This window comes from Heterodontus francisci, chromosome 27 (genome assembly GCF_036365525.1).
Source record: "Heterodontus francisci isolate sHetFra1 chromosome 27, sHetFra1.hap1, whole genome shotgun sequence".
Taxonomy (NCBI): domain Eukaryota; kingdom Metazoa; phylum Chordata; class Chondrichthyes; order Heterodontiformes; family Heterodontidae; genus Heterodontus; species Heterodontus francisci.
The window spans coordinates 51,903,599-52,191,956 of NC_090397.1; the positions used below are offsets into that span (position 1 = coordinate 51,903,599).

At 45.9% G+C, this 288,358-nt stretch overlaps 5 protein-coding genes across 11 annotated transcripts; 4 read left to right on the plus strand and 1 right to left on the minus strand.

The window, feature by feature from the left end:
- The first annotated feature begins 7,681 nt into the window (after positions 1–7,681).
- LOC137385023 (ciliary microtubule associated protein 1A-like) lies at positions 7,682–13,003 on the plus strand. The gene is made up of 3 exons (XM_068059763.1): positions 7,682–7,743; positions 9,571–9,711; positions 11,593–13,003. Exons 1-3 carry the CDS (start codon positions 7,696–7,698, stop codon positions 11,680–11,682), a joined length of 279 nt encoding a protein of 92 aa, XP_067915864.1. The 5' UTR covers positions 7,682–7,695; the 3' UTR covers positions 11,683–13,003.
- A 5,222-nt stretch (positions 13,004–18,225) lies between these two features.
- On the minus strand, positions 18,226–24,275 carry LOC137385024 (guanylyl cyclase-activating protein 1-like). Its single transcript, XM_068059764.1, has 4 exons — positions 24,078–24,275; positions 21,557–21,706; positions 19,252–19,342; positions 18,226–18,353 (listed from the first exon to the last, which is right to left on the minus strand). Exons 1-4 carry the CDS (start codon positions 24,273–24,275, stop codon positions 18,226–18,228), a joined length of 567 nt encoding a protein of 188 aa, XP_067915865.1.
- A 17,584-nt stretch (positions 24,276–41,859) lies between these two features.
- Positions 41,860–129,215, plus strand: LOC137384820 (golgin subfamily B member 1-like). Of its 4 annotated transcripts, XM_068059345.1 has the most exons (23): positions 41,860–41,911; positions 54,404–54,512; positions 55,029–55,181; positions 56,355–56,510; positions 57,190–57,369; positions 57,752–57,874; positions 59,497–59,610; positions 66,827–67,112; positions 69,116–69,225; positions 73,905–74,019; positions 76,093–76,175; positions 81,780–81,864; positions 83,449–83,525; positions 85,317–90,745; positions 92,338–94,285; positions 95,580–95,758; positions 100,070–100,205; positions 100,836–100,973; positions 109,572–109,736; positions 110,048–110,145; positions 122,924–123,058; positions 124,261–124,369; positions 126,787–129,215. In XM_068059345.1, exons 2-23 carry the CDS (start codon positions 54,411–54,413, stop codon positions 126,916–126,918), a joined length of 10,053 nt encoding a protein of 3,350 aa, XP_067915446.1. In that variant the 5' UTR covers positions 41,860–41,911; positions 54,404–54,410; the 3' UTR covers positions 126,919–129,215. The 4 variants fall into 4 exon arrangements, 2 of the variants coding, with proteins under 2 accessions (XP_067915446.1, XP_067915447.1); XR_010977668.1 differs by lacking the exons at positions 122,924–123,058; positions 124,261–124,369; positions 126,787–129,215 and having other exon boundaries at positions 100,836–100,990; positions 110,048–110,133; XM_068059346.1 differs by lacking the exons at positions 110,048–110,145; positions 122,924–123,058; positions 124,261–124,369; positions 126,787–129,215 and having other exon boundaries at positions 100,836–100,986; positions 109,572–109,678.
- A 1,917-nt stretch (positions 129,216–131,132) lies between these two features.
- Positions 131,133–182,591, plus strand: hcls1 (hematopoietic cell-specific Lyn substrate 1). 2 transcript variants are annotated; one of them, XM_068059348.1, is made up of 16 exons: positions 131,133–131,369; positions 138,521–138,606; positions 146,030–146,103; positions 148,657–148,786; positions 149,264–149,374; positions 151,118–151,172; positions 156,270–156,380; positions 161,154–161,264; positions 162,322–162,432; positions 165,407–165,462; positions 167,860–167,929; positions 168,706–168,854; positions 172,358–172,618; positions 173,563–173,686; positions 174,419–174,487; positions 181,965–182,591. In XM_068059348.1, exons 2-16 carry the CDS (start codon positions 138,523–138,525, stop codon positions 182,105–182,107), a joined length of 1,659 nt encoding a protein of 552 aa, XP_067915449.1. In that variant the 5' UTR covers positions 131,133–131,369; positions 138,521–138,522; the 3' UTR covers positions 182,108–182,591. The 2 variants fall into 2 exon arrangements, with proteins under 2 accessions (XP_067915449.1, XP_067915450.1); XM_068059349.1 differs by lacking the exon at positions 131,133–131,369 and adding an exon at positions 131,656–131,760.
- A 17,502-nt stretch (positions 182,592–200,093) lies between these two features.
- rabl2 (RAB, member of RAS oncogene family-like 2) lies at positions 200,094–221,977 on the plus strand. 3 transcript variants are annotated; one of them, XM_068059351.1, is made up of 9 exons: positions 200,097–202,267; positions 203,926–203,955; positions 205,230–205,309; positions 206,359–206,438; positions 207,346–207,457; positions 209,166–209,263; positions 214,183–214,246; positions 215,307–215,390; positions 219,334–219,422. In XM_068059351.1, exons 1-8 carry the CDS (start codon positions 202,161–202,163, stop codon positions 215,357–215,359), a joined length of 624 nt encoding a protein of 207 aa, XP_067915452.1. In that variant the 5' UTR covers positions 200,097–202,160; the 3' UTR covers positions 215,360–215,390; positions 219,334–219,422. The 3 variants fall into 3 exon arrangements, with proteins under 3 accessions (XP_067915453.1, XP_067915452.1, XP_067915451.1); XM_068059352.1 differs by lacking the exon at positions 219,334–219,422 and having other exon boundaries at positions 200,094–202,267; positions 214,183–214,269; XM_068059350.1 differs by lacking the exon at positions 214,183–214,246 and having other exon boundaries at positions 200,121–202,267; positions 219,334–221,977.
- Positions 221,978–288,358: the final 66,381 nt, after the last annotated feature.

Sequence of the window (288,358 nt, forward strand, 5' to 3'; positions counted from 1 at the left end):
CACCCCACCCACCCAAACTACATGCTTGGATTCTAGGGGACAAGGAATATCCCTTGAAGAGATGGCTACTCACCCCTTTATGAGACCCTGACACAAAGACACAGAGGCGTTACAAACAAAGCCATCTGCTCACTAGGACCACCACCAAGCAGGCTTTTGGGCTTCTGAAAATGCAGTTCCGTTTCCTGGACTGGTTAGGTGGCGCCTTGCAGTACACTCCTGCAAGATTCTTGCACATTATGGTGGTCTGCTGCACACTCCATAACATGGCAGTACAGAGAGCTGTGGTCCTTGAAGGCAATGATGTGCTTGATCAACACAACTCATTGGAGGAAGAGGAGTAACAGGAGAATGAAGAGGAGGAAGATGCAGAACTCAGAGGTGCCCCGCCTGCACGGCAGAAGCCTTGGCCTGGCACAGGGCTTGAGGGTCTCGTCAGGATGCCCTCAATGTCAGGGATCATCGGATCCAGGCACATTTCAGCTGAGCCCTTCTAACCCAGGAGGACGTCATTGTCTAGAACTCACTTTGAGATTCCTGTGAGAGCAAATCCATTGAAGACATAGCCTGGAATAGATCAACTCTTACCGCCAATGAAGGATTGCACATCTGTCCAGAGGATTTCACTGTCCCCATTCAAGGACCCTTGCTCCCTTCATCACTTCATCCTTCTTTTCTTGTCCCGTCATTCATAAAAGGAAGCTCACATATGTCCATATTTACATTGTGCTCAAAAAGTGCACAATTTCAGGTGAAGGAAATCTCAGTGACCCACTCAGTGCTTTGCCCGATGCGGTGGCCTCCACTCTTGGCCATTTCTGTGCGATGCTCCCCTTGTGGTCTTGGATGGGGTGGAGGCAGTCGGCTCATCTGTCTTTGGTTGTGGCTGAGATGCACACAGCAGTCGCCCTTGGGGCACGTCTATAGGCTAGTGCGCTGGCGTCATTGCAGGGACAGCCTCCATCACTGGGCCCTGCTGCACAGATAGCCCCTCAGTCAGAGGGGCCGAGGAAGCCTTGTGAGGGGTGGCACCGTCATCCTCCTTGGTAACTGCCTCAGCCCTTGGATGGCACTTCTGATGCCTGGAGGGGGCCACCAGTTAGGCACAACTGGCATCCCCTCCAAACATATCTGCACCATAACTGCCACTGATCCGTCAGGGCCACAGAGTGTGGCAAACATTCTGTGAATGTCAGTGCAGTGTTCCTGCATGTATCCAGAGTGCTGCCATATATGGCTCTCCATGAGGTTCACTACTGTTATGATCCCTGTGGAGACCACCAACAAACCAAAAGAATCGAATCCACCAACTGACTCCAATTTAGGAAACAAAAAACAAACGGTCAAGATTTCTCTTTTATAAATGTTACTTTAACACTCAAACCAAACCAACATAAATTAAACATGAACTAACAGTTAAATCACAGTTGATATATATCATAAAGGTTACACATTAACTATCAGAGACAATAAGAATATATCTCAAAATCCTTTGGCAGTCCTATCATCAGGATGAAACTGAACTGTCACAAAGTCCTCCAGGTCTTTGAACTTTTCAAGTAAATCTCAGATCATGTCTCCTAAGATGAAAACCCCAGTTTCCACTCGTTGGCAGTTTCTCTTCATTCCGAACCCCACTGATATTGTCCCTACCAAAACTGCACACCCTTCCGGAACTTCCATGGCTTTGCACACAACAGTCCTGTGGTATATCTTCACTGGTCTCACCTTATGTAACTCTTTAAGGCACCAAAAACAACTGTCATAAGTCATTCACAAATGGTCAATCCTCAGTCCAGGCTCCTCTGCCTGCAGTCAAACCATTCTAGCCTGCTGCTTTGTAGTCTATTTCAATACCAAGCAGCTCCTCTGGAAGGACAAAAAACCTGCAACTCTTAGCTTGTCTCTTTAAACAAAATTGGCTGTTTTTTTCCTTCCACTGCAGAGCTCGTCCTGTAATACTGAAACCTAAGCTCCAATCACATCTCCCTGATAAAAAAACTGTTTGTTTGTTTAACCAAGTTCTGACCTTCCAGAACTTTGAAGCTTTTAGTTTCATTTACTGTCTCAAAAAAAACAGATCAGCTGCACAGAATGTAGTCTGCACACAAGGACACTATCACACCACTCTCTCTATAGAGGAGCTCATGCATTCAAATCCCTTAGCCATGGTGGCACACATGAGTTGACCAGACTGCTCCATTCTCAGCCCATGACTGCATTACCTCAGGGTACTCTGGCATGTGGGAAAACATCTGCTGCTGCTGGTCCAAGTAGAGCCACCTTTCTTGTGACTCCTAAGGTCCTTCATCTGTGCCAGCTGAGCAGGGCTGTGTCTGTCCTCCATCCTCCAAGGGGGACGGTGCACAGCTGTCTCTGCCTCTGTCACCTCTTCCTGACACTCATGACATGTTCATCACCATGCCATCTAAGCACGCACAAGGACCCACGATGTGACTGTATCTGAGCTGCTGAAGGGTGCGCTGGTAAGGTGTGATGGTGCTTCCTCTCAGATCTCCGCTGGCAGCGGTGCAGATACAGTAACTTTCCCTGAAGAGATCATGAGAATTAGCCTTGGAGAGCTGAAGCCCCTGCAGTGCTGAAGCTTTCCATTGCAGCTAAATCTTTGGTATGCTGTCAGACAGTGTGGAGTGAAATGCATCCCCTTAATCTATGCATTCCAGTTTCTGTTCACTCTCTCCACAAGGGATGCCCATCTCGCCTTCCCCGTCTTGCTCGTGGTCAGTGACCCTGCTGATCTCCAGTGGTTCCTCTTCCATGGTGGTGACAATGTGAAGGATGGGGACTCCTCCTGCTGTCCAGGCCCTTTCACAGGCAATGTGAGACCATTTCTCTTGCAAGGACAAAAGACAGAGAGATAAGGCACTGTTGGCCTCTATGGCTGATGTCAATGGCTCATTGAGATAGGAAGCTGCATGTATCAGTGCTGGCAGATCCTCAACCGCACCATGATTCTGAGCCTGCTGAGGGGTCAGTAAGTACCCTGGGCACACATTCCTCTATGTTCAAGAGCAGCAAGTGCCCTCAGGATCCTCAGCTGGAGTGGTTGCTGGATGTTGAATATCTGTCCTGAGGGTCTGATGTTTCAGTCATCTTGCCAGAGCGAATAAAGTCATTGAACCTTTTCCTGCACTGCACCCAGTTCCTTCTGACCACACTCTGTCTGCTCACGGTCTCTGCCACCTTGATCCAGGCCAGTTTGGTTTGGGAGGGTGGCCTTCTCCTGCCACCCTCTGGAAACAGGGCCTCCCTCCCTCTTCTCCCTCACTGTCTGCAGGAGGACCTGCAGATCTGCATCAGCAAAGTGAGGGGCAGCCCTGCCCTGGGTTCCAGCCCTCTGCCTTTCCTGCTTCATGAGTAATACAGCAATCAATTCACTGAAACGGCCGCCACAGTAATGGACGCCATGGTCTGTTTAAATCGGGCCCACACTTCTTTAGTCCCGCCTTCATTCCTGCCTCTGCAGCTGCTAATTGGCCCTCCAAACCGCCCTCCAGGCAATTAAGAGGCCCCTTCCATGAAACTCAGAGCCTGAGACTGCTTTGCCCCAGAGACGGATCAGGACCTGGAAAAAGTCTTTGCAGATGGAAAACATTGGTAAGGGAAGACAGTGACTTTTTGCTGGGTTTTCCAACACAGGAAGGATTACAGTAGTGTGTGTTGGTTGTGTTACTGGACACAGAGGCCTGGACTAATAAACCAAATAACACATGCTCAGATCTCACAACAGTTTGAGAATTTGGATTCAATTAGAAAAATCTGTAACTAAAAAGCTGGGATCAGTAAAAGTGGCCATGAAGCAGTCACACTGTCATAAAAACAGAACTGGTTCAATCATGTCCTTTAGGGAAGGAAACCTGATGTGCTTACCTGGTCTGGTCTATACGTGACTATAGTCCCATAGCAATGTGGTTGACTCTTAATTGCCCTCTGAAGTGGCCCTGCAAGCCACTCAGTTGGGCATAAGCAATAAATACTAGCCTTGCTAGAGATGCCCACACCCTGAGAATTAACTTTTAAATTTTCCCTCTAATTGACCTTGGGACTTTACAAAGAGTCACCACATTGCCTGAAATTGCCCGATTAGATCACTTCCTTCCCTGAATATACTTTAAAAGGACAGGCAGGTCACACAGCTGCATTTTGGTAGCTAAATTTGGTAACTGTGCTCCAAACTACCCTTGAGCAACTTCATGGCCGAGATTTTATCCAGGTGACGGGGGTCTCAACCTCCGGCCAAAGCGCTGGCAAGAACTCTACATCGCCCTTCTGTGGGAGGCCAGCCAAATCAAGTGCTAATTAGGCACATAACTGGACAGCGGCGAGCCTTCCCCAGGATCAAGGACCCCGGTGACAGAAGTCCCGCTCTCCGACAGCTGCCTGCCAATCAGAGGCCGGCTGCTCTTTAACTGAGCAGCACCACTGCAGAGGTGGTGGCTGCTGCCAGTGGAACACCTACCCGAGGCCTAGGAGCAGTGCTATACCCAGGCCAGAGGTGGGTCAGGGCGGGAGGGGTCTCGCAGGGTGAGGATCGTGGGGGCGGAGGGTGTAGGGGGGTCGACAGCAAGGGCAGGCGTTTGGCTCCCAGTGCGCACCCCCCTTCCCAATGCCCGTCCCTTGTTCAGGCACTAAGTGCCTTTTATCAAGGGAACAGCCTCCATACCCCCCAACCCTCATCTGGAGCCGGCAAGCAACCTGCATGGTTTTTCTTGTGGGCTCCCCATGCGTTGATAGTCCGTTCGCAGGCCTTCTCACCCTGGACTTAATTTCAGCGGAGGCGGGAAGGTGGCAGTGTCCGCACCCCAAAAACATCCCACCTGCTTACATGCTCTCACCGCCTCCAAAACAGCCGCGAGGGACAGCATAAAATTCCTTGTTACCCCATGAGAGATTTGAAAATACCAGAGACCTGCTGAAATCGGTGGTTGTGATATTGTTTGGTAATTGAGAGGGATGGACGGGTAGAGGTTTGTGATTTGTACCTTTCCCCAGCGGTGGAGGATGACCTCCGGTCTGAATATTGCAACATTGCCCACTGATTCCACTTTGTTTCCGACCAGTGTTACTTGTTTAGGTTACACATGAATAAATTGGCTCTTGCACATCCCAGAAATTCATCACCCCATAATTAATGGCTGTGCTTTCAGTTTTAGGGCCTAGGCCCCAAACTCTGGAATTCTGTCCCTAATCCTTTCTGCCTCTCTACCTCTCTTTCCTCCTTTAAAACACGGCTTAAAACTTACCTCTTTGACCAAGTTTTTGGTCATCTGTCCTCAGATTTCTCTTGGTGTCAAATTTTGTTTGAAATTGCTCCTGTGAAGTGGCTTGGGACATTTTACTATGTTAAAGATGCTATAGAAATACAACTGGTTGTTTAAGTTTTATGTGAATAAGATGCATTTTTGTTGACTGACCTTTCAATTTTCTGTTTTGCGGAACAGCAAATTACAGAGTACAGGAAGCAGATAGATTAGTTCACCGCTCCGTACCTGCCTATTCCATTGCACAGCGAACGGTCGGGTTCAAAATGAATGATAGCCCAGGTACAGTAACTGGTGCTCAGAGCTTTTAACAGAACCTTTAATATGCCACACAAATTATCCGTCTGTTATATTTCTGCTCTCCGATTGGCTGATACCAACAATGAAGCCCATTTTCTGCAATTTGATTGGTCCTGAAGTTGAATTCAATGCTAAAGAGATAGTTTTTGACAACCCCTCAAAGTCCAGCCTGATGAAGATAAAAAGTATCACATTTAAAATGTGAACAATGTCTTAAATATTTCCACAAGTTTGGCCGAGTCCTCGCACGTGTCTGTGAACAACACTTTGTGAGTAATTCATCCTCATCCTTGCCTGTTCAAACTCATGGGAATGAGAGTCCTTAGTTATAGATCTAGGGCTCCCTGTCACTCAGACTCACTCCCTCAGACCTGTCACTCAGACTCGCTCCCTCAGACTCATCATTCACACTTTTTCCCTCAGTTCCTGCCACTCACACTCTCCCTCAGTCCCTGTCATTCGCACTCTCTCCCTCAGTACCTGTCACTCAGACTCAGTCGCTCAGTGCCTGTCACTCAGACTCATTCCCTCTGTTCCCGTCACTCACATTCCCTCCTTCATTCCCTCCTTCAGTCCCTGCCACTCACACTTGCTCCTTCAGTCCCCGTCACTCTGACTGTCTCCCTCAGTCCCCATCCTTCATATTCTCTTCCTCAGTCATCACTCAGACTCTCTCCCTAAGTGCCTGTCACTCTGACTCTCTCCCTCAGTTCCCTCCTTCACACTCTCTCCCTCAGTCCCTGTCACTCACACTCTCTCCCTCAGTTCCTGTCACTCACACTCTCTCCCTCAGTCCATCACTCACACTCTCTCCCTCAGTCCCTGCCACTGAGCCAACTGTCATTTTAGCTCCAGTCCAAAGGAGAAATTTGGTTCAAGCAGGAGGAGAGTCCAGGACTGGAGGAGGCCCAAACAGGTACGTTTTTTTGACTGAGGAGCAGGTTCTCCACACCCCACGTGGAAAGTTTAGGCCTCCCCTATCCCCTCCTCATTCTCCCACCCTGCAACTTGCCTTCTTGCCAATGTGCCCTTGCCTTCCACCCTCTGACCAGCAGCTGCTTCCCATTCATTTCAGAGAGCGGCAGCTGACCAGCTGCCTGGATTTAAAATCTACTGGGCCTCACTCTGCCCAGATCGGATGTATTTGGCACTCACTCTTGTCTGTCCCAGTCCACTCCCTGGTACCCCACTGCCTGAGCTGCTCTGCCTTTGACTGGTATATGTGATGATTAAACATTTGCACGCATATGTGCTCTGAGCCCAGCTTCCCTTTGGCACTACAACACAGTTTAAAGAGGGAATCTCGCCATGTGAGCAAACTCCTTTTAAAACAGGTGTCCCTGTGCTGCACCACTTTTAAAGGGAGATTTCCCTGATGGAACCATTTTTACTCACTGTCATATTTTAAAGGGGCCTGGTATTAAGGAGGCTCCCAGCTGAAAATCTGGTGTGAACTCAGGGTGAACCTTGGTGGAGAGACTGGAGAAGTTGTTCACCTTAGAGTAGAGACGATTAAGGGTAGATTTTTTAGAAATGTTCAAAATCATGAAGGTTTCTGATAGAGTAAGTCAGGAGAACTTGTTTCCAGCACCGTAAGGGTCCATAACCAGAGGACACAGATTTAAAATAATTGACAAAAGAACTGGGTAAGATGTGGAAAATGTTTTTTATACAGCGAGTTGTTATGATCAGGAATGCACTGACGGAAAAGATGCTGGAAACAGATTCAATAATAACCTCCAAAAGAGATAAATACTTGAAAAGGAAGATTTAGAGGGCTGTGGGGAAAGAACAGAGGCAGTGGGACAAATTGGATAGCTCTTTCAAAGAGCCAGCACTGGCACAATGGGGTGAATGGTCTCCTTCTGTGCTGTAAGATTCTATCTCTGAGAGGAACTCTGAGGCTTGGCCCTCTAGCTCGGCATCAGTTCAGATCCTGATGGTTGTTGCCTGAAATCCAGGCTGCCTGACCTGGCATAGCATGGACACTGTGGGCCATGTGAATAGCTCATCTCAGCTCTGTTTCCTTTTTGCACTAGGGCCTGCACGTTACAATGAAGTGGCAGTGTCTGGGCCTAAAATTCCACATCTGAAAGCAGCACCTGCCTACACCATGTCACAGAAAACTGCATTTGGTAGCATGCTGAGTAAGATTGTGAAGGTAAGTGAATTCAAGTCTGGGACATGGGGTCAAGGTCTGTTTCATTTCTGGCCTTGATTTTAACTCTCCCTGCTTGATGGAAACTAGGGTGGTTGGGAAACATAGTTAATATGGAGTGGGGGAATTGCCCATTCCTTTCCCCACCTCTAAACCTGTCTGGTTTCAGTGTTAAATGTGCCTGTTCAGGCTCCAATCTGTGATTGTAACCTCAGACCTGAGTATGGGAAGACATGGTGACTTCCCCATTGGATAAACCTGTTGAGAACAGGAGCCAGGGCCAGAAGAGGTCAAGTGAGTTTCCTTTTGGGCCAGGAAGAGCAGGAGTGTCCCACCAGGACAACTTGGACCTCAGTTACCCAGGGCTTTCCCTCTCCTGGCCTTGATTGCCTGACAGGGGCTAAGGGAGTGTGTCGGAGGTGCTGTGCTCCCAAAGAGATGGTAAGCTAAGGACCCATCTGTTCAGGCGAGCGTTAAGAATCCCACGGCAAGTAGTTCTCCCAGTGTCCTGGTCAACATTTCTCCCTCAACCAACATCAGCAAAAAACAGATTAACTGGTCATTGCTGTTTGTGGGATTTCATTGTGCCTAAAATAGCTCCCACATTTTCGTCCACAAAATTCATTGCATTTGTAATTAATTGCATGTAGAGCACTTTGAGATGTTTTTAGGAGGTGTGATAAGGTCCCAAACTGATGACCTCTACCACCTAGAAGGACAAGGGAAGCAAGTGCTTAGGAACACCATCACATCCAAGTTCCCCTCCACATCACACACCATCCTGACTTAGAAATATGTCACCGTTCCTTCATTGTCGCTGGGCCAAAGTCCTGGAACTCCCTACCGACCAGCACTGCGGGAGCATATTAACCACATGGACTGCAGCAGTTCAAAAAAAAAGGCTCATCATCACTTTCTGCAGGGTAACTAGGGATAGGGCAATAATGCAGGCCTTGCCCACAGCCTCAGATGAATAATATAAAAAAATGTAAAAACAAGACTGACTTTTTTTTTACAAAAGTACTTTTTGTCTACCAGCCTTGGATCTTACTAAATAATCTTTTGAGGCCTATGTCTGAGCAGGCCTGGGCCCATAGAGCAAAAAACTCTGCATCTAGAAACAAGTCAGTGCTCCCTTACAGACTTGTGTAGAACCCAATCCTCTGCTCCAAAAACATTACATCCAAAAACCTGACCAAGTCACCAACTCTCACCTTGTGAGAGTGGCGCAGTGGTTAGCACCGCAGCCTCACAGCTCCAGCGACCCGGGTTCAATTCTGGGTACTGCCTGTGTGGAGTTTGCAAGTTCTCCCTGTGTCTGCGTGGGTTTCCTCCGGGTGCTCCGGTTTCCTCCCACATGCCAAAGACTTGCAGGTTAATAGGTAAATTGGCCATTATAAATTGCCCCTAGTATAGGTAGGTGGTAGGGAAATATAGGGACAGGTGGGGATGTGGTAGGAATATGGGATGAGTGTAGGATTAGTATAAAATGGGTGGTTGATGGTCAGCACAGACTCGGTGGGCCGAAGGGCCTGTTACAGTGTTGTATCTCTGAAAAAAAAACCTCCAGTCTACCAAAATGTTCTGCTTTATGTTCTGCAAGCCCACGGATACCTTCAGTCTTTGCATTTCATCACTTAGTCACCGTCCTGCCTGTGGGGCTCCTCTCCCAGTACTGCTATATTTAAAGCCCGACTGAATCCAGTCCAGGCCTGTCTCTGATTTCAAATTAACACCAGAGGGACAGGCCAGAGTTGGGATTTGACCCATATCACGTCTGCCGCATACCCTGTCTGATTGCTTTTAATTTTTTAAAATCTTTAATTGCAGACCCCAGGGCCATGTGCATATAAACACGTAGAAACTGATGTGTTCAAAACCAGAGCACCTATATACACCATCGTGGAACGTAATCAGATTCCAGGAGACACTACAATGAAACCAGGACCTAATCGTTACAGAACAGAAGATGTAAGTAGCGATTCTGAATAGGAATCTGTCACTTAATCTCATCCACTCCCCATTGTGTTAGGCTGAACTCTCCCCAAGGTATCAGTAGGTAAATGTGCCTCCAATCTGGACTTTTGCCCTGTGGGTTATGTGAATCTGAACCTGGGTTGTTCTTGTAATGTTTTGATCTCTGCATGAATTGCCTGAATTGTATTGTGATCTTTTATAATATTTATCTAATGTTAAATTCAGTTATCTTTAAAATTAGCTCAAACTGGCTGCAATAGTAACTCAGGATGTTAATTTGCTGCCAAAGAGAGGATCACATTGTGTAGACTCTGCAGCACCACACCATTATGAGAGAATGGTTCCTGACTGACACGAGCATAATAATTTTAACTAGGGGTGAGAATCAGGGAGGAGTGGTCAGGGGTGGGGGGTGTGGGGGAGGGGAGAGGGTTGAAGTGGTCGAAGAACCATCTGAGCCCTCCAGAGCATGAGTCCTAGGATATTCTAACTCCCAGGCCTCATTCAGAGGCCCCAACGCTGATTCCCACCTGAAGCTGTGCTGTGTTAGTTAGGGGCAGCCTGGAAGGACCAGCTAGTCCTAGGCCTTCTTTGTGTGCTCATATGTAAATGATGGCCTCACCAAAGTGTTCGGATTCTGAAGGGACTTTCTAAAGGTGGGGTGAAAGGTTCAAATGGCAGGTAGGGCATAAGTAGGGAAGTCGGAGGCGGGGGGATCTTTATCACTCAAAGGGTAATTGAGTTGCGGAATAAGTAACCAAGTAATGACATTGAAATGGATGATGTAAATGGAATCAGAAGATAATTACATGTGTTCCTATGTAGAGAAGGGATGAGGGGTATGGCGAGGAGTTGAGTTGAGGGATGGATTGAAAATTGTACTTTGTTGCCTTCACCTTTCTTACAATGGATTCCCGATCATAAACACTCCGAATGAAAAGGCGGCAGCCTGGCCAACAGAACCAGAATATGGACTCACTGATTAACTGTATACCTGGATCAGAGAAGAATTCACTTCCGTTGATCGTATGCTACTGATGAGAACAAATTTACTGCCCTCCACTTCACCACTCACTGTTGACAATTCCCCCTCACAAGAATTATCACTCTTTGAGCTTGGTTTGTGAATTTGTTTGTTGGGCTGTGGGAACCAGTGCACTGGTATCAGGTAAGGGTATTAAAGCATACAGAACCAAAGTGGGTAAATGTTGAGGAACAGATCAGCGATGATCTGATGAATGGCAAAACAGCTCTGACAGGCTGAATGACATCCTCGTGTTCCTATGGCCACTGACTGGTATATTCATTGGCAGCTGGGCAATGGGTGGGGGAATGATTGGCAGGACCCGTGTCACCATTTTAGGCATCCACCTGGTGTGCCAAAAGTAATGGGCTCTATGACTTTAGCAATTGGCCCAAGGCCTGTACAGCTAGGGTGTGGGTTGTCCCACTGGTAAATTGGTCTCCTTTGTGCCTGTTATCTGAAAAATGATTGCAACATATCCCAATTTCCACCCCCAAATGTCTGCAAGCTATATGATCACACGAGGCATCATCACCTCCTGTCCTTGGGCACAGCTCACACTTGCTACATTTGTAGTATGTTCCAGCAGATCACATCAGGAATGCAGGGACCATGGCAGATTTGGCCTTTCCCTATCCCAGGGTCCTCCTGAGGCACAATGAGCTGAGCAGCTGTTCCTCTCTTGAGACTGAGATTGAACATGAGGCCTCCCTGCTTTCAGTTCCACACCATTTAGGAAGAGAGTGTTTTATGTACGGTCTCAATTTAAAAGAAATGCATGGAATTATTTGTGTTGCATTACTAACATGTGGAGAGACTTAGAAGTTTAACCCTTTGTGATTTTTTCCCAGGTGAACTTGCATAAAAGCTACCCCAAGTACACTTTTGGAATCCACCACTCTGACTACCTCGCACCCCTTATTGTGGCTCCCTCAGACTAAGAGCCAACAACACCAGCCAGCCCCAATCCCCCAGCACAGTTTTACAGCCCTGAATTGCAAAAAATGTCAATTTTAATTTTAAAAAAAATCTTTCATTTAAACATTTGATTCTTTCTCATCTTGTGTGTATGATGCAAAACCTGCCAGCTTTCTATGTTAGGAGCTTGGTGTTGAAATTTAACCCAATAAAAACACTCATGGTAGTGGTGAGGCACAACGTCAGTGAGATTTGCAGAACTGGGTTATAGGCAGACTCTAGGCTTATTTGTCTTACAGCAACCTAAACGATGGTACATCCACGATCTATTGCGACTTCTCATCCATCAGAATGGCAAGGAATTCTATGACCTTTCCCAGGCTGCATGACCAGACTTTTCACTGTGGAGAGGAAACATCCAAGTGAATTCTCTGCAATAAAGGGTGGCACAGTGGTGCAGTGGTTAGCACCGCAGCCTCACAGCTCCAGGGACCCGGGTTCAATTCTGGGTACTGCCTATGTGGAGTTTGCAAGTTCTCCCTGTGACCATGTGGGTTTTCGCCAGGTGCTCCAAAGACTTGCAGGTGATAGGCAAATTGGCCATTGTAAATTGCTCCTAGTGTAGGTAGGTGGTAGGGAATGTGGGATTACTGTAGGGTTAGTATAAATGGGTGGTTGTTGGTCGGCACAGACTCGGTGGGCCGAAGGGCCTGTTTCAGTGCTGTATCTCTAAATAAATAAATAAATGTGCCTCACTTCGTTATTTTGCATTGGTCATTGGGGACTTGTCCTGGAGGCTGTAATGAGGTCACCCTACCCTCAGAGGAAGCAGGGTTTTCGTCCAGCAGTCTGGTGGCATGGTGCCAAAATGAAATTCACTTCGGGCTCATTGACTTGACAGTGAAAATGATCTTAGGAGGCAGTAATGGGGAAGGGAAGGTGAGGGGGACAGGTTTTTGTGCTGTTTTCTTCTATTTCTTCCCCACACCTGTTGCCAAAGGAGATAGAGATTCACGGCATCTAGGGTTAGATCAGCCAAGCCAAACTACCAAGAAAGAAAAAATCTTCTCAGTGGAGGTTAGAGGGGGTGACCTCACTGAAGGTTAGAGGGGTGTGTCCGCAGTAGAGGTTAGACAACTTTGGACAACCAGGACAACTTTGCTTCCATGTTTGGGGATTAGATTACATGGATTGAGAGATAATAAAACATTCAAACAGATGGTACATTACAATATTTACCATTGTGAATGTAGCGATTGTAGACTAGCTAAGCTGCTCTATAGAGATGTGCATTGTGGGTGTTATGGCCTGAGATACAGAATGGGTAAAAGGAATGGTTCATAATCCAGGGATCTAAATAAATATGGGGGGGGGGGGGGGTGGGGTTTGCAATTTTTTTAAAAGAGTGTGGGAGAAATTTATAGTAAGGGAAACATAATTAGATTTTACCCTTGTGCATAAGAAACTAATAAAATGAAAAAAAAAATCTGTCTGTGCATGTTCTATAAAATGAAAATATAAATGTTTTGAAAATTGAAACGGCATAACAAGACAAGGTAATTTTCCCAAGAAATTCCTAATTTTTTGATATTTCTCAATCCTATCTACCGTCTTACTGTATCCCCCATCCCCACATATCCACTTTGTCACCTTATCCCGCAATCCTACCCACCTTTGCACCACATCTCCCAATCTCTTCTATCCACCTTCAGATCCTTTTCTTCAAACCCAGAAACATTTAATACGCTGTCACCTCACTTGCACTTTATGCTTCAATGTTCTTCAATGATAACTTGCTCCACATTAAGCACTGAACTGTACATTGGCGTCCTCCCTCCCACCACTCTTGATTAAATACTGAACTGTACAGCACGGACACACCTTCACTCATTACATGGACAGCACGGAAACAGGACATTCAGCCCAACAAGTTCATGCCGGCATTTATGCTCCACTTGAGCCTCCTCCCATATTTCCTTATCTAATTCTATCAATATAACCCTCTAATCCCTTCTCCCTCACATATCTAGTTTCCGCTTAAATGCATTATATTATTCACCTCAACTACTGCCTGTGGTACCGAGGTTCACATTCTCACCACTCTCTGGGTAAAAGTCTCTTCTGAATTCCCTATTTAATTATCCTATATTGGTGGCTTCTAAGAGATGGTAATCGGACAAGTAAAGAAACAAAAGATGGGTCTAAATGGGGTGTAAATGGGTAAAGCAGAATCATCGGCAACATAATTTTAAAGACCTCTGTCATGTCACCCTCACCCTTTTTTCAAGAAAAAAAAGAGACCCGGCCTCTTTATCCTTCATTCTTCCCTGCTAGGTACAACTTTGTAGTTCTGGTATCATCCTCATAGATCTTTTTTTGCACCATTTTCAGTACCTCTGTATACTTTTTATAATAGTGACCAGAACTATAAACAGTACTGTAAGTCTGGTCTAACCAATGTTCAATACAACTTTTGCATAACCTTACTACTTTTCAATTCTATCCCTTTAGAAATAAATCCCAGTTGTTGGTTTTCCTTTTACAAAGCCTTATTAACCTGCGTCACTACTTTTTGTGATTTGTGTATTTCTACACCCTTTTCTCTACCACTCCATTTAGATTTTTCTTTTCCAAGTAATATTTGACCTCCATATTTTTCTTAACAAACTGTAATGCTTCATACTTACCTATGTTGAAATTCATTTGCCAATTATATGCCCATTATGTAATTTTATTAATGTCTTCTAATTTATTGCAGTCCTGCTCTGTATAGACCAACCCCCTCTAACCCCCACCCCCCCAAAAAAAAATTGGTGTCATCTGCAACTTAGAAATTGGGTTCTTGATTCATAAGTTTAAATCGTTAATATAAATTGTGAACTGTGGTCCCAGTACTGATTCTTGTGGAACCCCACTTCCCACCTCTGCCACTTATCCCTGACTCTGTATGCTTTGACCTTATTCATTAGTCTATTATGTGGTACCTTTTCGAAGGCCTTTTAGAAATCAGGATATATTCCATTTATTATATTACTCTTGTCTCCTCTGTTCCCTCTTCAAAGAATTCTATGAGGTCAGTCAAACAAGACTTTCCCTTTTGAAACTCATGCTGAGTATTCATTACTTTTTTTTGGTTTCTAGATGTTTTCTATTTTCCCCCTCAATAGGGATTACTTCATCTTTCCTACAACTGATATTGGTGGACTTATTATTCCCTGAGCAAGTTTTATCTCCATTCTTAAATATAAGTATAATATTAGCTATCCACCAGGCCTTTGACCTACACTTTTTTGTAACAAACTATTAAATATGTGTAATAGTGCCTCTGCTATCTCTTCCCTAGATTCTTTTAAAATGCTTGGATACAATCCACCAGGACTCCTGATTTAAGACTTAATTTTACGTGGACACCTGCTCTCCTGAATAAACAATGAACAATTCATGGGCACACCACTCCTCGTTAAACAGTGAATTGTACAAACTTTAAAAATTTGTATAATAGTCTAAAATTGGTAACCTGTTTTAGGTGTCTTCCGATTTTAATTCTATTCAACGATGAGGAGCTGAGGGGGGAGGAAAGTGGGGTCTCTCTGGAATTGAGTTGGCATTACAATGATATACAACTGGTGCTAAAGGTTTGGAACTGAGTCAGCCCTTCGTGACAGACTTGCTAATCGACATCCGTGATTAAAGTTTCAAAACAACTTCATTGATTGAGGTCATGAAAGGCGCTATATAAATGCAAGTTCATCTTTCATTGATTGGTGAGCCAAGTGTGTCTGCAATACTCATGTGATCTGATGATTGTCCAGCTGGCCTGGCTCAATAGTGGGATTAAGAGAGGTAGACTCATCAATGGAGGCTGGGATTCTTTCCACTCAGTCAATATACCACTGATTCTCTGACTCTCAATCCCATCAACCTGCCCCCAATGATGGCTGCATAAATGCATGGCTCAGGATATGACCTTAATATCAGTAAGCTTTGCTATTGATCCTGAAGCACTTTGTTATTTTAGTTCAACAGAGCACTCACTATCTCTTGGGTTTTCTCGGGTTAGTTGTTTTGTTCTTCATTTTTAGTCCATCCCGTGCTTTTCATCAGCCCATGGTCTAAGTACCAAATACAAGTATAAAGCTAAAAATACCAGAGCAGGTCTATCAACATCTGAAAGAGAACCGACAGGTCAGGAGTTCAGATAGAGACAATTTATTGGAGCTCCCACTGGAAATTGCCTCTAGGATTCTCCAGATCAACCGTGACAATGATTTCCCTCAAAGGTTTTTATTTATATATAAAGTAGGCAGCACTGCACAGCAGAATATCTTACAAGTGTTCCTCCTCTAAATGCTCCAAAGGCACATAAACTGAGGGAGTCAATCACAAACTGAGGGTCAATCACATAAATTGAGGGAGTCGGTCACATAAAATGAGCAATTCAGTCACATAAATGGAGGTCAGTCATCAAATAACCAACAAGGAACTGACTTAACTTAGCAGATTTTTACAAAAATTGAGTGCCATTAAGAAGCCTGCATTGATGATTTTTGAGTGGTTTGTTGGCCTTGTACAACTCCTTGATTTTCAGCATTTTACAGAGTCAAAAAACATGTTTTTAAAATCCTGATTTCCCTCCAACATGGCTTGAAGTTCATAATGCAGTAACAAAGCAGGCAGTGAACATTACTTTTAACTACACTCAGTTCAACTATGTACCCAATCCTGAATGTGTCGATGAATCAATTATAGATTAATTGCAGTGGTGTGAATACATTCATTAAAAGTTGCTAAATTCATCTACCCCATCAGAATGAATAAAATCATTTGTATTTCGTAAAGTAAATTTATTTTTTGCATAACAATTCCTGTACATTAGTTCCTTCACTTTATAGAAATAAGCTACGTGCAGTCTGTATGGAGCTGAGTGAGGTACTGGTATAAGGCCCCTTCCCTCACTCTCCAAACTGACTTATGCCTCGCTTTAGGGGTGTTGCTGCTGTATAGTCATGGCCACCTTTGTGTGCAGCTGCATCAAGCTGTGCATAGACCCTCAGTAAGCAGACACCAAGTGTCACTACTTGCTGAGGTTCTATGTGTCCCTGGTGTTGCGAAGGATGGGTCTGGCCTTGTTGCCGCAGAACGCTCCATTCAGTTGGACTGTGTCGTACCACCTGACCATCATAGAAAAATTTGTGCAGAGAAACACCTTTGATCACAAGTCCATCAAGCAGTGGTCTACATGTAACGTCGTCTAAGTCCTGTGGGAAAAGGAAATGGTGGATCCTGTCGGATGGTTCCCTGAGCAGACTGTCAAAGTTATTTGGCAGAATGCTTCATTGTCAGAACTTTCATGCAAGCGCCAAGACCTAGCTTGGCTAGTGGTAAGAAGCGCCCTCCCTGTCAGATCCATCATGCTCATCTGGAGTCTCAGCATCACCGCACAGTGTCCTGGAGGGGAAGAGACCATCGCCCACCTATGCCTTTGCATAGGGGGTCTGGAAAGGGATGCAGTGGGTTTTGTCAAGGTTCAGCCTGAGCAGCACTGTAAGGCAGGACTCTGTTCTACAGGCTGTTCCCAGGGACGGCCACAGAGACAAACATTAACTGCTGCTGGAGGACCATCAACTCATTGAAAAACACTCTTTGGTCTACCTGAAACTTGTTGGTCTTCAGCCAAAGAGCTGTCCACGACCAAGTGTTTCAGACTGACACACTCCAAGGACCAGGACTACATGCTGAGGGATGCACTAAAGTTTGGGGCAGCTGCCGCAAAGGCTCATTGGGGAAAGGCCACTAAAGCCCTCCCGCCATAGTACACCGAGGGGCTGGAACCCATGTAAAGCCCCTCAGGCTGTATGTTTGACATAAAAAGTACATTGTAAATATACCTGTAATTGAGGTGCCTCACTACACTTAGAGTGCCACATACTGTAATGAAAGAAATTGAACTGTATTGCACTTTATGTAATGTCAAATTTGAACTGTTATATAATGTACTTTTATAAATTTTATGAATAAAGTATATTTTTTGGAAAAAAAAACCACAGCCATTAAGGGGATGAAAGATTTACGAGTACAGAGATGATTAGTGCAGTACAGTGTAGGACTGAGGCATTGTATATAACCATCTATTCCAAGATTATTGAAACTGCTTCAACTGCTCTGACTGAACTCCAGTTCCACAATGTCCTCTCATCCCATCTTATTGCTGGTGGTCAAGGATGGTGTCACTAATTCTGTCAGCCATCAGAACCATGGCTCCCAAACAAGGAGATCCTGTGAGGTGTCCTCCTCGATGTTTGTGTCACAAAGCAAGCTGTACACAGGTTCTTCTTTCCAGATGGAGGTTGTGCATTAGGTTAACAGAATGATTTTCAATTCTGAAGAATAATTATTTCATCAGTGTTGGATTCACTAGTTTTTATTCTAAGTCCCATTATGTATTTAAGAGTGAAATTCAGATGTAATTCCGTGATGCACTGTGCGTGTGTTTTTTTTTGTGCCCAGGTAATAGTTTCTGGGTGAGAATTTGGTGCTCGTCTGATATGCTGTCCATCTCTTCCATTTTACACACTGTGTCTTCGGTTATGAATCATCGCAACAATATGTGTGAGGTCGAGACTATTCATCATCACCTCACAAAACTCTCTGTCTTTCTTAGCTCCTTCAACAAACTCTTCAAGAGAAAGTTCCCCTGTAAACAAAACATGACCAAAGGGAAAATAATTCAAGTCTGCAGATAATGAAAGGTGTAGACAAACTGAGAGGAAACAAATGATTTAGTTTGGGCAATGAGGAGGAAATAAAGACTTCAACAACAACAGACTTATGTAATAAAGGTGCTACATCGGAGAATTATAAAGTAAAATTAGACACCAAGCCACATAAGGCGATATTATAGCAAATGGGCAAAAGCGTAGTCAAAGAGGTAGATTTTAAGGAGCTTCTTGAAGGAATAAAGAGAGGTAGAAATTTGGAGCTGTTTACGGATGGAATTCCAGAGTTTAGGGCCTAAGCAGCTGAAGGCACGGCCACCAATGGTGGAGCAATTAAAATTGGCTTACATTTATATACTGCATTTCACGATCTCATGTCATCCCAAAGTGTTTATAGCCAATGAAGTACTTTTGAAGTGTAGTCATTGTTGTAATATAGGAAACATGGCAGCCAAATTGCACACAGTAAGCTCCCACAAACAACAATGACCAGATAATTCAATGTTGGTTGAGCGATGAATATTGGCCAGGACACTGACTATCTTTGAAATAGTGAAGATGGGATCTTTTACGTCCCAACCAAGAGCACAGACAGGTTTAACGTTCACACTTCTGATTGGTGTCTAGCCTCATCTGCTGGAGGTGTCCATCTGCTGCTGCCAACTGAGTAACAGGTTCAGGATTGCTACAATGCCTCGAGTAGTCAAGTAACTATGTCGATAGTCATTGTCCATGCTCACACATGAAAAGATGGCACTTGGGCGTAGAAGGCAATCAGTGCTTGTAGAGTTCTAGCCAAGCAAGGAGCCCATAAATTCAGGAGAGGACAAAGTCAGAAAAGGCTGAAAAAGTAAAGGAAATAAAAAAACTACTCACCATCTCCATTGACATCAATATTATCAAAGACGTGGTTTGTGAACTCCTCTGCTGACATGTCCTGTTGACACCCATTAATGGCACGGATAGCCTAGGAGACAAAGAGATAACATTCAAATTGATCCACAGGGATGATATTAAGTGATTGACAGGTACCAGAAGCGAGAGTTTGTTGTTATGAACAAAGGCTTGAAAACTGAAGCTTTTTCACTAAAACAGAGAATGTTAAGGTGGTTGGCGGGGTGGGGTGGGGGAGGGGGGTTGTAGGGGAGGTGGTTGTCTAATTGAGGGTTTCAAGAAAGGTCTTGAGAGGGTCAATAGTGTATGATTGTTCCCACTGGTTGGAAAATCATAAGGGCACAGACCGAGGATTGTCACTAGAAGAATGAAGAGTGGAATTGGAAGAAATATTTTCACACAAAGGTGGATTGGAACATGTCTCCTAACAGACAACATTTCAGTTTGAAGGTGGTGCTGGTATTTCCTAGTTCAATTTTCACAGGTGGAGGAGTTGTTCAAAAGGCACACTCTGATTTCTCTGCCAGCTCGTCTCAGCAGGGCTTAAATGTCTTAGCTGGAATTGATCTCTCTCAGCCTTGTGCTAGAATGAAAGATTGCTTTCAATGTTCTCTTTGTGGCTGGAGATTCCAGACTGATCTTGATGATTGATTCTGATGTTAGGTGACTGATCACACCCTTTGTTCTCCAAGTAAAGGTAAATTCATAAAGTGTTAGTTTCTCCCATGTGACTTTAGGCTTTGGTTCCTGATGGGCTGTACAACAGCTTCTGTTGGTAGCCCATTTTGATAAGATGAGGGCTGTTCACACTCTATTGTGGTAAGTGTAACTGGAGACATAGAGTCTATGAGTGTCTTTGTTTCAACTCATTTTGTGGGTAGCTCACATCTATGTGTGATGAGCTGTCTCATTTCAATGCAGACGGAGTTAAGGAGTTTTAGTTCTTAGCAGACATGGATGTATATTTTAGTGCAGGAGATGGTCTTTGTCATATGACTGTGTCTTCCATCTTCTTCAAGGCAAAAATATACCAGTCTTTTATAACTTTTTAAAAATAACTTCAGTTTACTGTTATATTTTCATCGCTGCACATCTTGTGAGAATGACAATATGTTGAAAGGTTGAGATGAGGTAGGTGGAATGATAAGAGACTCTTGTGGGGTATAAGCATGGGCACAGACCAGTGGGCCCTATGGGCTGTTGCTGTGATGCATATTCTATGTAATCCACTTGTTGGTTCATGTCATGTACGCCCCCACCTGCCAAGCATGAGGCATATTCATTTTGCCACATGGACATTAAATTTCAAACTGTTGTTGAAGTGAAGAAAGGACTTGCTTTAAAAAATTGCCAGTTCTTGGCTGGAAATACATCTGCATATTAACAGACAGTGCTTGGAAGGACAAAGCAGCCATTCCCCGACACATTCAACCCACAATGGACTTTTGATCACCAGACGTTGAAAGTGGGGGAACTCGCATTCCAGGTTGACTGCTAAGATTGCCAAATACAAAAACGGACATGGTCAAACCAGCTAGTCACATGACTAACCTGCTGGGCAACATGTGTTTTTTGAATTTGTACAAACAGTTTAGGCAGAAAGCAGAATGCTCCTGGACTGAGAAGATCTCTCCTGACTGGCTCGCCACAGCCTCTCCTGTCTTCCTGTTCCCATCTCTTTCTCACAGGCCTCTGAATCCACTGAAGACACATGAACCCCAAGGGAGAAAAGTCTCCTACAGCGAACATGGTTTACGAATAATACTGGGCCCCAACAAAAAGCAAGATCTACCTACAATCAAGGAATCTACAGGGAGCTCGAAGAACCATAACAAAAACTCTTCAGATATTGCCTCAAACTTTTCCACTTTATTTTACTTCTCTTTTCTGTCTCTATTTGCAGGTGTGCATCGCGTATGCATGCTAGCGTGGGCACGTCACGTATCTGTAGGCATCAACCGAATTAAAGTTTAAGTTTGATAAATTTCAACTTTTCTTCTTTAAACCTAAGAAAGCCTGTTTGTGCTGGTTTCTTTGCCTTATAATTGGAAAGCGGTGAACAAGGATTCTCCAAGGGGGAGCTAAAAACACAGTGTGTTTGAACTTAAACTCTGTTACAGTAATACCAGGTGAAGGCTGAGAGGGACCCCTAGACACCTTCCTTACCAGGTTGTAACAGTTCACATTATAGGAGCAAGAGTCAGACATTCTCACTGCCTCCTGCAATCTTAATACAGGAATATGTTCACTTGTGAAAAGTTTCCTAGAAATGCCAGTAGCTTCTTACCTTAATGATGTTGAGCAGTTCATGCCTGTCAATGCAGCCATTGCCATCCACGTCATAAAGCTTGAAGTACCAGCGCAGTTTCTGTTCCATTTTACCGCGGAGGACTAAGCTAAGGGCAGCCACGTATTCCATGAAGTCAATGTATCCATCCTGCGACCAGCAAACAGAAAGTGGTCAGATGTACTGCCAAAGCTCAGGGGAGGTTTCTTCCAGAATTGGCCTTTGTTGGGTGAGGGGGTATACCTTCAGAGCCCTCCTGAAGACCCCAGAAATGCCAGTGTTCAATGTTTGGTCATGGGGGTGGTGGTGGATTGTTTGTGGATGGGGGTAGTTGCCAGGACCCCTCCCTACCATGTAGGTGGCCTGTTTTGGGGCAGATTGAGGCTGTGCCCCCCCAAAAAAGGCCACTGAACCTGCTGTGTAAGACCAAGCACTGTTGTATCTGAATCCCATTGGAGTTTGTGAATGCTCCTAAAATCAGAGGCTGCTTAATTCAGCCTTGTGACACTTTCCAAATATTATTCCCCAGTACTGCCTCACCTCTATCCACCGACTTCAATGTACAACTACACATCCATCCAACAGTATTTTACTTTGGTTTCTAAATGATTTTGAGTTTTTAACTGCACCTCACTTTGTAGAGTTGATCCTTACAGAACGACAAAGATCCTAGGATCGATCCCTACTCTGTGCTGAGCTAACTGGCTTCATGAACCCTGTAGCAGAGAAGAGACATTCATCAGGCTCCTTCAGGCCCCTATCCCATATCTGGTGCCCTGCACTGTAAGCCATAATCTAAAACTTTGTGTCCTGCAGTGACCTTTGACTCTGTACTTGGTGCTCTATATTGTGGACTTTTCCTCTTTATCTGGATTTCTCAGTAAAAACAAGATAAGTAAGATCGATACATCAATGTTCTTGGAACTAGTTTTCACTGAGATGAAACTATCTACACGCTATAGTCCATGGGTTATTTTTGCAGTGAAAGTTCTAAAGAAATCTTGTTAAATTGTGATTTGTAACTCTTTCTGCTCAGTGTCCTATCCACATCATTGCTTAGTGCAGCTTGCAACCTTGGTATCATATTTGACCCCGAGATGAGCTTCCAACCACATATCCGTGCCATCACTAAGACCACCTATTTCCACCTCCATAACATCACCCAATTTCGCCCCACCTCTGCTCATCTGTTACAGAAACCTGGCTGGCCTCCCTCATTCTACCCTCCACAAACATGAGGTCATCTAAAACTCTGCTGCCCATGCCCTGACTTGCACCAAGTCCCGTTCACCCATCCCACCTTGTGCTCGCTGACCTACATTGGCTTTTGATCAAGTAATGCTTCGATTTTAAAATTCTCATTGTTGTTTTCAAATCGCCCAAAGCCTCCTCCCTTCCTATCTTTGTAATCTCCTCCAGTCCCACAACCCTTCGAGATATCTCATTCTGGCCTCTTGAGCATTCCCAATTTTAATTACTTCTCCTTTGTGGCTGTGCCTTCAGCTGCATAAGCCCTAAGCTTTGCAATTCCCTAAACCTCTTCCACTCTCTATCTTCCTTTAAGACACTCTTTAAACCTACCTCCTTGACCAAGCTTTTTTGGCCATCTGCCTAATATTGTCAGTGCTACATACCTCCTGTTACCTCTCCATAATTAATCTCACAATGCCAGGCATCTGTCTAATATTGTCTTATGTCGCTCGGTGTCTAATTTCACTTTATAATGCTCCTGTGAAGCACCTTGGGACATTTTATAATGTTAAAGGCGCTATAAATATAAGTTGTTGTTGTAATTTACAAGGAGTTCAGAGAGAAATTTTGAAATATGTTGACTGTGACATGAATGCAGAGACAGTAACAATATATGTAGTAGTATAGTGCATTCGCACACTGATAAATAGGTGCGAATCCACCATTACAATTCCACACATGGTGAACGTCTGGTCTGTGCATAATTTAATTACACCCCATCTCACTACACAAATCACTGTCTTTTATTGGGTCTCCCAGTGCTACGTACCTCCTGTTGCCTCTCCATAATTAATCTCACAATGCCAGGCATCTGTCTTAATGCCCCATCTGCAACCTACCACAGTGAACCTCTCTCCATTACACATCTCACTACCAATATCAGTGAGCCCCTCTCTATATTCATCGTATCATGCCTCTAATAGCCAGTTCACCACACCCCTCTCCATCATCTGCCTCACTACATCCCTTTCTACCACATATCTCACCGCATTCCTCTCCATCATCAATTTCACCTCATCCCTCTCCATCACCCATTCCTTGGCATCAACCATTTCACTGTACCCATCTCCATTACCCATCTCAGCACATCCCTCCCCATCACTCATCTCACTTAGCCCATTACGCATCTCACCTCACCTCTCTCCATCATCTATCTCACCGCACCTTTTTCTGTTACCTACCTCATTGCACCCCACCCCATTACCAACTTCTTAACACCTCTTTTCATTAGAGAAAGTTATTAAAATGATTTGATTTTCCCTTTCCTTACCTTATTCATATCAAAAGTCTTAAACATCTGTTCAATGTAGGCATTGGCTTCCTGGTTCAATCCCTTAAGACCAAAGAACTGTTTGAACTCATGTAGTGTCAGCTGTCCTGATGGGCACTCAGTCATGAACTTCTTGTACCAGTGGTGGAGCTCCACAGCCTGCAAGTCGTCCACAGTGGTGCCGTGTGTGTTTCCCATTACATCTGTTGCTGCTAAGCTGAGGTTCTCCACGAGCACACACTCTTGGAAACACTGAGGTATGTTTGTCTCTCCTCTGAGCATCTGAGCCAATTTAAATGAGGGCTAAGCCCAGCTCTGGTCAATCAGCTGCTTTAATCTCCCCTGATATGGATTTAAGATCTCAAGATATTTATAAAAAGATACTGTCTAACCAGGAGGCAGACCTGGATTATTGTTGAGGTACAGTTACTTCAGGGCATACTGCAATCATCACTAATCAGCTGCACTTACCTGACAGCTCACTCTGACTTTCACATGCACTCTTTCCCTCCAGCATTCTCTCTTTGTCCCTTTCATTCCCTTTTCTTCTTCTTAGACCAGTCAAGTCTCACTCACTTGAACTGACCCCCATTCATTTTGGTTTAAAAATGTGACCTGCATACTCCCTGTAATATCAAGAAACGGCTGAAGCACTGGATACAGCAAAGGCTATGGGCTCCAATACCCGATAACATCTCAACTGTAATGCTGAAGACCTGTGCTCCAGAACTATCTGCGTCTCGAGCCAAACTGTTCCAGTACAGATACTACAATGGCATCTATCCAACAATGTAGAAAATTGCCCGGGTATGACCTGTCCACAAAATCCGAGTCAATCCAATCTGGTCAATTACCATCCCATTCATGCCACATAAGTGCTAGGCAATGGCCATCTCCAATAAGGGGGAATCTAACCTTTTTCCCTTGATGTTCAATGTATTACCATAATCAAATTCCCCACCAACATCCTGAGAATCACCATTAATCATAAACTTAACTAGACCAGCCACAGAAATATATGAAAAGGAAGAATGTGCAGGGTTTCGGGGAGAAGGTGGGGGAATGGAACTGAGTGAATTGTTCTTTCAGAGAGCCGGTGTAGACACGATGGGCTGAATGGCCTCCTTCTGCACTGTAACAATTCTGTGATTCTGTAGATCTACCACAATCTTAAATATCAATATTGCTCTATGTGTTTAAGTGAGTGTGTGAGCTCTCTTTGGAAAGATACACTTGGAACTAGATGAGCCACCAGAGCAGGCTTGATAATCCAGTACTTGGCCCAGGTGAATCTGTAATACTCCAGGCTCCTTTGGATGGTTGACCAGCCAGCTTGGCTCATTAACGAGTTCTAGTGGGTGAACTCAATAGTTGGGGCAGATCCTGCTCACTTTGTTCTGAATAACCTTGCAAACCAATGCCAAAACATTGAAGGTGATCCCAGCTCGATAAGCAGCTGGAAGGCTATCAGTGCTTGGTGGGAACATTTTGTTCTTTACAAAGTGAAATCTCGCTCTTGCCCTTTCCTTGATGCTGGTGGTCTCTTTGCTCTTGTCCCTCACTCTGCTCTTCTCTCCCTTACAGGTGAGATGCTAGCTGTAAAATAATTGTCCATAGCTATCCATGCATGAATACCAATGGGGGTTACTTGCAGTCAGGTGGTGGGCATTAATTGGGGACTCATTTGTGCTCATTTATAGTGGAGCAAGCTGAAAGTGTGGTTGCTGGTTGGAGATGCATGACATGCAATGTGTGTCTCTGTAAATAAAAGCTTGTAAGTCATAGAGTCATATATGACATGGAAGGAGGCCATTTGGCCCATCGAGTCCATGTCAGTTCTCCATAGATCTATCCAGTCAGTCCAAATATGCTCCAGTGTTCTAACCTTCACCACCTGGCTATCAGTTGTGACATCGTGATGCAATGATGGGAGATCTTTAAACAAGCTTTAGTCACCCCTCCTAACATGTTATTTGTTGGCTCAGTGTCATTTTTTGGTTACAGTTCTGTGAAGAACCTTGGGATATTTTGCTAGGTTAAAGGCGCTATAGAAATGTAAGTTGTTGTTGGTAACACCACACACAGTCTGCGAACACATGATAAAGGAGAGGAAAATACCAGCCTGTTCTTTCTTTGCATGATGTACCTTTCAAGAGACCATCACCCCCATTCCTGCCCCCACCCCCTGCACCCAACAATGGGGAGAGAGGCAAAATAACTCAGGTCAATTTTGGAAAATGTTCCTGTCCAACCCACGAGGGCTATCAAGCAAACTCCAGGGGATCATGGAGACTAATCACACTAGCACCCAGTGGCCCACTTTTATGTTTACTGGAAAGGGAATACATTTTTGGCATTTTCTGCCATAGTTTTGATTACCAATTGCAGCTGAAGGGACACACAGAGAACCTGTCTCTAGCCTTCAATCAATACTCCTCTAAAAGTAGCCACCTGGCGGTTAGCAAAAATTCTAGGGCGACATTGCTATTGTAGATTTATCACTGGGACGAATGACATAGACACCTATTAAAATACATGTGCCTTGAATCTCCATAGGGTTGTCTCCATCTCCCACAGCAACTTCAATCAAATCCTGGAGAAATGGAACAATGGCTAAAGTTGGCAGTCCATGCTGTTTATCCAGGAGTTCCACCAATGTTCCGCTGACTATTTAACTGTCCCTTCAGTAGCTACAATTAACTCTTCTCTTACCTCCTCATTGTCCATTTCTCCTCCCCCTCCCACCCAGTAACATCCTGAGATATTTCTACATTGTTAAAGGTTCAGCACATGGGTAAGTTGTCTATCATTCTGAAAAATATATCAGAGAGGAGAATTATTGCTAGGTCTATCGATCTCCTGCCATAATTTCAGCAGGAGATTGGGGGAACATCTGGATAAACAGCACAGACGGCCAATTTTAGCCATTTGCACCATTTCTCCAGTGATTCTGCTAATCTCCGCCTGTACACCCTGCTTAGTTTAGTACTGTTAGATTAGCCTTTTGGAGATTATTAATAGCAATTGGATAAACTAGACTATGCCAGGTGGATGTTACAGACAATCAGACACTGAACGATCAGCTATAAATGAAAACGCAGTCACCCTCGGTCAATGTACAATCTCTTGTAAATGGGAGTTAAACTCAGCTAATCCGTTACATAGCAAGATTGGAAATTCCAAAACCTTGAATTAGGAGCGTAATTCCCAACTCATTTTATTTATTTAGAGATACAGCACTGAAACAGGCCTTTTGGCCCACCAAGTCTGTGCTGACCAACAACTACCCATTTATACTTCTTTGGGCCTCCTTATCTCGAGAGACAATGGATACGCGCCTGGAGGTGGTCAGTGGTTTGTGAAGCAGCGCCTGGAGTGGCTATAAAGGCCAATTCTGGAGTGACAGGCTCTTCCACAGGTGCTGCAGAGAAATTTGTTTGTTGGGGCTGTTGCACAGTTGGCTCTCCCCTTGCGCCTCTGTCTTTTTTCCTGCCAACTACTAAGTCTCTTCGACTCGCCACAATTTAGCCCTGTCTTTATGGCTGCCCGCCAGCTCTGGCGAATGCTGGCAACTGACTCCCACGACTTGTGATCAATGTCACACGATTTCATGTCACGTTTGCAGACGTCTTTATAACGGAGACATGGACGGCCGGTGGGTCTGATACCAGTGGCGAGCTCGCTGTACAATGTGTCTTTGGGGATCCTGCCATCTTCCATGCGGCTCACATGGCCAAGCCATCTCAAGCGCCGCTGACTCAGTAGTGTGTATAAGCTGGGGGTGTTGGCCGCTTCAAGGACTTCTGTGTTGGAGATATAGTCCTGCCACCTGATGCCAAGTATTCTCCGAAGGCAGCGAAGATGGAATGAATTGAGACGTCGCTCTTGGCTGGCATACGTTGTCCAGGCCTCGCTGCCGTAGAGCAAGGTACTGAGGACACAGGCCTGATACACTCGGACTTTTGTGTTCCGTGTCAGTGCGCCATTTTCCCACACTCTCTTGGCCAGTCTGGACATAGCAGTGGAAGCCTTACCCATGCGCTTGTTGATTTCTGCATCTAGAGACAGGTTACTGGTGATAGTTGAGCCTAGGTAGGTGAACTCTTGAACCACTTCCAGAGCGTGGTCGCCAATATTGATGGATGGAGCATTTCTGACATCCTGCCCCATGATGTTCGTTTTCTTGAGGCTGATGGTTAGGCCAAATTCATTGCAGGCAGATGCAAACCTGTCGATGAGACTCTGCAGGCATTCTTCAGTGTGAGATGTTAAAGCAGCATCGTCAGCAAAGAGGAGTTCTCTGATGAGGACTTTCCGTACTTTGGACTTCGCTCTTAGACGGGCAAGGTTGAACAACCTGCCCCCTGATCTTGTGTGGAGGAAAATTCCTTCTTCAGAGGATTTGAACGCATGTGAAAGCAGCAGGGAGAAGAAAATCCCAAAAAGTGTGGGTGCGAGAACACAGCCCTGTTTCACACCACTCAGGATAGGAAAGGGCTCTGATGAGGAGCCACCATGTTGAATTGTGCCTTTCATATTGTCATGGAATGAGGTGATGATACTTAGTAGCTTTGGTGGACATCCGATCTTTTCTAGTAGTCTGAAGAGACCACGTCTGCTGACGAGGTCAAAGGCTTTGGTGAGATCAATGAAAGCAATGTAGAGGGGCATCTGTTGTTCACGGCATTTCTCCTGTATCTGACGAAGGGAGAACAGCATGTCAATAGTCGATCTCTCTGCACGAAAGCCACACTGTGCCTCAGGGTAGATGCGCTCGGCCAGCTTCTGGAGCCTGTTCAGAGCGACTCGAGCAAAGACTTTCCCCACTATGCTGAGCAGGGAGATTCCACGGTAGTTGTTGCAGTCACCGCGGTCACCTTTGTTTTTATAGAGGGTGATGATGTTGGCATCGCGCATGTCCTGGGGTACTGCTCCCTCGTCCCAGCACAGGCATAGCAGTTCATGTAGTGCTGAGAGTATAGCAGGCTTGGCACTCTTGATTATTTCAGGGGTAATGCTGTCCTTCCCAGGGGCTTTTCCGCTGGCTAGGGAATCAATGGCATCACTGAGTTCCGATTTGGTTGGCTGTATGTCCATTTATACTAATCATACATTAATCCCATATTCCCTACTACATCCCCACCATTCTCCTACCACCTACCTACACTAGGGGCAATTTACAATGGCCAATTTACCTATCAACCTGCAAGTCTTTGGCTGTGGGAAGAAACCGGAGCACCTGGCAGAAACCCACACGGTCACAGGGAGAACTTGCAAACTCCGCACAGGCAGTACCTAGAACTGAACCCAGGTCACTGGAGCTGTGAGGCTGTGGTGCTGACCACTGCACCACTGTGTCCCCTGGGATTTGGGCCAATGAACTATTTACCCAGATTATGTTGGTCAATTGTCACTCCAAAATACTTTCTCCCCCAAAGACAAACCCATTCTTTCCTCGATCTAAAATTGCTGATCCCCACAATCGACTTGATTGCTCAACCCATACCCTCTCAAGCGCAATAATAATGTTTCTGTGGTTAGTTCACCACAGCTTACACAGGTCACCAGATGACTCTGATCAGCAAGTCCTCACTGGTCTTGTACTGATTCCCTATCATCTGAGGTCATCACCGAGTGGCTTATGGTTTGAGAGCCCCCTCCAGTGATGGAAATCAAGTGTAGAGCTTAGTGTTCAGTCATTTCCCATGGGAAATGATCCCATAGGTATCTCCTATGGATACACCACTGTTTCAGAGTGACACAATGAATATTGACCCCTGTCTGTGGCGAAGTCTGATTCTATCTGTGACTGTGAACTCACTCTCTGTTAAGAATGTAAAGATGCATGGAATGAAGAAATTTCATTCCACCCATCAAATCCATTCCTTCCACTGACCATGTAGAATCTACTGTATAGAGGTTTCTACACAACCAATTTCATCTACCCAGGAAGAGTTTAACAGAGTTGCTTCCTGCCCCTTTTGAAATACATTAAGATAATCCTCTGAATATCTGTCAATTCCTACACTCTAAATGGTACATTCTCGGAATGATTAAAAAAAAGACTTGCATTCATATAACACCTTTCACGACCACTGGATATCCTAAAGCTCTTTACAGCCAATGAAGTACCTTTGAAGTGTAGTCACTGTTGTAATGCAATAAATATGGCAGCCAATTTGCAAACAGCAAGCTTGCACAAACAGCAATGTGATAATCTGTTTTAATAATGGAGATTAACGGATAAATATTGGCCAGGACAGTGGGGATAACTCCCTTGCTCTTCTTCAAAATAATGCCATGGGATCTTTCACATCCTCCTGAGAGGGCAGACAGTATAACATCTCATCCTAAACATACCGCCTCCACAGTGCAGCACTCCCTCACCACTGCACTGAAGTATCAGCTTTGATTTTGGAGCTCAAGTCCTCGAATGGGACTTGAATCTACAACCTTCTGATTCAGAGGCTCCCAGGTGACAGCAGCTCAGAGCACTGCATTATCTCTGTCTGCATTTGAAAACTTCATTTTTGCCTCGACCTGCACCTGGAACCTTCTGCCCTACCTCAATTTAGATCTAGAACCTTCCATTCTACCTTGATCTTGATCGGGAACCTTCTACTCTTCCTCAATCTGCACCTGGAACCTTCTGCTCTTCCTCAATCTGCACCTGGAACTTTCCGCTCTTCCTCAATCTGCCTTTGGAACTTCCCATCCTATCTCTTTCACACTGTCTTTCACTCTTTGGCAGTCTTTCTATCGCAAACTGTGATGACCAGTACTTATTTCTTCTCTCGACCTCAAACTCTTAGCCTCTTTTACAGACAGGTCCTGTTTTCATCATTCTCACTGTGTCACATTCACATTTGCACTTCACACTGCTTCATTCTTTGTCTTTCTTAGTCTTTAATTTAGTCTGTCTCAATGTCAGTGTCTCTTTGAAGGAAAACATTCCACCCTTCATGCTATTGCTATATGCCCACACCTGTTGTATTTCTCTTTATCCAGTGTTAAGAAGATTGTCAATAGTTTGCCATTAGGTGCCTTTGTGTCATTGTTCTTTTCCCAAAATGTACTAACATTTCTCTGCATTTAACTGCATCTGATTCCTCTTTGTCCATTCTGCCAATTATTACGAGTGCTGCCATTTTTTTGTTAAATTTTTGAGATTTTGTGTTCAAACTGAAAAAGAGTCCATGGATGTTTTTTTAAAAGATGTCACCAGAAGGTTTCCTGGACATGGCTTGTAAACAAGTGTTACGACTAGGTGAGAAAGAGGTCTAGGGTTCCCTTTCAGCCTTCACCTGGTCTTACTGTAACAGGGTTTAATTTTAAACACACCGTGTTTTCAGCTCCCTCTTGGTGAATCCTTGTTCACCGCTTTCCAATTATAAGGCAAAGAAACCAACACAAACAGGCTTTCTTCGGTTTAAAGAAGAAAAGTTGAAATTTATTAAACTTAAACTCTAATTCAGTTGACGCTGACAGATACACGACGTGCCATCGCTAGCACGCATATGCGATACACACATGCAAATAGAGACAGAACAGAGCAGAAGAAAAATAAAGTGGAAAAGTTTGAGGCAATATCTGAAGAGTTTCTGTTATGGTTATTTGAGCTCACTGTAGAGTCCTTGATTGTAGGTGGATCTTGCTTTTTGTTGGGGCCCAGTATTCTTCTTAAAACTTGTTCGCTGTAGGAGACTTTTCTCTCTTGGGGTTCATGTGTCTTCAGTGGATTCAGAGGCTTGTGAGAAAGAGATGGAGCAGATAGGAGAGATCTTCTCAGTCCAGGAGCAACCAGACACTCTTCCAGTTCAAACTGTTTGTACAATTCAGAAAACCCTAGGTTGCCAAGCAGGTTAGTCATGTGACTAACTGGTCTGACCACATCTTGGATTGTATCACCTTAGCAGTCTCTGGAATGCTCCTCTTACACACGATACCTGGTGATCAAAAGTCCATTATGGGTTGAATGTGTCAGGGAATGGTCCTTTGCCCTTCCAATCACCATCTGTTAATATGCAAATATCTTTTCCAGCCACAGCTGATCTGTTTAATAAGTCATTTCTTCACTCCAGTAACAGTTTAAAATCAATGTTCATGACAAAATTAATGTGCCTCATTCTTGGCAGGTGGGGGCCTAGCATGACACAAACCCTTATTGAAAGGCACTTGTTTGCAGATAATTACCTAGTTTGTTTTTTGACTTGGAGAAGATGTTTACAGAGAAGTGACAGGTCAGGAATTATAGGGGTCAGGAGGCTTGATTCTTGTGACATTATTTTGGTTCCCTTTGGACAGTGAGTTGGAATGTGAACTGTTTGGAAGACAGTTGTTTTTTTCCTGGCAAGGAAACCCAGCTCTTGTCTTTCTCTCTCTGAAAGAAACCCTAAATATTCAGTAGGTCAGTCTCCTCTTTCCTCCTGTATTTGAAGAAACCCTGCATATCGAATGTGTGGGAACTGAAACCACTGTTGCCGCATTTCTGCTGTAAAGCCTATCTGAAGCCTCTGTAGCTGCATTTCTTGGAAAGTCTACCCAAACTGATCATCAACATCGCATGAAAAGAACTGTTCTAGGAAGATCTGAGTGATAGCCGTCTGTATGCATTTGGGACGCCAAACCAAAACAAAGGACATCTTCCCATACCTTCTCTTTTTTTCTTCAAGAATGAGCAACGATTCAGTCTAAGTAGTCTTTTTGTCTGTTTTGTTTTAGTAACAGAACTCTAAAACAAAAATTCCTTTTATTTTTCCAGTTAACTGGTGTATGTGTGTGTGTGTGTGTGTGTGTGTGTGAGGGGCTAAGGTAAAAAGGCAACTTTTATATTTCAATATGTGTGTTATGCTTTACTTCATTACTGGTTAAGACTTGTTTTATAATAAACTGATAATTTTGTTGTTTATTAAAGAAACCTGGTTGGTGGGTTTAATTCTGGGCAAAATAGAGTATATGATTGACCGTATCGGTGAGTGGGAAAATTTAAATATATGTAGTGACCTGTGGAGAAGTGGGACTAGAATAAACAGTGCACTCCTCCCGCTTCAGTCGTAACATATAATTGGGGGCTTTTTGCAGGATAAACCCAATGCCGACAATTGTAAGTGGGGTAATAATAATTGAAAAGGGCAAAAAAACAGGTTTCTTGTGCAATAGAATAAAGTTTACTTGACCTGGATGTCTTTAACAGCCGCTGCGACTTTTCTGAGGACGGAGGATGTATCCCTGAGTGATTTGAGGAATTTAACCAAGGCTAAGCAAACAGCATTGGCAGCAAAACTGGGGTTAGAGTTGGAGTTAGAGTTAAAACCAGGAGCTAAGACAGCATACGTAACTGAAGTAGTAGCACAACATTTGCAATTGGAAGAAGGTGGCAAACCAGAGGATAGTGCAGTTGAATTAGCTAAAATTCTGTTACAGATGAGGCAGCTTGAACTTGACAAGGAAAAAGGAAAAGCAATAGAATGGGAAAAACTTGAACTTGAAAGAGAATTGACAGTGAGAAACTTGAACTTGAGGAAAAGCAAAGAGAAAGTGAAAGAGAAGGAAAAGAATTCAAATGAAAAAAAGATGGAACTAAGACAAAGGGGTGGCCCTGACTCCAGTGAAAGCTCTGGTGAGGAAAGATCTGACACCAGCCCAGGACTCAGCAGAAAGCTGTTCAAATTTGTACAAACCCTCCCTAAGTTTGAGGAAAGGGACGTAGAGGCATTTTTCATTTCTTTTGAAAAGATAGCCAAACAGAGGAAGTGACTGAAGGAAAGCTGGGCACTGCTTATGCAAAGCAAGTTGATGGACAGAGTTCATGAAGTTTATGCCATGCTTTCTGAGGAGACTTCTGCAGATTATGCAATGGCAATCATGGCTATTCTCACTGTGTATGAATTAGTCCCTGAAGCATATAGGCAGAAATTTGGCACCTCTGGAGATTGTCTGGGCAGACCTATATAGAATGAGAGGGTAAAGCAAATTAATTTTGATCATTGGATACAAGCCCTAAAGGTGGAGGCCATGTATGAGAACCTCAGGGAACTAATTCTCCTGAAAGAACCCATGTAGAGAACCAGAAGGTTTCAATGGCCAAACAGGCAGCGGAAATTGCTGATGATTATGAGCTTCTGTATAAGCCCAAACTCTTTGTCCATCACCCCCACAAACCCGAGAAGGATAGAAGGTGGGAGGGTGAAAGGAAGGCAAGTAGCCGGGGACAAGAAGGGACAGCTGGGAATGCCCCGGGATCTCCTCCTCAGGCCAGAAAGGAAGATACCGAGGATGGAAGTCAGGTCCGCAAGCCTAAATGTTACCACTGGCACAAGATGGAACATCTTCATGCACAATGCTGGAAGTTGTGGGGTAAACCCATGAGAGTTATTGGCGAACACAAAGCCAATGCAGAGAATGTGGCCCTAACTGAGAGTACAGCAGATCAGGCTGCAGCTCTGACTGCGCTCTAAGGCCAAATACAAAAACCAATGTGAGTGCAGGGGTTGTGAATAAGATACCTGAGAGTTATAGGGAATTCTTGTCAAAAGGAAAAGTAACTTCTTATCCCTCAAGTGAGGCAGGTAAACCTACAGTTGTACTTAGGGATGCAGGAGGCACCCAAACTCTTTTGCTGGGGAAAGGCATAACATTTCCACCAGAGAACGCACAGAATGCTAAAGTTTTAGTGAATGGTATTGGCAGGGAGTATATACTTGTACCTTTGTATCGGGTGTACCTAGCATGTGATCTAATGTCTGGACCGGTAACTGTAGGAGTTGTCCATAGTTTGCCAATAGACAGAGTTGACCTACTCCTGGGAAATGATGTAGCCGGAGCAAAAGTAGTAGCTTCTCCAGTAATCAGGGAAAAACCAAGTGAAGTTAAAGAGACAGAAGAGTTGCAGGAAAAGGTTCCAGGAATTTTTCTTTCTTGTGTAGTAACCCAAGCAATGGCTAAAGAAGTTCCACTGTCGGAGGTAAAATTGGCACCACAGACAGATAGCCGAATATCTGAAACTTTCATTGGGGATTTGAATAATCCAAAGAAAATGTTTCTGACCATGCTCAGCAAGCAGATCCAAAGTTAAATCAAGTGGCGCAATCAGCTCTAACAGAAGCTGAGGCAAAAGGAGTTCCAGAAGGCTATTATATTAAAAATGGGATTCTGATGAGGAAGTGGCGACCTCCTCACTGACCTGAGGATGAAGAATGGACGGTAGTTCATCAGATAGTGGTAACGCCAAAGTATCACCGGGAACTATTAAGGATAGTGCATGGAATTCCTATAGCGGGACATGTGGGGATCCAGAAGACCCAATCACGTATAAGTCAACATTTTTACTGCCCAGGTCTTTCCAAGGACGTGGTGCGGTTTTGTACAACGTGCCATACGTGCCAGATTGTGGGAAAACTGCAACCTGCCATAAAACCAGCATCTCTAATTCCCATACCAGTTATTGGGGAACCATTTAGTAGGGTGTTGATAAACTGTGTAGGACCTTTACCAAAAACAAAAGCGGGACACCAAAATATACTCACTATCATGGATATGGCTACTTGGTTCCCAGAGGCCATTCCCTTGAGAACAATTTCTGCTAAGGTACTGGTAGAGAAGTTAACCCAGTTCTTCACTAGGTATGGATTACCAATTGAGATTCAGTCAGATCAAGGTTCCAATTTTATGTCTAAAATATTTCAGCAAGTTATGGGTAATTTGGGTATAAAACAGTTAAAGTCTTCAGCCTACCACCCAAAGACATAGGGAGTTTAGAAAGGTACCATCTGACCCTCAAAACAATGATCAGGGCACACTGTCATGAATATCCCTATGATTGGGATAAAGGGCTAGAATTTTTTTTGTTTGCCACTAGGGATTCACCTAATGAGTCTACTGGTTTTAGTCCTTTTGAATTAGTTTGTGGACGAGATAAGAGGTCCTCTAAAACTAATTAAAGAAAGGTTTTTGGAATGGATGGATGAATCTTCTGTGCTAGATTATGTATCTATATTCCTGGAACGGCTCACGGAGCTTGCAAAGTGGCTCAAGAGCACTTTAAAGCTTCCTAAGAAAACTATGAAGAAATGGGCAGACAAGCCTGCCAAAACCTGAACATTTCAACCTGGGGATGAGGTTAGTATTACCACCTTTACAGGGTGAACCGTTGCAAGCACAGTTCAGTGGTCCATATAAAGTGGTCAAGATGATTGGTAAATTATTTGATTGACACCCCAGATCGCCAGACAAAGAATCGGCTGTGTCATATCAGTATGTTAAAACAATGTTATCATCGAGAGGAGGATAAGCAAGCACAGGTATGTCAGGTAGTCGGGACAGTGAAGGATGAAAGGGATAGTGAGGATAAGGCAGAAGGAGGCCTAGACAATTCTCAAATTGAACATCCTGCTATCCAGATAGCTAATACTGAATTGTTAGGGAGATTAGACACTATGCTTTCATATTTAGCTGCAGAACAACGAGAAGACCTAACAAGGCTACTTGCAGCATTTAAAAGAGTCTGCAGGGATAAGCCAGGATGTACAACCTTAGCCACATGTGGATGTAGGGGAATCCGTTCCTAAACAGCATCCTTATCGCTTATGTTCAGAGAAACAGAATTTAAATATATGTTGTGACGTGTGGAGAAGTGCAACCAGAATAAACAGTGCATTCTTCCCACTTCGGTCGTAACACAATCTATGTCCACATGCAATTATCCTCATAGTCTGTCATGCTCTCTAATATGAACAGTCGGTTGGTAGTACAGAACTTGAATATTGCTGAAAAGAGAGACGTGTTGCCGAAGCTTTTCGTCTTGCACTCATCAGGCCAAATGCAAGAATGCCAAATTTCAAACGATCACAACAATTTACACCACAGGAGAAAAGGGTGCTGATTTATAGGCTTCGCTCGTGTCGCTTTAAACAGACTCCAGAAGCTGGCTGAGTGTGTCTACCCTGAGGCACAGTGTGGCTTTCAAGCAGAGAGATTCACCATCGACATGCTGTTCTCCCTTCGCCAGCTACAGGAGAAATGCCGTGAACAACAGATGCCCCTCTACGTTGCTTTCATTGATCTCACCAAAGCCTTTGACCTCATCAGCAGAAGTGGTCTCTTCAGACTACTAGAAAAGATTGGATGCTCACCAAAGCTACTAAGTATCATCACCTCATTCCATGACAACATGAAAGGCACAATTCAGCATAACGGCACCTCATCAGATCCCTTTCCAATCCTGAGTGGCGTGAAACACGGCTGTGTTCTCGCACCTACACTGTTTGGGATCTTCTTCTCCCTGCTGCTCTCACATGCATTCAAGTTCTCAGGAGAAGGAATTTTCTTCCACACAAGATCAGGGGGCAGGTTGTTCAACCTTGCCCGTCTAAAAGCGAAGACCAAAGTACGGAACGTCCTCATCAGGGAACTCCTCTTTGCTGACGATGCTGCATTAACATCTCACACTGGAGTGTCTGCAGAGACTCATCGACAGGTTTGCGGCTGCCTGCAATGAAATTGGCCTAACCATCAGCCTCAAGAAAACGAACATCATGGGACAGGACGTCAGAAATGCCCCATCTATCAATATTGCCGACCACACTCTGGAAGTGGTTCAAGAGTTCACCTACCTAGTCTCAACTATCACCAGTAACCTGTCTCTCGATGCAGAATTCAACAAGCACATGGGAAAGGCTTCCTCTGCTATGTCCAGACTGGCCAAGAGAGTGTGGGAAAATGGCGCACTGACACAGAACACAAAAGTCCAAGTGTATCAAGCCTGTGTCCTCAGTACCTTGCTCTACGGCAGCGAGGCCTGGACAACGTACATCAGCCAAGAGTGACGTCTCAATTCATTCCATCTTCGCTGCCTCCGGAAAATCCTTGGCATCAGGTGGCAGGACCGTATCTCCAACACAGAAGTCCTCAAGGCGGCCAACATCCCTAGCATATACACCCTACTAAGCCAGCGGTGCCTGAGATGGCTTGGCCATGTGAGCCGCATGGAAGATGGCAGGATCCCCAAGGACACATTGTACAGCAAGCTCGTCACTGGTACCAGACCCACCAGCCGTCCATGGCTCCGCTTTAAAGACGTCTGAAAACGCGACATGAAGTCCTGTGACATTGATCACAAGTCGTGGGAGTCAGTTGCCAGCGATCACCAGAGCTGGCGGGCAACCATAAAGGCGGGGCTAAAGCGTGGCGAGTCGAAGAGACTTAGCAGTTGGCAGGAAAAAAGACAGAAGCGCAAGGAGAGAGCCAACTGTGTAACAGCCCCGACAACCAATTTTTTCTGCAGCACCTGTGGAAGAGTCTGTCACTCTAGAATTGGCCTTTATAGCCACTCCAGGCGCTGCTGCACAAAGCACTGACCACCTCCAGGCGCTTACCCATTGTCTCTCGAGACAAGGAGGCCAAAGAAGAAGAAGAAGACAACCTTAGCCACACATGATGTGGATGTAGGGGAATCCGTTCCGAAACAGCATCCTTATCGCTTATGTTCAGAGAAACAGAATTTAAATATATGTTGTGAAGTGTGGTGAAGTGCAACCAGAATAAACAGTGCATTCTTCCCACCTCGGTCGAGCACAATCTATGTCTATAAGCAATTATCCTCATAGTCTGTCATGCTGTCTAATAGGTTGGTAGTACAGAACTTGAATATTGCTGAAAAGAGAGACGTGTTGCCGAAGCTTTTCATCTTGCACTCATCAGGCCAAATGCAAGAATGCCAAATTTCAAACGATCACAACAATTTATACTACAGGAGAAAAGGGTGCTGATTTGTCGGCAGGTCGACTTGATTGGCTGAGGCGTTGCCATGGAGAAAGCAATGTGAAACTATAGGCTCCTAAAGCTTCTGGGTAGTTCAAAAAAGGCACCAGGCTTGAACATATTCCTTTTGTTTGCAGAGACGGGTCCCTGCGTATGAGTGTATGTTCCTTCTTGCAAGTGTAAATGAGCCACGTTACGAGCTTGACTGATTATCTTGAATTGGTTGTTAGCGTAGCTATTAATGCACTCAGGATAATATGACAAATGAACAAACTCAGTTATCATTCTCTTTGTGCCTCTGGACAAATAATTTACATAAAGTCCCAGCACAGTTTCTTACGATAAATCACCATGTAGTTCTTGCCAATCTGAAAAATCACTGATCTACCATGTTGTTGGAGCTGCATCCATCCAGGCAAATAGACAGTATTCCATTAAACTCTTGTCCTGTGCCTTGTAGGTGGTGGAAAGGCTTTCGGGATTCAGGAAGTGAGTCATTCGCCACAGAATACCCAACCTCTAATCTGCTCTTGTAGCCAAAGTATTTCACAGAATCACAGAATTGTTACAGTGCAGGAGGCCATTCAGCCCATCGTGTCCACACCAGCTCTCTGAAAGAGCAGTTCACTCAGTTCCATTCCCCCGCCTTCTCCCCGTAACCCTGCACATTTTTCCTTTTCATATTTTTCTGTGGCTCGCCGAGTTAAGCTTCTGATTAATGGTGATCCCCAGGACGTTGGTGGGGAATTTGATTATGGTAATGTCATTGAAGATCAAGCGGAAAAGGTTAGACTCCTCCTTATTGGAGATGGCGATTGCCTGGCACTTATGTGGCATGAATGGGGTGGTAATTGGCCAGATTGGATCAAGTTGCATTTGTGGACAGGTCATACCTGGGCAATTTTCTGCATTGTTGGATAGATGCCATTGTTGTATCCGTACTAGAACAGTTTGGCTAGAGACGCAGATAGGTCTGGAGCACAGGTCTTCAGCACTACAGTCCAGATGTTATCAAAGCCCATTGCCTTTTCTGTATCCAGTGCACAGCTGTTTCTCGATATTACGTGGAGTGACTCAAATTGGCTGATATCCGTGATGGTGGAGACCTCAGGAAGTCAAGATGATCATCCACTTGGCACTTCTGGCAGAAGATGTTTGCAAGCACATCCAACATTATCTTTTGCACTCACTTACTGGGCTCTGTCATTGTGGTTGAAGATGTTCATGGAGCCTCCTCCTCCAGTTACCTAGTTAATTGTGCATCCCCATTCATGACTTGAAGTGGCATTACTGCAGAGTGTTAACCTGATCTGTCTATAGCATGCTGCTTCTGTCGTTCAGCATGCATGTAATCCTGTGTTATAGCTTCACCGGGTTGGCATTTTCAGGTATGCCTTGTTTATGGCATGTTGTTTGACATTACTCATTGAACTGGGTTTATTCCCCTGGCTTGATGGTAATGATAAGAGTGGGGTATATGCCAGGCCATGAGGTTGCAGATTGTAGTGGAAGACAATTCTGCTGCTTCTAATGGTCCAAAGTCTCATGGTTTTCCAGTTTTGAGCTGCTTGTTCTTAATTTATCCCATTTAGCTTGGTGGTAGCATCACACTGTCATAAACAAATGCATCTGTGTCAGGTAGATTGATGATGACAAGGTCAAGTAGCTTATTCCCTGGTGTTGGTTCTTTCAACACTTACTCCAAGCCCATTCTGATAGCTATGTCCTTCGGGACTTGGCCAGCTCAGTCAGTAGTGGTGCTACTGAACCACTCTTGTGATGGGAATTGAACATCCCACCAAGAGTAAATTCTGTGCCCTTACTACCCTCAGCGCTTCTTCCAAGTGGTGTTGAACATAGAGGAGTACTGATTCATCAGTTGAGGGATGACGGAAAGTGGTAATCAGCAGGAGGTTTCCTTGCCTATGTTTGATTTGATGCAATTAGATTTCATGGGTGTGAGAATAAGAAATACTGAAATGTTGTTTCTACAGCTTGTGGAAAATTACCGAGAAGTCATTTCTACACAACATAATGAAATCACTGAAAAAGAGAACTGATAAGGGTATGTAAGTAAAGACCTTGAGACAGTACAGCAGTTAAAAATTGTGCTTAGGCAGAGAAAAGAAAACAGCAAGAGTTAGAACAAAGGATGTAGTGAATAAGAAACTGCCCCACTAAGATAAAGGCTGACAGCTGCAAGTTAAAACAATGGAGAGCCAAATAAGGTAAAACAAAAACAAGAGTCAGGGGCTCGAATGTTAGAGTAGGGGGAGAAGTAAACAGAGGAGGAGACTGTAGCAACCATAGGATAGGTTAGTGTCATAATACGTTATAACCAATAATGTAAAATAAAGGCGTGGACAAATGGATTTGTATTGTATAAACATGAACTGAATATGTTGATGGGTGTGCCTGCTTGTAGGACACCCGATCTTGCAAGAACGTTAAATAAACTTACTTCTTCAGAGTTTGACTTGGTGTAAATTATTATTAAGTGGGCTACGTTTCTCACAATGGGGCTCAGGCGTCATTGTTGTGGACTCCCAGGGCCACTCTCTCTTTACTGTATACCACTGTACTACCACCTCTGGTGTTTCTTTCCTGCCAGGACAGGACATACCCAGGGATAGTAATGGAGGTGTCTGGGATATTGGTTCTCCCTTTCTCTGTCTACCTCCCTCGCTGGTTCTCATTCCTTCCATTTAATTAACCCTGTTTCTGCTTCTAATTCTGTTGTCCATCACTGTTTATCTGACTTTCTATTTCTCTCAGTTTTGAACCTGTTTCTCTCCCTGTTTGTTTTCTAGTTCTCAATTCTCTCTCCCTGTTTAGCCCTGATTTTGTCTCTCTTTCTGTTTCTATTTCCTATACTTTTGGTTTCTCCTTTTTCTGTTACTGTCTTCCTACTTCACTGTATACTCCTGTTCCCTTTAACCTTGCCCTTTTTCTTAATATCTCTACCTTTCTCTCTCTAAATCCCAGTTGTTATGGTAACGCTCCCGGATGTGTTGCCTTGTGTTGAGTTTTGGTTCCGGGTTGCAGTGCTGATGTGGCCGCTTTCGCTGGAGAAGCGGGTGAGTGAGAGACTGGCCAGAGCTTTTGCTACTTGTCCCGTGTCCCAACCAGCTAGTCTGAGACTACGCCGCACCGTGAACCGGCTTCCTGCCGGGACTGGAGTTGTGGCCAAGCCGCGGATTAGAGGGAGGAGTTCGGGCATAACAACGGGAGAGGGAGGCAGTGGGCCCGGCTCAGGGACACCGGGGGCGGATAACGCCCGGATACGAGGGGGGAGGGGGGGAAGACACTTGGACACCAGGGGCCGAGGAGGAGTGGTGTGGGGGCAGGGACAGGGAGAAAGACACCCGGATGCCAAGGGGGAGACACCCGGATACCAAGGGCCGAGGGGGAGGGGAAGACAACTGGATGCCAGAGGAGGAGGAGGGGGGGGGAAAGACACCCGGATACCAGGGGCTGAGGGGGGGGGGGAAGACACCCGGATACCAGAGGCTGAGGAGGAGGGGGGGGGAAAGACACCCGGATACCAGGGGCTGAGGGGGGGGGGGAAGACACCCGGATACCAGGGGCCGTGGGGGTGGGGAAGACATCCGGATACCAGGGACCAAGGGGTGGGGGAAGACACCCAGATACCAAGGGCCGAGGGGGAAGACACCTGGGTACCAGGGGCTGAGGAGGGGTGGGGGGGACACCCGGATACCAGGGGCTGAGGAGGAGGGGAGGGAGGGGTGGGGGTAGACACCCGGGTACCAGGGGCTGAGGAGGGGTGGGGGGAAGACACCCAGATACCAGGGGCTGAGGAGGGGGGGAAGACACCCGGATACCAGGGGCTGAGGAGGGGTGGGGGGAAGACACCCGGATACCAGGGGCCGAGGGGGTGGGGTGGGGTGGGCAAAGACACCCGGATACCAGGGGCTGAGGAGGGGTGGGGGGAAGACACCCGGATACCAGGGGCCAGCACGGGAAACAGATACAGGGGGGAATGCAGATACCAGCGGCCGGGGTGGGGGGACACACCTGGATACGAGGGGCCAGCGGGGGGAACACATACTGGGGGTGAGGGGAACACAGATACCAGGGGCCGGGGGAGGAGGAACACATGGATACCAGGGGCTGGAAGTGTGGGGGGGAACGCGGATACCGGGGGAGGGGGAACATGGATACCAGGGGCCGGGGAGGAGGAACACCCGGATGCTGGGGGAGGAGGAACACCCGGATGCCGGGGGAGGGGGAACACTCGGATACCAGGGACTGTGGAGAGGTGAAAGAATACCCGGATATCAGGGGCCGGGAGTTGGGGGAAACACCAGGATTCCGGATACAGGGAGAGACGCCTGGATACGGGGTGGGGGTTGGGGTGGTGAAGAATGCTTGGATATGGGGCGGGGGGTGGGGTGCCGGGAAGAAAACCTGGATACGACGGGGAGGTGGGGGAAAAAACACCTGGATACGGGGGGTTGGGGGCGGGGGAAGAATGCCCGGACACGGGAGGGGTGAATGACGGAACAACAGTTGGATACAAGGTGGGGGGCAGGAGAAGGAATGCCCAGATGCTGACGGGGGATGGAAACACCCACAGATGGGGGGAGACACCCGGATACCAGGGGCCGAGGAGTAGTTGGGGGGGGGGTGGAGAAAGACACCCAGATACCAGGGGCCGAGGAGTAGTTGGGGGGGGTGGTGGAGAAAGATATCAGTGGCCGAGGAGGAGTGGGGGTGGGGAGGGGAGAAAGACACCCGGATACCAGTGGCTGAGGAGGATTGGGGGTGGGGGGGTAGAAAGACACCCGGATACCAGTGGCCGAGGAGGAGTGGGGGTGGGGGGGGAGAAAGACACCCGGATACCAGTGGCTGAGGAGGAGTGGGGGGGGGGGGGTGGAGAAAGGCACCCGGATACCAGGGGCCGAGTGGGGGTGGGGGGGGGGGGGAGAAAGACACCCGGATACCAGTGGCTGAGGAGGAGTGGGGGGGTGGTAGGGGTGGAGAAAGGCACCCGGATACCAGGGGCCGAGGAGGGGTGGGGGGGTAGAAAGACACCCAGATACCAGTGGCCGAGGAGGAGTGGGGGTGGGGGGGGGAGAAAGACACCCGGATACCAGGGGCCGAGGAGGAGTGGGGGTGCGGGGGGAGAAAGACACCCGGATACCAGGGGCCGAGGAGGAGGGTGGAGAAAGACACCCGGATACCAGGGGCCGAGGAGGAGTGGGGGTGTGGGGGCGGGGGGTGGAGAAAGATACCCGGATACCAGGGGCTGAGGAGGAGGGGTGGGGGGGTGGAGAAAGACACCTGGATACCAGGGGCCGAGGGGGGAGATACCAGGGGCCGAGGGAGGGTGGGGGGGGGGGAGAGACACCCAGCTCCAGGGGCCAGCACGGGAAACGGATAGTGGGGGGAGGGGGGAATGCAGATACTAGTGGCCGGGTGGGGGTGGGGGGGACACACCTGGATACTGGGGGCCAGCGGGGGGAACACAGATACTGGGGGAGAGGGGAACACACGGATACCAGGGGCCGGGGGAGGAGGAACACACGGATACCAGGGGCCGGGGGAGGAGGAACACACGGATACCAGGGGCCGGGGGAGGAGGAACACACGGATACCAGGGGCCGGGGGAGGAGGAACACCCGGATACCAGGGGCCGGGGGAGGAGGAACACCCGGATACCCGGGGCAGGAGGTGCGGTGGGGGAACACGGATACCGGGGGAGGGGGGACATGGATACCAGTGGCCGGGGAGGAGAAACACCTGGATGCCGGGGGAGGGGCGAACACAGATACCAGGGGCTGGGGAGGAGGAACACTTGGATACCAGGGGCCGGGGAGGAGGAACACTCGCATACCAGGGGCCGGGGAGGAGGAACACTCGCATACCAGGGGCCGGGGAGGAGGAACACTCGACCAGGGGCCGGGCAGGAGGAACACTCGGAGACCAGGGGCCGGGGAGGAGGAACACTCGCATACCAGGGGCCGGGGAGGAGGAACACTCGGATACCAGGGGCCGGGGAGGAGGAACACTTGGATACCAGGGGCTGGGGAGGAGGAACACTCGCATACCAGGGGCCGGGGAGGAGGAACACTTGGATACCAGGGGCCGGGGAGGAGGAACACTCGGAGACCAGGGGCCGGGGAGGAGGAACACTCGCATACCAGGGGCCGGGGAGGAGGAACACTCGGAGACCAGGGGCCGGGCAGGAGAAACACTTGGATACCAGGGGCCGGGGAGGAGGAACACTCGGATACCAGGGGCCGGGGAGGGGGAACACTTGGATACCAGGGGCTGGGGAGGAAGAACACTCGGATACCAGGGGCTGGGGAGGAGGAACACCCGGATACCAGGGGCCGGGGAGGAGGAACACTCGGATACCAGGGGCCGGGGAGGAGGAACACTCGGATACCAGGGGCCGGGGAGGAGGAACACTCGGATACCAGGGGCCGGGGAGGAGGAACACCCGGATACCAGGGGCCGGGGAGGAGGAACACTCGGATACCAGGGGCCGGGGAGGAGGAACACTCGGATACCAGGGGCCGGGGAGGAGGAACACTCGGATACCAGGGGCCGGGGAGGAGGAACACCCGGATACCAGGGGCCGGGGAGGAGGAACACCCGGATACCATGGCCCTGGGGAAGGGGAGCACTCGGATACCAGGGACTGTGGGGAGGTGAAAGAACACCCGGATATCAGGGGCCGGGGACTGGGGGAAACACCAGGATACCAGGGGCCTGGGTGGGGAGAGACGCCTGGATATGGGGTGGGGGTTGAGGGGGTGAAGAATGCGGATACGGGGCAGGGGGTGGGAGAGGACACGAACATTTGGATGTGGGGTGGGGTGCCGGGAAGAAAGCCCAGATACGGCGGGGGGGTGGGGGAAAAAAACACCTGGATACGGGGGGTTGGCGGCAGGGGAAGAATGCCTGGACACGGGAGGGGTGAATGACGGAACAACAGTTGGATACAAGGTGGGGGGCAGGAGAAGGAATGCCCAGATGCTGACGGGGGATGGAAACACCCAGATATGGGGGGAGGAGGCAGGGGGGGGGAAAGACACCCGGATACCAGGAGCCGAGGAGAAGTGGTGTGGGGGGGTAGAAAGACACCCGGATACCAGTGGCCGAGGAGGAGGAGGAGTGGGGGTGGGGGAGGCGGTGGGGGGGCGGAGAAAGAATGGCTGGATACGGGGGATGGGTGGTGGGGAGAAGGAAGAAGGCCCGGATACAGGGGGGTGGTTGGAGGAACTCCCAGAAGTTGGGGGGAGTATTCCAGGAGACTGGAAGGCTGGTGGGGGGGTGCGGTGGAGGCACCGGATATGGGGACCTCTAGGGATGGGGGAGGAACCACTGTGCCTTGTGGATGGCGAGACACCGATACCAGGTCTGCTCGGGGTGGGGTGGGGCGGGGAGGTGGTGGAGGAGAGACACTGGATATCTAGCGATATCTAGTGACTCCTGGATACCAGGGCCTGGGGAGGGGGGCACCAGTCTCAACTGTGGGCTCAGTGCTATCACCCCTGCCACTGAACCATATATTTATTGACTGCATCCCGCTTCCACTCTCCACAATTGCCTGCACTGGTGAATGATTAAAGATCATCTGGTCTGGAATTGCTGGAAATGGGAAATAAGGGAAAAATGCTAGAATCCCACAGCAGGGCAGTCAGCATTGGAGAGAGCGAGAGGAAAAAAAAGCAGGTTGATATTTGGGTGAGGACTGTGCGAATCCATGTACGGTTTCACCTGAAACACTATTCTGCCATTCCTTGGTACAGATACTGAAGGAACTGCTATGTATCACCAGTGCTGTAATTTAAGGTGCTGTAATTTAAGGTTTAAAGTGATTAGACTGAACCGCAGACACTCACAATCTGGCCTGGAATGGCAGCGGTTCTCTCACTGTTCACTGCTCTGTTGTAAATTCGATAGTTTATTATAATATAGTATTTGTGACTGAGGCTATCACAATTCATCAATGTCCAGACTACAGTCGTTTTTGGTTCTGGTCCTGGTATAGCAAAGGTCATGAGTTCAAATCCCATCAGGGCAAATTATGAAACTGCAATCAGTTTATCTGTGAATTTTTGAGCTGACACTAGGAAAATGGCCTTTGAAGCTGCCAGAAAATCCCAACTCTTTCACTTTTGTCAAGGACCACAGAACTACTATATCCTGGAAATTTAAACACTTAATCAAGAAGCGCTTTGGATAGCTAAATTAAGCTGCATATAAGTGATATCAGTACGATGGGCCGAGTGGCTTCTTTCTGTGGTGCATGATTCTATAAGAGAAAATTGTTGTTGCTGTGTATATTGGTTTCTCACTCAGAAAAGTGCCCTGTGACTGTTTGCTGGGATAATGCAGAAATGTGTTGCTCAGGCATTCAATTGCAATACTGCTAAGTGTAGAAATCCATAGGATTTGTCCTGGGATATTGATCTGCAGGAAATCACTTGCCGTGGGTATAATCGTACTTCCAGTGTTATGTCAGCAAATCCTAGCGATATTGTAGACCATGGGAGAGATTACAATTATGCCAGTACACTCATGGGAAACAGTCTGTTTCAATTTTGTAGAAGTTTAACTGAACCATTTTATGCATATGATCAACTGCTGTTTCACACATTTATACAGTGTGTATTTAAAACTCAGCATTGAAAAACTGGAATTTTTCTGTCCTGTTCTTATTACTCCAAATGATCAGGCAGTTGCGTTGAAACCAGAGTTCGGAAGGAATGAATTGATACGTGTACTAAAACTGGAGCGATAACACCATTACGCTGCACTGAAATACTGTAGATATCACTGTTTCTCGCCCTTTATCCCTAGCTTCCTTCATAGAATTGCATAGAATATACAGCACAGAAACAGGTCATTCGGTCCAACTAGTCTCCGCTGGTGTTTATACTTCACATGAGTTTCCTCCCATTCCAGCTACCTCATCTCCACCCTTCAGCATATCTTTCTATTCTCTCTTCTGCCATGTACTTGTCTAGTTTCTTTTTGAAAGCCTCTTTTACTCTCAACCACTTGCTCTGCTAGCAAGTTTCACATTATCGCCACTTTCTGAGTAAAGAAATTTCTCCTTATTTCTCTTGGATTTATTTGTAACGATATTGTATTTATGATCCCTAGTTTTGGATTCTCCCACAAATGGAAGCATTCTTCCCACATTTACCCTTCCCAATCTATTCATAATTTTAAAGACCTCTGTCAGGTCTTCTCTTTTCTGAAGGAAAAAGCCCCAACCTGTTAAATGTTTTCTGTATTTTCTGAAATCTGTAATCTCCCAGTTCTGGTATCATCTTTGTAAATATTTTTTGCACTTTCTCCAGTGCTTTTATATCTTTTTTCTAGTCTGGAGACCAGAACTGTACACAGTACCCTAAGTGCAGCCTGACCAGAGTTCTATTTAAGTTGAACATAACTTTTGAATTCTATATTCCTAGAAATAAATCCCAGTGCTTTGTTAGCATTTTTATTGTTTTGCTGACCTGCAATATTGTTTTTAATTATCCATTCATCTGTATTCCTAGATCTTTTTGCTCTTTTGTCCCATTCTATCTCTTATTTTCTGAGGTGTAGGTATTGTTTCTATTTTCCTACCACAGTGCATCACCTTACATTTATCTGTGTTGAAGTTCATTTCCCACTTAACTGCTAAGTTTGCAAGTTTTCTTCAGTCACCAATCTAACCTGTTTTTAAATATTGACATTCTCTGCTTCAATTATTAATGCCGGTAGTGCATTCCATCGCCTCACAACCCTCTGTGTAAACAAAAAAGTTCATCCTTCTGTCAGTCATAAATCTTACATTTAATCTTAGATTTATGTTCCCTCATTTGAATCAGCTAAAAACAGTCTGTTTCTGTCTAGTCTGTCATAATTGCAAACACATCCATCAAATCACCCATACTCTCCTCTGTTCTAACAAAAACAAACCCAGTTTCATTTTTGTATTCGTATTTCCTCATGCCAGATAGTGTGCTAATGAATGTGTGCTCTACTGTCTCTATTGCTTCTATATCACCCCTATTGTGTGGAGTCTAAAACTCCCGCAGTGCTCCAAATGTAGTCTTACTGAGGTTTGAAATCGGTTCACTGATACGTCTAGAATTTTATACCCTATACTGTTACTATGAAACCCAGTATTCCATTAGCTTTTTTATGGCTTTGTCTATTAGAGGTTTCTGCATTAGATATCTTGTGAGCTTGAAACTACAAATCCCTCTGTTCTTCCACATCACTGAGTTTACTTCCACAATTATTACTTCGCTTTTAAAACCAAAATATACGTCCTCACTTTACAGGCATTGAATTCCATTTGTCAATGTACCCCTTGTACCTTTGTTTGGTCTTTGGAATCATTTACAATGCCTCCTATTTTATTATCATCACAAAATGTGAACAGCACTCATTCGAGCCCTATAGGCAAATCATTGGCATACATAGGGAAAAGAAGAGAACCCCCGAGACACAACAACCAACTTCCAACCACACTGACAAACTGCTCTTTACTCCTACTCCCTGTATTCTTCCTTCTAATCCGTTTTTAATCCAATTTGCTACCCACTCCCTAATTCCATTCTCCAGTAGTTACCTATGTGGTTTTCCGATTTAACAATTCTCTTTTTACTGATTATATTTGTGGAATATTGTACCATTCTTTTAAATCTGTTTTATTTTTGTCGTATCAATGATCCCTATATGCCCTCTTCAATTTTTGTTTGATTTTATTAATTTTGTTTCAGAAATTTGACATCGCCTTTTTAATATATATTTATTCGGCAACTTTTCCATTTCTTTTTTAAAATCATCCCACTGTTAGAAACATAGGAACATAGGAGCAGGAGTAGGCCATGCAGCCCTTTGAGCCTGCTCTGCCATTCTAGATGATGGCTGATCATCTACCTCAACGTCATATTCCTGCACTGTCCCCATATCCCTTGATGTCGTTAGCAACCAGAAACCTATTGATCTCTGTCTTGAACTTACTCAGTGACTGAGCTTCCACCACCCTCTGGGGCAGAGAATTCCAAAGATTCACCACCCTCTGAGTGAAGAAGTTCCTCCTCATCTCAGTCCTCAATGGCTTGCCCTTTATTCTGAGATTGTGTTCCCTGATTCTGGACCCCACAGCCAGGGGAAACATCCTTTCTACATCTACCCTGTCTATCCCTTTAAGAATTTAGTGAATTTCTATGAGATCACCTCTCATTCTTCTAAACTCCAGAGAATACAGGCCCAGTCTCCTCAATCTCTCCTCGTAGGACAATCCCACCATCCCAGGAATCAGACTGGTGAACCTCTGCTACACTCCCTCCATAGCAAATATATCCTTCCTCAGGCAAGAGGACCAGAACTACATACAGTATTCCTGGTGCGAACTGACCAATGCTCTATACAATTGAAGTAAGACTTCTTTGCTCCTGTACTCAAATCCTCTTGCGATAAAGGCTAATGTACTTTTTACCTTCCAAATTGCTTGCTGCACCTGTATGCCGGTTTTCAATGACTTATGAACAAGGACACCTAGGTCCCTTTGGACATCAAAATTTTTCCAACCTCTCACCATTTAAGAAATACTCTGCACTTCCGTTCCTCCTACCAAAGTGGATAACTCACACTTATCCACATTATATTCCATCTGCTATGTTCTTGCCCACTCATTCAGACTATCCAAATCCCCTTGAAGCCTCTTTGCATCCTCCTCACAACTCTCATTCCCACCAAGTTTTGTGTCATCTGCAAACTTGGAAATGCCCCAATTGGTCCCCACACCCAAATCATTGATATAGATTGTGAACAGCTGGGGCCTAAGCACTGATCCTTGCAGTAACCCACTGGTCACAGCCTGTGAATGACCCATTTATTCCTACTTTCCATTTTCTGCCTGTTTCTCAATCCATGCTAGTATATTAACCCCAATCCCATGCGCTTTAATTGTGCTTACCAAACTCCCATGTGGGACTTTGTCAAAAGCCTTCTGATAGTCCAAATACGCCACATCCACTGGTTTCCCTTTATCCACTCTGCTAGTAACATTCTCAAAAAACTCTAACAAGTTCATCAAACATGATTTCCCCTTCATAAATCCATGTTGACTGTGCCCAATCAGATCATTATTTTCTTAGTGTCCAGTAATCACATCCTTTACAACAGATTCTAGTATTTTCCCTACAACCAATGTCAAGCTAACAGGTCTGTAGTTCCCTGTTTTCTCTCTCCCTCCTTTCTTAAACAGTGGGGTTACATTTGCAACCTTCCAATCTGCAGAATTTATAGAATTTTGAAAGATGATCAATGCATCCACTATCTCTGCAACCATTTCTTTCAACGCTCTAGCGTGAAGATCTTCAGGACCCAGGGATTTGAATGGACAGGAAGGACCTGTTTCCCCTGGCGGGGAGATCAGTTACCAGGGGGCACAGATTTAAGGTAATTGGTAGAAGGCTTAGAGAGGACATGAGGGGAATGTTTTTCACCCGGAGGGTGTTGGTTGTCTGGAATTCACTGCCAGGAATGGTGGTGGAGGCAGAGACCCTCAATTCTTTTAAAAGGTACCTGGACATGTACCTGAGGTGCTGTATCCTGCAGGTGAAGGGTAGGACCAACAAATCCAAGGAATCCTGGATGTCAAGGGATATAGAGGATTGGATCAGGAAAAAAAGGAGGCTTATGGCAGATTCAGAGAGCTGAAAACAGCAGAGGCACTAGAGGAGTATAGAAATTGCAGAGGGGTACTTGAAAAAGTAATTAGGAGAGCGAAGAGGAGACATGCAAAAACACTGGTGGAAAAGATAAAGGAAAATCCTAAGGCATTTTATAAGTATATTAAGGGCAAGAGGATAACCAGGGAAAGAGTAGGGCCCTTTAGGGACTAAAGTGGCAATCTATGTGGAGCCAGAAGACATAGGTGAGGTTTTAAATGATTACTTTTCATGTGTTCACAATGGAGAAGGACGATGTAGGTGTAGAGATCAGGGAGGGGCATTGTGATATACTTTAACATATTAGAATTGAAAGGGAGGAAGTATTAGCTGTTTTAGCGGGCTTACAAGTGGATAAATCCCCAGGCCCAGATGAGATGTATCCCAGGCAAGAGCGGAGATAGCAGGGGCTTTGACACAAATTTTCAAATCCTCTCTGGCCACAGGAGAGGTACCAGAGGATTGGAGGACAGCGAATGTGGTACCATTATTCAAGAAGGATAGCAGGGATAAACTAGGTAATTACAGGCCGTTGAGTCTAACATCAGTGGTTGGGAAACTACTGGAAAAAATTCTGAAGGACAGGATTAATCTCCACTTGGAGAGGCAGAGATTAATCAGGGATAGTCAGCATGGCTTTGTCACGGGGAGATCGTGTCTAACTAACTTGATTGAATTTTTCGAGGCGGTGACTAGATGTGTAGATGAGGATAAAGCAGTTGATGTAATCTACATGGACTTCATTAAGGCTTTTGATAAGGTCCCACATGGGAGATTGGTTAAGAAGGTAAGAGCCCATAGGATCCAGGGCAATTTGGCAGATTGGATCCAAAATTGGCTTAGTGGCAAGAGGCAGAAGGTAATGGTCGAGGGTTGTTTTTGCAAGTGGAAGCCTGTGACCGGTGGTGTACCACAGGGATCGGTGCTGGGACCTTTGCTGTTTATAGTGTACGTTAATGATTTAGACGTGAATATAGGAGGTATGATCAGTAAGTTCGCAGATGACACGAAAATTGGTGGTGTCGTAAATAGTGAGGAGGAAAGCCTTAGATTGCAGAAGATGGGCTTGTAAGCTGGGCGGAGCAGTGGCAAATGGAATTTAATCTTGACAAGTGTGAGGTGATGCATTTTGGGAGGACTAACAAGGCAAGGGAATATACAGTGGAAGGTAGGACCCTAGGAAGTACAGAGGGTCCTTGATGTACTTCTCCATAGATCACTGAAGGAAGCAGCGCAGGTAGATAAGGTGGTTTGTAAGGCATATGGGATATTTGCCTTTAGTTGAGGCATAGAATATAAGAGCAGGGAGGTTATGATGGAGCTGCACAAAACACTAGTTAGGCCACAGCTGGAGTACAGTGTACAGTTCTGGGCACCACACTATAGGATGTGATTGCATTGGAGAGGGTGCAGAGGAGATTCACAAGGATGTTGCCTGGGCTGGAGCATTTCAGCTATGAATAGAGACTGAAAAGGCTAGGGTTGTTTTCCTTAGAACAGAGAAGGCTGAGGGGGGGACCTGATTGAGGTATACAAAATTATGAGGGGCATTGATAGGTTAGATAGGAAGAAACGTTTTCCCTTAACGGTGGGGTCAATAACCAGGGGGCATAGATTTAAGGTAAGGGGCAGGAGGTTTCGAGGGGATTTGAGAAAAAAAATTTTCCCAGAGGATGGTTGGAATCTGGAACGAACTGCCCGAAGAGGTGGTAGAGGTAGGAATCCTCACAACATTTAAGAAGTATTTAGATGAGCTCTTGAAACGCCATAGCATACAAGGCTATGGGCCAAGTGCTGGAAAATGGGATTAGAATAGTTGGGTGCTTGATGGCCAGCACAGACACGATGGGCCGAAGGGCCTGTTTCTGTGCTGTATGATTCTATGACTCATTCAGTCGCTTGAGCCTGTTCTAGCATTCAGTTAGATCATAGCTGATTTTTATCTCAATTCTATTTACCTGCCTTTGCTCCATTCCCCTTGATACCTTTCCCTAATAAAAGTCCATTGATCTCAATGTTGAAAATTTCAAGTGAGCACCAGTATCCTCAGCTCTTTGGGAGAGAGTTCCAGATTTTCACTACCCTCTGTGTAAAGAAGTGTTTTGCATTGAAGGGGGTTTTAATTTGGCGATGGCTACATCCCTTGGGTTGGAAACAGGTGGCTTTGGTCTACAAGGGCATGTCTCGATTTCTCACCTAGTAATGTCAGCCAAACTCCGTCATCCTTCAGGAAACGACTCATTGGCTGCTGGCAATTGACTTCTCACTTCTCTCATTCATTATATCTCTGCTGCAAACTTTCTTGTCTCTGTTATCAATCCTTGATCACTGTGCCACTTAACTTGTCTCTGGTTCCTCCTACACACTGAATGTCCACTTCTGCCCAGTCTACGAATAGAATTATATAACACTGAAAGAGGCCATTCAGTCCATTGTGCCTCTGCAGGCTCTCTGAAGGAGCTATCCAATTAGCGCCAGTAACATGCTCTTTCCCCATGGCCATGCAAGTTTTTTCTCTTCAAGAATTTATCCATTTCCCTTTTGCAAGTTGCTATTGATTCTGCTTCCTCTGCTTCCAACACCCTGGAAGGCATTACATTCTAGATCATAACTTGCTGCATAAAAAGCATCCCGATTCCCCTCTCTCTTTAAAACAAGACCCACTCCCATCTCGTTCTTCCATAGGATCTAAGAACGGTGGAGCTCCTCACTTCTCTGTCTTCCCTTCCTCCTACAAGCCCAAGCTTGATCTCCCCCTAACCACGACTTTCTGATTCATCTCCTCATCCCACCTACCCTTTCCAACCTGTCGTCTTGATACTATCTAACATTGTGCATTTGTCCCTTGTGCAGCTCCACCATGTTGAGCCGTCTGTCGGACCTGGCGAAGGGCGTCAACACCGTGCTGCAGGATCTCTCAGGGGATGTTAGCGAAGATGGGACCAACACTTCTCAGGGAGCGGTGAGTAATGTAAAGTCTGGGTTTAATGATAATGGCCAAAGTATGTGTAGTTCCTGTGTCAATTAGGTATTGGTGTCACCAGATTTCTTTCTGCCCCAGTGTTTTCCTTCAGCTTGAAGTTCTGTTTTGGGAGGAATATCCCACAGGGTTCTGATGAAAGATCATCGAGCTGAAACGTTAACTCTGTTTCTCTCTTCGCAGGTGCTGCCAGACTGCTGAGTGTTTACAGCATTTTCTGTTTTTATTTCAGATTTCCAGCATCTGAAGTATTTTGCTTTGGTAGACAGAAGGTAATGGGGTTCGTGCCCCACTTCAGGGCTTAATGTTTAAGTTTTCTGCTGGTCTTTAACACCTGCTGTATATAATAGGAAAATTTAACACACAGTTATACATTATTGAAATCCTTTTGACAATGCTGTTTGTTAAAGCAAGTGCAATTTCCCTGATGGGTTACACTCTTGAGTGTGATTACTGGCCTATTCTGCTTTGTTTGAACTGTACGTTTGTGTTATATAGGAGACCAGTCAGCAGCCTGAGATGGAGACCTGTTCTGAGCTATCACAGGATGTGCTGGAGCGTCTGGCACAGTCCGAGCAACTGGTTGTTCAGCTCAAGGAACTCGTACGAGAGAAAGACTTGCAGCTTCAGAATAAAGAAGTTGCAATGAAGGTGTGATGTTTACCTGTAATTAGCTCTGTAAATATACCATCCATCTCTCCTAACTCTCCTGTCGAAGTCCATCCCTCTAATACCTTCCTGATCATTGTTCCAAACCCCTCTCATTGCTTCTCAGAAGAATATCTTTTACATATCTGTTTTGAATTTAGTTTTCACTGTTGCCATTTCTGTCCTCTGCTCCTACTCTCCTGGTTTAAATTGCAGTGATATTCTTGTGATTCTATTATTTTTATACCCCTTGAATAACACCTTCCTAAACCACTTTCTCTGCAGGCAGTAGAGCTGGACTTTTTCTAACCCTTCCTCCAGCCCTCACTTCCAAGATCAGTTGTGTTGTCCCCTTCTGCCTGCTCTCCAGTGCCTGTATATAATTCAAGTTGCATGGTGAGCAGAACGGTACACCATATCTTCCCAGTGGTCTTCCCAGTATGTTGTACAGCTCCAGTGTAACTTATAGATCTGTTCTCCAGTACTATGCCAACACATCCTATCATTTAATTAGATTTTTGAATTGTTTTGCCACAGAGCGCAGCCACTGAATGTGGCAAATTCAGTATCTGCCCTAGGCCCCTTTCTGAGTCTCCATCCGCCAATTCAGTCCCATTCATTGGATGCCTATGAGGTGCATTTCTGTATTTGCATTCTCTCTGTGATCTCACCATTCTCTGTGATCTTACCACACTCTGGGTAAAGAAGTTTCTCCTGAATTCCCTATCGTATTTATTAGTGACTATCTTATAATTATGGCTCCAAGCTTTAGTCTTCCCCACATGTGGAAACATCTTATCTACGTCTACCCTATCAAACCCTTTCGTAATTTTAGACTTCTATCAGGTTATTTCTCAGCCTTCTCTTTGCTAGAGAAAAGAGCCGTAGCCTGTTCAGTCTTTTAAGATAGGTCCAATCTCTCAGTTCTGCTATCGTCTTTGTAAATCTTTTTTGTACTTTCTCCAGTGCCTCTACATCCTCCTTTTGAAAGAGACAAGCACTGTGCATTGTGCTCTGTGTGTGGTTTAGAGCTGAGCCCAATCCTACCTTTCCCTCTTTACATTTTGATAGGTATGACCCTGGTTCGACACCAGAAAGTGTTTTGCTGACAACAGCTGCAAGGGAATCACTTTGAGTGCACCATTTGATATCAGTGAATGTGCAATTATTTCACAGGAGGAGAAGGAGCTGTCTGATGCCAGATTGTCCAAACTCAAACTGCAGGCGAAAGCAAAAGTTGCCTCGTTAAATGCTCGGATCGAGGAGTTGCAGAAACAAACATTGTTCACAGCCTCATCAAAGCTAGAAAAGACAGAGGACCATACTGCCGAGGTAAGGAGACAGGCATGCCTGTGTACTCGGTGCGTCTGAGAATGTATTGGTGAGGGTTCCATCTATTTGGCTTAAAACACTTGCATGACTGATCACACAAGTGCACCTGGTAATTAATCGAGGTCAATGTCATCATATTGGGTTTTCTCAGCCTTTTCTGGTTTAAAGCATCATGAGCTTTTTGCTTTTTTAAGAATGGTGACTTTATTGACAAGCCTCAGGTGAAGGGCCAAAGCACACACTGCAGCATACCATTGAGCTCAAACAAGGGGAGAGAAGGTGAGGTAGATCAGAAATTATTGATCAAGTGATGTCAAGTGAGAGTTGTTAAACTGCAGTACATTGCCCCTGTTGTATTACGTGTGCAGTCTACCAGCACGGAGAGTACTGGTAAGCTTCCAATGGGGAATATTCAGTTGCTAACACGGTTAACCAGAGTCAATTGGAAAGAATCCTAGATCTCAGTGACCTATAATGACAATAATGTTCAGCTAACCGCTGAAGACTAGACCTTTCACTGACCTGAAACATTAATTTTGCTTCTCTCTCCACAGATGCTGCCAGACCTGCTGAGTATTTTCAGCACTTTTTTTGGTTTTATTTCATATTTCCAGCATCTGCGGTATTTTGCTTTTATTAAATTGGGCTGAATTTGTTTTTGCTTTCAACCACTTGGCAGGTGAGTCTGAAACAGAGCTCCATACTCGAGCAGCAAGATGAGATCGAGAAGTTCAAGTGTCAACTTCTGCAACAGGAGGAGAACTGTAGGACTCTGCAAGCAGCTGCAGATAGCATGAAGGACCAACTTGAAGCTACCAATGCACTCCTGGAGCAAAGAGAGGCTGAACATGCACAACAGGTAAAGAGACTGGTTTGCTGTGAAAGAAGAAAAGGTACAGAGTAATGCTTATTCTATACTGTCCCATCAAACACGCCCAGGGGAGGCACAGCATAGGTAGATGGGTTTTCCCCAGTCTCAGCAGGACTCCTCATACTGCCCCAGTGTGGCCTTTTCCATTTTAGCTCTCGGCTGTGTTGTTAGCTTTGGAAGCAAGGAGAACAGCTTGGTGTGAATTATTGCTGAATTCAAGGCATTATTGTGTGGGAACATAATCAAATATGGACGTCCAGACCAGTTTCGCATAGAACCCTGGCAGCCAGCTGGCAGGTCCAAGAGGATAAGGGCCTTTATCTGACTCTATCTACAACCCAAATTATGTATTCATGTTTTGTAACTGCAGCTCCGGTCAGTTCAAGAGGTCATTCTTGAAAAGGACACACGATTCCAAGAGCACATTCAGAAACATGAGGAGGAGCTCATAAGGCTAGCTTCTGGATCTGAGACCAGCAAAGATTTGCAACAAGTAAGTGTTGCTGAAGTAGCAACAAACTAACATTCATGGATCACTGGGAAGGAGGGGAAAGCCTGATGGAACAGATGAGAAATTGTCTGAATAGATTGGGACCTGGTTAAGTGGCAGAAGACAGGTAGTAATGAAGGGAAAGTGCTTAGCTGGGAAAACGTGGTTCTGGGTCCCCTTCTATTTTCAATATTTATCAATACTATGAAATGAGATGTCTGTAATTAAACAAAATTTGCTGGTGACGCAAATTTGTGAGGGTAGCTAAGAAAGAACTTGCATTTATGTAGCACTTTCACAACTTCAGGATGTCCTACTCCACTTTACAGCCAATGAAGCATTTTTGAAGTCTAGTAACTGTTGTAATATAGGAAACATGGCAACCGATTTCACACAGCAAGCTCCTACAAACAACAATGAGCAGATAATCTGTTTTAGTGACTTTGGTTGCGGAATAAATATTGGCCGAGTAACTCCCCTGCTCTTCTTCGAAATTGTGTCATGGGATCTTTTATGCTGATCTGAGAGGGCACTCAGGGCCTCGGTTTAATGTCTGATCTGAAAGACAACGTCACCTACTGCACTGAAATGTCACTAGATTATGTGCTCCGGTCCCTGGAGTCAACTTGAGCCCACAACCTTCTGGCTCCGAGTTGAGAATGCGACCCACTGAGCCAAAGTTGATGGACTGAATATCTTCAGAAAGACTTGAATAACTGTATTGATGGTATGAGATATGGTCTATGGATTTTAATGTAGGACATCATATTTACGAAGAGGGAACAGTAAACGTGTATAACATGGAAGGGTGTCCCATGGCAGAAGCTGCAAATGATTTTAGAGTCATAATTCCTCTTACTGTGAGAGCAGCTAGTCACTGTGATGCAGTTATGAATGAGACAAATTGAGTTCTGGGGGCACATTGAGGACAGGTGAGAGCAATTTTACTAATACTGTACAGATCAGTGGTGAGGCCAAGTCTGTGCAGTTTGGGTCACCCTACCTGCAAGGATATGGGACCATTCAGAGTGACCAGGCTGATCCCAGCTTGAGCAGATTGAGTTATGAAGAAGCGGTCAAGCAAGTTCTGTTCTTTTCAGTGATTTTCATGCATTTCTTTTTTTTTGCTGGTGTGTGCAAGCATGTGTGTCTGCATATGTAAGTGATCTGCGCCAGTGTATGTATGCTGTGCGTACATCTTGTATGTCTATGCACGTGTTTCTTTATGGTGTATGTGTGTGACTGCTTGTGCATATATGAGTGTCTCGTGCGCGCCGTGTGTATCTGTACGGTGCTCACATGGGTGTGTTTGGTGTACATGTTTTTCCTCCCTTCCCTTTCTATTCCTCTTCAAATGCTGTTGATTGGTAAGATCCTCCAGTCTTGACAAAGGACCAGCGCAGCCAAAACACTCTTGTGCATAGAGGCTGCCTGACCTGCTGTGGGTTCTGTTTCTCTGTTAGATTTACAGCATCTGTGGTATTTTGATTTGTGTTCTGGCAGCACACAACACCTCAATTAGCATTTTCTGCCTTTATTTCAGATTTTGAGTATGTAAGTTTTTTCTTTATTGATCTCTCTTTATTGATTGTTTCCTTTCTTGTATGTTTTGTTTTAACCTGCAGACGGTGAAATCATTACAAAGAAAACTGGAAGAGAAGGAGGAATCATTGTTGGGACGGACCCGTGTGATGGAGATGCTGCAGCAGGAACTGAATGACAGTGATCAGAAGAAACAGGTATCATGACCCATTTAAATAGAACCTATGGCTTTTCGAGAGCTATTGCTTTTCTGGTTTTTATTAAGAAACTTAGGTGAAATTGAGCAGGACAGAACTAAAGATGCCAGGAGGAGCAGAGGAAGAAAAGATAAATTGGGGAGAAGGGTTTGGATATTTTTTAAATCATTCTCTGGAAGGCCAGCATTTATTGTCCATCCTTAGTTGCCTTGACAACTGAGTGGCTTGCTGGACCACTTGAGAGGGCATTTCAGAATTAAGCACATTAGTGGGGAACTGTAGTCACATATAGGTCAGCCCAGTTAAGGATGGCAGGTTTTCTTTCCTAAAAGACAGTTGTGAAACTGTTGGACTTTGCGCAATCAAACAGGTTCATGGTCACTTGAACTGATGATGATTATTATTTTCATTACATGCAGGTATTGTGGAACTTGTCTTTTGAAAGCCTGTAGATCATAGTAGGAAGGGAACACTGAGAGAGGGAAGGAGTTCCATAGTTTTCAAGTCCTGTTGCAAGATGTAAATTTCTACCCTTGACCAGTTACTGTCTGGTTCCAAAACAAGAAATATTGAGACAACACTCTAAGCCCAAATTAAACACTAATGTCTTTACTAAATTTGGTAAGAATACCAGTTACCAGTACAATACACCTGTTAGTCACAAATACGTTACAAGAAGTTATACATACAATCACCCAGTGAACGGTCACCTCCTGTTGATCGTACTCTTTAGCAACTGACCGAGTTGCTCAACTGCAGGACCAAATCATGCTTTACAATGATCCTTATACCTTTCTTTCCAAGGTGGGCATGGATGTTCCATTGACAGGGTCGTAGTGTCCTATCAAAATCCACCATAGGCTCCTGTTGTCCAATGGGTCGTCTAATTCTTTGTTCAAACCATGGAGTTAAGCCCTGCCTCGACATTGTCCATCTGTTTTAAACTTCCTTCAGTAATTTTCCGTCACTCTTGATTTTACAGTTGTCTTTAAATCGTTATCAGTACACACAACAGGAGCTTCTTTTCCTGGTCACAATTCCAGGACCGCCAGGTTAATTAAACAATCACTGACCCATTTCAGGTTGTTGCTTGGTGAATTAATATCTGTGCTTAGGTTTCATAACCCTCAAACAGATATTTTGTCTCTGTTCAGTTTCATTTCCTATCAAACTTATTGAAACATAAAGTTTCACGAAGGTTTTAACTTTGCATCAAAGCAAGCATTTAGGCAAGCTTTAGCTGTATATAATGGTTGTTTGCAGAGCTGTAAACCTCACAGGGCATTGTTTTTTTATCATTTCAAAAAAACAATCTTACAGCATTCCACAGTTTCATCTCACATTAAGAAACCTTTTTGCCTCTGCAATGCATGCTGGCAAGATTTTACCAATGTCTGTACAACTGGCTACAGCATAAAGCACTTCACCCTTTATCTGAATTATCGTTGCCTCCTGGGTTGAATAGTTTTGGCAAATCTCAACCACAAATTTCACTTAAAGTACCATTAAGTTAGTCAAGAATATTACAGATTATTATACTGTGGAAAAAATACATTTAGTAGGAAACTGATTGGAAATCGGGGAGGGCGGAGGCATGAGGCAGAGCATGCAAGGTGTCTTGTTTGGAGCTTAGAAGGACCAAGGGAGGAACAATAAAGACAGTGGCATCGAAAAAACAGTGAGGGACAAGGAAGGTAGCTGCATGGGGAGGGGCAATCAAAGCCTTTTAAGATAGCTCTTTGGTTAGTGCGGTAGGCTCCATGGAGTAGATTGTGCGAATGTTTGTGAAGCTCATTGAGTACACGTATTGGTCAGAACCAGGTGAGGTAATGGGAAGTCTCAGGAGAGCTTTTTTATATTCCATGTATTTTTCAAATAAGTTCAAATTGGCCCCACTACAGAGAGATGATACAATTGGCCTCGCTGTTGCAGCATACATGATGGAACACATTCACTCTCCTGCCTCACACAAAGAACAGTCACTGCAATGAAGTACCAGAAGGCAAATTTCTCCTCTGGAACCATGTCCTAGCAAGGAGTGTCCATGTCAAATAGACAATGATGAGCTGTTTCACCTTGTCCTGAAACAGTAAAAGCAGAGGATATGGCCTGTGCTTGAAGGGGAGAATATTTACAATTCATGCACAGAAACGATATTTCAGTGAGCAAGTGGTCAATCTATAGAACAGGCTCACTGAGGGCATGGTGCAAGCTGTTAGTGTTGACTTTGACAAAAACAAATTTTTCTGCAGCACCTGTGGAAGAGCCTGTCACTCTAGAATTGGCCTTTATAGCCACTCCAGGCGCTGCTCCACACACCACTGACCACCTCCAGGCGCTTACCCATTGTCTCTCAAGATAAGGAGGCCAAAGAAGAAGAAGAGTCATAGAGTTTTACAGCACAGAAACAGGCCCTTCGGCCCAACGAGCCTATGCTGACCATCAAGCACCTATCCTAACTAATCTAATTTCCCCGCATTTGGCCCGTAGCCATGTATGTTATGGCGTTTCATGTGCTCATCAAAATATTTTTTGAATGTCGTGAGTGTTCCTGCCTCTACCACTCCTTCAGGCAGTGTGTTCCAGATTCCAACCACCCTCTGGGTGAAAAAATTCCTCCTCAACTCCCCTCTAAACCTCCTGCCCCTTACCATAAATCTATGCCCCCTAGTTATTGACCTCTCTGCTAAGGGAAAAAGTTTCTTCCTATCTATCCTATCAATGCCCCTCATAATTTTGTATACCTCAATCAGGTCCCCCCTCTGCCTTCTCCACTCCAAGGAAAACAACCCCAGTCTATCTAATCGGTCTTCATAACTGAAATGTTCCAGCCCAGGCAACATCCTGGTGAATCTCCTCTGCACCCTCTCCATTGCAATCACATCCTTCCTATAGTGTGGCGACCAGAACTGTACACAGTACTCCAACTGTGGCCTAACCAGCATTTTATACAGCTCCATCATAACCCCCTTACTCTTATATTCTATGCCTCGGCTAATAAAGGCAAGTATCCCGTAAGCCTTCCTAACTACCTTTTCTACCTGTGCTGCTGCCTTCAGTGATTTATGGACAAGCATCCCAAGGTCCCTCTGACCCTCTGTACTCCCTAGGGTCCTACCATCCATTGTATAATCCATTGCTTTGTTGGACTTCCCAAAGTGCATCACCTCACACTTCTCAGGATTAAACTCCATTTGCCACTGCTCCGCCCATCTTACCAGCCCATCTATATCGTCCTGTAGTCTCAGGCTCCTCACTATTTATGACACCACCAATTTTCGTGTTGTCTGCGAACTTACTGATCATACCTCTTATATTCACGTCTAAATCATTCATGTACACTACAAACAGTAAGGGTCCCAGTACCGATCCCTGTGGTACACCACTGGTCACAGGCTTCCACTCGCAGAAACAACCCTCTACCATCACCCTCTGCCTCCTGCCACTAAGCCAATTTTGAATCCAATTTGCCAAATTACCCTGGATCCCATGGGCCTTTACTTTTTTAACCAATCTCCCATGCGGGACCTTATCAAAAGCATTAGTGAAGTCCATGCAGACTACATCAACTGCTTTGCCCTCATCTACACCTCTAGTCACCTCCTCGAAAAATTCAATCAAATTTGTTAGACACGATCTCCCACTGACAAAGCCATGCTGACTATCCTTGATTAATCCCTGCCTCTCTAAGTGGAGATTAATCCTGTCTCTCAGAATTTTTTCCAATAATTTCCCTACCACTGATGTTAGATTCAGCGGCCTATAATTACCTGGTTTATCCCGACTACCCTTCTTAAATAATGGTACCACATTCGCTTACCTCCAATCCTCTGGTACCTCTCCTGTGGCCAGAGAGGTTCTGAAAATTTGTGTCAGAGCCCCCGCTATCTCCTCCCTTGCCTCACATAGCAGCCTGGGATACATCTCATCTGGGCCAGGGGATTTATCCACCTTCAAGCTCGCTAAAACAGCTAATACCACCTCCTTTTCAATACTAATTTGATCAAGTATATCACAATCCCTTTCCCTGATCTGTACACCTACATCGTTCCCATCCATAGTGACACAGATGAAAAGTAATCATTCAAAACCTTCCTTATGTCCTCTGGCTCCACACACAGATTGCCTCTATGATCCCTAATGGGCCCCACTTTTTCCCTGGTTATCCTCTTGCCCCTAACATGCTTATAAAATGCCTTGGGATTTTCCTTTATCTTGTCTGCCAGTGATTTTTCATGCCCCTTCTTTTCTCTTCTAAATACTTTTTTAAGTACTCCCTTACACTTTCTGTACTCCTCTAGGGCCTCCGCTGTTTTCAGCACTCTGAATCTGCCACACGCCACCTTTTTTCTCCTTATCCAATCCTCTATATCCCTTGACATCCAGGGTTCCCTTGACCTGTTGGTTCTACTCTTCACCTTTACAGGAACAGGCTGCACCTGAACCCTCACCGTTTCCCTTCTAAATGACTCCCACTGGTCTGATGTAGACTTTCCTGTAAGAAGCTGCTCCCAGTTCACTTTGGCCAGATCCTGTTTTATCATATTGAAATCTGCCTTCACCCAATTCAGTACTCTTATTTCCAGTCCCTCTTTGTCCTTTTCCATAACAATCTTAAATCTTACAGAGTTATGATCACTATCCCCGAAATGCTTCCCCACTGCCACTTCTACCACTTGTCCGGCTTCATTCCCTAGGATTAAGTCCAGTAACACCCCTCCTCTTGGAGGACTCTCTATGTGCTGGCTCAAAAAGCTCTCCTGGATACACTTGAAGAATTCTGCCCCCTTTAAGCTTTTTGCACCAATACTATCCCCTCTAATATAGGGGAAATTGAAATCCCCTACTATTATTACCCTATTATTTTTGCACCTCTCTGAGATTTGCCTACATATCTGCTCCTCTATCTCTCCCTGACTGTTTGGAGGCCTGTAGTACACTCCCAGCCAAGTGACTGTCCCCTTTTTGTTTTTGAGTTCTACCCATATGGCCTCATTAAAGGAACCTTCTAGGATATCATCCCTCCTTACTGCAGTAATTGTCTCTTTAATCAATAGTGCATTGCCACCTCCTCTTGTACCCCCTCCCCTATCACGTCTGAAGATTCTATACCCTGGAATATTAAGTTGCCAGTCCTGCCCTTCCCTCAACCATGTCTCAGTAATAGCAATAATATCATATTCCCATGTGTTAATCAATGCCCTCAATTCATCAGCCTTACTAGTAAGACTCCTTGCATTAAAATAGATACAATGCAGCCTTGCATTATCTGCCTGAGCCTTAACAGGTCTACATTTACTCTGTCCTCCAGACTGACTTAGCTTCACATTAATATTTGATTGTACAACACCCCCTACTGTGCATCCACTCTGTATCCCATCCCCCTGCCAAATTAGTTTAACCCCCCCCCCAACAGCACCAGCAAACCTCCCAACAAGGATGCTGGTCCCATCCTGATTCAGGTGCAATCCGTCCATCTTATACAGATCCCACCTTCGCCAGAAACAGACGCAGTGATCCAAGAATCTAAAGCCATCCTTCCTGTCCCATCTCCCCAACCATGCATTCATCTGCTCTAAGCTCCTATTCATATACTCACTAGCCCATGGCACCGGAAGAAACCCAGAGATTACAACCTTTTGAGGTCCTACTTTTTAATCTGCTGCCTAGCTCCCTAAATTCTTTTTACAGGATCTCATCCCTCTTTCTACCTATGTCATTGGTACCAACGTGGACCACGACCTCCGGTTGGACACCCTCACCCTCCAGAATACTTTGTAGCCGCTCAGTAATATCCAAGACCCTTGCACCAGGGAGGCAACTTACCATCCTGGAATCACGTCTGTGACCACAGAAACGCCTATCTGTTCCTCTAACCATAGAATCCCCTACCACTATTGCCCTTTTTCCCAACCCAGCACAGCCGAGTCAGCCATGACATTCCGGTCATGATTCTCGGCGCATTTTTCAGAGGAACCCTTTCTCCCATCGGTAGTCAGAACTGAATACCGGTTAGAAAGTGGGATGTCCTGTGGGGACTCCTGCACTACCTGCTCTGACTTCTATGTCCGTCCAGCAGCCACCCAGTCACCCTTGAACTGTGCTTGCTTAGGCACTGGCTTGACTACCTCCTGAAACGTGCCATCCACATAGTCCTCCACCTCGCGGATGCGCCACAGTGACTCCAGCTGCCGCTCGAGCTCCAAAACCCGAAGCTCAAGCTTCTGCAACCGGAGACACTTTCTGCAGACATGTTTGCCAAGGTCACATGGCACGTCCACGACTTCCCACATTGCACAGGAGGTACATTCCGCTTGGCCAAGCTGCCCTGTCATTACTAACTTAACTTACCAGCTATTTACAATCAACTTTTATCCCCTGTACCTTTGAGGCTGAGAAAGAAAAAGACCAAAGAGCACCTTCCACCGCCCCCAGCCAATGAAAATACCCACACTTAACTTACAGTCTCACTCCATGAAAACAGCACTAGTATAGCCAGTAAATACGAAAAATTTACAAATAGCTATCCTAGGGCTTTAATTCAAAAGGAACCTTTTTTTTCCCCCCCAATCAGTTTTAACAGCTGCCGCCCACCCACCGACCAATCAGTGCACAGAATTACAGTGATGTCACTGTTTTTTTAACTAAATCCAAATAGAGCGCGCACAGAAACAGTCAGAGAGCCTGCTGCCGACATTCCCGACTTCAGGTTAGTGAAGGGCCTCGAGCCCCGCTCTTTCTTTTATAGGTTTGACTTCATTCCCCACTCCTTTCAGGTCCGCTGCCGACGTCCCCGACTTCAGGTTAGTCTTCAAATACAAATTAGTTAGCTTTCAAAAAATAACATTTTGGGATACAGTCTGAGTAATTTGAGACATAATGTATGGTAAGTATAGCATGCGAGGGAGGAGCAGGTGACTTTGGAGCTGTCAGACCTGGACCTCCCAGAGCTGTCAACCACTGGGGTTTTCCTCATGTCTAGGTCTGTTGTAGAATAATTGATAGAGATTGATTGCTGTGAATAGTCAACAACTCCATTATTTTATTGTGTGACTACCAAGATGATAGAAGGTGAACTAAGTGTACCTTGGGTTTACATCCAGCAGTTCCTATGCTCCTGTGAGTCAGTGCATGCAGTTGGAGGGAGAAAAGTGCTTTTCTTTATCCAGAGTTTTTCAAGCAATCATTCAATATCTTAACTGCTTTTCTTCTTCAGGCCCTCAGGGAAAAGCTGCAAGAGGCGGAGGCCAACATTGCTGCTTTACAAGCTGCACTAGAATCAGAGAGACTGTCAGCTGAGACACAACTGAGGAAGGTGACTGAGAAGTACGAGACAGAGTTAGCGGAAAAGAATTGTACTGCCACACAAATGCAACAGGCACTGCAGGATGCGCAGTCATCCTGTACTGATCTGACAGCACAAAACCAGCAGCTGCAGAGCGTGATAGAAGACAGAGAGAGAATGTGCAAAACTTTGACCAATGAAATAAAAGAGTTGCAAGGTGAGGAAGCCAAATTCTCAAGGAAAGTCATGGTTATAATTTATTTATTGACTTTGTTTCTGGTTCAATGGTTGAACAGAATTATCTTACTGTTAATCTCCCTTTACAGTGATGCTGGCCCTGAGGGTTGTTAATAACCCTATTTGCCTCATTTGTTTCCTGAATTAAGCATTGTCTCACATTACATTGTTGTGGTGGTTAATCACAAACCTGATTTTACAGGCTAAACATGTAATATATTTATTTACAATTAAATAAACATGACCAGAAAAGTTTGAGAATAGTACAAATACAGTTTTTAAACATGTACCCATTGACAAGTCTAAAATTGGTCAGTTACTCGATGGAAGAACTTCATCGTTTGAAAGACAAAATCTTTGGTTACTGACCAGGCAAATGCAGCTGCTTCGCTAATTTTGGTATTGGTGTGACACTGCATCAGGTCACCTTCCTTCAAGTAGGTAGTTCAGAATAAATCTTCATAAAAAATGCTGAAATAAAACAAACTTCCTTTTTAATGAATTCATTCTTTAGATTTGAAATTTTAAGTTAACTTCTTGAAAAGTGCAGATGAAGATTCAGGACGCAAGTAAGGGAATCCACCATGTCCACAGGAGAAGAGGGGAAGTAATTCAGGATGTGTTGGTTAGGTGATGCCGGTCTTTTTATATATTACTTTTTTGGCAACTTCACATCTGTTAAGGTTAGAGCTGCGACTTGTAAAATGGGCATTTCAGGTACCCAGTATCAACATTGATTACTCCCAGGGCAGGTACAGTATGGGTTAGATACAGAGTAAAGCTCTCTCTGCACAAACAAATCTCAGGGCAGGTACAATATAGTTTAGATACAGAGTAAAGTTTCCCTTAACCCATGAATGCCCAATGGAGGTCATTGTCTAGTTTCTCAACATTACTGAAGTCCCTCATCCTGTTAACATTCCAGTAAATCTGTTCTGCATGCTCGCCAAGGCTTTGGCATCTTTCCTTAAGTGTAGTGCCCAGAATTTGACACATTACAATAGCCAATCTCTAACCAAATAAGCAGTGATTTATAAGAAAATAAAAACATAAGTAGGAGCAGCAGTAGGCCATTTGTCCTGCACGTTCCCCATATCCTTTCATTCCCTTAGTATTCAAAAACTATCGATCTCTGTCTTGAATATACTCAATATCTGAGCATCCACAACTCTCTAGGTGCAGAATTCCAAAGATACACAACCCTATGAATAAAGAAATTTCTCCTCAACTCAGTTTTAAATGATTGACCCTTTACCTTGAGACTGTGACTCCTAGTTCTAGACTGTCCAGCCAGGGGAAACATCCTCCCAGCATCTTCGCCCAAGCCCCTTAAGAATTCTATATATTCTAATTAGATCACCCCTCATCAATTCTAGGGAATATAGGCCTAATCTACTCAATCTGTCCTCATAGGACAATCCTTTCATCCCAGGAATCAAGTCCAGTGAACCTTAATTGCATTCACTCAAGGGCAAGTATGTTCTTCCTTGGGTAAGGAGACCAAAACTGTACACAGTACTCCAGGTATGCTGTCAGCAAGGCCCTGTATAATTGTAGTAAGACTTCTTCACTCTTAGCCTTTATCACAAAGTGATTGTTTACTTTCTGTGATTCATGTACAAGGACACCCAGATTGCTCTGAATACCAATATTTCCCAGTCTCGCACCATTTAAAAAGTATTTTGCTTTATTTTTCCTGTCAAAGTGGATAACTTCACACCTCCATAGTATATTTTGTCTGCCATGTTCTTGCTTCTGTATGTTCAAGGATTTTGTATGCTTTAACAGCCTAGTAATAATAAACTTAAGTTTTGTGATATTTTGTGTCCACTGCCCTATTGCAGAAGTCTGTTTCCCGTTTTGGCCCCATGGCTTGAAGTAGAATTTCCTGGCATCAGTCCTGAATTCATGTTTTGTCTTTTTTGTAATCAGGACAAAACAGGGCAAATAAAATTCAGGAAAACGTTTTGTTTTCTCCTACAGATGGACTGATGAAGGTTGAAGCACGTGAACAATCAGAAGCTGAACTAGCATCGCAAAGGGAGACATCGCTCAGAGTGCAGGAGCTTGAAGAGAAAGTCCAGTCACTGCAGGTTCGAGACTTATTTCTGGAAACAAAGTATATTCACTGACTGGTGAAATCTGCAGCATAAACATGGGCTGTCCTCACATACCAGCAAGTAGGAAGTTCAGAACTGGCATAGCAGAGGTTCAGGAGCTGCTTATGGTTCTGTTTGAAACTTTGTGTATGACATGCAGATGGCTTAGTGGTGGGTGCACTGGTTTGATCCCCACTCTGTCCAGCACTCCCTCGTCCCCCCTGTCCCTCCCTCTTACCCTCTATCCATCCTCCTCCCCCTCTATCCTTGCCCCCACCCCCACCACCCCCATACCTGCCCCTCTCTCCATCTTTGCTGTGTTGTGTACTGCAGCCCTGGAGCACGACCGACAGTAACCAGCACTGTGCGCCAGGCTCCATAGAGTCAGCACTGATAACACAGGAGATTGACTGATTGTTAGAAAGCAAATGTATAATCTTAATAACGAGGAAAGGCCCTTGGAGCAGTTAATCTAATCTTTGGTTTTCAGATGACTGGAAACTTTGCTGGTGTAGTTTTGATGTCATTGGAATCCCCCCTCTCTGCATGGATTCTTGCCCACACTCATCCAGTTATCTCCTCTCCTGAAAACCTGGAGACTCAACAGGGCACAACTGCCAGGAACCAGCTACCTTCTGGTACCTCACCTGTTCTTTGTGAGTCGAGACTATACATGTCAGCAAGCTATTCGACCATACAAAGCAACGCAGCTCAGCATGATCTGGGGCTTACCCAACATCCATGCTTGGGCTCTGCCCAGCAGCGCTCAGTGGATAAGTGGAACTCAAAGGTGCTTGAGGCCAACTGTGGCATCTCAACTGAGCCCAGCTAACCCAGGACAGACGAGGAATGGAAACTCTGAAGTTCTACTGTGTATATCAATATCACACCCTTGTATGCTTTTGGGAGCTGTTGGATTATAGCTTTTTAACTTCTCTGAAGGTTAATACGTTATTCTCACTACAGTTCATGGGTATGGATGCTTTATTTGGTTTGCCCTGTTCCTGTGCCTCTCTGTTAAATGTCTCGGCACACTCCCCTTTCCCTATTGCGCTAAACAAGGTAACAAAGATGCAAAATAACATTCAGACCTATATTACTGCTTCAAATCTGCAGCTGAGCAGCTATTTCAGGACTGAGATTATGCTTTAAGTAGCTTGGATTGTAAACTGTCTCCCTGCCACTTCTAATATCCCAGTTAGATGTCAGTCTTGCTTATGCAGTTGGATTTCACTGGTTATTGATGCTTGTTCCCTGTTGATTTTATCTGCGAAGTAAACTAGTGGGTGCTACAGTGAGATCAGTGACAAATCATACATTCTATTGCTATTTACATTTTCATTTGTGTGTTATACAACTGCTTTGTTTCCCACAATTAGACTTTACCAAAAGCTGTTCTGACAATGGTCACCAACCTGAAATGTTAATTCTGTTTCTCTCTCTTCAGATGCAACCAGACCTGCTGAGTATTTCCAGCATTTACTGTTTTTATTTCAGATTTTCAGCATCCGTAATATTTTGCTTTGTATTAGACTTCTCCAGATCTCTTCTTTTGGCCTCTGTGGCATCATCCTGGCTCTTGCCAAGCTTTACTCCTTGCCCATCACCCTCTACTTGTCTGCTTCCATTGGCTTTTCTTCCCCAGTGCACCAAATTCGGCATCCTTATTCTTGGTTACAAATCCTCCCGCGGCTTCTCACCCACCCTACATCAGCAGCCTCCTCCAGCTTTCTGTCCCAGTCCCTGTCCTTCTACTCTCCAGCTCTGGCCCCTCTGCACCATCTTGATTTTAACGGCCCAATTTTAAAATGCTCATCTTTGCTCTAAAATTCTCTCCATGGGCTCGTTCCTCCCTTTCTCTGTAATCTGCTCCAGCCCCACAACCCTCCGAGATATCTGTACTCCTCAAATTCTGGCCTCTTGAGCATCCCTAATTTTAATTGCTCCATCATTGGAACCAAAACGGCACAGTGGCGCAGTGGTTAGTACTGCAGCCTCACAGCTCCAGCGACCCGGGTTCAATTCTGGGTACTGCCTGTGTGGAGTTTGCAAGTTCTCCCTGTGTCTGCGTGGGTTTCCTCCGGGTGCTCCGGTTTCCTCCCACAAGCCAAAAGACTTGCAGGTTGGTAGGTAAATTGGCCATTATAAATTGCCCCTAGTATAGGTAGGTGGTAGGGAAATATAGGGACAGGTGGGGATGTGGTAGGAATATGGGATTAGTGTAGGATTAGTATAAATGGGTGGTTGATGGTCGGCACAGACTCGGTGGGCTGAAGGGCCTGTTTCAGTGCTGTATCTCTAAAAAAAAACCCCAAGTTGTAGAATTCCCTCCCTAAAGCTCTCCACCTCTCTACCTCTTCTCCTTTTAGATGCTCCTTTAAAACCTACCACTGACCAAGCTTTTGGCCATCTGTTGTAATAACTCCTTTTGTGGCTCAGTGTCAAATTTTATTTTATAATGCTCCTGTGAAGCGCCTTGGACATTTTATTAGGTTAAAGGTGCTATATAGATACAAGTTATTGTTGTTCACTCCCCTCACTCCTCCATTTAAGGCAGAGCCTTCAGCCATCTTAACCCCAATCTCTGGAACTCCTTAAATCTCTTTGCCTGTTTACTTCCCTCTATGCCTTTAAAAGCCTTCTCAAAAGCTGTTTATCCATTCAGTTACCTCTCCTAACCCTGCCACCATTCCCTTCAGTCAATTACCATGGGACATTTCCTATGTTTAAGCTTTTGTGTTGTGGGGAGAGGGTAAAGTTTCTGCACTATTTCCATAACCAGTTCTGTGTCATTCTTGGCCAGTCAGGTATGGTTTCTTATTTGGGCCTTATTTCCAAATGTGCTATGCAAATGAGAATGAAATAAGAGTACACTGTCTGCTGGGTATATAGCTGTGTTAATATTTGAAGCTGTTGAAAATACGGGATGTGAGGAGAGAGCTAGGCAGTGGGAATATTAATGAATGTCTTCTTTGTTCTGTTAAGTTTTCATGTTTCTGGTCTTTAAGACAGCAAGTTAGCTCCCCTGAGCCTCCCCTTGATCTGTGTTTGTCTGGTTATGTCTGAGCACCATCTGCATTTATTCTGGCTGCTGTAAACTACCTCAGTGCTTCGCCTTGTTTCCCATCCTCTCCCTCCCCCACATTCGCTTATTGTCCAGTGCCATGCATTCTTTACCAGAAGCTCTTTTGGTGATAATGTCATGCTGCGGGTGTCAACCTCTTCACACCCTCTGTGTATAACCTCAGTTCCCTTGCAGTTAAAAGGTTTAATCTTCTTGTCCTTCAACAGAAACCTTTCAATTCTATTATGGGAGCATGTAAACTGGGATAGATTATTATAATCTACCTGACCAGAGCCAAAGTTTAATAAATCTCATGTTCTTTCTTTATCTGTTACACCTCTTTGAAAATTTCTGTCACCAGAATACTATCTACTTTTCTCTTGAATATGCCAAAACTGTCATCCTCCACTGTCCCGCACATTCCCATTCTCTTGCAAAGTTGTTAAATCAAAACTGTCTGTTCAGTCAGTGTACTCTTATTACATTCTCATTTGCACAGCACATTTGGAAGTAAGGTCCAAATAAGAAACTATACCTGACTGGCCAAGAATGACGCAGAACTGGTTATGAAAATAGTGCAGAAACTTTACCCTCTCCCCACTTGTGATGTGGCAAGCAATTCATTAGGGTTCAGTTTATCTGCACCCTTAATTCTTGAAACTTTCTATGAGATCTTCCCTGGGTCATCTTATCTCCAGTGCAAATGTTCCCAGCAACTCTTTGCAAAATCTAACAGCTCCCACTTCACTTCTCCCCTTAGTCCTTCTTTATCTATTGATATTCCAAGTCTGCCAAAGACTCCTGTTTAGGTGGACATCCCGGATAGTTCAGCTTGCATTGAAACAATCTGAGGAAACAATCGAACCATTGCCTTGACAGGAGACTGCCAACAACAAAGATGTGGATTTTTCCACCATGTCCAATAAAGCAAAACATCAGACAATCTGTCCGAGTGTGATTACAAAAGTTAAAGTTGCTACAATACTGGCTACCTCCCTCCCTCCCCTGCGCTCATCCTTAAAAAGTCTTATAGCTGTCCACACTTGCAAATTTTCCCACTATATATTCCTATATCCGCATTTATGTTGGAAACTGCTCCTGTAAACTTTGTTGTACCCTCCTGCTAGAGGTGGCGCATTAGCACCTCACTTTTGAAACTCCTAAACTCCGACAATCCATGCTTCCTAACTGGTCATAAGCTTTGCTATTTAATCACCAATAATAACATAACGTCAAAATATTTTATAAAAATGGGGACTGATTTACCTTTGCTTTCTCTGGTCTGACTATCTTCTGCCAAAGTAAACTTTTAGAATGGAAGGACTGTATATAAACAGTTGCTTGTAACAATACAGTTTCAAGCTCTGACCAGTAGATAGTGCTATAAGGCATGTTTCTGATATTGATCGCATAACTCTGTTAACATCTTATATATAAAACAATATTGATATTCGTCAATTGATTGTGGGCAATATATTTAGTTACCAAAAATTAAATCATATTGTAGAGGTTCTTAAGATCTGAAACAGGATGAGCTGTCACATTCAATAATTTATGCTTTATTTTGTATTCTCCCCACCTCACATCCCCCGCCTCCCCCACCATCCAGACTGCTGTTGATGAACAGGAGGTGGAATCGCAGAACAGATTGGCAGAGCTGGAAGAGGAAAAGGGAAGCCTGTTGTGGAAGACAATGGACTATGAGGAGGTCAAGACTGAAAATGGTAAATGGCTTTGTTTTAAAAAGGAGCTACATATTAAAACAGATAGATGACAATATATTCTGAATTTTGCTGATGTTGGTAGGCCACTGGGAGAATTCCCTGCTCTTCTAATAGTGTCATGGGATCTTTTGCATCCAACAGAGTAGTAGGAGTGAATTTTGGTGTTTGTGTGTGTTCTTTCCTCTTACCCACAGGAACACTGCAGGTTCTGAAAACACACAGACCTGCCCCTTGTACCCAGCCTGCCTCTTGTTCCTGCTGTTGTGCCTAGGTGTGAGTAAAATAATCCATTACAATGTACCACTCACATGTGACACCACACAGCACAGCACCCCACAGCAAATCCCACTTGTTGCTGCATTTAGTCTTGTGAAGTACGGTTTGCTGCCCAAGTATCATATACCTGCCTCCTTAACTGGCCATATTCTCCAATGCTCCTTCAATATAGGGGTGCCAGAGGACTAGAGAATTGCAAATGTTGCATCCTTGTTCAGAAAAGGATTTAAGGGTAAACCCAGCAACTAAAGGTCAGTTGGTTTAACGTCAGTGGTGGGAAAACTTTTGTAAATGATAATCCAGGTCAAAATTAACAGTTACTTAAACAATGTGGATTAATTAAGGAAAGCCAGCACGGATTTGTTAAAAGCAAATCATCTTTAACTAACTTGATTGAGTGTTTTGATGAGATAATGAAGAGAGTTAATGTGATGTATATAAACTTCCCAAAAGACACACAATAGACTGGCCAACATAGTTGAAAGTCATGGAATAAAAGAGACAGTGACAGCATGATGCAAAGTTGGCTGAGTGACAGGAAACAGAGAGTAGCGTTGAACTGTTGTTTTATCGGACTGCAGGAATGTACACAGTTTGATTCCCAAGGGGTTAGTACAAGGCCCACTGCTTTTCTTGATATATATTAATGATCTAGACTTGGGTGTACAGGGAGAAATTTGCAGATTATTCAGAACTTGGAGGTATAGTGAACTATGAGGAGGATAGTGACGGACTTCAAGAGGAAAAAGACAGGCTGGTGGAATGGGCGGACCTGTGGCAAATGAAATTTAATGCAGAGAAGTGCAAAGTGATAGATTTTGGTAGGAAGAATCAGGAGAGGCGATACAAACTAAAGGTTACAATTCTAAAATGGGTGCAAGAACAGGGATATATGTAAAGAAATCATTGAAGGTGGCAGGGCAGGTTGAGAAAGTGGTTAAAAAGGCCTATGGGAACCTGGGCATTATAAATAGAGGCATAGAGTAAAAAAAAAGCAAGGGAGTTATGATGAACCTTTATAAAACACTGGTTTGGCCTCAACTGGAGTATTTTGTTCAGTTCTAGGTTCCGAGCTTTAGGAAGGATGTGAAGGCTTTAGAGAAAAGATTTGTGAGAATGGTTACTGGAATGAGGGGCTCAGTTACATGGATAGGTTGTTCTCCTTAGAGAAGAGAAGGTTGAGATGCGATTTGAGAGAGGTGTTCAAAATTATGCAGCGTCGAGGCAGAGTGGATAGAGAGAAACTGTCCCTATTGGTGAATGGGTAGAGAACCAGAGAACACAAATTTAAAGTGGTTGGCAAAAAAAATCAAAGGCAACATGAGGGAAAACTATTTTTTACACAGTGAGTGGTCACGATCTGGAATGCATTGTCTGAAAGGGTCATTCATTTGTGGCTCTCAAAAGGGAATTGAATAAGCACCTGAAGAGAAGATATTTGCAGGGCTACAGGGGAAGGCTAGGGGATTGAGACTAATTAAATTGTTCTTACAGAGAGCTGGTACAGGTATGTTGGGTCAAATGGCCTCCTTCAGTGCTGCAACCAGCCTGTGATTCTCCAGCCCCTTCCCTGCCTTGGTATATAGAACTGGGGGTGTCTGGTGTCTGTTAGGTATTGAGAACTGGGGGTCTAACCAAGTCTATACAGGAATCTAAATCTATGCATAGATGGGAATTGCTGAGCCACTGTTTATGTAACTTTCTGTTTGTTGCTGTGGGATGATCTGATGTGGAGGTGAAGAATGTCACTAAAAGCAGAAACCAAAACTGAAGCACTCCTCATTCATGTTTCAACAGAAAATCTGCGAGCCAGGATCAAAGAACTGGAACAACATAGGGGGACTGAGGCGTTGGCTCAAGCCACTCAGGGTTGCATTCAGGTATGGACATGAGCGTAACTGCTTATCTTCAGGGGCCTGGTGTTGGCCTCTCTGGGAACATCATCTGTGCCTGGGCCTGACCTATGACTTCACTGCTCCAGATAGTCTGATGGGCAGTACAGTTGGGAGAACTGTAAACACCATCTGGAGTCGGGAGCTGGCACAGGTTCCTCAAGGTTCTTCCAGATAGATTAGGAAACCTGTGAAGAAAGAACTTACAATTATATAACAGTAAAATAAATGACTAGAGTTTTTTTAATGATGTTGGTTCAGATTTAAATATTGATAAGGACACCAGAGAGAACTTCCCTGCTTTCTTTGAATAGTGCAGTGGGATCTTTTAGTCTGCCTGAGAGGGCATATGCTGCCTCAGTTTGACACTACCGCCAACAGCGCATTACTCCCTCAGGACTGCACTGAAATGTCAGCTTAGATTATGGGCTCAATTCTCTGGAGTGGGCCTGAAATCGATATTGATAAGAATGTTTTTACTCACGAATTTTAACTGTACCTGGGTGCTAAGATGGGTGAGTTGGGGTACTGGAGGGATGGGATTTTTTAGAAATGTTGGGGTACTAGAGGGAGGGAATTTTGTAGGAGTGTTGGGTACTAGAGGGATGAGATTTTTTAGGAGAGTTGGGGTTCTTGAAGGATGGGATTTTATAGCAAAGTTGGGATACCAGAGGGGTAGACTTTGGTGGGAGAGTTAGGGTATGAAACAAATGAGCTTTGATAGCATTACTAGCCTTTTCTCATTCTTGGCTTTTCTTATGTTCTTAATGTAAACTCCAAGGTTAAACTTCATTCATTCCATTAACAGGCTAGATTTGAGGCAGGTAGAAGAGGTGGGGTTGTTGAAACAAATTGCAACACCAATTCTTGGAGACTAACTTATGTGTTAAAGCAAGGAAAGAAATGCATTTAAGTAGAGCCTCATCATCTTCTCAGAACATCCCAAACTCCTTCACATGATAAATACTCTTTGGAGTGGAATCACTGTTATGTAATTGATCATCAAATGAAAAGGAGCAGTATAAAACTGGAACTCCTGTCTGATGCAGTGGGTTGTGTATAGGATGAAGATACCATTCAGGAGCTGAGTCACTTCACATCTTAATGTAGCAGTTAATAGGCTTTGTCAGGGAGCATGGCTTAAAATATACAGCTTGACCCAGCACTATAGCTGGTTGAATCCGTGTCAGCTCATTAACACAGGGTTATTGGAGGTTGTTTTACTGCAACGTAAATGGGAATGATTTTGTAACCTGTGGGCTGTGCACACTCCATTTGTCAACACAACACACTGTGGTTCTCAGCCATACAAACTAGAAGTCTCGCCACTCTCCGGATTCTTTATTGGATTAGTTTGTAACTATTATATTGATGACCCTGTTAGAAAAGGTTTTACTTTTGCACTAAAATCTTAGCTTCCTTGTGAAAAAACTGAAAATAGGATTTTCAATAGACTTGGACACCTACAATTAGCTGGAATTTTTTTGGATGTTGACTTTGTATGCAAGAATAGGAGAAGCAAGCAGTTTCAAAGAAACAACAAGGGGTTTTGACCTTCTTTTGAGTGACAGAGGAGACACTGTGTCTGGACATGTGGCCATGTTCAGGAAGGTTTTTTCATTTTGGATTTTTAAAAACCAGAGAGTTGGACAAGGAGCAGGCATTTTTGGAACTTAGACCTGACCTGCCTGGAGACTGGAGGAAAAAGACCTCTCTCTATAAAGAAGACTTGCATCTCTTGAAAAGAAATCCTGCATTTGAAATGTGGCTGTGATCTGCCTGGAGAGAGAAAAAAGACTAGGGAAAAAAAGGGTTACTTCTCTTTATAGAGGAAGACTGCTTTTCAGAGAAGAAACCCCTTTATGTTGTGATGGAATATAGGTAAAATAGGCATTTAGATAACATTTAGATATAGTTAATATATTATACCTTTTAGAATTAAAGATTAAATAAATGGTCAGTTTTCAGAACTCACTGACATTCCCCTTTAAGAAGGTAGAGTTAGAAAATTTCAAGGTCCCTGTTATGAACAAGTTGGGCAATCCATTTGTGTCTCTGCTGTCAGGGGCTTGGGAGATAAAAACACACATTGAAATATCCTGTCAGTAAGAGGTAACAACAAACTTAATTGGTTTGTGCACAAAGGTCAGCTCCGGAAGTTGCTCTAAGGTACCATAAAAAAAGGCAATTATATATAATAAAACAATAAATGAAAATGGACTTACAGGAACAAGAGATCAAGTAAACACAATTATAAACATTTTGACCAGAGAAATGATCACGACTTCAAAAACAGGGAATTTCCAGTAAAACATTAAGTAGAGAGTTAGTTAATGATACTACCAAATATGGATTTTGAAAGCAAGAAAAACACACACAGAAAGGTAGCACCTATATGCTAAGATGTCATATGACACCTTAGAAATATTATAAACATGAAAGGTTCTGAAGCAAACACTTAGAAGCATTGAATCCTCAAACAGTGCTCCTTAGCTAAGGGGCATATAAGGTAAAAGTTTACTTTAAATTTTGATGGCTATTCTGGATATTCTAAGATATTTTGCTGTAACATTAGCAAAGTTAAACTTTTGGATTCTATGTTAGAACAGAATAAGAATATGTGTTACATCTCTCAGTGATATTTGATATTGTGATATACTTATCCACTTAAGAAGTGTTCTTTCTTTTTCTTTTGGGCCTCCTTATCTCGAGAGACAATGGATACGCGCCTGGAGGTGGTCAGTGGTTTGTGAAGCAGCGCCTGGAGTGGCTATAAAGGCCAATTCTGGAGTGACAGGCTCTTCCACAGGTGCTGCAGAGAAATTTGTTTGTTGAGGCTGTTGCACAGTTGGCTCTCCCCTTGCGCCTCTGTCTTTTTTCCTGCCAACTACTAAGTCTCTTCGACTCGCCACAATTTAGCCCTGTCTTTATGGCTGCCCGCCAGCTCTGGCGAATGCTGGCAACTGACTCCCACGACTTGTGATCAATGTCACACGATTTCATGTCGCGTTTGCAGACGTCTTTATAACGGAGACATGGACGGCCGGTGGGTCTGATACCAGTGGCGAGCTCGCTGTACAATGTGTCTTTGGGGATCCTGCCATCTTCCATGCGGCTCACATGGCCAAGCCATCTCAAGCGCCGCTGACTCAGTAGTGTGTATAAGCTGGGGGTGTTGGCCGCTTCAAGGACTTCTGTGTTGGAGATATAGTCCTGCCACCTGATGCCAAGTATTCTCCGAAGGCAGCGAAGATGGAATGAATTGAGACGTCGCTCTTGGCTGGCATACGTTGTCCAGGCCTCGCTGCCGTAGAGCAAGGTACTGAGGACACAGGCCTGATACACTCGGACTTTTGTGTTCCGTGTCAGTGCGCCATTTTCCCACACTCTCTTGGCCAGTCTGGACATAGCAGTGGAAGCCTTACCCATGCGCTTGTTGATTTCTGCATCTAGAGACAGGTTACTGGTGATAGTTGAGCCTTGGTAGGTGAACTCTTGAACCACTTCCAGAGCGTGGTCGCCAATATTGATGGATGGAGCATTTCTGACATCCTGCCCCATGATGTTCGTTTTCTTGAGGCTGATGGTTAGGCCAAATTCATTGCAGGCAGACGCAAACCTGTCGATGAGACTCTGCAGGCATTCTTCAGTGTGAGATGTTAAAGCAGCATCGTCAGCAAAGAGGAGTTCTCTGATGAGGACTTTCCGTACTTTGGACTTCGCTCTTAGACGGGCAAGGTTGAACAACCTGCCCCCTGATCTTGTGTGGAGGAAAATTCCTTCTTCAGAGGATTTGAACGCATGTGAAAGCAGCAGGGAGAAGAAAATCCCAAAAAGTGTGGGTGCGAGAACACAGCCCTGTTTCACACCACTCAGGATAGGAAAGGGCTCTGATGAGGAGCCACCATGTTGAATTGTGCCTTTCATATTGTCATGGAATGAGGTGATGATACTTAGTAGCTTTGGTGGACATCCGATCTTTTCTAGTAGTCTGAAGAGACCACGTCTGCTGACGAGGTCAAAGGCTTTGGTGAGATCAATGAAAGCAATGTAGAGGGGCATCTGTTGTTCACGGCATTTCTCCTGTATCTGACGAAGGGAGAACAGCATGTCAATAGTCGATCTCTCTGCACGAAAGCCACACTGTAAGCCACTTAAGAAGTGTATTACATGTTAAATTCTTTATTAAATATATAAAAGTTAATAAATCGTCTCATTTAGTATTCTGTATACAACTACAAGAACCTCCCTCTCTCTGTCTCTTTAAGTGGAGACATACATATCGAAGAGAGTTTCCCAGACCCTTATAATATCTGGGATATTTATGACTTAGCCATAATTATTAAAATTGACTATCTGAAAGATGGTAATATTCTCTGTTAGTTTTCTTTCTTTGAGGGAAAGCTAGTACAATTCTGTGGACCCAAATAAATGTCTGAAAATTTGTCTGGTTTGAACTTGATTAAAGGAGATTCATAGGTTTAGTCACTTGGTTTAGTCCCTATAAGGGGTTAAAGTCATAAATCACTTCAGTGTCAGAGGTAGCAGATTCTTATTGCCTCCAGTCTTTGAAGAATCCCTGCCTCAAGATTGGTTCATGTTGCCTCCTGTGTTATGGGAACCCCTGTGACCTGCAGAAAGCTTAGACTGCTGTGTTGTTGCTTTGAGCAGACTGGTTACTGCACCCCTGCTGAAAGACCTATGTAATACCTGCTGCAGACGAATTGCCTTAAATGCCTACCCATCATAAACTGTTCATCAACCTTGCTTGGAGAGACTTTGAGTGGCATCTGACTATTTGACTCTGGGACACTTTACCGTACTGAAAACATCCTACCAGAGTGTGATAAGCGCATTCATTTATTTTTTCCATTTTATTCCTAGGAAAGAGCTGTAAACCAAAAAATCCCTTTTCCCCGGTTAACCGTTTTTTTTTGAATGTATGTGTGAGTGCGTGAAGCTCAAGGAAATAAGGAGATTTTCATATATATATATTTATCTTCTTAGTAGTTAAGACTTATTATTTCTTTTCTAATAAATAGTTCATGTTGTTGTTTAAAGAAACCTGGTTTGATGTGCTTTATTCTGGGGGACAAATAGAGTGTCTAATTTGGCTATTCTTCAGTAGGTGGAAAACTTTCTTGATATGCTGTGACCTCTTGAGTAGTGGGACTGAACTAACAGTGCATTACTCCCGCCTCGGTCGTAACAACCCCTAGTTTTGGTCTCTCCCGCAAGTGGAAACATATATCTATGCTATCAACCTCTTTTATAATCTTGAAGACCTCTTTCAGATCGCCCCTCAGCCTTCTCTTTTCTAGGGAAAAGACCTCCAGCCCATTCAATCTTGATAGTTATAACCTCTCAATTATGGTATTTTTTAATTATATCAATTAATATCATGCCAATTAGAGAATTTGGCTTCAACTACAACACAAAATGTACAGAGAGTACAACCGAAGCTGACTAAGGATTGAGGGCCTCAGGAATTTTATAAATCGGGAGAACTTAATTTTATTTTACTTTACTGTTTTATCTTCACAGAAGCATTAATATCAAGTATGGCTTGTGCTTCTGTTGTTCTTTGTTTAGGCTGGAGACACTGGTAACAAATTTTTGGATGTCATGGTACTGGACCAAGCAACCCAATCTGGAAACAGTTCACCTGGGGGCACAGGTAATGATGATGGTTGGACAAGATTAGAGAAGTTAATTAGCTATGCTTGAAGAAGGAGTTGGTGGCGATGGATAGGAAACATCACAGCATTATTTCCATATAGAGTGTCCCAATACATCTCAGTCAGCATTGTTATCGGTGCAAAACAAAACCAGTCATTCGGCTGAACCTGAAATTTACACCAGTTCTGGCTGCACTCTGATAGACCCTCAGCAATTTATAAGTTGGAAAACTGAGCTCAATTTACTTATTTGGAGCAGTGACCTTAAAGGAACCAGGGAACATGGGAACAGGAGTAGGCCATTCAACCTCTTCAGCCAATTCTGCCAGGGTAGTAGCTGAACACAAAACCCATGCTACAGTCCCCAGACTACCTGTAAGTGATGTTATGGGAAGCCCCCTAGGATTAGTATAAAATCAGTTGTTACTTTAATTCATTGTTGGGGATCCCAGCTGGCTATCCAGAATTGAGATCTTACTTTACAGGTCCTGAGAGATTCATTGTTTAAACTTTACCAGCTGTAGGCTTCTCCACAGTCACTAATAGAATCATAGACTGATGCAGCACAAAAGGAGGCCGTTCAGCCCATTGTGTCTGTGCCAGCTTTTTGAAAGAGCTATCCAATTAGTCCCATTCCCCTGTTTTATCCTCATAGCTGCACACATATTTATTTTTTGTGTTCATCCAGTTAGTCCCATTTGAAAATTACAATTGAATCTGTTTCCATCACCCTTTCAGGCAGTGCATTCCAGATCATAACAACTCATGTGAAAAAAAGTTCTCTTCATTTCTCCACTGCCTTGTTTGCCAATTATCTTAAATCTGGGTCCTCTGGCTACTGACCCTTTTGCCAGTCGAAACAGTTTCTCCTGTTTACACTATCAAACCCCCCCCCCTCATGATCTTGAACACCTCGATCAAATCTCCCTTTAACCATCGCTGCTCTGAGGAGAAACATCTCAGTTTCTCTAGTCTCTGCATATAATTGTATGAAAATGTGTCAAAATATACAACCCTTTATGATACTGAGTTATACAGACCAGGAAGGCCCAGCGTTGGCTGAGGTCAGCAGGGAGATGGTACTCCACCAGCTTACAAGGGGAAAACACAAGATCATAAAACTTTCTGAAATTTGTAGAATTTCTGGTATAAATCAGATTATACAGATCCCATATATTTACACAAAGTGAAATTTAAACTCTTCTTTCACTTCTACCTCCTGGAGTCAAAGCTTTCCCTTCACAAGCAGGTTTTTGGCTTGCCCTACTCAAGATTCATAGCCAGTTGTTGTGGCCTAAGCAGTGGTCAGCAAATAACGGTGAAGCTTAGTCTTTGGAATGCGTTGAGTGGCATGGCTGGGAGACTGACATTTTCCTTGTGCTGGGGAGCAAGTGGCATGCTTTTCAGACTGGCAATGCCTATCAGTGGGTGGAGATCGGAAAGCCGGGCTCTTCCTGCTGCAGGCGGTATCCAACAGTCACAAGCGTCCCTGTGGAAGTTGGAATGCATATGCAAATGTGTCTGAACTCTTGGAGGAGAGTGGATAATAAATAATGAATGGAATGTTTGACTTTTGTTTGCAGGTCAGACAAAAGAACTGGAGGATCTTCAGGGCATTTCTGAACCAGAACAAATAGCAGCAGAACTGATGCAAGTTCAGGTACAGGAGCCTCTTGCTGTAACTCTTCCTATCTCAGCTTCGTTCCAATGGACTGTAAATTCCCTCGTGATGCCTGCACTCATACAGTCTGTTCAATCAAAGCATTTATTTTTTTGCTCAGTAAAAATTGTGTGATTTAAATCAAACAGCTTTGGATTAAGACGAGTTAGTCGTACAGAGATTTCCATAGTTTTGATACGGTCGGAGTTCCTGATTTTGAGTTTCAGCTTGGCTCGGTTGATAGCACTCTTGTCTCTGAAGTGCTACATAAATCTAAGTCTTGATGGGCTTCAGTTTTCTAAAGCTCAACTTTTAATATCCAACCATCATCCATTTGAAGCAGCTATGGGTATACCTTCATTGTTTCTATTGCCGGCCCTTTAAATTGCTTTAATTTATTAATTCTCGGGATGTTGGCATCGCTGACAAAGCCAGCATTTATTGCCCATCCCCAATTGCCCTGTGAAGGTGATGGTGAGCCTTTGTGAACTAATGGAGGAAGTTTAAAGCTTGCTAGGCCACTTCAGAGGACAGTTGAGGTGTGGGATTGGAGTCATGTGTAAGCCCAGACAAGGCAGGGCTGGCAGGTTTCCTTTCCTGAGAGATATTAGCGCACCAGTTGGACTATATGATAATCTGGCAGCCTCCATGATCATTTTTATGGTGCCAACCAGCAAACCACCAGATATATCACATTCAGTTTCACAACTTGCCAGGGCAGGGTTTGAATTCACTCCCTCTGGGTTGCTAGTTCAGCACCATTAAAAACTGCGCTATCATACAAGACCTGCAGGCACCCATAGAGCATGCGCAGCACTGAGTGACCCATTGTGAGGGGGCACATGAACGTTCCTGGGGGAATAAAGCTGGGATATGTGAGGACAGCACAATGAAGCCTTGTCAGTCACACACCATGTTCCCAGTTTCTGCTGCACAGTGGAGCAGAGCCAAATTAAATCCAAGTGCTTCATTGGAAATGGAGGGTAGCCTGGAGGGAGAGTTTGTCTACCTCCTTCTGGCTAGTTTCAGAGGAGTATTGGTGGAATGCCAGAGACTGGTTTTCTATGTGTACCCTAAGCTGTGATTGACAATTCGGGCAATTCAGTAAATGGTAAAACATCAATTTGCTCTCCTGTAAACTTATAGGTGGGATACTGGGAGCTAGTCATGCATCTCCATGAGTTTCTGGAGCTTACTTGGTTGCCTTTGTGGATTGGCGAGAAGCTTAGAATTTGTTCCTAACTTAGCCTGATGTTTTCTGCCTCCCCACCTCCTCACTGTTGGGTGGTGGGTTTAGTGGCAGGGAATGGGGTGATGATCTTTTATAAGTTACACTATGCAAAGGCAAAACAGGCTGGTCTCTTCTTGTCCTTTTTGTATTTTTGTATACTGTGTGTGGTTATACCAACAACAACAACCTGTATTTATACAGCACCTTTAATGTAGCAAAATATCTCAAGGCGCTTCACAGGAGCGTAATCAGCCAAAAAATTGACACTGAGCCAAAGGAGGCGCTATTAGGACGGGTCATGAAAAGTTTGTCAGATGTCGGTTTTAAGGAGTACCTAAAGGAGGAATGAAAGGTGGAGAGGCAAAGAGGTTTGGGGAGGGAGTCTCATAGGTAGGGGTCTAGACAGCAGAAGGCACATCTGCCAATGGTGGGGTGAAGAAAGTCAGGGTTGTACCATTGCAGACCATGTCTGACCCATGTATGATTTAACTCTGGGTACATTTTATATTTCCTCATTCCTCATTGTGCAGCAATTACTGACTCTTTTTTTTTTAACCTAGCATGGTGAAGCAGAGGCTGAGGAGTGCACTGATCTCCAGTCCTTACAGAGGGCTATCTCTGAGAAAGACAAAGAACTTGCCACTGTTGGACACCAACTTAGAGAAGCTCAAAGGGACATAGTGAGGCTCAGCCAGCAGCTGTTGGACAGACCGAGGTCGGTACTTCCAGAAGATGGGGCTGGCTCCCTAATGCAGATGGTGGAAGGAAGTCAGTTTCTCCCTCTGGAACAGAAGGCCATGTCCGCAGCAGATAAGAATTTTAATGTGTTGGTGGAGCAGAAGGAAGGAAGGAGCTCCATCACGCTGATGGAAGAGAGGACTAATTCAGGCACTGAAATAGAGAGCACCACTGTTTCAGTACAAATAGAAGGAAAGACTGCCTCTGTCATACAAGTAGAACAAAGGAGTACAACTGTTGTCCATCTGGACGAGAGCTTCGACTCTACCAAAGAGGTGTATAGTTCTGGGGAGCATCTGGAATATAATTCCACCTCACAGGAAGGACTACAGATAGTCTCAGGAGAAGAACAAGGTGGTGGGATTATAAGAGATGTTTGTGAGTTTCATGTGGTTCAAAATGAAGAGTTTGAAAAACTGCAAACTCGCATACAGGAACTTGAAAAGAACCTGGAATCAGTCGAGGCCTTTTACAGCAGGCAGCTGGAGGACAAGCAAAAGGAGCTTATGAGCTTAAATCAGAGAATTTTGGAATATGGGAAAGAGGCAGACAATGCAAAGGAAACCATGAATATTCTGAGTCTAGAAAAGGATCAGCTTCTCGATCAGATTCAGCGGTATGATGAGGAATTGTTTGGAGTATCTCAACTGAAAGAGAGATTGATGAAAGCAGAGGAAGATGCGGCCAACGAAGAAAAGAGGCATCTTTTGTTTATGGAGAATACAAGCATGCAGAGCGGCTTGTTGGAAGAACAGCTTCACAGCGTGGAAAATGAATCCAGGTCAAAAGACATGAAAATTGAAGCTTTGGAGAAGGAGATGGACATCATCCAGTGTCGAGTCTCTGAGCAGGAGGTAGAGGCTAAAGGTTTGAGAGGGCAGTTACAAGAGAAGGAAGAAGAAATCTTGAGCTTGAAGCAGCTCATAAAAGGTGACGAGCCCAAAGTCGAGGAGCTCATGCAGAAACTGGCTTCCAAGGAGCAGGAATTGGCAAGCATGCAGCAGGGTGTGTCTGAGAAAACAAGCAAAGTTCAACAGCTTCAGATGAGTCTGTCAGAAAGGGACAATGAAATGGCTGAGCTCACCATGAGCATGTCTGAGAAAATGGTTGCATTGAACGAAGATAAATTTTCACTGGGAAATGAAATAAAGCGCTTAAAGGAGCAGTTGTTATCATTGCACAAAGAACAGGAGGAAAATGAAGATCAGGAGAAACCCACTGGTGAGAGCAAACTGCCCTCTCAGGAGAAAGAACAGATGGGCCTCTTGCAAAATGATACTGTCAGGTTTGAGATGTTGTTGAAGGAGAAAGATGGTTTGGAGAAACAAGTGGAAAACCTGAAGAAGGAGAATGAACAGATAAAAAGAAAGCTGCAAGCCGCTTTGATAAAGAGGAAGGAACTTTTAAAGAAAGTGGAGGAAATGAATCAGGAAGCGCAGAATAAAGACCTCCAAATAAAAGAGAGCTCTCCACCAGGGAATGGAACAGGACGCAGTGACCTAGTATCTTCAGAGGTGGTGAGGCCACCCAAAGATGCACAAACCCAGGATCCACATACTGATGAACTGATCAGGTCACTTTCTGAAAAAGAAACGGAGTTGCAAAATGTTAACAGAACTCTGCAAGATCAAGAAGCTACTGTTGGTCAGCTGCAGAGTTTGGTAGAAGATCTGAGACAAAAGCTGCAGGAAAAAACAGCTCATGTGAACTCTCTGGAAGCTGATATATTTGCCAAGCAGTTAGCTATTGAACAGCTAACGTCACAGCATGCGGTAGAAAAGAAATGTGTTGTACATGAGAGCACTGAAGTAGATTATGCTAAGAATAGGGCTGAGTCCATTGGCACGATGGATGGGTTGGTAAAAGATAAGCAAACTGAGCTTGAATCTAAGCTCTTTGCTCTGGAGCGAGAGAAAGATCAGCTGCAGAAGAAGCTTGAGGAAGCTGAGAGTTCACACAAGAACATGATCAAAAAGGCTCAGGAGAAAAGCAGACATCACAGGGAACAAGTGAAACAACAGAAAGAGGACTATAACATCTTGCTGGAGAATTTTAGTGAACAAAGTCAGGAGAAAGCAAGCATCTGTGAGGAACTTTCAAAAGTGAAAGAGCAACTACGACTATTGGAAGAGAAGAGTTCTGTGGCCATTGTGCTTCAATCAGGGAAGCAACTTCATCAGGGTGCTCCTGAGGAAATGACTGTCTCAAAGGAGGAGATACCGGAGGAGAAACAGCATTTAGGCTGGAGCTATGAGGAGGTAGACACTTCAGAAATAGAACCTGTTCAGACACTCATAGATGTATCTGAACCAAGAGATGATGATCTTTCGGTGGCACATTTAAAAGAAGAGCTCCAGAAGGTACGTGATGAGAAGGGTGACCGTGAATTAAAACTGCAGCATCTTGAACAAAGAACAAGGGAAGAATCAGCAGAGTCTCGGGATCGAATCTTTGAGCTGCAGAAGACCCACCACCTAGAGAAGGAGGAGTTACTTAAAGAAGTTGACCTTCTGAGGAAAAGGTATCAAGACATAGAAGCACATGCAGAAGACCTCAAATTAGCTTTAGAGGAAGTCAGGGCTGAAAGTACTGTCTCGGAACATGTGTCCACACTAAGCAAGGAGTGTGAAGAATTAAAGGTCATTTTGCATGAAAAGGATGAAGATGTAGAACGTTTCCATATTCAGTTGAAGGAAAAAGATGCACTGCTCAAAAACTTGCAACAGAAGATATCCGATAAGGAAGATCTTGTAAGAGCTTTGCAGACTCAAATGGAAGAGCAAACCAAAGAGTTTGAAGAACAGAGAAAATACCTCCAAATGGAGATCATGGAAACTCAGCAGAAGCAAGATGATGATTCTGAAGAGGCAAAGTCCAAACAACAGATACAGAGGAAACTACAAGCTGCCCTCATCTCACGCAAAGAAATTTTGAAGGCAAATAAGTTGCTGAAGGAAGAGCTGGCTACTGAAACAACATTGAAAGAACAATTAAGTAGCAAGGTAGGAGAAATGGAGAAAGCCACTGAAGACCTGAGGCAGGACATGGAAGAGTTACTGGCAAAAATGGTGAATCTTGAGGAACAAAAGGAAAATTTAATTATAGAAGTGAATAAGTCACTGGCTGAAAACCAGAATCTCAATGCTTCATGTGAGAGCTTGAAGCTGGTAATTGAAGGTGTTACACAGGAAAAAGGAAACTTGCAGCAAGAGATTGAATTCTTGAAAGGCGAACAAGTAGCTGAAAGCTCAGAGTGGCAACGCAAACACAGAGACCTACAGAAGGAGTACGAAACCCTCCTACAGTCCTACGAGAATGTCAGTGGTGAAACTGAAAGGATGAGTCGTGTACTGGATGTTGGCAAGCAGGAGAAGCAAGAGCTGCTTGGTAGGATTCGAGAAGTCGAGGCCCAGAAACTAGAAGTGGAAAAGCAACTTCAGGAGACCGGCCAGGAGCAGGAGGGAATGAAAGAGAAAATGAGAAAGTTTGCTAAATCGAAACAGCAGAAAATTATGGAGCTCGAAGAAGAAATTGAGAGGCTTCAGTCAGAACAACAGTCTGAAACAAAAAGCCAGGTTAAGTCATCTGTATCTTCGGACTCAACAGAAAGGCAGCTTCAGGAGGAGCTGCAGAAAGCAAAGAGGGAAACTGAACAGTTAATGAACGAACTTGAGACGTTAAAAGCTCAAAGGGATTCTTTGGATCTGGAGACCGATTCATTGAGACTACAGCTGAAGGATATGACTGAGGAGCTGGAAACAAGTCAAAAGGAATTGGAAAAAAATCAAAGCACTGTCATTCAAGAACAGGCAGTTCATATGCAAGAAGAGATTGTTGCGTCCCATGCAGTAGAAATTAAACAAGAATTCACCAACAAATTAGGTTCTTCTGTCGAGTCAACTGCAAATCTTTTTTCTCCTGAGGGCTCTCACGAGGTGTCTGATCCCAATTTCCTTGATGAAATTACCAGGTGCAGACAAGAACTATCACAGCTGACAGAAAAGCTGGCACAGATGGAAATTAACAAACAAATGATAGAGGATGAGATGCACGAATTGAAGAAAACGAATCAACTTTTGAAAAGTGAGAAAGAGACTTTGGGAGAGCAACTTATTAAAAATCAGGATGAATTCAAACTGATGCACAAGTCTGTCTGTGAGCTGGAGCAGGATAACCACCAGATGAAGCAACAAGTGGAAGAGCTAAAGAAGGAGAAAGCGGCTGCAGAGTCAGATAAAGATGACCTCGAAGAGCGACTGATGAATCAGCTGGCAGAGCTGAACGGTTGTATTGCCAACTACCAACAGGAATCAAAAGACGACAGCGACAAGGTTTCACGTCTAGAACTAACTGTGAAAAACAATCAGAAACAGATGGATGAGCTGGAAGAAGAGGTGAGGCAGCTCAAGAGTGAGAAAGCAGAAGCTGCAGCCAAGATGCGAAAGGACTTTGAGGAAAAAGTGAAGTCTATGCAAAGGGGAAAAGAGGGCAGAAAGATTCACAACAAAGAACTACAGGAGCTGCTTAAAGTAAAACAGCAAGAGATCATGCAGCTGCAGAAAGATTGCATCCGGTACCAGGAGAAGATCAGTGATCTGGAAAAGACCATCAAGGCACTGGAATTTGTTCAGCAAGAGACCCAGAAGAGTTTGGATGTTGCGAAAAAGGAAACAACAGCAAAAATAGAGGATTGCAAGAAGACGCAAGCAGAGTTGATTTCCTGTAAAGTTCGACTCGATGATACCCAAAGTGAAGCAGCTAGAATCCTATCAGACAACCTGAAACTGAAAGAAGAACTCCAGACCAATGAAGAAAAGGCCCGAGAGCAAGCCAACAACATGGAAGAAGGGCACAAGAGAAGACATAACCTGGAAAAAGATGAACATAGAAAGCAGCTAAGAAATATGCAAGAGAAAGTGGAACGTTTACAGCGTGAGAAGAAGCATGCTGAAAACTCTCTCGATGCACTGAAAGACATGTTGGAAAAGAAGAAAGAGGAAACCAATGAAATTCAAGCCAAGTTTAATGAAAATTTGGCAAAGCTGGCAGCCTTCACTCGTAGTATGTCCTCTTTGCAGAATGACCGGGATAGAATCATCGATGAGTCCAAAAAATGGGAAATCAAGTTCAATGATGCGATCATGAAAAAAGAGGAAGAGATCAGGAATAAGGAAGACAACTGCAACGTGTTGAAGGAGCAGCTAAGGCAGGCCTCCATTCACTGTGAGGAATTAGAAATCAAGCTTTCCAGGTAAAGTGAAAAGGTTTTTGGGGTCATCCACTCGGTTTGTCCTCCTGTTGGGCTGCCTCACCATTTGGCTGTGCGTAGCAGAAAATCACGGGTGGACTGCTCATGATCTTCCTATAGGTGTGGCTGGCAGCCAATGCTGCTCAGAAGATTGTCCCTTTTATTCATTCATTTAGATCAAATACAAAGAACCTAGTTCAGCCACTTCCCCAAATGCAGGGAAGATGAAAGGCTCTGCTACTGTCAGACTTCTATAAACTTCGCAAGTTCAATCTAATCCCTCATTATCACTTCTACTAGCTTAAATATCCATTGCCTCCATCACTGGTGCACCGTAGCTGCCGTGTGTACGATCTACAGGATGCACTGCAGCAACTCACTAGGCTTCTTCAGCAACAAACCCTGACCTATATACCCATGATCTCCACCACCTGGAAGGAGGAGAACAGCAGGCGCATGGGAGCAGTCACCTCTAGGCTTCCCTCAAAGTCGCACACCTTCCCACCTTGGACTTATATCATCTTTCCTTCATTGTCGCTGGGTCATTGTCGCTGCTCCGAACAGAGTGCTGGGAGCAATAAATGCAGGGCTTGCCAGTGATGCCTAATTCCTGAAAACAGGTATTTTTTTTTTAACAAAGGTAATATCAGTTTGGGCGGTGAGCTGCATGTTGGACCTTTGCCCTTCATCCAGGTTATTGGAATATACAGAACTGAGCAGTCCAGGTGTTTAGGAGCTCTGATACCCCTCTGTAAAATTTTGCAGTCAGGCCCTTGGTAAATTATTTCCCCTATTCTTTTCAGCTTTGGTGATGACCAGCACTATGGACTTTGGCCCTTCACCTATGGGTCTTCACTAAAAGTAAATCACCCCAGAGATGAGCACAATAGAAAATCTAGCACATAAGAATGTATTTCTATTTTTGGTGAGAACTGTCCATTTATGTTTTAAAGCAGCTCACTTGGTGCAATTAGGTAGTTGATGGAGTTTGTTTTTGTTTTTCGTTATTGGGATATGAGCATCGTTGGCAAGGCCATCCCTAATTGCCCTTGAGAAGGTGTTGGTTAGCCGCTGCCTTGAACCGCTGCAGTTCATCTGGTGAGAATAAACCCACAGTGCTGTTGGAGGAATCATCCAGGATTTTGACCCAGCGACAGTGAAGGGACAGTGATATATTTCCAAGTCAGGATGGTGAGTGACTTGGAGGGGACCTTGCAGATGGTGATGTTCCCATGCGTCTCCTGCCCTTGTCCTTCCAGATGCTAGAGATTGCAGGTTTGGAAGGTGCTGTCAAAGGAAATAGAAGTTTATTTTATTTGAAACAGATTTTTTCCATGAATTGAGTTGGTTGTTTTTGATGACCTCAGACAGTTAGGAAGGGGCAACAAGGAGACTGGCTGCTTGTCCTTTAGGGCAGTCGGGGGAGGGAGACAAAATAGGACTAGTCACCATAGACTGACTTCATGCCCCTCCAAGTTGGTGGTTTATGGCGTGCGGAAGGTAGGGTCCTGTGAGTAAGTGGATTTATAAAGTTGTGCCGGAAATGTTTGTTAACTTTTTCTGTCCTGCATTAATATGGTGGATCCTTTTTCCAGGTTGGAGCACAGTGAGCAGGAATGGGAATCAAAGTTCAAGTCTGAAGAAGAGTTTCACAGGCAGGTGATGAAAAAGGTTGAGGATGAAAACAGACAGCTCTTCTCAAAATCAGAAGAATTCCAGAAGCTTCACAAGGATTCTCAGAACGAGCTACTGAAGGTAACAGAAGAAGCTAAGAGACTGAGAGAACAGATCACTGATTTGAACAGCTCCCTGGAGAAGCTTGAGGCAACCAAAGGTCACCAAGAGAAAAATCTGAGGCAACAAGAAGCAGAGATGCAAAATTACCTGCTGACCTGCGAGCAGCTCCAGTCTGATCTCCAGAGCTCCAAGTCTTTAACTGAGAAGCTGCACAAAGAGACTGAAGAAAAGGAGGAGAAGATTGTTTCACTCTTGGCAGCTAAAGAGGAGGCTGTTGCCACCGCCATCAGTGAATCCCAGCAACAGCATGCTGAAGAAATCAGGCACTGGGAAAGTCAGGTTAAAAGGATAGAAGATGAGAAATCAGAGGGAGAGCAAACATTCAGAAAGCTGAAAAAGGAAACCGAAGATCTGGATGCAAAGCTGAAGAGAACTGAAGAGGAATTAAAGCTACATAAGATAAAGCTGGAGTCTTTTACAAAGTCCATGGCCTCCCTCCAGAATGACCGGGAGAGAGTGTTGAGTGACTACAAACAACTTGAGCAAAAGCACATTGAGGTGATTGTAGAGAAAGATGAACTGATTCAGGAGGCTGCCAGTGAGAACAACAAACTCAAGAATGAATTAAGGAGCCAACAAGGGCGTAGGGATGATTTGAACTCTGAAAACGCCAAACTCAATGCACAGCTTATGCAATACAGGGATGACCTCAACCTGGTGATTTCAATGAAGGATTCTCAGCACAAGCAGTTCCTTAAAGCTCAGCTCGAGAGAATCAAAGCGTTGGAGAATGAGAAAACTGATGTGGAGAAGCTGTTAAAAGAAGTAGAGAACAGTTCAGAAGAGCTCAGTCAGGAGAACAAAGCTCTGAAGGAAGAGAAGCAGAATCAGAAGGAACAGTTGCAGTTAGCGGAGAAAACCATTGGTGAGCTGAAGGAAGAAGTGGAAAGGTTAACAAATGGTGGGCCTGTTCAGGTGCTTCAGCAACAGTTGGATGAGAAGACAGTTGAAGTGGAAAAACTGGCTGCTAGTCTATCCTCCGTTCAGGAAAAGGTGGCTGAGCTTGAGTTGAAAGTGGTCAAGGTTGAGGAGGAAAGTGGGCAAAAGCTTCATGCCACTGAAGCCAAGTATGAGAAGGAACTCGAGAATCTGCAGCATAACGCCGGCATCATGAGAAATGAAACGGAAACAGCAGAGGAGAGAGTGGCTGAACTGGCGAGGGACCTCATGGAGACCGAGCAGAGATTGCGGGGATCGATTGAAGAGGTTGAGCAACTCAAGGCGCAGAATCTGTCTTTTGGAAAAGCCATGAGTTCCTTACAAGTCAACCGAGACCACCTCCTGGTGCAACTTGAGGAATTACAGAAAAAATATACGTCTGACTTAGAGATGGAGAAGAGCAGGAGTGAAGGTTTACACCAAGAGCTAACCCAATTTAAAGCCAATTGCCATGATCTCGTGGAAGAGAAGGACCGTCTGTCCTCAGAGTTGGCAGCTGTGAAGAGCAGCACCATTGAAGACAAACTGCAGGCCCGCATTGATGAACTGAGCAAGCAACTGTCGACCAAACAGCAGGATGTTTGTGACTTGACATTGGAATTAGAAGGCTCAGCCAATCAGCTAAAGGCGTTCTCCAAGACAGTGACAACGCTACAAGATGAGAGGGACAGACTGATGGACGAAGTGGCCAAAAGCAAAAAGGTTCATGAAGTTAAGCAGGGCTCCGCATCAACCTCTTCAAAGTCAAGTGAAGTGCAGAGTCTGAGAAACGCTCTGTCTTCATTGCAGAATGATCGAGATAGACTGGTAACTATGGTTTCTGTCACTTTCCTTATGGTTTAAATTTTTTTTTTTGTTGATCGCTATTTTTCACCGTGCCCTCAGCTACCTTTCATCCACAACTCTGCTACATGCATCGTCTCTGTGCTTGTTGGCCTACATGTCTCCTGGTCCAGCAATTCCTCTTAAAATTCTCATCCTTGTGCTCAAATCCCTCCATGGCATCATCATTCCCTATCTGATGTAATAAAATGTCCCAAATTCACGAGCATTACCAAACAAAATGTGATACCAAGCCACGAAAGGAGATATTCGATCAGATGACCAAAAGCTTGGTCAAAGCTAGGTTGTAAGGAGTGCCTTAAAGGAGGGAGAGCAAGGTGGAAAGATTTAGGAACATAGGGAATTCCAGAGCTTAAGGCCCAAGCAACTGAAGGCACGACCGCCAATGATGGAGCGATTAAAATCAGGGATGTGCAAAAGGCCAGAATTGGAGAAGTGCAGAGATGTCCGAGGCTTGTGGGGCTAGAGGAGGTTATGGAGATAGGGAGGAAGGACCTAATTAAAGTGCCCCAGCTTTTAATATTAAACATTGTGAAGATATTTGTAAACATTTGTTAATTACTTTAAATGCTTTTTTTACAAATTTATTCTCCGGATATGGGCACCGCTGGCAAGGCTGGTCATTTGTTGCCCATCTGTCATTGCCCTGCGAAGGTGACGGTGAGCCTTCTCCTTGAACTGCTGCCTTGTTTTACTGATTACACATGAAATTACAAACGTTATTTTGTTTGCGACACAGGCCATGGATTGCGTCGCACAGAATTCATGCTACTTTTTTACTAGACAGATTCAGGCAACGAAACAAAACCTGCAAATCAGAAACTGCAATTGTGTAATGCCAAAAGTGGAAGGAATAAGATGATCAGGTGATTCACAAAGTAGTTGCCAGGTGACTCCAAGCTTGCATTCTATAAGCTAGTTTGTGGGAGGAAGGGAAGGTATTGCCATCCCCATCTCATTGTACAGCCAGCACTCTGACCCCCTCCCCCCACACAGTATCACTGTCCTGTTTTGGGGTCCTGCACGCTTTTGTCTCCTGTACCCCTCGCCACCCCTGGCCCAGTGTCACCATGTTGCTGTGCTGGTGTCCTGCACTCTGACCCCGGTCTTTACTGGCCTTCTCTCCCCACATCGCCCCAGCCCCAGTATCTCAGTCCTGTGTAAGGATCCTGTGCTCTTCTGTCCCCTGTGCCCCTCTCTCCCCATCCCTCCTCCCCAGTGTATCTGTGCTGTTGTACTTTCCCATTTCTGGTTGCAGCTAAAGGAGTTGAAGAGCCTGCAGCAGCAGTACATGCGGATTGGGGAGGAGACTGCTGAATTGTCACAGTTCCGGGCACAGCTCGTAGACCAGAACCAACAGATAGCCAATTACCAAGTGATGCAGGAGCAACTGAAGGAGGAGAGCAGTGCCTGCCAGGAAGAGCTGGACCAGCTGAGGTTAATATTTGTTTATTTTATGTCAGTTCCTGTGGCTGACTTGCCCTACTCTAGTCAGGTTTCCTCATTCCCAAGCATGTTATAATCAGTGCAGGTCCAAGATCACAGCCATGAGCAGCAAAACATCTCCCAAATGGCTGTTGTACACAAGGAAGAGTGGTTTGTGAAGCAGCGCCTGGAGTGGCTATAAAAGCCAATGCTAGAGTGACAGACTCTTCCACAGGCGCTGCAGATAAAATTGGTTGTCGGTGCTGTTACACAGTTGGCTCTCTCCTTGCGCTTCTGTCTTTTTTCCTGCCAACTGCTAAGTCTCTTCCGTCACTCTTTAACCCCGCCTTTATGGCTGTCCGCCAGCTCTGGCGATCACTGGCAACTGACTCCCACGACTCGTCATAGTGATACAGCACTGAAACAGGCCCTTTGGCCCATCGAGTCTGTGCCGACCATCAACCACACATTTATACTAATCCTACATTAATCCCATATTCCCTACTACATCCCCACCATTCCCCTACCACCTACCTACACTAGGGGCAATTTACAATGGCCAATTTACCTATCAACCTGTCTTTGGCTGTGGGAGGAAACCAGAGCACCCGGCGGAAACCCACACGGTCACAGGGAGAACTTGCAAACTCCGCACAGAATTACCCAGAATTGAACCCGGGTCGCTGGAGCTGTGAGGTTGCGGTGCTAACCACTGCGCCGCGGTGCCGCCCATGACGTGTGGTCAATGTCACTGGACTTCATGTCGCATTTGCAGACGTCTTTAAAGACAAGGATGGCCGGTGGGTCTGATACCAGTGATGAGCTCGCTGTACAATGCTTCCTTGGGGATCCTGCCATCTTCCATGAGGCTCACATGGCCAAGCCACATCTCAAGCGCCACTGGCTCAGTAGGGTGTACGTGCTGGGGATGTTGGCCGCCTCGAGGACTTCTGCGTTGGAGGTACGGTCCTGCCACCTGATGCCAAGGATTCTCTGGAGGCAGTGAAGATGGAATGAGTTGAGACGTTACTCTTGGCTGACATATGTTGTTCAGGCCTCGCTGCTGTACAGCAAGGTACTGAGGACACAGGCTTGAAACACTGGGACTTTTGTGTTCCGTGTAAGTGCGCCGTTTTTCCACACCCTCTTGGCCAGTCTGGACATAGCAATGGATGCCTTTCCCATGTGCTTGTTGATTTCTGCATCGAGAGACAAGTTACTGGTGATAGTTGAGCCTAGGTAGATGAACTCTTGAACCACTTCCAGTGCGTGGTCGCCGTTATTGATGGATGGAGCATTTCTGACGTCCTGTCCCATGATGTTCATTTTCTTGAGGCTGATGGTTAGGCCAAATTCGTTGCAGGCAGCCGCAGTCCTGTCGATGGGTCTTTGCAGACACTCTTCTGTGTGGGATGTTAATGCAGCATCGTCAGCAAAGAGGAGTTCCCTGATGAGGACCTTCCATACTTTGGCCTTCGCTCTAAGACGGGAAAGGTTGAACAAACTGCCATCTGAGCATGTGTGGAGGAAAATTCCTTCTTCTGAAGATTTGAACGCATGTGAGAGCAGCAATGAGAAGAAGATCCCAAACAGTGTAGATGCGAGAACACAGCCCTGTTTCACGCCACTCAGGGTAGGCAAAGGGTCTGATGAGGCACCACTGTGCTGAATTGTGCATTTCATATTGTCATTGGAATGAGGTGATGAACTTAGTAGCTTTGGTGGACATCCGATCTTTGCTAGTAGTCTGAAGAGACCACGTCTGCTGACGAGGTCAAAGGCTTTGGTGAGATCTATGAAAGCAACGTAGAGGGACATCTGTTGTTCGCGGCATTTCTCCTGTAGCTGATGAAGGGAGAATGGATCTCTGCTCGAAAGCCGCACTGTGCCTCAGGGTAGACACGCTCAGCCAGCTTCTGGAGTCTGTTTAAAACTACTCGAGTGAAGACTTTCCCCACTATGCTGAGCAGGGAGATTCCACGGTAGTTGTAGCAGTCACCATAGTCACCCTTGTACTTATAGAGGGTGATATTGGCATCGCCCATGTCCTGTGGTACTGCTCCCTCATCCCAACACAGGCAAAGCAGTTCATGTAGTGCTGAGAGTATAGCAGGCTTGGCAGTCTTGATTATTTCAGGGGTAGTGCAGTCCTTTCCAGGGGCATTTCCACTGGCTAGAGAATCAATGGCATCACTGAGTTCCAATTTTGTTGGCAGTTGGTCTAGCTCATCCATGACTGGCAGAGAGTGGGCTGCATTGAGGGTGGTATTAGTGACAACATTTTCCTTGGAGTACAGTTCTAGGTAGTGCTCCACCCAGCGGTTCATTTGCTTGCATTGGTCAGTGATCATATCACCTGGTTTAGTCTTGAGGGGGGCGATCTTCTTGATGGTTGGCCCAAAAGCTCTCTTAATTCCATCATGCATTCCTCTGATATTTCCAGTGTCGGAGGCCAACTGAATACGACTGCATAGGTGTTGCTAGTAGTCATTTGCACAGCGCCTGGCTGTTCTTTGTGCAGCCCTTCTGGCTACTTTAAGTGCTACGGATGTTAGCTCTCTGGGGGCTTTCTTGTAGTTCAACAGTGCTGTGCGCTTAGCGGCTAAGACAGGTTCCAGCTCTTCAAAGTGAGATTGAAACCAGTCTGCATTTTGCTTCTCACGTTTGCCAAAGGTGGTCATTGCTGAGTCATAGATGGTGTCTCTGATGTGGACCCACTTGGTCTCTGCATCCCCTGTAGGAGTGTTTTGAAGGGCTTTTTCAAGTGAATTTAGAAACTCATGTAAAAGCTGTGGATAAGACATTCTGTTTTTGTTGATACGCGGGTGGCCCTTCTGCTTGGAGTGATGTAGCTTCTTTGGTTTGAGTCTAACTTTGCTGCATACCAGGGAGTGGTCGGTGTCGCAGTCACACTGTGAAAGCTGCGTGTGATTTGGACACTGTTTATAGAGGCTCACATTGTGACAATGTGGTCCAGCTGGTGCCAACGACGTGATCTTGGGTGCCTCCATGAATCCTGGTGACAGGGTTTAGTATGAAAGAACGAGTTGGTGATGCAGAGGTTGTGATAGGTACACAACTCCAGCAGTCTCTGTCCATTCTCGTTCATCCTTCCAATGCCATAGCGCCCAAGGCAGGAGGGCCCTGAATCGTGGTTGGCCCCAACCCTGGCGTTAAAGTCCCCCAGCAGTTTCACAAACCATTGACCACCTCTAGGTGCCGACCCATTGTCTCTCGAGACAAGGAGGCCAAAGAGACCAGGAAGAAATAAATAACTGCATTTATATAGTCTACAAAGCTTCTCCCCATAATTCACACATGGATTCATTTGAAGAGCAATAACTGTTGTTATATAGGCAAAGGAAAGAACCATTCTGGGCCAAGAATGTCTCAGAGATCACAGTACAGGATGGGACAATGGTGACCAATGTCCCACAGGCAATACTGGGAGGAGGGAGCAATCGGTGAATCAGAAAATCTGTACCAACTTCACCTTTCCACAGCTCATAAAAATACTGAATGCACACTGTAACTTTGTTGCCGTGTGTGTGTGTGTGTGTAGCTCTGTTGCCGTGTGTGTGTGTGTGTGTAGCTCTGTTGCCCTGTGTTGGGTGTGTGTGTAGCTCTGTTGCCCTGTGTTGTGTGTGTGTGTAGCTCTGTTGCCCTGAGTGTGTGTGTAGCTCTGTTGCCCTGCGTGTGTGTGTGTGTGTAGCTCTGTTGCCCTGCGTGTGTGTGTGTAGCTCTGTTGCCCTGCGTGTGTGTGTGTGTAGCTCTGTTGCCCTGCGTGTGTGTGTGTGTAGCTCTGTTGCCCTACGTGTGTGTGTGTAGCTCTCTTGCCCTGCGTGTCTGTGCCTGTGTCGCTCTCTTGCCCTGTGTGTCACTCTGTGCGTGTCTGTAGCCCTGTGTGTGGTTTTTAAAAATTCATTTGTGGGATGTGGACGTCGTTGGCTTGTCCAGCGTTTATAGCCCATCCCTAATTGTCCTTGAACTGTGGGGCTTGCTAGGCCATTTCAGAGGGCATTCCATTGTTGTGGGTCTGGAACCAGACCAGGTAAGAACGGTAGATTTCCCTCCCTAAAGGACATTAGTGAACCAGATGGGTTTTTACAACAATTGATAATGGTTTCATGGTCACCATTTGACTAGCTTTTAATTCCCAAGTTAACTGAATTCAAATTTCACCATCTGCCCTGGTGGGATTCAAAACTACATCCCCAGAGCAGTAGCCTGGGTGTCTGGGTTCCTGGTCCTTGTGTGTGCACGTGTGTGTAAAACTCTGTGGCCCTGTGTCTGTGTGTGTAATTCCATTGTCCTTTGTTGCAGGTCTGAAAAGTTGTCTTTTGCCATGCAATGTGAGAGGCTGAAAGAACAGTATCTGATTGCTCTATCAGATAAGAACAAACAGATCCAAGAGCTTCAGAGCCTGTGCCAGGAGCTAAGGCAGAAGGTGGCGCAGCAGGTACCGGCATGGTTGTTACAGCTGTACCATCTCATTTCCATAGCTGCTGCTGACATGAAATTCTGCATGGTCATGACTCAGGAATGAAAATGAGTTATTTTCTCCTCCTTTATACCTTCTTCAGGATATGGGGAGCAAGTTGGTCTCAGTACCCATCCCTGGAACATGGTAGAGCAGGGGAGCTTTAGTTTTCCTCAGCGCATATGGGCTAGACAGGGCCAAAATCAGCCCACTACTGATCACGATCCATTGACTCCTGCTGTGCCAATGGGCATGGAGATCAGGCACGACTGACCGCAGCTGTGATGCCCTCAAGTATTGTGGCAACACTCGCTGTCTGGATTCACACATGACCAAAGATCACTTGGATCAAGTGCTGAGAGGCAACTGGCTACTGTGGACTGTTAGACCAGCATGGCCAGGATCTTCATGGGGCAGAGGAAACATGCAAAGTATAACGGGGAGGACTGAGGGCAGAGCAGCATAGGGTTGCCACTGTGCTCTGTGCCACCAGGTGATGGGGTGTGGCTTTGTGCCAACATTTGTGGCACAGGATGAGAGTCATGAGGTCTGGAAGCATAATCTTTCAACCAAAATAAATGTTCTAGTAATATAGCATTTGTCAAACAGGCACCTGAAGAGGCAGCTAACCCTGGTGAAACTCTTAAACGTCTGCAGACAGAGAACAGCCAGCTGAAGGTCCAACTAAACACCAGCTTGAAAGAGCTCCATCAAAAGGAACTACGTATCCAGAAACTCAACAGCAAGGTGGGCGCAGCAGGCAGGTTTGTTTTTATCCCGAGCTATGTGCTTTCCATTTCTCATGATGTATTTGTTCGTTTATCTCAAGTTAATACAAGTGAACGTCTGGCTCAGTGGGAACATTCCCGCCTCTGAGTCAGAAAGTCCAGGGTTTGAACCCAACTCCAATCGGTCCTGATGAGTGGTGACCAGAGTTCCAGTTTGGAATTCTAGGTTGACACCCAATGGGATCCTTCAGTTTGGTAGGTGGGGATGGTCCCCCCATTGCATTGATTGTGGGAGCCCATAAAACCCTACCCTCCGTTATAGGACTAAACCTACCACATTCCCCCCCCCGCCCCCCACCCCTTTTCAGGTTTGCTGACTCTGGACCTCCCCCATGCCTTCATTGGTATCGGCCTGACCTAGTTTGGTACTATCAGGGTGGTGGGGGGTGGTCAAGAAACATGGCAAATGAAGATTAGGCCTGCTTGACGTTTCCTTTCACATGAAGGTGTGACAAAGAACAGTACAGTACAGGAACAGGCCATTCGGCCCTCCAAGCCTGCGCCGATCTTGATGCCTGTCTAAACTAAAACCTTCTGCACTTCCGGGGACCGTATCCCTCTATTCCCATCCGATTCATATATTTGTGAAGATGCCTCGTAAACGTTGCTATCGTACCTGCTTCCACCACCTCCCCCGATAGCAAGTTCCAGGCACTCACCACCCTCTGTGTAAAGAACTTGCCTCGCACATCCCCTCTAAACTTTGCCTCTCGCACCTTAAACCTATGTCCCCTAGTAACTGACTCTTCCACCCTGGGAAAAAGCTTCTGACTATCCACTCTGTCCATGCCACTCGTAACTTTATAACCTCTATCATGTCGCCCCTCCACCTCCGTCGTTCCAGTGAAAACAATCCGAGTTTATACAACCTCTCCTCATAGCTAATGCCCTCCAGACCAGGCAACATCCTGGTAAACCTCTGTACTCTCTCCAAAGCCTCCACGTCCTTCTGGTAGTGTGGCGACCAGAATTGCACGCAATATTCTAAGTGTCGCCAAACTAAGGTTCTGTACAGCTGCAGCAAGACTTGCCAATTTTTTTACTCAGTGCCCCAACCGATGAAGGCAAGCATGCCGTATGCCTTCTTGACTACCTTATCCACCTGCGTTGCCACTTTCAGTGACCTGTGGACCTGTACGCCCAGATCTCTCTGCCTGTCAATACTCCTAAGGGTTCTGCCATTTATTGTGTACTTCCCACCGTATTAGATCTTCCAAAATGCATTACCTCACATTTGTCCGGATTAAAGTCCATCTGCCACTTCTCCGCCCAAGTCTCCAACCGATCTATATCCTGCTGTATCCTCTGACAATCCTCATCGCTGTCTGCAACTCCGTCAACCTTTGTGTCGTCCGCAAACTTACTTATCAGACCAGCTGCATTTTCCTCCAAATCATTTATACATAATACAAACAGCAAAGGTCCCTGCGGAACACCAGTAGTCACAGCCCTCCATTCAGAAAAGCACCCTTCCACTGCTACCCTCTGTCTTCTATGACCGAGCCAGTTCTGTATCCATCTTGCCAGCTCACCTCTGATCCCATGTGACTTCACCTTTTGTACCAGTCTGCCATGAGGGACCTTGTCATAGGCTTTACTGAAGTCCATGTAGACAACATCCACTGCCCTTCCTTCATCAATCATCTTCGTCACTTCCTCAAAAAACTCAATCACGTTAGTGAGACGCGAGCTCCCCTTCACAAAACCATGCTGCCTCTCACTAATAAGTTAATTTGTTTCCAAATGGAAGTAAATCCTGTCCCGAAGAATCCTCTCTAATAATTTCCCTACCACTGACGTTAGGCTCACCGGCCTATAATTACCTGGATTATCCTTGCTACCCGTCTTAAACAAAGGAACAACGTTGACTTCTCCAGTCCTCTGGGACCTCACCTGTAGCCAATGAGGATACAAAGATTTCTGTCAAGGCCCCAGCAATTTCTTCTCTTGCCTCCCTCAGTATTCTGGGGTAGATCCCATCAGGCCCTGGGGACTTATCTACCTTAATGCTTTGCAAGACGCCCAACACCTCCTCATTTTTGATAATGACATGACCCAGACTATCTACACTCCCTTCCCTAGACTCATCATCCACCAAGTCCTTCTCTTTGGTGAATACTGATGCAAAGTACTCATTTAGTACCTCGCTCATTTCCTCTGGCTCCACACATAGATTCCCTCCTCTGTCCTTGAGTGGGCCAACCCTTTCCCTGGTTACCGTCTTGCTCTTTATATACGTATAAAAAGCCTTGGGATTCTCCTTAATCCTGTTTGCCAATGACTTTTCATGACCCATTTTAGCCCTCCTTACTCTTTGCTTAAGTTCCTTCCTACTTTCTTTATATTCCTCAAGGACTTTGTCTGTTCCCAGCCTTCTAGCTCTTACGAATGCTTCCTTTTTCTTTTTGATTAGGCTCACAATATCCCTCATTATCCAAGGTTCCCAAAACTTGCCAAACTTATTCTTCTTCCTCACAGGAACATGCCGGTCCTGGGTTCTAATCAACTGACGTTTGAAAGACTCCCACATGTCAGATGTTGATTTACCCTCAAACAGCCTCCCCCAATCTAAATTCTTCAGTTCCTGCCTAATATTGTTATAATTAGCCTTCCCCCAGTTTAGCACCTTCACCCGAGGACTACTCTTCTCCTTATCAACAAGTACCTTAAAACCTACGGAATTATGGTCACTGTTCCCGAAATGCTCCCCTACTGAAACTTCGACCACCTGGCTGGGCTCATTCCCTAATACCAGGTCCAGTATAGCCCCTTCCCTAGTTGGACTATCTACATATTGTTTCAAGAAGCTCTCCTGGATGCTGCTTACAAATTCTGCCCCATCCAAGCCCCTAGCACTAAGTGAGTCCCAGTCAATATAGGGGAAGTTAAAATCACCCACCGCTACAACCCTGTTACCTTTATATCTTTCCAAAATCTGTCTACATATCTGCTCCTCTACCTCCCGCTGGCTGTTGGGAGGCCTATAGAAAACCCCCAACATCGTGACTGCACCATTCCTATTCCTGAGCTCCACCCATATTGCCTCGCTGCATGACCCCTCCGAGGTGTCCTCCGGCAGTACAACGGTGATATTCTCCTTAACCAGTAATGCAACTCCCCCAGCCCTTTTACATTCCCCTCTATCCCGCCTGAAGCTTCTAAATCCCGGAACATTTAGATCCCACTCCTGTCCTTCCCTCAACCAAGTCTCTGTAATGGCAACAACATCTTCTTCCCTCACCACCCCCACCCAAAGGTGCTGACCCTCTTGCCCCCTCCCAAAGGTGCTGGTCCCTCATCCCCCCCCTCCCCTGAAGGTACTGACTCCTTCTCCTCCTCCTTGCCCCTTCCCAAAGGTGCTGGTCCCTCTTTCCCTCTCTCCCTCTCTCCCCCAAAGGTGCTGACCCTCTTGTTTCCCCCCACCCCCCCCCCGAAGGTGCTGAACCTCTTGTCTCCCCCCCCCCCCCAAAAGGTGCTGACCCTCTTGTCCCCCCCCTCCCGAAGGTGCTGACCCTCGTCCCCCCGAAGGTGCTGATCCTCTTTCCCCCCACCCTTGAAGGTGCTGACCCCTCTTGTCTTTCCCTCCCCTGAAGGTGCTGACCCCTCTTGTCCCTCCCTCCCCTGAAGGTGCTGACCCCTCTTGTCCCTCCCTCCCCTGAAGGTGCTGACCCCTCTTGTCCCTCCCTCCCCTGAAGGTGCTGACCCCTCTTGTCCCTCCCTCCCCTGAAGGTGCTGACCCCTCTTGTCCCTTCCTCACCTGAAGTTGCTGATCCCTCTTGTCCCTCCCTCCCCTGAAGGTGCTGACCCCTCTTGTCCCTCCCTCCCCTGAAGGTGCTGACCCCTCTTGTCCCTCCCTCCCCTGAAGGTGCTGACCCCTCTTGTCCCTTCCTCACCTGAAGTTGCTGACCCCTCTTGTCCCTCCCTCCCCTGAAGGTGCTGACCCCTCTTGTCCCTCCCTCCCCTGAAGGTGCTGACCCCTCGTCCCTTCCTCACCTGAAGTTGCTGACCCCTCTTGTACCTCCATCCCCTGAAGGTGCTGACCCCTCTTGTCCCTCCCTCATCTGCTGACCTCTCTTTTCCCTTTTCCCCTGAAGGTGCTGACCCCTCTCGTCCCTCCCTCACCTGAAGGTGCTGACCCCTCTTGTCCCACCCTCCCCTAAGGGTGCTGACCCCTCTTGTCCCTCCCTCCCCTGAAGGCGCTAACCTCTCTTTTCCCCTTTCCCCTGAAGGTGCTGACTCCTCTTGTCCCTCCCTTCCCTGAAGGTGCTGACCCCTCTTGTCCCTCCCTCACCTGAAGGTGCTAACCTCTCTTTTCCCCTTTCCCCTGAAGGTGCTGACCCCTCTTGTCCCTCCCTTCCCTGAAGGTGCTGACTCCTCTTGTCCCTCCCTCACCTGAAGGTGCTGACCTCTCTTGTCCCTCCCTCCCCTGAAGTTACTGACCCCTCTTGTCCCTCCCTCACCTGAAGGTGCTGACCTCTCTTTTCCCCTTTCCCCTGAAGGTGCTGACCCCTCTTGACCCTCCCTCTCCTGAAGGTGCTGACCCCTCTTGTCCCTCCCTCACCTGAAGATGCTGACCCCTCTTGTCCCTTCCTCACCTGAAGGTGCTGACCTCTCTTGTCCCTCCCTCCCCTGAAGTTACTGACCTCTCTTTTCCCCTTTCCCCTGAAGGTGCTGACCCCTCTTTCCCCCTCCCCCCTGAAGGTGCCGATCCCTCATCATCCCCTCCCCCCCCCCCCCCCCTCTGAAGGTGCTGACCCCACTTCTCTGGCCCCCGAAGGTGTTGACCCAAGCACTATGCAAGTTTCTCATTGAGCTATCTTCAGTGCTTTCCTCACTCGGTTGCTGCACCAAACGACTTCTCATCCTCGGAATGTTTAATCCATCATGATCTCTCTCCTGCCCTGCTATCCTCCCTTGATCTCTCCCTCCATGTGAACTCCTTAACCCATATTCATAGCCGCTCCCTTGACCTTGCCATCTCACGTGGCCTTGCTACTCTCATAGTATCAATCACAGATAAGGTCACAGACCTGAAACATTAATTCTGTTTCTCTCTGCACAGATGCTGCCAGACCTGCTGAGTATTTCCGGTACTTTCTGTTCTCATTTCAGAGTTCCATCATCCACAGTATTTTGCTTTTATTGCAGATAAGGCCACTTCCTTGTATCGCTTTCCACCCACACCTGGTTTCCCTTCCCAACCCTACTTCATTCTGTGACTGCCCCTGGAAAAAAAACTCCTAATTCACTTACAACTGCACTTTCAAAATTCCAACTGTCTAGCCTCTGCTCTTCTGCTCACCATAGGAATCTACAGCACAGCCTGTGGTGAAACAGTGACTATCAGACCATAGCTTCAGGATTTCTGTGTTAATCTGCACTTGTGCTAAGTCCTGAAATTGTGATCAGATTCACAGGTGTCGTTACGACGAATGCTGTGGTTCACCATCAGAAACCCTGCAATACGGGATCATGGGCTTCATAAATAGGCATAGAGTACAAAAGCATGGAAGTTATGGTGAACTTTTATAAAACGTTGGTTCGGCCTCAACTGAAGTATTGTTTCCAATTCTGGGCATCACAGTTTAGGAAGGATGTAAAGGCATTGGAGAGAGTGCAGAAAAGATTTACGAGACTAGTTCCAAGGATGAGAGGTATATGGATAGATTAGCTAAGCTGGGGCTGTTGTCTTTAGAGAAGAGAAGGTTGAGAGGAGATTTGATAGAGGTGTTCAAAATAATGAGAGGTCTGGTCAGAGTAGGTAGAGAGCAACTGTGTCCATTGGTAGAAAGGTCGAGAACCAGAGGACACCGAATTAGTGATTGGCAAAAGAACCAGAGGCGCCATGAGGAAAAACTTTTATGCAGCGAGTGGTTAGGATCTGGACTGCTCTGCCTGAGACTGTGGTGGAGGCATATTTATTTGTAACTTCCAAAGGGAATTGGATAATTATCGAAGAGAGAAGATTTGCAGGGCTATGGGGAAAAGACAAGGGAGTGGGACTAGTGGGGTTGCTCTGGCAGAGAAGCAGCATGGACACAATGGGCTGAATGGCCTCCTGTGTTGTAACCATTCCAGGTTTCTATGAATTCAAGGCCCAAGGCTCAATCCCTCCAATCAGTTTTTTTCCCTTCACCAGTACGGAAACTGCTTTTATCAAAGACACAAATGACATCCTGTGTGACTGCAACAAAGCTGAACTATTTCTCCTATTCCTTCTCGCCTTTTCCATGGCCTTTGACATGGTTGACCACGCCATCCTCCTCCAACGCCTCTCCATTGTCATTCAGCTGGGTGGAACTGCACTCCTGGTTCCATTCTTACTGATCTAATTGTAACCAGAGAATCATTTGCACTGGCTTCTCTTGCTGCTCCTGCACAGTTACCTCTGGAGTCCCCCAAGTATCTATCCTTGGACTCCTCCTATTTCTCATGCTGCCCCTCGGCAATATCATCTGCAAACACCTCATCTTCCACATGTACATTGATAATACCCAGCTCTACCTCCCCACCGCCTCTCTTTAAGTTGTCAGACTGCTTGTCCAACATCCAGTACTGAATATGCAGAACTTTCCTCCAATTAAATATTGGGAAAGCTAAAGCCATTGTCATTGGTCGCCGCCACAAACTCTGCTCCTTCGCCACCAACTCCATCCCTCTTGCAGGCATGTCTGAGGCGGAACTAGATGTTTGAAATTTTGGTGTCATATTTGACCCCGAGATGAACTTTCAACCCCATATCTGTGCCACCACCAAGACCACCTATTTTCATCTTATAACACTGCCTGACTACACCTCTGCCTCGGCTTATTTGCTGCTGAAACATGCATTCGTGTCTTTGTTACCTCTAGACTTGACTATTCTAATGCACTCCTGGCAAGCCTCCCACATTCTAGCCTCTAACCTGACATCATCCAAAACTCTGTTGCCTGTGTCCTTACGCAAACTGCCATTCACCTATTACCCCTGTGCTCAGTGGCATTGGCTCACAGTTAAGCAACACCTCAATTTTAAAATTCTTAAACTTGCTTTCAGATATCTCCACAACCTCGCACTTCCATATCTCTATAATATACTCCAGACCCACAACCCTCAAATATTTGCACTCCCCTAATTCTGGCCTCTTGAGCATTTTCGATATTAATCACAATTGGTAGCTGCACCTTCAGTTGTCTAGGCTCTAAGCTCTGGAATTCCCTCCCTAAACCTCTCTGCCTTTCTACCTCACTTTCTTCCTGTAAGACGCTCCTTAAAACCTACCTCTTTGACCAAGCTTTTGATCAACTACCTTAAGATCACCTTATGTAACTTGGTGTCATATACTGTTTCATAATGCCACTGTGTCGCACCTTGGGATGCTTTATTATGTTAAATAATGCGCTACATAAATACAAGTTGTTGTTGGTGCTGACACTGCCCACTTCCCCCAGAGGTGTGGCCACTGTCTACCACCCCTTCTCCCGGAGTTGCGGACGCTGTTCTGCCACTGCCGCCCCTTCCCCCAGAGGTGCAGCTGCTCTCCTCCCCCAACCCCCTCATTTCCCCCAGAGATGTGGACACTTTTTTCTGCCCCCTCCCTTCCCCCAGAGGTGTGGGCTCTCTTTCCCCTCCCCACACCTCCCTCTTCCCCCAGAGATGTGGACACTCCTCCCACCCAGAGGTGTGGGCCCTCTTTCCCCTCCCCACACCTCCCTCTTCCCCCAGAGATATGGACCCTTTTTTCTGCCACCTCCCTTCTCCCAGCGGTGTGGGCCCTCTTTCCCCTCCCCACACCTCCCTCTTCCCCCAGAGATATGGACAATTTTTTCTGCCCCCTCCCTTCCCCCAGAGGTGTGGGCCCCCTTTCCCCAACCCCCCCCCCCCCCTCCCCATGGATGTGTGGACACTTCTGCTTCCAGAAATGTGAGCAATCCTTTCCGCTCTCCCTTCCTCCCCACTTCCCCTGAAGGTGGGAACACTCTCTTCTCTTCCACACCCACTTACCCCGGAGGTGCAAGCGCTCTCTTTCCCCCTCCTTCCTCGCCCCCACTCCTCCCAGAGGTGCAGGTGCTCTTTTTCCCCCTCCTCCCTCGCCCCCACTCCCCCTGGAGGTGCAGATCTTCTCTCTCCCCTCAACCTCCCTTCCACCAGAGGTGGAGATGCTCTCCCACCGCCCCCTCCCCCACCCCCCACACTTCAATCAGATGGGTGGACACTCTCCCCTCTTCCTCCAGAGGTTTGGAGGCTCTCCCCCTTCCCCACCCTGAGCGTCCTGACTCTCTTTCCCCCCCCCCCTTCCTGAAGATGCTGACTGTCTCTCACCCAGCTGCCCTCCTCGGAAGGTGCTGACTCTCAAAGCAGCTCAGGATGTGCAGTAAATGCCAGCCTTCTAGCAGTGTCCACATTCTGAGAATGAGTTACAAAACTAGATCTGCTGCAGATTTCCAGCATCTACAGTTTTACCTTGTAGATGCCACCAAAGATAAGATGAAGCTATTCTTACCCAATATATGTTCTTGTGTTCCATGGCATGTGTATCTTGTATTTCCCATCCTTGCCCACTCTGTTCCATTTACAGATGTCCCTGGTGTTTGAGGAGAAGATTGCACTCTCTGCCCAACTGCGGGGAACTGGGCAGAACCTACGCGAGACACAGCACCGATTGAACGAGTTACAGGCGCGTCACGTAACCCTCGAACAGCAGCTGCAGGCTTCCACAGATCAGCTGGATGATAAGGAGAAGGTGGGTGAAAGAAGGAAAAGGAACTAGGGAAATTCACAGCTTAATCTGTGTGCACCAGAGCACTGAGTGATGGTTATTGGAAAAAGGGGAAGACTGAAACCTGGGAAGGATCCTAGCCTGTAACTCACTCCCGTTATGATGTATATATAACTCACCCGAATCCCTCGATTTGATTCCATCTGTAACTCACTCCCAGTATCTGTTGTTCTATCTAATGTAGTATGATATCTCAGGGTTCTGTCATGTGGTGTCTCAAGCTGCTGTATTGTCTGTTTTGACCCCTCTCCATGGTTGTAATTTTTGGCCTATAGACGGACCCCACAGTTGACGCTGCCCCTGGTGGCCCACAAGGGAATGGTAGAAACATGGAGCAGGTCAAGGAAACAGAATTCAGACATCTGAAGCAAAGGTAATAACTGGAACTGAGTCTCTCGCCCTCTTGTTGATACTGCAACGCGCGACGGCAAATGAACCGGTTTTCAGTGCGTGCATCTGCCAAGCTGTGTCCTGGACTATAACGTCTCCGTCCTTCACACAGCAGAAAACTGTTGTTACGTGGATAACCTTTCCTTACCAGGTGTGGACCCATCTCTTGCTCCACAATTTTCCTGCCTTTTTAAGTACCATGATTCATGTTATACTATTCTGATGCTTCTGCCTAATTGCCACTCTTCATGTGAAAACTGTGTGTGGGTAATTTGACTTTGTGAGACATTGCAATCGAGGTCAATCCCCTCCTCATTTGACTTAACAGCAAACTTTGCAGCAGGGGTCACCGGACAGCAATTGGGAGCAGGAATCTTGCCTTCCTCTTCCCTGCCCCCCCACAAACCAGGGGAAACTGATGCTCATTGGTATCACTGGTATCATCAGTGTTGTCACTTGACATAAGGTGTAATGACACATAAGGGGGAGGAATTTATGGATAATTTTATCCAGAACACAGTCACATCCCAGAGGAAAACACAGGTTCAGGAAAAGAGGGTGTGACTGTCAGAGAATTGGGTAGGAGGGACATGGAGAGTTATAGTTATGAAGATGGTCCCGCAGACATTGGTCCTGTCCAACAGACACTCGCTGCTAGTGAGAGCAAGGAGAAAGACTGGGGAGGAAAACCCCAGCGCAGACCAAGGCTCCATGGTTCAGATGGCTGTCCAAGTGGGGAATGAACAAAATAGAAATGTGATAGTGACAGGAGATTCTGTAATCAGGGGGAAAGACAGTGTCCTCTGCAGCCATGAAGGGTGTGTTGCCTATTCGGTGCTGTGGTAAGGGATATCTTGAAACAGCTGGAGAGGAATTTGGAAAGGGAAGGAGAAAATCCAGTTGTTGTGGTCAATGTCGGAACAGCCAGCATAGGTCGGGATCAGAGAGTTTCTGCTGAGGGAGCATCAGGGGTCTGGAATTAAAGTAAAAAGCAAGATCTTTTGAGTAATAATCTCTAGATTATTACCTGAACCATGTGCAAATTGTCATAAAGACAGGCAGAAGACATGGCAAAGGGCTGGTGTGAGAAAGAGGGGTCCCTTTTCATGGGACACTGGCATAAGTACTGTGACGGGGAGGAGCTGTACCAGTGGGACGGGCTTTATCTGAAGCGGAATGGTAACAATGTCCTAGTGGAAAGGGTAAAGAGGGAGATGGCAGAGGCTTTAAACTAGTAAGATGGGTGGAGGGTATCTACAAGAAATGAAACAAGTTTGAATATAAATGAGATAGAAAAGGTGAGCAGAGGACGGACTAAACTAAGTGAGGACACAAATGGCCAGGGAATCGTTATAGAACAGGAGTGTAAAACAATGGTTCAAAATAAAGTGAGAGGAATAGCTAATAAAAATGATTTAAACTGTACAGCAATGCACACAGTGTCCATGATAAAACAGGAACTGGAGGCAATAATATGTTGCGAGGAACCAGATATAGTAGGAATTACTGAGACTTGGCTACAGAAAAATCCAGACTGGGAAGTAAACATTGCAGGGTATAACATATTTAGAAAAGATAGAAAAGGAAAAAGGGGAGGTGGAGAAGCTGTTCTTATTAGAGATAACATAAACATAGAACAGTTGCAGAACAGAAGGAGGCCATTCAGCCCAACAGCAACTTAGCTAGTCCCACTACCCCGCCTTTTCCCCGTAGCCCTGCAAGTTTTTTCTCTTCAGATAATATCCAATTCCCTTTTGAAAGCCATAATTGAATCTGCCTTCAGCACACTTTCAGGCAGTGCATTCCAGATCCTAACCACTTGCATTAAAAAAAAGTTTTTCCACAAGTCGCCAATGGTTCTTTTGCCAAACATCTTAAATCAGTGCCCTCTGGTTTTCAACCCTCCTGTCAATGGGAACTGTTTCTCTCTTTTTACTCTGCCTAGACCCCTCATGATTTTGAACACCTCTATCAAATCTCCTCTCAATCTTCTCTAAGGAGAACAGCATTCTTCAGTCTATCCAGGTAACTGAAGTCCTCATCCCTGAAACCATTCTCGGAAATCTTGACTGCACGCTTTCTAAAGCTTTCACATCCATCCTAAAGTGTGGTGCCCAGAATTGAAGACAGTACTCCAGTTGAGGCCAAACCAGTGTTTTATAAATGCTCACCATAACTTCCTTGCTTTTGTACTCTATACCTCTATTTAATAAAGCCCAGGATCCCGTATGCCACTTTCTCAACCTGCCCTGCCGCCTTCAGTGATTTCTCTACAAACATCCCGAGATCTTTCTGCTCCTGCACCCCGTTTAGAATTATGACCATTATTTTATATTGCCTGTCCTCGTTCTTATTTTTTTTATTTTTTTATTTAGAGATACAGCACTGAAACAGGCCCTTCGGCCCACCGAGTCTGTGCCGACCATCAACCACCCATTTATACTAATCCCATATTCCTACCACATTCCCACCTGTCCCTATATTCCCCTACCACCTACCTATACTAGGGGCAATTTCTAATGGCCAATTTACCTCTCAACCTGCAAGTCTTCCTACCAAACTGCATCACTTCACACTTCTCTGCATTCAATTTCATCTGACGCTCGTCTGCCCATTCCACCAGCCTGTCTGTGTCTTCTTGAAAGCAATACCTCACAGTTCACAGTACAATAATTGTAATAGAAAAAAGTGACACAGCCATTAATAGAATCCATGTGGATAGAGATAAAAGATAATAAAGGATAATTGACACTAATAGGAGTATTCTACAGCCCACCCAATAGAGAAGGGTGCTGGATGAACAAATATGTAAACAAATTTGGGAAATGAGTAAAGGTAAATTATGTGGGATTTCAACTATCCCAAAGGATAGATAAAGGAGATAGGGAATGCAATTTGTGCAATGTGTACAGGACTGTTTTCTAAGGAGGATTCACTACGGGATCTAGTAATGATGAATAAACCAGAGCAGATAAGAGAAATAAAAGTAGGGAAACATCTAGGTATAGTGACCAAAATATAATGTGGGTTAAGATAATCAGTACCTTGCTCTACGGCAGCGAGGCCTGGACAACGTATGCCAGCCAAGAGCGACGTCTCAATTCATTCCATCTTCGCTGCCTTCGGAGAATACTTGGCATCAGGTGGCAGGACTATATCTCCAACACAGAAGTCCTTGAAGCGGCCAACATCCCCAGCTTATACACACTACTGAGTCAGCGGCGCTTGAGATGGCTTGGCCATGTGAGCCGCATGGAAGATGGCAGGATCCCCAAAGACACATTGTACAGCGAGCTCGCCACTGGTATCAGACCCACCGGCCGTCCATGTCTCCGTTATAAAGACGTCTGCAAACGCGACATGAAATCGTGTGACATTGATCACAAGTCGTGGGAGTCAGTTGCCAACATTCGCCAGAGCTGGCGGGCAGCCATAAAGACAGGGCTAAATTGTGGCGAGTCGAAGAGACTTAGTAGTTGGCAGGAAAAAAGACAGAGGCGCAAGGGGAGAGCCAACTGTGCAACAGCCCCAACAAACAAATTTCTCTGCAGCACCTGTGGAAGAGCCTGTCACTCCAGAATTGGCCTTTATAGCCACTCCAGGCGCTGCTTCACAAACCACTGACCACCTCCAGGCGCGTATCCATTGTCTCTCGAGATAAGGAGGCCCAAAGACATAAGATAATAATTGAGAGGACATAAGCATGACAATTGTGAGGTGATGCATTTTGGCAGGCGGGATAGGGTGAGGCAATATGGACTTAACGGCACATTTCTAAAGAGTGTGCAGGAACAGAGATACCTGACGGTGCATGTGCATCGATCTTTGAAGGTGGCAGGACATATTGAGAGAGTAGTTAGCAAAGCATATAGAATCTTGGACTTCATAAATATAGGAATCGAGTACAAAAACAGGGAAGTTATGCTGAACCTTTATAAAGCTTTCCTTAGGCCCCAACTTTCTGGTCACTACACTTTAGGAAGGATCTGAGGGTCCTTGAGAGGGTACTCAGGAGATTTAGCAAAATAATTCCAGGGATGGGGGATCTTCGTTACAGGGTTAGGTTGGAAAAGCTGAGTGGTTCTCCCTGAAGCAGAGGAGATTAAGGGGAGAATTGATAGAGATGTACAAAATTATGACAGACTTGGATAAAGTAGACAAGGAAAAGAAGTTCCCATTAACTGATGGTACAAGGACTAAGGGACACAGATTGAAGGTTTTGGGCAAGAGGTACAGGGGGAATGTGAGGAAGAACTTTTTTACACAGCGAGTGGTAATGATCTGGAATGCACTGCCCACGAGGGTGGTGGAAGCAGAGGCAATCAATGATTTCGAAAGGAAATTGGATGGCCATTTGAAGGAAATAAACTTGCAGGGCTATGGGGATTGAGCGAGGGTGTGGGACTGACTGGATTGCTCTGCGGAGAGCTGGCATGGACTCGATGGGCCGAATGGCCGCCTCCTATGCTGTAAATGACTGACTCTAAAAGCCAAGGTAATGGACTGGAGAAAAGCTGATTTTGAGGGGCTGATAATGGACAGCAATATTGCCAAACAATGATGTAGAACAGCAATCAGAAGCATTTAAAAAGATATTCAACAGAGTCCAGGAAAAATACATTCCAATAAAAAGCACAAACAAACTAAATACTAATGAGACACTATGGTTAATTAAAGTTGTATGGAAAATTTAACATTAAGGGAAGAGGCTTGCACTAAGTATGCGAAAAGCAAGGGAGAATACAAAGAAATTAGGAGAGAAGTCACAAAATACAATTGGGAAGGCAAAAAAGAACTATGAAAATAAATTATCAAGGAACAGAAAACAGTAAAAGATTCTACAAGCATAACTAAAAAAGGAATGTGAGGATGGGAATAGGGCCACTAAGGGATGGACAGGATAAAATCATAGGCAGTGTAAGCAAAATGGAAGAAAAATTAAATAATTATTTTGCTTCAGTATTTACCAGGGAATCATGACAGATGAGATTAGAAATAATATAACCGCATTTAAAATAAAAAATATTAAAAACTAATCAAACTCAAAACTGAATAAAACACTTGGTCAGGAAAGATTGTATCCACACATTTTAAAAGAATTTAGGGAAGCGTTAGCAGAGGTACAAATAAGCATATTTAATAATTCATTAGAAAAAAGTGTAACGCCAAAGGACTCATGGATAGCTAACGTTGTACCTATATTTAAGAAGGGAGATAGAACATCTCCAGGGACTACAGAACACTCAGCTTAACATTGGTGGCAGAAAAGATAATAGATTCCCTACTAAAAGAGAAAATAGAAAAACATCTAGAAGCCAAAAATAAAACAATATATAGTCATCATGGATTCCAAACAGGCAAGTTTTGCTTGACCAACCTCACTGAATTTTTTGAAGAGGGAACGAAGTGTGTAGATCAGGGTAATGCGGTAGATGTAATATATCTAGATTTTCAAAACGCCTTTGATAAGGTACCGCATAATAGATAAATGAATAAGTTCAGAGTGTCAGAGTAGCCAAATTCATAGTTAGCTGCCTGCAAGATAGAAAACAGAGTAGGGTGAAAGGTTAGTTGTTCAGAGCGGTAGAAGGTAGCAAATGGGGCCGATAAGGATCAGTGCTGGCACAGCTATTGTTCACAATTTATAACAGCAATTTAGACTTTGGAACCAAACAAAATTTCTAAATTTGCAGACAGCACTAATTTTGGGGCATGGGGATATTCAATACTGAGGAGGTCTGCAACATTTTTAAATTTGTTTCATGGGATGTGGGCGTCGCTGGCCAGGCCAGCATTTATTGCCCATCCTTAATTGCCCTTGAGAAGGTGGGGGTGAGCTGCAGCCTTGAACCACTGCAGTCCATGTGGGGTAGGAACACCCACAGTGCTGTTAGGAAGGGAGTTCCAGGTTTTTGACCCAACAACAGTGAGGGAATGGCGATATAGTTCCACGTCAGGGTGGTGTGTGGCTTGGAGGAGAACTTGCAGGTGGTGATGTTCCCATGCATTTGCTGCCCTTGTCCTTCGAGGTGGTAAAAGTCGTGGGTTTGGAAGGTGCTGTCTGAGTAGCCTTGGTGCGTTGCTACAGTGCATCTTGTAGATGGTGCACACTGCTGCCACTGTGCGTCAGTGGTGGAGGGAGTGCATGTTTGTGGATGGGCTGCTAATCAAGCAGGCTGCTTTGTCCTGGATGGTATCGAGCTTCTTGAATGTAGAGTGGAGAGTATTCCATCACACTCCTGACTTGTGCCTTATAGATGGTGGACATGCTTTGGGGAGTCGGGAGGTGAGTTACTCACCGCAGAATTCCCAGCCTCTGACCTCCTCTTGTAGCCACAGTATTTATATGGATACTCCAGTTCAATTTCTGGTAAATGGTAACCCCCAGGATGTTGATAATGGAGGATTCAGTGATCCTAATGCCGTTGAATGTCAAGGGGAGATGCTTAGATTCTCTATTGTTGGAGATCGTCATTGCCCGGCACTTGTGTGGTGCGAATGTTACTTGCCACTTATCAGCCTAAGCCTGGATATTGTCTAGGTCTTGGTGCATTTCTGCACAGACTGCTTCAGTATCTGAGGATCGTGAATGGTGAACATTGTGCAATCATCACCGAACATCCCCACTTCTGACCTTATGATAGAAGGAAGGTCATTGATGAAGCAGCTGAAGATGGTTGGGCCTAGGACCCTACCCTGAGAAACTCCTACAGTGATGTCCTGGAGCTGAGATGATTGACCTCCAGCAACCACAATCATCTTCCTTCGCTAGGTACGACTCCAACCAGCGGAGAGTTTTCCCCCTGATTCCCATTGACTTCAGTTTTGCTAGGGCTCCTTGATGCCACACTCGGTCAAATGCTGCCTTGATGTTAAAGGCAGTCACTCTCGCTTCACCTCTTGAGTTCAGCTCTTTGTCCATGTTTGAACCAAGGCTGTAATGAGGTCAGGAGCTGAGTGGCCCTGGTGGAACCCAAATTGAGCATCACTGAGCAGGTTATTGCTAAGCAAGTGCTGCTTGATAGCACTGTCAATAACACCTTCCATCACTTTACTGATGATTGAGTGTAGACTGATGGGGCAGTAATTGGCCAGGTCGGATTTGTCCTGTTTTTTGTGTACAGGATATACCTGGACAACTTTCCACAGTGTTGTAGCTGTACTGGAACAGCTTGGCTAGGGGCGCAGCAAATTCTGGAGAACAGGTATTCAGTACTATTGCTGGAATGTTGTCAGGGCCTGTAGCCTTTGCAGTATCCAGTGCCTTCAGTCGTTTCTTGATTTCACGTAGAGTGAATCGAATTGGCTGAAGACCGGCATCTATAATGCTGGGGACTTCAGGAGGAGGCCGAGATGGATCGTCAACTTGGCACTTCTGGCTGAAGATTGATGCAAATTCTTCAGCCTTATCTTTTGCACTGATGTGCTGGGCTCCCCCATCATTAGGTCTCGGGATATTTGTGTAGCCACCTCCTCCTGTTAATTGTTTAATTGTCCACCACCATTCACGACTGGGTATGGCAGAACTGCAGAGCATAGATCTGATCCGTTGTTGTGTGATTGCTTAGCTCTGTCTTTCGCATGTTGCTTATGCATTTTGGCATGCAAGTAGTCCTGTGTTGTAACTTAACCAGGTTGACACCTCATTTTGAGATACGCCTGGTGCTGCTCCTGGCATGCCCTCCTGCACTCTTCATTGAACCAGGGTTGATCCCCTGGTTTGATGGTAATGGTAGAGTGGCGGATATGCCGGGCCGTGAGGTTACAGATTGTGTTTGAGTACAATTCTGCTGCTGCTGATGGCCCACAGTGCCTCATGGATGCCCAGTTTTACATTGCTAGATCTGTTTGAAATCTATCCCATTTAGCACGGTGGTAGTGCCACTCAACACGATGGAGGGTATCCTCAATGTGAAGACCAGACTTCGTCTCCACAAGGACTGTGTGGTGATCACTCCTACCAAGACTGTCATGGACAGATGCATCTGCGGTAGGCAGATTAGTGAGGATGAGGTCAAGTATGTTTTTCCCTCTTGTTGGTTCCCTCACCACCTGCCGCAGACCCAGTCATTAATAAACTTGCAGAATGAGAATATAATTGGCATATGAATTTCAACATAGATAGAGGAGCAGATGGATCCTGGAGTATATATGTATAAATCACCAAAAGTTGCAATGCTGGTTAATAAGGCATAAAAGTAGCAAACCGAGGATTTATTTCTAAAGGGATAGAATTGAAAAGTAGGAAAGTTATGCTAAACTTGTTTCAAACCTTGGTTAGATCACACCTGGAGTACTGCATACAGTTCTGGGGTCACTATATTATAGAAAGGATACCGAGGTACTGGAGCAGATGCAAAAAAGATTTATAAGGCTTATACCATAGAACCATAGAAAAATTATGGCACGGAAGGAGGCCATTCAGCTCTGTGTGTCCATTTCGGCCGAAGAGAAAAGAAAAAGCTAGCTGCCCAATCTAATCCCACCTTCCAGCACCTGGTCCATAGCCTTGCAGGTTATAGCACTTCAGGTGCATTTCCAGGTACCTTTTAAAAGAATTGAGGGTTTCTGCCTCCACCATTGTTCCTGGCAGTGAATTCCAGACACCCATCACCCGCTGGGTTAAAACGTTTTTCCTCATGTCCCCTCTAATCCTTCTGCCAATCACCTTAAAGCTGTGCCCCTTGGTAATTGACTTCTCTGCTAGGGGAAACAGGTCCTTCCTGTCTACTCTATCTCGGCCCCTCATAATTTTGTACACCTCAGTTAAGTCACCCCTCAGCCTCCTCTGTTCTAAGGAAAACAACCCTAGCTTATCCAATCTTTCCTCATAGCTGCAACTTTCAAGCCCTGGCAACATTCTTGTAAATCTCCTCTGTACTCTGTCCAGAACAATTATGTCATTTCTGTAATGTGGTGACCAGAACTGTACGCAATACTCCAGCTGTGGCCTAACCAGAATTTTATACAGTTCCAGCATTACATACCAGCTTTTGTACTCTACCTCGGCCAATAAAGGAAAGCATTCCATATGAGTTCACTCTATCTACCTGTCCTGCCACCTTCAGGGACCTGTGGACATGCACTCCAAGGTCTCTCACTTCGTCTACCCCTCTCAATATCCTCCCGTTGATTATGTATTTCCTCACTTTATTTGCCCTCCCCAAATACATTACCTCACACTTGTCTGGATTGAATTACATTTACCGCTTTTCCGCTCACTCAACCAAACCATTGATATCATTCTGGAGTCGATGGCTATCCTCTTCACTATCGACAACACGGTCAAATTTTGTGTCATCAGCAAATTTCCCAATCATGCCTTCTGCATTTATGTCCAAATCATTAATATAAACCACAAACAGCAAGGGACCCAACAATGAGCCCTGTGGAACGCCACTGGAAACAGCTTTCCATTCACAAAAACATCCATCGACTACTACCCTTTGTTTCCTGTCACTGAGCCAATTCTGGATCCAACCTGCCACATTCCCCTGTATCCCATGGGCTTTAATTTTACTAACCAGTCTGTCATGTGGGACCTTGTCAAATGCCTTACTAAAATCCATATAGACCACATCCACTGCACTCCCCTCATCAATCCTCCTTGTTACTTCCTCAAAAAACTCAATTAAGCTAGTAAGACATGACCTTCCCCTAACAAATCCATGTTGACTATCCCTGATTAATCCATGCCTTTCTAAGCGGCAGTTTATCCTGTCCCTCAAAATTGATTCTAACAATTTACCCACCACTGAGGTCAGATTGACCAGCCTATAATTATTAGGCCTATCCCTTGCACCCTTTTTAAACAATGGTACAACGTTCACAGACCTCCAATCATCTCGTACCTCGCCTGTATTTAGTGAGGATTTGAAGATGATCCTCAGCACATCCGTAATTTTTATTTGTCTTCCTTTAACAGCCTGGGATACAATCCATCCGGCCCTGGCAATTCATCCACTTTCAAGGATGCCATACTCTCTAGTACTTCCTCTCTCATTATGCTTATTGTGTCTAATATTTCACACTCCTCTTTAACTGCAATGTCTGCATCAACCCTCTCCTTTGTGAAGACAGAGACAAAAAACTCATTTAGAACCACATCTTCTGCATCCACGCATACGTTCCCCTGTACATCTCTGATAGGCCCTACCCTTTCCTTCGGTATAACCTCTCAGTTCTGGACAACTATCAGGAAATTATGAGTCTTTTTTCTCTTGAAAAGTGTAGACTGAGGGATAGCCAAATAGATGTCTTGAAAATTATGAAAGATTTTGATTAGAGTGTGTTTCCAGTTGTGGGGATGAGCAAAACTAGAGGCCATCAACATAAGGTAATCACCAAGAAAAATCAAAAAGGGAATTCAGAAGAAATTTCTTTTCCCAAAGAGTGGTGAGAATGTGGAACTTTTGCTATCACAACAAGTATTTGAAGTGATTAATACAGGTGCATTTAACAGGAAGCTGGATAAGGATAGGAGAGAGGAGGGAATTGAGGGTTAAACTGATAGTTAAATGAAGAAGTATGGGAAGAGGCTTTAAGTGGAGCGTAAACATCAACTTGAATTTGATCAGGTCGAATGGCCTGTTTCAATGCTGTGTATTCTGTGTAATTTATGGAGCTGGTATCATCACTGGTATCATGGACCGAAATGGGACCTTGATTTGATGCAATGTATTATCTGACAAATGCAGCTGACTGTGTGGTCCACGTACCTAATACTCTGAGGGAGATCTTCCTATACTCAATATCCATTTAAGGCTTGTTTATTTTATGCTATTTTGAAACTCACCATACAGGTTCATAGAATCATAGAATGATACAGCTCAGAAGGAGAGTTTTCAGCCCATTGTGCCTGTGCCAGCTCTTTCAGAGCTGTCTGATTAATCCCACACCCCTGCTCTTTCCTCATAGCACTAATTTTTTTCCCTTCATGCATCTACATTATTTATGTCTCTGAGCATCTGACAATTCTGAATCTCCATTTCCCTCTTATAAGGCTTGCTAATTCAAAATTATCCATGACCATTTTTACATAGCTTTTCAATTTCTCAGTCATTACAAATAATCCCACTGAACTAATGCTTTTCCACTGCTGCAGGGCCCATTTTTTTATGTATTTCTGATTAAAGGCTGCTTGTTTTCATAGTCTGACTTCCTGAATATCTCTTAAAGTGCACTCAGCTCTGCTATCAGCAAGCATAGTGGGCGTTAGTGATATCTGAAATCAGAGAAAGTGTTGGAAACAACACAGCAGGTGCACCAGCATCTGAAAGACAGGAGGTGAGTTAACACTCTGGAAGGATTCTCTCTGTCAGATGTGATTGACCTGCTGTGCCTTTCCAGAGCGTTTGATGGGGCAGTGCATAGGGAGCTTTACTCTGTATCTAAACTGTGCTGTACCTGCCCTGGGAGTGTTTGATGGGGCAGTGCATAGGGAGCTTTACTCTGTATCTCAACTGTGCTGTACCTGCAATGGGAGTGTTTGATGGGACAGTGTATAGGGAGCTTTACTCTGCATCTAAACTGTGCTGTACCTGCCCTGGGAGTGTTTGATGGGACAGTGTAAACAGTTTGGTTAGCCTTTTGGATTACAATTTGAATCAGTCACATAGAATGTTTGTATTTGGATTGAGCTATGGCTCTTTAATGCCCCTGTACGTATTCAAACAAACAAACTGCTTCAATATCTCAGTTGGTGGAAGGCACTGCCCAGTGCAGAAGTGACTGTCACAGACCAGGAAGGATCTGGATTAACCTGATGGCCAACTAACAGTTGGGAAGTTATAATTGGCCTCAGCACCTCAAGGTTAAGGAAGGTGCGTGGGAGTAACTCAGGAGGTCCTGCTTTCCATTGCTGTCGATTGCCCAGTGACGCACTTGTGGATAGAAGATGAGTCTTGGGCTTGTATGTGATGCTCTCAGTGGTCATAAATACTCACTTTCTGAGGTTGCATATGAAGATTTGCTCTGAGGAACGTATTGGATGCCGGCTGGTAGTCAGTGATCCGTATCCTAGTAGATCACCACCTTCATGGGAGATGGGAGCAATAAATGGTGGTGGCATTTGATCAAGCATATGCTGTTCTCAAACAGGTTGCATAGATTTGGCTTGCATTCCCTCGAGCGTTGAAGATTAAGGGGTGATCGAATTGAAGTGTATAAAATAAATAAAGGATTCTCTGGTGGGGAAGTCCAGAATAAAAGGGCATAACCTTAAAGTTCGACCTAAAACTTTCAGTAGTGATATTGGGAAGCACTTCTTCATACAAAGGGTAGTAAAAATCTAGAATGCTCTCCCCCAAAAAGCTGTTGGAGCTGGAGGTCAATTGAAAATTGCAAAACTGAGATTGAGCGATCTTTTAATAAAAGCAAAATACTGCGGATGCTGGAGATCTGAAATAAAAACAGAAAATGCTGCAAATATTCAGGTCTGGCAGGATCTGTGGAGAGAGAAACAGAGTTAACGTTTCAGGTCTGTGACCTATAACAGACCTGAAACGTTAACTCTGTTTCTCCACAGGTGCTGCCTGACCTGCTGAGTATTTCCAGCACTTTCTGTTTATATTATTATTGAGAGATCTCTGTAGGCAAGGGGATTAAGGGATCTAGAACCAAGGCTTTGGATGGAGTTCAGATACAAATCAAGCATGAGCTAATCGAATGGCAGAACTGGGTCGAGGGGCTGAATGGCCTCTTCCTGTTCCAATATTCCTACGCCATGAAAACCATTGCTTTTCTTGGTCTGTGCTTCACAGGCTAATTGAAGCCAAGCAAGTGCAGGACAGAACTGAGCAAGAACTGAACCAATTGGAGGGTTCGCTGGCTGAAGAACGGGAAAAGCGATTGGCTGCTGAGGAAGCCCTGTTGTCAGCAGAACATCGACTCAAAAGGTAAGAAGTGAATGCATTGAACAATTTCAATAATGAGGGGACTGAATAGGGCATTCTACTTAATGGGGGAGAGAGAATGGGGAATCCTTTTAAAAAGGGGGCAAGAGAATAAAAAGACTTGCAATAATATAGCACTTTTCATGACCACCAAACATCTCAAAGCATTTACAGCCAACAAAGTACTTTTGAAGCGTAGTCACTGTTGTAATATAAGAAATGCAGCAGCCAATTTTGCACACAGCAAGCTCCCACAAACAGCAGTATGATAATGACTGGATAATCTGTTTTAATAATGTTGATTGAGGGATAAATATTGGCCAGGACAGTGGGGATAACTCCCCTGCTCCTCTTCAAAATAGTGCCATGGGATCTTTCATATCCACCTGAGCAGTCAAGTGGGGCCTTGGTTTAATGTCTCATCTGAAAGACGGCACCTCCCACAGTGCAGCACTCCCTCAGTACTGCACTGGAGTGTCAGCCTTGATTTTTTTGTGCTCAAATCCTGGAGTGGGACTTAAACCCGGAACCTTGTAACTCAGAGTTGAGAGTGCTACCAACTGAGCCACAGCTGACACACATTTGTTTAAAGGTCGAAAGATGGCAGAGAAAAGACACTATCTCAGACTAATACAGACTCTTAAAAGTAGATGTAACAGATGGGAAGAGGTGTTAGATTAAACAAGTCTGTCCCATTTTCAAAGATCAACCACAACTGTTTACCTTCTCCCCATATCCCTACACATCACCTACCCACCTTCCATTTTTCCTCCAGTGAGGGAATCCTGAACAAGGCCACACAGTCTTAAAATTAGAGTCAGGATATTTAGGAGTGAAACGGGAAGCATTTTTTCACACCTCAAAAGACTGTTGAAGCTGGGGTTTAACTGAAAGTTTGAAGCGATGGTTAGATTTTTGGTGGGTGAGGGTATCAAGGGATATGGGGTAAAAGCTGAGGTACAGATTAGCCATGATCTAATTGAATAGTGAAAACAGGCTCAAGGGCTGGAATAGCCTCCTCCTGTTCCTATGTTACTGTCTGTGTGTTTGCTGGCTGTGTTGCTCCCTCAGAAAAACTCCAGGAGCCCAAGGTACTAAACTGCCCAGAGGTTGGCATCAGAAAGGCTGTATACTGAGACCTGGGATGGTAGTTAGCTGCAGTAGAAGTTATTGAAAGGCTCCATTTGATATTTGTTTCCTTTCAGTGTGGAACTGAGTGAATGGGTCAGTGCCCAGGAGCGGAATCTCAATGCCTCAGCCCTGGAGGAGCATTCCATGCTGATAGACCTACCGGAATGTGCCACACCCAGCAAGGTCAGAGCCCCTGCACAGCAGTTACATTGGCATCAATATACTCACATGGAGAGCATACACCCCACCCTCCCTCCGGTATAACACACTCCTCCCTCCCTCTAGTATAACACACCCCTCCCTCCTCCGGTATAACATACCCCTCCCTCCTCCAGTATAACACACCCCTCCCTCCCTCTCCCCGGTATAACACAACCCTCCCTCCCTCTCCCCAGTATAACACATCCCTCCCTCCTTCTCCCCGGTATATCACACCCCTCCCTCTCTCTCCCCGGTATAACACACCCCTCCCTCTCTCTCCCCGGTATAACACACCCCTCCCTCTCCCCCCCCTGGTATAACACACCCCTCCCTCCCTCTCCCCGGTATAACACACCTCTCCCTCCTTCTCCCCAGTATAACACACCCCTCTCCCCTGATATAACACAACCCACCCTCCCTCTCCCCTGTATATCACACCCCTCCCTCCCTCTCTCCGGTATAACACACCCCTCCCTCCCTCCGTCTCTCCCCCTGGTATAACACACCCCTCCCTCCTTCTCCCCGGTATAACACACCCCTCCCCCCTTCTCCCCGGTAGAACACACCCCTCCCTCCTTCTCCCCAGTATAACACACCCCTCCCTCCTTCTCCCTGGTATAACACACCCCTCTCCCCTGATATAACACAAACCACCCTCCCTCTCCCCTGTATATCACACCCCTCCCTCCCTCTCTCCGGTATAACACACCCCTCCCTCCCTCCGTCTCTCCCCCTGGTATAACACACCCCTCCCTCCTTCTCCCCGGTATAACACACCCCTCCCCCCTTCTCCCCGGTAGAACACACCCCTTCCCTCCTTCTCCCCGGTATAACCCACCCCTCCCTCTCTCTCCCCGGTATAACACACCCCACCCTCCTTCTCCCCGGTATAACAAACCCGTCCTTCCCTCTCCCCGGTATAACACACCTCTCCCTCCCTCTCCTTTGGTATAACACACCCCTCCCTCCCTCTCCTCTGGTATAACACACCCCTCCCTCCCTCCCTCCCTCTCCCCTGGTATAACACACCCTTCCCTCTCTCTCCCCAGTATAACACAACCCTCCCTCTCTCTCCCCGGTATAACGCACCATCTCGCTCTCCCCCTGGTATAACAACACCCCTCTCTCCTCCTGGTATAACACACCCCTCCCTCTCCCCGATATAACACACCTCTCCCTCTCGCTTCCCGGTATAACACACCCCTCGCTCTCTCTCTCCCCGGTATAACACACCCCTCCCTCTCTCCCCAGTATAACACACCCCTCCCTCTCTCCCCCTGGTATAACAACCCTCCCTCTCTCCCCCTGGTATAACACACCCCTCCCTCTCTCTCCCCGGTATAACACACCCCTCCCTCTCTCTCCCGGTATAACACACCCCTCCCTCTCTCTCCCCGGTATAACACACCCCTCCCTCTCTCTCCCCGGTATAACACACCCCTCCCTCTCTCTCCCCGGTATAACACACCCCTCCCTCTCTCTCCCAGGTATAACACACCCCTCCCTCTCTCTCCCAGGTATAACACACCCCTCCCTCTCTCTCCCAGGTATAACACACCCCTCCCTCTCTCTCCCCGGTATAACACACCCCTCCCTCTCTCTCCCAGGTATAACACACCCCTCCCTCTCTCTCCCCGGTATAACACACCCCTCCCTCTCTCTCCCCGGTATAACACACCCCTCCCTCTCTCTCCCGGTATAACACACCCCTCCCTCTCTCTCCCCGGTATAACACACCCCTCCCTCTCTCTCCCCGGTATAACACACCCCTCCCTCTCTCTCCCCGGTATAACACACCCCTCCCTCTCTCTCCCAGGTATAACACACCCCTCCCTCTCTCTCCCAGGTATAACACACCCCTCCCTCTCTCTCCCCGGTATAACACACCCCTCCCTCTCTCTCCCCGGTATAACACACCCCTCCCTCTCTCTCCCCGGTATAACACACCCCTCCCTCTCTCTCCCCGGTATAACACACCCCTCCCTCTCTCTCCCCGGTATAACACACCCCTCCCTCTCTCTCCCCGGTATAACACACCCCTCCCTCTCTCTCCCCGGTATAACACACCCCTCCCTCCTTCCCCCTTGTATAACACACCCCTCCCTCCTTCTCCCCCCAGTATAACACACCCCTCCCTCCTTCTCCCCCCAGTATAACACACCCCTCCCTCCTTCTCCCCCCAGTATAACACACCCCTCCCTCTCTCTCCCCGGTATAACACACCCCTCCCTCCTTCCCCCTTGTATAACACACCCCTCCCTCCTTCTCCCCCCAGTATAACACACCCCTCCCTCTCTCCCCCCGGTATAAGACTATGTTACAGCTTCTGCTGACCTCATTCTTTGTGTGTTGTGACGATTCCAATTCTAATCTTTTGTGTTTATTTTTTTTTCATTTAGACTCGGAGGGGTTCCAGAGTGAGGTCATTTTGTTCTCTGCTGCACACCCGATCTCGGACCAAGTTGGTGTTTGCCTTGTATTTCATTGCGCTGCATGTGCTGTTTCTCCTGTGCTTCACAGGGAACCTCTAACCTTCAGAAAACTTGGTGCTGAGGGCTGGATGGCACTTGCGGACAGTGAGCTGCTGGAGTCCAAGAGCAGCACTTCATCCTGGGAGCACCAGCTTTATCTGTACCTGACGATTCATTTTGCCTTCAATAAGATTTTCCTCCGTGAATGTTTAATCCTGTTTGCAGAGCATTGCTTTTGCTTGGGGTTTTTTGTTTACTGCTTTTGATTGTTGGGTGACAGTGTTGACACTTTACATACTGGAGGGGATCTGATTTTGGGGCTCATCCTAGATGGTAACTGGCAGGGTTAGATCACATCAGCTCATCTTAGGGCACAGATCATTTAAGGATGTCAGAAGTCAGACATTCAGGAGGGTGTGACTGCTGCCGTATGCTCTGATCTCCTCCTGTACGTATCAGCCATGTGGATGTGCAAATTAACGCGTTTACCCTCTTACCTTTCTCAAGGAAGGAATAGCCCTCTGATAAAGCACAATAGTTTTTACCAATTCTACACACATTCCTGCACTTGGTTTTGCTATAATTGCAGTCATTTAGTGATGCTAAAAGTGATCTGCAATACTGATTATACTCCAGCAGATGGTGGTGGAGTGCTACAAATAACATGACTGTTGGCTGCACGACAATGAGATAATCCACTTCAAGGGGAAGAGACCCAACCCATGCCATAAATATAATACATAAAATGCTCCACAATAATTCAAATCTCATTGTACAGGAAAGGAAAGGATGAAGCTGGTGGTGGTGACAAAAAGCCAAACTGGGATCCTTTCCAGCAGGCTTGTAGTGCAGACAAGAGGGAGTTCGCAGCTCTTAGTTAAACACATAGATTTACAAAAATGCTGGCAATAACACAGCAGGTCAGGGTATGACAGAGAAGACGGTTCTGCTGTCAGGTGGGTGCTTCACTTTGGTTCAGGTGCACTGGACACACTATCCAAATGTTTTTACCATTTTCAGCTAGTTCGCATTGACCTGGGGTGTAGTCCCAGGGCTGCTGCCTGTCAGCTGATTGAGTGCCTTCCTACTACATGTTTACACTTTGTTCATTTAAACTCCTCATGATTTTGCAGCTTATCTTTGGAATCTTTCTGGTCCCTAAAAACATAACGTCCAACCCCCTCCCTACCTGGGAGTATGGGGCAGGTGAGACTGGAGATTATGGCCAGGGCTGTGGATTGTAGTAGCGAGAAAGGGTGACGGGGTGGCAGTGGATTGATCACTAGCTCTCCCCATGAGTGAAATGCCAGGTTATCGATTAGCTCAGATAGGGTGCCTGCTGCCAGCTGCTGCTGTGCCTGGGGTAGTAATGACCAGGGCTCAATGACAAAAGGCTTTTCTTTGCTCTTTCCATCGAGGGGGGGTGGAAATAAGAAACTTCACCGTCCCTAGGGGTGCTGCTACTGTAGTGGGTTGGGGCTGGATGGCTGTGAGGTGAATGTGAATTGTCAACGTTTTCTGTTGCAGAGAGGAGAGAGGATGGATGTTTAATAGGAGAGACTGAGTGCCCCCTGGGTAAATGTACTCCTGGTGTAGCACAGTGACAATAAATTGGAATGCCCCGGGATTGACCCTGACCTTCACTGGCACAGCTCACCTGAGGTGGCTGTCATGACCAGCTAGTGGTCCAAACTAGAGAGGGGAGTACTAGCCCCAGATACCAAAGAGAGAAGTCAATCCCAGGCGCTATCCTGATCCCGACACTGCCCCAATCCTGAGAGTTATCTCGAATGTGGGGATGGCCAGTTACTGGTCTCGTGAGCAGTGCAGCCATGTTATGAAATGGGGGTCATAATATGGGCTGTATTAAACCAATGAAAGTTGGGGGAGGAAACAATTGTTGTATTTTTAATGAGAAACGTTATAACAGTTTGTGAAATCACAAGGAGTTTAAATCATAATTTTTTATAAATAAAATATATATAAATATTTCCACGACTGAGGGAAATTTGTACTAGTGCAGTGAATTAGAGGCCAATGCTCATCATTAGTGATCCCATTTAATTTAATAGATTGTCTATTTATATTATGCAAATCAAGAGCAGTTTGTCCCTGTGCCGGGCAGGATGGGTAAATGACAGCTAGTGGCTCCTGTTGTGGTGGGGGAGATGACTGCTGGTGGTTGAGCTCCTTCAGTGTTGTTTGCTGTCCTTTTCCTCATGCCTGTGGGTGAAGCGAGTTGGCCCTGGTTATTGGCGTCGGGAAGCTGTCGACAGGGCTGGTATGGGAAGCAGCAGAGGGGACGGTGGGGGAGGGGGAGCTGGAGCAACATCAATGACCAAAACATTCATGTACGGCTTGGAATAAAATATTTTTGAAATCAAACTGATGAGTCTCAGCCTTTGCATTCACTGCTCACTTGGCAACAAAGGATTCGGGTCTGGTCAAGCCCAGCTCGCCCATTTTCCTTTATATTCTTAATCTAAGATTCTTTTTTTTAATCGTTACAGTTGCATTTGTCCCCTCCCTTAGAATGGGCTCACCTTCCCATCACTTCCTCACCCTCCTCTTCACACACACCCTCCCTCCCATATTTCCACTTCCACTACGCCTCATGCTCCTCTCCTCCTCCAACTCAACAGTCCCCCCTCCTTCAGAGTCTTCCTCACTCTCATGCTTCCCTGGATGCATCCTGTGCTGTTCTGTTGCTCTTTCTGGGCTCTGTACAGATTGTGACATATATCTTCAGTCTACATGTCTGGGCACCACTGCGAGGGAGTGTCCTACTGGAAGTATGCAGCCTGTCTCTGCTTGTCTCTGGGAGTATAGTTGCTCTGTGTGCTTGTTTGATGGCAGGAGCACCATTAGTTTAATGATGACCGAATAAGGTAAATGTTATTTCCTGCACTTCCAGGATTTTTCCTGGTGTTCAGGGGATTGCATTCCATCTTTCCATGAAAATCCTATGAAACAACTTGCATTTATTTAGTGGCTTTTATGCAGTAAAACATCTCACCGTGCTTTAGAGGAGCATTATGAAACTAAATTTGACAACCACATAAGGCAGCATTCGGACAGGTGACCAAAAACTTGGTGCAAGTGGTAGGTTTTAAGGACCATCTTAAAGGAGGAGAGTTTTCGGGAGGGAATTCCAGAGCTTAGGGCCTAAATAGCAGAGGGCCTGGCTGCCAACTGTGGCATAATTAAAACTGGGGATGCACAAGAGGCCAGAATTGGAGGAGTAAAGAGGTCTCAAAGGCTTGAAGGGCTGCAGGGTGTTATAGAGAAAAGGAGGGATTTGAACACAAGGATTAGAATTTTAAAGTTGAGGTGTTGCTGTATTAGGAGCCAATGTAGGTCAGCAAGCACAGAGCTATTGGGTGAATGGGATTTGGTGAGAGTTAGGATGGCCAGTGGTCATTGTAAAGAGTTGAAGTTTACAAAGGGTGGATGATAGGAGAATAGGTAAACCAGTGATTTAGATGATTCCATTGGCCCCCTCATAATGGAGCAGTGAGCTTGCACCTTGGGGAGCATTAACCTTGGCTAGGGGGGGTGGGGGGAGGGGAAGGGGCAAAGGTGGGACGAGGCTGTGTTTGCTGGCAAAGGGAGAGCTAACTTGAGGGGCCATACTGATGACCTCCTTGCCCATATGTGGGCTCTTGTTAATAAGTGGGCTGGAGATGCTGAATAATGAGGTTATCCCCCGTCATCACTCGTAGGATTAGGAGTGTAGGGCACCAGTTGTCAGTCGAGGATTGCCAGCTGGCTGTTGGGCACTGGGTAATTTTTTAAGGTTGTTGGTAAGGATTTGGCAGCTTGATGGGATTCAGTCAGGGATCACTGTCATTATCTGATCTGGGTCTTGCCAACAACCCCAGTTCCCAATGAGTACTGGGCACTTGGAGGCCACTCACATGGTACTTTATGACTACAGAGTCCCGCTCCATTGCACTAGCTCTGCCCGAGATCTCCGAGAGTAATAGGTGAGCGACAGCCACCGTATGACCTGCCCTACGTGGGCTTGGGTTTGGATCGGGATCTAGGATCTGATTTGGTTCTGGATCCTGTCCAGGTTCTGATCTGGGTCTGGGATCCCAGTGGGAACAGTTCCCAGCTACAATTAAAAGTTTGGGACCAGAGCGCGCCTGACATGCACACGCTCCCTTAAACTTATACAAAAGCAAAATCGTGCAGTTGCTGGAAATCTGAGCTAAACACAGAGAATACTGGAAATACTTCGCAGGTCTGACAACATCTGTGAAAAGGGAGAGAAACAGAGTGAATGATTTAGATCAATGACTTGCTGAGTGTTTCCACCATTTTCGGTTTCTACTCTCCGAAAATGATTTTTTGGGGTTGTTGCCTGCAGTGTGTACGCGCACGCGGGCGCGCCCCTTCCTGGTGAAAGTCGAAGCGCGTCCCCGCGATCTTCAGCTCAGCCTCTTGAGAAGAAGAAGCACCGAATCGTCCTGGGACCCAGAAGCAGCCCCGGACCCCCCCTGCGGCCGGTAAGAACGTTTCCCAAACTTCTCCAAACTTTCTGCTAACTTTCTAAACTCTCCCAGGAGGGACTGAGCCCTGTCCCAGAGTTACTAATTCACAACAGAGAGACATCGGTCACTGTTGGGCAATCTCTACACATTCTGGCTTTCCCCCTTCAGGGTCTGACCGGAGATTTCCCTATCTCCAGATCTCAACTCCCATCTCTCCCCGAAAGAGGTAAAGAACATTTCCTGAGACTTGTGATCGTCTCAGTGATATTTATCTGGAATAAGCTGGAATCTTACCGAGGGATTCGGATGGTTTATATCTAGAATAACAGAGACCCAGGAGCGAGTTACAAAATCGAATTTAGTCGAGGGGTTCCGAGCGTTGATATATAGAATGACATACCCAGGGGTAAGTTGCAGACTGGAATCTAATCGAGGGCTCCAGTTGGTTTATATAAGTAACAGATCCCCGAGCAAATGAAAAATACTGCAGATGCTGAAAATCTGAATTAAAAAGAGAAAATGCAGAAATTACTCAGCAGCTCCGGCAGCATCTGTGAAGAGCAAAACTGAGAACGTTTCAGATCAGTGACTTTTCACCAGAACTGGAAGAAGTTAGACATGTAATAGGTTTTAAGCAAGTGAAAGAGGCAGGAGGAGGGGAAAAGAACAAAATAGGTGATAGAGTGTAAGGCAAGTGACAAACGGGATGATGATGCAAGGCAAAATGAGATGGTAATGGGATAAGACCAAAAGATGGGTCTAGAGGAATGGTAAATGGTAACAGCAAAATCATTACCAGCACCCACTGTCAGAAAAATGAGAGTCATGGTTATGACCTGGTGATTGACCTCACGGCTGAGTCTGGAAGGCTTTAAAGTGCCTAATCAGAAGATGAGGTGCTGTTGCTCAAGCTTACATTGAGCTTCATTAGAAGCATGTAGGAGGCCAAGGACAGAGACGTCAGAGTTGGAGTGGAACAGAGAATTAAAATGACAGGTGACTAGAAGCTCAGGGTCATGCTTGCAGACTGAGTAGAGGTGTTCCGCGAAGCGATCACCCAATCTGCCTTTGGTCTCCCCAGTGTAGAGGAGACTGCATTGTGAGCAGCGAATACTGTATAGTAAATTGAAAGATATACAAGTAAATCACTGTTTCACCTGGAAGGAGTGTTTGGGGCCTTGGAGAGAAGGAAGGAGGTAAAAGGGTAGGTGTAGCACTTGCATGGGAAGGTACTGTGGGAAGGGGAGAGGCTGTTAGGAGTGACTGAGGAGTGGACCAGGGTGTCAAAGAGCAAACAGTCTGTTCAGAATGCTGAAAGAGAAGGAGAGGGAAAGATGTGTTCGATCATAGCATCATGCTGGAGCAGGCAGAAATGGCGGAGGATTCTCACTGAATGAGAAGTCTGGTGGGGTGGAAGGTGAGGATAAAGGGAACCCAATCATGGTTCTGGGAGGGAGGGGAAGGGTTGAGAGCAGAATTGCAGGAAATGGAATGGACATGGTTGAGGGCCCTGTCAACTACAGTAGAGGGGAATCCTTGGTTGAGCAAAAAGGAAGACATATCGGAAGTGCTAGGATGGAAGGTTGCATCATCAGAACCGATGTGACAGAGAAACTAGGAAAATGGAACAGAGCCTTTACAGGAAGTAGGGTGGAAGGAAGTATAAACTGAGTAACTGTGGGAGTCAGTGGGCTTACAGTGGCTATTGGTCAATAACCTAGCCCCAGAAATGGAGACAAAGAAGGCGAGGAAGGAAAGGGAAAAGTCAAAGATGGACCATGTGAAGGCAAGAGAAGGGTGGAAATTGGAAGCAAAGTTGATGAAAGGGTTGAGAGCAGGAAAATGTCGTGGAAAAAGAGGTGAGGGAGGGGAGCTGAGTAGGACTGGAATAAAAGCGTTCTTCCTATTGCATGAAAAGGCAGGCATAGCTAAGACCCATAAGGGTTTCCATAACAACACATTTAATTTGGAGGAAGTGAGTGGAGCCAAAGGAGAAGTTGTTCAATGTGAGAACAAGTTCAGCCAAGTGGAAGAGTGGAGTAGTGACTGGTTGGGCCTCAGTTCAAGGAAGAAGTGGAGAACCCACAGGCCACTTGGTAGGGGTTAGACACCCATGGTGAAAATGGTTATCCAAAGAGAGACTGAATTACAGGCTGGAATCTAATTGAGGGGTTCGGGTGGTTTATAGATAAAATAACTGTTACGACCAGGTGAGAAGGGTGTCTAGGGGTCCCTTTCAGCCTTCACCTGGTCTTACCGTAACAGGGTTTAATTTTAAATACACCGTGCTTTTAGCTCTCCCTTGGTGAGACAGAACAGAGCAGAAGAAAAATAAAGTGGAAAAATTTGAGGCAATATCTGAAGAGTTTTTGTTACGGTTCTCGAGCTCACTGTAGAGTCCTTGATTGTAGGTAGATCTTGCATTTCATTGGGACCCAGTATTCTTCTTAAACCTTGTTCACTGTAGGAGACTTTTCTCTCTTGGGTTTCATGTGTCTTTAGTGGATTCAGAGGCTTGTGAGAAAGAGATGGGAGCAGACAGGAGAGATCTTCTCAGTCCAGGAGCAAACACTCTTTCTGAGTTGAAGCTCTCTGTGGCCAGTTCAAAAGAAAACCCTAGAATAGACAGTTGGTCATGTGACCAGGTGGTCTAACCAGTCCTGGCCTTTGTGGATTGTATCCTCCTTTTCAGGCCCTGGAATGCGCTTCCTCACCTTTGATGTCTGTTAGTATGTAAATGTTTTTTCCTAGCCAAGGCTGATCTGCTTAACAAGTCTTTTCCTCACTCCAGCAACAGCTAAAAATCAGTGTTCATGACAAAACCAATGTGCCTCATACTTGGCAGGTGGGGGCCTACATAACTTAACCGATATCGGGATTGAGCTGTAGGCTAGAATCTAATTGCGGTGTTTGGAAATTTTACATATAGAACAACAGATACTCAGGACCAAGTTACAGGCTGGAATCTAATCGAGGGGTTCAAGGGCATTATATGTAAAATAACAGATACCAGGGAGTGAGTGACACTTTTGGCACTGCATTATAGGAAGGATATGAAAAAAATGGAAAAGGTGCAGTGCAGATTCACTGGGGTGTTACCAGATTTACTGCTATGAAGAGAGACATGAGAGGTTAGTCCTTTTACCTATTGCTCAGAAAGTGAAGGGGTTTCTGATCTGACCCTTTGGATGTTTTAGACCTGACATTTTGGGTTTGGGCTGCTCATAGAGTCATAGTCATAGAGTCATTTATGGCACAGAAGGAGGCCATTCAGCCCATTGAGTCCCTGCCTGCTCTCTGCAGAGCAATCCAGTCAGTCCCCCTCCCTCACTTAATCCCCATAGCCCTGCAAGTTTATTTCCTTCAAGTGCCCATCCAAATTCCTTTTGAAATCATTGATTGTCTCCGCTTCCACCACCCTCGTGGGCAGCAAGTTCCGGGTCATTACCACTCGTTGTGTAAAAAAAAGGTCTTCCTCAGATCTTCCCTACATCTCTTGCCCAAAACCTTCAATCTGTGTCCGCTAGTCCTTGTACCATCAGTTAATCGGAACAGTTTTTCATTGTTTACCTTTCCTAAGTCTGTCAAAATCTTGTACACCTCTGTCAAATCTATCAATCTTCTTTTGCTCCAAGGATAACAACCCCAGCTTTTCCAATCTAAGTTTGTAACTAAAACTCCCCCAACCTTGGAACCATTTTGTTAAATCTCCTCTACACCCTCTCAAGGACCCTCACATCCTCCCGAAAGTGTGGTTACCAGAACTGGACGCAATGCTCTAGTTGGGGCCTAACCAGAGTTTTTATAAAGGTTCAGCATAACTTCCCTGCTTTTGTATGCTATACCTCTATGTATAAAGGCCAAAATTCCATATGCTTTGCTAATCAGTCTCTCAACTGCCACTTTCAAAGATCAATATAAAATCTGGGCAGGAGAAGAGTATCAGTTTTTCTGACACTAACTTCAGAGAGCAGGCCGTGTTTATGAGGAACAAAGTAGAGGAAGGGGTGTCAGTCTTCCCTCATCCTGCTCTCAATCTGAAACGGGCCTAATCAACATTCTAACCAGGTGAGGCCAAGACACCTGGGGGTCACACTGAAAAGAGGCCAAATTAATCATCTTACAACACGAAGCAGGACCCTTTTAGCACTTACTTCTCTCTTAACTGCCCTCTGAAATGGCCTAGAAAACCACTCAATTGTACCAAACCACTCTGATCCCGACCTAACAGCACCCTTGGGAGCACCTTCACCACACAGACTGCAGAGGTTCAAGAAGGTGGGGCAATTACACATGGTCAATAAACGCTAGCCTTGCCAGCAACATCAACATGCGGGGAGAATGAATGAATGATTAGACAAATATATTAATTTGTGACTAGACTTTTCCTCCTGTGATAATCAGTTCTTGTTTTGTGTAATGTACAGAGTAAAAGACCCCATGATACTGTCTGTGTAAAAAGCAATTGTTAAACTCAAATAAAAACGCACAATGAGTTAAAATAAACAAGCCAATTAATAAAACAGGTGACAGGAGTCTTTCTCACTGAAGTAATGAGACATGGAACTAGAAAGGCTGCCTCTGTTTACACCTACTCAGCATAGGAGGAGAGGAGGGGGTGTTAAATGATCTTGAATCATAGTCCCTGCTGTTGAGTAGTATTTAGTTTTTAAAATGTTCACATTCTGTGGGAGGAAAAGCACAGCGTCAGGGTGGGTTGCTGTTTCTGCTAGGGTGAGAATTTTCCTTGAAAGGTTGCAGTTCAGTTTGGAGTTTAACAATGAATCAGCCCTGAACTTCAGCAATATTTTTCAGTTTTGCGCAGAGATTTAGGTGAAGAAAAGAAATCTGAGTGGAACAGAAGCAGGAGCTAAGAGCAAAAGTAAATATATTGAATAAATCATGGCCTTTGTTTCAATCAGGAAGCGTAGGCTCACAATGCAGAGGTGGAAAGAGGAGGCCTGCAGATGAGGTGCACCAGGAAGTGGCAGTTAGGTGAACCCATAATCAGTCTTGAAAAGCCTCTGGCTTGTAGAAGGAAGGGAAGATGGAGGGAGTTTCACAGAATCAAGTGGCCTCTTTCTGTGCCTTAAACGTCCTATGATTCTATGAATCCGTGCAGTGAGATGCTGTTTTTTATTCGTTCATGGGATGTGGGCATCGCTGCTAAGGCCAGCAATTATTGTCCATCCCTAACTGCCCTTGAGAAAATGGTGGTGAGCTGCCTTCTTGAACCGTTGCAGTCCTTGGGGTGTAGGTCTACCTACAATGCTGTTAGGAAGGGAGTTCTAGGATTTTGACCCAGCAACAGTGAAGGAACGGCAATATAGTTCCAAGTCAAGATGGTGTGTGGCTTAGAGAGGAACTTGCAAGTGGTGGTGTTCCCACGCATCTGCTGCTCTTGTCCTTCTAGGTGGTAGAGGTCGCTGGTTTGGAAGGTGCTGTCTAAGGAGCCTGGGTGAGTTGCTGCAGTAAAAATAGTACACACTGCTGCCACTGTGTGTCAGTGGTGGAGGGAGTGAATGTTGAAGGTGGTGGATGGGGTGCCAATCAAACGGGCTGCTTTGTCCTGGAAGATGTCGAGCTTCTTGAGTGTTGTTGGAGCTGCACTCATCCAGGCAAGTGGAGAGTATTCCATCAGACTCCTGACTTGTTCCTTGTTGATGGTGGACAGGCTTTGGGAGTCAGGAGGTGAGTTACTCACCGCAGAATTCCTAGCCTCTGAACTGTTCTTATGGCTACAGTATTTATGTGGCTGGTCCAGTTCAGTTTCTGGTCAATGGTCAAGGATGTTGATCGTGGAGGATTCAGTGATGGTAATGCCATTGAACATCAAGGAGAGATGGTTAGACTGTCTCTTGTTGGAGATGGTCATTGCCTGGCACTTGTGTGGCGCGAATGTTACTTGCCACTTATCAGCCCAAGCTGTGATGGGGAGTCATGTGTTTCTGTAGGAAGATGTGAGCAGGATGGGGCAAATGATTCATAGGATTTAGTTGGGAAGAATGAGTTGGAGCTGGTGCAATGAATCATGGATTCAATGGTAAAAATGGGGGAGGATGAAGTGCTGAGAGTGGGAGAAGGTTTTACAGCCTAGGAGGAACAAAAGGGGAATCTTGTTAGTGCTACTGACCATATTAATATTGGTAAGCCTGAGAGAGGCAGGAAAGCTTGTGACAGATAGGCAGAATCATTCACCAGCAAGGTAAGGGTCACTCATTGTGCAACTGTACAGACTCTCTGTTTGTATAAGGTAAGGGTCACTCACTGTAACTGTAGAGGGTCACTGTTTATTCAGGGTAAGGGTGTGCAATTGTACACAATTGCAGTTTATCCAACAGGAAGTCTGAGGAGAGGAAAGTTTGTGTGATGCTATATGACCCATGCAATTGCTGTCATAAGGAGCTAAGGGTTCTATCTTGGGATGCATGGGTCAAGGCTGAGTTAGATAGATTTTTGATAGGCAAGGGTGTCAAGGGTTATGGGGGGCAGACAGGAAAGTGGAGTTGAGACCACAACCAGATCAGCCATGATCTTATTGAATGACAGAGTAGGCTCGAAGGGCTGAATAGCCTACTCCTGCTCCTAAGTCCTATGTTCCTATGCTGTCATTTGTCTAGCTTCTGGGCAGAAAAATTTACAATACAGATCATAAGGGGCATGAGGTCTGCTTATGGGTGTTGCTGGACCTGAGAAAATATCTAGTGTAAAGACCCCTAAAACTGTGGCAATAACATTCAAAGCTAGATGCCTATTTAATGGTGGATGAATTTTAATATTGATTATAAAAGGAGGGCCATGGACCTTGGACTATGATGCAACTATGTGATGAAGGGCTATCTGATGACAAAGGTAATGATGGATCTGGGTGTGATTGTTGTATATTCACTGATAACACCCAGTCAATATAAAACTGTTAACAACAATGTTAACAACAATACTGGGATGCAAATTGAGTGTAAAATCTTTGTAAGTGGAGAACTCATGTCCTGCACTACCTAAAAGGTGTTTATGAGTACTTCTGCAGAACTTACCCTCAGTATATTAAATGGATGGGGTAGTGTCCTTGATAATGTAGAATGTACATGGGCTATGGGACAAACCAAATAGGCTGTTTCAAATTGACGTTGCTTTGTGCATTAAAACATCTTCCTTTTGGCTCTCAGAGATGTGGAAATCTGCAGTAGGACATAATGTCAAAGTAGAAGTGGAAAAGGATGGAGACGATTGGGAAACAGATCCGGACTTTGTTGTGAGTAATCCTTTTCTGTCCAATCAAATTCCTACTTTTAAGTTGACCTAGAATATTCTCTGAATGTGAGACTCACATGCTGGACTGCACTGAGTGACTATGTTCTTTATCCTTTGTGTTTCTGGGTTTCAAGTTCTGCTATTGAATCCTCCGGGTCTGGGTTAGAGAATTTAGACTGATAGACCCAAACCAGTTTCAGTTACCATTTGTACAATGTTCAGAAAAAATGACTCCATCCCGTTTCCTGTCCAGTCTGGATTTTCTATCAACATCCAATGTAATTTCTATGTTGAGACTTCCCCAGTAGTTCAGTTGATTTATCCAATCAGAAACTGAGTCATGCAGACCAGGAGGATCCCACGCTGAATCATTGACTTCCCCTGCACTCGGGATAATTCCTGCTCCTCATCGTTATCCCTGCTGGAAGTTCTTGTGTGTGCATATAAGTTGGGGTACAGCGAGGAATGGCCATGGCTCCCTATGGTGGAATAGTATGTCTACACTGATTGCCTTGGCTCATACATTGAAAAAGGCCATTTGGACAAGGCACTGGATGACAGTGGACATCTGGAGAGCTGCACCCTGGTAAGGACAGCTGGTAAACTTGGAGGAGTAAATTGAAAAAGATAAAAGCAATCAAATGGCAGATGAGAAAGTCCACTCACCTGACATGAGAAGATTGGCAAAGGGTTGAGTAGCATTTTTTTTGAATTTATTCATGAAATAGGGTTGTTGCTGGCAAGGTCAGCATTTACTGGCCACCCTTAAATACCTTCTGCAACCCTTCACTTACTTCACCCTATGCATTTACTGATGGGCTGAGTATGTGTGTGGATGTTTTGTGTCTGTGCTCCAAATGTGGGCATGCATAGTGAACTGATGGATTTCTGCTGCAGTCGGGCAATTGGCATCAATATACCCAGCGTGCTAGACACTATAAGTGAAATTCTCAGATTTGAGCTGGTGTCCTATGGCTGGAATCATCTCTTCCAGATTTTAAACTGGATATTTTTTCCAGATTTCATCTGATCCTATTGTTTTCTTAAAATGTTTTCCTCTTTCTCATTGTCAGTTGTTCCCCCTCCCCTAGCTCGTTATCATAAATCATCAGGGGATTGTCCAACAGCAGAAAAAATGCTCACCAGCATTTTCCAATTCTGTGCTAACTCCAGCCACTAGGAAATGTACAAGAGCAGCTTTATGAAGTGACTTCCCTCCATTCCACTCCTTCACTGGACAGGGTGGTCAATCTCCTCCCACTGCATGTGGGATCTGGAATCTCACTTTCTGGAAATGGGATGCACAAAGCTCTATAAAAATTCATTCTTGGGGTGTGGGTATCACTGGAAAGGCTGCTATTTATTGATCATCTAGTTACTTTGAGAAGGTGGTGTTGAGCCTTCTCCTTGAACCACTCGTAAGGTTTTTGATACAACTGAGTGGTTTGCTAGTCCACTTCACAGGGCAGTTAAAAGTCAACTATGTTGGTGTAGGTCTTTTTTTATTCGGTCATGAGATGTGGGCATCACTGGCAAGGCCAGTATTTATTCCCCATCCCTAGTTGCCCTTGAGAAGGTGGCGATGAGCTGCCTTCTTGAACTGCTGCAGTCCATGTGGTGTAGGTATACCCACAGTGCTGTTAGGAAGGGAGTTCCAGGATTTTGACCCAGCGACAGTGAAGAAACGGCGATATAGTTCCAAGTCAGAATAGAGTGTCACTTGCAGGGGAAGTCGCAAGTCGGGTGTTCCCATGCTTCTGCTACCCTTGTCCTTCTAGGTGGTAGAGGTCGCAGATTTGGAAGGTGCTGTTGAAGGAGCCTTGGTGAGTTGCTGCTGTGCATCTTGTAGATGGTACACACTGATGTCACTGGGCACTGGTGCTGGAGGGAATGAATGATTAAGGTGGTGGATGGGGTGCCAAAGCGGGCAGCTTTGTCTTGGATGGCATTGAGCTTCTTGAGTGTTGTTGGAGCTGCACCCATCTACGCAAGTTTAGAGTATTCTATCACACTCCTGACTTGTGCCTTGTAGATGGTGGATAGTCTTTGGGGAGTCAGGAGGTGAGTCATCACAGAATTCCCAGCTTCTGGCCTGTTCTTGTAGCCACATTGTTTATATGGCTGGTCCAGTTTCTGGTTAATGGTAACTCCCAGGATGTTGATGGTGGGGGTTCAGTAATGGTAATGCTATTGAATGTCAAGGGGAGATGGTTAGATTCTCTATTGCTGGAGATGGTCATTGTTTGGCATGAATGTTACTTGTGACTTATTGGTCCTAGTCTGAAAGTTGTCCAGGTCTTGCTGTATGCAGGCGCAGAGTGCTTCATTATCTGAGGAGATACATATGGTACTGAACGTTGTACAATCATCAGCGAACATCCCCACTTCTGACCTTATGATGGAGTGAAGGACATTGATGAAGCAGCTGAAGATCATTGGGCCTGAGACGCTACCCTGAGGAACTCCTGTAGTGATGTCCTGGGGCTGAAAATATTGGCCTCCAACAACCACAACCAGCTTCCTTTGTGCTAGGTATGACTCCAACCAGTGTAGAGTTTTCCCGATTCCCATTGACTTCAATTTTGCTCGGGTTCCTTCTTACTACATATGGTCGAATGCTCTTGATATCAAGGGTAGTCACTCTCACCTCACCTTTGCAATTCAGCTAGCCTGTCCATGTTTGGATCAAGGCTGTAATGAGGTCTGGAGCTGAGTGTTGTAGCTGTACTGGAACAGCTTGATTAGGTGTGCGGCTACTTCTGTAGCACAAGTCTTCAGCGCTACAGTCGGGATGTTATTGGGGCACATAGCTTTTGCTGTGCCCAGTGCACTAAGTTGATTCTTGATATTATGTGGAGTGAGTCGAATTAGCTGAATTCACTGGAGTTACAGATAAGCTCAGATCAGGTAAGGGTGGCAGGTTTTATTCCCTAAAGGACATTAGTGAACCAGTTGGGTTTTTATGATATTCAGATAGCTTCATGGTCACTTATTGATCCTACTTTTTGTTCCAGATTTAAGAAAAGTTGAATTCAAATTCTCAAACTGCCCTGGAGGAATTTGAACTCATGTTCTCTAGATTATTAGTGCAGTAAACTAACCACCGCACTACCATACCACTTATTTTGAGACCACATGCAGCCCTGCAGGTCGATTGTGTTAATTAATAAACCTACTAAAGAGAAAATATAAAGAATATAACACAGATAGCACAAGCAATGACTCTGATCTTAAAATATGCATCATCAGCCCGAGAAACAGGAAGTGTGGTCAAGTTGCACTTCCCTTTCTGCCCAGTGTTGCTGCTCTGTATCAGTTTGTCTCTCCCTCGACTGCGCTGTCCTGGCTTCCGCTCGACTAAACAGAGGTGCAGCCAGACATCACCAGACTATACTGAGACCAGTCACTGCAGCTCACAATCCATCCCCTTCTTCCACCCCCACACTAGCCCTTCTCTCTGCCTCTGTCTCTGCCATTTTCATCTTCCTCTCTACCCTCTCTGCTCTCTCTCTCTCTGCCCCACTTTCTATCTCTGCCCTCTTCCTCTCTCTGCCCCCACTTCCTATCCCTGCCCCCGCCTACCCAACCCCCTTCGATCTCTCCCACGGCCCCACAACATCCCAGCTTTGAGGCAGGTTTCTGACCCAAAAACAAACCCAGCTGTTCCTGCTTCTGTTGCAAAAATTCAGCCCCCAGCGTCTACCTTCTTTCCTTCCTTGCCCGCCCTGAAGGCTTTGCTGGGACTGTCTCAATGCGTTTTTTAAAATTCGTTCTTGGGACGTGAATGATCCTGGCAAGGTCAGCATTTATTGTCCATCCCTAATTGCCCTTGAGAAGGTGGTGGTGAGCTGCCTTCTTGACCCGCTGCAGTTCATGTGGTGTAGGTACACCCACAGTGCTGTTAGGAAGGGAGTTCTCGGATTTTGACCCAGCAACAGTGAAGGAACGGCAATAGAATTCCAAGTCAGGATAGTGCGTGACTTGGAGGGGAACTTGCAGGTGGTGGTGGTTCCATGCAATTGCTGCCCTTGTTCTTCTAGGTGGTAGAAGTCGCGGATTTGGAAGGTGCTGTCTAAGGAGCCTTGGCGAGTTGCAGCAGTGCATCTTGTAGATGGTACACACTGCTGCCACTGTGTGATGGTGGTGGAGGGAGTGAATGTTTAAGGTGGTGGATGGAGTGTCAATCAAGCGGGCTGCTTTGTCCTGGTTGGTGTCGAGCTTCTTGGAAAGTCAAATAGGAATACAACCGGGCGGAACATCCGGCATCAACCTTGGCACCAGAAACAACAAAGGCAGACCCTGCCCAGTCGACTCTGCATTTAACTAATCGACTAACATTTGGGGGTTTGTGCCAAAATTGGGAAAGCTGTCCCACAAAGTAGTCAAGCAACAGCTGACATAGTCATACTCACAGAATCATACCTTACAGCCAGTGCCCCAGACTCATCCATCCTGGGTATGTCAATTCCCACCGGTAGGTCAGACCTACCAGAGGTGGTGGCACCATGGTGTATAGTCAGAAGGGAGTGGCCCTGGGAGTCCTCAACATTGACTCTGGAACCCAAGTGTCATGGCATCAGGTAAAACATGGGCAAGGAAACCTCCTGCTAATTACCACCTACTGACATCCCTCAGCTAATGAATCAGTGCTTCTCCATGTTGAACAGCACTTGGAAGGAGCACTGAGGGTGGAAAGGGCACAGAATGTACTCTGGGTGGAGGACTTCATTGGTAGCACCACTACTGGAAGAGTCCTGAAAGACATATCTGCCAGACTGGGCCTGCGGCAGGTGGTGAGAGAACCAACATGAGGGAAAAACCTACTAGACCTTGTTTTCACCAATCCACCTGTTGCAAATGCATCTGTATTGGTAGGAGAGACCATTGCACGGTTCTTGTGGAGACGAAGTCCCATCCATTGTAGTGTCTGACACTACCATTGTGCTAAACGGGATAGACTCAGAACTGATCTGGCAGCTCAAAACTGGCATTCCATGAGGCGCTTTGGGGCCATCAGCAGCAGCAGAATTATATTCACCCACAATCTGTAACCTCGTGGCCCAGCATATCCCTCTACCATTATCATTAAGCCAGGGGACCAACCCTCGTTCGATGGGGAGTGTAGGAAAGCATGCCAGGAGCAACAGCAGCCATACCTAAAAATGAGGTCCGTCCAGTTTTATTCTTTTTTGACTTTTCTGCAGTAGTTTGGTACGACTGAGTGGCTTGCTAGGCCATTTCAGAGGGCAGTTGAGAGTCAACCACATTGCTGTGGGTTTGGAGTCACATGACCGGGTAACGGATGGCAGATTTCCTTTCCTAAAGGACATTATGGATGAAGGACACTGATGCCAGCTTAGCCGCAGTACTTTGTTCAAATGGTCATTGTTGTGTGAGATTAGATAGTGTGTTTTTCTAGATTATTCAGCCATGTAGGGCGTCACTGCTGAGCCTGATTAGGAGACAGCCACTTCGTTTTTAGTAGAGTCAATGAGTAGAAACCCTGACTGAATGTTTCTAGCCAAGAGTGCTGAGGTTAATTGTAGCAAGCCTACAGCTTACCCAGTTGTCCTGGGTTAGGTCATAGGATGTCAACATGCCAGCCATTTTCCACATAGCAAGATCACCCAATAACAATAGGATTAAAGGCCAGTGGTGGTGAGGGAGGGAGGAGTATTTCTGGTACACCTGGAGATCTCTCTGTCTTCCTGAAACGTGTTCATCCCAAGAGACAGATATGACATCGGTTTAACATGTGAAGGATGACTCTTATGACAGTGTGGCGCTCCCTCAGTACTGCCCCTCCAACAGTGCGGCGCTCCCTCAGTACTGCCCCTCCAACAGTGCGGCGCTCCCTCAGTACTGCCCCTCCAACAGTGCGGCGCTCCCTCAGTACTGCCCCTCCAACAGTGCGGCGCTCCCTCAGTACTGCCCCTCCAACAGTGCAGCGCTCCCTCAGTACTGCCCCTCCAACAGTGAGGCGCTCCCTCAGTGCTGCTCCTCCAACAGTGAGGCGCTCCCTCAGTACGGCCCATCCAACAGTGCGGCGCTCCCTCAGTACTGCCCCTCCAACAGTGCGGCGCTCCCTCAGTACTGCCCCTCCAACAGTGCGGCGCTCCCTCAGTACTGCCCCTCCAACAGTGTGGCGCTCCCTCAGTACTGCCCCTCCAACAGTGAGGCGATCCCTCAGTACTGCCCCTCCAACAGTGCGGCGATCCCTCAGTACTGCCCCTCCAACAGTGCGGCGCTCCCTCAGTACTGCCCCTCCAACGGTGCGGCGCTCCCTCAGTACTGCCCCTCCAACAGTGCGGCGCTCCCTCAGTACTGCCCCTCCAACAGTGCGGCGCTCCCTCAGTACTGCCCCTCCAACAGTGCGGCGCTCCCTCAGTACTGCCCCTCCAACAGTGCGGCGCTCCCTCAGTACTCCCCCTCCAACAGCGTGGTGCTCCCTCAGTACTGCCCCTCCAACAGTGAGGCGCTCCCTCAGTACTGCCCATCCAACAGTGCCGCGCTCCCTCAGTACTGCCCCTCCAACATTGCGGCGCTCCCTCAGTACTGCCCCTCCAACAGTGCAGCGCTCCCTCAGTACTGCCCCTCCAACAGTGCGGCGCTCACTCAGTACTGCCCCTCCAACAGTGAGGCGCTCCCTCAGTACTGCCCCTCCAACAGTGCGGCGCTCACTCAGTACTGCCCATCCAACAGTGCAGCGCTCCCTCAGTACTGCCCCTCCAACAGTGCGGCGCTCCCTCAGTACTGCCCCTCCAACAGTGCGGCGCTCACTCAGTACTGCCCCTCCAACAGTGCGGCGCTCACTCAGTACTGCCCATCCAACAGTGCAGCGCTCCCTCAGTACTGCCCCTCCAACAGTGCGGCGCTCACTCAGTACTGCCCCTCCAACAGTGCGGCGCTCACTCAGTACTGCCCCTCCAACAGTGCGGCGCTCACTCAGTACTGCCCCTCCAACAGTGCGGCGCTCCCTCAGTACTGCCCCTCCAACAGTGCGGCGCTCCCTCAGTACTGCCCCTCCAACAGTGCGGCGCTCACTCAGTACTGCCCATCCAACAGTGCAGCGCTCCCTCAGTACTGCCCCTCCAACAGTGCGGCGCTCCCTCAGTACTGCCCCTCCAACAGTGCGGCGCTCACTCAGTACTGCCCCTCCAACAGTGCGGCGCTCCCTCAGTACTACCCCTCCAACAGTGCGGCGATCCCTTCGTACTGCCCCTCCGAGGTGAGTAGCTCACTAGATATTAACCCAGAATTCCGAGCTGGAGCTCCGGTCTCCACTTGCTGGACTGTCTGGAGCAGTGTTTTAACCTCGTACCTTCTGACTTAAACAGGAATACTACCCTGAGTCAAAGGCTGGCTCTGTACCCCCTGAAGATAATTGTGCTATTGATTGTGGTTCCAATTTTCTACTGTTTCAGAATGACATTTCAGAACAGGAACAGCGATGGGGAGCGAAGTCCGTCGATGGGTCTGGCCGGCCCCAGCACATCAAGTAGGTATTCGGAGAAACTACAGATACTGAGGTATGCACTGACACTGTGGCTACTAGGAAGTATCGCAGCAGGAGAGACTACATTGGGCATGATGGTACTGCCAGAGATTGCCCCCTCCTCACCCCACAATTGTAGTAGGTAGAGAATTGCAGGATGTTGAGCCAGTGGCATGAAGGAACTGCAATATATGCCAAAGGCAGGATAGTCTGTGACTTGGAGGGAACTTGGAGGTGATAGTGTTCACATAAGAATGCTGTTCTTGTCTTCTCAGTGGTAAAGGTCACAGGGGAGGGAGGTGCTGAAGTAGCCTCGGTGAGTTGCTGCAGTGAATCCTGTAGATTATACACACTGCAGTCATAGTGTGTTGGTGGTGAAAGGGGTGGATACTGAGTCCAGTGGCAGGGGTACCGATCAGCAAACTGCTCTATCCTGGATAATGTTGAGCTTTTTCAGTGTTGCTGCAAAGGAAGTCCAGTAAATGGGAGGGATTTTTTTAGGTTTGGTTTGACCTTCTAAATGTTTCTGGACTGTCTAGTCCAAAGCAGAATTTAGCAGGACTGGGTGGGTGAACAGGAAAATTGTCAATAGATCAGCCAATATCCATTGATCAGTTGGACATTGTCTGCAGCCAGTGGCTTGTTTGTGTTCTTGTTCTTACTGCTGTGTAATCTCCAAGTTTCCTCTTTTTAGTTCATTTCTGTGGTTTCCTTAATGGGGGTGGGGAGGACAAGCTGTCGCTGTGTCGACTGCAGGCGAGGATGTCGTGAGCAGCTCCTGAAAGAGGCCAAATTAGGGCATCTGAAGAAAGCGCGTCACGTCTGGGCCGAGAAGGGAAACTTCCGGGCTCTCCGACAAGATTGCAGATCACAGTTTTTGTGGCACCTTTATTGATCCAAAATCTGCTCACTGAAAAGAAAAATTGCAGTCACTTCTTGTCCTGTGAATGACCCAATTTCCACACCCCTACCTCCTGAGGTTGACTAAAATGCTGAGAATGACTGTTGTGCCTGGCCTCCCCCGACAGTGCCCTCTAGGAGTAAAATAATACCACATCTGTTTATGGCTGAGATATTGAACTGTGACACCACCTTCCTGTGCAGATGGACTTGGAAATCCTATGGCGCTATTCAGAGAAGAGCTTCTTGTGTCCTGTGCAACATTCCTCCCTCAACCAATGCCAGAAAAATAGATTCTCTGGTCATATATTTCATTTCTGCTGGTTCAACCTTGTGTACAAATTGGTTACTGCATTTGCCTACATAACAACAGTGCATTTCAAAGTAATGCATTAGCCGTGAAGTATTTTAGGACATCCTGAGGAATTGAAAAGTGCCAAATAAGTGCAAGTTCATTTTTTATTTCTTTTAGTTGAAGATTGCCTCATGTGTGAAGCAATTCAGATGGTCTTTCCTTTAATCATCTTACCCAGGTTAGGACCCTGAATATGCCCATTACTAGGCCCAAGAGGCCCTGCACAGCCTGCTAGTGAAGCTGACCCCCTTGGTCAGAGGAAACAGCTTTGAGTCAAGTCGAGATTAGCTTGGGCTGTTCAGATTTGGGGAGGAAAAAGGCAAGGTAGAGCGTTTATAATGGAGAAAGTCAACCAGTTTCAAGACACACCAGGTGCTTCAGGGAAGTGAACCTGCCACCTCCACCATGACTCCAGTTCCACACTACATCGTTGACTCTTAACGCCCTATGAAAACAACTGCTTTCTGAAGAAGGAGCTCACCACCAGCTTCTGAACAGAACTAAGGATGCCACCTTCCAGCTTCACCCACACATCCCATGTGCAAATCTTTAAAAGATGGGGCACCAGAACAAGACAATCCAGGGTCAGGGGATGAATGTTGAATTTGGGATAGATGTAAAGTATTTCCTTGTACAGAGGTGTCATTCCCAGAGGGCGGCACAGTGGCGCAGTGGTTAGCACCGCAGCCTCACAGCTCCAGCGACCCGGGTTCAATTCCGGGTACTGCCTGTGTGGAGTTTGCAAGTTCTCCCTGTGTCTGCGTGAGTTTCCTCCGGGTGCTCCGGTTTCCTCCCACATGCCAAAGACTTGCAGGTTGATAGGTAAATTGGCCATTAGAAATTGCCCCTAGTATAGGTAGGTGGTAGGGATAATATAGGGACAGGTGGGGATGTGGTAGGAATATGGAATTAGTATAGGAATAGTGTAAACGGGTGGTTGATGGTTGGCACAGACTCGGTGGGCCGAAGGGCCTGTTTCAGTGCTGTATCTCTAAACCTCTCTTTAATATTCCTGTAGCCACAGAGACACATATAGTACTAAGAAAACTGGGACATGGGCTAATATTCCACCCAGACAGAGGGGATGAAAGCCTTCTTTCTGTCTGGTGGGGTCAGTAGAGTGTAATGGACGTTTTCACCTCCTAGGCTTGGTTCTTTCTCTGAGGGATAAGGGTAGGTCTGGTCTGCTGCCTGTCGTTCGCTCTCTAACACCTACGAAACATCCAAAGTCATATGATGATCACATATCCCAACAAAACACTGCCCCACTCTAGAATAATGGGATCCTGTCCTTTTTTCAGCGTCCATGAACTGAGGCAGAACGTCTCAAAAGATCACGAAACCATAAAGAAGAAGGAGCTGGAGGAGGGAGCAAAAGCGTCATATGGTTATGGTGGCAAGTTTGGGGTCCAGAAGGATCGTATGGACAAGGTAATTGGTCATTCCAGCTTACTGTGTTCCAAAATTTCCTTTCATGCCATTAGATGTGAAAAGTTGAACCATGAGCTTCATACATTGAACTGTTTGCAATTGCAGAATGTGCTGTAACGGGAGTAGCAGCATGCCAGAACTAGAATAAAATGCATGCTAGAACAGGAGAGGAAGCACCCTAGAAGAGGAAAATGCCAGGACAAAACCAGCGGGCATATTGTACACTTCCCATCACTCCGAGCAATAACATTTGGGGTGAACAGGGAGTGGTGGGGGAACCGGGGGCGACAGGTGAACAGGGCGTGATTGAGTGGCTGTGTTAACTGTCCACACTGGCTGTAGTTTCACCAGGACTCAGCTTGACTGCAGCAGTTCCTTCTGACCCCTGGGTTATGCAGGGCCAGCAGAATGCAGTCACTTGGGACTGATAGACATGGTAAGTGCATGCTCTAATTCCTGGTATTCCTCTTCTCCCAGTCTGCCTTAGGAAATGAGTATGTAGCAGATGTTGCAAAGCATTCATCACAGACTGATGCAGCCAAGGGATTTGGTGGGAAGTACGGAGTACAAAAAGATCGGACGGACAAGGTAAGGGAGAAAATGGACTTTGCAGCCATTGTTGGCGTCTCGAGGGTTCAGATCCAATGTGACGGCAGAATAGAGGGGACAGTGAGTCAGCTACTGACGTTTCACCTGCGGGACCTGAAGTCCAATCATAGAAAATTAGAAAATAGGAGCAGGAGTAGGCCATTCGGCCCTTCTGGCCTGCTCCGCCATTCAAAAAAGATCATGGCAGATCGTCTAATTCAGTACCCTGTTCCCGCTTTCTCCCCATATCCCTTGATTCCTTTGTCATTAAGAAATATCTCCTTCTTGAATATATTTAATGACTTGGCCTCCACTGCCTTCTGCGGTAGAGAATTCCACAGGTTCACCACCCTCTGAGTGAAGAAATTTCTCCTCATCTTGTTTCTAAGTGTCATACCCCGTATCCTGAGACTGTGACCTCTGGTTCTGGACTCCCCAACCATCGGGAATATCCTCACAGAGGAATGGGGGGGGAGGGATCTCCAGTCTCTGACTGCTGTCGGGGTGACTCAGTTGTCAGATTGCATTCTCTCACTCACTCCAGCTGTCAGCAGACTTCAGCAGCACATACTGGCCGTAGAGGCTTGTTTGGTGAGAGATAGAAGGTCACACAGGTCTCAGCTGATGTTTGGTTTAATTCTGCTTGTTAAAACAGTTATGAGGCAGTTTTACTCGATATCCAATAGGGCACTGTGGAGGGAGCTTTACTCTATATCTAACCCGTGCTGTATCTGCCCTGGGAGTGTTTGGTGGGGACAGTGTAGAGGAAGCTTTACTCGGTATCTAACCCGTGCTGTATCTGCCCTGGGAGTGTTTGATGGGGAAATGTAGAGGGAGCTTTACTCTGTATATAACCCAGCATGTATCTGCCCTGGGAGTGTTTGATGGGGAAATGTAGAGGGAGCTTTACTCTGTATATAACCCAGCATGTATCTGCCCTGGGAGTGTTTGATGGGGAAATGTAGAGGGAGCTTTACTCTGTATATAACCCAGCATGTATCTGCCCTGGGAGTGTTTGATGGGGAAATGTAGAGGGAGCTTTACTCTGTATCTAACCTGTGCTGTACTTGCCCTTGGAGTGTTTGATGGGATAGTTTAGAGGGAGTATAAATAACAACAACTTGCATTTATATAGCAGCTTTAACATAATAAAATATTCCAATACACTTCACTTGATTGTTATCAGAGAGAATTTTGAGTCAAGGGACAAAAATGTGTTTCTAGAGAAAGGAGAAGTTAAGGGATATGGGGAGAAGGTGGGTGGGGGGAATGAGGGATGGGGAGAAGGTCGGTAGGGGGGATGAGAGGTGGGGAAGAAGGTAGGTGAGGGGCATGAAGGATATGGGGAAAAGGTGGGTGGGGGGATGAGAGGTGGGTGAAGGCAAAGAAGGATATGGGGAGAAGGTGGGTGAGGGTGATGAGGGAGAGAGGGAGAAGGGGGTGGGGGGATGAGGTGTGGGGGAGAGGGTTGGTGGGGGGATGAGGGGTGGGGAAGAAGGTGGGTTGGGGGTGGATGAGGGATAGGAGATGATGATGCGTGGGGGGGATGAAAGATATGTGGAGAAGTTGGGTGGGGAGATGAGGGATGAGGGAGAATATGCAGTTGATCTGTGAAAAAGGAACCAATGTTGGGTCAGTTGCCTTTTTTCTTTTCCGACATGTTTGCTTCTTCTGGGTTGATCAAGATCTGGTGATCCCTAGATTATTTCCCTAATTGCTCAATCTCTTTGCCCTCTCTTGCAGTCTGCCGTCGGGTACGAGTACAAAGGGGAAGTGGACAAGCATGCTTCACAGAAAGGTAAAGTGTGGCGTCACTCCCACCCAATGTGGAGAGAGAGAGGCCACAAGGAAATGGTAAATGATCAAGAAATTACACAAAGTGATGGAATTGAAGTCAAACCCACACTTCATTTTCCTATGATGCGTTGCTGTCTGCATTTACCCAGGTGTGCAATACTCTCTGCATTTACCCGGGTGAACCATACTCTCTGCATTTAACCGGGTGAACCATACTCTCTGCATTTAACCGGGTGAACCATACTCTCTGCATTTACCCAGGTGTGCAATACTCTCTGCATTTACCCGGGTGAACAATACTCTGTGCATTTACCCGGGTGAACCATACTCTCTGCATTTACCCGGGTGAACCATACTCTCTGCATTTACCCGGGTGTGTGATACTCTCTGCATTTACCCGGGTGAACCATACTCTCTGCATTTAACCGGGTGAACCATACTCTCTGCATTTACCCGGATGAACCATACTCTACATTTACCCGGGTGAACCATACTCTCTGCATTTAACCGGGTGAACCATACTCTCTGCATTTAACCGGGTGAACCATACTCTCTGCATTGACCCAGGTGTGTGATACTCTCTGCATTTACCCGGATGAACCATACTCTCTACATTTACCCGGGTGAACCATACTCTCTGCATTTAACCGGGTGAACCATACTCTCTGCATTGACCCAGGTGTGTGATAATCTCTGCATTTACCCGGGTGAACAATACTCTCTGCATTTAACCGGGTGAACCATACTCTCTGCATTTACCCAGGTGTGTGATACTCTCTGCATTTACCCGGGTGAACCATACTCCCTGCATTTAACCGGGTGAACCATACTCTCTGCATTTACCCGGGTGAACCATACTCTCTGCATTTACCCATGTGTGCAATACTCTCTGCATTTACCTGTGTGAACCATACTCTCTGCATTTACCTGTGTGAACCATACTCTCTGCATTTACCTGTGTGAACCATACTCTCTGCATTTACCTGTGTGAACCATACTCTCTGCATTTAACTGGGTGAACCATATTCTCTGCATTTAACCGGGTGCTGATACTCTCTGCATTTACCTGCGTGACCCATATTCTCTGCATTTACCCGGGTGAACCATACTCTCTGCATTTAACCGGGTGCTGATACTCTCTACATTTACCTGCGTGACCCATATTCTCTGCATTTACCCGGGTGAACCATACTCTCTGCATTTAACCGCGTGCTGATACTCTCTGCATTTACCTACGTGAACCATATTCTCTGCATTTACCCGGGTGAACCATACTCTCTGCATTTACCCAGGTGTGTGATACTCTCTGCATTTACCCGGGTGAACCATACTCTCTGCATTTAACCGGGTGAACCATACTCTCTGCATTTACCCGGATGAACCATACTCTCTACATTTACCCGGGTGAACCATACTCTCTGCATTTAACCGGGTGAACCATACTCTCTGCATTGACCCAGGTGTGTGATAATCTCTGCATTTACCCGGGTGAACAATACTCCCTGCATTTAACCGGGTGAACCATACTCTCTGCATTTACCCGGGTGAACCATACTCTCTGCATTTACCCATGTGTGCAATACTCTCTGCATTTACCTGTGTGAACCATACTCTCTGCATTTACCTGTGTGAACCATACTCTCTGCATTTACCTGTGTGAACCATACTCTCTGCATTTACCTGTGTGAACCATACTCTCTGCATTTAACTGGGTGAACCATATTCTCTGCATTTAACCGGGTGCTGATACTCTCTGCATTTACCTGCGTGACCCATATTCTCTGCATTTACCCGGGTGAACCATACTCTCTGCATTTAACCGGGTGCTGATACTCTCTGCATTTACCTGCGTGACCCATATTCTCTGCATTTACCCGGGTGAACCATACTCTCTGCATTTAACCGCGTGCTGATACTCTCTGCATTTACCTGCGTGACCCATATTCTCTGCATTTACCTGGGTGAACCATACTCTCTGCATTTAACCGCGTGCTGATACTCTCTGCATTTACCTACGTGAACCATATTCTCTGCATTTACCCGGGTGAACCATACTCTCTGCATTTAACCGCGTGCTGATACTCTCTGCATTTACCTGCGTGACCCATATTCTCTGCATTTACCTGGGTGAACCATACTCTCTGCATTTAACCGCGTGCTGATACTCTCTGCATTTACCCAGGTGTGTGATACTCTCTGCATTTACCCGGGTGAACCATACTCTCTGCATTTAACCGGGTGCTGATACTCTCTGCATTTACCTGCGTGAACGATATTCTCTGCATTTACCCGGGTGAACCATACTCTCTGCATTTAACCAGGCGCTGATACTCTCTGCATTTACCTGGGTGAACCATACTCTCTGCATTTACCTGTGTGAACCATACTCTCTGCATTTACCTGTGTGAACCATACTCTCTGCATTTACCTGTGTGAACCATACTCTCTGCATTTACCTGTGTGAACCATACTCTCTGCATTTACCTGTGTGAACCATACTCTCTGCATTTAACTGGGTGAACCATATTCTCTGCATTTAACCGGGTGCTGATACCCTCTGCATTTACCTGCGTGACCCATATTCTCTGCATTTACCCGGGTGAACCATACTCTCTGCATTTAACCGCGTGCTGATACTCTCTGCATTTAACCGGGTGAACCATACTCTCTGCATTTAACCGGGTGAACCATACTCTCTGCATTTAACCGGGTGCTGATACTCTCTGCATTTAACCGGGTGAACCATACTCTCTGCATTTACCTGGGTGAACCATACTCTCTGCATTTAACCGGGTGAACCATACTCTCTGCATTTACCTGGGTGAACCATACTCTCTGCATTTAACCGGGTGAACCATACTCTCTGCATTTAACCGGGTGCTGATACTCTCTGCCTTTAACCGGGTGAACCATACTCTCTGCATTTACCTGGGTGAACCATACTCTCTGCATTTAACCGGGTGAACCATACTCTCTGCATTTACCTGGGTGAACCATACTCTCTGCATTTAACCGGGTGAACCATACTCTCTGCATTTACCTGGGTGAACCATACTCTCTGCATTTAACCGGATGCTGATACTCCCTGCATTTAACCGGGTGAACCATACTCTCTGCATTTAACCGGGTGCTGATACTCTCTGCATTTAACCGGGTGAACCATACTCTCTGCATTTAACCGGGTGAACCATACTCTCTGCATTTAACCGGGTGCTGATACTCTCTGCATTTAACCGGGTGAACCATACTCTCTGCATTTACCTGGGTGAACCATACTCTCTGCATTTAACCGGGTGAACCATACTCTCTGCATTTACCTGGGTGAACCATACTCTCTGCATTTACCCAGGTGTGTGATACTCTCTGCATTTACCCGGGTGAACCATACTCTCTGCATTTAACCGGGTGAACCATACTCTCTGCATTTACCTGGGTGAACCATACTCTCTGCATTTAACCGGATGCTGATACTCCCTGCATTTAACCGGGTGAACCATACTCTCTGCATTTAACCGGGTGCTGATACTCTCTGCATTTAACCGGGTGAACCATACTCTCTGCATTTAACCGGGTGAACCATACTCTCTGCATTTAACCGGGTGCTGATACTCTCTGCATTTAACCGGGTGAACCATACTCTCTGCATTTACCTGGGTGAACCATACTCTCTGCATTTAACCGGGTGAACCATACTCTCTGCATTTACCTGGGTGAACCATACTCTCTGCATTTACCCAGGTGTGTGATACTCTCTGCATTTACCTGGGTGAACCATACTCTCTGCATTTAACCGGGTGAACCATACTCTCTGCATTTAACCGGGTGCTGATACTCTCTGCATTTAACCGGGTGAACCATACTCTCTGCATTTACCTGGGTGAACCATACTCTCTGCATTTACCTGGGTGAACCATACTCTCTGCATTTAACCGGGTGAATCATACTCTCTGCATTTAACCGGGTGAACCATACTCTCTGCATTTAACCGGGTGAACCATATTCTCTGCATTTAACCAGGTGCTGATACTCACTGCATTTACCTGGGTGAACCATACTCTCTGCATTTAACCAGGTGAACCTTACTCTCTGCATTTAACTGGGTGAACCATACTCTCTCCATTTACCCGGGTGAACTATACTCTCTGCATTTAACCGGGTGAACCATACTCTCTGCATTTAACCGGGTGAACCATACTCTCTGCATTTACCCAGGTGTGTGATAATCTCTGCATTTACCTGTGTGAACCATACACTGCATTTACCTGGGTGAACCATACTCCCTCCATTTACCCGGGTGAACCATACTCTCTGCATTTACCCAGGTGTGTGATAATCTCTGCATTTACCTGTGTGAACCATACACTGCATTTATCCGGGTGAACCATACTCTCTGCATTTAACCGGGTGAACCATACTCTCTGCATTTACCCATGTATGCAATACTCTCTGCATTTACCCGGGTGAACCATACTCTCTGCATTTATCTGTGTGAACCATACTCTCTGCATTTACCCAGGTGAACCATAGTCTCTGTATTTACCTGGGTGAACCATACTCTCTGCATTCAATCGGTTGCTAAAACTCTCTGCACTTACCCGGGTGCTGATACTGTCTGCATTTACCCAGGTGCTAATATTCTCGGCATTTATCCAGGTGAACCATACTCTCTGCATTTAACCGGGTGCTGATACTCTCTGCATTTACCTGTGTGAGCCATACTCTCTGCATTTAACTGGGTGAACCATACTCTCTGCATTTACCCAGCAGAACCATAGTCTCTGTATTTACCTGGGTGAACCATACTCTCTGCATTCAATCGGTTGCTAATACTCTCTGCACTTACCCAGGTGCTGATACTCTCCCCATTTACCCGGGTGCTAATATTCTCTGCATTTATCCGGGTGAACCATACTCTCTGCATTTAACTGGGTGCTAATCCTCTCTGCACTTACCTGGGTGCCGATACTCTCTGCATTTACCCGGGTGCTAATAATCTCTGCATTTAACCGGGTGCTAATATTCTCTGCATTTACCCGGGTGCTGATACTCTGTGCATTTAACCTGGTCTGATATCCTGTGATATCTTCATTTTCCTCAGATTATGCCAAAGGATTTGGTGGGAAATACGGAGTCGAAAAGGACAAGGTGGATAAATCTGCTTTAGGATACGACTACAAAGGAGTGACTGAGAAACATGATTCACAGAAAGGTACACTCATTACACACCTCCCGCTCACTCACACTGAATGATACCTCCCTGACACACTCATTCCTCTTCCCCCAACTCGCACAGAATGTTCGTATAGAAATATAGGACCAGTAGTAGGCCATTTAGCCCCACAAGCCTGTTTCATTGGAACACAAGGATACCAGTAAAACTCTCTAACCTGTTACATAGGAACAGGAGTAGGCCAATCACCCCCTCAAGCCTGTCCGCTGTTCAATTAGATAATGGCCAATCAGTACCTTAACTCTATTTAGTTCCATATCTCTTATTACTTCTACCTAACAAAAATCTATCAATCTCAGTTTTGAAATGTTCAATTGACCCCCAGCCTCTAAAGCTTTTTGGAGAAGAGAGTTCTAGATTTCCACTCACCGTTGTGTGAAGGTGTGCTTTCTGCTGTCACCTCTGAATGGCCTTGCTCTAATTTTAAGGTTATACTCCTTGTGCACTGTCCCACCAGGGAAAATAGTTTCTTTCTATCCAGACACTTAATTCATTTAATCATCTTAAAATCTTCAATTAGATCACCCCTTAATCTTCTATAATCAGATGAATACAGTTTATGCAACTTGTCCTCATAATTTAACTCTTTAGTCCTGTTATCATTCTGGTGAATCTGTGCTGCACCCCACTCCAGGGCTAGTGTATCCTGCCTGAGGTGCAGTGCCCAGAACTGAATGTAAAACTCCAGATAGGGTCTAAGCAGAGCTCTGGACAGCTGTAACATAACTTCCATCCCTTTGTATTCAGCTTACAGTGATTTTTGTACATGGGCCCCTTTAATCTCTCTGCTCCTCCACAATTCCTCGCTTCTCGCCATTTAAAAAATATTCTGATCTATCTTCACCACATTGAACTCCATCTGCCACAGTTTTGCCCATTCACTTAATCTATCAAAGTCCATTTGCAACTTTCTGGTCTCGTCCGCACTACTTATCGTGCCACCTAACTGCGGCACAGTGGCACAGTGGTTAGCACCACAGCCTCACAGCTCCAGCAACCCGGGTTCAATCCTGGGTACTGCCTGTGTGGAGTTTGCAAGTTCTCCCTGTGTCTGCGTGGGTTTCCTCCAGGTACTCTGGTTTCCTCCCACATGCCAAAGACTTGCTGGTTGATAGGTTAATTGGCCATTATAAATTGCCCCTAGTGTCGTTAAGTGGTAGGGAAATATAGGGACAGGTGGGGACGTGGTAAGAATATGGGATTAGTGTAGGATTAATATAAATGGGTGGTTGATGGTCGGCACAGACTCGGTGGGCCGAAGGGCCTGTTTCAGTGCTGTATCTCTAAACTAAACAAACTTAGTGTCATCAACAAACTTAGACATGTGGCTCTCTATTTCTTCATCTACATCTTCTATAAATATAGTGAAAAGCTGAGATCCCAGATCCCTGGGGGACACCACTAGTCACATCCTGCTAATTTGAGTACATACCATTATCCCTACTCCCTGTCTCCTACTTACAATTTGCTATCTAAGCCAAAAGGTTGCCTCCAATTCCATGCACTCTTATTTTTGCTAACAGTCTGTTATGTGGAACCTTATTTATTTATTTAGAGATACAGCACTGAAACAGGCCCTTCGGCCCACTGAGTCTGTGCCGATCAACAACCACCCATTTATACTAACCCTACAGTAATCCCATATTCCCTACCACCTACCTACACTAGGGGCAATTTACAACGGCCAATTTACCTATCACCTGCAAGTCTTTGGATGTGGGAGAAAACCGGAGCACCCGGGGAAAACCCACGCAGACACAGGGAGAACTTGCAAACTCCGCACAGGCAGTACCCGGAATTGAACCCGGGTCCCTGGAGCTGTGAGGCTGCGGTGCTAACCTTGTTGAATGCCTTCTGGAAATCCATATAAATAACATCCATAGACACTCCCTTATCAGCCACCGTAACAGCAAATGCTGGGAATACTCAGGTAGCATCTGTGGTGAGAGAAAAAGAGTTAATGTTTCAGGTTGATGATAAATGGTTGGCCTGAAACATTAATTCTGTTTCTCTCTCCACAGATGCTGCCTGACCTGCTGACTATTTCCAGCATTTTCTGCTTTTATTTCAGCTTGCCAGCATCTGCGGTGTTTTGCTTTGTTCTTATCTACCACATTAGTTGCCTCCTCAAAAATATCAACCAGGTTTGTTAGACATTACATATCCATTGCAAATCTATGCTGACTTTCTTTAATCAGCTCATGTTAGTTCAAATGCTCAATCACTCTGTCCCTAATAACAGATTTGAGTAACTTTCCCACAACTGATGTTAGATCAGTAGATCTACAATTTACTGGTTTATCTCTCTTACTCTTCTTAAATAGTGGAGTGATTATGGCAGTTTTCCAATCCAAGGGGACAATGCCTAATTCGAGAAGGTTTTAGGAGATCCTGACATATAAACAATTTTCTCACCTACTTCTTTTAATAGTCAGGAGTGAAATCAACAGGTCCTAGAGATTTGTCTATCTTTAATCTGATTCGTTTCCTCATCACCATATTTTTCTTATATTAAATCTAGTTAATTTGTTCTCTTGATTTAGCTTGAGTTTTCCTTGTATCTCATCCTCTACTGTAAAGACCAATACAAAGCAGCTGTCTGTCATCTCCTCCTATTTCCAATTACAATATCTCCTGCATCCCATTCCGCTTTCTCTTATATTTGTAAAAACCTTTGGTGTTGTCCTTGATATCGTTCGTAAGTTTTTTCTCGTATTCCTTTTTGCAGCCTTTACCACTTTCTTTGTATCCCTTTGCCGTTCTTTAGACCCAGTCTGCACGATCTCTACTGTTTTTTTTGTCTTTGTATAAACTCTTTGTTTTAGTTTTATTCTCTCTCTCATTTCCCTTTTTGATTTAAGTTTGTTTAATTACTCAAGTTGAGCTCTTGCCCTTTAGGGGTATTTACAGGTCTTGGAATCTACCAAGTACTGTTTAAACACCTTCCACTGTTCATCTGTACTTTTATCCGTAAATAGTTCTTGGTACCAGTTAACGGGTATAAGGAGTGCAATATAAATTTTGGAAATATAGTAAATAGCGAGAAAGACAGCAGACGTCCAGAGGGCATAGACTCATGAAATGGGCAGACACATGGCAGAAGCAACTTAATGTAGATAAGTGTGAGGTGATGCACTTTGGGAGGAACATGGAGAAGCAGCATAATCTAAATGTTACTATTTTGAGGGGGTGCAAGAACACAGGGACCTGGGGGTACACATTCCCAAATCTTTAAAGGTGGCAGAGCAAGTTGATAAGGCTTTCAAAAAAACATATGGGATTCTTGGCTTTGCAAATAGGGGTATTGAATACTGTTACAATGTGTCTGGGTGTCTGTTACTACCTTCACCTGGTCTTATTGTAACAGGGTTTAATTTTAAACACACTGTATTTTGAGCTCCCCTTTTTATGAATCCTTGTTCACAGTTTTCCAATTATAAGACAAAGAAACCAATTCACACAGGCTTTCTCAGATTTAAAGAAGAAAACTGAAATTTTATTTAAACTTAAAACTTAAACTCTAATACGGTTCACGCCTATGAATATACGACGTGCCCACGCTAGCGTGCACACACAATATCACATGCAGATAGGGACAGAAAAGAGTAGAGAGGGGTTTGAGGCAATATCTTGTTATGGTGCTTTGAGCTTACTGTAGTCCTTTTGTAAGTAGTCTTGCTTTTCGTTGGGGCCCAGTAGTCTTCTTAAAACTTTGTTCATGTAGGAAACCTTTCTCTCTTTGAGTTTCACATGTTTTCACCAAGATTCAGTTCCATGGGAAGGAGATGGAAGCAGGCAGACAGGACAGGTTGTAATTCTTGCTTCATTTCCAGGAGAGATCTTTACTCCATGAGCACATGGCTTTGTCTGAGTTCAAATCCTTCGTTGGAAGTTCAAGTTAAAAAAAAAACTCCAGCCAGCTCGTCATGTGACTAAAACTGGGTTTGACCACTTCTTTTGTGTATTGGGGAAGCAACGACTGAGTCCCGTTTGTTCAAACACTGCTTGTTACTGTACAAAAATGTCTTTCCGGTCAGGGACTTGCATTTTTAAGTTTTAATGTTCATGTGGTGAAATAATGGGTGCCTCAGTCTTGGTAGGTGGGGGGTTTGCCCAACAATACCAAAACAAGGAAGTCACGTTGAACTATTACAAATCTCTGGTTGGGCCTCAGCTGGTGTATTGTGTGCAATTCTGGATTCTTTAGGAAGAATGCCAAGAGGATGCAGAGGATATTTACTAGGATGATACCAGAAATAAAAAAAACTTCAGTTATGTAGAGAAGTTGGAGAAGCTGCAATTGTTCTTTTTACAGCAGAGAAGATTAAGGGGATACTTAATAAAGATATTCAAAATTATGAGGGTTTTTGATAAAACAAGTAGGGAGAAACTGTTTCCTCTGGCAAGTGAGACAGTAACCAGAGGTCATAGATTTAAAATAACTGGCAAAAGAACTAGAAAGGAAACAAGGAGAATATTTTCTACTCAGAGGGCTGTTAAGATCTGGAATGCACTACCTGAAAGGGTGTTGGAATCAGATTCCACAGGAACTGTCAAATGACAATTACACATGTATTTGAAGAGGAATAATTTACAGGGTTATGGAAAAAATCAGAGTTTCAGGATTAAACTGGACAGCTCTTTCAAAGAGCCAGCACAGCCACAGTGGGCCAAATGGTGTATTTCTGTGCTATTTGTGATACTCTGTATTTACCCTGGTTTGATATCCTGTGATATTTTCATCTCCCTTAGATTACGCCAAAGGATTTGGTGGGAAATACGGAGTTGAAAAGGACAAGGTGGATAAATCTGCTTTAGGGTACGACTACAAAGGAGTGACTGAGAAACATGATTCACAAAAAGGTATGTTCCTTATACACACCTCCCGCCCACTCACACAGAATGATATCACCTGCTCTCTCATATCCCGCCCACTCACACAGAATGGTACCACCTGCTCCCTCATACCCTGCCCACTCACGCAGAATGGTACTACCTGCTCCTTCATACCCCGCCCACTCATACAGAATGGTACCACCTGCTCCCTCATACCCCGCCCACTCACACAGAATGGTACCACCTGCTCCCTCATACCCCGTCCACTCACACAGAATGGTACCTCCCATCCCTTACACCCCACCCACACACAATGGTACCACCTGCTCCCTCATACCCCATCCACTCACACAGAATGGTACCTCCCATCCCTTACACCCCACCCACTCACACAGAATGGTACCACCTGCTCCCTCATACCCCGCCCACTCACACAGAATGGTACCACCTGCTCCCTCATACCCCGCCCACTCACACAGAATGGTACCACCTGCTCCCTCATACCCCGCCCACTCACACAGAATGGTACCACCTGCTCCCTCATACCCCGCCCACTCACACAGAATGGTACTACCTGCTCCTTCATACCCCGCCCACTCACACAGAATGGTACCACCTGCTCCCTCATACCCCGCCCACTCACACAGAATGGTACTACCTGCTCCTTCATACCCCGCCCACTCACACAGAATGGTACTACCTGCTCCCTCATACCCCGCCCACTCACAGAATGGTACCTACTGCTGCCTCGCAAATACATTCCAAAATGCCCCATTCGCAAGCACCAGAGTGCAGGTTTTCATTCCCTGTAAAAATCTCTCTGATTGTTGCGACCAATTTATGATCATTTTAGTGTTGTCAGGCCAGTTCACTGCAGTCTCGGGAAGTGACCTGAGCTCCCTTGTGTAACAACCTCACCAATATCAGCTGTACTGGAACCCAGATCGAAGAGATGAAATCTCTTGAGTTTTCACCCTCTTTACACCCGTCACCTGAACACATACCCCACTTGCCTGACTGTTCACATCACTCCACCTGTAGACCTTCACACCAAGAACATGAGATCGATACAATTGCCTTGCAGATTATGCAAAAGGATTTGGAGGAAAGTTTGGAGTACAGAAGGACCATCAGGATAAAACTGCCCATGGTTGGGATCACAAGGAGGAGGTGAAGCTTCACGAGTCACAGACAGGTGAGGGATCCAGTGGAGAAGGTAGCAATAAATGAATGGAGGTCAGGTGTATGAGTACCCTTCCCACAGGATGGATGATACCAGGGGATAGGGAGCAAGTGATAAACGGTGAGAGTAGCAGATTTTTCCCAGTGCTGTGAGTGATCTTCAGTGAGGTGAGACTTCAGACACCTCTGTCTGCCTCCCTGACAACAGCCATTTCCCCATGGGTCGTGATCACTAATATACCAAGGGTGGATGCTGGGGGCCATTGAAGGCACTGTCCATGTGACTACCTCGGGCAGGAGGGACTACAGCTCATCCTCCTGGGTAAAGAAAAGGAAAGTTGATATTTCTATTTCGAGTGATCCCATCAGTCGCTGCCTAATCAGCTGTGGTCAAAGGAGCCATTTAAAATATAACTCCTTTCACCATGGCCCTACAGCAACTGCAGGACTGCTCACCAAACATATTTTTGAATTCTATACACCAAGAAATAAATCCCAGCGCTTTGTTAGCACTGCTGCTTTTAATGAATTGTTTATCTGCAACCCTAGATTCAGGGTGCAGTAGCAAAGTGGTTATGTTACTGGACTAGTAATGATTGGGAGACATGAGTTCAAATAGCACCTGGGGTATTTAAATTCTATTCATTAATTAAATCTGGAATAAAAAGCTAGTGTCAGTGATAATGACCGTGTAACTACTGGATTGTCATAAAAACTCATCTGGTTCACTAACGTCCTTTAGGGAAGGAAATCTGCCGTCCTCACCCGGTCTGGCCTATATGTGACTCCAGACCCACAGCAATGTGGTTGACCCTTAACTACCCTCTGACGTGGCCTAGCAAGTTACTCAATTGTATTCATCACCTTCTGAAGGGTAATTATGGATGTGCAATAAATGCTGGACTTGCCAGTGACGCCAACATCCTGTCAATGAATAAAAGAAAATCCCTTTGCTCTTCCAGCCCATTCAGTTTCTTATTTTCTAAGGTGTAGGTGATGTTTCTGTTTTTCCTACTCACCTCACATTTATCTGTGTTAAAGTTCATTTGCCACTTAACTGCCCAGTCTGCAAGTTTTCTAATGTCTTGTATTATTTTGCATTCTTCCTCAGTGTTAGCTAACCCCCAAATTGGTATCTTCTGCAAATTTGTTATATTGAGTTACTTACTCTTAAAACCAAATCATTAATGTAAATTATGAATCTCAGTGGGCCTAACACAGATCCTTACTTTCTACCTTCATCCAATCTGAATAATATTCCTTTACTGCTGCTCTCTGCTTTTGTTTTAGCCAATTTGTAATCCATTCAGCTATTTGTCTCCTGAATCTACATGCCCTAATCTTTGTCAATAGCCTACTGTGTGGTACCTTATCAATTATATGACATCTACCACATTAACCTTGTGTACCCTTAACCAGACTGTTTGCAACCTTAGCGTTATATTTGACCTCGAGATTAGCATCCAACCACATACCCGCATCATCACTAAGACCACCTATTTCCACCTCCACAACATCACCTATCGCTGCCACTACCTCAGCTCACCTGCTGCTGAAACCCTCATCCATGCCTTTGTTACCCGTAGACTTGACTATTCTAACACACATCTGGCTGCCTTCCAACTTTCTGTAAAATTGACATCATCCAAAACTCTGCTGTTAGTGTCCTTATTTACACCAAAACCTGTTCACACATCACCCCTGGGCTCACTGACCTACATTGGCTCCCAGTCAAGTAACACCTTGATTTTAAAATTCTTATTCTTGTTTCTAAATCCCTTCATGGCCTCACCCTTCCCTATCTCTGTAATCTCCTCCAGTCCCACAACCCTCCAAGATATCTGCGCTTCTCTAACTCTGGCCTCTTGAGCATCCCTGCATTTATTGGTAGCCTTGTATTCAGCTGTTTGGACCCTAGGTTCTGAATTCCTTCCATAAATCTCCCCGCCTCCCTACCCTACTTTCCTCCTATAAGCTCTTCTTAAAATCTCCCTCTCTGACCAAGCTTTTAGTCATGTGCCCTCATATCTATTTTTGTGGCTCAGCATCATATTTTGTTTTATAATGTCCTTGTGAAGCCCTTTGGGACATTTTATTACATTAAAGGTGCTATATAAATACAAGTTGTTGTTGTACTCTTTCTATCAGGTTAATTAAGCATGACTTTCAGAATCCATGCTGACAATTTTTGATTTTTTTTTTGTCTCTGGATGCTCTTCTATTTCTCAGATCCCAGTATCTTTCCTATCATTGATATTAAGCTGACTGGACTATAGTTCTATCTCCCTGTATATTGGAACAATATTAGCTGCCTGCCAGTGCTCTGGTGCTACCCACTCTTCTCTGGATGGATTACGGGGCAATTAGCTGAGTTTCTATTGAAATTGAGGTGGGTGTGGTTAAACGCAGGTCACACTGTGCCCATACACAAGGAGCTGCGGAACGTGATAATGCTGCAAAATCCCAGAGCTTTCTCAATACCTCATCGGGAGTTAGGATACAGATCAGTCATGATCTAATTGAACAGCAGAACTGACTGAACGGGCTGAATGGCCTTCTTTTGTACCTATATCCCTACTTGTACTACTCAGTGTGGGATTGAGCCATACTGAAGGCCCCAGGTTCAGTCCTTGGTTCATACTGGGTTAGCCAATCTCAGAGCACCACTGTGGCCTTCGTTCACTGGTATCGGGGCAGGGACAAATCACTGTCACGATCCAGAGAGTCATGCTGGAGCTTGGTGGGAGTAGACACTAACTGGGAATGGGGTCCAGATTGGCTGTAATTCATCACCACAGTCAAACAGCTTGGTGCTACTTGGGTGAAGCACCAGAAGGCTACTGGTGAATGTGAAACCATACCCAACAAGAGTCAGTGCCCTCAGGAGGAGGGGTGGTAATGGAGGCAAAAACCAGCTTTTGTGCTGTTACGCTGGTCAGCTTGGTAACATTTTTTTCATCTCTATGTTATCTGCCCTCCTTCTGTAGATTATGCCAAGGGCTTCGGTGGGCGATATGGGATACAGCAGGACCGGATGGACAAGGTAGGTCGTTAAAGAGAGTAAACTCCACAAGATGCGTCATAACACTCTGTAACAAAGCAAGCTGCAGCCTCAGACCCATGGAATGCCTCTACCTCTCTGAGTGCTCCTTCCCTCCCATAACCTTGAAAATGCAAGCTTGGCTTCACATCTTCTTGATCCACTTCACTTCCTCTCTCCCTTGCTGCTATGCTGCATTATGAACCTTGGCCGTTCACCTCAGTGTTTGAATGGACTCGAGACCTCAAGTATTCCGATTACATGGCACCGATAGCCAGGATTGATGTTATAATTCCATGACAATAGTATATCCATTGTCATCAACATATTTGTACTTCTTATACTTCCTGTTTAGATAAATTTTCAAAATTCTTCTCTACCTTCATTTGAAGTTAGCCTTTAAGTGTCAGTTTGGCGCAGGATCGTGAGTGAGTCCCAACCCAGGACTTGAGCACATGGCCTAGGCTGACACTCTCATCCAATTCTGAAGGGTTGCTGCACTGCCGGAAGAAATGTCAAACTGAGACCCAGCATAAAAGATTATCACTGAAGTGAAAGCACACAAAACTGGAGATAACCTGGGTTGGAAACTGTTTGTGGAGTAGGAAATGTTCTCCGGTGGGAAGTGGTGTCCCCCAGGGATCAGTACTGGGGCCTCAGCTTTTCACCATGTTTATCAATGACTTGGAGGAAGGAATAGAGAGTTGTATGGTGAAGTTTGCAGATAACACCAAGTTAGGAGGCATAGTAAGTTGTGTAGATGGGAGCAAGAAGCAGAAAGGTACATAAACAGATTGAATGTGCAAAACTATAGGAGATGGGAGTTCAATGTGGGTAAGTGTGAGATCATCCACTTTGGATCTTAGCAAAACAGATTGGAATATATTCTTGGAATATTATTGGAATAAGTTCTGATGAAGGGTCACTGACCTGAAACGTTAACTCTGTTTCTCTCTCCACAGATGCTGCCAGACCTGCTGAATATTTCCAGCATTTCTTGTTTGTGTTTCAGATTTCCAGCATCTGCAGTATTTTGCTTTTATTATATTAGAATATATTCTTAATGGGAGAGACTAGGATCTGGGGATGAGCAAAGGAATTTAGGTGTCCAGGTGCACCAATCACTAAAAGCTAATGCACATGTACAAAAAGTAATCAAAAAGCTACTGGATTGCCAGCTTTTATCACAAGGCGGCTGGAATACAAAAGTGAGGAAGTGATGCTTCGGTTGTACAAAGCGTTGGCCAGTTCCCATCTGGAGTACTTCAACCAGTTACCTCAGGAAAGATATAGTGGCGTTGGAGTGGTTACAGTACAGTTCCACCAAAATAATACCAGGCCTTAAATGATTAACTATGAGGGCAGGGTGCATAAACTTGGCTTGTATTCCCTCGAGTTTAGAAGGTTGTGGATGATCTAATTGAAGTGTTTAAAATGATAAAAGGATTCAGTAGGGTAGGTCCGGAGAAACTATTCTTTCTGGTAAGGGAATCCAGAGCAAGGAGGCATAATCATAAAATTAGAGCTAGGTTATCCAGGAGTGAAATGGGGAACCTTTTTTTCTGCATATAGGTTAGTGGAAACCTGGAACTTAAAAGGCTGTGGATGCTGGGGGTCAGTTGAAATGTTCAAGACTGAGGTTTACATTTTTGGTGGGTAAGAGTATCAAGGGATATGGAACAAAAGCGGGTAAATGGAATTGAGGTACAGATCAGCCATGACCTAACTGAATTGTAGAGCAGGATTGAGGGACTGAATGGCCTCCTGCACTCCTATGTGTTCCAGTTGGTTAAACTGTAATGGGGCAGGGGACAGGAGGTAGGCGAGGGTTTGGTTCGTTCAACCTGGTCTTGCAATGTGCCTGCTACAGGTTCATGGGGTATCTCCAGAGCCCAGCTTGTTTTAGGTGATTTCCCCTCATTGATTATTTTGTCTTCCCTGTGAGCCGTGGCCACAGTCTGAGGGTAAGAACTCTTGGGAACCAAGTGGAGTAGGAATGTTGGGCCCTGAGAGTTTACTGAGAGGTCACTCTCACGCTTAGCACCATCATGTCTTGTTTTTTAATTGTTATTTTTTAAATACTCGCCGTCCTCCCCAGATATTTTGTTTCTTGGCTGACCGACCAGACTACAGGAGGAAAACCCGTGGACAGGCCTCTGCTCTGGAGCTGGGATTTCAGAGATGTACAGGAAACCTGGATGGGTTCATATTGGATCACATTATGTCTTACCTCTTGACTTACCCTTGAGGGGGAAGGGACCCTCTCAGTGCACCCCGGGCACTGGCTGGTGGGGGTGCCATGGTACTGCTGGCCCCTGGGCATGGCAACTGTGTGTAGTTGGTCTGTCTTTTCTCTCTGCTTAAATTGATGGTTGACCGTTTTACCAATTCATGTTGCAGAATGCAGCTGCCTTCACCGAGATGGAGAGTCCGACCTCATCCTACCAGAAGACGACGCCAGTGGAAGCCGGTGAGTTGGTCTGTGAAGCTGCTCTGAATTGATGGGCATGAGTCCTGAGTCAAACTCTAGAAGTTGCCAAGTTGGTTTTGGCATTTTAGATGGCAAAAAAATGTACATGTTTACTTTTCATTCCCTCCCTCCCTGCCCCCCTTCTCTTGGACTTTCTGCCCCTTACCAGAGTACAGTCCCATTGGCATCAGTACCTCACCAAGGTCTGAAACTAGACTAGGCATGTCAGTATGAGGTGGTGTCCCAACCAAGACTAATCCTGTCTTTCGGCACCAGTCACACACCCGCCTCTGGGGTTAACCTGTCACACACCCGCCCCTTAGCACCAGTGACACACCCGCCCCTTGCAGTGCAGTACCATCGATCAATAGCTGGATCACTGGCGCATGGTTTTATCTCTGCACCCCCACCACACCTGGCTTAGCCCAGGGGTACTGAGGTCAACTCTAGCACCACAGTACTGGGATCAGCTAGGCCGATGCTGACCAGCGATTGAACCCAGTCTGTTCCTGGTCATAATACGCAGGCTTCTGCCTGTTCTCTGCAAGGGCGAGAGGTCTGATACCCATAATAGGTCTTGTTCTCCATATAACTCACCCCTGGGCTGCTACATTTCTTCTTCATTTTTCTCTCTCCTCCTCCTCTCTCTCCCACCACTCTCTGTCTTTCTCGCTTTGCCTCTCTGTGTCTCTCCTCCTTTATCTCTGTCTTGCCCCCCCCCACTCTGTCTCTCTCCATTTCTCTCACTACACCTTTCTCTGTCTTTGTGTCTGCAGCCAGCAGTGGTGCAAGCAGCCTGAAAGCGAGGTTTGAGAACATGGCCAAAGCCAGTGAAGAAGATAACAAGAAGAGAGCAGAGGAAGAGCGTGCTCGGAGACAGGCCCGAGAGAGGCAGGAGCGGCAGGAGGCACAAAGAAAGCAACAGGTGAGTAGGTGGGTGATGGTCAACAGGTAACTCACTGGATCAGCTCAGGACCACATGCAATTGCCCAGGTCACTCTGTCCTAAAACTGCTCTACACAACAGCCCAACATTGGAATGGGTTTATCCCTCAATCCAGTTTTGTGAGGAAGGACCACACCTGCAGCACCTGCCTGCCCCTTGTCCCTTCCTGTACGTCGTGTTAATAAAAACCCCTGTGTTAATAAAAACTGCTAGAGACAGATTTTGAGCTACTATCTGTGTGCCAGGAATGAGAGTTCTAAACACAGAGTCTTGTTTATAAATTTATTAGAGAAAATAGTATTCACGGACAACAAATGAGATTATGCAAAGTGTGCATAACTCATTGGTTAGGCGATAACTTGAGTACTGTGTGTGCAGTCCTGGTCACCTCATTACAGAAAGGATGTAATTGCACTAGAGAGGGTACAGAGGAGATTTACGAAGATGTTGCCAGGACTGGAAAAATGCAGCTATGAGGAAAGATTGGATAGGCTGAGGTTGTTCTCTTGGGAACAGAGAAGGCTGAGGGGAGATCTGATTGAAATGTACAAAATTTTGAGGGGCCCAGTTAGAGTGGAGGTGAAGGGTCTAGTCACCTTAGCAGAGATGTCAGTGACGAGGGGGCATAGATTTAAAGTGATTGATAGAAAAATTAGAGGGCAGATGAGGAAAAACTTTGTCACCCAGAGGGTGGTGATGGTCTGGAACTCACTGACTGAAAGGGTAGTTGAGGCAGAAACACTCAACTCATTCCGAAGGAGTCTGGATGTGCACCTCAAGTGCCATTAGCTGCAGGGCTACGGACCAAATGCTGGAAGGTGGGATTGGAAAAGATGGCTCGTTTTTCGGCTGGCACAGACACAATGGGCCAAGTGACCTCTTTCTGTGCCTTAAACTTTCTGTGATTCTATTCGATGATGTGAGATCATTTACATCCACCAGGAATGGCGAACGGGTTTAGCATCATATCCGAAAGACAGCCCCTCCGACACTGCAGCCCTCCCTCAGTTCTGACCTGTCGACACTGCAGCCCTCCCTTGGCACTGCCCCTCTATGTGTGCAGCGCTCCCTTGGCACTGCCCCTCGGCGAGTGCAGCACTCCCTTCACCCTGCCCCTCGGCGAGTGCAGTGCTCCCTTCACCCTGCCCCTCGGCGAGTGCAGCACTCCCTTCACACTGCCCCTCGGCGAGTGCAGTGCTCCCTTCACCCTGCCCCTCGGCGAGTGCAGCACTCCCTTCACACTGCCCATCGGCGAGTGCAGTGCTCCCTTCACCCTGCCCCTCGGCGAGTGCAGCGCTCCCTTCACCCTGCCCCTCGGCGAGTGCAGCACTCCCTTCACACTGCCCCTCGGCGAGTGCAGTGCTCCCTTCACCCTGCCACTCGGCGAATGCAGTGCGCCCTTCACACTGCCCCTCGGCGAGTGCAGCACTCCCTTCACCCTGCCCTTCGGCGAATGCAGTGCTCCCTTCACACTGCCCCTCGGCGAGTGCAGTGCTCCCTTCACCCTGCCCCTCGGCGAGTGCAGCGCTCCCTTCACCCTGCCCCTCGGCGAGTGCAGCACTCCCTTCACCCTGCCCCTCGGCGAGTGCAGCGCTCCCTTCACTCTGCCCCTCGGCGAGTGCAGCACTCCCTTCACACTGCCCCTCGGCGAGTGCAGCACTCCCTTCACCCTGCCCCTCGGCGAGTGCAGCGCTCCCTTCACTCTGCCCCCCGGCGAGTGCAGCACTCCCTTCATACTGCCCCTCGGTGAGTGCAGCACTCCCTTCACCCTGCCCCTCGGTGAGTGCAGCACTCCCTTCACACTGCCCCTCGGCGAGTGCAGCACTCCCTTCACACTGCCCCTCGGTGAGTGCAGCACTCCCTTCACCCTGCCCCTCGGCGAGTGCAGCACTCCCTTCACACTGCCCCTCGGCGAGTGCAGAGCTCCCTTCACACTGCCCCTCGGCGAGTGCAGCACTCCCTTCACCCTGCCCCTCGGCGAGTGCAGCACTCCCTTCACACTGCCCCTCGGCGAGTGCAGCACTCCCTTCACCCTGCCCCTCGGCGAGTGCAGCACTCCCTTCACCCTGCCCCTCGGCGAGTGCAGCACTCCCTTCACACTGCCCCTCGGCGAGTGCAGCACTCCCTTCACACTGCCCCTCGGCGAGTGCAGTGCTCCCTTCACACTGCCCCTCGGCGAGTGCAGCACTCCCTTCACCCTGCCCCTCGGCGAGTGCAGCACTCCCTTCACCCTGCCCCTCCGCGAGTGCAGTGCTCCCTTGGCACTGCCCCTCCGCAAGTGCAGCGCTCCCTTCACACTGCCCTTCCGCGAGTGCAGCGCTCCCTTGGCACTGCCCCTCCGCATGTGCAGTGCTCCCTTCACCCTGCCCCTCGGCGAGTGCAGTGCTCCCTTCACCCTGCCCCTCGGCGAGTGCAGTGCTCCCTTCACCCTGCCCCTCGGCGAGTGCAGTGCTCCCTTCACCCTGCCCCTCGGCGAGTGCAGTGCTCCCTTCACCCTGCCCCTCGGCGAGTGCAGTGCTCCCTTCACCCTGCCCCTCGGCGAGTGCAGCGCTCCCTTCACACTGCCCCTCCGCGAGTGCAGCGCTCCCTTGGCACTGCCCCTCGGCGAGTGCAGCACTCCCTTCACCCTGCCCCTCGGCGAGTGCAGTGCTCCCTTGGCACTGCCCCTCCGCAAGTGCAGCGCTCCCTTCACACTGCCCTTCCGCGAGTGCAGCGCTCCCTTGGCACTGCCCCTCCGCAAGTGCAGCGCTCCCTTCACACTGCCCCTCCACAAGTGCAGCGCTCCCTTGGCACTGCCCCTCGGCGAGTGCAGCACTCCCTTCACCCTGCCCCTCGGCGAGTGCAGTGCTCCCTTGGCACTGCCCCTCCGCAAGTGCAGCGCTCCCTTCGCACTGCCCTTCCGCGAGTGCAGCGCTCCCTTGGCACTGCCCCTCCGCAAGTGCAGCGCTCCCTTCACACTGCCCTTCCACGAGTGCAGCGCTCCCTTGGCACTGCCCATCTAATAGTACAATATTACACTGGGAGTGTCAGCCTGGATTATGGGCTCAAGTCTCTAGAGTGGAGTAGATGGAGTAATGGAAGCAGTGGGAGTGCTACCACTGAGTGGAGGCTGGCACTCAGTAGTCATTGTGAGGAGAGAGAAAGGCTATTTGTCCTCACTTTTATAGTCAGCTGCTTCTCATTGTTAACTCCTAGAGCAGGTTCAGACAGCTCTCTGGTTCTGCATTATTGAAAACCTGGGAGCGAGTGACCAGATGATGTGTTAGCAAGCGCAAAGTGCAGAGGACTCTGAGCTTAGGAGGAACAAGAGAAGAGTATTGTCCAGAGTAGAATGAATAAAATAGAGAGAGATAAGAAAATGGTGAATGACAGAGAAGCTGAAGGTGAGAGGTCACCAGTCAGATGAAATGGGAACTGATCATTTGCACAGTACGGTCGCGTTTAAAGGCTCCCTCCTTGATCCTTGACCCTCTTCATTCACAGGAGCGAGTGCAGCAGGAGAAAGAGGCAGAAATACAGGAACCTGAGAGGACGAAACAGCTTCCACCAGTTCCTCGGAGCCGAGCTCAGAAACCAGTGAATAAACCGGAGCCAGAACGGGAGCCGGAACCGGAGCAGGAGCCGGAGCCGGAGCAGGAGCCGGAGCCGGTGCTGGAGCAGGAGCAGGAACCGGTGCTGGAGCAGGAGCAGGAGCCGGAGCTGGAGGAAGCCCCAATCTATGATAATTCTGATTCTCACCCTGAGGTAATGGACTCTGATCATCAGCCATTGAAACATAAGGTGCAATATTAAGTTTTCAGCAGAGAGCTATTTGTGCTTTTTCTAACATTTTCTCCCCAAATTAATATTTCTACGTGAAATCATTTTGGGCAATTACAAAGATGTTACCGGTCACCACGGTAGCTCAGCACAAAAGCTGACCTAATTTGGAGATGATTGGCATTAGAAAACCACAGGATGGTAGCTTTGGGAAATGGAGAAACACATTGAACCTACAGTAGTGGCACTACACTCATGGTGGTTGATGGTCAGCACAGACTCAGTGGGCCGAAGGGCCTGTTTCAGTGCTGTATCTCTAAATTAAAGTGGCGGGGTGGGGGGGGGAAAGATTCCTGGGGTCTCACTGTAGGAAAGGAAATGGGGGTTTGGCAGAGGAGTAGGGGTTTGCTACGTTGTCCATCTCAAAAAGGGGAGGCCTAGACTTTCTTTTGTGAGGCCCATAGAAGCACTCCTACTCTTCCTGGTCCCACAAAAGGAAGTGAAAAACTTAACCTGCTGTGGCCTCATGTTTTCCCAGCTGGTCATGAATTAGCTTCACCTGGTAGGGAAATGCTTCCTCACTCAGGCCAGAGTTAAAATTGCAGTCAGGGCCTGATGACATCATCAGACCCTGATCTGCATATTTAAAGAAGGATCTCAATGGCTTTGGGTGGGCAGCATAGCCCTTTTAGTATCATAGCTATTCAACTGTGTCGGGGGCAGCAATGCCACAGGAAAGACTGACCCTGTCCTAGAGTGAATTCCATGCATGTATTTTTCAGCAAAGGTCACGGGGCAGGAGCAGGAATCCTGATTGTGTTCTTCCCCCTCCATCACTGCTCACTGGAGAGTCAGTTGTCGCGTGGCCAAGATCAGCTGACTGCGATATTTTAATTACCCTGTCTGCCTGTCTGTTGTTCTCATTGCAGGCGGTGAATGAGGATGACTATGAAAACATTGAAGAATGTTCTCACCAGCCAGTTTCCAATGAGGATGTGGAGAATCAGGGAGACTATGAGGAGCTGGCACCAGTCCAAGAAATGGCCAAACCTGGTGAGATACCTCTTCCTGCTCCTATAAAATGGTCTGCCTGCTGTGAGGAATAATGTGCTGCGGAATCATGCTATGGGGAGAAGTGGCTTGGGAATATGGGGAGAAGGTGGGGATTTTTTAAAATTCTTTCATGGTGATATGGGCATCACTGGTAAGGTCAGCATTTGTTGCCCATCTCTAATTTCCCTTGACAACTGAATGGCTTGCTAGGTCATTTCAGAGGGCAGTTAAGAGTCAACCACATTGTTGTGAGTCTGGACTCACATGGAGGCCAGACCAGGTAAGGACAGCAGATTTCCTTCCCTAAAGGACATTAGTGAGCCAGATGGGTTTTCTCAACAATTTCATGGCACTATAACTGAGACTAGCTTTCAATTGCAGATATTTTTGGATTAATTAATTGAATTTATTAATTAACTGAATTTAAATTCCACCAGCTGCCTTGGTGGGATTTGAACCTGTGTTCCTAGAGCATTAGCCTGAGTCTCTGGATTACTAGTTCAGTGACATTACCACTACACCACCTGGGGACATATGGGGAAAGGTGGAGTTAGACGATATGGGGGCAAAGGTGGGATTGGGGGATATAAGGATATGTGCAATTGGGGGAATATGGAGAGAAGGTAGGTGGATGGGTTGAACAAATGGTAGGTGCGGTTGAAATCATTAAAAAATAGGGTTCTTGTTTATTATCCTGTTGCTAAAAATCTTTCTGTCGGAATTTGTCTTTAGATGCAGAGAATGTTTATGACATTGCGGATGCTGGTCGGACAGCAGTAGCTTTGTACGATTACCAAGGAGGTAGGTCAGCGATGAGAAATAAATGCGATTGATAGCAATGTATTTTGCACAGTTTCCTTCTACTTAGCTTCCTCTGCTCAGTCCCGGATGGAGAGTGAGGGCAGAAAACTGCTCCCTGCAGGCTGACAATACTCCTCCATGCCACCTATCAGTTGACTGCCTGTAGGGCAACATAGGAGCGTAGGCCATTCAGCCCCTCCAACCTGTTCTGCCATTTTCCTGTACTTGTACTCCATTTGCCCACCCTTTTCTCCATATTCTTTGATACCCTTGCCTAAAATAACAACTATGTCTCAGTCTTGTAATTTTCAATTGATTCTCAGCATGCCTTCTGGGGAGAAAGTTCCAGATTTCCACTAGGGAAAAAGTGCTTCCTGATTTTCACTCCTAAGGTTATGCCTATGTGTTCCGGATTCCAATCATTTAACCAGAATGGTTTAGAAGGTTAAATTATGAGGGCAGGTTGTGTGGACTAATTTTGTATTCCCTCAGTTTGGAAGAGTTAGGCCATGTTGTTGGATAAGCATATTAAGGGATATGGAACCAAATTAAGTAAATGGAGGAGAGGTACAGATTTGCTATGTTGAAATGCCAATTGAATGGCGGAACAAAAGTGAGGGGCTGTAACCTCATGGACTGTCATATCCCTCAATCTACCATTACCATCATGCCAGGGAACCAACCTTGGCTCAATGAGGAATGTAGAAGAGCGCACTAGGAGAAGTACCAGGTGCATCTAAGAATGAGGTGCCATCCTTGTGAAGCTCCAACACAGGACTTTTTTAAAAATTCATTGACGGGATGTGGGCGTCGCTGGCCAGGCCAACATTTATTGCCCATCCCTAATTGCCCTTGAGAAGGTGGTGGTGAACTGCCTTCTTGAACCACTGCAGTCCATGTGGGGTAGGTACACCCACAGTGCTGTGAGGAAGAGAGTTCCAGGATTTTGACCCAGTGACAGTGAAGGAACGGCGATATAGTTCCAAGTCAGGATGGTGTGTGACTTGGAGGGGAACTTGCAGATGGTGGTGTTCCCATGTATTTGCTGCCCTTGTCCTTCTAGTTGGTAGAGGTCGCGGGTTTGGAAGGTGCTGTCTAAGGAGCCTTGGTGCATTGCTGCAGTGCATCTTGTAGATGGTACACACTGCTGCCACTGTGCCGCAGGATTCCTAGCCTCTGACCTGCTCTTGTAGCCACGGTATTTATATGGCTACTCCAGTTCAGTTTTCGGTCAATGGCAGCCCTTAGGATGTTGACAGTGGGGGATTCAGCGATGGTAATGCCATTGAATGTCAAGGGGAGATGGTTAGATTCTCTCTTGTTGGAGATGGTCATTGCCTGGCACTTGTGTGGCACGAATGTAACTTGCCACTTATCAGCCCAAGCCTGGTATTGTCCAGGTCTTGCCGCATTTCTACACGGACTGCTTCAGTATCTGAGGAGTCGCGAATGGTGCTGAACATTGTGCAATCATCAGCGACCATCCCCACTTCTGACCTTATGATTGAAGGAAGGTCATTGATGAAGCAGCTGAAGATGGCTGGGCCTAGGACACTACCCTGAGGTACTCCTGCAGTGATGTCCTGGAGCTCAGATGATTGATCTCCAACAACCACAACCATCTTCCTTTGCGCTAGGTATGACTCCAGCCAGCGGAGGGTTTTCCCCCTGATTCCCATTGACCTCAGTTTTGCTAGGGCTCCTTGATGCCATACTTGGTCAAATGCTGCCTTGATGTCAAGGGCAGTCACTCTCACCTCACCTCTTTTGTCCATGTTTGAACCAAGGCTCAGTTTGGCGGAACCCAAACTGAGCGTCACTGAGCAGGTTGTTGCTAAGCAAGTGCCGCTTGATGGCACTGTTTATGACACCTTCCATCACTTTACTGATGATTGAGAGTAGGCTAATGGGGCGGTAGTTGGCCGGGTTGGATTTGTCCTGCTTTTTGTGTACAGGACATACCTGGGCAATTTTCCACATTGCAGGGTAGATGCCAGTGTTGTAGCTGTACTGGAACAGCTTGGCTAGGGGCGCGGCAAGTTCTGGAGCACAGGTCTTGAGTACTATTGCCAGAATGTTGTCAGGCCCCATAGCTTTTGCAGTGTCCAGTGCCTTTAGTCGTTTCTTGATATCACGTGGAGTGAATCGAATTGGCTGAAGTTTGGCATCTGTGATGCTGGGGACTTCAGGAGGAGGCCGAGATGGATCATCAACTCGGCACTTCTGGCTGAAGATTGGTGCAAATGCTTCAGCCTTATCTTTTGCACTGATGTGCTGGGCTCCCCCATCATTGAGGATGGGGATATTTGTGGAGCCACCACCTCCAGTTAGTTGTTTAATTGTCCACCACCATTCACGGCTGGATGTGGCAGGACTGCAGAGCTTAGATCTGATCCGTTGGTTATGGGATCGCAAAGCTGTCTATCGTATGCTGCTTACACAGTTTGGCATGCAAGTAGTCCTGGGTTATAGCTTCACCAGGTTGACACCTCATTTTGAGGTATGCCTGGTGCTGCTCCTGGCATGTCCTCCTGCACTCTTCATTGAACCAGGGTTGGTCTCCTGGCTTGATGGTAATGGTAGAGTGGGGGATATGCCGGGCCATGAGGTTACAGATTGTGGTTGAGTACAATTCTGCTGCTGCTGATGGCCCACAGTGCCTCATGGATGCCCAGTTTTGCATTGCTAGATCTGTTTGAAATCTATCCTATTCAGCACAGTGATAGTGCCACACAACACGATGGACGGTATCCTCAATGTGAAGGCAGCACTTCGTCTCCACAAGGACTATGCGGTGGTCACTCCTACCAATACTGTCATGGACAGATGCATCTGCGGCAGGCAGATTGGTGAGGATGAGGTCGAGTATGTTGTTCCCTTGTGTTGGTTCCCCCACCACCTGCCGCAGACCCAGTCTAGCAGCCATGTCCTTTAGGACTCGGCCAGCTCGGTCAGTAGTGGTGCTACTGAGCCACTTATGGTGATGGACATTGAAGTCCCCCACACAGAGTATATTTTGTGCCCTTGCCACCCTCAGTGCTTCCTCCAAGTGCTGTTCAACATGGAGGAGTACTGAGTCATCAGCTGAGGGAGGGCGGTAGGTGGTAATCAGTAGGAGGTTACCTTGCCCATATTTGACCTGATGCCATGAGACTTCATGAGGTCCGGTGTCGATGTTGAGGACTCCCAGGGCAACTCCCTCCCTACTGTATGTCACTGTGCCACCACCTCTGCTGGGTCTGTCCTGCCGGTGGGACAGGACGTACCCGGGGATGGTGATGGCAGTGTCTGGGACATTGTCTGTTCGGCATAATTCCATGAGTATGACTATCAAATGATGGTAGAGCCCAGTATGTCAGTGCAAAAGACAAAGCTCAAGAGTTTGCAACCATCTTGAGCCAGAAGTGCCATGTGGATGATCTATTTCGGCCTCCTCCAGAGCTCCTCATTATCACAAATGCCAGACTTCAGCCAATCAAATTCACTCCATACGATATCAAGAAATGGCTGAGCACACTGGATGCAGCAAAGGCAATGAGTGCTGACAACATCTCGGCTGCAGTACTGAAGGCTCATGATCCAGAACTAGCCGTGCCTCTAGCCAAGCTGTTCGAGCTACAACACTGCCCGACAACGTGGCAAATTGCCCAGGTATGTCCTGTCCACAAAAACCAGAACAAATCAATCCGGCCAATTACTGCCCCACCAGTCTACACTCAATCATCAGTAAAGCCATGGAAAGTGTTGTTGACAGTGCTATCAAGCAACATCTACTCACCAACAATCTGCTCACTGATGCAGTTTGGGTTCTGCCAGGACCACGTCTCCAGACCTCATTACAACCTTAGTCCAAACATGGGTAAAAATGCTGAATTCCAGAGGTGAGGTGAGTGACTGGTCTGGATATCAAGGCAGCATTTGACTGAGTGTGGCATCAAGGAACCCTAGTAAAATTGAAGTCAATGGGAATCAGGGACAACTCTTCACTGGTTGAAGTCATACTTAGCAGAAAGGAAGATGGTTGTGGCCATCGGAGGCCAATCATCTCAGCCCCAGTACATTGCTGCAGGGGTTCCTCAGGGTCGTCTGCTAGGTCTAACCATCTTCAGCTGCTTTATCTATGACCTCCCTCATTGATAAGATTAGAAATGGATGTTCACTGATGATTGCACAATGTTCAGTTCTATTTGCAACTCCTCAAATAATGAAGCAGTCTGTGCCCACCTGCAACAAGACTTGGACAATATTCAGGCTAGGGCTAAGTGGAGAATAGTATTCATGCCACACGAGCTAGATAATGAAAATCCCCAACAAGAGACAGTCTAACCACCTCCCATTGACTTTTGAAGGCATTACTGTTACTGAGTCCACCACCATTAACATCCTGAGGGATCACCATTGGTCAGAAACTTAACAGGACCAGTCACATAAATATTATGGCTACAAGAACAGGCCAGAGGCTGGGAATGTTGCAGCAAACAACTCATTTTCTGACTCCCCAAAGTTAGTCCACCATCTACAAGGCACAAGTCAGGATTCTGATGGAATACTCTGCACTTGCCTGGATGGGTGCAGCTCGAACAACACTCAAGAAGTTCGACGACATCCAGGACAAAGCAGCCCGCTTGATTGGCACCCCATTCACCATCTCAAGCATTCAGTGGCCGGAATTTTACACCCCCAGCAGGAGAGGGCTGAAAGCGGGAGTTGCCTAAAATTGAGTGGGGGAGGGGTGGTGTTGGGGAGGGGGCGTTCCCTTCGCCTTCCTGTCACCTTCCCAGCGTCTTCCTGCCCCCGTTGCAATTTTACGAGTGGCAGCAGCGAGAAATGGCCCACTTGCCCCAGGTCAATTAAGGCCCTTAAGTTGCCAGTTAACTGTCACTTAACAGCTTCCTCCTGCCACCACTCGTATGTTAGTAGCAGCGGGCAGGCAGCTCAAGACCTCAGGAGGCTGTCCAGTAAAACCTCGTTGGCTCCTTGCAGGCGAGGGGGGGCCCTCCTGATTGGGCACTCTGTGCTCCACGGAGGGCCCCCACTGCAGCACATTCCCACCCCCACCCCCCCCCACCCCCTGCCAAAACTGACCCCCTTGCCTCACTGGGGCCCTGCCGATCATCCCTGGCACGACCCCACACACTTACTTTCATTCCGGAGCCTCGTCCATTGCTGCTGCACTCGCTGGGTGCAGTCCCAGCAGTGGCCACCGCTCCTGATGGCACGGCTGGGACTGAGAGCTGCCGGCCTGCTAATTGGCCAGCAGCTGATGGAGGTGGGACTTCCTTTCTCTGAAGGGTGGAAGTCCCACCCGAGGCCAATTAAGGGCCTGGGCCACATAAAATCGCTGCGTGGCTTCCAGGCCCAGCGGAGGCGGGCTCACCGCTGATTTTTTGGCTAGTGGGTGGGGTCTTCGGCCCAATGTAAAATTCCAGCCAATCTCTCCATCACTGAAGCACAGTAGCAGCGGTATGTACCATTTACATGATGCAATGCAGAAACCCGCCAAGGCTCTTTCGACAGCACCTTCCAAACCTGCAGCCTCTACCACCTAGAAGGCCCAGGGCAGCAGGCGCATGGAACACCACCACCTGCAAGTTTCCTTTCAAGTCACTCACTATCCTGACTTAGAAATATATTGACATTCCTTCCTTATCGCTGTGTCAACATCCTGGAACCGCCTACTTAACAGCACTGTGGGCATATCATAGGAGTGTAGCAGTTCAAGAAGGTGGCTCACCACAACCTTCTGAAGGACAATAAGGGATGGGCAATAAATGCTGGCCTTGCCAGCGATACCCACATCCCACAAACATATTTTTATGGAAAAAAAAGGCCTACTGCTGTTCCTATGAATCCTATTATCATTTCAAAAACCTCAATTGGTCATCTTTTCAAACTCATGTTTATGCAACCTGTCTTTATAATTTAACAATTTCAGTCCTGGTATCATAATGGTGAATCTGGACTATACCATCTGCAAGCCCTTTATATCCTTCCTGAGGTCAGGATGCCCACAACCGAATGCAGTATTACAGATGGCGTCTGACCAAAGCTCTGTACAACTGAAGCATCATTTCTTCCCATTTGTAATATAGCCCCCTTGAGATAAAGACTGGCATTCCATTAGCCTTTTGATTTACTTTTTGTACCTTTCCATTAGCTTGTAGTGATTTGTGTACATAGATAGCTAAATTCCTTGGCTACTCCACAGTTTCTAATTTCTCACCATTAAGAAAATATTCTGATTTGTCGTTTTGGATTCAAAGAGGATGACCTTACACTTCCTCACATTGAACTCCATTTGCCATGAGTTTTCCCACTCAGTTAATCTGGCTATGTCCATTTGTAACTTGCTAATCACATCTACACAACTTACTATACCTCCTAACTTAGTGTCATCTGCATACTTGAATATATAACTGTCTTCCATCATCTGATTCATTGATAAATGCAGTAAAAAGCTGAGGTCCCAGTACAAATTCCCGTCAAACATCATTTATCACATTCTGCCCATCCGTGTACTATTAGGGCCAGCGTCTCAGCCCGACAGAGTTCATCATCTGCAACATGGTCCGTTTATCTCTGTCACACTCCCAGTCCTCATAACTACCTTTGTTACACACCTAGCCCCATTAAAGTGCTCCCTGGTACACTCCACCCTCAGGTGCCAGCTGTGGCTCAGTGAGCAGCACTCTCACCTCTGAGTTAGAAGGTTGTGGTATAAGTCCCACTGAGGAGTGCTGCACTGTTGGAGGTGCTGTCCTTTAGGTGTGATGTTAAACTGAGGTCCCATCTGACCTCTCAGGTGGGCAGAAAGAAAAAAGGCTTGCTGTTTTGTCGTGCCTATCAAGAATTCAGGACGTCCCAAAGAACTTTGCAGCTAATGAAGGACTTTTGAAGTGTAGTCACTGCTGAGATGTAAAAGGTCCCATCAGGCGAACAAGAATGTCTTGGCCAATATTTATTCCTCAACCAATAACGCTAAAGCAGATTATCTGTTCATTATCATATTGGTGTTTGTCTGACCTTCTGGTGTGCAAATTGGCTGCCCTGTTTCCTACATTACAACAGTGACTACATTTCAAAAGTACTTCATTGACTTTGAGGCTATTTGGGATGTTCTGAGGTTTGGAGAGGTGCTATATAAATGCAAGCCTATCTTTCTCTCTCTATGTTGCATCTTCGTTGTCCGAGGGTTGCTAATCATGGCTCATGCCATGATACCACTATGGAGCAAGGCAAAGAGTTAAGCCCCAAAAGCTACCTTAGTTGCTATAGGCATTGAACCCGTGCTGTTGGCATTATTCTGCATCACAGTCTAGGCATCTAGCCAACTGAGCTAACCAAAGTCTGTCTTTATGAATCAAAAAATAAACTGCTGCATCCTGTCAGCCATACAGGAGTGTGTGACTCCACTAAATATCAAGTAGCTCTCAGCTTCAATATTGACCACACTGATTCTCTTTTAAATATATTACAGAGGGCGACGATGAAATCTCCTTTGATCCCAATGACATCATCACAAACATCGAGATGATTGACGAGGGCTGGTGGCAGGGGCAATGCAACGGGAAAGTTGGGCTCTTTCCGGCCAATTATGTGCAGCTGTCAAGTGAGCACTGACCAATCTGATTGGAGTTCACTTCGCCGATCTCCATGAATATCAGACCTTCAAACTTTTGGACACTGAATTTTGAATTTTATGATTTTAATTACTTTGCACCTGGCAAGCATAAATAATATTTTTTTCTCTCATTGAAACCCAAATCCTGCTGTTGCCATGATTGAAGCAGTCACCATACTGACAGATCACAGCATAGAAGGGCATTCTGCCCGTCACTCTGTTCCAGTGCTAACTCTTAAACCAGAGCTTCCTGTTCTAATCCCATTTCCCCATATTCTTTTGTATATTTCCTTTGCAAATTCTAACCAAGATGCTAAACTTTTTGCCAGATTGCCAAACAATTAGAAATCACAGCCCCTGTTGATGAATTATGCCAATTAATGAAACCATCTGTGGGCCTGTGAGGTTTCCCCCCAATGCTCCAAGATGCTGGAATTATGTGCTGACTGCATACGCTAAATAAAAAAAATGTACAAATCCTCATTCAGTTCCTTTTTAAATGATGTTCTGGTCTCTGCCTCAATAGCCCCTTGTGGTAAAGTGTTCAATGTTTTAATAACCCTCCGTGTGAAAGTATTTCTGCTGATTTCTCCCTTCATTCCCATAGCGATAATCCTGAGCCTTGTTTCTGATTCATCAATCAGTGGCATTTTCCCACTCTTCTGCAGTGGTGAAAAGTCATCATTCCCGTAATCCCTGTCCCTGCCTTGTACAGTTACAGCCCCTCACTAGAATGGGGAAGTAATGGAATAGGGTTTGCAATCAGTTCATACAGCTTGGCTTAACATCTGTGGATAATGTTTTATTTAATTCAACCCAGTGGATGACTAGGTTAGCACACTGACCTGTTGCCCTGTACATGAGGGAGTTAGTGGCCAGTTGCTAGTGGGATGTTACCCGCAGCACAAAGGTTAGCACTAATTGTATTAAACTGGCAAATTCACTCAATGATGTGGGAAATGGGGAAATGTCATATGGTGCAATATGAGATTGAAACTCAAGCACATGCAGAAGGAGCTTTACTCTGTATCTAACCCATCCTGTACCTACCTCCCAGAGTGTTTGATGGGACAATGTAGGAGGAGCGGTGATGAAAACTCCTGGAATTCATCCAATCAGATTTGACAATCCTACCAACATGCCACAGTCAGATTTGTCAGGGCTGGGGAGGGTACCAGGCATGTGATGCTCCAGCTGATCAATTCCATTAATTATATTTGCAAATGTCAAATGGAGCAGTTAATGTGGGACTCCTCAGCCGCTAAGCGATAGAGATCACAAGCCTGGAACGTTACTTTCAGACAACAACTGACGCTGAGCTTGTTTGGGAAGGAGCTGGAAGCTGTGATGAGGAGACACACATAGAAAATATATTGCTAAAGTGTGGCTTTCGAGCAGAGAGGTCGACCATTGACATGCTGTTCTCCCTTCGCCAGCTACAGGAGAAATGCCGTGAACAGCAGATGCTCCTCTACGTTGCTTTCATTGATCTCACCAAAGCCTTTGACCTCGTCAGCAGACGTGGTCTCCTCAGACGACTAGAAAAGATTGGATGCCCACCAAAGCTACTAAGTATCATCACCTCATTCCATGACAATATGAAAGGCACAATTCAGCATAGCGGCGCCTCATCAGACCCCTTTCCAATCCTGAGTGGCGTGAAACAGGGCTGTGTTCTCGCACCTACACTGTTTGGGATCTTCTTCTCCCTGCTGCTCTCACATGCATTCACGTCATCAGAAGAAGGAATTTTCCTCCACACAAGATCAGGTGGCAGGTTGTTCAACCTTGCCCGTCTAAAAGCGAAGACCATAGTACGGAAAGTCTTCATCAGGGAACTCCTCTTTGCTGACAATGCTGCATTAACATCCCACACAGAAGAGTGTCTGCAGAGACTCATCGACAGGTTTGCGGCTGCCTGCAATGAATTTGGCCTAACCATCAGCCTCAAGAAAACGAACATCATGCGACAGGACGTCAGAAATGCCCCATCTATCAATATCGGCGACCACACTCTGGAAGTGGTTCAAGAGTTCACCTACCTAGGCTCAACTATCACCAGTAACCTGTCTCTCGATGCAGAATTAAACAAGCGCATGGGAAAGGCTTCCTCTGCTATGTCCAGATTGGCAAACAGAGTGTGGGAAAATGGCGCACTGACACAGAACACAAAAGCCCGAGTGTATCAAGCCTGTGTCCTCAGTACCTTGTTCTACGGCAGCAAGGCCTGGACAACGTACGCCAGCCAAGAGCGATGTCTCAATTCATTCCATCTTAGCTGCCTCCGGAGAATCCTTGGCATCAGGTGGCAGGACCGTATCTCCAACACAGAAGTCCTCGAGGTGGCCAACATCCCCAGCATATACACCCTACTAAGCCAGCGGCGCCTGAGATGGCTTGGCCATGTGAGCCGCATGGAAGATGGCAGGATCTCCAAGGACACATTGTACAGCGAGCTCGTCACTGGTACCAGACCCACCGGGTGTCCATGGCTCCGCTTTAAAGACGTCTGCAAACGCGACATGAAGTCCTGTGACATTGATCACAAGTCGTGGGAGTCAGTTGCCAGCGATCGCCAGAGCTGGCGGGCAACCATAAATGCGGGGCTAAAGCGTGGCGAGTCGAAGAGACTTAGCAGTTGGCAGGAAAAAAGACAGAAGCGCAAGGGGAGAGCCAACTGTGTAACAGCCCCGACAACCAATTTTATCTGCAGCATCTGTGGAAGAGTCTGTCACTCGAGAATTGGCCTTCATAGCCACTCCAGGCGCTGCTGCACAAACCACTGACCACCTCCAGGCGCTTACCCATTGTCTCTCGAGACAAGGAGGCCAAAGAAGATTAGGGAAAGGCAGCACTTGGCCCTACCAGTCCCACATGAATGGCCTGTTTCCCTGTCAGTGTTTTCCCCCCTATTTGAGCAAATACTCCTAATCATATTGTCATGATAACCACACCTACCAAAGTGAGACATGCTGGTTTCATCATATGGAACATTCATTTTGAACTATTCCTGGACTGAAAAAAATGGCTTGGTTTAAAAAGACCACTGAAACATGACTGCACATATTTTGCATTCTAAAAGACAGTTGCCTGGAGAAGACATTGGAACTGCTCCCTGATTCAATTAACCAAATGGATTTTGATCAAAAGACATTGAATGTGTAAAAAGCCAACACATTCCATCTTCCCCACTGAGGGTGTCTGCTAAGATGGAAATGCCACAAACCTTGCCAGGCAAGTTGTTCCAAATAATGAGCTAGTCACATGACTAACCTGCTGGCCAATGTGGAGTTTTTTGAATTGTGCCACACTGTTTGATGTATACATCTGTATCTCTCTCTCTCTCTCACACACGAAAAGCACAGAAGCAACTCAAGTCTCAAGAGAGAAGACTCCTGCAGCTAAACAAGTGAAAGTGTGCACTGGGCCCCAATGAGAACTGCAATATTTAACTGCAATCAAAGACTCGACATCCAATTCAAAACGAGTAACTGAACTCCATAGTAATTCAAACTTCTTCCCTTTAATTATTTCTCCTTTTCTGTCTCTATTTACGTGTGTGTTTATTACATATGCATGCTAGAACAAAAGAACAAAGAACAGTACAGCACAGGAACAGGCCATTCGGCCCTCCAAGCCTGCGCCGATCTTGATGCCTGCCTAAACTAAAACCTTCTGCACTTCCGGGGTCCGTATCCCTCTATTCCCATCCTATTCATGTATTTGTCAAGATGCCTCTTAAACGTCTCTATGGTACCTGCTTCCACCACCTCCCGGCAACAAGTTCCAGGCACTCACCACCCTCTGTGTAAAGAACTTGCCTCGCACATCCCCTCTAAACTTTGCTCCTCTCACCTTAAACCTATGTCCCCTAGTAACTGACTCTTCCACCCTGGAAAAAAGCTTCTGACTATCCACTCTGTCCATGCCGCTCATAACTTTGTAAACCTCTATCATGTCACCCCTCCACCTCCGTCGTTCCAGTGAAAACAATTTGAGTTTATCCAACCTCTCCTCATAGCTAATGCCCTCCAGACCAGGCAACATCCTGGTAAACCTCTTCTGTACCCTCTCCAAAGCCTCCATGTCCCTCTGGTAGTGTGGCGACCAGAATTGCACGCAATATTCTAAGTGTGGCCTAACTAAGGTTCTGTACAGCTGCAGCATGACTTGCCAATTTTTATACTCTATGCCCCGACCGATGAAGGCAAGCATGCCGTATGCCTTCTTGACTACCTTATCCACCTGCGTTGCCACTTTCAGTGACCTATGGACCTGTATGCCCAGATCTCTCTGCCTGTCAATACTCCTAAGGGTTCTGCCATTTACTGTATATTTCCCACCTGCATTAGACCTTCCAAAATGCATTACCTCACATTTGTCCGAATTAAACTCCATCTGCCATTTCTCCGCCCATGTCTCCAACCGATCTATATCCTGCTGTATCCTCTGACAATCCTCATCACTGTCCACAACTCCACCAACCTTTGTGTCGTCCGCAAACTTACTAATCAGACCAGCTACATTTTCCTCCAAATCATTTATATATACTACAAACAGCAAAGGTCCCAGCACTGATCCCTGCGGAACACCACTAGTCACATCCCTCCATTCAGAAAAGCACCCTTCCACTGCTACCCTCTGTCTTCTATGACCGAGCCAGTTCTGTATCCATCTTGTCAGCTCACCTCTGATCCCGTGTGACTTCACCTTTTGTATCAGTCTGCCATGAGGGACCTTGTCAAAGGCTTTACTGAAGTCCATATAGATAACATCCACTGCCCTTCCTTCATCAATCATCTTTGTCACTTCCTCAAAAAACTCAATCAAATTAGTGAGACACGACCTCCCCTTCACAAAACCATGCTGCCTCTCACTAATAAGTCCATTTGTTTCCAAATGGGAGTAAATCCTGTCCCGAAGAATCCTCTCTAATACTTTCCCTACCACTGACGTAAGGCTCACCCGCCTATAATTTCCTGGATTATCCTTGCTACCCTTCTTAAACAAAGGAACAACATTGGCTATTCTCCAGTCCTCTGGGACCTCACCTGTAGCCAATGAGGATGATTGTTGTGTGTGACCAGTGTGGTTGTGTCGCGTATTTTTAGTACTTTTAACCGAATTAGGGTTTTAAGGTTAATAACCAGGAAAAGGCTGACAGGGAACCCCTAGAACCCTTTCTCACCTTGTTGTAACAACATTTACCCAACCTGCCTCCATACCCTTTCTTCCTCTCTTCCTTTAACCGCCTATCCAATCTAATCTTTAATGTTGACATAGTTTCTGCCTCAACCACTAATTGTAGACATGAATTCCTCAGTTTCTAATTCAGTAACTGTTTATCATTTTGGCTCAAAACCTGCATTGTTCTAATGAAAAAAGCCCTGGTTTCAGATCTTGCTTCCTCATACCAGGTAGCATCCTAATGAATGTACACTATACCCTCTCCAAGGCCTCAATATCCTTCCTATCTAATCTCCTCCCCACAGCCCATGTACACTCTGTCATGGGCACTACCCACCCATTTAATCTCCTTCCACAGCTCATGTGGACTCTATTAATAATCATTGGTTGTCAAATTGTGCACCAGAAACATGTACTGGATGGGCACTGTAATCTCACCACTCAGCTACATGGGAAATTACCACATTGATATGGCATATATTTCTAGATAAGCTACAAATTAGATTTATCATAAAAGATAAATTTATACAGAAGCAAAATAATCAGCAGATATCAGCATTGACAAACTTGTTACTTCCGATAATTCACCTGCTATTGTGTAGCTCAAATACTTTCTCCAGGGACCCGGGTTCGATTCTCGGTACTGCCTGTGCGGAGTTTGCAAGTTCTCCCTGTGTCTGCGTGGGTTTCCGCCGGGTGCTCCGGTTTCCTGCTACCTCCAAAGACTTGCAGGTTGATAGGTAAATTGGCCATTGTAAATTGCCCCTAGTGCAGGTAGGTGGTAGGAGAATTGTGGGGATGTGGTAGAGAATATGGGATTAATGTAGGATTAGTATAAATGGGTGGTTGTTGGTCGGCACAGACTCGGTGGGCCGAAGGGCCTGTTTCAGTGTTGTATCTCTAAATAAAAAATAAATAAATAAATAACACCTAATTTTTTGCACTGCTTTAAACCATTTTCTGAGACCAAAATTGAAATTTTCAATATTCCTAGAGCCCTTTTTATAGTCATTGAACTCTGATTTGGATGACCATTAAATAGTGCTTACCTCTGTGGAGTTTTGATTCACCCCTGCAGCATCCAGTTAAATGACCGAAACAAATGCAGTGAGGATGTAGCTTGAACCCTGCTACACTTACACTAAACTGAAAATGTATTGGATACAGAACTTTCAATAAAGCCAGATCAAAGACCCAATGGTTGAAGGTGCTTTCATGCCATTAATGAGCACCAAGCATCTGTGTGACCCAGAAGTTTCTAAAATCAACACAAGTCCATACATGGCTAGTTTTGTAAAACAAAGCTGATGTTTGATGGCTTAGTCATTAACCAGTTTTTATCAGATCATCTGTGTGTCTGGAACAAATAAAATCACTGTTCAAAGGATTCATACATTCACCAGCTCTATTTCAAAAGGTACCGAAGGAGGGACTAGGAGAGAAATCTCTATAATATAACATTTAGTCACTTAAGACTGAAACGTGTATTTGCAAGACAAAAATAACGGAAATCTTATCAGAAACGGTAGTACTGACTTTTTTAAAAATCTCCCAGTGCCCAGCCTCATCACAATTTGAATGAAAATATATCATATAGATCTATTTATTAACATAAACATTCAACAGGGGCTCCCAAACCCACACCATCCACCACCTAGAAAAGGGGTCAACAACCTGAATAACAAGAGCCATTTTTAAAATTTAGTCAAAAACTCAATATTTTAAGATCTACAATGCTGTTAAATGCCAATAATAATGAAAAACATGACAGAGGCACATTTATGGATTTCTGTGCAACACCTTTTTAAATTCTCAATTTACATCTTAAATTTTCTTTCTTCTATGTAGCCATTTCAATCCCTCTAATTATGCCACTTTTATTCAAATTAAATTCAAATGTTAATCAGTTTAAAATATGTCTGTCGACCTTAATATTGTCACAGTCTTCTTCTTCTTTGGCCTCTTTGTCTTGAGAGACAATGGGTAAGCGCCTGGAGGTGGTCAGTGGTTTGTGAAGCAGCGCCTGGAGTGGTTATAAAGGCCAATTCTAGAGTGACAGACTCTTCGACAGGTGCTGCAGATAAAATTGGTTGTCGGGGCTGTTACACAGTTGGCTCTCCCCTTGCGCTTCTGTCTTTTTTCCTGCCAACTGCTAAGTCTCTTCGACTCGCCACACTTTAGCCCCGCCTTTATGGTTGTCCGCCAGCTCTGGCGATCACTGGCAACTGACTCCCACGACTTGTGATCAATGTCACAGGATTTCATGTCGCATTTGCTGACGTCTTTAAATTGGAGACATGGACGGCAGGTGGGTCTGATACCAGTGACGAGCTCGCTGTACAATGTGTCTTTGGGGATCCTGCCATCTTCCATGCGGCTCACATGGCCAAGCCATCTCAAGCGCTGCTGGCTCAGTAGGGTGTATATGCTAGGGATGTTGGCCGCCTCGAGGACTTCTGCGTTGGAGATACGGTCCTGCCACCTGATGCCAAGGATTCTCCGGAGGCAGCGAAGATGGAATGAATTGAGACGTTGCTCTTGGCTGACATACGTTGTTCAGGCCTCGCTGATGTAGAGTAAGGTACTGAGGACACAGGCTTGATACACTCGAACGTTTGTGTTCCGTGTCAGTGTGTCATTTTCCCACATCCTCTTTGCCAGTCTGGACATAGCAGCGGATGCCTTTCCCATGTGCTTGTTGATTTCTGCATCGTCAGCAAAGAGGAGTAACCTTTCTGCACCAGACAGGTTACTGGTGATAGTTGAGCCTAGGTAGGTGAACTCTTGAACTACTTCCAAAGCGTGGTCGCCGATATTGATGGATGGGGCATTTCTGACATCCTGTCCCATGATGTTCGTTTCCTTGAGGCTGATGGTGAGGCCAAATTCATTGCAGGCAGCCGCAATCCTGTCGATGAGTCTCTGTAGACACTGTTCTGTGTGGGATGTTAATGCAGCATCGTCAGCAAAGAGGAGTTCCCTGATGAGGACCTTCCGTACTTTGGTCTTCGCTCTTAGATGGGCAAGGTTGAACAACCTGCCATCTGATCTTGTGTGGAGGAAAATTCCTTCTTCTGAAGACTTGAACGCATGTGAGAGCAGCAGTGAGAAGAAGATCCCAAAGGAGATTTGTCACAGTACTACTGATGAATGTCACAAACTTCTGTTAAAACAGCCTCAAAACAAGGACCACAGTTAGTTCCTTTATTGATGTATACATCTGCATCTGCGAGTGACTCACATGCTCGGCGAGTGAGTGATACCTAAGCCATTAACGCAATAGCACATGGCTTCACTTTGCTTGGCAGAACAGTGCAACTCTCACTTATGACTTTTGATCCAAGCAAGTGTTCGATAGAATTTCATATTTTTGTGATTAAACATTTTACAGGTTTTCACTGTTAATTGTTAAAATATCTATTGCCAAGGAGATTTTTAGATATCTGACATTCATTTTAAGTTAAAAATCACATTTAGATAACTTATTTTCGTTTGTCTCTTTTACCTTGTTCACCTTCATTGCTTTCTATTTCCCTCCTGGTGTTTGATAAAGTTTCTACCGAAACTCATTTTCACAGCCACATCTCTTTCCTCAGTGACTGTCTCCGGCTCAGACTTATTCCACGTGGATTCCAACTGCAGTTTCACCCATCATGTTTTGAATCCACCCAGGACTACAGGTATCTCCGAGAAAGACAACATTCCTCGGACTGCTATTCTCACCGCATCCTGAGATCCACACTCAGTGCTATGCACCGCCACATGCACACACTGAACCTCTCTCTCCAGCAGAACCGCCTGACCTTATCTCAGAGCTGTTCTACTCCGCAGTTTCATTTCATCTTTTGTCTCATCTGATGCATTAACAAAAAGGTAGGAAGAGAGATGGGGATTTAAGGCAGAAATTCAGGGAGCTAGGGTGGAAGCTTAGAGCGAGAACAACCAGAGTTGTTATCTCTGGGTTGTTGCCTGTGCCACGTGCTAGCGAAGAGAGGAATAGGGAGAGAGAGGAGTTGAACACGTGGCTGCAGGGATGGTGTAGGAGGGAGGGTTTTGGTTTCCTGGATAATTGGGGCTCTTTCTGGGGTAGGTGGGACCTCTACAAACAGGATGGTCTTCACCTGAACCAGAGGGGTACCAATATCCTGGGGGGGAGATTTGTTAGTGCTCTTCGGGGGGGTTTAAACTAAATCAGCAGGGGAATGGGAACCTAAATTGCAGTGCCAGTGTACAGGCTGTTGAGAGTAGTGAGGTAGGGGATAAGGTTACAGGGACGCAAGAGGGCACTGGCAAGCAAGAACTTGGTTTAAAGTGTGTCTACTTCAACGCCAGGAGCATCCGGAATAAGGTGGGTGAGCTTGCAGCATGGGTTGGTACCTGGGATTCTGATGTTGTGGCCATTTCGGAGACATGGGTAGAGCAGGGGCAGGAATGGATGTTGCAGGTTCCGGGATTTAGATGTTTCAGAAAGAACAGAGAAGAGGGTAAAAGAGGGGGGGGTGTGGCATTGTTAATCAAGGAAAGTATTACAGCGGCAGAAAGGACGTTTGAGGACTCGTCTACTGAGGTAGTATGGGCCGAGGTTAGAAACAGGAGAGGAGAGGTCACCCTGTTGGGAGTTTTCTATAGACCTCCGAATAGTTCCAGAGATGTAGAGGAAAGGATAGCGAAGATGATTCTCGACAGGAGCGAGAGTAACAGGGTAGTGGTTATGGGGGACTTTAACTTTCCAAATATTGACTGGAAATACTATAGTTCGAGTACTTTAGATGGGTCTGTTTTTGTCCAGTGTGTGCAGGAGGGTTTTCTGACACAGTATGTGGACAGGCCAACCAGGGGCGATGCCACATTGGATTTGGTACTGGGTAATGAACCCGGCCAGGTGTTCGATTTAGATGTAGGTGAGCACTTTGGCGATAGTGATCACAATTTGGTTAGGTTTACCTTAGCGATGGGCAGGGACAGGTATATACCGCAGGGCAAGAATTATAGCTGGGGGAAAGGAAATTATGACGCGATTAGGCAAGATTTAGGATGTGTAGGATGGGGAAGGAAACTGCAGGGGATGGGCACAAACGAAATGTGGAGCTTATTCAAGGAGCAGCTAATGCGTGTCCTTGATAAGTATGTACCTGTCAGGCAGGGAGGAAGTTGTCGAGCAAGGGAGCCGTGGTTTACTCAAGAAGTTGAAGCGCTTGTCAAGAGGAAGAGGGCGGCTTATGTTAGGATGAGACGTGAAGGCTCAGTTAGGGCGCTTGAGAGTTACAAGCTAGCCAGGAAGGATCTAAAGGGAGGGCTAAGAAGAGCAAGGAGAGGACACGAGAAGTCATTGGCGGATAGGATCAAAGAAAACCCTAAGGCTTTCTATAGGTATATCAGGAATAAACGAATGATAAGAGTTAGAACAGGGCCAATCAAGGATAGTAGTGGGAAGTTGTTAGCGGAATCAGAGGAGATAGGGGAAGCGTTAAATGAATATTTTTCGTCAGTATTTACAGTAGAGAAAGAAAATGTTGCCGAGGAGATTACTGAGATACAGCCTACTAGGCTAGATGGGATTGAGATTCACAAGGAGGAGGTGTTAGCAATTTTGGAAAGAGTGAAAATAGATAAGTCCCCTGGGCCAGATGGGATTTATCCTAGGATTCTCTGGGAAGCCAGGGAGGAGATTGCAGAGCCGTTGTTGTTGATCTTCAAGTCGTCATTGTCGACAGGAGTAGTGCCGGAGGACTGGAGGATAGCAAATGTTGTCCCCTTGTTCAAGAAGGGGAGTAGAGACAGCCCTGGTAATTATAGACCTGTGAGCCTTACTTCGGTTGTGGGTAAAATGTTGGAAAAGGTTATAAGAGACAGGATTTATAATCATCTTGAAAAGAATAAGTTCATTTGCGATAGTCAGCACGGTTTTGTGAAAGGTAGGTCGTGCCTCACAAACCTTATTGAGTTTTTCGAGAAGGTGACCAAACAGGTGGATGAGGGTAAAGCCGTGGATGTGGTGTATATGGATTTCAGTAAGGCGTTTGATAAGGTTCCCCACGGTAGGCTATTGCAGAAAATACGCAAGTATGGGGTTGAAGGTGATTTAGAGCTTTGGATCAGAAATTGGCTAGCTGAAAGAAGACAGAGGGTGGTGGTTGATGGCAAATGTTCATCCTGGAGTTTAGTTACTAGTGGTGTACCGCAAGGTTCTGTTTTGGGGCCACTGCTGTTTGTCATTTTTATAAACGACCTGGATGAGGGTGTAGAAGGGTGGGTTAGTAAATTTGCGGATGACACGAAGGTCGGTGGAGTTGTGGATAGTGTCGAAGGGTGTTGTAGGGTACAGAGGGACATAGATAGGCTGCAGAGCTGGGCTGAGAGATGGCAAATGGAGTTTAATGCGGAGAAGTGTGAGGTGATTCACTTTGGAAGGAGTAACAGCAATGCAGAGTACTGGGCTAATGGGAAGATTCTTGGTAGTGTAGATGAGCAGAGAGATCTTGGTATCCAGGTACATAAATCCCTGAAAGTTGCTACCCAGGTTAATAGGGCTGTTAAGAAGGCATATGGTGTGTTAGCCTTTATTAGTAGGGGGATCGAGTTTCAGAGCCACGGGGTCATGATGCAGCTGTACAAAACTCTGGTGAGGCCGCACCTGGAGTATTGCGTGCAGTTCTGGTCACCGCATTATAGGAAGGATGTCGAAGCTTTGGAAAGGGTGCAGAGGAGATTTACTAGGATGTTGCCTGGTATGGAAGGAAGGTCTTACGAGGAAAGGCTGAGGGACTTGGGGTTGTTTTCGTTAGAGAGAAGGAGGAGGAGAGGTGACTTAATAGAGACATACAAGATAATCAGAGGGTTAGATAGGGTGGATAGTGAGAGTCTTTTTCCTCGGATGAGGATGGCAAACACGAGGGGACATAGCTTTAAGTTGAGGGGTGAAAGATATAGGACAGATGTCAGAGGTAGTTTCTTTACGCAGAGAGTAGTAGGGGCGTGGAACGCCCTGCCTGCAACAGTAGTAGACTCGCCAACTTTAAGGGCATTTAAGTGGTCATTGGATAGACATATGGATGTAAATGGAATAGTGTAGGTCAGATGATCGGCGCAACATCGAGGGCCGAAGGGCCTGTACTGCGCTGTAATATTCTAATTCTAAAAAAAAAACTTTTTTAACTTTTATTTTTAGTTATTTTTTCTTTTTTACATTTTTTACAATTTTTTTTGTATATTTATTTCATTTCATCTTAGTTTGTTCAGTTTGCTTACCCATTTTTTTTTTCATGTTTGTACTCGCTGCTGTTCAATCTTCAGTCCGTCAACACCCTATCTGTACTAATGCTTTGTCTTTGAACACACTATTAACATATAGTTTGCCTTTGCTCCATGACCTTTTGGTCAGCTATTCTGTGACCTTGTCCTATCTACACCTTCTCCTTTGTTATCTCTTGCCCCACCCCCACTTTACTTGCTTATAACCTTTGACATTTCTAATATTTGCCAGTTCCGAAGAAGGGCCACTGACCCAAAACGTTAACTCTGCTTTTCTCTCCACAGATGCTGCCAGTCCTGCTGAGTATTTCCAGCATTTCTTGTTTTTATTTCAGATTTCCAACATCCGCAGTATTTTGCTTTTATGAATCAAGAGTTGTTCATTACTCAGCAGGAAGGCATGTGTCGACCTACAACTGATATGTAGGGTTGAAGAAATTAAGGGACAAAAGAACCAACCAAGAGATTTCGGGGCTGAATTCTCAAAGCTATTTAGAGAATTGGGAAAATTGAAGACAGACTATCACATAAGACTGAGAAAAGAGACAGAGCCTGTGTGTTTATTTACACCAAGAAAGGGCCCACACCCACTCCTGGAAAAGGTTAAAAAAAAATAGAAGCAATGGTGAACCAAGGATTGATATCAGCAATAATTAAACCTACTAGATGGTATTCTGGTATGGTTCCAGTAAAGAAACCAAATGGATCCATAAGAATCTGCGAAGACCTCACTCAACTTAACAAAGCAGTGGAGAGAGAGATCCACCCAATGGCATCAGTGGATGAAAGTTTAGCAAAACTGGGAAAAAGCTCCATATGTACAAAATTAGATGCAAACAGCATTCTTGTTTCAAGTCCAGAAGGACGGAAGACACAGAGCTTTGTATTTTGCTTCTTGGTCGTTAACTGAAACCGAACAGAGATACATAGTCATTTAGAAGGATGTTTTGGCAGCAATGTGGGCATGTGAAAAATTTTCTGACTGCATATTGGGACTCAAGTTTAAGATTGAAACTGACCATAAACCACTCATGATGTTGTTGAATTCGAAAGAGCTAGAAAAGTTATCTCCAAGTGTACAAAGATTTCAACTAAGATCAATGAGGTATAATGCGACGACCGAATATGTTCCAGGGAAACAACAGATAACAGCTGATGCACTATTGGAAGAACTGAAGAAGGAGATGTCTTACTTCTGGAGGAATTAGAAGGCTTTGCTTTAAAAATAACCAAGAATTTATCAGCAGCAGCTCAAAAATTGAGTGAAATCAGAAATTTGCAGAAAGAGGACGAAATATGAGAAAGATGAAAAGAATATTGTCAAAATGAGTCGCCAGCATATATGCCACATAACCCAGTTTTGAGGAAATATCATGAGCAAAGAGATCATCTGAGTATTGTGGATGATTGGCTGGTCTATGATGAAGGATTGGTCATCCCAAGAACTTTTAAGATTGGATATCTTGTAGAAATTACACCAAGATCATTTAGAATTAGAATATTACAGCGCAGTACAGGCCCTTCGGCCCTCGATGTTGCGCCGACCTGTGAAACCATCTGACCTACACTATTCCATTTTCATCCCCCTACTACTCTCTGAGTAAAGAAACTACCTCTAACTTCTGTCCTATATCTATCACCCCTCAACTTAAAGGGATCACTAAATGTTGAGCAAGAGCCAAAAATTCAGTATGGTGGCCTGGGATATCAAAAGAGGTCGAAGAAATGGTGTCCAGATGCATCACACGTGCTATTACGAGACGAGAGGTGAGAGAGCCACTTATGTCATTTTCATTTCTATCTAGATCATGGGAACATCTAGGAATGGATCTCTTTGAACATAAAGGGAAGATGTTCCTTATTGTCGTTGACTATTACTCGAGATGGGTTGAAGTTAAGCTACCACATGGCCAGAGTTCAGAGGCTGTGATCAAATGTTTAAGAGAAAGTTTTGCTACACATGGCATTCCAGATATTGTGATATCTGACAATGGGCCGCAATTTTCGAACAAAAGTTTCAAAGCGTTTATGGAAACATACGGATTTGATGATGTCACCAGTTCACCGAGGTACCCTCGGGCCAATGGAGAAGCAGAGATAGGTGTATGAACTGTGAAGATGTTATTGAAGAAAAATGAAGATTTGCAACTGGCACTGTTAAGCTATTGTTCTACACCAATTCAGAATGGGTTAGCCCCATGTGAATTATGAATGGGAAGAAGGTTGAAGAAACAACTTCCTATTCTCTCAAGTACATTAAAGCCACAAATTAGTGCAGAAGACTTGGAAAAAGTGAAGGAGAGAGAGGATAGAGAGTGGTCAATTCAAGCTGAGAATTATGATAGACGCTACAGAATGAGAAATCTATCAGACATCCAACCTGGAGAATTGGTTTGGGTTAAAGACTAGAATAGATATGGAAAAATTATGGAGAAATCACCATACACAAAGAGACTCTAAACCCCAAACATCTTCAAGTGAATCACAGAATCCACAGAATTGTTACAGCGCAGAAGGTGGCCATTCGGCCCATCGTGTTTGCACCAGCTCTCCGAATGAGCAATTCACCTAATGCCATTCCTCCACCTTCTCCCTGTAACCCTGCACATTCTTCCTTTTCAGATAACAGTCTAATTCCCTATTGAATGCCTCGATTGAACCTGCCTCCATCACACTCTCAGGTAGTGCATTCCAGATCCTAACTACTTGCTGTGTGAAGAAGTTTGTCCTCATGTCGCTTTTGATTCTTTTGCGAATCACTTTAAATCTGTGCCCTCTCATTCTCGATCCTTTCACAAGTGGGAACAGTTTTTCCCTATCCACTCTGTCCAGACCCCTCACAACTTTGAATACCTCTATCAAAACTCCGAGGAAAAGCGTCCCAACTTCTCCAACCTATCTTCATAACTGAAATTCCTCATCTGTGGAACCATTCTCGTGAATCTTTTCTGCGCTCTCTCCAATGCCTTCACATTTTTCCTAAAGTGTGGTGCCCAGAACAGGACGCAATACTTCAGCTGAGGCTGAACTAGTGTCTTATACAAGTTCAACATAACCTCCTTGCTCTTGTACTCTGTGCCCCAATTAATAAAGCCCAGGATACTGTATGCTCTCTCAACCTGTTCTGCCACCTTCAATGACTTATGCATATATACCCCCAGGTTCCTCTGCTCTTGCATCCCCTTTAGAGTTGTATCCTTTATGTTATATTGTCGCTTCATGTTCTTCCGACCAAAATGAATCACTTCACATTTCTCTGCATTGAACTTCATCTGCCACTTGTCCGCCTATCCACCAACCTGTCTGTATCGTTTTGAAGTTCTACACTGTCCTCCTCACAGTTGACAATTGTTACAAGTTTCATATCATCTGCAAATTTTGAAATTGTGCTCTGTACACCAAGGTCTAGGTCATTAATATATATCAAGAAGAGCAAGGGACCCAGCACTGACACCTGGGGAACTCCACTACAAACCTTCCTCCAGCCTGAAGAACATTCATTCAGCACTCTTTGTTTCCTGTCACTCAGCCAATTTTGTGTCCCTTTTATTCCATGAGCTATAACTTTACTCATGAGTCTGTTGTGTGGCACTGCATCAGATGCCTTTTGGAAGTCCATGTGCACCACATCAACAGCATTGCCGTCATCAACCCTCTCTGTTACCTCCTTAAAAAAACTCCAGCGTTAGTTAAACATCATTTCCCTTAATGAATCTGTGATGGTTTTTCTTAATTAACCCACATTTGTCCATGTGACTATTGATTTGGTCCCTAATTGTTTTTAGAAGTTTCCCGACCTCTGAAGTTAAATTGACTGGCCTGGAGTTGCTGGGTTTACCTTTATGCCCTTTTTTGAACAAAGACATTTACAATTCTGCAGTCCTCTGGCACCACCCCTGAGTCTAAGGAAGACTGGAAAATTATGTCTAGTGCCTCCGCAATTTCCACTCTCACTTCCCTCAGTATCCTTGGATGCATCTCATCTTGTTCAGGTGCTTTATCAACTTTAAGTATAGACAACCTATTCAATACCTCCTCCTTATCAATTTTAAATCCTTTTAGTGTATTAATTACCTCCTCTTTCACTGTGGCCTGATTAGCATCTTCTTCCTTGGGAAAGATAGATGCAAAGTATTCATTTAATACCTCAGCTATTCCCCCTGCCTCTACGCATAAATTTCCCTTTTCGCCCCTAATTGGCACCACTGCACCTTTTACCATTTATATGCCTATAGAAGAAAATGAAAGGAGAATGCGTTGCGGCAGAGTTGTGAAACCGCCAGTGTTACTTAACCTGATGAATGAAATCAGAGACTTGGGGGGAAGGGGGGAGATGGAGTTGTTGCTTGGTAGGTATGTAAATAAACTATAAGCATCATTATAGAATGTGATGTCATGTGAGGAGAGTTGTAGTGACAGCCATAGATGATAAACGTTTGCAAATAAACTCCAGTTACCTTAAACCACAGGCTACCATCTTTATTTGGTACAAAGAGTATAGTAACCTGGATATTACACCTTCAACCGCCCCACCCAGTCAAACAGCCTCTTCCTCCATCTCTGACATATTTTATAACTAACAAACAAAAGTGTTAAAATGAAATGAAAAAGCATCTAATTTTTTTAATGTCCCTAGTATTTTTCTCCTGGGTTGCTCGCAGCAGTGACCAGGAAATTAATCTTTATTTCCTGGAGGCTTGACAATCCCATGTAAAGATGCAAACTTGTTCTTTCTTAATAAAATCTATTCCTGTGAGAAGGAGATGAAATATATATGAAAAATTGTAAGAGATTTAATAACAGCCACCAGTTCTGTGTCTGACATGTTATCTCTACAGCTCCTGTGAGCAGGTATTTTACATATTAAATCATAAGCCTCCTAATGCAATAATAAGATAAATGTCAGTGCCCTGAATCAGGCCCCCGTGGGGGAGGGGCGGTTGCTGGTCGCAGGCACGGCTTGGGCAGCCCAGAAGGGGTCCTGCGGGGTGAAGGTCGGTGCCGCGATTTAATTATTTGTTATTAATATTTTATCTTGTTGGTAATATTTGTTCCATTAATTCCATTTACAGCTCGTTACCAGCACCGACTGTGCAGGCGGCCCTGAGACAGTCTCCTTTGGGTCCTTCCTGGCGTCTGTTGCATAGCTGCAGAGAAGCGGAAAGGGAGAGAGAGAGAGAGAGAGGAGAGACAGAGAAGGGGGAGAGAAACAGAAAAAGGAAAATAGGGAGGGGGGAGAGAGACAGAGAAGGGGGAGAGAAACAGAAAAAGGAAAATAGGGAGGGGGGAGAGAGACAGAGAAGGGGGAGAGAAACAGAAAAAGGAAAATAGGGAGGGGGGAGAGAGACAGAGAAGGGGGAGAGAAACAGAAAAAGGAAAATAGGGAGGGGGGAGAGAGACAGAGAAGGGGGAGAGAAACAGAAAAAGGAAACTAGGGAGGGGAGAGAAACAGAAAAAGGAAAATAGGGAAGGGGGAGAGAAACAGAAAAAGGAAAATAGGGAAGGGGGAGAGAAAAGGAAAATAGGGAGGGGAGAGAGAGACAGAGAAGGGGGAGAGAAACAGAAAAAGGAAACTAGGGAGTGGGGGAGAGAGACAGAAACAGAGAGCGGGGAGAGAAGCAAACAGGGGATCAGAGACAGAAAAAACAGGGAGGGGGAGAGAGACAGCGAGAAACAGGGAAGGGGTAGAGAAACGGAGGAGGCAGAGAGAAACGGGGAGGGTGGTAGAGAGACAGAGAGAAACGGGGAGGGTGGTAGAGAGACAGAGAGAAACGGGGAGGGTGGTAGAGAGACAGAGAGAAACGGGGAGGGTGGTAGAAACAGGGAGCGGGAGGGAGAGAAGCAGAGAGAGAGAGAAGCAGAGAGTGACAGAAGCAGGGCGAGGAAGGGAGAGAGCCATAGAAACGGAGAAGGGAGAGAGGGAGGAAAACAGGGAGAGAGGGTCAGAGGGAGAGAGAAACACAGGGAGAGGGAGACAGAGAGAAGGAGAGAGAGAAAGGCAGAGGTGGTGAAGAGAGAAGGGGGGACAGGAAGAAACAGGGGGAGAGGGAGATAGATGGGGAGGGAGAGATTCAGAGAAAGATAAAGAGAGGGAGCAATGTAGATTTGGAGAACCAGGGATAGAAATAGAGAAAGTTTGGTTTTATACATAGATTGAGAGCTAGGGAGGCTGGGTGACAGTCAAGAGGGGCTGAATCATATGGTTATATACACAGGCAGAGAGATGCAGAGAACGAGGGTGGTAATATATTGGCAGATTTAGCTGCAGAGAAAGGCTGACACATGAGACTGACCTACAGTGCATTTTCTTTTTAATTAGAGTTTTATTGAGACTAAGAAGGGCTGAAAGATACTCATATGGCCAGCAAGGTAAACTTGTAGTGGGGGTGACAGGGGTAGTGAGATAAGCACAGGGGCAGACAGGTATGGATAGAGAGTGAGGAGGGGGCGGGGGCAGGAGCAGGAAGAGAGACTGAGACGTACACAGGGATGGAGCCAGTCAGACAAAGAGACAGCTAACACAATTGTGAACTATATAGAAGAAAGACTGTGCAATATATACACATAAATAACACCAAATACAAAAGGAAAACATACTTGGAAATAAAGAGCAGATAGGCTCAGAGAAATTTTAAAAACAGTGTCAAGTGACAGATTTCCAGTTAGAGCCTATTGAGAAACAGAGAGATTGAGGTATATAGGGCAGTGATAGAAATAGGATTCTCAGAGAGAGCGAGTATGACGTGAGACTGAGGTGGTGAGGGCATTAACAGCAGAGCCTGAGAGAAACACCCAGACAAAAAGGCTGAGATATTGCAGGAGTGAGACTCAATTTTACAGACAAGCCAAGAGACGGGGTTAGAGAGAGAAAACCAAGATTTATATTAAGACAGAAATAAGTAAGGGGGGTGGGAATAGATGGGAGTGAGAGAGAAACTGATTAATGTAGAAAGTGCAGGGAGAGCCAGGCCAAGAGAACTTACTGTGACACGTGGAGGGGAGAGAAAGAGAGAGGGAGGGGGATCACAGAACAGAAAGAGGAATCTGAGATTAAGAGACAGAAACAAACTGAGTCAGGACATAGAGGGACAGAAACTAGTCAGGGGCAGGGTGAGATTTATATGGCCCGATACTGAGAAAAGTGAAGGGATGCATGCAGTGGTGTTTAGCAAAAGGTAATCATTCTATTTTAGGAATAATACACTGGTTATGAGTTTATATTGGGTTCAGAATCGGGACTGATTAGGTTTGTGAATAATACAAGAAAAGAGCAGTGACACGGAAGGGGAAATAAGGAGAGAAAGTGGAAAATTCAATAACAGCTTGTGTGCAGATTAATGGGCAGCACAGAGGCAGGGCGTGAGTACTAGAGTGTATAAAGCTTGCAGGAGTAGTAGGAAAGCTCAGACACAGCATTCGGTGGAGGAGCAGCGGGCGAAGGTCGAGGCCAGTTACTGGCAGCTGTGACGTCATCAGGAGTATGGCGACAGAGAGCAGCAACCTGAGTGTATAAAGCTTGCAGGAGTAGTAGGAAAGCTCAGACACAGCATTCGGTGGAGGAGCAGCGGGCGAAGGTCGAGGCCAGTTACTGGCAGCTGTGACGTCATCAGGAGTATGGCGACAGAGAGCAGCAACCTGTCCGACCTGAATCAAGACAAGTATGATGGGGACGAGCACATCAAAATTATCTGTCTGGGAGACAGTGCCGTTGGGAAATCCAAGTGAGTAAAAGTGTGGCTGGGCACGAGGTGGGTGCATAGAGGGGGTGTCAATAAAGTGCGGCCGATTACAACAAAGCATTTGGGCCCTATTTTCTCCCCTCTGTCCTGAAGCAGCAGCTCCTTACTGCATTATGGATTGTATTGGGTCAGCCGTCCTCCAACTCCTCACCCAATTGACCCTTCCTCGTGTCCGGACCCAGGTGGCAAGACTGTTTGACCATGGAGGATGGTGCATTGCAAACCTAGCTTCGTCTGCCCTCAGCCAACATGCGCACTCTCACCCCTCTCAATAGGGCTTGTTTCATTGTGATCAGAAGAAGAAACCCTTGCAGACATTTTCCCCCTTATCCACTCCCAGGGATTACTGAGCAGAGTAGCACATCCGTTCTAGGGGAGATTGGCTGGGACCTGGGATAGTCGGAATCTGTGCGAGACTGTGCCACACTAAACAGGTACTACACACCCAGGAAGCCGATACATTCAGAATCGGAACTAATGGAAAGTGACAGGTCAAAATTACATGAAATGTACAGCACAGGAACAGGCCATTCGGCCCAACTGGTCTAGACCAGTGTTTATGCTGCACACGAAACCCCTCCCACCTATTTCACCTAACCTTCCTACTTCATCTAACCCTATCCGCATAACCTCCTATTCCTTTCTCCATCATGTCCTTACCGAGTACATGATTAAAATGACCTGCAACAGCATCACAGGCCTCAATGTGTTTGACATCAAAGCTCGGTTCTACACCAGGCTGGTGCAGCTTTTCATTAACCTTGGGGAGTGGTGGTATTGCATGGTTGGAATTGGTGGCCTTGCCGGATAGGATGTTGAGTGGGGGGCAGGGGAGAGAGCGAGTGTGTTCTGGAGCAGGAGGAGAGCAGGCAAGAGGTCATAGCAGCAGAGGGAACTGTAAGCATGGTCTCTTTCTTTGAAGGAAGAAATCCGCTAGCTCCTCTCCCTTGGTCTTGGTGTTGAAGGGTGGGTGGATGAATAGGAACAAGCTGGGAGTTGTGCTGCACTTCAGGACGATTCTGGAGTGATGGGCGATCTTGGCTAGAGAATGAGGCAAGGTGATACTTTAGTGGAACTAAAGCTGGCAATTTATTTCTAAACCCCATGTGCACAAGCCACACTGCAATTCAGAGCCCTTTGACACAAAGGAATAATGATGGGAATGTTCCAGGGAATGGCGGATGTGGGACATGGTGAGTAATTTGGAGGGGATCAGGGAATCAAAGGTAGAGGTGAAGGAATAGATAAGTTCCTAATCTCTTTTTGAAGTTCGAGGAAGCAACAACCAATGGTCAGAAGCATTCCCTCTTCAAAGCCAGTGCCCTCAACAGAATCATCGCTGTTCAGGTTCAACAGGAACATACCCTAATGAAACCCTGGAGAATGTTTTTGACCTTTGAGAGTCTTGGAATATTGGGGGGTTTTCCAGATGGTGGAGTCCCTCTCTATAAATAGGGAACTCTGTAAGTGGAGTTCCTCATTGTAATTAGTTTTTTTGCCCTCTACCTTACAGTGTGATCAGCAGACACGAAACCTCGCAGCAAACCATGTGTGCGTCTGAAATGGATCAGTCTGCTCTAAGTCAATCCCTAGAGCCCTGAAACTGTGCTAACTTGTTTTTGGGTGTTGTGTATTTGCAGGTTGATGGAGAGGTTCCTGATGGATGGATAGTATCCTTTCCGAGCCCTCTGCAGGGCCACAAGGTCACTGACCGAGGAACGGGAAGCACTCCCTAATCGCCTGACCTCACCAGTCCTGATTGCATTTTTTTCCTTGCATGAACCAGATGAAGCCTATTTTTATATCATTCACATGCTTGTCCTTAGCACATCCTGACAGAGAAATGCCCTTTGATCAAAGTAACCTCATAGTAAGGGTATTGTTTAATACTAGAATAGTCAAATGGACATTGCTGACTAACCACAGGTGTTGTTATAGCGACACTGTTTTAGTCGCATGCGCTAATTTTAAAATAGTTAAAATTAAATCAAAATAGTTAAACGTGTTTCATACATGTATGCTTACTTAACAGATTTCTACCAGCATTCAGTAATCAAAAAACTCAAACATCAAATACTTGTACCACTTTTCGTTTTACCATAGTACCAACAAATATACAAATAGGGTAAAGTTCTCATGTTTACACCATGCGAATGAGTTTTGAGATTACAGGCCCAACAAAGGTATTTAGTGCTCATTTTTTATTGACTAATTGTACAGGTCTAGTAGTTTAGTGCTTGTTACCATACTAGTAATCCAGAGAATGTGAGTTCAGATCCCACAAGGGCAGTCTGAGAATTTAATTTCTGTTTAATGAAAAATGAAATGAAAAGTTGGTATCAGTAAAAGTCACCATATATTTGTTGGTTTGTTATAAAAGTCCAACTTGTTCACTAACGCCCTTTAATACCTGATCTAAGCCTATTAATGACTCCAGTCCCACACCAATGTGGTTGACTCTTAACTACCCTCTGAAGTGGCCTAGCAAGGCCCTCAGTTATATCAAAACTGCTACCAGTGGTTCAAGAAGGCGCCCCACCATCATCATCTCAGGGCAACTAGGAATGGACAATAAATGTTGTTTCCAACATGAAATTACTTTTTCTTTTTTCTAAACAAAGCTTATTTAAAAAAAGTAAAAATTACCTCCTCTCTACCACTCTTCCCTCCTTTTAAGATGCTACCTCTTTGACCAAGCTTTTGGTCATCTGCCCTGATGTTTCCTTATGTGTCTTGGTGTCAAATTTTATGAAAATGTTCTTGTGAAGTGCCTTGGAATGCTTTACTATGTTAAAGATGCTATGTAAATACAAGTTGTTATTTTGCATCCCTAAGAAAGTGAGATATATTGGCATATGCTGAACATATTAAATGCAACACAGATTTATTTAATCCCTGGGATTTCTTTTCTGTCAGTTTTTTTATACCTTAACTCAGATTACAGTCGCCCCCAGCAGTTGTCCACTTATGCACTGACACTGTATAAGTATACCACCACTGTCAATGACAAGACTGTACTAGTGGGTAAGTGTTACATTCTTTAATTGTTCTTAACCTTCACTGTGAACCGAAAGAAAAGGCAAGTGAGTCCCACCTGTATAGCAAAAACATCTCGCCACTAAAAATGTTCTGGCTTTGGTTGACTGGTGGAGTGCTCAAATCATCAACTTTTTCATACAAGAGTATAGTCAGTAGTCCTATTAGAGCCTGGCCATTCTGGAGTGAAATCAGGAATTACTGTTCATACAGATTATAGTGTAAAAGGCTGTGGATGCTGCTGGACAGTTGTAAATTTCCAGACTGAGGTTGAGAATTTTGTTTGGTAAAAGGATCAAGGGATATGAATCCAAGGCAGGTAAACGGAGTTGAGATAAAGATTGAATTGAATGACAAAATTTTTTTTTAAACTATTTCATTTATATCGCACCTTTCGCAAGCTTAGAATGTCACAATACGCCGTGGCCAGTGAAGTACTTTTCGAAGTGTTATAATGTAGGAAATGTGGCCATTTTGTGCAGAGCAAAATTCCACAAACAGCAATGAGTTAAATAACCTAATAATTTTTTAGGATAAATAGTGGCAGGAGAATTTCTTTGCTCTTCAAAAAGTGCCATGCAATCTTTTACATTCACCTCAGAGGACAGATGGGTCCTCAGTTTTACATCTCATATTAAAGATGGCACCTCTAACAGTGCAGCTGCCCCTCAGTACTGCATTGAAGTGTCAGCTTAGGTTATGTGCTCAAGTTTCTGGAGTGGGGCTTGAACACATGACCTTCTGACTCACAGGTGAGAATTTACTACTGAGCAGATGCTGAAACCCAGAGATGTGGGGTCTGAATGCCTTACTTCTGTTTCTGTGGAAGGACTTTGAGCCAAGCAGTATCAAAGAATTGGCGGCAGAGAGCAGGGATTAGCACATGGGAGAGAAGGTATATGTTGCGAAGGAAGGAGAGTGAGGTTTAGGGGTATTGAAAGGAACTTGGGCTGAATCTCCTTTATTTTAGCATTTGTAATTTAAAAAAAATGATTAGAAATTGCTGAAGTTGAAACTATATGTGTTTCCTTTCACAGATTTCTGGGACACAGCAGGACAGGAGCGTTTTCAGAGCATGCACCCATCTTATTACCATAAGGCACATGCCTGTATCATGGTGAGTCTTCAAAAATTCTGCGTTAGTGTAAAATGTAAAAGGCCATTTCAAAGACAAGTTGTGTATTGTTAGTCAATGTCTGATGGATTGAAATGTATCACCACATTACTCCAAACCACATAAGGTGAGAGGTTCATTTTGCCTGATCTAAACACTTGCTCTGTATAATGACATAAAAAAACTTAGCAAAGTCCAGGGAGTTAAGACAAAGCTTTGAGAAGCCCAAGTTTTGAGCTAAAACTGTGCAGCCTATCAGCACATTGCCCTGCTCATCCAGCCAGGTCCCTTCAAGGTATTGGCTTGCAGGATTAAATGGAGCTGAGTGAAAAAGATTCCAATCCGTCGAGGGCTATTGGTCACCAACTGTCTCCTGAAGTTTCACAAACCTACATGCCTCAAACATCGAACCTGCCATGGCATCTGACTTGGTTCAAATCCTCTATCAATTGGGTCACCTTTGAGCTACCTTAGTTCTGAGAGTCCCCCAAGGCTTAGAGTTTCTCACCAGTTGGTCAATGGATGCCCGCTTTCAGCGAGGCAGTAGGACTGCGCAGGGCAACCTCAACATGTCTGCCACTTCAATGTTTTAAACACCCATGTTCGGTGTCAAATACCAGCTTTACTCTGTATCTCTGTGCTGTACCAATTGGGAGTCTTTCTTGGGAAGATGGAGAGGGATCTTTACTCTGTATCTAACCCATAGTGGAGCTGCCTTGGGAGTGTTTGATAGGACACTGTAGAGGGAGCATTACTCTGTATCTAACCTATGCTGTACCTGTCCTGGGAATTTTGATGGGACACTGTAGAAGGTGCTTTACTCTGTCCTGTACAAGCCAAGACCCAAAATGAACAGGCCAGGTACCTTTTATTAAAAGAAAATTAATTTTAGTTTTAATTTTGCAATTAGGTGTTTGATGTCCAGCGGAAGATAACTTACAAAAACCTGAATAACTGGTACACGGAGCTGAGGGAGTCTCGGCCCGAGATCCCCTGTGTGGTTGTTGCCAACAAAATAGACGGTGAGTTCAAAAGTTATGTGCCTGACACTGAGAGACGCCTGGCTACTTTTGCTCTGTAATCTTCAGCTGTAATTTTAATTGAGTGGGAAAGGAGATCATAAGCTAAATGCAGATGAGGAAGATCATTCACCTCATCTTATTCATTGGGAGCGATTCTACAATTTCCCCATCAGCGTATCTGGCTGTTGCTTAAACAATTCCAAGGATTTCCCCCCAGAACCCTAAATGGAAATCTACTCCACTGTTTCTATTAATAATTTCCTAGGATCAATCCTAAATTTGCTTCCTCACCACCCCTTATTTGGTCATGGTTTAATTTGTGTGTTTTTGTAAAGGGCCCTCTCAGTTGCCTCTTTCCGAGCTAAAAACCTGAAGTTTCTGTCGTTTTATTTTCCCCAAAGCTTGTTCCTTTGACTATCTGGTTCAGCCTTGTAACTCTTATCTGCAACATCTTCATGTCTTGGTTGCCATGAAACAAGGGAGGCCTCAAGTCTTGAGACAGAAGACTCTCGAAGTGCCAGCTTGGCTCATTTGGTAGCACTCTTGCCTCTGAGTCAGAAAGCTGTGGATTTGAGCTCCAGTCCAGGATTTGAGCACGTAATGAAGGCTGACATTGACTGAGGGAGTGCTGCATTATTCGAAGTACTGCCCTTTGGATAAGACACTAGACTAGGACCCTATGTGCATCTTTGGTGGTTCAGGTAGATATTTGAAGATCCCCATTGGAGGAAGAACAGGTCGTATCCTCCCTTAACTGACACCACCAAAACTGGGCATTCATCCATTTGTTTGTCAGATCTTTCTATGCAGGTATTCAGTGCTGATTTTACCTACCTAAAAATCCAAAATAATTAATTGATGTGAAACATCTTAGGGTGATTCAAAGAGGGATGAGAAAGAATGAAAAAGTCTAGGTCTGTTCATTCAAGAATGGAAACAGGTGTCATGGTGTGGTCTTAATAAGATTTTCCAGTTTTCGCTTTCAGTAAAAGCCTGGTTTAATTGTGACCATATAACAGTGTTAGCCTGTAACCCAGGTCCTCTTGTTCCTAAAAGGTTTGTATATAACCCTGTGTTCAGACTTACATTCACTTACAAAGTGACCATTAGAAATGGATGTTTTCTGCTTCCCCCTCCCCTCTCCAGATTGCTGACCTTTCCCCTCTCCAACCCAGTGTTTCTGAGGCAAGTTGTAGCGCCCCCTCTTGCTGGTCTGGCTGAGATCAGCTGGCTCCACACTGGGGACCCACCTTCGATGCCCATTCCTTCCTCATCCACCCAAAGTGTCCACTGTTCAATTCCATTTCAACTTGAGAGAATTGACAGGAGCCTAAGTGGCACAATCATGCCTTGCTGAGGCTCTGCCTAGTGGGGGTTTAAGAGTACCCCCCCTCTGGACGGTGAGGTGAGGCCCACCATACTGGTATTGAGAACCGCTCTTTTTGCCTGATAGAGGTTAGGATTCTACTCCATTTCACCAAGCTTACCTTCCTGGGGCTTTTCCTAGGGAGGAGAGACAGGAGGGGATGGTGGTAGGGAACAGAGGGCGGGGAGGGGAACGGAATGTGTTGGTGGGGGGAGATGCAGTGCGAGGAACTGAGTACCGTGCTGTTGGTCATGCCATCTTTGGGGGCAGCAGAGCTTCTAACTGGCATGGTGACTGGCAGCGCACTGCTGAATGAACCACTTGTTGCTCTCATTCTTTCAGCTGATCTGAAAATCACGCAGAAGAGCTTTAACTTTGCCAAAAAACAGGGGCTGCCCTTTTATTTTGTGTCGGCGGCAGACGGGACCAATGTTGTAAAGGTAGGTGTGTTGGATACAGGAGAAACTATTTTTGTGTAACTGAAGTGCTCTCATGCACTTTCACCACTGGGGACAATGCTTTATACTGCAGTCTACTGGATGGGCAGGTGTGCAAATTAGATAACCTGCCATCCAATCATAAATCTGATTCTCATCTTTTTTGAATTGGCTCTCAATTCAGTAATAACTCCTCCAATGGGGCACTGGGAGACCTGTGCAGTTATTCTCCACTTCCTTCACAGAAACATCACTGGAAGTAACAATATAGGTTAACAAGACCATTTATTAAAAAAAAAGAATAAGCACCGGGGTTCATTTCTAAACGAATAGAATTGAAAAGCAAGAGAAGTTATGATAAGCGAGTCCCGAATCTTGGTTAGACCAGAATTTGAGTTCTGTGAACCATCCTGGTCTCCATATTATAAAAAGGATATCAAGGCACATTGGTGAACAAAGAACAGTACAGCACAGGAACAGGCCATTCGGCCCTCCAAGCCTGCGCCGATCTTGATGCCTGCCTAAACTAACACCTTCTGCACTTCCGGGGTCCATATCCCTCTATTCCCATCCTATTCATGTATTTGTCAAGATGTCTTTTAAACGTCGCTATCGTATCTGCTTCCACCACCTCCCCTGGCAGCAAGTTCCAGGCACTTACCACCCTCTGTATAAAAAAACTTGCCTCGCACATCCCCTCTAAACTTTGCCCCTCGCACCTTAAACCTATGTCCCCTAGTAACTGATTCTTCCACCCTGGGAAAAAGCTTCTGACTATCCACTCTGTCCATGCCGCTCATAACTTTGTAAACCTCTATCATGTCGCCCCTCCACCTCCGTCGTTCCAGTGAAAACAATCCGGGTTTATCCAACCTCTCCTCATAGCTAATGCCCTCCAGACCAGGCAACATCCTGGTAAACCTCCTCTGTACCCTCTCCAAAGCCTCCACGTCCTTCTGGTAGTGTGGCGACCAGAATTGCACGCAATATTCTAAGTGTGGCCTAACTAAGGTTCTGTACAGCTGCAACATGACTTGCCAATTTTTATACTCTATGCCCCGACCGATAAGGCAAGCATGCTGTATGCCTTCTTGACTACCTTATCCACCTGCGTTGCCACTTTCAGTGACCTGTGGACCTGTACGCCCAGATCTCTCTGCCTGTCAATACTCCTAAGGGTTCTGCCATTTACTGTATGCCTCCCACCTGCATTAGACCTTCCAAAATGCATTACCTCACATTTGTCCGGATTAAACCCATCTGCCATTTCTCTGCCCATGTCTCCAACCGATCTATATCCTGCTGTATCCTCTGACAATCCTCATCATTATCCGCAACTCCACCAACCTTTGTGTCGTCCGCAAACTTACTAATCAGACCAGCTACATTTTCCTCCAAATCATTTATATATACTACAAACAGCAAAGGTCCCAGCACTGATCTCTGCGGAACACCACTAGTCACATCCCTCCATTCAGAAAAACACCCATCCACTGTTACCCTCTGTGTCCTGTGACTGAGCCAGTTCTGTATCCATCTTGCCATCTCACCTCTGATCCCGTGTGACTTCACCTTTTGCACCAGTCTGCCATGCGGGACCTTGTCAAAGGCTTTACTAAAGTCCATATAGACAGCATCCACCACCCTTCCCTCATCAATCATCTTCGTCACTTCCTCAAAAAACTCAATCAAATTAATAAGACACGACCTCCCCTTCACAAAACCATGCTGTCTCTCGCTAATAAGTTCGTTTGTTTCCAAATGGGAGGTGCAAAAAAAAAATTACAATGATGATGCCAGAACTGAAAAGTTATACCTATCAAAGACTGAAAAGGCTGGGGCGCCTTTCTCAAGTTCTGTAAGTTCCCCCCCCCCCCCATTGCTGCAGGGGCTAGGGGCCACAGATTTAAGGTTTTAGGCAAGAGATTCAGAACAGATTTGAGGAAGTCCTTTTTAACGTCACAGTTGGTAATGACCTGGTTCTTGCTGCCATAAATGGGTGGTGGAAGCAGAAGCGATTAATGATTTCAAAAAGAAATTGGGCACTTGAGGGAAATAAACTTGCAGGGTTACAGGGGTAGAGTCAGGAATGGGACTGCCTGGATTGCTCTGCAGAGAGCCTGAATGGACTTGAGGGGCCAGATGGCCTCATGTTTGCTTTTATGATTCTATAAGACTGAGGGGTGACCTGATAGAGGTCTTTAAGATGATGACAGAGTTTGATAGGGTAGATGTAGAGAAGATGTTTCCACTTGTGGGACAGATCAAAGTTAGGGGCCATGAATATAAGATAAACAACAACAGTTTATATTTATGTAGCATCTTTAACATAATAAAATGGTCCCAAGGTGCTTCACAGGAGCATTATAATACAAAATTTGACACCAAGCCACAAAAAGGAGATATTAGGGCAGATGACCAAAAGCTTGGTCAATGAGGTAGGTTTTAAGGAGTGTCATAATTGAGGAAAGTGAGGCAGAGAGGTGTAGGGAGGATACTCCAGAGGCTTAGGACCTCGGTAACGGAAGGCACTGCCACCAATGGTGGAGCGATTTAAAATTGGGTATGTACAAGACGCCACAATTAGAGGAGTGCAGATATCTTGGAGGGTAGTGGGGCTGGAGGAGATTACAGAGATAGGGAGGGGCGAAGCCTTGGAGGGATTTGAAAACAAGGATGAGAATTTTAAAATTAAGACGTTGCTTGACTGGGAGCCAATGTAGGTCAGCGAGCACAGGAGTGATGGGGGAATGGGAATTGGTGTGAATTAAGACACGGGCAGCAGAGTTTTGGATGACCTCAAGTTTACAGAGAGTAGATGGTGGGAGACCAGCCTGGAGTGCATTGGAATAGTCAAGTTCAGAGATAATGAAAACATAAATGAGGAGAGAGAATAGTCACTAATAAATCCATAAGGGAATTCAGGAGAAACCTCTTTACCCAGAGAATGGTTAGAATGTGGAACGTTACCACGTGGAGTAGTTAAGGCGTATAGTATAGATCCATTTATGGGAAAGCTGGATAAACAAATGAGGGTGAAAGGAATAGAAGGATATGTTGATGGGGTTCAATGGAGGAGGCTCTTGTGGGCCTTAATCACTGGTGTAGATCAGTTTGGCTAAATGGCCTGTTTTTGTGCTGTAAATTCTAGTAAACTTCACCACAGTGGCAGGCCTTTTGGCTGGAAGAACGTCTGTCCTATTCCTATGTGTACATCAACTCCAGTCCCTTCTCCCTGCTTTTTCCCCAGATTCTTTAATATTTTCTCTTCAGGTATTTCTCTGTTTTCCTGAAATGCTACAATTGTTCCAACAGGCCCTTGTGGAATGGATCCCCAGCAATAACTGCGTATCCTTACCACTGATTCCTTTCGGGATGTTCAAACCCTATGGGTCCTTTTCACCCTCAATCTAAGATTCTGATCCCCAGATCCTCTCCATAACAATCTCTTGCCTCCATAACAAAGTGCATAGTCTATCCAGCTCACCCATCAACCCAGTGCCCTCTGACCTACATTGGCAATCAGTTGTCCAACTCTTCAAATTTAAAATTCTTTGCCTGTGTTTAAATCCCTCAGTGGCCTCACCTCTGTATATTTCTGTAACCTCCTCCAGCTCTAAGTCCACTTTCCCCACACTCTTTTGCAATGGTCTCTTGTGCATCCTACCCACCATTGGCGCCTGTGCCTTCAGCCGTCTAGACCCACGCTCTCAAATTCCTTCCGTAAGCCCCTTCACCTCTCCACCTCCCGCTCCTCGAAGACCCTCCTTAAAACCTGCCCTTTTGGCCAAGTCAACCCAACTAGTGTCCCTTCCTTTGGCTGAGCATTTTTTTTTCTTACACCTCTGTAGGAAGTAGCGCCTTGGGATGTTTCTCTACGTTAAAGGCGTTGTATAAATTGAAGTTACTATATCTTTTTGAGTCTGTTGTTATGACCAGGTGAGAAAGGGGTCTAGGGTTCCCTCTCAACCTTCACCTAGTCTTACCGTAACAGAGTTTAATTTTTAAACATACTATTTTTTAGCACCCACCCCCCAGCCCTTAGTGAAACCTTGATCACTAACTTTCAATTATAAGGCAAAGAAAATGGCCAAACAGATTTTCTTAGGTTTAAAGAAAAAAGGTTGAATTTTATTAAACTTAAACTCTAATTCAGTTAAAGCCTGTGTATATGCGAATCGCCCATGCTAGTATGTATACGCGATATATACACGCAGATAGAGACAGAAAAGAGCAAAAGAAATAAAGCGGAAAAGTTTGAGGCAATATCTGAAGATGGTTTTGGTTACTGTCCTTCGAGCTTGCTGTAAAGTCCTTGATTGTGGGTAGGTCTTGCTTTTCGTTGGGGACCAATATTCTTCTTAAACCTTGTTCGATGTAGGAGACTTTTCCCTCTTGAAGTTCATGTGTCCTCAGTGGGTCCAGAGGCTTGTGAGAAAGAAATGGGAGCAGACAGGAACAAAGAACAAGAGGTATAGACAGGGTGGATAGCAAGAAGCTTTTTCCCAGAGTGGGGGATTCAATTACAAGGGGACACGAGTTCAAAGTGAAAGGGGAAAAGTTTAGGGGGGATATCCGTGGAAAGTTCTTTACGCAGAGGGTGGTGGGTGCATGGAACGCATTACCAGCGGAGGTGGTAGACGCGGGCACGATAGCGTCTTTTAAGATGTATCTAGACAGATACATGAATGGGCAGGAAGTAAAGAGATACAGACCCTTAGAAAATAGGCGACAGGTTTAGATAGAGGATTTGGATCGGCGTAGGCTTGGAGGGCCGAAGGGCCTGTTCCTGTGCTGTAATTTTCTTTGTTCTTTGTTCTTTTGTCTACGTAAGCTTTCAATAATGTGCCCAGGATATTGAACAGTAAATTATGTCCATTAAATATTGTTGATTTACTTGAATCCATCCTTTCCCTCCACAGCATTTCTTTCCGGTCTCTGAAATACAGCAGCACATTGGACTTTGTTTCAACTTGAAAATATTAAGTGAATTTATTCAACAATGAAAAGTGATGTATTGCATTCTGTGGAAAGTCTATTATCTAACATTTAAGGGGCAGCTTGATGCATGCATGTGGTTAAGGGAATAGGGGTAAGGGTGAGAGGAGATAATTAGAGTGGAAGAAGGCTTGTGTGGAAAAGAAACACCAGCGTGGACCAGCTGGATAGGATGTGCTGTAGATTTTATATAAATGGGTGGAAGGAACAATGAATGCCAGCCTAGATTTTGTGTTCAAGTCTGTGGAGTTTGGCTTGAACCCACAAAGTTCTGATTCAGAGGTGTGTGTGCTACCATTGAGCCACAGCTAAGACACAGTGCAGTACTAAGGAAGTGCTGCACTGTTGAAGGTGCTGACTTTTGGATGAGATGTTAAACTCAGGTGAATGTAAAAATCCCTTGGCACTATTCAATGAAAAGGGCAGGGGTGTTTTCCCCAGCATCCTGGCCAATATTTATCCCTCAACAATATCACTTCTTTAAAAAATAATTGTGATAATTTTCTCTGCAGTTTGTGGGATCTTGCTGTCACATTTCTACAATGTTACAAGTGGCTGCACTTCAAAAGTACTTCATTAACGGGCGGCACAGTGGATAGCACCACAGCCTCACAGCTCCAGCGACCCGGGTTCGATTCTGGGTACTGCCTGTGCGGAGTTTGCAAGTTCTCCCTGTGACCATATGGGTTTCTGCCGGGTGCTCCGGTTTCCTCCCACAGCCAAAGACTTGCAGGTTGATAGGTAAATTGGCCCTTGCAAATTGCCCCTAGTATAGGTAGGTGGTAGGGGAATTGAGGGAAGGTGGTAGGAATATGGGATTAATGTAGGATTAGTATAAATGGGTGGTTGATGGTCGGCACAGACTCGGTGGGCCGAAGGGCCTGTTTCAGTGCTGTATCTCTAAATAAAAAAAAAAGTAAATAAAACTTCAAAGCACTTTGGGATGTCCTGAGGTTGTGAAAGGTTCTATAGAAATGCAAGTTTTTCTTTCCTTAAATGTCAACACTTGGACCATTCAGTCCTTTCTTTCCTTTCCCTTTTTCTGCAGCTGTTTCGGGACACGATAAAGCTGGCGGTGTCATACAAACAGAACTCCAGTGATTTTATGGACGAAGTCATGCGGGAGCTGGAGGTGAGTCTTCACTCACTGTACCGTGAGCTGGGGTAGACGTGAATTCACCCGGAGAATCGTGGCAGCTCATTCGGCCTCAGGAATTAGCTGGAGTAGAACTGAAGCCTTATGTCAGGTCCCCTGGCTTCACTGCTCCTATTCCATAGCCACTGGCTCTGGTTGGGGTGCAGGGGTCAGGTCATCTGGTCCCCACCCACAGATGTAGGCTTGCCGGGGTGAAGCTCGATCCTGTCTTCGCTAGATGCGTGGTTTCCAGCAGGGGCCATTGGGTAATGATTAGAAGTGGAAATAAAATGGAAGAAACTGGCATTGCTGGAAATCTGACATAAAACCATGAAGTACAGCAGGTCAGTCAGTATCTGTCAGAGGGGAAAGGACAGGTTAACATGTCTAGTGTAGGCCCTTCATCACACCGAATTTACAAGGTGATCCTTTAATGGAACTGAAGAAAGAAAGGGTGCGGGAGAAGAGAGGAACACTCTGGGCAATTTGGGAAGAGATGAGACTGGGGCATATTGGGGGAAGGTCATTTCAATTAGTTAATGAAAGGGGATATTGAAAGTAAGGTGATGAGAAAGCATTGGGAGGAAAATGGAGGGAAGGAGAAAACTAGACTCCTGGAAAAAGCTGAGAAAAGGCTGCACGTCATGGTGGACCCTCCAGCCAGCACTGTACAGGAGAAGAGCTCCCCCAGAAATGTGAACGGTCTGATGGCGGGCGATAAGTCCTCCCAGCTCCCGTTACCTCTCAAAAAATGGGAGGAAAGCTAAGGTGTGAAGGCACTCGTATCAGTGTTCTGATCAGTGTTAGAGGATTCCCAGAGGGAGAGGAGAGACTGTTACTGAAACCTGCATTGAGCTTCATTGGAATAGTGCAGGAGGCCACAGATGGGAGACATTAAGTGGACACTCTGGCTGATTTTCTCTTGACTCAGTGACACCGAGCCATTATAATCATCTCTAATTTTGCTCCAGCTGTGATCAACTAACTGGTACAGACCCAGGACTGAATCTGGAACCTTCCAGGCCAGAGTAGCTCACTAACGCATCAAAAGGTAAAGCTTTGAATTAGGGTATAAAAGAAGACCTCAAAGCTATGGTGACTGTTCACCTTCCCCAAAGTTTTTGTAACCTGGTAACACCTATAAATGATGTTATGCAACACCCAGCCCCGCTGGTGTGCCTTGAACCAAATCCCGAAATTCTGGATCGTTTGATTGTTGGATGATCAGTTTGCTGGGGTGCAGAGTATTGGAAGGGAGGGTTTAGTAATGAGCCATGCCTGCTGGCAGGTGGATTATGCAGCAAGATTTGAATAGGGGCTTGAACCTCTTGTCTTTGGTCCACAGTTTGTGCTGTTTTCTGGCCTGCATCCTATCAACTGGTGAATGGAAAGCACGTTCTTGTCACCCACTACGTCTTCACCCCTCTGCTGCTCTTTTTGGGTTTCTCCCCTGCTTCCCCCACAGACTGCTCACTCTTACAGGGGTGAGGGGGGTGCTTTCTTGCAGCTGACAGCCAACTTCCAAGACCCACAACCCACCATCCATCGTCCTGCATCCCTCCCCACTGACCACCCTGCTGCATCCCTCCCCACTGACCACCCTGCTGCATCCCTCCCCACTGACCACCCTGCTGCATCCCTCCCCACTGACCATCCTGCTACATCCCTCCCCTCCCCACTGACCATCCTGCTACATCCCTCCCCTCCCCACTGACCATCCTGCTACATCCCTCCCCTCCCCACTGACCATCCTGCTACATCCCTCCCCTCCCCACTGACCCCCCTGCTGCGTCCCTCCCCACTGACCACCCTGCTACATCCCTCCCCTCCCCACTGACCGCCCTGCTGCATCCCTCCCCTCCCCACTGACCGCCCTGCTGCATCCCTCCCCTCCCCACTGACCGCCCTGCTGCATCCCTCCCCTCCCCACTGACCGCCCTGCTGCATCCCTCCCCTCCCCACTGACCGCCCTGCTGCATCCCTCCCCTCCCCACTGACCATTTACAAGGCACAAATCAGGAGTGTGATGGAATACTCTCCACCTGCCTGGATGGGTGCAGCTCCAACAACACTCCAGAAGCTCAACACCATCCTCAACAAAGCAGCCCGCTTGATTGGCACCCCATCTACAAACATTCACTCCTTGCACCACCGACGCACAGTGGCAGCAGTGTGTACCATCTACAAGATGCACTGTAGCAACGCACCAAGGCTCCTTATACAGCACCTTCCAAACCCGCGACCTCTACTAACTAGAAGGACAAGGGCAGCAAATGCATGGGAACACCACCACCTGCAAGTTCTCCTCCAAGTCACACACCATCCTGAAGTGGAACTGTATCGCCGTTCCTTCACTGTCGCTGGGTCAAAATCCTGGAACTCCCTTCCTGACAGCACTGTGGGTATACCTACCCCACATGGACTGCAGCGGTTCAAGAAGGCAGCTCACCACCAGCTTCTCAAGGGCAATTAGGGATGGGCAATAAGTACTGGCCTTGCCAGCGACGCCCACATCCCATGAATGAATAAAAAAATTCCACCACCATTGTGTTGCAGTACAAATGCGTTCCCAGCAGGTGGCACTGATGTGCTGCAGTGAGATGACCGGGCTCCTCCTTTGCCCAGCGTAGAACTGCACCCAAAGTGGCTGTAAAAAAAACCTGGTAAATGCTGAACCCTGAGCCATGTGTGGTTAAACATTTTGCCTTTCTCCAGGCTTCTCCCCACTCACTGGTCTTTGCCTATGGGGATGCTGTCTCAGCCAAGGCAGATAAATATACAAATGATAGAACTCGTTTTCGCCCAAATCAGGGAGTCTGGACATCTTTCCCGCTGCATTAAAAGGCAATTTATTGACTCCAATCGCAAGAGGGTCCCTTCTGCTAAAAATCAATTTGTGGCGAGGCTTGAGTTTCATTTCATGCTGCTCTGAGATTTGACTCTGCTTTGCATTGTCTAAAAATCTGCAACTGCAGACAAAAACCTGGTGCATATGGAACTCGAGGCAGTTAACGGAGCGGGTCAGTTACAGCCGAGTCTTTTCAACATCCGATTGACCTCTGCACCTCATTTCTGAGGCCTGTTGCTCTCCCGAAACAAGCCACTTAAATAACCAATAGCAGGGTAAGGGTTACTCACTGTCGAACTGTGCAGAGTCACTCTTTATTTAGGGTAAGGATCATTCACTGTGCAACTGTATTGAGACACTGTTTATTCAGGGTAAGGGTCACTCATTCTGTAACTGCATAGAGGCACTGTGTAATCAGTAGTGTAAGGGTTGAAGATGGGGCTACAGTCTCCAGGGCAGAGGGTGAGCATTTTGAGGAGGGGGCCTATGATGGTGATTTTGAAAGGAAGGGGAAGAGTACTCGAGGATAGGAAGCATTTATAATGTTGGCTGGTATGGTGGCCAGGATTGGAAGTTCGGTGGCCAGCAGTTTAATTTGTGGAAGTGAAAATGTAGGTATACTGGAGGAGAATACAGACCAATCAGGACAAGCAAGCCATCCATCACCTTAAACATCCACTCTCCACCACAGGTGCACCGTGACTGCAGTGTGTACCCTCTACAGTATGCACTGCAGCAACTCGCCAAGGCTCCTTTGACAGAATCTTCCAAACCCGCGATCTTCACCACTTAGAAGGACAAGGGCAGCAAGTGCATAGTAACAACAAATCGCACACCATTCTGGCTTGGAAATATATCTCTATTCCTTCATTGTCACTGTGTTAAAATGGGGAGAGAGTAGGGCAGTAGGATGAGTTTGAGGATTAATACAAGGCTATGGGGAGAGAGTGGGACAGTAGGATTAGTTGAGGATGGATACCGGGCAATGGGGAGATTGCAAGGCAGTGGTCCTTGTGCAGCAGTCATAAGAAAGAAATATGTGCACCTTACCTGCCTACCAGGCTCAATCTTTCTTATTTCTCCCTGCACCAGAATTTTGACCTGGAAGCAAAGAAGGATACCGCTGCCAAGGATGATGACCAATCAAAAGACGAGAAAACCCAATCACCATGACTGTTTTTGCAGAGAGGACAAGCTTTGTTATAGGAGCAGAGACTGGGAAAGGCTCTGCTGTACACTGCAGGAAGAGACTCGGCTCCCGCCTTTCAACTTAACTTCAATAACCATCTGTACAGAGTGAATAAGGAAGCTACTTCATAGCTTGGCTGAAGTATAAGGGTGATGCCAAATTGGATTGCAGGTTTTGGAGGGACTTTATTCTCCCATACCTCATTACTCCCTTGCTTGAGCTGTTCACCTAATGTTTTAAAAAAGGGTGCAGTTGGAGAAAGGACAGGAGTCGTTCAGAATTTTGGTTGAGGTGGGATATAAATGAGAAGATGTAGTTCTGATATTTATGTATAATGACATGTCTGCATCTTTTCTCATGCTAGTAGGTAGCAGTGTGCAGAAATGTTCCCCATGCCCAGGTCTGTGTGTTGTTATAGTGACCTCGGCCTTGTACTTGAATTGATTTTAAATTGCTGTCTGTTGTGTAACCCACTCTGTGGGGCTTTCTATGACACTGTGGAGCTGCCCTCGCCTGTGCTGGGTGTGAAACCCGGTGAAGTCACAGGACCATGGATCAGTAATCACTAACCCAGTGCAGGGTAGGATGATGAAGGTTCAGGTGAAAAAAAAAACCCAGTAATTTGGAATTCTCTGGGTAACTGGGTGGGAAAATGCACCACTTGGTGTGGTATTGAGTACATTAGTCCCAGCTACTGGCTCGGCTCATTTACCAAGGCAGAGGTCAGGCGATTAGCTTCAGTACCACTGGGCTACAAAAGGGAGAAGAAGCTGGGTTACTGCTCCTACTTATTATTCAGTGTCTTCTGTTGGAAAATCAGTGTGTGTGTGCGCAGCTATCTAGTAATGTAGGATCAGCTTGGGTTGCTAGCCACTACACAGTGGAGTAGCCTACCCATACGCCCTCTCTGGCCCCTTTCCACAAGATGCCATAAGGAGGCCAACGCCCATAGAATCCATACCCCAGTGAGAGTCGGCATCTTCAGAAGGGGAGGGAAGGTTCAAAGAGCAAGTTCCACATTGTTGCTATATGTACATTTATGTTTGGAGTTTGTATTGCTCATCTCTTACTGTGTATCAGCTCAGTGTGGCATTAATTAAAAAATATCCAATTGCTCTCGGGTTTATCATGTGTAATGAAACCATTTACAAACCAATGGCTCGATGTGATACTGAGTAGCCAGGCACAGCTCCAATTCCCTGCTCATATTTCAGCCAATTTACCAGTGTGACTTGCCACAACTGACCTGTACCCCTCATACACCAAAGAGGAAAAGCATTGGGGGTTTGGATCCAGCTTGTCACATCTTGCCTGTGGTATTTTCTACAGTTGAACAGTCTGCAGCTGAGAATTGTGTCTTAACAAGGGCCATTTGGGTGAGAACAGGGAGAGAACCTGAAACCTGCAAGCTGTACCCCAGAAAGAGTCAACACCTACTTAGCCAGGGAAGCAATATCAAGTAATCCTGCATCCTGCGACTAGCAGGCAGATTACAGACCACAGGGTCCAGACCCACCCGATAGCTTCAATCCAAAGGCCCCTTCAGTTGATTTGGCTCTTGCATTGCAATTTGGGGAGAAGAGGACTGATGCTTTCTCCAATTAATCAGGTCAATGGTTTTAATGGATCATTGGGGAAGCCACGCCCAGACAGGTACAATGAAAGGGCACTTCTCCCCTTCATGGCTTTTGAGTTCGATATGAGTTGAGTTTAGGCCAGTCTCAATCCAGTTTCTACTGGAGATGCAGCCACAGCATTTAAGTGATCTTGATCTGACAATGAGTAGGAGTCTCGTCCAGAGAATGCCACCATGGGTTGATAGGGAATCGCTTCTCAATGTGGATTGTTGTGACAGTGTAGAGGGAGCTTCACTCGATATCTAACCTTTTCTTTTTTCTTTTTCTTTCCTTTTCTTTCTTGTATCTAACCCATGCTGTACTTGCCCTGGAAGTGTTTGGGACAGTGTAGAGGGAGCTTACTCTGTATCTAACATGGGTAGGGGCAGCAAAAGAGAAAGTGCCCTCTGTTGGCTCTATGCTAAAGTTCCCTCATCCAGGCAGCTGCCAATGTTCGGGCGATCGCTTGGTGTGTTTTCAACCGGACAGCCCGGTAACCTCAGTCATCGGTAATCACCAAAAGTCTGGGTTTTCATTGCTGTCTTAAAATGCAAGTGCAAATAGGTGGGTCCTACATTTGGGCGACTGGGCCAGTCCTGAGTTTTAAGGTGGGCTGGGTGTGATTGTATCACTGGGCTCTTGCGTATGCACAAGTGCACTTGCTTATGTAGTTACTGATGGAGCTTTTCTGTGTTTGTGTTTTTGTACAGCTTCTCCTTAAACTAAATATTTGACTGAGGTACAGATTGCAAGCCCTGACCCAGAGTTTGACCTTGTAGCAATGTTCACCTGTAAATTTCTTTTTGACTTCTTAATATTGTTATTAAATGATTTCAGGCAAATGATGCATCTTGTGAGTGGCAATTCTGCCCAGTCAGTAACTACCTAGTGGTAGGCAATTTTCCAGTGAAATAAATCTTTTTAAACCCTGCAGCTGGAATGAGCAAGTATTCTGCTTTTATTATTGAAAGGAAAGTTTCTGCAAAGGAAAACCATGAATTAGTCTGAATATCAACTGTTGTGTTTCACTCAATTTCAAGAACTCCTCCTCCAATACCACACCCATGATCCTTCAGGGGTCCTGGCATATCCATGCATAACTGTAGTTATTTAATTATTTGTACCTATACTTTAACATATTGATCCTGAACCTTTTAACTCAATACATATCAAGTTCCTTTTCAAGAAAGGTTTTGTGGTTGGAATATAGTTGACGTTTAGTTTGGAACATGAGAAATAGGAGCAGAAATAGGCCAGTCTGCCTCTCGAACCTGCTCCCCAATTCAATAAGTTCTTGGCTGAACTTCTATTTCAACTCCACCTTCTCGCACTATTCATATATCCCTTGATTCCTTTAATGTCCAAAAATCTATAGATCTCTGCCTCGAATATATTAATCAACGGAGCATTCACAGCACATGGGCAGAGAATTCCAAAGATTCACAACCCTCTGAGTGAAGAAATTTCTCCTGATCTTAGTCCTAAATGGCCGACCCTTATCCTGAGACCATGGCTCCTAGACCTAGACTTTCCAGCCAGAGGAAACAGCTTTCTAGCATCTATCCTGTCAAGCCATCTAAGAATTTCATATGCTTCATTGAGATCGCCTCTCATTCTTCTAAATGCTGGACAATGGAGGCCCATTCTGCTCACGATCTCATAGCAGGACACCCTCTCATCCCAGGACTCAATCTACTACATCTTTATTTTAGCGCCTCTAAATTAAGCATGCTCTTCCTTAGGTAAGGAGACCACAAATGTACACATTTTACTCCAGGTGTGGTCTCACCAAAGCCCTCTATTATTGCAGCAAGACTTCCTTACTCTTGTACTCCAACCCTTTGCGATAAAGGCAAACATATGAACATACGAATTAGGAGCAGGAGTAGGCCACTCGGCCCTTCAAACCTGCTCCGCCATTCAATAAGTTCATGGCTGAACTGATTACTCCACATTTCCACCTACCCCCTGATAGCCTTCCACCCCCTTGCTTTTCAACAATCTATCTACCTCTGCCTTAAAAATATTCAAAGACTCTGCTTCTACTACCTTTTGAGGAAGAGAATTCCAAAGACACAACCCTCTGAGAGAAAAAATTTCTCCTCATCTCTGTCTTAAATGGGCGACCCCTTATTTTTAAACAGTGACCCCTAGTTCTAGATTCTCTCACAAGGGGAAACATCCTTTCCACATCCACCCTGTCAAGACCCCTCAGGATATTATATGTCCCAATCAAGTCGCCTCTTACTATTCTAAATTCCAGCGGATACAAGCCTAGTCTGTCCAATCTTTCCTTGTAAGACAGCCCGCCAATTCCAGATATTAGTCTAGTGAACCTTCTCTACTGCCTCCAATGCATTTACATCCTTAAATAAGGAGACCAGTACTGTACATAGTACTCCAGATGTGGTCTCACCAATGCCCTGTATAGCTGAAGCATAACCTCCCTACTTTTGTATTAAATTCCCCTCCTGATAAACAACAACATTCTATTAGCTTTCCTAATTACGTGCATCCTAACCTTTTGCGATTCATGCACTAGGACACCCAGATCCCTCTGCATCTCAGAGTTCTGCAATCTTTCACCATTTAGATAATAAACTTTTTTATTCTTCCTGCCAAAGTGGACAATTTCACACTTTCCAACATTATACTCCATTTGTCAGGTCTTTGCCCACTCACTTAACCTATCTATATCCCTTTGTAGCCCCCTTGTGTCATTTTCACAAGTTACTTTCCTACCTATTTTGTGTCATCAGCAAATTTAGCAACCATACCTTTGGTGTCTTCATCTAAGTAATTTATATAAATTGTAAAAAGTTGAGGCCCCAGCACAGATCCCTGTGGCACACCACTGGTTACATCTTGCCAACCAGAAAATTACCCATTTATGCCTACTCTCTGCTTCCTGTTAGCTAGCCAATCTTCTTTCCGTGTTACCCCCTACACCATGAGCTTTTATTTTCTGCAATAACCTTTGATGTGGCACCTTATCAAATGCCTTCTGGAAATCCGGAGAAATGGCAGATGGAGTTTAATCCGGACAAATGTGAGGTAATGCATTTTGGAAGGTCTAATGCAGGTGGGAGGTATACAGTAAATGGCAGAACCCTTAGGAGTATTGACAGGCAGAGAGATCTGGGCGTACAGGTCCACAGGTCACTGAAAGTGGCAACGCAGGTGGATAAGGTAGTCAAGAAGGCATACGGCATGCTTGCCTTATCGGTCGGGGCATAGAGTATAAAAATTGGCAAGTCATGTTGCAGCTGTACAGAACCTTAGTTAGGCCACACTTAGAATATTGCGTGCAATTCTGGTCGCCACACTACCAGAAGGACGTGGAGGCTTTGGAGAGGGTACAGAGGAGGTTTACCAGGATGTTGCCTGGTCTGGAGGGCATTAGCGATGAGGAGAGGTTGGATAAACTCGGATTGTTTTCACTGGAACGACAGAGGTGGAGGGGCAACATGAAGAATCAGTTACTTGGGGACATAGGTTTAAGGTGCGAGGGGCAAAGTTTAGAGGGGATGTGCGAGGCAAGTTTTTTTACACAGAGGGTAGTGAGTGCCTGGAATTTGCTGCCAGGGGAGGTGGTGGAAGCAGATACGATAGCGACGTTTAAAAGACATCTTGACAAATACATGAATAGGAAGGGAATAGAGGGATATGGGCCCCGGAAGTGCAGAAGGTGTTAGTTTAGGCAGGCATCAAGATCGGCGCAGGCTTGGAGGGTCGAATGGCCTGTTCCTGTGCTGTACTGTTCTTTGTTCTTTGTAATACACCCAGCAGTTCCCCTTTATTCAAAGAACTCCCATAAATTGGTTAAACATGATTTCCCTTTCACAAAACCATGTTGACTCTGCCTGATTACCTTGAATTTTTCTGAATGCCCTGCTATAACATCTTTTGCCTTCCTAATTGCTAGCTGTGCCTGCGTGTTCACTGTGTGTTTTGCAGAATAGGATATCCAAATCCCTCTGAACGCCAATGTTTACTCATCTCTCTCCTTTAAAAAAAAGTATTTTGTTTATCTATTCTCCCTACCAAAATGGATAATTTTGCACCGCCCCACTTTATACTCCATCTTCCACTTTGCCCAATATATCCCTTAGCAGCCTCTTTGCACCTTCCTCACAACTTACTTTTCCACCTAGCTTTGTATGATTAGCAAACTTGAATATTTCACACTTGGTCCCATCATCTACGTCCTTGATATAGATTGAAAATAGCTGAGGCCCAAGCACTGATCCTTGCGGTACTCCACTAATTACACCCTGTCATCCTGAAAATGACCTGTTTATTCACTTTCTCTGTTTTCTGATCATTCATCCTCAATCCTGCCAGTTAAACCTACAAAAAATGACTATATTTGTCAACTATGACTTCCCTTTCCATAAAACTGTGCTTTTCCACGTGCCCTGTTATCATGTCCTTAATAAAAGATTCTAATATTTTTTCAACTACTGATGTCAGGCTAACTAGCCTATAGTTCCCTTTTTTCTGTCTCCCTTGCATTTGTTACCTTCCAATCTACTGGGACCATTCCAGAATCTAGGGATTTCTGGAAAAACAAAACCAATACATCCATTATCTCTGCAGCCACCTCTTTTAAAACCTTAGGCTGTAGGCCACCATGGCCAGGGAATTTGTTGGCTTTTAGCCCCTTTAAGTAATTTGGATCTAATTGAGATTTAGTTGGAATGTGATTGGGGTTTAGTTTGGATATAGTTTGGGGAGTAGCTGGCGTTTAGTTAATTTAGTTTGGATATAATTTAGGGAGTAGCTGGCGTTTAGAGTTCAGTTTGGGGAGTAGATAGGGTTTAGTTGGGGTTTCGTTTGGATGTAGTTAGGGAGTAGCTGGGATTTAGTTTGGATGTAGTTGGGGTTTGGTTTGGATGTAGTTCGGGAGTAGCTGGGATTTAGTTTGAATATAGTTTGGGGTTTAGTTGGGGCTTAGTTCAGAGCCCTTTCCTATCCTGAGTGGTGTGAAACAGGGCTGTGTTCTCGCACCCACACTTTTTGGGATTTTCTTCTCCCTGCTGCTTTCACATGCGTTCAAATCCTCTGAAGAAGGAATTTTCCTCCACACAAGATCAGGGGGCAGGTTGTTCAACCTTGCCCGTCTAAGAGCGAAGTCCAAAGTACGGAAAGTCCTCATCAGAGAACTCCTCTTTGCTGACGATGCTGCTTTAACATCTCACACTGAAGAATGCCTGCAGAGTCTCATCGACAGGTTTGCGGCTGCCTGCAATGAATTTGGCCTAACCATCAGCCTCAAGAAAACGAACATCATGGGGCAGGACGTCAGAAATGCTCCATCCATCAATATTGGCGACCACGCTCTGGAAGTGGTTCAAGAGTTCACCTACCTAGGCTCAACTATCACCAGTAACCTGTCTCTAGATGCAGAAATCAACAAGCGCATGGGTAAGGCTTCCACTGCTATGTCCAGACTGGCCAAGAGAGTGTGGGAAAATGGCGCACTGACACGGAACACAAAAGTCCAAGTGTATCAGGCCTGTGTCCTCAGTACCTTGCTCTACGGCAGCGAGGCCTGGACAACATATGCCAGCCAAGAGCGACGTCTCAATTCATTCCATCTTCGCTGCCTTCGGAGAATACTTGGCATCAGGTGGCAGGACTATATCTCCAACACAGAAGTCCTTGAAGCGGCCAACACCCCCAGCTTATACACACTACTGAGTCAGCGGCGCTTGAGATGGCTTGGCCATGTGAGCCGCATGGAAAATGGCAGGATCCCCAAAGACACATTGTACAGCGAGCTCGCCACTGGTATCAGACTCACCGGCCGTCCATGTCTCCGCTATAAAGACGTCTGCAAACGCGACATGAAATCGTGTGACATTGATCACAAGTCGTGGGAGTCAGTTGCCAGCATTCGCCAGAGCTGGCAGGCAGCCATAAAGACAGGGCTAAATTGTGGCGAGTCGAAGAGACTTAGTAGTTGGCAGGAAAAAAGACAGAGGCGCAAGGGGAGAGCCAACTGTGCAACAGCCCCGACAAACAAATTTCTCTGCAGCACCTGTGGAAGAGCCTGTCACTCCAGAATTGGCCTTTATAGCCACTCCAGGCGCTGCTTCACAAACCAATGACCACCTCCAGGCGCGTATCCATTGTCTCTCGAGATAAGGAGGCCCAAAAGAAAAGAAAAAAGAAGAAGAAAGTTTGGATATAGTTAGGGGAGTAGCTGGGGTTTAGTTTGGTTGTAGTTCAGGAGTATCTGGGGTTTAGTTGGGGTTTAGTTTGGATATAGTTTGGGGAGTAGTTGGGGTTTGGTTTGAATATAGTTTGGGGCAGAGCTCGGATTTAGTTGGGATTTAGTTTGGATATGGTTTGGGGATAGCTGGGATTTAGTTTGGATATAGTTTGGGGAGTAGTTGGGGTTTGGTTTGAATATAGTTTGGGGTGTAGCTCGGATTTAGTTGGGGTTTAGTTTGGATATAGTTTGGGGATAGCTGGGTTTTAGTTTGGATATACTTTGGGAAGTAGTTGGGCTTTAGTTTGGATATACTTTGGGAAGTAGTTGGGGTTTGGTTTGAATATAGTTTGGGGCATAGCTCGAATTTAGTTGGGGTTTAGTTTGGATATACTTTGGGAAGTAGTTGGGGTTTAGTTTGGATATACTTTGGGAAGTAGTTGGGGTTTGGTTTGAATATAGTTTGGGGCATAGCTCGAATTTAGTTGGGGTTGAGTTTGGATATAGTTTGGGAAGTAGCTGGGGTTTAATTTGGTGAGTAGCTGGGGTTTTGTTGGGTTTTGGTTTGGATATAGTTCGGGGAGTAGCTGGGGTTTAGTTTGAATGTAGTTTGGGGAGTAGTTGGGGTTTGGTTTGGATGTGGTCGAAGTTTAGTTTGGATGTAATTGGAGTTTTGTTTGGATGTAATTTGGGGAGTAGTTGGGGTTTAGTTTGCCTGGCCTTCTACATGTCGTCCTCCAATACTCCAACAAACTGGCCATTCTGCATGTGTGAGACTGGATGATGAGTGCCAACAGGCTCTTCCACTGTTAGGGGCATCACAGTCAAGGCCAGACCTGACCTCAGCTGATGACTTGCTTTGAATTGGGGATACTGGACAGCAGTTGGGAGCAGGAACCAGACCAGACCAGCACTGAAAAATGATCAAATAGGAATTTCACAATAAGGTTTAAATAGAAACATTATCACTTCCATTAATCTAACATTTCAAATAAATTCAATTACAAAGAGAAATCTGTTTTGTAGTGGCAAAAACTGTAAAGCATGCAGTTGAAAGCTCTGATCCGTCAACAACTTCAATATGATTCACTGTAATGTCCCAGTAAACATTTAGAAGGACATGCCCAACAAATGGATTTTCAGCAGGCGGATCGTGGAACTGACCAGCTCTGGAAAAGTATCTCGTTTCTGTGTATCGATCAAGTGAATTGAGGCACGAACTTTCGAAAGAGGGAGTGGTCCGATTAAAAATAAACAAACTATGGGTGTGTGTGGAGAGGTTGCGCATGTGTGCATGCGGGTGGAGGGAGTGTACGTGGATGCGGCTATGCGGGGTGTAGGTGTGCATGCAGGCAGGTATGTGGGGTGTGTGTGTGTGTGTGAGGTTGTGGGGGGGGGGCGTGCGAGGGATGTGTGTGTGTCAAGACTTGTGCATGGAATGAGTGTGCGGCGTATGTGTATGTGGAGATGTGCATGTGTGTGTGGGAGGGTGTGTGTGGGTGGGTGTGTAACACTATTATCATCACTGGATTCATGTCCCCAGTAGCAGAGTTGCTGACTCGGGTAACTGGAAGCTGATGTACCTCCACTTGTTATAACCATGCTGAGCTCCCATGCTCCCCAAAGGCACTTGTTAATAAGCAGTAAGACAGATTCAACCTAATTACACACAGTGTCTGAGCTGAGAGTTGGTGGGGTGCCTCTGTGGACTGAGCAGAACAACTGTCAGACCTGAATAGCAATTAAGAGCCTAGGCTCACTACCTATTCACTGCTGCAGAGAGGATGCTCACTGGCTGCACTGTGCAGGGCAATGCAGGGCTGCGGGTGTGATGTCTCTATCAGAAGGCATTTGGGATTGATACACTGTAGGTTAGGTAACTTGCTAAAGATATCTGCATCTTAAGCAGCTGCACAAATGAGTCTCTGCGCTTCAACTCTCTCTCCCTCTCTGGCTTCCTGTATCTGTCAAGCAACAGCAATAACTTGCATTTATAAAGCATTTTTAACATAATGAAAAGTCCCAAGGTGCTTCACAGGAGTGTTATCAAACATAAATTGACACTGAGCCACATAAGGAAATATTAGGACAGGGAACCAACAGCTTGGTGAAAGAAAAGCAAAATATTGCAGATGCTGGAAATCTGAAATAAAAACAAAGTGCTGGAAGTACTCAGCAGGTCTGACAGCATCTGTGATGAGAGAAACAGAGCTAATGTTTCAGGCCTGTGCTCTGATGAAAGGTCACAGACCTGAAACGTTAGCTTGGTAAAAGAGATTTTAAGGAGAATCTTAAAGAAAGAGACAGAGGTTGAGAAGTAGAGAGGTTTAGGGAGGGAATTCTAGAACTTAGGGGCTAGACAACTGTAGTCATGGTCGCCAATGGTGGAGCTAAGGAAATTGGGGATACGCAAGTGACCAGATTTGGACGAGCGTAGAGATCTCGAAGGGCTTTGGGGCTGGAAGATGTTACCGAGGTAGGGAGGGGAGAGGGCATGGAGTGATTTGAGCACAAGGATGAGAATTTTGAATTTGAGGTGGTGCTGGGCCAGAAACTGAATAGGTCTAGGTGAAAGGGAATGAGGGAGTGAAAGTGGTGGGGACTGAGGGAGTGAGTTTGAGTGACTGAGACTGAGGGAGTGAATCTGAGTGATGGGCACTGAGGCAGTGAGTCTAAGTGATGGGAACCAAAGGTGTGAGTATGAGTGATGGACTCTGAGGGATTGAGGGTATGAGTCTGAGTGACTAGGCACCCTGAGACTGGACTTGTGAACTAGGAATTTAAACTCTTGTACTGAAGTATGTTGAGACATTTTTGTTAAGAAACTTTCTAAGGCAGTGTTTATCCAGGAGAGATAGGATTAAGTGCTTGTTTTCTTTGGGTCCAGTATAGGCTATAATCCTGTTAAATGTTTTACATTTCTATATCTTTCACAGTCGTTTTGTCCTGTTTAATTGGAGAATTTCCCTGAGAGTGCAATGTCAGTAACCGTCTCAGTCATTCACTGAAAGATTAACAAGACCTTGGTTCTGTTAATGACTGTTAATCGTTGTATTTTACCTCTTTGGTTTTACTTGTAGTTATAAAGCAACATGAAAGTGAAGCATGGAAACTTTCCCATTGAACAAAACGTAATGTAAAATGTAGCAAAATGTCCCAATGCGCTACCTGGGAATATAATCAGACAACATTTTACACTGAGCCCCAGAAGGAGAAATTAGGAAAGGGGTAATCAAAAGCTTTATCAAAAAGGTAGGTTTTAAGGAGTGTCTTAAAGGAGAAAAGAGAACTAGAGAGGATTGGGAGGGAATTCCAGAGCTTAGGGCCTGGGCAACTGAAGGCACAGCCACCAATTGTGAAGTGATCAAAATCTCGATAGTGCAAGAGGCCAGAATTGGATGAGTACAGAACTCTTGGAGGGTTGTAGGGCTAGAGGAGTTTACAGAGATAGGGAGTGGCAAGGGCAAAGGGATTTGAAAACAAGGATGAGAATTTTAAAATCAAAGTGGTGCCTGACTGGGAGCCAAAGTAGGTCAGCAAGCATAAGGGTGATCGGTGCACAGGACTTTGTGTGAGTTAAGATCTGGGCAGCAGAGTTTTGAATGATCTCAAGTTTATGGAGGGTGGAAAATGAGAGACCAGCCAAGACAGCATTGGAATAGTCAAGTCTAGAGGTAACAAAGCATGGATGAAGGTTTCAGCAGCTGATGAGCTGAGGCAGTGTTGTTACAGAGGTGGACTTAGGACGTTTTGATGGAGCAGATATGTGCTTGGAAGCTCAGCTCAGGATCAAATAGAACAGCAACTTTGCAAACGGTCTGGTTCAACCTTAGACAGTGGTCAGGGAGAGGGATGGTGTCAGTGGCTAGGGAATGAGTTTGTGTCGAGGACTGAAGACTATGGCTTCCTCATATTTAATTGGAGGAAATTTCTGCTCATCCAATATTAGGGGCAGGATTTTCCCTGCAGGCTTCTGAACCCACCCATCAGGCTCAAATGGGGGGTTGAGGGGTGTGGTCAGAAGACTGCACCATGTGGGAAACAGTCACTCAATGCGATTTTCACCAGAGTGGCCAATTAATGGCCGGAGAACGGACTCCCCTTCCAATTAAGGACGGCGAAGCTGGAGGGCCAATCAGAGGCCTTCCAGCTTGAAAGCTGCAGCAGGAAGCAATGGAAGATAAATGAGGGAAAGGGCTCTTCAAAATGGAGGCATCCTCTCTCCAACAACTTTGATGTTTAAATAAAAGAATGGCTTTTGCAGCCAGGTCACCATTGTTGGAGGGGGCGACTCTCTACATAGCTGCTGCACCCAGGCAGACAGGGAGGGCCCCTAAGCCTGCCTAGAGCACTGGCCCCCACCCCCACTCTGCCACCCCACTCTGCCACCGGGAGGCTGCCTGCAGGCAGCTAAACTGGTTCCCGCTGCTTCAGGGAACCTGGAGGCTGATTGGAAAATCCCAGTCGGCCTCCTTTAATTGGCCTTAATAGGCCCTTAATGAGCCTGATCAGCTACCTGCCACATGCAGGCAAATAGCCCTGCTGTTCACCACCCCCACCCCAACCCCCCTCCCCTCCCCATATTCCACCTCTGCAAAAATGGCCTGGGGGCAGGATTGAGCCAGGGAACCAGCACACTGGCCGAGACCGTTATTTTGAACCACCCCCACTTCTGCTCCCAGCCCTGCTGGGGCTAAATATCAAGCCCTAGATGTCAAACAAACAGTGTGACAAATCAGAGGCCTTCTGAGGTCGAGAGAGCAGGAGGTGAGGTAGAGTTGGGTGTTGCCAGCATACATGTCGTCAGGTAAGGGTGGGTCAACCTACTTGTGGTGGTGGGGGGGGGGGCACAAAATATTTTGTATTATTCTAGGCAGTGAGATTTCATTGGAACATAGTACCTGTTAGATGTAAAGCCAAGGTCCATCGGGTTCACCTTCTATTATCTTGGTCTTTCTCTTTGGCCTCCTTATCTCGAGAGACAATGGGTAAGCACCTGGAGGTGGTCAGTGGTGTGTGATGCAGCGCCTGGAGTGCCTATAAAGGCCAATTCTAGAGTGACAGGCTCTTCCACAGGTGCTGCAGAAAAATTTGATTGTCGGGGCTGTTACACAGTTGGCTCTTCCCTTGTGCCTCTGTCTGTTTTCCTGCCAACTGCTAAGTCTCTTTAGTCGCTTGATATAATCAGACCCACCGGCCATCCATGTCTCCGCTTTAAAGACGTCTGCAAACACGACATGAAATCCTGTGACATTGATCACAAGTCGTGGGAGTCAGCTGCCAGCGTTCGCCAGAGCTGGCGGGCAGCCATAAAGACGGGGCTAAAGTGTGGCGAGTCGAAGAGACTTAGTAGTTGGCAGGAAAAAAGACAGAGACGCAAGTGGAGAGCCAACTGTGCAACAGCCCTGACAAACAAATTTCTCTGCAGCACCTGTGGAAGAGCCTGTCACTCTAGAATTGGCCTTTATAGCCACTCCAGGCGCTGCTTCACAAACCACTGACCACCTCCAGGAGCTTACCCATTGTCTCTCGAGATAAGGAGGCCAAAGAGAAAGACCAAGATAATAGAAGGTGAACCCGATGGAATGTGCAGGGAAGGTGGGTAGGTGGGTTGAGGGATATTGGGAATTAGTGGGTAAGTGGGGCTAAGTGGTATAGGGAGAGGTAGGTACAGGATGGTTGAGAGATATGGCGAGAAGGTGACTACATAGGGTTGAGGGATATGTTGAGAAGGTGGGTAATTGGAATTGAGGGATGTGGTGAGAAGATGGATAGATGAGATTGAGGAGATTGGGGCGGCACAGTGGCGCAGTGGTTAGCACCGCAGCCTCACAGCTCCAGCGACCCGGGTTCAATTCTGGGTACTGCCTGTGTGGAGTTTACAAGTTCTCCCTGTGTCTGCGTGGGTTTCCTCCGGGTGCTCCGCTTTCCTCCCACATGCCAAAGACTTGCAGGTTGATAGGTTAATTGGCCATTATAAATTGCCCCTAGTATAGGTAGGTGGTTGGGAAATATAGGGACAGGTGGGGATGTGGTAGGAATATGGGATTAGTGTAGGATTAGTATAAATGGGTGGTTGATGGTCGGCACAGACTCGGTGGGCCGAAGGGCCTGTTTCAGTGCTGTATCTCTAAAAAAAAAAATAAGGAGGCCAAAGAAGAAGAATAAGGATAATGGAGATGTTGACTAATCATGGTAATCAATTTGCATCAATCAGTCGACAATAGACCCAGACATGAGGTGAGGAAAACCATATTGGTGGAGAGCTTGCGGAACCATAGGTCAAAGGTGACCTGTTCCTCCCAAGTATGCTATACCTTCGAGATGACCTGTCTCAAATTACTCATGTACTCTATCCCAAAATGTTATTTTCTGAAAGAAATCTATCAAATTTGCATTGGAATAAGTAGATACTAACTGCTTCCACTGTCTCCCATGGGAGCCTGACCATAATTTTATCACTTGCTCACTGAAATATTGTCTGGAATCTTCTGGCCCCAGTTTTGGAGGTGGGACCGGGAACAGATTGCGAAAGTCGTATGTCGGGTCGGCTCCCTGACGCAGTGATCTTGCCAGAGGCAGGCTCTAAGTGCCAGTGGCTACCCCCTGCCAGCAGCAGGTAGCCACTTAGGGCCAGTTAATGATCCACTTCGGGCCACAGTGCAGATGCCGCTGGATTCCCCTGGCACTGGACTGGGGCCCCACTGAGCTGGGAGGCCAGCAGCAACTGGGAGGTGACCTCCCAGCAGCAGGTCAGTGGGCCATTGGCCCCTCATTTCACTGGCCCCATTGTTAAGACACATGATTGGAAAGGCCAGAGCCTGGGCCATGACAATTCCTGGTGGTACTAAGAGTTGTGGACCTTCTGTATTTTCAAATCTTAGGCAGGCCTCCAAGGGCACCTCCATTTTACAATGTCCTCACGCTCCCCTACCTGACTCAGCAGTGCCCATCTTTCCCAGTGGGGCTGCCGTCCATTGAGTGCAAGTGCTATGGGCCTTCTGATTGGGTCTCCTGCCTCAGGAACCTGTCCACATCCTTAATTGGATGGTGAACATGGAAGTGGCCTCTTATTTGCCCGCTTCCTGGAAAATTCCCTCCGGAAACGGTCCTGAAACCTGAAATATTTCAAAATGCAGAAGATTCCACCCATTGTTCTTGCAGATTAGTTTTGAATTTACCCCCTTCAAGCGCAGGCCACCTTCTCTGCTTTTACTGATAAAGACAAGCTGAAACAACTTGTCACGGTCGACATTATCCAGTCCCTTCAGAATCCTAAAAACAGCAATCACATCACCTTTCCATTTGCTAACTATTAGTTTTCTTCTTGTTCACATCTTGATTGGGTTGAGATGTGACAAAAAGTGTTCTGATTTATTAAAAACCTATTTTGAGTACATTATCATCTCTTCATGTGCAAACAATACTGTTCCAATGCAGAGGGCTTCATGCTGCTTTGTGTATCACACAAGGATCTCATCAGATCCGCAATAAATCTCAAAACATTCAAAAAACATGAACTTGGCTCCGCTCTCCCTCCATCTCTAATCTGCATCCAAATACATTTGTTTTGTGCTTGCATTGCAAATAAAGATATACATTAATTGTGTTGAAAAATGGCCTCACTATGTCTTATGCCAAGACTATGCAGTAAGTTGTATGAAGAAATAAAAATGTATTTTCCTTGCCTTATTAGACTTTGGTATATAGAATCCTTGTAACATAGAATCTGTAAATTCTGTGAGCTCTCCAAGACACAGGTATGATCAAACACTCGCAGGGCGGGTACAGCAAGGCCGAGACACAGAGTATTGAACTCTGTTTCCCTTTCAATTTCCCTTCTCCTGTTTGATCAGGTATGTACCAAAACTTGCTTTCACAGCCAGATCACTTTCCTCAGTAACTGTCTTTGGCTCTGACTTACTCCACATGGATTCCAGCTGAAATTCCACCCTTCATGGTTCGAATCTACCCATAAATACAAATACCTCCAAGATATTCAGCGTTCCTCGAACCACGGCTGTTGCCACATCCTGAGATCCACGCTCAATGCCATGCGCCACCACATGCACGCACTCAACCTCTCTTTCCAGTAGCAGCAACTCAGTTTATCTCAAAGCTGTCCTGGTCTGCAGTTTCAATTCATCTTTTGCCTCATCCGTGCTTTAACAAAAAACTTTTTTTCTTCCTTTCGGGTGTCAAGATCACATGCTTCAACAACTCATCTTACTTCTCCTTCACTTTCCTCTGCTTCTTCCAAACTGACCCCTTTCTGTGTTTTCACTGTCCCCTCTGACATTCCTCTCTCTGACCCCGAACGATCAGTCCTCAGCAAAGTCCTCAGATTCATTCCCTTCTGCCCCCACCTTTGTGAATTTCGAGTTCAGTATGATGCTTAGTTCCTCTTCCGAACCTTCACCACTGCGCCAACTTCTTTGGCCAGAACTCTTGCCCCCACACAGTGGACCCTTTCTCCCATCTTTAGAATTCTTGTTCCATCTGGACCCCTCCCTCTGACCTCTTATCTTCTCTAGATTTTTTAATTGGGAGCTGCTGATGTGAAATTGTCTCAATTTCTCTGCTCCCCTTGCTCACTCTAACCTGTCTCTTTCTGAATGTGTAGTGCTCCATTCTCTTAGGTCCAACCCTAACACTGTCATGAAACCTGCTGACAAGAGTGGCGCTGTTGTTATTTGGCTCACCAACCTCTACCCAATGGGGACTGAACGCCAACTCACTGGCACTCACTCTTAACTCTTACTGGACCATGATCCCACCATCGAACATCAAGCCATAATTTCCAAGACCATCAATGACCTCATCTCCTCTGGAGATCTTCACTTCATGTTCTCCAACATCATAGTCTTCCAACCATACCCAGCCTGCTTCCACCTCCTTCCCAAAATCCACAAAGAGAATTGCCCTGGTAGACCCATCATGACAACCTGTTCCTGCCCCACCGAAATGATTTCACCCTATTTTTTTTTTAGAATTAGAATTAGAACATTACAGCTCAGTACAGGCCCTTCGGCCCTCGATGTTGCGCCGACCTGTGAAACCATCTGACCTACACTCATTGATGGTCTTGGAAATTATGGCTTGATGTTCGATGGTGGGATCATGGTCCAGTGAGAGTTAAGAGTGAGTGCTAGTGAGTTGGCGTTCAGTCCCCATTGGGTAGAGGTTGGTGAGCCAAATAACAACAGCGCCACTCTTGTCAGCAGGTTTCATGACATGCTATTTTGACTCTATATTTTCTCCCCTTGTTCAATCTTTTCTCACCAACATCTGCACCTTTTCCAACACCCTCCACCATTTTAACAGTTTCCATTTTCCTGCTCCTTTTCACTGTGGCCACATAATTTCTCTACACCTCCCTCCTCCATCAGCATGGCCTGAGGGTTCTCTGTTTCTTCCTTGACTGGAGGCCTAATCAGCCTCATCCACCACCACCTTCCTCTGCTTGGTTGAACACATTCTCACATGGAACAACTTCTTCCTTGACTCCATTCACTTCCTCCAAATAAAAGGGGTTCCTATGAGAACCCATATGGGTCCTAGTTATGCCTGCATTTTTGGGGGATTTGTGGAAATTCTTTGCCTCAGTCCTACTCAGGCCCATTCCCTCACCTCTTTTTCCAGTACACTAATGACTTTATCAGTGCCATTTCCTGCACTCTCTCACAATTGGAAAATTTCATCAACCTTGCTTCTAATTTCCACCCTTCCCTCACCTTCACATGGTCCATCTTCGATTCTTCCCTTCCCTTCCTCAACTTTTCTGTCTCCATTTCTGGGACCAATATCCTCTATAAGCCTGCTGACTCCCACAACTATGTTGACTACACTTACCCCCACCCAGCTTCCTATAAGGACTCTATTCCATTCTCAGAGTTTCACCATTGCTACTGTTCTGACAATGCCACCTTCCATAACATATCCTCTTTCCTCAGCTGAGGATTCCCCTCCACCATGGTCAACAGGGTCCTTGACCGTGACTGTTCCATTTCTTGCACTTCTGCTCTCACCCCTTCTCCTCTCTCCCAGAACCACGATAGGGTTCCCCTTGTCCTCACCTTCCACCCACCAGGCTTCACATTTAACAGATGTTGCCATTTCGGCCACCTCCAGTGTGATGCCACCAGCAAACACATCTTCCCCTCCCCTACTCTCAGCATTCCAAAGGGATTGTTCCCTTTGTAACACCCTGTTTCATACCTCAATCACCCCCAACACACCCTTCCCTTCCCAGGGCACCTTTCCTTGCAAGCACAGGAGATGCTATACTGGCCTTTACCTCTTCTCTTCCCACCATCTAGGGCTTTTGTTCTTTCCCACCAACCTTTCCCGGCCTCTACACTTGCTTAAAATCTGTCACATCTCTCTTTTACCTGTTCTGATGAAAAGTTATTGACCTGAAACATTAACTCTGTCTCTCTCTCCACAGATGCTGCCTGACCTGCTGAGTATTTCCAGCATTTTATGTTTTTATTTCAGATTTCCAGCATCTGCAGTATTTTGCTCATTGTACAGGTACAGCCTGGGTTAGCTCCAGAGTAAAGCTCATACACTGTTCCAATAAAACTCAACATAAGCTCGAGGAACAGCACATCATCTTTCAATTAGGCACTTTACAGACTTCCAGACTCAACATGGCATTCAACTCTACCCCCATTCCCTATTCTGAGACACTCCAGAATCCCCTATGCCCTGTTTTAACCACGTGATGGTGGGCACTGGCAGTAGATTGCCTGCCCATGTTGGGTAGTGGAATGTTAATGAGGCTTGGCAGTTAAAATCACCACAGCTTCATTCTACCCTGACCTGTCTCTCCTCTCCCCCTCCCCTCCCACTCTCTTCCACTCCCACTCTCCTCACCCTCCTCCTCCCCCACCACTTTCTTCACCCTCCTGCTCCTATCTGACATCCTGCTGCCAGTCAGCTGGAATTGCAGGCTCCTGTGAGGCAAGCAGCCCGTAGAGTTGTGACAGGGTGACAGGATCCAGCAGCAAGCTGTGAATATTTAGATGAGGTTCGAGGGGTGATTTCTCCTGATCCTCAGGATCCCTTCACCCATTTACAGCTTTAATAAAGGGCTGAAGTAATTTCCAGGCAGGTGTCTGTCTGAAGAGCAACTGAAGGCAAGATGTCTCCCAGCAACCGTCATGCTCTTCCCCAGACTTAATGTATTTCATTTGCTTTGACACTCAGGAACTCACAATCCTTGACTGAATGAGCCTCCTGAAATCATTTAGACACCCCCAGTCTATCCAATATCACTGCTGCTTCCTTTTGTACTGCTAAATTGACAGCATCCTCTTCTTTAGTGAAAACTCCTTGTACCTCAGCCATGCCTTCTATCCCTATAAGATCTCCTTTTTGATCCTTAATTGATCCACCCTTCCTTTACTGACTCTTTTACTATTTATGTGTTTTTAAAAGACTTTTGGGTTCTCATTTATGCTAACTGCTAATCTATTCGCATATTTTCTCTTTGGCTTTCATATTCCTTTTTTAGATCTTATCTGTATTTTCTATATTCAATGTTATGATGTAGGAAATGTTGCAGCAAATTTGCACACAGCAAGCTCCCACAAACGACAACTTGATAATGAGTAGATCATCTGTCTTAGTGATGTTAATTGAGGAATAAATATTGGCTAAGGCATCAGGGAGAACTCCCCCGCTCTTCTTCAAAATAGCACTGTGGGATCTTTTGCATCCACCCAAGAGGACAGGCAGGCTTCGGTTCAACATCTCACCTAAAAGATGCCACATGTGACAGCGCAGCACTCCCTCGGCACGGCACTGCAATGTCAGCCTAGATTAGGAGCTCAAGTTTCTGAAGTGGGACTTGAACCCACAAGCTTCTGACTCAGGGATGAGAGAGCCACAGCTGAAACCAGAAAAAATATTGTTCTCCATTCTGGCAAAACTAGCTACTATGGCAGCAGGATTGAAAATCTATGGTGGAATCTAATGATGTCCTTAGGGCCTTTGTGGTGAGGACCTCCATTGTCAGTAGGGCTGGGGCTGCCCAGTGCTTCATGTTGGATACAGCACTGTAACCCAATAGTGCCACAGGTGTTGGTAGTGGGCATCTCTAATTGACTTGCCATCTATTGCACATTTATTTTGTTTGCTCACCAAACCCAGATCCTGAATATAGTTTGATATCCTGTAAGAATTCTTCTTTCAAAAGTGCAAACCATGCCAATTGGATCCATCTCTTGACCCCCGGGTATTAACCAGTGCCACCTTTCTTCACCTCCTGCTCCTCTCGTTCAATCTTGCTGTGTACATCATTCTGTGCGATGGCCTTTGGCTCACCTTCTAATGCTTGATTTTGATGAAAAAGCAGGATAAAGTCTGCTGGCAATCCAGGTTCTTCATGTATCTCACCCACTGTTCTGAGGAGAATGTTCCAGGAGAGCTCAGCCCACGTAAAACTTTACATCACCAATATATTGTCCAAAGCTACTGCAAATTCATGAGCTTTTATTCTTTTGAATCTGATACCGTGTTAAGTATTGTACTCCAGTTAAATTTGCCATGTTTGCTCTTGTTTCAATTTACTGTCAGTTCTCAATAAACTTGGTTTATAGTTTTTAGCCTGCTTCAGATGGTTGTATACTGTCAGAGATAAGGAGGGGATTCTACTTTCAGTTTATACTCCACCACCATTACAAACATTACGCTTTTGTTTCAGTGCATCAGCAATGTGGGCTTGTTTCAACCCAACCATCCACCTTCTCACCATAGAATCATAGAATGGTTATAATGCAGGCAGAGGTCATTTGGCCTGTTGTGTTTGTGCGGGCTCTCTGAAGGAGCAATTCACCGAGTGCCACTCCCCCACCTTCTCCCCATAGCCTTGTACATTCTTCCTTTTCAGATAATAATCCAACTCCCTCTTGAATGTTTTAATTGAACCTGCCACCATCACACTTTCAGGCAGTGTATTCCAGATCCTAACAACTCGCAGCGTGAAAATTATTTTCCTCATGTTACCATTTCTTCTTTTGCCAATCTGCTTAAGTTGCTGTTCTCTGGTTCTTGATCCTTCCACCAATGAACACAGTTTCTCCCTATCTACTCTGTTCAGACCCCTCATGATTTTGAATACCTCTACCAAATCTCCTCTCAACCTTCTCTTCTCCAAGAAAAACATTCTCAACTTCTCCAATCTATCTACATAACTGAAGTTATCCCTGGCACCATTCTTGTGAATCTTTTCTGCACCCTCTTTTTTGCCTTCACATCCTTCCAGAGTGATGTCCAGAGCTGGACACCATACTCCAGCTGAAGCTGCACCAATGTTTTACACAAGTTTAACAAAACTTCCTTGCTTTTGTACTCTATGCCCCATTGATAAAGCCTAGGATCCTCTATGCTTTATTAACTGCTAACTCAACTTGTCCTGCCACCTTCAATGATTTATGCACATGTACACCCAGGTCCCTCTGCTCCTGCACCCCCTTTAGAATTGTACTCTTTATTTTATACAGTCTCTCTGCGTTCTTTCTACCCGAAATTAATCACTTCATGCTTCTCTGCATTAAATTTCATGTGGCACTTGCCTGCCCATTCCACCAAGTTGTCTATGTCCTTTTGAAGTTCTGCACTATCCTCCTCACAGTTCACAATACTTCTAAATTTTGTGTCGTCTGGAGATTTTGAAATTCTGCCCCATACACCAAGGTCTAGGTCATACTATATATCAGGAAGAGCAGGAGTCCTAACACTGACCCCTGGGGAACTCTACTATAAACCTTCCTCCAGTCCGAGAAACAAACCATTCATCACTCCTCTCTGTTTCCTGTCACTCAGCCCTCTAACTTTATTGATAAGCCCGTTATATGGCACTGCATCAAATGCCTTTTGGAAGCCCATGTACACCACATCAACAGCATTACCTTCATCAACCCTCTCTGCTACCTCACTAAAAAACTCAAGCAAGTTATTAAAACACGAATTTCCCTTAACAAGTCTGTGCTGACTTTCCTTAATTAACCTGTATTTGTCCAAGTGACTATTAATTTTGTCCCGAATTATCGTTTCTAGAACCTTCCTCACCACTGAGGTTAAACTGACTGGCCTGTAGTTGCTGGGCTTATCTTTACACCCTTTTTCGAGCAAGGGTGTTATATTTGTAATTCTTTAGTCCTCTGGCATCACCCTGAGTCTAAGGAAGATTGGAAAATTATGGCCAGTGCCTCTGCAATTTCCACTCTCACTCTCTGCATCCTTGATGTATCTCATCTGGCTCTGGTCTTTTATCAAATTTCAGTATAGACAGCCTATTCAATACCACCTTCTTATAAATTTTAAACCCTTCAAGTGTCTGAACTACTTCCTTTTTCACCATGACCTGCGCAGTATCTTCTTCCTTGGTAAAGACAGATGCAAAGTATTCATTTAGTACCTCAGCCATGCCCCCTGTCTCCATGCTTAAGTCCCCTTTTTGGTCCCTAATCAGCCCCTCTCCTCCTTTTACTATTTATATGTCTATAGAAGACTTTTATATCAGCTGCCAGTCTCTTCTCATATGATGTCTTTGTTTCTTTTATTTGCTTTTCAATTCTCCTTTGAATCTCTACATTCAGTCTGGTTGTCAATTGCATTATCCACCTGATATCTGTCATAAACACATTTTTTCTTCTTCATCTCAATCTCTGTTTTGTCATCCCGGGAGCTCTGGATTTGTTTACCCTACCTTTCCCCTTCATGGGAATATACCTTGGCTGTGCCCGAACTATCTGTTCTTTACAGGCAGCCCATTGTTCATTTTCAGTTTTGCTTGCCATCCTTTGATTCCAATTTATCTGGGTCAGATCCATTCTTACCCATTTAAGTTGGCTTTCCCCCAGTTAATTATTCTTACTGTGTATTGTTCCTTGTCCTTTTCCATAGCAAACCTAAACCTTATGATAACCAATGATCACTGTCCCCTAAATGTTCCCCTACTGACACTTCCTCTACTTGGCCCACTTCATTCCCAAGAACCAGGGCTAGCAGCGCTTCCTTTCTCGTTGGACTGGAAACATACTGCTGTAGAAAATTCTCCTGAACACACTCTAGAAACTCTTGCCCCTCTCTGCCCTTTACACTATCCCAGTCTGTATTAGGATAATTAAAGTCCCCCATTATAACTACTCTATAATTCTAGCACCTCTTTGTGATTTCCTTGCAAATTTGTTCCTCTACGTCTTTCCCACTCGTTGGTGACCTATATCGTACACTGAGCAATGTAATTGCACCTTTTTTGTTCCTTTGCTCTAACCAAATAGATTCTGTCCTTGTCTGCTCTATGATACCCTCTCTTTCCAGCACTGCAATGTTCTTCTGAATCAATACTGCCACCCCTCCCCCTTGCCTTCCTTTCCTATCTTTCCTGAAAACCTTGCATCCAGGAATATTTAATACCCAGTCCTGCCCTTTGAGCCAGGTCTCTGTTATAGCCACAACATCATATTTCCATGTGGCTATTTGCACCTGGAACTCACCAATCTTATCTACCACACTCCACACATTTACATACATGCACAGTAAGCCTAATTTGGACTTTATTACTTTCCCCCTTACTCTGAACCGATGTAATAACTTACTATTTCCTACTCTAGTGCTATCTCTCCCAGTATTCTGTGCACCTTGGTGTTCCTCTCCAGTATTACCTCCTGGTTCCCACGCCCCTGCCAACTTAGTTTAAATCTTCCTCAATAGCACAAAATGCACCACAAGGAAATTAGTCCCAACTCTGTTTAGGTGCAACCCGTCCGGCTTGTACAGGTCCCATCTACCCCAGCGCTAGTCCCAATGTTCCAGGAAACTAAAGCCCTCCCTCCTGCACCATCTTTCTAGCGACGCATTCATCTGCTTTATCCTCCTATTTCTATACTCACTTGCGTGCGGTACTGGAAGTAATCTGGAGATTACTACTTTTGAGTTCCTGCTTGCTAATTTCTTATCTAGCTCCTTAAATTCTGACTGCAGGACCACATCTCTCTTTCTACCTATGCTGTTGGTACCAATGTGGACCATGACTGCTGGCTGTTCACCTTCCCCGCTCGGGGTGCTCTGGCACCTTAAACCTCTTGACCCTGGCACCATATCTCCCAACCCAACTATCCACCTCCCCATATCTCTCATCCTTACCTACACACCTTCTCCCGATATCCCTCATCCCCACTCACCCACTTTCTCACCATATCCCCCAACCATGTCTACCGACCTCAGCATATCCTTCATCCTCACCTACCCACCTTCTCTTCTTTTCCCTCAACCCCACTTACCCACCATCTCCCCATATCCCTCATCCCCACTTACCCACCTTCTCCTCATATCCCTCAACCCCACCTACCCACCTTTTCTTCATTTCCCTCAACCCCACCTACCACCATCTCCCCATATCCCTCATCCCCACCTACCCACCATCTCCCCATATCCCTCATCCCCACCTACACACCTTTTCTTTATTTCCCTCCATTTCACCTACCCACCATCTCTCCATATCCCACATCCCCACCTACCCACCATCTCCCCATATCCCTCATCTCCACCTACCCATCTTCTCTCCATATCCCTCATCCACACCTACCCATCTTCTCCTCAAATCCCTCATCCTCACCTACCCACCTTCTCTCCATATACCTTTGAATAGAATTTTTGGACTTCTCTACACCAGAGGGCTGTGGATGACAAGTCGTTGAGTATGTTCAAGGGTGAGATTGATAGATTTTTGGACTCGAAGAGAATCAAGGAATATAGGGATCAGGTGAGAAAGTGGAATTGAAGTCAAAGATCAGCCATGATCTTATTGAATGGCGGAACAGGCTAAAGGGGCCGTGTGGCATACTCCTGCTCCAATTTCTTATGTTCTCATGCCTTTCTGCCGCATCTCCACATGTTTTTAGAGATACAGCACTGAAACAGGCCCTTCGGCCCACCGAGTCTGTGCCGACCATCAACCACCCATTTATACTAATCCTACACTAATCCCATATTCATACCAAACATCCCCACCTGTCCCTATATTTCCCAACCACCTACCTATACTAGGGGCAATTTATAATGGCCAATTAACCTATCAACCTGCAAGTCTTTGGCATGTGGGAGGAAAGCGGAGCACCCGGAGGAAACCCACGCAGACACAGGGAGAACTTGCAAACTCCACACAGGCAGTACCCAGAATTGAACCCGGGTCGCTGGAGCTGTGAGGCTGCGGTGCTAACCACTGCGCCACTGTGCCGCCCCAATCTCCTCAATCTCATCTATCCATCTTCTCACCACATCCCTCAATTCCAACTACCCACCTTCTCAACATATCCCTCAACCCTATGTAGTCACCTTCTCGCCATATCTCTCAACCACCCTGTACCTACCTCTCCCTATACCACTGAGCCCCACTTACCCACTAATTCCCAATATCCCTCAACCCACCTACCCACCTTCCCTGCACATTCCTCAACTCCACCCTGACACCTTCTCACAATGTCATTGAACCGACGCATACACCTTCTCATTGTATTCCTCAATAAATTCTAACCTCCTTCTGTTCAAAACTCTCAACCCCATTTATCCCTCTTTACCCATATTGTTCAACGCCACCTACCCACTTTCACATCATGGCTGGAATTTTACATCACCCTAGCGAACCAGATGGTGACGGGAGTGGAGGAGGTGGAGTAAAATTGAGCGGGAGGCTCCGGGAGACCTTCCTGACCTGCTCCCACCTCCACCCCACCTTATGTGGGCCGGGGAGGAGGGGCGAGAAACGGGCCGCCTGCTCCAAGCCAATCAAGGCTCTTAAGTGACCACTTAACAGCCACTTTAGGGCCTTCGCCCACCTCCACGGGGATTTTACCCATGGCAGTGGGTGTCCGGGAGACGTGAAAGGCTGCCTCTCAGTGCTCCGGGGGTGTGGGGGGGCCCGGACAAATGGACACTGGGTGCCCAATTGAGGGCCGCCCGCGCTTTCCCTACCACTCCCAGGACCCGAGACGCCCCTCCCAATCCCCCCAAACGACCATCCTTGCCTCGCCGGGGCCCAACCGATTAGCCCATCGAGGCAACCCTAACTTATCTGGAGTTCTGCCTCCACTTTGGTGGCAAAAACAGAAAGGCAGATTATTATCTGAATGGCGATAGAATAGGAAAGGGGGAGGTGCTGCGAGACCTGGGTGTCCTTGTGCACCAGTCTCTGAAAGTAAGCATGCAGGTGCAGCAGGCAGTTAAGAAGGCAAATGGTATGTTGGCCTTCATTGCGAGAGGATTCGAGTACAGGAGCAAGGACGTCATGCTGCAATTATACAAGGCGTTGGTGAGACTACATCTGGAGTATTGTGTGCAGTTTTGGTCTCCTTATCTGAGGAAGGATTTTCTTGCTATGGAGGGAGTGCAACGAAGGTTCACCAGACTGATTCCTGGGATGGCAAGACTGACTTATGAAGAGAGATTGGGTTGATTAGGCTTATATTCACTACAGTTTAGAAGAATGAGAGGGAATCTAATAGAAACCTACAAAATTCTAACAGGACTGGACAGACTAGTTGCAGGAAGGATGTTCCTGATGGAAGGGGAGTCCAGGACCAGGGGTCACAATCTAACGATAAGGGGTAAGCCATTTAGGAGTTGAGGAAGGATTTCTTTACCCAAAGAGTGGTGACCTGTGGAATTCTTTACCAGAGAAAGCAGTTGAGGCCAAATCATTAAATATATTCAAGAACGAGTTAGATATCGTTCTTAGGGCTAAAGGATCAAGGGATATGGGCAGAAAGCGGGAACAGGGTGTTGAGTTTGGACAATCAGCCATGATCGTATTGAATGGCGGTGCAGGCTCGAAGGACTGAATGGCCTACTCCTGCTCCTATTTTCTATGTTTCTATGCCATTGGCTGGGTTGCAGTCCCAGCAGTGGCCACCGCTCCCAGTGGCGCTTCTTCTTCCCATGTCCCACAATCTTATCTGCCCACTTTCTCCCCTTATCTCTCAACTTCACCTACCCAACCTCCCCATATCCCTCAACCCCCTCTATACCTTCTCACCATTTCCTCCAGCCAATACTACCCACCTTATTCCTCAAACCTACCTACCCACTTCCACTTATATCCCCAATCCCAACTACACACCTTCTCACATATCCCACACTCTCGCCTACACATCTTCTCCTCACATCCCTCAAACCCTCCAGAAACACACCTAGATGTCTCTTGGCCCCATTTATACCATTTGCTTATTCCATTACTCAACTACCTGATGGGCTGGAATTTATGCTGGAGGCGGGTCTCCTCGTGCCAGCCAAAAAGCCGGGAGAACCCCATCTCTGCCTTTTCGTGCCCCCCAGAACAATCCTCCAGTCTTTTTAAATGAAAGAATCAGGAGGCGGGATCTCTGTCCCTTTAAAGACGCAGATTCCACATACATGAGCTGCCGCCAATCACAGGTCCGGCAGCTCAGCAGTATCGGCAGCACTTTCAGGAGCGGTAGCTACTGCCAGAATTACAGAAGCCTCAGGCCCAGGACCAACAATGGAACCTCAGAACAGAGGTAGATAAGGCGGGGTCGCTGGGGCCAGGCTAGAAGGACCCAGTGAGGGGAGTTGGAGGGGTGGTCGTTCAGTCCAGTGTGAGGGTGGGCTCCAAGGGGTAAAGTTGTTCCCAGTGGGGTCCTCTGTGAACCACAAATTGCCCACGAGTGAGGGACTCCCAAAGCAAGCCCGCAGAGAGGGTGCCTTGTGTTGCAAGGTGTCCTCCCTGCTGGTAAGATCCCAGCAGCAGCGGGAAGAGGCCCTTAATAGACCACTTAAGGGCCTCAATTGGCCTCTGGACGGGAAGGCCATCATCAGCCTGTCCCGCCCCCAGGAAGATTGCTGGGCGATGGGGAGCTGATGGACCCTCCATCCGTACCTCCCTCCCGCCACCAGTCACACTACTCCGTGCCCACCCCCGCCTCCAACCCTGGGGGGCCCGTAAAATCCTGGCCTATGTGTGAAAATGCAACATCCAATTTAGCCTTCTCACTGCTAATTTCCTTTTCTGAAGATTCTCAGGCAAAGATTTTGTTTTTCTTTCAGAGAAATCTGTGAAAATAACATATTGTGTGAGGGAGATTGTTGCTTCATTCAATGTACCACTTTGGGAAGAGAAGTGGTTTGACCATAACCTGGTAAATATAAAACTGTGAAAGTTCAGTCTATAATAAAGGTTTGTTTGGGCCTTGGGGAGAATCTTGTTCCTGAAGTTAATATCAGGAAGTGCTACTCCGATTTGGCTTCTCTTTGCCTCTTCCAGGAATTTGCAATCAATCAAGTAATGAGATAGGACTGTAGATATTGTTGCAGTTGGTAATCATTCCCCTCTTCCCAAGTCTAAATTTCAGACCTTCATCAGAGGCCCTCAGGATAGACAGGGAAAGAAAGTTAATTCCGGGTATCAGGAATTTCAGTTCCGGGAAGTCAAGTTTGAGGTGACTTCGAGATGACCTTATTGAACTTTTCATGATTTTGAAGGGAGTTGGGAAATTTGATCTGGGCAAATTGTTCCCTGTGATGAAGGGGGGCAATCCCAGGGGAACACAAGGAGAAAATGAAAGAGTTAGAGTGTAAGAAGTGAAGTCAGGGGGATCTTCATCACCAAAGGGGAATCAACTCATTTAGTAACATAGCATAGTAACGCGATAAGGTTCTTGGCAGGAGACCAATGGTCCATCGAACCTTCTTCCAGGTCCTTGCTGTGATTCTGGAGGAAACAGTCTCGTATCCCTTTCCCTGGTACTAAGCCACCCTTAATTTTAAACTATGTCCTCTAGTTCTTGAATTGTATGCTCAGCAGAAGAACTTTCTTGGATCCAAATTCTCCTTCTGAAAATCATAAAAGCCCCCAGTGATGCCCCTCATCCTCCTTTTCCCAGAGTAAAATTCCTGGGTGGACATTTTCATTATTACTCAGCCTTTAATTTCAGACTCCGTTTATAATCTTCCCCACATTCAACTAATTCAGTATCCTTCCTGTAATACAGAGACAAAAACTGAACACAATCCTCCTGATGTCACCTCACCCTTTACCTCCTTTGAGTTATAACTGGCCATACATCTCAACATATCATTGGCTTCTGTTGACCATCTGGGGATCTGGGGACAGTGAATGGATAGTTTCAATGACTCAAGTACCAAACCACACCACGCCTCACCAACACCCCCACCCCCACCCACCCACCCCCCCCCCCCCCCCCACCCCCACAACCTCCAGATCTCTTTCCTGCTCTAATATAAAAGCAAAATACTGCAGATGCTGGAAATATGAAATAAAATCTGAAAGTGCTGGAAATACTCAGCAGGTCAGGCAGCATCTGTGGAGAAAGAAGCAGAGTTAACGTTTCAGTTCTGATGAAAGGTCACAGACCTGAAACGTTAACTCCGCTTCTCTCTTCACAGATGCTGCAGGACCTGCTGAATATTTCCGGTACTTTCTGTTTTTATTCTCTTTCCTGCGCTGTTACCTTAAATATATTGCCATTCAATATTTAATCCACATTTTCATTTCTTCCACCTAATCTCCAGAATTCATACTTACATGTTTAGTTGAGTTTAGTTTAGAGATACAGCACTGAAACAGGCCCTTAGGCCCACCGAGTCTGTGCCGACCATCAACCACCCATTCATACTAATCCTACACTAATTACATATTCCTACCACATCCCCACCTGTACCTATATTTCCCTGCCACCTACCTATACTAGGGGCAATTTATAATGGCCAATTAACCTATCAACCAGCAAGTCTTTGGCATGTGGGAGGAAACCGGAGCACCCGGAGGAAACCCACGCAGACACAGGGAGAACTTGCAAACTCCACACAGGCAGTACCCAGAATTGAACCCGGGTCGCTGGAGCTGTGAGGCTGCGGTGCTAACCACTGCGCCACTGTGCCGCCCATCTCCATCTCTTCTTTGGCCTTCTTGTCTCGAGAGACAATGGGTAAGCAACTGGAGGTGGTCAGTGGTTTGTGATGCAGTGCCTGGAGTGGTTATAAAGGCCAATTCTAGAGTGACAGACTTCCACAGGCGCTGCAGATAAAATTGGTTGTCGGGGCTGTTACACAGTTGGCTCTCCCCTTGCGCTTCTGTCTTTTTTCCTGCCAACTGCTAAGTCTCTTCGACTCGCCACACTTTAGCCCCGCCTTTATTGCTGTCCGCCAGCTCTGGCGATCACTGGCAACTGACTCCCACGACTTGTGATCAATGTCACAGGACTTCCTGTCGCGTTTGCTGACGTCTTTAAAGCGGAGACATGGACGGCCGGTGGGTCTGATACCAGTGACGAGCTCGCTGTACAATGTGTCCTTGGGGATCCTGTCATCTTCCATGCAGCTCACATGGCCAAGCCATCTCAAGCGCTGCTGGCTCAGTAGGGTGTATATACTGGGGATGTTGGCCGTCTCAAGGACTTCTGCGTTGGAGATACGGTCCTGCCACCTGATGCCAAGGATTCTCCGGAGGCAGCGAAGATGGAATAAATTGAGACGTTGCTCTTGGCTGACATACTTTGTCCAGGCCTCGCTGCCGTAGAGTAAGGTACTGAGGACACAGGCTTGATACACTCGGACTTTTGTGTTCCGTGTCAGTGTGTCGTTTTCCCACACCCTCTTTGCCAGTCTGGACGTAGCAGCGGATGCCTTTCCCATGTGCTTGTTGATTTCTGTATCGAAAGGCAGACTACTGGTGATAGTTGAGCCTAGGTAGGTGAACTCTTGAACCACTTCCAGAGCGTGGTCACCGATATTGATGGATGGGGCATTTCTGACGTCCTGTCCCATGATGTTCGTTTTCTTGAGGCTGATGGTTAGGCCAAATTCGTTGCAGGCAGCCGCAATCCTGTCGATGAGTCTCTGTAGACACTCTTCTGTGTGGGATGTTAATGCAGCATCGTCAGCAAAGAGGAGTTCCCTGATGAGGACCTTCCGTACTTTGGTCTTTGCTCTTAGATGGGCAAGGTTGAACAACCTGCCATCTGATCTTGTGTGGAGGAAAGTTCCTTCTTCTGCCTGTGCGGAGTTTGCAAGTTCTCCTGTGACTGCGTGGGTTTTCGCCGGGTGCTCCGGTTTCCTCCCACAGCCAAAGACTTGCAGGTTGATACGTAAATTGGCCATTATAAATTGCCCCTAGTATGGGTAGGTGATTGGGGGAAGGTGGGGATGTGGTAGGAATATGGGATTAATGTAGGATTAGTATAAATGGGTGGTTGATGGTCGGCACAGACCCGGTGGGCCGAAGGGCCTGTTATAGTGCTGTATCTCTAAATAAATAAAAATAAATAAATAAAAGGTCAGAGGCTTTGGTGAGATCTATGAAAGTAATGTAGAGGACCATCTGTTGTTTGCGGCATTTCTCCTGTAGCTGGTGAAGGGAGAACAGCATGTCAATGGTGAATCTCTCTGCTCGAAAGCCGCACTGTGCCTCAGGGGAGACACGCTCAGCCAGCTTCTGGAGTCTGTTTAAAACGACTCGAGCGAAGACTTTCCCCACGATGCTGAGCAGGGAGATTCCACAGTAGTTGTTGCAGTCACTGCGGTCACCCTTGTTCTTATAGAGGGTGATGATATTGGCATCGCGCATGTCCTGTAGTATTGCTCCCTCATCCCAGCACAGGCAAAGCAGTTCATGGAGTGCTGACAGTATAGCAGGCTTGGCACTCTTGATTATTTCAGGGGTAATGCCGTCCTTTCCAGGGGCTTTTCCACTGGCTAGAGAATCAATGGCAAGACTGAGTTCAGATTTTGTTGGATGTAGGTCCAGCTCATCCATGACTGGCAGAGACTGGGCTGCATTGAGGGCGGTCTCAGTGACAACATTTTCCCTGGAGTACAGTTCTAGGTAGTGCTCCAACCAGCGGTTCATTTGCTTGCATTGGTCAGTGATCGTGTCCCCTGATTTAGACTTGAGGGGGGTGATCTTCTTGATGGTTGGCCCAAAAGCTCTATAAATGCCATCATACATTCCTTTGATGTTTCCGGTGTCGGAGGCCAGCTGAATACGACTGCATAGGTGTTGCAGCGCCTGTGGAAGAGTCTGTCACTCTAGGTGTTGCTAGTAGTCATTTGCACAGCGCCTGGCTGTTCTTTGTGCAGCGCTTCTGGCTACTTTAAGTGCTACGGATGTTAAATCGCTGGGGGCTTTCTTGTGGTTCAACAATGCAATGCACTTAGCGGCTGTGACAGGTTCCAGCTCTTCAAAGTGAGATTGAAACCAGTCTGCTTTCTGCTTCTCACATTTGCCAAAGGTGGTCATTGCTGAGTCATAGATGGCGTCTCAGATGTGGCCCACTTGGTCTCTGAATCCCCTGTAGGAGTGTTTTGAAGGGCTTTTTCAAGTGAATTTAGAAACTCATGTAACAGCTGTGGATGAGAAATTCTGTTCATGTTGAAGCGCAGGCGGCCCTTCTGCTTGGAGTGACGTAGCTTCTTTGGTTTGAGTCTAACTTTGCTGCACACCAGGAAGTGGTCGGTGTCGCAGTCCGCACTGTGGAAGCTGCGTGTAATTTAGACACTTTATAGAGGCTCGCCTGTGACGATGAGGTTCAGCTGGTGCCAATGACGTGATCTTGCGTGCCTCCATGAAACCTGGTGACAGGGTTTAGTATGAAAGAACGAGTTGGTGATGCAGAGGTTATGATAGGTACACAACTCCAGCAGTCTCTGTCCATTCTCACTCATCTTTCCAACGCCATAGCGCCCAAGGCAGGAGGGCCATGAGTCATGGTCGGCCCCAACCCTGGCATTAAGGTCCCCCAGAAGGAATAAATGTTCGGTATTAGGAATGCTACTAATGATATTATGGAGTTCCTCGTAGAACTGGTCTCTAACTTCAGAAGGGGAGCAGAGTGTTGGAGCATAGTTGCTGAGTAGGTGGACTGGACCAGAGGCGGTGAGCAATCACATGGACAGTATGTGTTCCGAGCCATTTGAAGGTGGCTCTACCATGCTGAGCAAAGAGTTTCTGATGGCGAAGCCCACTCCATGCTGCCTTGGATCTTCAGGATCCCTGCCCTGCCAGTAGAACTCCATCAATTGACAGTATAAATGAGGTTGAGATAATTAGATCTGTTTCTGGAGAGAGAGGTATTGAGGGATATGGAGAGAAAGTGTGTAGGTAGGGTTGAGGGATATCGGGAGAAAGTGCATAGATGAGATTGAGGGGTATGGGGAGAAGGTGTATAGGTGGCATTGAGGGGTATGCGGAGAAGGTGTAAAGGTGGCATTGAGGGATATGGGGAGAAGGTGCATAGGCGGGGTTGAAGGATATGGGGAGAAGGTGTATAGGTGGGGTTGAAGGATATGGGGAGAAGGTGTATAGGTGGGGTTGAAGGATATGGGGGGATGGTGTATAGGTGGCATTGAGGGGTATGGGGAGAAGGTGTATAGGTGGGGTTGAAGGATATGGGGGGAAGGTGTATAGGTGGGGTTGAGAGGCATGGGGAGCAGATGGATAGGTGGGGTTGAAGGATTTGGGGGGAAGGTGTAGGTGGGCTTGAAGGTTATGGTGAGGTGTATAGGTGGGGTTGAGAGGTATGGGAGAAGGTGTATAGGTGGGATTGAGGGGTGTGGGGATTGTCTATGTGGGGTTGAAGGATGTGGGAAGAAAGTGTATAGGTGGCATTGAGGGGGAGATGGTGGCGTAATGGTATTGTCACTGGACTAGAAACCCAGTGACCCAGGGTATTACTCTGGGACATGGGTTCGAATTCCACCACAGCTGAAGGTGGAATTTGAATTCAATTAATAAAAAATCTGGAATTAAAAAGCGAGTCTAATGATGGCCGTGAATCCATTGTCGATTGTTGTAAAACCCATCTGGTTCACTAATGCTCTTTAGGGAAGGAAATCTGTTGTCCTTACCTGGTCTGGCCGACATATGACTCCAGACCCACAGCAATGTGGTTGACTTTTGCATGCTCTCTGAAATGGTCTAGCAAGCCACTCAGTTGTATCTAACCGCTATGAAGTCAATAAAAAGGAATGAAGCTGGACGTACCACCTGGCATCGACCTAGGCACCGGAAACGACAACGGCAAACCCAGCCCTGTTGACCCTGCAAAGTCCTCCTTACTAACATCTGGGGGCTTGTGTCAAAGTTGGGAGAGCTGTCCAACAGACTAGTCAAGCAACAGCCTGACATAGTCATACTCACGGAATTATAACTTACAGACAATGTCCCAGACACTGCCATCACCATCCTCGGGTATGTCCTGTCTCACCGGCAGGACAGACCCACCAGAGGTGGTGGCACAGTGGTATACAGTAGGGAGGGAGTTGCCCTGGGGGTCCTCAACATTGACTCCAGACCCCATGAAGTCTCATGGCATCAGGTCAAACATGGGCAAGGAAACCTCCTGCTGATTACTACCTACCGCCCTCCCTCATCTGATGAATCAGTACTTCTCCATGTTGAACATGACTTGGAGGAAACACTGAGGGTGGCATGGGCGCAGAATATACTCTGGGTGGGGGACTTCAATGTCCATCACCAAGAGTGGCTCGGTAGCACCACTTCTGACCGAGCTGGCTGAGTCCTAAAAGACATAGCTGCTAGACTGGGTCTGTGGCAGGTGGTGAGGGAACCAACAAAAGGGAAAAACATACTTGACCTCGTCCTCGCCAATCTGCCTGCCGCAGATGCAACTGTCCATGACAGTATTCGTAGGAGTGACCACTGCACAGTCCTTGTGGAGACGAAGTCCCGCCTTCACATTGAGGATACTGTCCATCGTGTTTTGCGGCAGTACCACTGTGCTAAATGGGATAGATTTCAAACAGGTCTAGCAATGCAAAACTGGGCATCCATGCATCGCTGTGGGCCATCAGCAGCAGCAGAATTGTACTCAACCACAATCTGAGATCTCATGGCCCGGTGTGTCCCCCACCCTACCATTACCATCAAACCAGGAGACCAACCCTGGTTCAATGAAGAGTGCAGGAGGGCATGCCAGGAGCAGCACCAGGCATACCTCAAAATGAGGTGTCAACCTGGTGAAGCTACAGCACAGGATTACTTGCGTGTCAAACTGCGTAAGCAGCATGTGATAGAGCTAAGCGATCCTACAACTGATGGATCAGATCTAAGCTCTGCAGTCCTGCCACATCCAGCCGTGAATGGTGGTGGACAATTAAACAACTAACTGGAGGAGGTGGCTTCACAAATATCCCCACCCTCAATGATGGGGGAGCCCAGCACATCAGTGCAAAAGATAAGGCAGAAGCATTTGCAACAATCATCTGCCAGAAGTGCTGAGTTAATGATCCATCTCAGCCTCCTCCTGAATTTCCCAGCATCACAGCTACCTGACTTCAGCCAATTCGATTCACTCCACGTGATATCAAGAAATGACTGAAGGCAGTGGATACTGCAAAGGCTATGAGCCCTGACAATATTCCGGCAATAGTACTGAAGACCTGTGCTCCAGAACTTTCCGTACTCTTGCCAAGCTGTTCCAGTCCAGCTACAACACTGGCATCTACCCTGCAATGTGGAAAATTGCCCAGGTATGTCCTGTACGCAAAAAGCAGGACAAGTCCAACCCGGCCAATTACCACCCCATCAGTCTACTCTCAATCATCAGTAAAGTGATGAAAGGTGTCAGCAACAGTGCCATCAAGCAGCACCTGCTTAGCAATAACCTGCTCAATGACGCTCAGTTTGCATTCCGCAAGGGCCACTCAGCTTCTGACCTCATTACTGCCTTGGTTCAAACATGGACAAAAGAGCTGAACTCAAGAGGTGAGGTGAGAGTGACTGCTCTTGACATCAAGGCAGCATTTGACCGAGTTTGGCATCAAGGAGCCCCAGCAAAACTGAAGTCAATGGGAATCAGGGGGAAAGCTCTCTGCTTGTTGAAGTCATACCTAACGCAAAGGAAGATGGTTGTGATTGTTGGAGGTCAATCGTCGGAGCTCCAGAACACCACTACAGGAGTTCCTCAGGGTACAGTCCTAGGCCCAACCATTTTCAACCTTCCTTCAATCATTAGGTCAGAAATGGGGATGTTCGCTGATGATTGCACAATGTTCAGCACCATTCGCGACTCCTCAGATACTGAACATTCCATGTAAAAATGCAGCAAGACCTGGACAATATCCAGGCTTGAGCTGATAAGTGGCAAGTAACATTCGCTTCACACGAGTGCCAGGCAATGACCATCTCCAACAAGAGAGAATCTAACCATCTCCCCTTGACATTCAATGGCATTACAATCGCTCAATCCCCCACTATCAACATCCTAGAGGCTACCATTGACCAGAAACTGAACTACAGTAGCCATATAAATACGGTGGCTGCAAGAGCAGGTCAGAGACGAGGAATCCTGCGGCGAGTAACTCACCTCCTGACTCCCCAAAGCCTGTCCACCATCTACAAGGTACAAGACAGGAGTGTGGTGGAATACTCTCCACTTGCCTGGATTGGTGCAGCTCCAACAGCTCGAAACCATCCAGGACAAAGCAGCCCGCTTGATTGGTACCACATCTACAAACATTTACTCCCTTCACCACCGATGTATAGTGGCAGCAGTGTGTACCATCTTCAAGATGCAACGCAACAAGGCTCCTTAGGCAGCACCTTCCAAACCCGTGACCTCTACCAACTAAAAGGACAAGGGCAGCAAATGCATGGGAACACCACCACCTGCAAGTTCCCCTCCAAGTCATACACCATCCTGACTTGGAACTATATCGTCGTTCCTTCACTGTCGCTGGGTCAAAGTCCTGGAACTCCCTTCCTTACAGCACTGTGGGTACACCTACCTCACATGGACTTCAGCGGTTCAAGAAGGCAGCTCACCACCATCTTCTCAAGGGCAATTAGGGATGGGCAATAAATGCTGGCCTTACCAGCGACGCCCATATCCCATGAATGAATTTTTTAAAAAGGTGGGGTTGAAGGTTATGGGGAGAAGGTGTATAGGTGGGGTTGAGGAGTATGGGGAGAAGGTGTATAGGTTGGGTAGTAGGATATGGGGAGAAGGTGTATAGGTGGCATGGAGGGGTATGGGGAGAAGGTGTATAGGTTGGTTGAAAGATATGGGGGAGAAGGTGTATAGGTGGCATTGAGGGGTGTGGAGAGAAGGTGTATAAGTTGGGTTGAAGGATATGGGGAGAAGGTGTATAGGTGGCATTGAGGGGTATGGGCAGAAGGTGTAAGGGTGGGGTTGAAGGATATGGGGCGAAGGTGTATAGGTAGGGTTGAGAGGTATGGGAAGAAGGTGTATGGGTGGAGTTGAAGGATATGGGGAGAAGGTGTATAGGTGGTATTGAGGGGTATGGGCAGAAGGTGTAAGGGTGGGGTTGAAGGATATGGGACGAAGGTGTATAGGTAGGGTTGAGAGGTATGGGAAGAAGGTGTATGGGTGGAGTTGAAGGATATGGGGAGAAGGTTTATAGGTGGGGTTGAAGGATATGGGGAGAAGATGTAAAGGTAACATTGAGGAGTATGGGGAGAAGGTGTATAGGTTGGGTTGAAGGATATGGGGAGAAGGTGTAAAGGTGGCATTGAGGAGTATGGGGAGAAGGTGTTTAGGTGGCATTGAGGAGTGTGGGGAGAAGGTGTATAGGTTGGGTTGAAGGGTATGGGGAGAAGGTGTAAAGGTGGCATTGAGGAGTATGGGGAGAAGGTGTTTAGGTGGCATTGAGGAGTGTGGGGAGAAGGTGTATAGGTTGGGTTGAAGGGTATGGGGAGAAGATGTACAGGGGGCATTGAGAGGAATGGGGAGAAGGTGTTTAGGTGGCATTGAGGGGAATGGGGAGAAGGTGTTTAGGTGGCATTGAGGAGTACGGGGAGAAGGTGTATAGGTTGGGTTGAAGGGTATGGGGAGAAGGTGTATCAGTGGCATTGAGGAGTATGGGGAGAAGGTGTATAGGTGGGGCTAAAGGATATGGGGAGAAGGTGTATAGGTGGGGTTTAAGGATATGGGGAGAAGGTGTATAGGTGGGGTTGAATGATATGGGGAGAAGGTGTATAGGTTGGGCTGAATGATATGGGGAGAAGGTGTATAGGTGGGGTTGAAGGGTATAGGGAGATGGTGTATAGGTGGGGTTGAAGGATATGGGGAGAAGGTGTATAGGTGGGGTTGAAGGATATGGGGAGAAGGTGTATAGGTGGGGCTGAAGAAAATGGGGAGAAGGTGTATGGGTGGGGTTGAAGGGTATGGGGAGAAGGTGTATAGGTGGGGTTGAAGGATATGGGGAGAAGGTGTATAGGTGGGGCTGAAGGATATGGGGAGAAGGTGTATAGGTGGGGTTTAAGGATATGGGGAGAAGGTGTATAGGTGGGATTGAGGGGTATGGGGAGAAGGTGTATAGGTTGGGCTGAATGATATGGGGAGAAGGTGTGTAGGTTGGGCTGAATGATATGGGGAGAAGGTGTATAGGTGGGGTTGAAGGATATGGGGAGAAGGTGTATGGGTGGGGTTGAAGGGTATAGGGAGATGGTGCATAGGTGGGGTTGAAGGATATGGGGAGAAGGTGTATAGGTGGGGTTGAAGGATATGGGGAGAAGGTGTATAGGTGGGGCTGAAGAAAATGGGGAGAAGGTGTATGGGTGGGGTTGAAGGGTATGGGGAAAAGGTGTATAGGTGGGGTTGAAGGATATGGGGAGAAGGTGTATAGGTGGGGCTGAAGGATATGGGGAGAAGGTGTATAGGTGGCATTGAGGGGAATGGGGAGAAGGTGTTCAGGTGGCATTGAGGAGTATGGGGAGAAGGTGTATAGGTGGGGTTGAAGGATATGGGGAGAAGGTGTATCGGTGGCATTGAGGAGTATGGGGAGAAGGTGTTTAGGTGGCATTGAGGAGTGTGGGGAGAAGGTGTATAGGTTGGGTTGAAGGGTATGGGGAGAAGGTGTAAAGGTGGCATTGAGGAGTATGGGGAGAAGGTGTTTAGGTGGCATTGAGGAGTGTGGGGAGAAGGTGTATAGGTTGGGTTGAAGGGTATGGGGAGAAGATGTACAGGGGGCGTTGAGAGGAATGGGGAGAAGGTGTTTAGGTGACATTGAGGAGTACGGGGAGAAGGTGTGTAGGTTGGGTTGAAGGGTATGGGGAGAAGGTGTATAGGTGGGGCTAAAGGATATGGGGAGAAGGTGTATAGGTGGGGTTTAAGGATATGGGGAGAAGGTGTATAGGTGGGGTTGAGGGGTATGGGGAGAAGGTGTATAGGTTGGGCTGAATGATATGGGGAGAAGGTGTATAGGTTGGGCTGAATGATATGGGGAGAAGGTGTATAGGTGGGGTTTAAGGATATGGGGAGAAGGTGTATAGGTGGGGTTGAGGGGTATGGGGAGAAGGTGTATAGGTTGGGCTGAATGATATGGGGAGAAGGTGTATAGGTTGGGCTGAATGATATGGGGAGAAGGTGTATAGGTGGGGTTGAAGGATATGGGGAGAAGGTGTATGGGTGGGATTGAAGGGTATAGGGAGATGGTGTATAGGTGGGGTTGAAGGATATGGGGAGAAGGTGTATAGGTGGGGTTGAAGGATATGGGGAGAAGGTGTATAGGTGGGGCTGAAGAAAATGGGGAGAAGGTGTATGGGTGGGGTTGAAGGATATGGGGAGAAGGTGTATAGGTGGGGTTGAAGGATATGGGGAGAAGGTGTATAGGTGGGGCTGAAGGATATGGGGAGAAGGTGTATAGGTGGCATTGAGGGGAATGGGGAGAAGGTGTTTAGGTGGCATTGAGGAGTATGGGGAGAAGGTGTATAGGTTGGGCTGAATGATATGGGGAGAAGGTGTATAGGTTGGGCTGAATGATATGGGGAGAAGGTGAATAGGTGGGGTTGAAGGATATGGGGAGAAGGTGTATGGGTGGGGTTGAAGGGTATAGGGAGATGGTGTATAGGTGGGGTTGAAGGATATGGGGAGAAGGTGTATAGGTGGGGTTGAAGGATATGGGGAGAAGGTGTATAGGTGGGGCTGAAGAAAATGGGGAGAAGGTGTATGGGTGGGGTTGAAGGGTATGGGGAGAAGGTGTATAGGTGGGGTTGAAGGATATGGGGAGAAGGTGTATAGGTGGGGCTGAAGGATATGGCGAGAAGGTGTATAGGTGGGGTTGAAGGATATGGGGAGAAGGTGTATAGGTGGGGCTGAAGGATATGGGGAGAAGGTGTATAGGTGGCATTGAGGGGAATGGGGAGAAGGTGTTTAGGTGGCATTGAGGAGTATGGGGAGAAGGTGTGTAGGTGGGGTTTAAGGATATGGGGAGAAGGTATATAGGTGGGGTTGAGGGGTATGGGGAGAAGGTGTATAGGTTGGGCTGAATGATATGGGGAGAAGGTGTATAGGTTGGGCTGAATGATATGGGGAGAAGGTGTATAGGTGGGGTTGAAGGATATGGGGAGAAGGTGTATGGGTGGGGTTGAAGGGTATAGGGAGATGGTGTATAGGTGGGGTTGAAGGATATGGGGAGAAGGTGTATAGGTGGGGTTGAAGGATATGGGGAGAAGGTGTATAGGTGGGGCTGAAGAAAATGGGGAGAAGGTGTATGGGTGGGGTTGAAGGGTATGGGGAGAAGGTGTATAGGTGGGGTTGAAGGATATGGGGAGAAGGTGTATAGGTGGGGCTGAAGGATATGGGGAGAAGGTGTATAGGTGGCATTGAGGGGAATGGGGAGAAGGTGTTCAGGTGGCATTGAGGAGTATGGGGAGAAGGTGTATCGGTGGCATTGAGGAGTATGGGGAGAAGGTGTATGAGTGGGGCTGAAGGATATGGGGAGAAGGTGTATGGGTGGGGTTGAGGGGTATGGGGAGAAGGTTTATGGATGGGGTTGAAGGATATGGGGAGAAGGAGAGATTGAGGGATTTGGAGAGAAGGTGTGTCGGTGGAGTTAATCTGTGGAAAAGGGACATCCTTGTTGGGCTAATGTATTTTTTCTAAAAATAGGTTCTGAGCTCACGAAAATCTTTGGTCTGCAAATCCCAGGTTAAAGAAAATGCCTGAAACCAGCATCCAACTAGGTAGGATTTATTCAGCACAATTTGAACTGATAGACTTCTTAACCATGATCTTTGACCCTGCACTGTCCCTGCAGCCTGCAGCACACTGAATGCTCAATCACCCCCGAGTATCTGTTATTCTATATATAAACCACCCGAACACCTCCATTAGATTCCGGTCTATAATTCAATCCTACTTTCCTGTTACTCTGTACATAAACCCATGAGCCCCTGGATTGGATTTCAATCTGGAAATCACTCCAGGGTATGCTAGTCTATATATAAACCATCTGCACCTCTCGATTAGATCCCAGGTAATATTCACAGTACACCACTTGGAATTTAAGTAAGTTTTTTCTCCCATAGAATGTTAATAGCCTGTGAGGAATATTAATTAGTGTCCCTGGCGATTCATTCCTTCCTTCTCTTATTCTGTTAAATCTTATCTGAAAGGTCTCTCCTTCCCAGAAGATCCTGCTATTTTTTTAAGTTTAATTGAATTGTCCTCTACTACATCTGCTCATCTGGTGCTGGCATTTCAAGTGAGTCCCTTCATTATTAAACAAGCCCGATGACCTTTTCAGGCTGCCGTTTACTGGTCGTTTCGAACTATATGTCCTTAACATTCACCGACGGATTAATCACAAGTATAAATCTTCAGCCTTCCGAATGAACTCTCTTGTTCTCTCTTACACCATCTCTCATGAACTTTCTCCCTCTCTAATTAAATTTCTCTCATTAACTTTCTTTCACTCTCTCACAAACTCACTCTCACTCTCATGAAATCTCTCTCACTTTCTCTCACTCTTCCTCCCTCGTCCTCTTTCACTCATCCCTCATAATTTCTCCCTCATTCTCTCCCTCATGAACTTTCTCTCTCATTCTTTCTCATGAACTCTTTTTCTCATTCTCTTGAACTCTCTCTCAGTCCTTCTCTCTCTCTCCTTTTGTCAAGAATTCTTTTAATTCGGACCAGCAAGGTAGGCTAATCTACTTCTGTCAGACATTTGAGAATGTTTTGACCTCTTTTCTGTGGGGCATTTTCTCCCTTTCACAGGCCAAATGTCATATTAAATATTGCCAGGCCTCAACTTTAAAATTTGAAAAGAGTGAAAGGACTTGCATTTATGTAACGCTTTTTGCACCCTCAGGACTTCCCAAAGCGTTTTACAGCCAAGTAAGTACTTTTTGAAGTATAGTCACTGTTTCAGTGTAAGAAGTGCAGCAGCCAATTTCTGTACAGCGAGATCCCACAAACTGCAATTTGCTAATGAGCAGGTAATCTGTTTTATTGATCTTGATTGAGAGTCATGGTTTAATATCTCATTACAAACGATCAGCAAATAGATAACAGGAATCTAAACAAGGGGTTCAGGTGGTTTCTCTGTCAAATAACTGATTCCCAGAAGAAGTTGTAGGCCTGAATCTAATTGAGGGGCTTGGGAGTTTATATATAAGTCTAGCATCAATGATATGCTGAAATGTAATACCTCTTGATAGTGGAATCTCACCAACCCCAGAGTGACAGGCAATGGATTTGATCTTGCTGTCGCTGTTGCTGTTCTCTGTGTGGAACCCTCTGAGTAATATATAAAGCACGATAACAGGCTTGGTGAGTTTTCCCTTTATGACAATATTTAATATTTCATTTTGAATAGTGAAATGGCCATGTCATGATAAGGATAATCCAGTAGAATTTGACTTTGTGCTAAGTCAAATGGAATAAAAATGGAGAGAGATGTGAATCGGGCTGCTAACTCACTATTTCACAATCTACGCTATCACACAATGTTAAAATGGCTCCGCTGCTGCCTGTCTGCAGGCAGCTTGTACAGCTGACAAGAAATCGTCTGACTAACTTAAATGAAGAATCAGCAATTTGGGCTTCTGCACATATGTCCTTTGAGGATTGTGTCAGGCGTGTGAGGGCGAAGGTTGTGAAATTGTGACAGCTGCTGTCAGGTATGAATTGCTCACAGAGGGAACAAAGGTCTGTTGCAATAAAAATACACCTGGGCCTGCTTCTTGGGCACTCCGAGCCATTAACGATTAACCAACAGGAATGCCGGAAAGGGAAATCAGATGCAGGTGAATCAGAAACTAAATACTGGGGTGATAGCACGGGTGTGGGAAAGGCAGTCAGTCGGAGCTGAGGTCCAGTCAGATGATGCTCGGGTCCAGTAGATTGAGCCAAACAACAGCTAGATGGAATTGGACTAAGGACTAGCAGCATTGAGAAAAGGACCTGCATTGAGATGAGGTCCAGCCAGTAGCAGCTGAGGACCAGCCAGGCAGGCTGAAGAAACAGCCAAGAATCAGCCTATGGAAGATTAGGGTGAACTGAGGCACAGGATTGCCTGCTCAAGGTTAATGGTGCCACCCTGCAGCAGCTGAAGACAGTGAGTTCAGTCAGAGAGGCCTGTAGTTGTGAATCTTTGGAATTCTCTATCCCAGACGGCTGTGGATGCTCAGTTATTGAGTGTATTCAGGACTGAGATCAATAGATTTTTAAACTTTAGGGAATCAAGGGATATGAAGATCCAGTGGGAAAGTGGAATTGAGGTCAAAGGTCAGCCATGACATTGACTAGAACAGGGTCAAGGGACCAATGGCCTACTCCAGTTACTATTTCTTATGTTCTTGTGAACACAGGACCAAGAGTATGTGAGAGTGACTGGAGGCCCAAGACTAGGCTGCATTGACAGCATGGCTGAAATCTAAAGTAGTTTTTTAAAAAACTGGTGAATGAAGCACATGAAGAAATCAGCCCAGCTGAAGCATCGGTAAAAGCAGAGTCTCACAACAAGGTGATGGGCTGTTGGAGAGGAACTGCTGTGTGTATGACAGTAAGCACCGTGTATCAGGCATCACATCCAAGCTCGCAATATGAAGCAGCTTGGTTCTGTATCCCCATGTCAATGTGGATCAGTTGGTAAGACTCTTGCCTCTGTTTCAGAGGGCTGTCAGCTCAAGCTCCCACTCCAAACTTGATCATATTGTCCAGACAGTAATCAGGGATTGCTGTATCATCAAAGGATGAAACTAAGGAGTTCAGAAGACTTGATGCTCAAAATGTCTGATCAATTCACAGGAACAATCAACAAAACCAACAAGTATAGCCAAAACAGTGGAATACAAATCAAAGGAAGTCATGATAAAACTACTGTGCTCTGGTCAGATTGAGCACTGCATCCAGTTCTGGTTTCTGAGCTACAAGGGAGAAAGCATTGGACAGAGTGCTGAGAAGAGCCACAAGGTGCCCTGGTGTCAAAGGGACTGAATTATCAGTAATGATGGGAGGCATCTGAGAGATAGGAGCAGTGGTAGAATTTCTCTCTAAGCCAGAAGCTCAGTGAGTGTGGCATACCCGGGAGGAACAGGTGACTTTGGACCTATGTTTTCCAAAGCTCTTCACCAAAGGGGGTTTTCGTCACCTCATGCCTGAGTCTGCTGTAGACTGTTTGATAGAGATTGATTGCTATGATCAATCAACAACACCATTATAGAATCATAGAATGGTTGCAACACAACAGGAAGCGATTTGACCCATCAAGCCTGTACCAGGTCTCTGCAAGAGCAAGTTAGCTAGTCCCAGTCCCCCACCCTTTCTCCATAGCCCAGCAAAGTTTTTACCCTTCAGGTGCTTATCCAATTCCCTTTATAAAGCCAGGATTGAATCTGCCTCCACCACCCTTTCAGGCAGTGCATTCCAGATTGCAACGACTTGTTGCGTAAAAATGTTTTCCCTCATATTGCCTTTGGTTCTTTTGCCAATTACTTTAAACCTATGTCTTCTGGTTCTTCACTCTTCTACCAATGGGGATAGTTCCTCTCTATCCACTCTGTCTAGACCACTCCTGATTATTGTTGTATCATGCGACTACCAGGAGGGTAGAAGGCAAATTCCTTTTTATTTATTTTTTGTCTAGCAATTCCTATCATGGATTGAAACTCCAGAGACTTGAGCACATAATCTATGCTGAGACTACCAGTGCAGTACTGAAGGAGTGCTGCACTGTCAGAGGTGCGATCTTTCAGATGAGACATTAAACTGAGGCCCAGTCTGCTTGGTAAGTGCCTTTATTTGAAGAAGAGCAGAAGAGTTGTTCCTGGGTTTGGCCCAACATTTATTCCTCAATCAATGTCACCAAAAACAGGGTTTTTTGGTCATTATCTCATCGCTGTTTGTGGGATCTTGCTCAATGAAAATTGGCTGCTGCATTTCCTACATCACAACAGAGACTACACTTTAATTGGGTGCACTGGGATTTCCTGAGGATGTGAAATGTGCTATATAAATGCAAGTTCTTTCTTTTTTATAAAGGTTTATAATTTACTCTCAGCATGTGGGTGACACTGGCAATCTCTAATTGACCTGAGAAGGTGAAGGTGGGTCTTCTCCTTGAACCGCTGCAGTCCGTATGGTGAAGGTGCTCCCACAATGGTATTAGGTAGGGAATTCATGGATACCACCCTAAATACAATGATGGTAATGGGTGATAAATGCCCAAGTCAGAACGGCATGCAACTTGATGAACTTGGAGGTGATGGTGTTCCCACAAAACTTGCCCTTCTTGGTGATAGAGGTTGCAGGAGGGAGAACTACTCACTAGGGAAGAGTAGCTGAGGTGCTTTCCTGTTAGCTTCTTCACAGTTTTTAATCATAGACGATCAGTGAGTTATTGTATTACTGTTGGTTATAATGGGAATCTGAGAATGACTGTTCGTTATTGGTGTAGTTTCAGTGAGCTATTATTAGTTATGGGTGGAATCAAAGTTCCTCCCGCCTCTGGATTTCTCCCTGCAAATAAGTCCTTCGCCTGATGTTTCCCCTCTTCCTGGTCCCCAGTTTCCCTGCTTCCAATTCCTCGGTTTCCCTGCCCTCGGTTTCCTCTCCTCCTACTCACGGCTGGTCTGCTGATCAAATTTCTTGCACAATTACTGTTGGTTCCAAACCACAAGCAAAAATACTCAACTGCAGGGGACCTGAAATTTATACGGTGAATATAGTGACATTGGCTGATGTCATGTGATCAGATGTCACACAATCAGATGTCATGTGTTCAAAACATCACATGATCAAGCCTCCAGGAATGCCTCCAGCCAGAAACAACCATGCCTCTGTGTGGAGCTCAGTACCACATGGGGTGAGATATAGGGAGGTCTAAAATTGCCTTTTAATTGGAAAAAGATTGAGAAAATTATGGCATTAGTCGGGTTATTAGTGACTATAGATATATGTCAGCGCCTTTAAACAGGACCCCCAAAGGCTTCACGTGTAAATTATACATTCAGTGGTGATACTGAGACACGCAGAGAGCAGAAGGTGCTTGACTCAATCCCTGGTGTATGCTGAGTGAGTGAATCATAGCTAACCAGCACTTGGAGCTAAAAACTGCATTCAACGTTGCTGAGTTCAGAAGGACAAGGTATTGGCCATGGTTCTAGCTTCTGATCACCTTCCAGTGTATCCATGCAGGGGTCAGTCACTTCTCTGGTACTTTTGACTTATGCCCATTCTTCATGTATGAGTCTTGGCAGGTTAATGTCAATGGTCTATTTCACTACAGTGGGCATCACGACAAAATCTGATCATGTTCCCCTCCAGCAGAGGCTGGACAGGGGTGAAGGGGATAGGCACTGGATACAGATCATGAGCAGGATTCCTCCACTCACTAGTTCAGTGGTGCAAACCCATTTGTGCCACTACCTCCCCCACCCCACCCGCCGCTAGTTGAAATCAGCTAACCCATGGCTGACTGGGGATAGAGCGCCTGATCTCCTTATAGTCAGTATTCTCACCTAATGAGCAGACAAGCTCACAGTACAGAGGAGTGGGAGATAACTAGCAGAACTCTGTCCCACGCTCAGTTGCCAGTTCTCCAGTATTTCCTGGAGTCTCCAGAAATTGAAGATCAATCTCCAGGACACTGCTGGGACCAAAAATCCAGGAGTGAAATCATAGGGACATTAACAAAAATCATTTCCTTTCAAATGTGGAATGAAAAGGTTGTTTGACTGGCAGTCAGGAATCGTCCAACTGGGTAATGCAGAGACTCCTTGCTTTCTGATTGGCCGCTGGGTAGGCAGGCCACCACAAGGATTGATGTGTTGGGTAGCCAATGCGGGGAGCTTGAGGGTGGGGGATTGCAGGAAGAAGGTCAAATAATGAAATCTACAGGGTTACATCTAGTTAGAGCTTGCAACTGCAGGACCCAGTGAGGTCACAATTCAATCTGACAGCCGAGCCTTGTGGTTGCAGCGAGCGTATTGATCGTTTGAAGTAATGAAAATGGCTATTTTATCAAACGGCACAGGTTGTGTCCCTCAGCTGTTAAAGCTGATGATCGATTCCTGACATCCAAATCATAGCCGCCCCGTGCTCAGAGATACCGGGATCCTTTCCCAGAATCCGATATGGGGAAGCACTGAGAAGTTTGCTAATTACTCTGTTTGATAGGCTTTTACAGACTATTAAAACTCAGAGTAAATGCAGCCAAGCCTTGCTTGATAAAGCTTACAGATTAAGCAGCGACAAGCATGGCTCTTGCACAGATGCTATTGATTCTACATACACCAGTCTTCAGACCCAACTCCATCACCCACAAGATCTAGGTGAGTCTGCAACTGTGTGGCTCAATAGATCGGATACCCTGAGTGAGTATCCGGCCCACCCTGACCACAGTGGTCTATAATGAAAAAGAAAAAAAAGACTTGCATTTTTATAGCACCTTTCATGACCACTGGATGTCCCAAAACACTTTACAGCCAATGAGGTAGTTTTTGAAGTGTAGTCACTGTTGTAATGTAAGATAAGCAGCAGCCAATTTGGACACAGCAAACTCCCACAAACAGTAATGTGCTACTGACCAGATAATCTATTTTTGTGATGTTGACTGAGGGAATAAATATTGACAGGACACCAGGAATAGCACCACTGTTTTTCCTTTCAAATAGTGCCATGGAGCTTTTACATCCGCTCATAAAGGTAGACAGGGTCTTAGTTTAGCATCACATCTGAAAGACAGCACAGCATTCCTGAATGCTATGCTGGAGTATCAGCAAATATTTTGTGCTTAAATCCTGAAGTGGGACTTAAATGCACAAACTTCTGATTCAGAGGTGAGATTGCTACCAACAGAGCCACAGCTGGCTCACTGGTGCTGGTTATCTGCTGTCTGACTCTGGATCGTGATAGAGGTGCATGCTTGGTCTTTTCTGTCACCCTATCAGTTGTTATAACTGCAGCTATTCTGCTGGGTCAATGTAGTCTGTGCTGTGCTACAGAGCTGTGCTGAGATCCCATTCCCAATCTATACATAGATCCAATGCCCAGTCTGTACTGAGATCCCATTCCCAGTCGATACTGTGATCTCATTCAAGTCTGTACTGAGATCCCATTTGCAGCCTGCACTGAGTCCTGATTCTGTGTCCCCATTCCCAGTTCCAGCAGTGAGGGGAGGTGTGAGGGAAGGGTTGTGAGCGAGGGAGACGGGGAAGGTGAGGCGATGATCAGAGGATCAGGGCAGAGAGGAAAGAGTGAGGTGACAGTTAAGGGGAAATAGGGACAAGGGGGGGTGGAAAGATGAGGGGGAAGGAAGTGAAGGGTGCTGTGAGGAGTGCGGGTTGAGTACGGGGAGGGTAGGGTGAGGGGAGGGATGGTAAGTAGGAGGAATGAGGGTTGAGGGGACTGGTGAGGACAGGGATGGGTGAGGGGTGATGGGCAGAGGTGAGAAGGTAGAGAGTGAGGAGTGAGGGATGAGGGTGAGAGGGATGAGCGTACAAAGGAGGAAGTGTGAGGTGGAGGGATGAGAGAGATGAGGTGGAGGAGTGACAGCAGAAAGAGGGGTGAGGGAGAAAGAGTGGGGGTGAGGTACAGAGGATAGGGGAGGGTGAAGGGTAGGCGAGGGTAAGGGATGAGGAGTGAGGGGAGGAGCAGAGGTCAGGGTTGAGGAGAGAGGTAAGAGGAGGGGTTGATGGGAGTGGTTTGGACAGGGAGGGGTGAGGAGTGTGGGGTGAGGGTGTGAAGGAGGAGGGGGAGAAGTGAGGGAGGAGCGGTGAAACAGAGAAGAGGTGTGAGGGGAAATTGTGAGTAGGAGAGGGGTGTGGGGAAAAGGTAAGGGGGAGGCTATCTTTGTTTGGGATGGAAAAAAGCAGAGCAGAGTGTCACCTTTGCACAGCACCCAGTGACTCTTGCTGGAATTGTACATGTCCAGGGAGAGAGCAAGCAATTCAGCTGGTGTGAGCCCCATAGCCAGCAGACACTTGGATCAGCTGACACAGAAAGACTGCTGAGCTGGCTGAGGAATCGAGAGTGATTTGTTCCACCTAACGCTGGCAAAGAGACCGTAGTCTCAGGCAAGGATGGCAGACTCTTACAGAAAGGGAATATCTTTCTGTCTTATTCAAAACTCTGTTGCCTGTAACCTAACCCACAACAAGTCTAATTCACCCACCAGCCCTGTGCTCACTGACTTACATTGGCTTCTGGCATGGAAACACCATAATTTTAAAATTCCAATACTTTTGTTCAAATCCCTCCATGGCCTTGCCCGTCTCTATCTCTGTCACCTGCTCCAACCTTAAACTCTCCAAGATATCTGCACTCCTCCAATTCTGGCCTCCTGCGCATCCTCCATTTCTATAGCTCCACCACTGGTGGCCATGCCTTCAGCTGTCTAGGCCCTAAGCTCTGGCATTCCCTCCCTAAACCCCACTGATGATGTCTCTTTGACGAAGCTTTTGACCACTTGTCCTAAAACATCTCCTTATGTGATTCAGTGTTAAATTTTGTTTGATAACACTCCTGTAAAGTGCCTTGGAATGTTTTATGTTAAACATAGAAACATAGAAAATAGGAGCAGGAGTAGGCCATTTGGCTCTTCGAGCCTGCTCCGCCATTCATTATGATCATGGCTGATCATCCAACTCAGTAACCTGTTCCCGCTTTCGCCCCATTTCCTTTGATCCCTTTAAACCCAAGAGCTATATCTAACTCAAGAGGTACTATATAGGTGTAAGTTGTTGTTGTTTGTCAGTGAGAAGCCATCCCAGGGATAAACTGAGAAAGAAAATTAGTTTCAGGAATTTAATGAGCCCCCTCAGTGTAAAGCAAGATCCTTGCATGGCTGCAGTTACCACTAAGTAACAATCTCCTGATGGACTCAGTGGAATTAATTAAAGATTCCTCACTGAACATGCAGAGACTCCCTTGCCTGCTGTTTGGTTCATTCCAGCTCTGTGCTTATTCTATCTCTTTGACGTGTTGGTGTTTAATTTCACGGTTGATTGAGCTAAAATTCTTGTGTTATGCTGCGTTGTGCATTAATGTCAGTGACTCTTAGCCTCATGATCCAGTGTGTGATGGAAACCCAGAACATCCCTGTTTCATCTAGTCGGGGAGGGGTGGGGAGGGGTGTGACAGAATTTGTCTCAATTGCGGCAACCATGGTCCACTGCTGGATGTCCCTGTTCAATATCAGTCTAAGTCATTGTGTTAATCACCCATCTCTAGAAAAAAAGAAAGAATTGCATTTATATAACATCTTTCACAACCTCAGGGTGTCACAAAGCACTTTACAGCCAGTGAAGTACTTTTGTAATGGAGTCACTGTTGTAATGCAGCAGCCAATTTGTGTACAGCAAGCTCCCACAAATAGCAAAGTGATCCTGACCAGATAATTTGTTTTTAGTGATGTTGGTTTAGGGGTAGTTATTGGCCATGGCATCTTTTATGGCCACCTGAGAGGACAGATGGATTTAATGTTTCAGCTGAAAGATGACACCTGATAGGGCAACAATCCTTCAGTACTGACCCTCCAGTGTTCTCTCAGCATGAGAGGATCTTCCTACATCCCCAGGGACATCAGTGTTTGCTTGTCATTTACCTGTCAGTGGACAAGGGTGGGTCTCTGATTTATGAGGCCAACCTCCATTTTCCAGCCTATATGGTACCATCCCCCAAGCGTGGGGAAGTTCTACAGTCACCCACAGCTATGTGTAGGGAGCTCTCTTTCTTTAATTCCCTGTTGAATCTGTGGAATGATCCCATAGCACTGGGAATTCCAGGAGACTCCAGAGAACCACTTCAAGAGACTCTGCCATCTGAGGTGATACAACCTGGTCCAAGATACAACTCCACACCCATAAAACACCAAAACATCTCAGGATGTGGGTGTCACTGACTGTCCTGGTTGCCCCTTAAGAAGGTCGTATGTGGCCTTCTTCTTGAATCTCTGTAATCTGTGTGTTGAAGGTACTGCTGTTAGGTAGGGAGTTCCAAGGTATTGACTCAGCGATAATGAAGGAACAACGATGTATTTCCAAGTCAGATGGTGTGAGATGTGATGGTGTTCCCATGCACCTGCTACCCTTCTCATTCACATGGTGGAGTTCATGGATTTGGGAGGTGCAGCAGTGCACCTTGTAGATGGTACACATTGCAGCCACAGTGCACAGGTGGTGGAGGGAGTGTATGTTTAAGGTGCTGGATGGGGTGCAGATCAAGCTGACTGCTTTGCTTGGTTCGTGTTGAGCTTTTTGAGTGTTAGAGCTGCACCTGTCCAGGCAAGTGGAGAGTATTCCAGCAAATTCCTGTCTTGTGCCCTGTAGATGGTGGAGAGGCTTTGGGGAGTCAGGGGATGAGCCTCTTCCCATGTTCTCACCTGCTCTAGTAGCCACAGTATTTATGCAGCTGATCCAGTTAAGTTTCTTGTCAATGATGAGCCCCAAGATGTTGATGATGGGAGATTCGGCAACGGTAATGCCATTGAATGTCCAGGGGGAGGTGCTTAGACTCTCTTTTGTTGGAGATGGTCATTGCCTGGCATTTGTGTGACATGAATATTATTTGCCACTTAACAGCCCAATCCTGGATGTTGTCCAGGTCTTGCTGCACGCAAGCACAACTGCTTCATTAACTGAGGAATTGCGAATGGAGCTGAACATTGTGCAATCATTAGTGAACATTCCCACTTCTGACCTAATGTTGGACAGAAGGTCATTGATGAAGTAGCTCCAGATGGTTGGGCCTAGGATGCTGTCAGCATGTTGCGGGAATCTCCAATTCCTGACACTGACCAGTTTTGTTTATTAGCTCAAATGTAATTAATGTGCTCAATCTTCAGGGATTGGTTTATCACTGGATGTTAACTCTAAATAAACCCTGAATCTGGATTTTAACCTAATCCGCCTCGTTCAAATTGGATGATTTTACTTTCCATTATATATTATTTAGCGAATGCAAATCCCTGGAGGCAAGCGACAGCCTCCTCATTTGCTGAGTTTACAGTGATTAGTCCACCACTTAGTCTGTAGAGGGTACACTCCTTGGTAATGTGCAGCATTGTTTGTGTCTCTCTACAAATTCATAGGGGATTTGTACTGAGGCCCTAGCAGTGGAGGTTGGCTGTGCAGGGGCTCTGGCTTGTCCTGAACCTGTTTAGCAAGGACTATTCTCGCTGTGGTAGTTCAAAACCTGCCATTCGACAGATGGGGTTTGTCCCAAGGAACTTGTTAGTGACTTCCCATATTTCCTATTCCTTAATCCAAAGGATGTACGCTGGTAGAATTTGCTCAGGAAGGTTGCTGTGGAAGGCGAGCAGTTGGTAGCTTGAACATGTCATTGTGGAATGGTAAGTGAGGTGCAGCATGGATGGTTTCAACCAACTTGTGGGTTTTCGTCAATCGGCGGCTGTGTGAGGGAGTGATGTTTGCGAGGACAGGAAGCTGGGGAGGGTGTTGAGCAGAGGGTTCCAGTTATGATGCGCATTGTTGCATTCAATTAAGTATCAACAAGATGGGTGTGTGATGACCTATGCCAGACAGGTGCACAGTACTCTGCTGCTGGTTATGATAGGGCAAGTGCTGAAGTCCGGAGTGTTGTGGCAGCAGCACCCCATGTAGTTCCAGCAAGTTTGGTTAATAGGTTGTTTCAGGTTTTGACCTTTGCTGCTGTTTCCTTCAGATGCTACGAAAAGGACAAAGTCCTTCTCCATTGACTCAGGTCTTAATATTCAGGTCGTAAATGAATGAAACTTCAGGGAAAGATCTATTTCTGAGAGATTAATACTGAAGTACTGAATCAAATAGAGTTAAATGAACAGAAAATTAAACACATCTTTAGCCCTTTCTTCTATTTTATCTGATGCATTCACACAATTCTTAGAAAAGGCCCACACACACAGACACGCATAAACACACACACACACATACAAACACTCACACAAAGACAGACACATACAAACAAACATACACAAAAATCCACAAACAAAATGATTCTAAGCCCCCCCACATCTAGAATCACTGCAGCCTAACACACACAACCACCTCACCCTATACATAAGGTGTGTAACAGAAAAAACTTCGGCAACCTGCAGCTTATTTTCCCATGACTGTGTATAAGGAGCCTGGAAGTGATTGGCAGGCTTGGCAGGCTTTCTGGCTGATTGACACCAGCTAAGCATTAATATGGCTTTTGTCCTAATCCTCCTTCAAACCGACTTCACGCGATCTGATAGATTGTAAATGTTTGGTATGCAGTGCTGGAAACAGCTGCTGCAACACAAACTACACCTTGCAAAATCTTAATATTGATCTTTTTCCCCCTGAGGGATCTTTTGACACATTGCATTCTCCAGAACACTTGGACTGCAATCAGCTTCTCTTAATCATCTTTCCTGCTCTCCTGATGGTTTTAGTTCACAATGGGTCCATTTTCATAGGCTGTCAGTGCTCCTCTCATACATTGCACAAGTGCCATCCCTAACGTGTGTGTCCAGATAGTTGGCGGTGGGGTGGGAAGGATGGTGGTGGAGTTTAATGCAGAAAACCACATGGTCCTCTGCAGTGCTAAGCCTGGGTGATTTCATCCTTAGCATCCTGCCCAAACCCTGGTGGGAGCAGTATATGATCGGCATCCCTGGTTGTCTTTGAACAGGTGGTGGTAAACCTTCTTGTTGAACTGCTGCAATCTGTGTGGTGAAGGTACTCCCACAAAGTAGGGAATTCCAGGATTCTGGCCCAGCACTGGAGAAGGAATGGCTGATATACATCCATATCAGGATGATGGGTTATTTGGACACAGGTGCCTCCCAATCTGTTTATATTTCACTCAGTCCCAAACCTTCTGTTGGCCTTCCTTTTTAAAAAAAAAACACAAAGTTCAGCAAATTCAAGATGAATCAATGTCCATAATTCAACTATAAGTTCATTGAAACATATTTTACAAAAGAAACTTGGAGGAGTCACAGCAGTGGCCAGAGGCCCTGTCCCATCATGACTCTGCTATGCGGATGAAAATCTCAGCCAAATGCTCCAATTAATGGCACTCACCGTCCTCCTTTTCTTTTCATTCTCTGTCCCTTCTGAAAGTTTTATAGTGTTACAAGATTTCTTCTGTTTCTTTAGTAAAATATGTTTTAAAGAACTTATAGTTGAATTATGGACATTGATTCATCTGGAGATTGCTGAACTTTGTGTTTTTTTTTAAAAGGAAGGCCAACAGAAGGTTTGGGACTGAGTGAAATATAAACAGATTGGAAGGCACCTGTGTCTAAATAACCCAGCAAGGGTTGTGCTTTTGACATGGAGAAATGTTTGAAGAAAGGTGACGGCCAAGATTTATAGAGATCACGAGACTTGCTTCTGGAAAACTTTTTAGTTTCATTTTGAACTGTTAAAAAAAATCCAGTTGGTGTTGAAAACACAAAAAGTCAGTTGCTATGTGCCTGCCAGGAGAAGACAGCTGATATCTTTCTCTCTTGAAAAGAATTCCTGCATCAAATATGTTTACTATTTCCTCTTGTATTTGGAGAAATCTTTACTGCTACATTACTGCTAGAAGACCTAATAAAATCCTTTTTGCAGCTTCCTGCTGTAAAGCTGACTGGAGCTTCCTGTGCTACATCTCTTGGAAGGCCAACCCAGACTGATCATCAACATCGTCTGGAAAGAACGGTTCTAGGAGGATCCCATTGACAGCCACCTATTCGCCTTTGGGACACCTCACCAAAATAAAGGACTTCCTTCCATACCTTCTTTTCAGCTTAAGTGTTTTTTTTAATTCCTTCTATTTCTTTGTAACAGTTGTAAACAAAAATCTCTTTTTCCCCAGTTAACCGGTTGTGTGTGTGTGTGTGTGTGGGTGTGGGTATGGGCGAGGATAAATAAGGGGTTTTAGCATTTCAGTTTGTTTGTATGTTTTACTTCATTGTTGGTTAAAACTTGGTTTAGAATTAGCTGATAATTTTGTTGTTTATTAAAGAAACCTGGTTGGTGTGCTTTATTCTGGGGAAAAGTAGAGTCTATGATTGACTGTTTTGGTAAATGGGAAAATTTAAACATATGTTGTGACCTGTGGAGAAGTGGGAGTGAACTAACAGAGCACGCCTCCCACCTCGGTCGTAACAATAGCTAGGAAGATTTATTTGCCAATCCTGTCCCAGCTGATAAGTCCTGATTTTTCTAGTTTAATCAATGACTCTAATCCCCCAATTTTGTTCCTTATTGCGCACTGATAGGTGTACATTTTAGTTTGCTGTGTTTGACAATTCCTCCTTTCTTTGCCTTACCCAGCGTGACTTCTTTGTTAACCGACTTGTCTTGTTTAACCTCGTTTGACCATTTTACTTTCTTATTTCCTGCACACAACTGGAATCTCCTTTTCTTCCCAAACTTCCAACCGTTCTCTCATTATTTTCTCTTTTCTCCCCATGTTAATTCAGCTGTCCTCTACAACTTGATTTAATTGTCTCTTGAATCTCTTTACACTGTCCATCACAATGTCCTACCCGTGGAATTTATTCATTAACTCAATCCCCCTTTCAGTGATAATGTTTCCCTGACTTCCCTTCTCAGACTTTAAGACCTTTATTTATCCCTTTTGCCCCTGCCCCTGGGATTTGAACTTTTCACCGCAGGCAACAATTTGTCTGGATCAACTTTGTCCCTTTCCTTCAGAATCCTGAACATTTCAGTCCACCACAGCCACAAGTTTATTGGAGGTGGGTGGGGGAGGAGAAGTGTGGATGGCTAATCTCCTTGTCCCCTGCAGTGAACATAAACAAAGAACATAAGAAAAAGGAGCAGGAGTAGGCCACTCAGCCCCCAGAGCCTGCCCCGTCATTCAACGAGATCATGGCTGATCTTCTACTTCAACACTATTTTCCTGCACTATCTCTGTATCTCTTCGTGTTTTTAATACATAGAAATCAATCGATCTCAGTCTTGAACATACTCAATGACTGAGCCTCCACAGCCCTCTAGGACAGAGAATTCCAAAGATTCACAACTGTCTTAGTGAAGAAATTCCTCCCCATCTCAGTCCTAAATGGCCTACCCCTTATTCTGAGACTGTGGGCTGGATTTTACTGCAGGCGGACAGGACTTTGCCTGCTTCTGCTTCCGCCTAGCCCAGGGATCCGACCTTCATTTTACAGGACCCCGGGCTTTAACTGTCCCGAGGCGGGACTTCCACCCGCTTGAGGGAGGAGGTCCCACCTCAGTGAGCTGCTGGCCAATCAGCGGGCCGGCAGCTCTTAGACCCAGCAGCGCAACCGGGAGCGGTCGCCATGGCTGGGACGGCAGCCCAAACGACGCCATGGAGTCAGGACTTCAGGTAAGTTGGACTTGCCTTGCTGAGGGGGCGGGGGGGTGGGGGGGGGTGGTGATCGATTGTGGTGGTGAGGCAAGGGTCGTCGATTTGGGGGAGGGAGGGACTCTTGGCTCCCGCGGGTGGGTTGGGGGGCAGGAGCGGCCTTCAATCAGGCACCCTGTGTCCGACTGCCTGGCACCTCCCGGTGCACAGAAAGGCACCTATCGCTCGGCGGCATTTCACGTCCCCAACACGCCTGCTTGCCATGGGTAAAATACCCGTGGAGGTGGGCTAGGGCCTTTAAGTGGCTGTTAAGTGGCCACTTAAGGGCCTTAATTGGCCTCGGGTGGGTAGGCCATTCCCCCCCACCCCCACCCAGCCAGAGGCGGGAGCAGGTTGGGAAGGCCTGCTGGAGCCTCCCACCATCTGACCTGCTGGGGCGGCGGAAAATTCAGCCTTGTGTCCCTTGGTTCTAGACTCCCCAGCCAGGGGAAACATCCTTCTTGCATCTACCCTGTTGAGCACTGTAAGTATTTTGTACATTTGAATGAGATCACCTCTCATTCTTATAAACTTCAGAGATAATCATTGGACACATCTCCACTAATCCTGACTTCTGGGTGATCACTGGGAAATATCTCTGATGGAGAACCAGAGCCCTCTAAATTTTTCACCTGACTCTGAGGAAAACACTCTACTACAGCAAAACTTTTTCACTTCATGGGCTCCCTGTTCCTGCTCTGTTAGAGTTGTCGTACCTGGATCCAGGAGGTCCTGCCCATGTGTTCCCGTTTGAATTTCTTCCTTTTTCTAATTCGTTCGGTGGATGTGGGTGTCGCTGGCCAGGCCAGCATTTATTGCCCATCCCTAATTGCCTTTGAGAAAGTGGTGGTGAGCTGCCTTCTTGAACCGCTGCAGTCCTTGGAGCGTAGGTACACTGACAGTGCTGTTAGGGAGTTCCAGAATTTTGACCCAGCGACAGTGAAGGAATGGTCATATGGTTCCAAGCCAGGCTGGTGTATGGCTTAGAGGGGAATTTGCAGGTGGTGGTGTTCCCAAGCATCTGCTGCTCTTGTCCTTCTAGGTGGTAGAGGTCGCGGGTTTGGAAGGTGCTGTCGAAGGATCCTTGGTGAGTTGCTGCAGTGCATCTTGTATATGGTACACACTGCTGCCACTGTACATCGATGGTGGAGGGAGTGAATGTTGAAGGTGGTGGATAGGGCGCCAATCAAGCAGGCTGCTTTGTCTTGGATGGTGTCGTGCTTCTTGAGTGGAAAGTATTCCATCATGCTGTTGATTTGTGCCTTGTAAATGGTGGACAGGCTTTGGGGAAACAGGAGGTGAGCTACTTGTTGCAGATTTCCCAGCCTCTGACCTGCTCTTGCAGCCACAGCATTTATGTGGCTGGTCCAGTCCAGGATGTTGTTCTTGGAGGATTCAGCGATTGTAATGCCATTGGATGTCAAGACAAGATTCTTTCTTGTTTGAGATGGTCATTGCCTGGAACTTGTGTGGTGCGAATGTTATTTGCCACTTATCAGCCCAAGCCTGGTGCGAATGGTGTTGAACATTGTGCAGTCATCAGCAAACATCCCCACTTCTGACCTTATGATGGAGGGAAGGTCATTGATGAAACACCTGAAGATGGTTGGGCCTAGGACGCTATCCTGAGGAATTCCTGTAGTGAAGTCCTGGGACGGAGATGATTGACCTCCAACAATCACAACCATCTTCCTTTGTGCTAGGTATGACTCCAACCAACAGAGAGTTTTGCCCCTGATTCCCATTGACTTCAGTTTTGCCAGGTCTTCTTGATGCCATACTTGGTCAAATGCTGCCTTGATGTCAAGGGAGGTCATTTTCACCTCATCTCTGGAGTTCAACTCTTTTGTCCATGTTTGGACCAAAGCTGTAATGAGGTCAGGAGCTGAATGGCACTGGCAGAACCCAAACTGAGCATCAATGAGCAGGTTATTGCTGAGTGAGTGCCGCTTGATAGCACTGTTAATGACCCCTTCCATCATTTTGCTGATGGTCAAGAATAGACTGATAGGGCAGTAATTGGCCAGGTTGGATTTGTTCTGCTTTTTGTGCACAGGACGTACCGAGGCAATTTTCCACATTGCCGGGTAGATGCCAGTGTTGTAGTTGTACTGGAACAGCTTGGCTAGGGGTGCCACTAGTTCTGGAGCACAAGTCGGAATGTTGTCAGGGCCCATAACCTTTGCAGAATTCAGTCCCTTCAGCCGTTTCATGACATCATTTGGAGTGAATTGGATTGACTGAAGACTGGCTTCTATGATGCTGGGGACCTCAGGAGGAGGTCGAGATGAATCATCCACTCGGCACTTCTGGCGGCACAGTGACGTAGTGGTTAGCACCGCAGCCTCACAGCTCCAGCGGCCCGGGTTCAATTCTGGTTACTGCCTGTGTGGAGTTTGCAAGTTCTCTCCGTGTCTGCGTGGGTTTCCTCCGGGAGCTCCGGTTTCCTCCCACAGCCAAAAGACTTGCAGGTTGATAGGTAAATTGGCCATTTTAAATTGTCCCTAGTATAGGTAGGTGGTAGGGGAATATAGGAACAGGTGAGGATGTGGTAGGAATATGGGATTAGTGTAGGATTAGTATAAATGGGTGGTTAATGGTCGGCACAGACTCGGTGGGCCGAAGGGCCTGTTTCAGTGCTGTATCTCTAAATCAAATCAAATCAAGATGGATGCAAATGCTTCAGCCTTGTCTTTTGCAATGATGTGCTGGGCTCCCCCATCTTAGAGGATGGGGATATTTGTTGAGCCACCTCCTCCTGTCTGTTGTTTAATTGTCCACCACCATTCAGAACTGGATGTGGCAGGACTGCAGAGCTTTGATCTGATCCGTTGGTTGCGGGATCACTTAGCCCTGTCTATTGCATGCTGCTTCTGCTGTTTGGCATGCAAGTAGTCCTGTGTTGTAGCTTCACCAGGCTGACACCTCATTTTTAGGTATGCCTGGTGCTGCTCCTGGTATGCCCTCCTACACTCTTCATTGAACCAGGGTTGATCCCCCGGCTTGATGGCAACTGTAGAGTGCGGGATATGCCAGGCCATGAGGTTACAGATTGTAGTTGAATAAAATTCTGCTGCTGCTGATGACCCATAGCGTCTCATGGATGCCCAGTTTTGAGTTGCTACATCTGTTCAAAATCTATCCCATTTAGCACGGTGGTAGTGCAAAAGACCACTGACCACCTCCAGGCGCGTATCCATTGTCTCTCGAGATAAGGAGGCCCAAAAGAAAAAAAAGAAAAGTGCCACACAACACAATGGTGCGGAGCCTCGGTGTGACGACGAGACATTGTCTCCACAAGGACTGTGCAGTGGTCACCCCTACCAATACTGTCATGGACAGATCCATCTGCAACTGATAGATTGGTGAGGACGAGGTCAAGTATGTATTTCCTTCTTGTTGGTTCCCTCACCACCTGCCGCAGACCCAGTCTAGCAGCTATGTCCTTTAGGACTCAGCCAGTTCGGTCAGTAGTGGTGCTACCAAGCCACTCTTGGTGATGGACATTGAAGTTCCCCCACCAGAGTACATTTTGTGCCCTTGCCATCCTCACTCTTCTTCCAATTGGTGTTCAACATGGAGAAGCACTGATTCATCAGCCGAGGGGAGGCGGTAGGTGGTAATCAGCAGGACATTCCTTGTCCATGTTTGACCTGATGCCATGAGACTTCATGGGTTCCAGAGTCAATGTTGAGGACTCCCAGGGCAACTCCCTTTCGCCTGTATACTATTGTGCCGTCACCTCTTGCGGGTCTGTCCTGCTGGAGGGACAGGACATGCCCAGGGATAGTGATGGTGGTGTCTGGGACATTGTCTGCAAGGTATGATTCCATGAGTATGACTATGTCAGGCTGTTGCTTGACCAGTCTGTGGGACAGATCTCCCAATTTTGGCACAAGCCCCAGATGCTAGTAAAGAGGACTTTGCATTGTCAACAGGGCTGGGTTTGCTGTTGTCGTTTCCAGTGCCTAGGTTGATGCTGGGTTGTCCATCCGGTTTTATTCCTCTTCTTAGACTTTGCAGCAGTTTGATGTAACTGAGTGGCTTGCAAGGCCATTTCAGAGGGTCTTTGTTTTAGTCCACAAGCCAATTGACAAGGGACAAAACTAGAACCAATCTTTATACACTTCTATACTTACTTACAGATTTATACATTACAAGCATTCACCTTCGAACCCAACAACCACAGTTTCAGTCTGTGTCTATTTGCAGGGGCTTAAGTGAATCCCCAGTTAATACCCACCACCTACATACGATTAACACAATTAATATACAATTAACTCTCCTGATCCAGAGAGACCAATCGCCCTCCTCCAGATCTTGGTAGAATTCCCCCCCCACCCCGCCCCACTTTATTTGAGATACTTTTGTTCCCCCTTTCCTAAATTACTTGTTTCTTTTTCAATTAAATTATTTAAAATTAAACAAAAACATTGGCTTCCCCAACAGCTGAAGGGAGAGTTGCTCTTCCCTTTCCCCCATTCTGAGCCCCCTTCTCCCAGTGTCCTGACCAACATTCCTCCCTCAACTAAGCCCACCAAGACAATGAACTGGCCATTCATCGCAGTGCACTTCAAAAGTATGGTATAGTGGTGTACTGGTTATGTTATTGGTCTAATAATTCAAAGAATGAGAGTTCAAATCTTGGGCAACTAGGGATGGGCAATAAATGCTGGCCTTGCTAGTGACGACACCCTGAGACTGAATTAAGTAATTCATTGCATGATTTATGTGTGATGTTTGAAAGATGTGGTCAGGCGTTCTACAAGTGTGACTCTTTCTATCTTTCTCTGATGAGTCTTATCTGAGCTTTCATGAGCTGGGTTTCCCTCTGATTTGGATCTGTAGCCTAACTGGTTATTAAGTGCATGCTGCACCTATATTAATCAGCAGGTGATTAGGGAATGATTAGAGAAACAGTGAGGCATACTCTGTTGCTAAACAGTTTTCTTGCATGGTTGTGATGATGTAATTCATCATGGTAATTGTGTGGCATGCTTCACTTCCTCTTGAGTTCACATCAAACTAATCTTAAATAGTTTCTTTACCACAAGGGATCTGAACCCTTCAGAACAGACTAAATTAAACAGCTACTAGACCACACAATTGGCTGCACTGGTATAATGTTCCTCTGCTGATTTGAGAGCTGGAGTTATGTTGAGTGCACAAGCTTTGCAGGCTAAAGCTACACTGCATGCTTGGTGTTACCATTCAGGGAAAATAGAGTTCACCAATATCCAGATAACTGTTAAGTTTTAACATTAAGCAGATAACATTCAGTCCTCTTTTAATTCCAAAAACATTGAAAGTATAACTTTCCAAACCTTATTTTGCATTGGCTGCAGTCATTGAAATTTATAATACTGAGGGAGGCCATTTGGCCCACTGTGTCTGTGCCATTTTTTTACTGGAACAGTTCAAAATGAGTTCCACTGCCTGTTATATGCCAGTTTAGCTCAGTGGGTGGTATTCTCACTTCTGAGCCAGATGTGGTTTCAAGCCCCACTCCAAGACCTAAGCTCCTGACACTGCATTCCAGTACTGAGGGAGTGTTCATTGCCGGAGGTGCCATCCTTTGGGTTAGAGTCCTGTTGGCCCTCTCAGGTAGGCAATTAAAATAACACAATTCAAAGAAGAGCAGGGAATCCTTGGTTGTGGTGAACATGCTAGATCTTTAACAGGATGAATCTCTCAGGCCAAATGCTCTCCCTCATCTATAAGTATCTGTGTGGAGAAGATTCCATTAATCCCCAGGCTAGTATGGCAGACAGGGGTGTGTCAGTGGATATTATCCATATGAACTTCCAGAAGGCATTTGATAAAGTTGTGCACAAGAGACAATTACCAAAATGAAAGTGCATAGAGCTGGAGGTATCCTTGTGACCTGAGTCAGTAATTGTTTGGGAGGTAGGAGACAGAAAGGATGGATAAAGGGTTTGTTCTCTGATTGGTGGGATGTGACAGGGGAAGGCAAAGATCTGTACAGGGGGTCTCAACTGTTCACCATATTTACTAATGACTTGATGACGAAATAGAGAGTTACATATCCAAGTTTGCAAATAACAGCAAGTTAGGAGAGACTGTAAATTGTGTAGATGGGAACATGAAGTTACAAAGGGACACTAGACTGAGTGAATAGGCAATACAATGGCAGATGGGAGTTTAATGGAGCGGGGGTGGGGGGGGGGGGGTGGGCAGTGATGTGTGAAGTCATCCACTTTGGATCCAAGAAAGAGAAGTTGGAATATTTTCTTAATAGTGAGAGACTAGGAGCTGTGAAGGAGAAAAAAGATTTGGATGTCCAGGTACAAAAAGTAATTAAGAAAGTTAATGCAACGTGAGCCTTTATCTTGGAAGACAAAATTGAGGAAGTGATGCTTCAGTTATACGGAGCCTTGGTTAGTCCCCATCTGGATTACTGTTTTCAGTGCTGGCCACCACACCTCAGGAAAGATATTTTGGCCTTGGAGTGGGTACAGCGCAGATTCACCAGAATGATACCAGGGTTTAAGAGATTACATTATGAGGGCTGTTTGCATAACTTGGTTGTATTCCCTTGGGTTTAAAAGTTTAAGGTGATCTAATTGAGGTGTTTAAAATGATGAAGGGATTTGATAGGATGGAGACAGATAAACTATTCCCTATGATGGAAGAATTCCGAACAAGAGGGCACGATCTTAAAATTAGAGCTGGGGTATTTCGGAATATAATAAGGAAAACCTTTTGCACACAACATCAGTAGAAATTTGGAATTCACTCACCTAAAAGAGTGTGGATGTCAACTGATATTTTCAAAACTGAGATCAATCGTCTTTTGATGGGTTAAGGATATGGACTCGAGGACCTGAATGATCTAGTCCTATTCCTGTCTCTATGCTGCATTACATGACAGCATCTATAAGCATGAGGAGATCATTCCAAATGCTAAGTAAGGCAATCTGCCTTCTTTAATATAGCCCACTCCACGTTCAATCCTGATTTTACTGTCTTTTCTAGTTCTGTCCTTTTTTTACCATTTCCTTTCATTGTTCTATCCTGGTTTTACCCTCTTCTCTCAGGCTGTCCTGGTTCTACCCTCTCCTCTCGCGCTGTACTGGTTTTACCCTCTCCTTTCCTGCTCTCCTGATTTTACCCTCTCCTCTCACACTGTCCTGCTTTTACCATCTCCTCTCACACTGTCCTGGTTTTACCCTCTCCTCTCGCACTGTCCTGGTTTTACCCTCTCCTCTCGCACTGTCCTGATTTTACCCTCTCCTCTCACACTGTCCTGGTTTTACCCTCTCCTCTCACACTGTCCTGGTTTTACCCTCTCCTCTCACACTGTCCTGGTTTTACCCTCTCCTCTCACACTGTCCTGGTTTTACCGTCTCCTCTCGCACTGTCCTGGTTTTACCCTCTCCTCTCGCACTGTCCTGGTTTTACCCTCTCCTCTCACACTGTCCTGGTTTTACCCTCTCCTCTCGCACTGTCCTGGTTTTACCGTCTCCTCTCGCACTGTCCTGGTTTTACCCTCTCCTCTCGCACTGTCCTGATTTTACCCTCTCCTCTCGCACTGTCCTGATTTTACCCTCTCCTCTCGCACTGTCCTGGTTTTACCTTCTCCTCTCAGGCCGTCCTGGTTTTACCCTCTCCTCTCAGGCCGTCCTGGTTTTACCCTCTCCTCTCGCACTGTCCCGGTTTTACCCTCTCCTCTCGCACTGTCCCGGTTTTACCCTCTCCTCTCGCACTGTCCCAGTTTTACCTTCTCCTCTCAGGCCGTCCTGATTTTACCCTCTCCTCTCACACTGTCCTGGTTTTACCCTCTCCTCTCGCACTGTCCTGATTTTACCCTCTCCTCTCGCACTGTCCTGCTTTTACTCTCCTTTTGTTCGATTCTAATTTCATTCTTTTCTCTTGCTTTTCTATTCTAATTTTATGTGGATTGGCCTCTACATCCATGCTGGCATTCTTCTTTGTTACTTTAAGATTTTGAATCATGTCTCGGTTCCAACATTTCCAATGACAATGGCTGCAATTTCTTTGCTTGGCTAACATTTACCACAGACAGCAGACAGTGTCCTCTGTATCTCAATTATTAGTTGGAATATGAGAACTTCCTTTGGTGAAGGTAATGGGTGACTCGGCTACTCAAACCAGGTAAGTGCCAGGTTTGACTGTGCACTGTGAGTCAGTCTCGACGTAGGCCTCATCTAGGCTGCTAAAATTGGACTCAGTGCCTCTGGGCCAGGGTGCAGTGAACTCAGCCAAGGCTCCTGTTCCTGATTGTTATCCATTGCTCCCTGCCTTTTTTTGGGTGTTGGGTTAAGCTAATATCAGGTTCTGTGTGATTCCATACAGGGTGGAATACCCTGCCATTACTTGCTGTCTTCACTCACGTACCAGGCGACTTCTGGTACCTGTGGATCTCCATTGCAGCACCTTCAGGGGAGGAAAGGAAGAAAATAGATCTAGAGGCTGATTTGTTCTTCCTTCTGCACATTACAGACTGCTGGATTTACATGTGATGTGTGACACGGCCTCTCCCCCCCCCACTCCTTCCCTGCATCTCCCTCCCTCAAACCTTCCCTCTGCCTCTCTCTCCCTTGGCCTCTCTTTCCTGGGCTCCCCATAATTTCCTTCTTCCCTCGCCTCTCCCTCCCTCACCTTCTTCCTCCCTCTGATGCTCCATCCCTCAGTCTCTCTCGTTATCGAGGGTAGGTGGAAATGTGGAGTAATCAGTTCAGCCATGAACTTATTGAATGGCAGAGCAGATTCAAAGGGCCGAGTGGCCTACTCCTGCTCCTAATTCGTATGTTCCCTCAATCCCTCCCTCCATCAGCCTCTCTTCCTCTGCTCTCTCCCTTGGCTCTTCTCTCCTGGCTGTCCCTTGTTTGCCTTTATTTGCCTTGTATCACAAAATGAAACCTCTATTAACCTCAGCCAATACTTTGTGTCTCATTTGCTGACAGTAAACATTCTGCTGGTTTTGCCTCCATTCACTGCTTGATCCCAGCATGTCTATAATTGGCCCTTTGCAGAACTGGTCAATAAACTGCGACAAAGTAAATAAAGGCTGGACTGGATCAGTCTAACAGCAGTTTTCAAGGGCATGTTGCAATGGCTCACCGAGCAGAACAGATTAATCAGAGCGAATGTAAATATTGCGATCACAGCAGCTCCTCTCAGCTCAAGGAACCATTGTTTTATATATAATTTTTTTTAAGTCCCTTTCAATTAAAAAGCATTTGCCAAAGGTGAGCTGAGCAGTTAGCTGCATTTTGGATCGGTGCTCAATTCCAAAAAAGAAAAAAAGTCCAGTTCAAAAAGAATCCAGCTCAAACTGAGGGGATATTTAATTCCTCACTGTTGGTAAAATTGCTAAATTGCAATATGTTTGAGCTCTGACTATGTGGGTCCAAGTGGTTTCCAGGTGTGTGGCCATTCACTATTTGACACAAAGTGGCATGAAGGGGTTGGAAACATGGTGTACAATATAATAATGCCTTTCAGATCTCATCAATAAATTAATTTCTTGGTGACTTGAAGACCTCTTAGTTTTTCTCTTCTCCACAAGTAGAAACATTCTGTGTCTACTCAATCAAAATTTTTCATAATTTTACAGACCTCTATGAGGTCACCCTTCAGTCTTCTCTTTTCAAGAGAACAGCGACTCAGCCTGTTCATCCTTTCCTAATTGTAGTTCCGGCGAGTGCTTATGATGGAGTAGAAGGAGATTAAAGGACCATTTTGTTGATGCCGCAACTGCAGACACAGGGACTTGTAGCAACTCACAAAAGTTACCCTTCCCTCCCTGTGACTTCTGCCACCAAGAAGGGCAAGAACAACCCTTTGTGGGAACACCATCACCTCCAAGTTCCCCTCCAAGTCATCTCAACTTGGACATATATCACAGTTCCATCATCATCTCTGGGTTGATTCTGCAATTCTCGACCTAACACCACTGAGGGAGAACCATTGAGGGAGCACAATCACCACAAGGACTGCAGGCGTTCAAGTTCACCTTCTCAGGGCAAGTAGGGTTGGGTAATAAATGCAATGGCGACATCCAGAGAACAAATGAAAAAATCTGATTTCATGACCCGTGAGCAACAAAGAACATTTAACTCTGAACTATAATCATGGCGGCGACAAAACACTGTGCAGCTGAAGATTAACTAAAGCTACATCCTCTCCTAAATCACCTTCTTCTAAAGATTTTGGCAGCTGGAGCAGTGGATTGGATGTGGGCTACCACCGCCCAGAATTCATCTCACTAATGCAGATTTTGTGCCCAGACATCAGGCATGTACTGCCTCCAGAATCAACTCAGAGATGCTTGAACAAACAAAAGGAAGAAATGAATTGCATTTCATTACCTCCTTTGATGTCTCAAAGCATCACGGTTGTTAAGTAAGAAATGCAACAGTCAATTTGTACACAGCAATCTCCCGCAGACAGCAATGAGATAAATGAGCAGTTAATCTGTTGGTGGAGTTGTTTCAGGGATAAATATAGGCCAGGACACTGGGAGCACTCGGCTGTTGTTCATTGCAAAGTGTTTTGCGATTTTCAACAGAGAGATGGAGCAGACTAGGCCTTGGTTTAATTTCTTAACTGTAAAATGGCACCTCTGACAGAGCAGTGGTCCCTCAGTAGTGCACTGAATTGTTTGGGAGAATGGAACAATGTAAATCTCCTGGGATTCTTCTGTGTGACACATATGGGACGTTAGAACAAAACCTGAGGTCAGAAAGAGGAGAAACAGAGACAGGGCACAGTAGGGCCACCGCTGAGCCCCCGTTATATTTTGCGTGGGGGCTTATTTAAATGGAGGGGGCAGAGCGGCCGCCCCAATGATTTAAAGGGGTGGCGGCTGCGTCCCCCGCAACGGCATCTGGCGCCACCGCGCAGGCACCATTTTTAAAGGGCTTCAAGCCCTAGATGAAATTGTAATATTTAAAGGGGAATTTGTGTCCATTTGTTATTAAAATTTTATTATAACCTGGAGGCCCTTTCAACACACCCCCGAAGTATGTTTTAGGGCCACCGACCCTGAATAAACTCTATTGCCGACGCGATCTTCCCCCCCTCCCCGCCCCACCTCATTACATTTGCCCTTCAACCCCTTCCCACCATACCCACAGCCAATAAAAAGTATATTCCTCGCACCCTGTAGTCTGCACTCCTCCCTCCTCCCCACCAGTGTCTTGCCTCGGAACTCCATTCAGAGTTCCGAAAGCGCGCGAGTTGCGGCCGGTGCCCGTAATATCGCCATGGGACGGCTGAGGTACTTTCATTAACATTTATTTTAATGCATTTTAATATTGACATGAAGGCTCCGCCGCTTGGCGATGAGGGGGCCGCACCAAGGCCTCGCCGCTGCTGGTAAAATGCGGTGGGGGTTTCTCGATGTCGGGAGTTGCTGCGGACTGCTTCCGCAAGTATTTTACAGGCCCCTTGCCATGACCCCCAATGTCGAGGGGCTGGTAAAATTCAGCCCAGGGAGACAGAGAGAGATAAAGAGACAGGCAGACAAGTGTTGCAATATGTAAGTGCATTCCTGTCTAAATTTCAATACATATCACACAGTTAACAAATGGACCATTCATTCTGTGTATAGCAAGAGAAATATTGGACCTCAATATAAGGACTCCAGTCACTGACTATTTATACTACAATAGTCCCATTTAACAAATTTACCTCTGGCTCTGATCTCATTCATCAGCTCTTCATTCTTCATCAGCTTCCTTTGTTGTTGGAGAGCTCAGGTTCTTTACTCAGCCTTTATCATCATACAGATCAGCTTGTCCTCTAACAAGCTAAAGTAGAGTCTCTGGATTGGAATTGGTGAGCAAGCACTTAAAGGTTTTACCTGAGAGAGAATGGGAGCCATAGACTGAGGGATTTCACTGGAAAGCATGAAGAGGGAGATAGAAGACATGTTTCCATACAGAGGGTGATTAAAGCAGGGATAGTTTCACCAAAAGTGGCTACTGGGATAGAGACTGGGACACCATTTAATGAGAATTGGGTGAGGATTTGAAAAGCAGTCTTAGGAATACTGGACTTTGTAGCATGATTATCTTTTAAAAACTGTGCTTTTTAAAAGTTTAAGATGGAGTCAGAGAAGTCAGGTGACCTCACATCAACCCTACTTAAAGAAAAGACAGAAATCTTGATTACTGGACAACAGAGAACACAAAACAAAGACTTTTTTTTTTGAAAAACAGAGACTGTAGGGGTATAACACCTGAAGAACAATGGGTTTCACCCTCCCAGACTTCTGGATCGCAAAGAAGGGGTCAGTGATTCTGAAGATACAAATGTGCATGGCAGCTGCTAACACCTCGAAAAGATGAACAGCTCAGTTGACTCGATTGAAGCCAGACTTCTAGACTTTGCATAATGAAAAAGGACAAAGAGTTATTGACTTTAGATACTAGATAAATTTAACAGATTTAACATAAATTTAACAGACAGACAGGGAAGGCAACCAGCGGTGTCAGCCTCCAGGGAG

Coding starts and splice junctions, on each gene's coding strand:
- LOC137385023 (XM_068059763.1), top strand. CDS start 7,696: ATGTCACAGAAAACTGCATTTGGTAGCATGCTGAGTAAGATTGTGAAG. Junction 7,744..9,570: donor TGCTGAGTAAGATTGTGAAG/GTAAGTGAATTC, acceptor CTTTAATTGCAG/ACCCCAGGGCCATGTGCATA. Junction 9,712..11,592: donor ATCGTTACAGAACAGAAGAT/GTAAGTAGCGAT, acceptor ATTTTTTCCCAG/GTGAACTTGCATAAAAGCTA.
- rabl2 (XM_068059350.1), top strand. CDS start 202,161: ATGGCGACAGAGAGCAGCAACCTGTCCGACCTGAATCAAGACAAGTAT. Junction 209,264..215,306: donor ACGGGACCAATGTTGTAAAG/GTAGGTGTGTTG, acceptor CTTTTTCTGCAG/CTGTTTCGGGACACGATAAA. Junction 215,391..219,333: donor AAGTCATGCGGGAGCTGGAG/GTGAGTCTTCAC, acceptor TCCCTGCACCAG/AATTTTGACCTGGAAGCAAA.
- LOC137385024 (XM_068059764.1), bottom strand. CDS start 24,275: ATGGGAAACACACACGGCACCACTGTGGACGACTTGCAGGCTGTGGAG. Junction 19,343..21,556: donor AACTGCTCAACATCATTAAG/GTAAGAAGCTAC, acceptor TTTGTCTCCTAG/GCTATCCGTGCCATTAATGG. Junction 18,354..19,251: donor TATTGATGTCAATGGAGATG/GTGAGTAGTTTT, acceptor TTTTGTTTACAG/GGGAACTTTCTCTTGAAGAG.
- LOC137384820 (XM_068059345.1), top strand. CDS start 54,411: ATGTTGAGCCGTCTGTCGGACCTGGCGAAGGGCGTCAACACCGTGCTG. Junction 95,759..100,069: donor GAAGAGCTGGACCAGCTGAG/GTTAATATTTGT, acceptor CCTTTGTTGCAG/GTCTGAAAAGTTGTCTTTTG. Junction 110,146..122,923: donor TTCAGACATCTGAAGCAAAG/GTAATAACTGGA, acceptor TGTGCTTCACAG/GCTAATTGAAGCCAAGCAAG.
- hcls1 (XM_068059348.1), top strand. CDS start 138,523: ATGTGGAAATCTGCAGTAGGACATAATGTCAAAGTAGAAGTGGAAAAG. Junction 151,173..156,269: donor CAAGCATGCTTCACAGAAAG/GTAAAGTGTGGC, acceptor CATTTTCCTCAG/ATTATGCCAAAGGATTTGGT. Junction 167,930..168,705: donor GACGACGCCAGTGGAAGCCG/GTGAGTTGGTCT, acceptor TTGTGTCTGCAG/CCAGCAGTGGTGCAAGCAGC.